Source organism: Hippoglossus hippoglossus, chromosome 13 (genome assembly GCF_009819705.1).
Source record: "Hippoglossus hippoglossus isolate fHipHip1 chromosome 13, fHipHip1.pri, whole genome shotgun sequence".
Taxonomy (NCBI): domain Eukaryota; kingdom Metazoa; phylum Chordata; class Actinopteri; order Pleuronectiformes; family Pleuronectidae; genus Hippoglossus; species Hippoglossus hippoglossus.
In genome coordinates, this window is record NC_047163.1 from 3201791 (window position 1) to 3480975 (window position 279185).

The 279185-nt window shown below is 44.4% G+C and overlaps 20 protein-coding genes and 2 long non-coding RNA genes across 60 annotated transcripts in view; 10 read left to right on the plus strand and 12 right to left on the minus strand.

Moving 5' to 3' along the window:
• Nucleotides 1-8161, minus strand: part of tgfb1a (transforming growth factor, beta 1a) — a 9371-nt gene extending 1210 nt beyond the window's left edge. Inside the window, exons 1-6 of one of the 2 annotated variants that reach the window (XM_034603483.1) lie at nucleotides 6884-8161; nucleotides 1808-2094; nucleotides 1450-1693; nucleotides 764-914; nucleotides 170-280; nucleotides 1-64 (exon numbers count right to left, since the gene is read on the minus strand). The exon at nucleotides 1-64 is cut by the window's left edge and continues 1210 nt beyond it. In XM_034603483.1, the coding sequence (XP_034459374.1) occupies nucleotides 17-64; nucleotides 170-280; nucleotides 764-914; nucleotides 1450-1693; nucleotides 1808-2094; nucleotides 6884-7212 (1170 nt within the window). In that variant the 5' untranslated portion in view covers nucleotides 7213-8161 and the 3' untranslated portion in view covers nucleotides 1-16. Of the gene's footprint in view, nucleotides 65-169; nucleotides 281-763; nucleotides 915-1449; nucleotides 1694-1807; nucleotides 2095-6881 lie in introns of both variants that reach the window. The other variant, XM_034603484.1, reaches the window with a different exon arrangement.
• Nucleotides 8162-11940: 3779 nt separating this feature from the next.
• LOC117772385 (cyclin-dependent kinase-like 1) lies at nucleotides 11941-17986 on the plus strand. Of its 5 annotated transcripts, none has more exons than XM_034603487.1 (10): nucleotides 11941-12089; nucleotides 12777-12963; nucleotides 13423-13544; nucleotides 14405-14477; nucleotides 15191-15281; nucleotides 15617-15817; nucleotides 16175-16257; nucleotides 16356-16412; nucleotides 16530-16682; nucleotides 17551-17986. In XM_034603487.1, the coding sequence occupies exons 2-10, from the start codon at nucleotides 12796-12798 to the stop codon at nucleotides 17644-17646; spliced, it is 1044 nt and encodes a 347-aa protein (XP_034459378.1). In that variant the 5' UTR covers nucleotides 11941-12089; nucleotides 12777-12795; the 3' UTR covers nucleotides 17647-17986. The 5 variants fall into 5 exon arrangements, with proteins under 5 accessions (XP_034459378.1, XP_034459376.1, XP_034459379.1 ...); XM_034603485.1 differs by having other exon boundaries at nucleotides 12780-12963; XM_034603488.1 differs by having other exon boundaries at nucleotides 12780-12963; nucleotides 15620-15817.
• Nucleotides 17987-18017: 31 nt separating this feature from the next.
• LOC117772382 (cytochrome P450 2G1-like) lies at nucleotides 18018-25286 on the minus strand. Its single transcript, XM_034603479.1, has 9 exons — nucleotides 25108-25286; nucleotides 21927-22089; nucleotides 21648-21797; nucleotides 21012-21172; nucleotides 20735-20911; nucleotides 20271-20412; nucleotides 19604-19791; nucleotides 19376-19517; nucleotides 18018-19133 (listed from the first exon to the last, which is right to left on the minus strand). Exons 1-9 carry the CDS (start codon nucleotides 25276-25278, stop codon nucleotides 18952-18954), a joined length of 1476 nt encoding a protein of 491 aa, XP_034459370.1. The 5' UTR covers nucleotides 25279-25286; the 3' UTR covers nucleotides 18018-18951.
• LOC117772378 (cytochrome P450 2G1-like) lies at nucleotides 23237-29496 on the minus strand. 3 transcript variants are annotated; one of them, XM_034603475.1, is made up of 11 exons: nucleotides 29274-29496; nucleotides 29011-29173; nucleotides 28765-28914; nucleotides 27887-28047; nucleotides 27530-27706; nucleotides 27286-27427; nucleotides 27005-27192; nucleotides 26787-26928; nucleotides 26478-26696; nucleotides 25733-25734; nucleotides 24567-24666 (listed from the first exon to the last, which is right to left on the minus strand). In XM_034603475.1, the coding sequence occupies exons 1-9, from the start codon at nucleotides 29442-29444 to the stop codon at nucleotides 26515-26517; spliced, it is 1476 nt and encodes a 491-aa protein (XP_034459366.1). In that variant the 5' UTR covers nucleotides 29445-29496; the 3' UTR covers nucleotides 24567-24666; nucleotides 25733-25734; nucleotides 26478-26514. The 3 variants fall into 3 exon arrangements, with proteins under 3 accessions (XP_034459365.1, XP_034459367.1, XP_034459366.1); XM_034603476.1 differs by lacking the exons at nucleotides 24567-24666; nucleotides 25733-25734 and adding an exon at nucleotides 23355-23434 and having other exon boundaries at nucleotides 26664-26696; XM_034603474.1 differs by lacking the exons at nucleotides 24567-24666; nucleotides 25733-25734; nucleotides 26478-26696 and adding an exon at nucleotides 23237-23457.
• A 2955-nt stretch (nucleotides 29497-32451) lies between these two features.
• On the minus strand, nucleotides 32452-55695 carry LOC117772388. Of its 3 annotated transcripts, none has more exons than XM_034603496.1 (5): nucleotides 54794-55695; nucleotides 34260-34518; nucleotides 34104-34137; nucleotides 33788-33974; nucleotides 32452-32869 (listed from the first exon to the last, which is right to left on the minus strand). In XM_034603496.1, exons 1-5 carry the CDS (start codon nucleotides 54834-54836, stop codon nucleotides 32559-32561), a joined length of 834 nt encoding a protein of 277 aa, XP_034459387.1. In that variant the 5' UTR covers nucleotides 54837-55695; the 3' UTR covers nucleotides 32452-32558. The 3 variants fall into 3 exon arrangements, with proteins under 3 accessions (XP_034459387.1, XP_034459386.1, XP_034459385.1); XM_034603494.1 differs by lacking the exons at nucleotides 32452-32869; nucleotides 33788-33974; nucleotides 34104-34137; nucleotides 34260-34518 and adding exons at nucleotides 50652-51460; nucleotides 52081-52267; nucleotides 52397-52430; nucleotides 52553-52811; XM_034603495.1 differs by lacking the exon at nucleotides 54794-55695 and having other exon boundaries at nucleotides 34260-34778.
• LOC117772381 (cytochrome P450 2G1-like) lies at nucleotides 40579-43868 on the minus strand. The gene is made up of 9 exons (XM_034603478.1): nucleotides 43632-43868; nucleotides 43369-43531; nucleotides 43122-43271; nucleotides 42244-42404; nucleotides 41904-42080; nucleotides 41492-41633; nucleotides 41211-41398; nucleotides 40993-41134; nucleotides 40579-40902 (listed from the first exon to the last, which is right to left on the minus strand). The coding sequence occupies exons 1-9, from the start codon at nucleotides 43800-43802 to the stop codon at nucleotides 40721-40723; spliced, it is 1476 nt and encodes a 491-aa protein (XP_034459369.1). The 5' UTR covers nucleotides 43803-43868; the 3' UTR covers nucleotides 40579-40720.
• Nucleotides 55696-59780: 4085 nt separating the features above from the next.
• On the plus strand, nucleotides 59781-86658 carry LOC117772372 (tyrosine-protein kinase receptor UFO). The gene is made up of 20 exons (XM_034603463.1): nucleotides 59781-59940; nucleotides 64059-64269; nucleotides 64654-64754; nucleotides 64837-65019; nucleotides 68338-68418; nucleotides 68516-68631; nucleotides 70944-71139; nucleotides 76608-76747; nucleotides 77361-77505; nucleotides 77680-77697; nucleotides 79198-79327; nucleotides 79693-79784; nucleotides 81935-82030; nucleotides 82296-82373; nucleotides 82842-82934; nucleotides 83411-83532; nucleotides 84246-84355; nucleotides 84719-84878; nucleotides 85607-85743; nucleotides 85852-86658. The coding sequence occupies exons 1-20, from the start codon at nucleotides 59781-59783 to the stop codon at nucleotides 86309-86311; spliced, it is 2829 nt and encodes a 942-aa protein (XP_034459354.1). The 3' UTR covers nucleotides 86312-86658.
• A 2236-nt stretch (nucleotides 86659-88894) lies between these two features.
• Nucleotides 88895-94132, minus strand: LOC117772402 (galectin-4-like). Its single transcript, XM_034603511.1, has 14 exons — nucleotides 93618-94132; nucleotides 92583-92671; nucleotides 91872-92076; nucleotides 91220-91333; nucleotides 91004-91117; nucleotides 90894-90920; nucleotides 90762-90809; nucleotides 90651-90677; nucleotides 90507-90542; nucleotides 90327-90353; nucleotides 90211-90240; nucleotides 89541-89629; nucleotides 89280-89445; nucleotides 88895-89185 (listed from the first exon to the last, which is right to left on the minus strand). Exons 1-14 carry the CDS (start codon nucleotides 93789-93791, stop codon nucleotides 89039-89041), a joined length of 1293 nt encoding a protein of 430 aa, XP_034459402.1. The 5' UTR covers nucleotides 93792-94132; the 3' UTR covers nucleotides 88895-89038.
• A 1102-nt stretch (nucleotides 94133-95234) lies between these two features.
• On the minus strand, nucleotides 95235-156968 carry ryr1b (ryanodine receptor 1b (skeletal)). 12 transcript variants are annotated; one of them, XM_034603452.1, is made up of 110 exons: nucleotides 156693-156968; nucleotides 140988-141110; nucleotides 140784-140885; nucleotides 139759-139779; nucleotides 137912-137986; nucleotides 137741-137819; nucleotides 137542-137654; nucleotides 137351-137450; nucleotides 137120-137216; nucleotides 136945-137019; nucleotides 136703-136859; nucleotides 136414-136578; nucleotides 136121-136242; nucleotides 135818-136004; nucleotides 135446-135581; nucleotides 135242-135337; nucleotides 134893-135011; nucleotides 134564-134697; nucleotides 134212-134453; nucleotides 133934-134126; nucleotides 132720-132936; nucleotides 132524-132628; nucleotides 131842-131945; nucleotides 131670-131753; nucleotides 131425-131584; nucleotides 131113-131260; nucleotides 130808-131013; nucleotides 130443-130617; nucleotides 130072-130280; nucleotides 129638-129984; nucleotides 129403-129535; nucleotides 129099-129259; nucleotides 128634-128796; nucleotides 128432-128518; nucleotides 128024-128250; nucleotides 127489-127933; nucleotides 126849-127400; nucleotides 126544-126744; nucleotides 126251-126362; nucleotides 125996-126139; nucleotides 125443-125716; nucleotides 125166-125283; nucleotides 124914-125046; nucleotides 124721-124815; nucleotides 124496-124631; nucleotides 124236-124419; nucleotides 124016-124127; nucleotides 123773-123893; nucleotides 123515-123684; nucleotides 123199-123419; nucleotides 122992-123082; nucleotides 122617-122757; nucleotides 122368-122531; nucleotides 121745-121823; nucleotides 121554-121643; nucleotides 121272-121412; nucleotides 121054-121131; nucleotides 120900-120975; nucleotides 120697-120820; nucleotides 120279-120394; nucleotides 120108-120175; nucleotides 119464-119585; nucleotides 119149-119198; nucleotides 118231-118291; nucleotides 117961-118087; nucleotides 117766-117874; nucleotides 117604-117685; nucleotides 117326-117456; nucleotides 116910-117230; nucleotides 116539-116779; nucleotides 116109-116196; nucleotides 115918-116010; nucleotides 115494-115508; nucleotides 113854-114024; nucleotides 113620-113679; nucleotides 113384-113518; nucleotides 113128-113240; nucleotides 112931-113027; nucleotides 112734-112840; nucleotides 112586-112637; nucleotides 112394-112456; nucleotides 109871-109970; nucleotides 109468-109547; nucleotides 109300-109376; nucleotides 109087-109160; nucleotides 108664-108681; nucleotides 105879-105959; nucleotides 105553-105641; nucleotides 105342-105470; nucleotides 105147-105251; nucleotides 104941-104946; nucleotides 103845-103874; nucleotides 102491-102520; nucleotides 102288-102369; nucleotides 100895-102204; nucleotides 100730-100806; nucleotides 100251-100428; nucleotides 100072-100158; nucleotides 99594-99866; nucleotides 99364-99494; nucleotides 99158-99200; nucleotides 98939-99072; nucleotides 98793-98853; nucleotides 98563-98709; nucleotides 98338-98472; nucleotides 98091-98247; nucleotides 97267-97331; nucleotides 97029-97129; nucleotides 96803-96854; nucleotides 95235-96708 (listed from the first exon to the last, which is right to left on the minus strand). In XM_034603452.1, the coding sequence occupies exons 1-110, from the start codon at nucleotides 156951-156953 to the stop codon at nucleotides 96613-96615; spliced, it is 15495 nt and encodes a 5164-aa protein (XP_034459343.1). In that variant the 5' UTR covers nucleotides 156954-156968; the 3' UTR covers nucleotides 95235-96612. The 12 variants fall into 12 exon arrangements, with proteins under 12 accessions (XP_034459343.1, XP_034459341.1, XP_034459345.1 ...); XM_034603450.1 differs by having other exon boundaries at nucleotides 112376-112456; XM_034603454.1 differs by lacking the exon at nucleotides 115494-115508.
• A 1901-nt stretch (nucleotides 156969-158869) lies between these two features.
• rasgrp4 (RAS guanyl releasing protein 4) lies at nucleotides 158870-172108 on the plus strand. 3 transcript variants are annotated; one of them, XM_034603471.1, is made up of 17 exons: nucleotides 158870-159328; nucleotides 164668-164840; nucleotides 166168-166279; nucleotides 166490-166552; nucleotides 166668-166799; nucleotides 166937-167078; nucleotides 167901-168074; nucleotides 168163-168279; nucleotides 168693-168968; nucleotides 169058-169138; nucleotides 169394-169498; nucleotides 169609-169718; nucleotides 169835-169985; nucleotides 170075-170111; nucleotides 170249-170368; nucleotides 170471-170673; nucleotides 170827-172108. In XM_034603471.1, the coding sequence occupies exons 1-17, from the start codon at nucleotides 159312-159314 to the stop codon at nucleotides 170935-170937; spliced, it is 2124 nt and encodes a 707-aa protein (XP_034459362.1). In that variant the 5' UTR covers nucleotides 158870-159311; the 3' UTR covers nucleotides 170938-172108. The 3 variants fall into 3 exon arrangements, with proteins under 3 accessions (XP_034459362.1, XP_034459361.1, XP_034459363.1); XM_034603470.1 differs by having other exon boundaries at nucleotides 158872-159328; nucleotides 170249-170380; XM_034603472.1 differs by lacking the exons at nucleotides 158870-159328; nucleotides 164668-164840; nucleotides 166168-166279; nucleotides 166490-166552 and having other exon boundaries at nucleotides 166662-166799; nucleotides 170249-170380.
• Nucleotides 172109-172182: 74 nt separating this feature from the next.
• Nucleotides 172183-183509, minus strand: hnrnpul1 (heterogeneous nuclear ribonucleoprotein U-like 1). 3 transcript variants are annotated; one of them, XM_034603464.1, is made up of 16 exons: nucleotides 183344-183509; nucleotides 182615-182882; nucleotides 181342-181830; nucleotides 180401-180614; nucleotides 180178-180251; nucleotides 179452-179591; nucleotides 178883-178982; nucleotides 178655-178767; nucleotides 178257-178523; nucleotides 177842-177964; nucleotides 177630-177758; nucleotides 175289-175457; nucleotides 174245-174514; nucleotides 173886-174028; nucleotides 173555-173779; nucleotides 172185-173114 (listed from the first exon to the last, which is right to left on the minus strand). In XM_034603464.1, exons 2-16 carry the CDS (start codon nucleotides 182844-182846, stop codon nucleotides 172998-173000), a joined length of 2805 nt encoding a protein of 934 aa, XP_034459355.1. In that variant the 5' UTR covers nucleotides 182847-182882; nucleotides 183344-183509; the 3' UTR covers nucleotides 172185-172997. The 3 variants fall into 3 exon arrangements, with proteins under 3 accessions (XP_034459357.1, XP_034459355.1, XP_034459356.1); XM_034603465.1 differs by having other exon boundaries at nucleotides 182615-182880; nucleotides 183456-183505; XM_034603466.1 differs by lacking the exon at nucleotides 183344-183509 and having other exon boundaries at nucleotides 172183-173114; nucleotides 182615-182884.
• Nucleotides 183510-183745: 236 nt separating this feature from the next.
• On the plus strand, nucleotides 183746-185836 carry LOC117772404. The gene is made up of 2 exons (XR_004615766.1): nucleotides 183746-183799; nucleotides 185554-185836. It is a non-coding gene; the product is annotated as an uncharacterized LOC117772404 (long non-coding RNA).
• On the minus strand, nucleotides 183828-187264 carry opa3 (outer mitochondrial membrane lipid metabolism regulator OPA3). Of its 2 annotated transcripts, XM_034603510.1 has the most exons (3): nucleotides 187073-187264; nucleotides 185541-185757; nucleotides 183828-183916 (listed from the first exon to the last, which is right to left on the minus strand). In XM_034603510.1, exons 1-3 carry the CDS (start codon nucleotides 187212-187214, stop codon nucleotides 183895-183897), a joined length of 381 nt encoding a protein of 126 aa, XP_034459401.1. In that variant the 5' UTR covers nucleotides 187215-187264; the 3' UTR covers nucleotides 183828-183894. The 2 variants fall into 2 exon arrangements, with proteins under 2 accessions (XP_034459401.1, XP_034459400.1); XM_034603509.1 differs by lacking the exon at nucleotides 183828-183916 and having other exon boundaries at nucleotides 184807-185757; nucleotides 187073-187263.
• A 5856-nt stretch (nucleotides 187265-193120) lies between these two features.
• ppp1r13l (protein phosphatase 1, regulatory subunit 13 like) lies at nucleotides 193121-206725 on the plus strand. Its single transcript, XM_034603467.1, has 13 exons — nucleotides 193121-193316; nucleotides 200066-200128; nucleotides 200231-200352; nucleotides 201189-201687; nucleotides 202449-202541; nucleotides 202678-202766; nucleotides 203070-203418; nucleotides 203505-203962; nucleotides 204190-204330; nucleotides 204879-205012; nucleotides 205272-205438; nucleotides 205879-206072; nucleotides 206172-206725. Exons 2-13 carry the CDS (start codon nucleotides 200092-200094, stop codon nucleotides 206205-206207), a joined length of 2319 nt encoding a protein of 772 aa, XP_034459358.1. The 5' UTR covers nucleotides 193121-193316; nucleotides 200066-200091; the 3' UTR covers nucleotides 206208-206725.
• A 487-nt stretch (nucleotides 206726-207212) lies between these two features.
• LOC117772403 lies at nucleotides 207213-208160 on the plus strand. Its single transcript, XR_004615765.1, has 2 exons — nucleotides 207213-207435; nucleotides 207499-208160. It is a non-coding gene; the product is annotated as an uncharacterized LOC117772403 (long non-coding RNA).
• Nucleotides 208161-222065: 13905 nt separating this feature from the next.
• Nucleotides 222066-237407, plus strand: tmem91 (transmembrane protein 91). The gene is made up of 4 exons (XM_034604993.1): nucleotides 222066-222630; nucleotides 228660-230285; nucleotides 233073-233219; nucleotides 235210-237407. Exons 2-4 carry the CDS (start codon nucleotides 229851-229853, stop codon nucleotides 235363-235365), a joined length of 738 nt encoding a protein of 245 aa, XP_034460884.1. The 5' UTR covers nucleotides 222066-222630; nucleotides 228660-229850; the 3' UTR covers nucleotides 235366-237407.
• Nucleotides 237408-237541: 134 nt separating this feature from the next.
• exosc5 (exosome component 5) lies at nucleotides 237542-240176 on the minus strand. The gene is made up of 6 exons (XM_034604994.1): nucleotides 239955-240176; nucleotides 238899-239012; nucleotides 238485-238606; nucleotides 238222-238362; nucleotides 237990-238079; nucleotides 237542-237729 (listed from the first exon to the last, which is right to left on the minus strand). The coding sequence occupies exons 1-6, from the start codon at nucleotides 240058-240060 to the stop codon at nucleotides 237634-237636; spliced, it is 669 nt and encodes a 222-aa protein (XP_034460885.1). The 5' UTR covers nucleotides 240061-240176; the 3' UTR covers nucleotides 237542-237633.
• Nucleotides 240177-244564: 4388 nt separating this feature from the next.
• On the plus strand, nucleotides 244565-250600 carry bckdha (branched chain keto acid dehydrogenase E1 subunit alpha). The gene is made up of 8 exons (XM_034604990.1): nucleotides 244565-244882; nucleotides 246897-247073; nucleotides 247166-247252; nucleotides 247323-247431; nucleotides 248630-248791; nucleotides 248880-249086; nucleotides 249176-249317; nucleotides 249749-250600. Exons 1-8 carry the CDS (start codon nucleotides 244769-244771, stop codon nucleotides 250089-250091), a joined length of 1341 nt encoding a protein of 446 aa, XP_034460881.1. The 5' UTR covers nucleotides 244565-244768; the 3' UTR covers nucleotides 250092-250600.
• Nucleotides 250601-250728: 128 nt separating this feature from the next.
• Nucleotides 250729-253490, minus strand: b3gnt2l (UDP-GlcNAc:betaGal beta-1,3-N-acetylglucosaminyltransferase 2, like). Its single transcript, XM_034604991.1, has 3 exons — nucleotides 253310-253490; nucleotides 250826-252240; nucleotides 250729-250791 (listed from the first exon to the last, which is right to left on the minus strand). The coding sequence occupies exon 2, from the start codon at nucleotides 252126-252128 to the stop codon at nucleotides 250875-250877; it is 1254 nt and encodes a 417-aa protein (XP_034460882.1). The 5' UTR covers nucleotides 252129-252240; nucleotides 253310-253490; the 3' UTR covers nucleotides 250729-250791; nucleotides 250826-250874.
• A 1-nt stretch (nucleotide 253491) lies between these two features.
• On the minus strand, nucleotides 253492-258944 carry napab (N-ethylmaleimide-sensitive factor attachment protein, alpha b). The gene is made up of 11 exons (XM_034604992.1): nucleotides 258704-258944; nucleotides 257120-257199; nucleotides 256894-257010; nucleotides 256718-256764; nucleotides 256525-256602; nucleotides 256359-256414; nucleotides 256118-256202; nucleotides 255920-256024; nucleotides 255762-255830; nucleotides 255096-255146; nucleotides 253492-254711 (listed from the first exon to the last, which is right to left on the minus strand). The coding sequence occupies exons 1-11, from the start codon at nucleotides 258799-258801 to the stop codon at nucleotides 254610-254612; spliced, it is 888 nt and encodes a 295-aa protein (XP_034460883.1). The 5' UTR covers nucleotides 258802-258944; the 3' UTR covers nucleotides 253492-254609.
• A 1165-nt stretch (nucleotides 258945-260109) lies between these two features.
• On the plus strand, nucleotides 260110-272339 carry bicra (BRD4 interacting chromatin remodeling complex associated protein). Of its 13 annotated transcripts, none has more exons than XM_034604979.1 (15): nucleotides 260118-260229; nucleotides 261997-262042; nucleotides 262148-262193; nucleotides 262724-262789; nucleotides 263063-265123; nucleotides 265321-265509; nucleotides 266916-267536; nucleotides 267898-268111; nucleotides 268201-268298; nucleotides 268403-268537; nucleotides 268627-268676; nucleotides 268767-268915; nucleotides 269008-269102; nucleotides 269183-269303; nucleotides 269404-272339. In XM_034604979.1, exons 2-15 carry the CDS (start codon nucleotides 262002-262004, stop codon nucleotides 271167-271169), a joined length of 5652 nt encoding a protein of 1883 aa, XP_034460870.1. In that variant the 5' UTR covers nucleotides 260118-260229; nucleotides 261997-262001; the 3' UTR covers nucleotides 271170-272339. The 13 variants fall into 13 exon arrangements, with proteins under 13 accessions (XP_034460877.1, XP_034460870.1, XP_034460873.1 ...); XM_034604975.1 differs by lacking the exon at nucleotides 260118-260229 and adding an exon at nucleotides 260254-260707; XM_034604976.1 differs by lacking the exon at nucleotides 260118-260229 and adding an exon at nucleotides 260254-260707 and having other exon boundaries at nucleotides 269198-269303.
• Nucleotides 272340-272822: 483 nt separating this feature from the next.
• Nucleotides 272823-278772, plus strand: ehd2b (EH-domain containing 2b). 2 transcript variants are annotated; one of them, XM_034604988.1, is made up of 7 exons: nucleotides 272823-273225; nucleotides 274320-274765; nucleotides 274880-275056; nucleotides 276052-276167; nucleotides 277209-277621; nucleotides 277704-277868; nucleotides 278012-278772. In XM_034604988.1, the coding sequence occupies exons 2-7, from the start codon at nucleotides 274545-274547 to the stop codon at nucleotides 278561-278563; spliced, it is 1644 nt and encodes a 547-aa protein (XP_034460879.1). In that variant the 5' UTR covers nucleotides 272823-273225; nucleotides 274320-274544; the 3' UTR covers nucleotides 278564-278772. The 2 variants fall into 2 exon arrangements, with proteins under 2 accessions (XP_034460879.1, XP_034460880.1); XM_034604989.1 differs by having other exon boundaries at nucleotides 272826-273225; nucleotides 276052-276149.
• The last annotated feature ends 413 nt before the right edge of the window (nucleotides 278773-279185 follow it).

The following is a 279185-nucleotide window of genomic DNA, read 5'->3' on the forward strand; positions in this document are numbered from 1 at the left end:
TGCCATCTTGTTTTTTTTAGCTACACTTGCAGGACTTCACGATCATGTTGGACAGCTGCTCCACCTGAGAGTAAAAGTAATAACAGTAACGTGAGAAGGTTTTTGCTTTCAAATCAAAATGAAAACATTTGACCTGAGAATCAAGGTTACTTGGCTGCAGTGTACATACCTTGTGTTGCCTGCCCACGTAGTAGAGGATTGGCAGTGGCTCCAGCGCCTCGGGAACGCAGCAGGGCTGGGCAGAGGCTCCCGGGTTGTGATGCTTGTACAAGGCCAAAATCTGTGAACCATTAAACAGGATGGAAATACGAGAACACAAAGAACTGAGTTTCATGACTGAAATTACATGTACAGGTATTAGCTTGTTGAACAGTCTTTGAATGATTCGTTTATTTATTTATATTTTCCCCTGTTTGTTGGTTCATTTGCTCGTTTACACAAAGAACTACTGAACATTTGGGACATGTGCCATCAAGGCCGTTACAGTTTACCAGGGAAAAGTTCTTTAATCTTGATGGAAAAGAAATCAGGGATTGTTTGCAATTTAATTTAATCGACTTTTATTCACTGTAGTTTTACTAAGTGATATTTTAGAGGCTATTCCACTCTGAAGAGAATACAGTTCCAAGATTAACATATTTCCCAGTAAAAGTTCATAAAACTTTATGTTCAAATACACATTACTGCCAAAACAATGTTCAACAAAGTCTACACTACTGGCTCTGAGGTCAGGTTTCTGTAGCTGCACGCTGCAGCACTATACCTGAGAATATTTGTTTTCAGCATTCCAGATGTAGGTGCAGGATCCCATGCAGTAGTTGGCGTGGTAGCCCGTCGGCTTATGTATCCACTTCCAGCCCAGATCTTTCCTGAAGTCAATGTACAAGCTCCGCACGCAGCAGGTCTCCGTCTGGCTGCACGAGAGAAACCAGGGAAAGTGGTGAGATGATGACACGCTACAGATACAGTGTCTGTAGAGCTCCCATGTTTAAAATCAGTCAGTTCTAAAGCTGCAGTAACAATAGTTTTAATGTAAGAATTCAAACTGGAGTGTAAAACACAAAATGTCTCCTCACAGCACTGAGCCAGTGCTCCGGAGCAGTTGTGGTTTAGAGGCTTGAAGGTTTGTGGTTTGAACTCCAAATCCTCCGTTCCACACATTTAAGCGTCCTTGAGCAAGAAGACACAAACCACCATTGATCCTGATGGTCAGGCCGTCTGCCTCGTGTGGCAGCTTTGCCTTGTTTCGGTTTGTGGGTAAATGAGAGGAACACTGTGCTTTATCCTATGAGGCTGAAAACCTCTACGCATTTACAGTACAGATATTAAAACGACCACAGCCTTTTAAAGTGGATTAACTGGAACGGCTGACAGTGAGCCGCCATTTATTTTTGTTGTCAATGAAATAAAATAAAAAAACAGAACAGTGTGATGTGTAGGATTGCTTACGCTGTACACGTGTCCTTCCCGTCTGTGGAGCGTTTTTTGCGTGAGCCGAGGTGGGTGGTGCTGGTGTTCTGAGGGATGGACATGGTGAGGATGTAGGGCGATTGCTGATTCTTCTCTCCTAATGTAGCTATGTCTCCTCTCTTGGTCACCATGCCAGAGATGGAAAAACTGAAACTGGTCTCCATGTTCGGCTCGTTCTCGGTGCATCCACAGAAGAGCCTGAACTGGAAACTCTGCTCGTCCTCTGGCGGGACAGAAATTTCAAACATAACTGGTTGGTGACTCATCAGGGCAGCAGATGGACAAAGGTCATAGCACTAGATCACTAGATGAGCTGCACTTGTTTACTGGAACCCACCTGTTCCTTTGAGCCAGCTCTGCAGGGTCTCGGTGACGTCGAACGATAACCACTTGTCCTTCGACAGGTTCGTGATGAAGCGGGAAGCAAGATACTGGGCTGACGTGCCCAGACCATGGTACAGCTCCACCCGCTGGTTCTCGGCTATCGTGGTTTGCTGGATGAACATCCGCAGCTCGGCGCTCGTCAACAGGCGGTAATCCCCGACGCTTTGTCGTATGTCAGAGATGTTGAAGTACATCGGGATGCTTTTGGCCGTCTTGTCATAAGTGTCGTTTTTTTCTGTGATTTAAAAAAAAGGAAAATGGCTTATTTGGAGTTTTTTGTTTTTTTTACAGACAATAAAGTTGTTTAATTGCATATTTGAGAGACGTGGAAAACAGAATTGTTCTATGAGGTCATCTGCTTGTTATCCCTCATCAATTTGTGATCCTTTGTGTATTGCAGACCAGCTGTCTTATCATCTGGCGTCTCAGTCTTCCTTCCATAAAGAAGGGGAACAACTATAAAGGGGAATTATATGTTCTGTTTTTTAATCATATCATAAAAGACAAATACAACTTCCCCCCAGGTAAATTAAGAAATGAAATAGTAGAGTACACATGGTTACATGGTTATGATGGAAGCTGCCATGGCTTCAAAAAACGTATGTAGATGGTTGCCACGCGCCAAGAGCTTATTCTTTCTACATGGACATGAAACATAACCTCTGTGATCCATTAGTCATGTTGAGGGGAGAAAATGTTTTCATTTGGATCTTCTAGACAACAAGAGGATCATCCACTGAGGTCCCACCAAACAGTTTCTACTGTTCTACCACATTCTCAAGAGAAGGTCTCAAAAACAAGAAAGAAACCAACTTTACTTAGTGTCAAATGTGTTTTAAATTTCTCTTTTTAAAGCCATATGAACACTGCACTGCTTTATTATGTAAAAAACAACAACCATTAAATCAAGACTATGTGAGTAGATCAATGGAAATTTACGCTTTCCCTCTATTCTCTGTTTTGTTCCATTCTGTGGTCATGGGGTGGTGGTGGAGCTCTGGTGTGTTTTTGATAATTGGCAAAACCTAATTACAGTAAAAATGCAGTGAACTTTGTACTAAACACGAAAAACATTGTGCAATATCTCTTGGCAGCAGAAAGTATGAATTCTTTCATAATAGAACATGGATGGCAGTGGGACAGTTAATGGACGTGAGCTTAAGAATCAACAAACCACTTAAGATTCTTCCTCCTAATGTTTTTACACTATACTGAAAAGTCACTTTTAGTATTTACTTTATAATCTATTTGATATATTCGTGCTTGGCACATTCAACACAGCAATTTACTGCGCAATGTAATAGTGGGAGGTTTATTACTCATAAGTTAACTTCGTGAAAAGTTGTTGGGAAAAAGGTATTTCATAACTGTATGTACACACGTTCGTGAAGTGGAATGGCCAAGTTCACAGCGTTACCCAATATTGGTAAGTGCAGCCAAACACTGGCCTCCTCCAGCAGCTGTAACGTTGACCATAGAGAGCGTTTTGTTTTCTTACAGTAGTGCTGCCCATTCCAGCAGCTTCTATGCCTTGGCCTGCCCATAACATGACAGCAGGAACATTCCCCGCACAGAGCCTGACGGAAAACAGAGCCAAGCTACTGACGGCTTAAAAAGACCATAAATCTTTCAGCGTTACATTACAGAGGATTCAGTCACATCAAGACGTGCAAAGATAAGTGCAGGAAGGCAGAGGAGCGAGAGTGAAACGCTGTGTAGAAAGAGAATGACAGGAGGTGGTTGAGGGAGGGGTGGGGGGGGGGTATAACAGGGTCAATGCAAAGAAAACAGCAGAGTGAAGAATGCACTCATGTGAATTTCACTCACAGCAGTGAGGCGTAGACGGGTGTGAGTGGGGGGGGGGGGGGGGGGGGTGCAGAGAAATTGGAGAATTGAAGCCCAGGCCCGAAAGGTCTACTGTGCCTCAGCCCTGCCAAACGTGGGTATCTCATACTCTCAAGTCCGGGAAGTACTCGCTGACAGCAGCTACACAACGCAGCCTCACATACTTTGTGCTGCATGGTCGATCCCGGCTGTACCAGGATCCTCCGTGTCGAGGCTGCGTGTGTATCGTTTACCAGTATCGCCATCTGTGTTGCTGCTTAGGTAGAGTTTCACCCCTTGTACCGAAGCCAAAGTGAAACTGAAAAGGGCTGGTGTGGAGTGCAAAGGGAAACGAGATGACATTTCACCGGTCCCGCCCAGAGCAGAGTCGTATATGTTTGGTTGTGAGAGTATGAATGGAAACACAGAGCGTCACCGCCGTGTATAGTATGTGTGGTGAGCGGTTGACCTATAGTGATGATGACGAGCAACACCACGCATGGAAAGTCATCGTCTTTAGCTCGTTCAAGTAAACTGCGATGAAAGTGTTATGGGTGAGACGAGTGTTTACGAAAGAGGAAATTAAGTCACTTCCCGGAGGAAGCATATTGGCTGCAGCAGCATAATTTTGGTTAAACTCTACAGTCACTTCTACTTTCTAATTAGCAGAGCTCGCATCACCTCTGGCGGATTATCCCTGAACTGTTCATCAAAATAATGTAATGTCAAATTTCTTTCGACACGAATGAACCAAGATCAGGCCTCGCTCCTTCAGATCGGGGTAAAGACAGCACCTGAGCCGGCGCACTAACATGGGTGTGGGGGGATTTGTGTGTTGAATCAGGGCCTATCCGCAGGACAGCTGTTGTAACAGGTAGGGAGACAGCCCTGTAATTACCAGTGGGAGGAACGAGATTCCAGCAACAGGCTAAATACCTGCCTCCTTCATATGCCCGGCTCCACCTTCCCATATCCCACTGGCCGATGTCTTGCTTCCCCACCTCACCCTGTTTTACACAGGGAGTCTCTGACCCCGGTTGCTTCTGCTCTCCAACGAAGAGCGGTAGCAGCTTTACTTTCCAATAAATATGATAATTAGTTTGAAGTCGTTGTGTTCACCTCCGTCCTGGGGCTGATTTCCAAACGAGGGAAGAGTTCATTGGACGAGCACCATATTAAATATAAGAGGTCAATTTGTGGGGGCTTCGAGGAAGGGTGTTACTGTTAAACCGGCTGCAGGAATTCAGCCCCATCCGCCACATAGTTACCACATTGGATATTAAATCTATTAGGCTCTAAAATACTCAGCATAGAACAATGCATCCCTGAAGGCTGCTGTGGGGCATCAGGAGAGTTAAGTCAGGGCGTGCAGTAAAAAGAACCAGAAAGTGAAATAAATGACAAAGAAGATTGTTAATGAAGGTTTAAAATAAACAACAGAAGCCTGATTGCCTCCCACACATGCTCGTAAAAAGGTAGGGTTTTTATTTTCTTTTTAAATAATTGCAATTACCCTTGGCGGTCGCCCTTTCCCACTGTTAGAGGTTGGGTCTGTTTTAAGAAGCCTCGCCGAGGGTTAAGAGCGAGGAGGGCTGTTCACTGGCATTCCACAGAGGTAGGAAACACATGCTCCCCATGGGCACCGCTTGCACCGGACCTGAGTCACTCAAGATCTCAGTGGCCATCAGCCTGCCTTCCTTCCTGCCAAGCTGCCCTGTCACAAACACGCTGCAAACACACAGATAATAGGCTCAGGAAACCCAGCAGAGAGCGGCAAGGGGGGGGGGGGGTAGAGACGGATAATCAAGGGCAGGGAAAATAAAATAGAAAATGGTCGGGAAGAAAAAGATATGATGGAGAACAGGTGACAGGATAAGCGAAGGGAGAGCCCGATGCTCAAGTTTCAGGAAACCCCCAGTCCCCAAGGGACGGAGAGAAAAAACACACAGAAAATGAAAGAGAAGTAGAGAGGGTGAGGGTGAAGGAGTGCACTTCATGTCTTCTCTCGTCTAACTTCTTTTCTGTTTTCCCTCCTGTTCTTTGGTTTTTCATCTGAGCAGAACAAACATCATGCCCATCGTTATGAACGTTTCTTTTGTTCTCCCTCTGGGCTGCACACGGTCCAGCCACTCTGTCTTTTGAAGTGGTGGATAAAAGAGGGGTAGTGTGGATGCCTGCCTGATAGAGTGAGGAGTGTGGGCATGTGGAGAACAATGGAGCAAAGAAACAAAACCAAAAGAATATGTTTATCATAATAGCCTCAGAGTCATTGGATGATTGCAGCCCAAAAGCATTTGGCTGCACAAACAGCACACACATGCTCGCCAAACAAACAAGCGCTAATAAAGCAGTAAAAATGCTGTGGATACCATGAAGGCAACTCAAGAGCATCGGAGCAGATGCAACTCACAGCCCTGCTAACGCGTAACGCCTGTGATCTCTGAACCCGTCAAGCCGCCTGAAGATGTTGGGTGGAGATCAGAAGGGGAACACGTGTTCAGGGAATTTATAGATGAAGATTGGCAATGACACCAGATGATGATTAATCTGGGCTGGAGCTGCAACGTCCATCCATCCCGGGGATTCAAATGTTTAGATGTGTTGAGCAAACAAAGTGTGTTGGGTTTTTGGTACTTTTACATGTCGTCATTCTGGTGGACACAGGTTGATGTCCCTCCCACCGCACACAACTCTTGATGTGAGATCAGAAGAACGACCACTTTCAAGAATAGAAGATGTGTATTGCCATATATAATTTTCCTCACTTTCTGACCCACTTTCAATTGGGCTGTTTGAGGGTTAAGACTTGCTTTTAAGGTTAGGGTTCGGGTTAGGGTTCGGGTTAGGCGTCTAGTTATCATGGTTAAGGTTAGTGGCTATGGAATGCCTTATTCTCACTAATACAAGGTGTAGGGTTAGGGGTTAGGGTTAGGTGTGTGTGTGTGTGGTTGTGTGTGTGTGTGTGTGTGTGTGTGTGTGTGTGTGTGTGTGTGTGTGTGTGTGTGTGTGTGTGTGTGTGTGTGTGTGTGTGTGTGTGTGTGTGTGTGTGTGTCTCAAGTGCCTGTAAATGTAGGAGCATAAATCACAGACAAACCATTACTTGACAGTTCTAGTGGTGTAGTAAAGCCGTCAGTCTCCATGACAAACGGGTGTCCATGTGTGCACAATACACACAACTTGTGTTTGAGTAATCTGGTACTCACTGGTCATGTTGAACTTGTGCAGCACCTTGGCAAAGTACTCCTCCTCCTCCTGCTCCGTGGAGATGTCTGTCTGGACGTCGGTCTGCTGCTCCTTCAGCATCTCCTTGGTGCTGTTGTAGAGCGAGATCAGAGGGGAGGGGATCTCCTCGTCGTCTCCGGCTTGATCAGGCTCGGGCTCTTTTGGCAAACGCAATTTGCTGAGGATCTGGCTCCTGATAGCCTCAATGCGCTTTTTCTTCACCATCTCCAGATCCACCGTCTTACACGTGGACATGCCACTTACATGGCCCACCGCGTATACGACCATGAGCGTCAACAGTGCCAGCTTCATGGTGCCAACCTGACTGTGACGGCTTCTGTGCTTCGGTTCTTTGGTCAATCCTCCCTCACCTTCTCTTTCACTGCCTGCCCCCAATGCTCAGGGAATAGTGAATCAGCGGAGAGGTGTGACTGACGCAAGCTGTTTACCCACAGCAGAACAATTAAAGCAGTGTTGAGAGTCCTACAGGTTCGGGGCTACCAGTGCCACTGCTGCGAAAAACCACCTAACACTTGTGGCTTGTTTGCATAGAGGCAGGTGGAGAGAGTCCCAGTGGGCAGACAGACAGGGAGCGATGAGCCAGCCTCTGACTCAGCCTCGCAGGTAACTCAGTGACGTTGAAGTGCGTCCAGAGTGGAGCTGTCAAAAGCTAAAAGCGCACCATCCAAGCATGCACACAGACAGCGCCCCCAAGCCTCAGAAGACCTGTGCAGCACCCGTCAATCTACAAACACACAACAGAGCTGCTTCTCTATACTCACACGATTGAATCCTATCTTATATAAAGTACGTATATACACCCCCCCCCCCACGTGTCAGCTCAGGGCTGTGTTGCTCAACAGTCAGTCTGTGTGTGAAGGGAGCTTTACAACGCAGCGCCCAACGTACTTACATCTGACACTATGGCTTTCAGCTGACACGGCTTCCTGTCCTCTTTGACCCACGAGGTCTCTTCAACCAGTCAGGATTATTCTGTACATGGAAGTCTGACGCCTCTGAGAAAGAGAAGATAGCAACGACCCGTTAACCTGTGTTTTAACTGTGTAGAAATGGATTTCCTATTTCTCTGTTGTCGAAGTTTGATGACTTCTGGCTTCCTTTACAGCTCTGATAAAACTCTGAGTCAGTCCAGTGCTGATCAAGTATCCACAGTGAGGAGAATGAAAGTAAAAAAACAATATTCAAAAAGTTTCAGCTCTTATTCTACAGCAGTGGGAAACCTTTGACATAAAGAAATGTCCCCACGTAAAAAAAAACATCCGACCAACTTGTACAACTCACGGCTCTGACTACCTCTTTTTTAGCAGCAACAGCATGTGATCTGTGTACAGCTGCACTTCAACCCCTCCGACTCATGCCTGCTTCACAGAGACAACAGCTGTCTTTCTATATGTGTCCTCATTCTCAAATGTGAAACAACTTGTCAGGGTACATCTCTCAGAGGATACAACACAGCAAAACTCTCCTTGTCCCGAGTAAATCTGTCCTCCTGTGACAAAGTATAAAGTTTGACAAACCTTCTCTGTAAATGACCGTATAGCATCCAGTCACAGCAGCAGCAGCAGCAACGACACAGCAGAAGCAAGAGTCACAGTCCCTCTCCGGCTGCTTTTGGGAATCAGATTGCAGTCTCGTCTGTGTCCTGTCTCCCCTTCTATCCATCCATCGGTATCACCTCGTTTATGCCCTCTACAGCTCCTTCACACCCTCCCTCGTGAGTCTCCTCTGACACAACTCCCTATTCACACCTCTCTTTAACTCCCTGCCTCTCTCCTTGTGCGCTCCCTCTTTGCTGGTGCTTGTCAGAGCTTGCTGGTGACAAAGTGATTTGTGGGAACTCAGCTAACTTTTCTCCTGCACTCACTCGCTCTGCCTGTGTCTCTCACTCTCCCTCTAACTCTTTTTTATTTTTTTTTTTGGTTCCTGTTACTCGTCTAATAGAGCGAGGAGCTCTCCGCCCAGGAAATGAGGGTAACGGCCACAGTGTAAAACATCTGCTGTTTGACAGAGTTCTGCTGCCTGCCGCCCGTCCACATCAGGAAGCCAGGAGATGAACGCGCTGAGTTAGTAGCAGTCAGAGGCACCAGCTCTCTCTCACACACTCTCTGGCCAGTCTGAGGTTGTGGCCATGATGACTGACAATGTCAACATGCCTTGTATGGCATCTAGTGTCTCGCCAGCTGACCGCCACATTTACCTGGTGGCTGTGAAGGTGAGCGCCTGCCAGGCCAGAGAGCTGAGGCACTTGGCACGACTTGGTCTAAAAGTAGACATTTGAAGGGATGGAGAGGCAACAGGGCAGGACCGCGTGGTGCCCTCTCCGAGGTCTGCGTACCTTTCAGAGGTTGGGTTGTGTATTTTCACAAGAAAGTCCAGACTAAAACAAAACCTTTGATGGTTTGCATCATCTTGTCTCCATCTGAGGGATGATGATTCAAGAGGGAAATAAAGACAATAAATTGCCATTGTAGTCTCTGAGTTTTTTAGGTTGTGGCCATGTTCCCTAAGGGTGTCTATTGTTAAGATGTAGAGAAGGAGCTATTCATTAAACAATGATCATAAATGGTGACATTCAACATAAGGAAGCTGAAGAGGAAAAAATCCCCTAAATACCAGCTACACAAACAACAGAAAACGATGCCAAATCAAACACAGACGCTGAAGTTACTCCCACATTCACATCCACATTTTCTCATTGATTAACCATTAATGATAAGATGTTGAGAATAAAGTGGAGGTAGCTATCAAATGTCAACAAGCCCTACTGTAACTTGTTTTGTTTGTGTGGGTCTGAGGAAATGTGAGTGTGCACTGTCACCTCCTGGTCAAAGATGGTATGACATTCACATGTTCTCTGATGGGTTTCTTCTTAGTGATGAGACAAGCGTTTGGGGTTGTCGTCAAAATAATGTTTGTAGTTATATAGGTTTATTTTTTGCGTGAAATAAATATGTGGTGCAAAATGTCATTATAACTGCAGCATAGATGAGGCAGAGAACACAACAGACAATAATATTGTCACAGATGAAACCACATCTAATTCACCAAATCGCACAAACTCATAATTATAAATTTCCTAAACATCCCTCATACTTTATCAAGACCCATTAATTATTCTCAACAGGCAAATGCAGACGAAAACACAACCTCCTTGGAACAATACAAGTTAAATTGCACCGTAGCAACAACTCCCAAGTATATACTCTGACCTACTTTCTCTGCTCTCCATTGGTGGTTTTGACACTGGCCCCTGAACACAACAACCCTGGTGCCTGACTGACGCCGCACAACCAACCAGTCTTACCAGTCTGCCATGGGGCATTTCATACCCTTTGCCACAAGGTTCCCCGTGCCAGCACCTCGAGGTGTCTGTGAGTCTCTGAGCACAAGAGTGCAACATGCTCTGTGTTCCCATCGTTCACCGTGAAGTCCTGGACGACTCTGCAGAGGATCCCAGAGAGCCGTTTGGCAAACACCAGTCTTTGAGCCAGATGAGCCGAGGGAGGACGCTGGGAGAAAAGATATTCACAGTCAGCCGAGAGAGCAGATAGTTCATAACTCATGTTACCACATCAGAGCTGGTCCTGCAGACACTTCAGATCTGTGGCAGAGTGACATGATGCTGCAGCATCTTTAAACAGTCTTTACTCAACTGGTGAAAACGAGCTAGTATAATGAAAACCTATACTGGAGTATTTGTAGTAATATGAGGCAAATACTTATAAGCAGAATGTGCCTCTTTTTACTCAAGTAGAAATACACCAATTTACACCTATTTTAAAATGGCTTCCTATTTGTTTTAGGGTTGATTTTAAGATATTGTTTATCACTTGATTATATGTCAGATCTTTTAATCCCGTATAAATCACTGCATTGCTTCAGATCGTCAGGCAGACGTCCTCTTACTATTATATTTATTATATTTATTTTTAATAGTAAGAGGGGACAGAGCCTTCTTAAAACCTTTCCTGTTTACTTTAAGTATCTACCTTTTCATTTTATTAATTACATTTACTTTTCAGACCGAAACCTTTGCGAATCGAAATTGGAAACTGCGTTTTTGAAAGTGGAAATATAAATAAAGTTAATTATTATTACATGTTATAATGTCTTTAGGTATTACTTATATTTCTTTTTATCATTTTCTTTTTGCCATTAATTATAAATGGCGTATTATTCCATCTGTCTTTGAGTTTGTATTTTATTGATTTCACATGATATCGTATTACTTACCCTCAATGTTTTGTATTGGAGTTTATTTAAAGTATTATTATTATTATTATTAGTAGTAGTAGTAGTAGTAGTAATGATAAACATGTAAGAAGCTGTTTATATTGTAGATGGGTATTTGGTAAAGTTAATCATCATTAATTAATTAATCATTTGGATTCAAACGCTTAATTTCCAAGTACATAACTATAACAGATGTAATAAAGTAAAGTAAAGTTTACTTCAGACTCTGCAGCACTTGAGTTAACTAACAAACTGACTAATCACTGGTTACAGGCAACAAACAAACTGAAAACCATGGAAACAGCACATTGGAGACATCACTGTACCTCAGTGAGTTTTCTACGCAGCTCATCAATCATTCAAATGTCAGGAATTATCTTAAATATCATCTGAATTACGTCTGAACTGTGCTAGGAGCTAGCTTGATTAGCTAGCAGGGAAGCTAACGTGTCACCTGTCTCCATGGATACAGCGCACGCCTCTTCCCTTGCGCAGCCCTCTTCTGTGAATCGCGGTGTGTCTGCGTCCGCTTCTTTCGTTGCGCCGTTTCCATGGAGACGAGTTAAACATCGCAGAGAGCGACGCGTTACTTCCGTGTTCGCAGATGAATCGTGAACCCTGGAGCAGAGATGAAGAATCAACGGGACCGAGCTGAGGAGAAATAAACCGAGAAGAGGGAGGAGGTCACAGCCGCCAGGGAGGAGGGATTCCCGGGGGAGGAACTGAGCTGAGAGCGGGGGACTGGAACTAATAACCTTCAACTGATAAAACTCACTGGAACAAATAACCTTCATCTTATAAAACTCACTGGAACAAATAACTTTCACTGGAACTAATAACCTTCATGCAGCTCTGCGGTGTTTCGGTGGAGTCACACCCTCGATGAGGAGCCTCTCTGCTCAGGTGAGTGACTGAGATCCTCCAGGTGATCACCACAGACACTGGACATTAGGTAAATAAGTTTTATTTCACTTTTCATATCAGGAGAATGGAAAAAAGTTCTTAGTCTGTGATAATTACACTATTATAATTAGCTTTTAAAGACGATATGATAAAATAAAATAAAAAAGCACTGGCACTCCACTGTGGCCCCTTATGAAACAACATATACATTCACTATAGATCATATGACAAGTAAAGACTCAATAGTAATACATAAAATAAAATAAAGATGTGCTCTTTAACTATACCCCCAATTAAAAGCCTGTAGAAAAAAATATATGTTTTTACGCTGTAGGTCAAGCAGAGAATTCCAGAGTGGGTCCGTGTTGACTGAAAGCACAATAAGCTGATTCAGAGTTTATCTAGGTATTGTGAATATAAAGTACAATACTTATATATATAAAGTATTTACATAAATATAGTATGTTCATATACAGTTTATGATTGTGACACACAAAAATACGGCACTAGTTAAACAGAATGCTACTCAAAGCGACTGTGGAATTATCTCACAGGTTAAACAACATTTAGAAAAATAATATCGAAAAGGTGCTTTATTCAGTTTTGTAAGGTTACTATGTCCAACTGCAACTAGCAGTAAGTTATGTTATTGTACTTGAGAAATGACAAAGTACTTCTACTTTTACCACCACTCACATTTGTCTTGTTTTTGACACGTGGCAGCAAACCAACTGCCCAATGGAGAAATACGAAAAACTGGCCAAAATCGGCGAGGGTTCCTACGGCGTGGTGTTCAAGTGCAAACACAGGGACACTGGTCAAATAGTGGCCATCAAGAAGTTCGTGGAGTCCGAGGACGACCCGGTGATCAAGAAGATCGCACTGAGAGAAATCCGTATGCTGAAGGTGAGAAGAGATGAGTATCACTCAATAGGATCGGGTTTGTTCACCTCTCTGCCACGCAGCTCCACATGCACTCGTTAAGTTACTGTCATTAAGTTACTGGCTTCTGTCACTTTGTTAGGAATTCATCACGCTTACTGTCATCTTACTATTATTATTATAATTTGCTTTTAAAGACTAATACGATATGATTAAAGATAATAAAAGCAAAACTCTGCTGTGGCCCACTCAAAAATATCAGTATTCTCCACAAGAAGGTTGATGTCATTCCACCAAGTTTCATGGAAATCTGTCAAATCATTTTTGCGTAATCCTGCTAACTAACTTATAAAACCATGCACATCACTATGAGGCTGCAGAAAATAAAAGTTTTTTCTGCAGGCCTCAGATCCTCTGTAGGTTTAACTCAACTCTCTGTAACGCGCCGACACTGAGCCTCCACATCCTCTGCTGATCCCACAGCAGCTGAAACACGTGAATCTGGTCAACCTGCTGGAGGTGTTCAGGAGGAAACGACGGCTCCACTTGGTGTTTGAGTTCTGTGAGCAGACGGTTCTCAACGAGCTGGACAAACACCCCCGAGGGTAAGTCCGCTGACGTGTGACCCGAACGCGTCACGTTGTAGATGACAATCGATCTAATGGAACTGAACACATTTCCTCAGGTTGTTTACTTAGGTACTACTTAGGTAAACATATTTGTTATGCTACTTTATACTTCTACTATCTCTGCTTAATCAACAGGTACTAGTTACTTTACACACAAACCCACTTGGCCTTTAGAATATGTTTGAAAACATGACACATTATTCAATATTACATTAGTTAAAATAACTCAAATTGTATATGGAGCTTTTATTCTTTTACTTGAGTGCAGTTTTAAATGCAGGGCCTTTAGTTGTAACGCAGTATTTTTAAATTGTTCCTCATTCATAGTGTTATTTTTGTTAGTAAGTAAAGAATCTTAAAATCTCCACTACTACTAAAGTGAGCCTCCCATTTGAAGATGTCATATTTAACATTCAGTTTAATCATCCAGTACATTTATTTGTTTAAGAAAGGAAAAGGGTGTCTCAGAAAAGAGGGAGTGAAGACTGTTGCCGAGAGATTTTAAAGACGCAAAGCGTCGGCAGCAGAGTTTGGGAGGTCGTGTAAACCTGTGGTCGTTGGATTTTATTTGAGCTTTTGTGATGAAGACGTCACAGAAAGTCTCCGCAGCTTTTTTTCCCTCCAAGACAGCGCAGCAGAAACTCTAGCTGCTCCTGAAAACAAAGGAGCTGTTGCTGTTAGAGACCGGGCCTAAAGTTACCGGGGTGACACGAGGACTGCGTAAAGCACCACGTCTTGATTTTAAAATCGCTGGAACGATAGATGAGGGAAAAACCTTTGCTTTGTTTCTCCTTTACAACAACTGGTCTTCTGTTTGTGTCCGTCTCTCTCTGCAGGGTCCCTGAGGCTCAGCTGAAGAGCATCGTGTGGCAGACGCTGCAGGCCGTCAACTTCTGCCACAAGCACAATGTCAGTGTATTTTTATAAACTGGTATTTGAGTTGAAACCTTATGGAATTTCATTTATTTATACTTTGATTTATCACCATTGTGGTTTTTGTTTGTTCTAGAGCACATACAATAATACGTTTATACCTTATGTACGTTACATTTATCATTTCCTCTTCTACTGGTCACAGAGGGATCAATTCCCTAATGTGACTACACAGTAAAAGACAAATGACAAAGTCTCCCAACGTTACATTTAAGTGACTTTGTCCACCACATTTTACTGAGTAGTTAGAAAGGGATAAATGTACATGTGGCCAAATTTTAGCTGAATCATTACTTTATATAAAACCTCTTTTACACCAAAATCAGCAGGTACAATTTTTAAATGCGGGTAAACCTGCTAAAAAAAGGAAATTGACTCCTTTCCCATTTGGCATTAGGGGAGTTTTGCCATCGTCTTTTCGCTGGTGCGTCGTATTCCATGTCCCTAATGCACCAACAACTGAGGGGAAAAGGGGCAAAGGTTAATTCTTAATAGTTATTATATCATGTTTGTCATTAGCCGTTCCATTAGGAGCCCTTAGGTTTCGATAATCAAATGTGTTGAGGTTTTCTGATCTCTCGCTATTGTTCCTCCACATGAATTCCTCTTCTTTCAGCATCATTAGAAGCCTCTTTTTCTTTGTGTGTGTGTGTCATGTTGATCCCTGATCCTCAGCCTTTATGTTCCAGTGCATCCACCGAGACGTGAAGCCCGAGAACATCCTCCTCACCAAAACCGGAGTCATCAAGCTCTGCGACTTCGGCTTCGCCCGCATCCTGAGTAGGTCGTCCGGAGAGCCGCGGCATTTATGACCATTTAGTGTCAATGTTCCTCTAATGACTTATTCAACGTGGAGCCTATAGCCTCTCCTGTCGACAGCCTGCACACTTCAGTGCTACAATAACTGCATTACACAGGAGGACCATTCAGCCAGTTAGTGCCCCTCTGTGTAGCGTGTCTCTGTTTACCCATCCTGCCTTAGGTTTCAGTGTTAGGTTACCATACAATAACGTGTAGTCATTCATCCTGCCTTGTAATCCCCTCCTCTACAATGTGTGTGCGACTTAGTGTTCATTATTCAGTACATCAGTGAAGGTGTGTGTCGGTTTACCCAGCAGGGCCAGAGGATGACTACACAGACTATGTGGCGACCCGCTGGTACCGGGCCCCGGAGCTGCTGGTCGGAGATACCCAGTACGGGCCTCCTGTGGACGTGTGGGCTCTGGGCTGCGTCTTCGCCGAGCTGCTCCACGGGAATCCACTCTGGCCCGGGAAGTCCGACGTGGACCAGCTCTACCTCATCCGAAAAACTCTGGGTACACTGATAAGAAGCCATATTAATGAGCGCTTCAAAATAAGTAATCTACGTATGAATCCACCAATTTATCCACGCCAAACTCAAACAACATCAATAACACAGTCTTGTGTTGTTAAAATAAAAGAATGAAACCACAAGAGCACAGATACAATACAAACCTGTCAGCTTTCACTGCTTTTGGTTGCAAGTTCATTTAAATCGAATGGGCAGATGCAGCAGAGTTGAACTGAAACCAGCAGGTTGGGAATGAAAGCGCCCCGAGGACTTGACTCCTCATTTACCAGACACACACACACTCCACTTTCACATTGTGCCACAGGATGAAGATTTAAACTTCTCTCCTTCCCGACCTCAGGTGACCTGATCCCCCGTCACCAGCAGGTGTTTCGCTCCAACGTGTTCTTCAGCGGAGTCAGTATTCCTGAGCCGGACACAACGGTACCGACCCTCTGACATGTGCAGTGCATGTGTGCCAGATGAAGACGTGATGACGTGTAGTCAAGTTGTAGTGATTCTCTGTTTGCTTTTGTTCTTAGGAACCTTTGGAAAAGCGTTTCCACGGAGGCTCCCCTCAGGCCCTCCAGGTTATGAAGGTATGATATGTTCATGTATTCGTTTATGTAAGAGCCTGACTGATATGTCGCTCGTGGTCACGACTCTTTAACAACCAAATTTAAGGTGTTTGACTCTGTCCATGTATGTGTGAGCAGTCGTGCCTGGTGATGGACCCGTCTCACCGCCTGTCCTGTGAGGAGCTGCTGGAGCTGCCTTATTTCCAGGAGGAAGGAGGAGCCAACTGGGGCCGCGAGATCGAGCGCCCGGGAAGACGACACGACAAAGGCTCCCGTCGCCGACAGGCAGGGGTGAGTCTGGAACACGGCGGCCTAATCGTTCCCACAAGTTAAAACTTAAACACTGTGCATGTCCTTGAGTTGGTCACATGACCTTCACCCTGATCGCTGAGAGAAGAATCAACTTTTAACCATCAGTCGGATGAATTCATTTCAAATTAAAGTACAAGGACAATTCATCTTACTGTATATTTACCACTTGTCACCATGTTGAAGCACCATCTTAATAATAAGATAGAATGAATGCCTTGGACACCTCCGCCAACCAATCAAGTTGCTGGAGAGAAAAGACTTTGGTCAAACCATAAAAAAACAAGGAGCAAATAACCAGTAATTAAATATTTACAGAAAATACACCAGGAAACTTCAACTTTCAAAAGTTTATTCACCAAAAGCAAACAATGACCAAGGAATATGAAAGAGCTTTACACTGCAGACTTTGAAGGAAGTTTTCATAAAAGATATTAAGTGAATTTTGGAAGTAAATAAAATTCTTACTAGACCTTTGACCAGCAAATTCTAAAAAGGTTATCTTCAACTCCGAGAGAATGTTTGTACAAAACCTGAAGAGATTCCTTCATGTCATTAACGAGACTTCCCGTTCACCAGGCCAGACGTTTTATTGTGAGGGATCAGTGACTCTGACCCTTGACCACGAAAACGTAACCAATTCATCCCTGAGTCCAAGTTAATACTTCAACCAAATTTGAGGAAATTCCCTCTTGGTGTTTGTGACATATCACATTCACGAGGGCAGGATGGACAACCCCCTGCCCCCCCAAAAAAAACACAATTACCCTGATATGTAAAGGCATAAAAATGTCCCCCCCCTCTCTCTCTCTCTCTCTCTCGCCCCCCCCCCCCCCCCCCCCCCCTCTAGGCACAGTACCTGCCTCAGTTACCAAACAGCAACATCTCACCAGCACCGGATGTGAAGAAACTGGTGAAGCATAAATATCACCTGCCCAACATTTAGCAAACGCAACCAACTGCTCCCACGTGTTCGGGGCCGAACTGAGAGACGTGGACTTTTTAAACTTTTGTTTCCCTGAAATCATCTGAAATACAATTCATGCTGTTTATTCCTGGTGTGAGAGTCGGGATGAGTTTTAATCCTGTGATCGCTTTCACTTGTCCTCTTGATATTCCTATAACAAAACAAATAGTGGACGACGACAGAGGAGTCCGGTCACTAATCAGATAAAACATCTCACAGGAGGAAGAATCACCAGTGTGCCATCATCTCTCAGACACATGGACCAGAATTCTCTTGTTCTCTGGAGAAGTCTGTGTTAACAGCTGATTCATCTATTTAACCGGTAAAAATATAATTTCAATAGAATTCATTTGTGGATATGTTTTATTATAGAAAAACAATATATGCTGAATAAATGCATTATCTTTAGATTCTGTAAACGTGCTGTAAACTTTGTTCTATTAAAACAATAATATAGTGCAGTACAATATTTTTCACACCTAATACTTGACGTGTAGGATCCTTAACCAAGTCTTATTAAGGTTTAATAGAACCTGCCATGACAACTGATACTCCGGGTTCCTCACACGCTTCAGCCTCAGTGTTGGACAATGATCCCTTAAGTCTGACACGGACGTTCACACACATCTACACACTGACAGGCTGAACCGCTGATTGATGGACCACCTTGAACTCATCAGATTACTGACATGACTCCTGCTCATATCACTGAGCAAAGGGTTAAAGGGCCCAGACTTTTTAAAAATTGATGGTATTTTACCTGTTACAGGTTCATAAATACGTTATCATACAATCCTTCTCATGTTTTATCATGTGATTCCTGCATTTTCTTAAAAAACAAAGACACGCAGAGCAAGAAAACAAAAAACGACCCGAAACAACCAATTTCCATTCATAAGATGATACGTCAAATAGTAGTTGCTGATATTACATAACTTTTGACATTACCTCTATTAGATAAGCTGTGTTTGTGAGTTGTTTATTCTGAGGTGTAATTAAAATACATCATGTGACTAAGTGACGTATTAAGCTTCTTTTAAATCTTTGGTAAACCCGTTGGTAAACACTTTGTTAACATTTGACACACGGACACAGAAGATATACAAACATGGACTCACACTATTAGGTGAAGTCATAGCAAGCATCAGAGTTATAGGCACAGGAGAAAAGAAATTTGAAGTCATCTGTCCTGACTTATGCTGCCACGGAATATATTTCCTTTGGTATCAAATCATCCACGTTTCAGAGGTCGAAGGTCCGATGAACGGATGAAAGAGCAGATTATTACCGCGGCGTGGCGATGATGTTGTACCGTCGGGGCACGTTGGCGAAGCTGCTGAACTCAGGGCTGAGGTCGATGCTGTCAGGACCTCCGGAACAAGACAAGGTGAAACGCTGCAGAAGTGACACCAGGAAGAGGAAGAGCTCCATGCGAGCGAGGGACTCTCCAACACAAGATCTCTTTCCTGAGAAACCACCACAAACCAGTGAGAATGAAAAAACAGGAAACGCCTCAGACAGAGTTACTGCAGGAGCTGGGTTTGTAAATGGCCTTGAGTTAATATCATAGTTCAAATCATAGATTGTAAGTATGTTGTCATCCATTAGCACAAACTAACTATCTGTTCAACGAGAGCTGGTCCAATGTTCAGCCACTTTCTTATAATAATAGATATATAGATAGATGGATATTTAATAAATTATTCACCTGCAGAAAATGGCAAGAACGCAGGATTTTTCTTAAAGTTGCCGTTTTGGTCCAGGAAATGCTGCGGGTTGAAGGACCAAGGTGTCGCCCACTGTTTCTCCTCTTTGAGCACAGAGTGCAACAAAGGAATGATCAATGTGTTCTGTCGACACAAGATCAGGAGGAACGTTTGTTATCTGGAAAAAGAAGGTCGTATGAAGGACACTTGATGTGATGAAAGCAGAATACCTTGGGAATCGTGTAGCCCCTGAAAGCGATGTCCTGGAGGGCGTGGTGAGGGAGGTTCATGGGAACAATGTCCATCAGACGCTGAATTTCATGGATAACCGCGTCTGTGAAGGGGAGGGACTTCCTGTCCTCCATATAAGGACAATGCTGCTGTCCAATCACTGTGTCAATCTCCTGCTGCATTTGCTCTTCAGAATGAGGGAAACACAGGTGAACACATTTAACTAGTGTAGGAACAATTACTAAATCTGTGGATCTGAAAACTTTCACAGCTTTAACAACGCAGAGTAGACGTGCATTTATGTTAATATTTTTCGTTAAAAGATATTTAATGTTCAGGTTTTAGGGTTAGGGCTTATTTACAATAAAACTGGAAAATATTCTTCATTAAGATTTGATAATGACATTTTAGGAATCAGGAATCATTGCCAATAACATATATATATATATATATATATATATATATATATATATATATATATATATATATATATACACACAATAGATGAAACTGGTGAAACAAGTCTATTGAGGAATATATATGTGAATCTACAAAGAGCATGTTAAATCAATAGTGTCAGAAAAGGTGTGTGTGTTTTTTTTGTTTTTTCCAGAATCATTGGACCAGTTTCCTCTTATAAACTAGTTTCCACTGGTTGAGACGTACCCTGTACTTTTGGATATTTGATGAACACACTTAATGCAAATCTGATGGTTGAACTGGTGGTTTCTGTTCCTGCCAAATACAGATTCAACACCGTCGACACCAGGTTTTCATAGTTGAACTCAGTCGTGGGAACATCCTTTTCCTAAAAGAACAAGATGAGAACCATTTTACTTTGATGATAAAGACAAACTGCAGGATTCAAATTCAAGATGTTCAAATCTTAGACTGCAAATAAAGATGGATGATGCATCTCTACTTCCTCTCGTACTTAAATCGACACTTGAAAAAAAACAGTGTGATAAGAATTACATAAAATGACAGAAAACCTCTTAAGAAACATTTATTTAACGTGCATTTTGACTTTTAGGTTTTGTCCATGACCTATACTGCAGACAGCCACCAGGGGCCATCTCATGACGTTATTAGGACCAGAGGCTTCTTGCGGTTGATGAACTCGGTCGTACCTGACTGAGTCTGAGCAGGAAGCAGTCGATGTAATCTCTGGGCGAGCTCGGGTCCAGCGTGTCTTCGTGCTCACGGATCTTTTGCATGATAAAATTTGTCAGCTCATCAATCCTGGCAAAGATTTTGTGCTGTCGACCCGGCAGCCATTCCATCAGTCGAGGGGAGATGTTATACAGCTGTGAGGAGGAGAGGACAGGACTAAAGTTAAATGCCGTAGGGTCCACCCACCCACCCACCATGCCGCTGCACATCCTCTCCACCTCCTCCTCCTCTCACCTGACCCCAGGGACTGCTGCCAAACTTTAGGACTTCTGAGATCGTCTGCAGCAGGTAGAGGAATTTGCCATCGTCAATGCTGAAGCGCTGACCGAACACCAAGCAGCAGATCACGTTGGACACGGTGCAGCTCATGTAGAAGGTCGGATCAAAAGATGCACCTGGAGGATCAAAAAATTACAAAGTGTTTGGTCTCAGTGAGAGAAATTCTGATTCAATTTGAACAACTTTCTTTCACAGAACTAATTTCTTCCTGAATTAGGTTCACAAGGATCGAGCGGCACCAGCTTGCTTCAGTTTGGTCCGTGAGAGCAGAGAGTGAACAAAGTGAAAACTTCCTGCATGTCCAAATATGTCCCAGCCGGCAGTTTGGACTGGGAAGGTTAATTACAGATCAAATCTATCAACTGTTTTTTCAAGCTCAAAGGGACAAACTTAACCCAACCCTGTAGTCACTTAAAAAAAAACAAGCAGACATGAAATCTCATATATTCTCTTTGGCAGAATGTATTTCAGGACTTAAGTTAAAATCTCCTGCTTAATTTACAGTTTACTTAAAGCTGTTTCAACCTGAGGGATAAATACGAACCACACGGACAGTACGGGCACAGTTACCCTGACACATTCTCTACACACCTTCCAAACTGTTGAGGCGGGCCACCAGATGTCCGCTCTCCTCCTGGATCCACTCTTCCATCCCCTTACGTCCCATTCCAAAGTCTCTGAGCGTTGTCAGGGTGAAACGCCGCAGCTGCCGCCAGCGCTCTCCATTGCTGATCGCCAAACCTTAGAAAATGCAGAAACGTTGCTATTTGAGAGTCTAGGGTGCAATAAACCAAGAGAAGATGGAAACACAGATTGCAGCCTGCTGTTAACTACAAAATATGAAATGTCGTCACTAAATTCCCATCGTACCATAGCCCTTGGTGGCTCTGAACAGGAAAGGAATAGGTGCTCTGCCCGTGAAGTCGTCTGCCTGGTCCACCAGAGCCTCCTTCACGGCGTCGTACCCGACCAGAACCACAGCGCGCTGACGGCCCAGATACACGGTCAGCACGGGGCCGTAGCTTTCACTGAGCTGGAGGTTAAATACAGCAGCAAAGGTGAATGGGATTCTTGTACAGACGTGTGAGGGACAGACCAAAGTAAACAGGAGAGCAGACACATGTTTCTCTTAACAAGTGAGGGTGAAAATATTGTGTTTTAGTCCCAGAACACATACAACATTATTAATATAACCTTTATTTCAACATGTACTTCTATACAACAAATGCAGTTCAAAGTGTTTTACAATAGAGAAACAATATGCACAAATGTTTCATATGAAAAACATGAAAACGATATAACATTTAATGTAACTTTAATGAGTATTATTGTTATATTTTAAATGTTTTTGTGACTTTTCTATATTGTATTTACTGTGCGATGCCCCTAGAGGCCAGGTCAAATACTGCATGTTGTCACTCTGCACACCTGTAGTGACTGCAAATAAAAACTCTTTGTCTCATCAGTGCACCCGGATGAAGGCATGAGCCCATGTTGGTGTATTTTAAAGCTTCAAGCCCATTGAGATAAGGAAGTAAACAACGTGACCAACTCCCATGACTGTATGTGTGTGTGTGTGTGTGTGTGTGTGTGTGTGTGTGTGTGTGTGTGTGTGTGTGTGTGTGTGTGTGTGTGTGTGTGTCTCACCTTCAGCAGGGTTTTGAACGGGGCCCTCTTGTCCATCTGCAGCAGGTTTCCTATGAGGGGGAGGCCTGAGGGTCCTGGAGGTAAACCCACCGGACCCCCACTCCTCAGACTCAGCAGCACCAGCACAGTGAGGATCAGCCCCACCACTAAAACCAGTGACACGTCCATACTGTCCCAGTGAACCAAGCCCTGTCCTCTCTCTGCAGGAAACTCTGACACTGATTGTGCAACACCCCTTGTTTTCAAAATAAAGAGACAGAGGTTACCCTGAGTAACTCCAGTTCTATGAGGAACCGATGAGGATGTGCACTGCTCCAACTGTGTCTCGTGTGTGTGTGTTCCCAGTTTATATGTTACACACATAAACACAGGATACATATACACATATTATGGTCATTGTGTGTGTGTACGTGTACAAAATGACCATAAACAGTAATAGTAGTATTGATACATTTATTTTTATTTGGCAGGAAACTGTGAGTATCGGCTTTATAGTGTGAGCACAGTTTGCATAATCTCAGTATAGTTGATTGTATAGTCTATATACTCTAAACACTGTGTGTGTAGGAGCTCCTCTGTTCACCGCGGTGCAGCGATGACCTGGTACAGTCGAGGCACACTGGTGAAGCTGCTGTACTCTGGATCCAGGTTGATGCCGTCGGGGCGTCAGCGCAGGAGAAGGTGAAACGCTGCAGCAGAGACACCACGAAGATGAAGAGCTCCATACGAGACTCACCAACACACGCTCTGTTCCCTGTGAAGAACACGGTACGACTGATGTGTTTCCCTCTGTCTTTGTCAGGTTGTGTTCAATCCCAGTTTCCCCTCGATGTCACCTGTTCTGTTTGTTACCAGAGGTTCAGTTTGAGGATCACCTGAGGTTGTTTCCATGCCTCCTGAGAGTAAGCTAGTAATTTTGCGACAGAAGGTTTTTCCCCACACTTTGTTTTTGGCATAAAGGCTCTTTTGGGATTCTAACATTCAGCCTAAATTCAATCTTGTCATGATCTCGACAGCCTTTCCCAAACCTCCAAATTTACAACCAGCTCAATCCGGACATTTCAGAGCATAAACTGTGACCTGGGAGAAAAGTTTGCATCTTTAAAAGTTGATTTAAAGGTGTATTGCAACTTAGGTTCTGCTTTGTCAATGTTATCAAATGCTTTAAACTTTTAACTTGAAAGCAAAAACGTTGGCCTTGAGCTGTGTGTGTTTCCTTAGACGTCTCGGCCTACTTACTCTCTGGAATGTAGGAAACTCTGAGTCAATCTTTTTAATAATGTCATTCAATCATTCACTTTTATTGACCTATATGAATTGTAAAGACATCAACAAGAACAGTGAGTAGATTCAGAATGATCAGTTGATCTCCTCCGATGAGACACGTGTTATTGGTTCAAATTAAAGTGCAGCTTTAAAATCCCCTGTTCTGAGTCTTGGTGAATCACAGCAGTGACTGAAGTGTGTGTGTTTTTTTTGCGGGTTATGTAAGATATTCTGTGTTTACTTTGCACAAACTGCCCGATAGAAAGAGATAAGGATTAAAGAGCTGAAGTCAAAGAGATAAACACACAGAGCGATTCCAACAAAGCTTCCTCACTGACCAACTGTTCCTTCCCTGAGAGTCGACTGCACCACTGTCACCCTCCACTTGTTTTATGCATCTTCTCTTTTTGCATCTGTTCAGTGGATTTTGTGAAGGATGTCAAATGCAACAATAATTTGTTTTCTTTATTCTCAGCGTCACTTCGTTATCAGGGGTAAGATTAAGCTCTAAACAAATTTAGCGAGGGTTATGCATTATTCCTGTTCCACATTAACCGACTGCAAACGCACCTTTGAAGGAGTCTATGCGACCGCTCAGGTGCTGGTTCTCCTCCTGGATCCACTCCTCCATGCCCTTACGTCCCATCCCAAAGTTCCTCAGGTTCGACAGGGTGAAACGTACCAGCTGGCGCCATCGCTCCCCGTTACTGATCCCTAAACCTGACCAACAGGGTGTGGAAACAGAGACATGCAGGTATGAAACCACTGAGAAATCACTGCTGCTTGGACACAGATTTGTCTCGTGTTACCGTAGCCCCTGGTGGCTTTGATCAGAAACGGCAGCGGCCCTCTGCCCATGAAGTCGTCCGCCTGGTCCACCAGAGCCTCCTTCACTGCATCGTACCCGACCAGAACAACCGTCCACTGCCAGCCCAGGTGCAAGGTCATCACTGGACCATACGTTTCACTGAACTAGAATAAGACATGATTTTTTGGGGGATCGTAAGCGTTCTGTTGCACATTTTATTCTTTTTGTGCAAGGTCAGCTGCCGTCAAAAGTTAATTTCAGTAGCTGCGACTTAACGACAACAATTTAAATTATTCATTATGAACAGAGCAAAACAGTTGCTGAACTCACCTTGAGGAAACTTTTAAAAGGTGCATTTTTGTCCAGTTGTGGCAGGTTCCCTACGAGAGGGAGGGCAACAGGTCCTGGAGGTAAATTATACCTCCTCCTGCTTTTCACTGTTAAAACCCACAGTAGAGCTACAATTAGCCCGGCTAATACCACCGTGGTAGTAAAGTCCATGTCGCTCTGCTCTTGTTTTCTCCGTGAACAGCTGTCATTTCCCAAATATTTGTACACTTGACAGAAAGCATGCATTAGTGCCCCATTGGGCCACGGGTGAAGTCACCTGGTTCACCAAAGTTATCTTTTGCCAAACTGTTGTTTTCATTGGAGTAAAGCCAGCGTGAAGTGACTCTGTCGCAGCACCTTGTTTCAACGTCTGGACAGAAACAAGTTATTCAATTCCTCTGTCTTCCCCGAGGCCGATGGAGAAGAATATTAATAGATAAAACATATCTATTAATATTACTCTATTACTCTCTATTCTCTATTCTCAGGGTTAGGACAGGACACCAATAGCCTGCAGGATTGATATTCAGGAGGAGTCTGCTATTGAAATCTGGAAGAACTTCCCCCCCTTGCTGTGTCCTGCACTCAGATGCTCTTAAAGGGTTATTTCTCAACTTTTGTTGACGTCTTCAGAGGCAGATTGATGAGTTTTTCTGTTTTTCCAACAAGTTTGAACATCAGATATCTGGTGTCCAGCCGTTACTGAAACAGATTCCACTACAGCGATTCACTGGTGTCACTTCTATAACTTAATAATAAAACATAAAGTAATCAAGAAACAGATCGAGATGAAAATAAAACACAACAATAATAAAATACATCAAATGCATCAATCCAAGTAAGATATATAAAAAAATCAAAAAGATCTGTGTCAAATAAAATAACATTAAACAGTATTGGTAGTAAAAGTAATACATTTATTTTTGTAGTGTAAGAAAGCAAGTCAACAACTAATACAGGCACCAAGCACCGATTAATATAAAGGATATGAACATATATTATGTAATTCATATAGTATACTTATATATATATGAATCACATATAATACATATATATACTAGGGCAATATAGATCTCTCCATATAAAATACATATATGAATTTACACATTAAAGGAATAAACCTTCAAAATTCTGCTCGGGGAGAAGCTGTTCTTTAAAAGCCTGCTGGCTGTCTGCTATATACTTTCAGTACAGTCTGTATAACTCAAGAATAGTCTATGCATTCTGATATATTCTATATTCGTGTGCAGTCTGTATAGTCTGAGTATAGTCTGACATAGTCTATATAGCCTTATACAGTCTTCCACTCTGAGTATAGTCCACAGTATATATAACACATGTATAGTCTCACATAGTCTGTATACTAGTACGAGAGTAGTGCGTATATTCTGCATGGAGCTCCTCCGTTCACCGCGGTGCAGCGATGACCTCGTATCTGCGAGGCAAGTTGGCGAAGCTGCTGAACTCAGGGACCAGGTTGATGCTGTCGGGGCCGTCGGCGCAGGAGAAGGTGAAACGCTGCAGCAGAGACACCACGAAGATAAAGAGCTCCATACGAGCCAGAGACTCGCCAACACACGCTCTTTTCCCTGTGAAGAGACACGAGCAGATTAACCAATGATTCATACGAGGTTGTCAGCGTTTGTTAGTGTCACGTTAAGTGCTGATTTGTGTTTTACCTGCAGCAAACGGCAAGAACGCAGGATTTGTCTTAAAGTTTCCATCGTGGTCCAGGAAGTGCTGAGGGTTGAAGGTCCAGGGACTCGCCCACTGTTTTCCGTCTTTGAGCACAGAATGCAACAAGGGAATAATGGCAGTGTCCTGTCGAGACAAAACATCAGGTCAGTGTCATATGATGCAGTGTTGCATGAATATGACATCATGAGCTTGAGGATACCTTGGGGATTGTGTAACCCCTGAAAGAAATGTCCGTCAGTGCGTAGTGAGGGAGGCTGAAGGGGACGATGTCCAGAAAACGCTGCACCTCGTGGATGACAGCATCTGTGAAGGGGAGGGACTTCCTGTCCTCCATTTTGGGGCACCGGTCCTTTCCGACCACACTGTCAATCTCCTGCTGCATCTTTTCTGCACAAGTGAAATAAGAAGAATCCACTCTGATCAGGTTCTATTGATGCTATTAGTGGGTCGTGTGGAGGGAAGCTGACCTGTTGTACGTACCTTGTATGTTTGGGTATTTGATGAACACACTGACGGCGTATCTGATGGTGGAGCTTGTGGTTTCTGTTCCCGCCAGGAACAGGTTCATCACTGTCGACACCAAGTTGTCGTGGTGGAACTCAGTCGTGGGATTGTTCTTTTCCTGAGAGACAAAAGAAATCTTTAAAACATTAAAATACACTGAACGCAGCAACTGTTAAAAAATTTTAATCACTCAGTGTGGTTTCCTGAAGTTCTTCCTGACCTGCTCACTTCGGAGGAGGAAGCTGTCTATGTAGTCTCGTGGGGAGCCGGGGTCCAGTGTCTCTTTGTGCTCTTGGATCTTCGTCTCGATGAACTCTCTCACCTTCTCAATTCGAGCAAAAATGTAGTGCTGGTGGCCGGGAAGACGCTCCATCAGCCAGGGGAAGATGTTGTACATCTGAGGGAGAGACGCACACACCACAGCTTTGTAAAATGCTGTGTATATAGCCTATTAGTATTTTGGGAAACTGTTACAGAATTATTCTCTTCTAATGTCTTTAGGGTGATATAAAGACACTGTATGAAAACCAGACTAAAGACAGTTATGTCTCTCGAGGACCATCCCCCCTCCACTTACCTGACCCAGAGGACTACTGCCGAACCTTAAGATTTCAGATATGATGTTGAGGAGTTGCAGGAACTGCTTGTCTTCATAACTGAAGCGTTGGCCAAACACCATGCAGCAGATCACATTGGACACGGTGCGGCTAAACAGGAAGGTCGGGTCGAAGGGAGCGGCTGGAGGAGACGAGGAGAACACGCTGTTAGTTCTCATCCGCAGAGAGAAGATGATACTGGAGAGATCACAAAAAAAACCTACAACCTACAATGCCTCCATCAATTATCAATTTAAAGTCTCCAATTAACAGGGAACTGCAGAAAGAACCCGGCTCTGAACAGGGAACCTTTTGCTGTGAGTTGACCGTGCGAACCACTGGTCCACCGTGCCGCCCGCAAATGTTCTCTCAAATTTTCAGCGTAAATACAACTCATAAAATAACAGTTTATTATTCGTAATCGAGGTAAAAGTTTGAAATAATCTTGATATTGATTTGAAGTCATATCGCCCAGCACTACCTGTGGGAAAGTTTTCAGTAATTTGAATAAATCATTAACTTTTATTGATATATTGATATCCATGAATACATCAACAAGAAAAATGTGTAAATTCAGATTGATCAGTTATTTGTTCAAATTAAAGTGCAGCTTTAAAATCCCTTGTTCTGAGTCTTGGTAAATCAAAGCAGTGACTGAAGTGTGTGTGTTTTTTTGCAGGTTGTGTAACTTATTCAGTGTTTACTTTGCACAAACTGCCCGATAGAAAGAGATGAGGATTAAAGAGCTGAAGTAGAAGAGATAAACACACAGAGCGATTCCAACAAAGCTTTTCTGTTGACTGCACCACTAACTGCAAACCAATGTGTGAAGCTTTAACAACAACTGCTGCAAACGCACCTTTGAATGAGTCTATGCGACCCCTCAGGTGCTGGCTCTCCTCCTGGATCCACTCCTCCATGCCCTTACGTCCCATCCCAAAGTCTCTGAGGGTCGACAGGGTGAAGCGTCGCAGCTGGCGCCATCGCTCCCCGTTACTGATCCCCAAACCTGACACAGAGGGTGTGGATACAGAGACATGCAGGTATGAAACCACTGAGAATTCACTGCTCCTGGACACACACATCTGTAACAGTCTCGTGTTACCGTAGCCCCTGGTGGCTCTGACCAGAAACGGCAGCGGCCCCCTGCCCGCGAAGTCGTCCGCCTGGTCCACCAGAGCCTCCTTCACTGCATCGTACCCGACCAGAACAACCATCCGCTGCCAGCCCAGGTGCAAGGTCATCACTGGACCGTACGTTTCACTGAACTAGAGAAAGTTCAGGTTCAGATGAAGAAGCTGCGACTGAGCCACAGCTGCTCTCGGCTATTTGTTACGAATCGTGACAAAAAACAGTTCCTGAACTCACCTTGAGGAAACTTTTAAAAGGTGCATTTTTGTCCAGTTGTGGCAGGTTCCCCACGAGAGGGAGGGCAACAGGTCCTGGAGGTAAATTATACCTCCTCCTGCTTTTCACTGTTAAAACCCACAGTAGAGCTACGATTAGCCCGGCTAATACCACTGTGGTAGTAAAGTCCATGTCGCTCTGCTCTCCTCGTCTCTCTTCCACCCACTGTCCCTCTGTGACCAGCTCTCCTCAGTATTTGTACACTTCTCAGGGAGCTGGCATGAGCGCTGCATTAGGCCACAGGTGAACCATGTGATTCTATTGTAAACCTACAGCTTTACCTGACTGTTGTCGTTCATTGGAGTGAAGCCAGTGATCTTTGACTTTACATGAACAAGAACAAGTCATTCACTTCCCCTCTCTTCCCTGATGCTGACAACAAATTAAAAGTTTATGTGAATTAAAAGATATCATTTGTATTGATTTAAAGAACAAGAGGATTGACTTTTCATGCTGAAATTTGGGGTTTGCAACAAGTTTGAACAGCAGATATCTGGTGACTGAGATTCCAGCTTTAACTGAAACCCACTGGTTCTGATCCACTTCAGTGGTTGGCCAGTTTCACTCCCCTGCACTTACATTCAGTATCTCAACACATATAATATGGTTTACAATCCTGATTTAAAAAGGTTGAGTATGAATTTAGAACTCATTGGCCACCCAAGCCTTTCTGTGTTGAGTTTTCATGTTCTCCATGTACTTGTCTGCTTCCCGCAATCTAAAGACATTTAAAATTATTAATCTGTCATTGTGAATTAGCATTTTTCCAGTTTCTAGCTTTGTATTTGAATTGTTTTTATTTCTAACAAGGTTAAAGCAGCATTGCATTTAGGTGAACTGTGAAATAAGAGTGTGGAATTACTGCATAAATTATGTATAGATTTTTTTAAATCAACAAAAAGAAAACTCTGGTAAACTAGAGTTCAGCTCTTGAAACTTTAACGGTTGAGCTACACTGCCCACAACACTTAAGCTGTAATTGTGCTGTTGTGTTAACATATAACTAAATTATAACAGCGTCTTGGCAATCACGCCAACGTTGAGCAACAAGCCTCCGAGCTATTGCATCACTTTCATTATATGATAATCACCAGTGCTGTTTGTGGTCAGGTCAAATCAGTAATGGACACGTAATCGGAAACTTACTGGGTTTATAAGGAGAAGGATTTAAATCTTCTTCAGAGTGTCACATGATTTATCTCACTTTGGAGAAAATAGCATTTTCTCTTTGATATGGCTTCAAGTTGAGACCTTCTTACATGTGACACAGGAAACCAGTGAGCGGCCTGTGCAGCTGCTCTTACAGCCGGTGATGGTCTGAGCTCATGCAGCCCAACCTGGTGCACAAAATTAGAACAAACACACAAACAAACACACACAAACAAAGTCCACATCTAGTTCATTTTGGGTGAAGCAGATTAATTTAGCTACGATACAAAATCTCAGCTCAAACGGCCATTCAGGGTTAACACACACACACACACACACACACACACACACACACACACACACACACACACACACACACACACACACACACACACACACACACACACACACACACACCATCCCTCCTCCAAAACCTGCCACACAACAAACATCATGCATGTAGAGAGACAGAGACGCACAGTCACAATGACAGTGGGATTTATTCAGAACTTCACCTTTGCACTGCGTTTCATGAAAGACACCGGTTTGACCAGATGGCGGATGATGAGGTGATTTGTGAAACCAGGTCAAAAGGGAATCGAGCAAAATGGAGAGAATCTGGACAATGAGAAAGTATTCACAGAGGTAATGAATATAAAAATATAAAATATCAAATGAAGTGGAGGAACACTACTGTTGTGATTCAGAGGCTTAAATGTCAGGAGTCACGATCATGAATGATTTACCCGAGGAGCATGGGCATAACACCAGGAAGAACACCTTCATGAATTAATACATTATATATAACCCAACAAGTGATTAATTAATGCCTTTATATTTGTTGTGCAATAATTCATCAAACGTGATACCATAAAATGGTGTGCCTTTTGGCATTCAATAAATTTGGTTATCAAAATAAAATATTGAATATTAATATTTAAAATATTAATATTCAATATTTAATTAATTAAATTATAACTTTAATTGATTAAAGTTACCTCGGGGCACCACCCTTCATAGGAAGGGAAAATATAGCCAATTTATTGATTAAGTCTCATAAAAGTACTAACTACAAATTTGGAACTCTGATTAACAATTAAATTAATAACTATAACCAAAATTACCATATAGATAGTTAGCTAAGTTGAAGGATATGGAGTTCTTGACAGTGTAGAGGTTGGCAAAATTCACTTATGCAACATTAATAAAGAAACATTTTGTGAAAGAAAAACAGTTACTAGATGCATGCAAGGAAGGACTGAAGAGCATAACTAACATTAACTTTCAAAATAACTTGTAACCACAATATCACAGCAACATAAATCAAACTTATAAACATCACACATAATCGAATAAACAGTCTTGCTTAGCCTAGTATAATTATTAAGCCCAGTTGTGTTACCCGTCCTTGGAAAGGGAAAAGAGTTTGCTGTGCAGTTCGCAGTTCGGTGAAATCGTCTTGCTGGTTGTGTGGCTACTGCCTTCGTAGTTCTGTTGCGCTGTGCAGCTCAGTTGCTGGCTGAAGTTCTCCTGCAGGACACCGCGTCACTGCTAGGAGGTTGGTAGAGCTTGCGAGGAGGTTTCCTTGGTGAGATGAGCTGGAAGCTGCACCTTTAAGCTCCTCTCGAAGAGTTGGATGGAAAGAGAAGATGTGAGCTGGAGAAGCCAGGCTTCTTCCCTCGGCGATGCAGGGAAAGAGGCTCGACAGCCTTCTCTCCTTGGAGGGATTGTAGAAAGAGAGAGAAGAAAGTGGGGACAGGCCTTATATTGGCCCGGTGACCTCACAGGTCATGGGGCCCAGAGTGACCAATAGGAGTTGAAACTTGTGTCCCTGAGGTTTTTTCACACCTCTGTGTGACGTTGATGCCCCCTGGGAGACTGAGTTCCTTGCTCTGGTTTTCTCCGGAACAAAGGAACATGCGGCTTCAGGCTTTTGACTGCAAATATAGGCCGAACTTTGGTCTCACAAAAACCATGTCCCAACATATTATAAAGGAAAACCTACACAAGGAGAATTAAAGGTCTTTCAAATAGTTTCTGAGTCACGACTAAAAAGCAAATCCTCCACAGTCGAACGCGTCAAAGTCGGAGTCTCCTTCAAAGTCGAAGCTGTTGAAGTGCGGGGAGTCGACGTCCTGGCTGCAGGCGTGGAAGGAGCCCCCTGCAGGAAGCTCCGAGAAGCCGCCCGAGCCGTGGGCCATCTCCGGGCCCCGGCTGGCCAGCGGGGAGGAGGGGGAGCAGGAGCTGAGGTAGCCCAGAGCAGAGGAGGCCGCCGCCCCTCCCATCAGCAGGCACACCGCCCGCACCGCCCGAGCAACGCTGCTGTTGCCGTGACGGAGACAATCCGACACACGATGCGGGGGGGGGGGCCACGGAAACGTTAGGCAGAGGCCGTCGAGGTCCGGTGGCTGCAGAGGCAAAACAAATCAGGGAAGTGTCGGCTTGTTGTCATGTTCACGGTTTAATACGTCAGTTGGAGGTTTTTAATATTTCTCTTTTCTCTTCATCCTTTTGAGCCTTTCAGTCGTTACACAACCAGAGCTGCTACTTGACTGGACCTTAAACGGACGACGCATCTCAACCTCCTGCCAGTATAGGAGAATGAAGCCAAATGATCTTGGATACAGGAGCTGCCATCTTGGCTGATGTTACTTGTGGGCAGAGTGTGCACAGTAGTGATCATGGAGTGGCACTCGACCAATTGCAAGTCATTCTTCACTGTCAATCACGACGTTTCGCCTCATTTTTTATGCGTCAAATAAGTAGAATAGAACTGAAACCTCTGCCAAGGCCCAACAGTCCCCTTATGGAACATCACTTAAATTCCTAGAAACGGATTTTCCTTATGATCTGCACCAAATTGCATGTAAAATTTATCCCGTAAACATGACAGATTTTTCTATCTCACCATGTTCGGTAGTTTTTTTCCTTATCCTGCTAACAAACAATCAAACAAACACACAAACGCAGAAGAAAACATAACCTCCTTGGCCGAGGTAATTAAAACCAAACCGGAGACATTCTCATCATCAAAACTTGAACATAAAATAAGAAATAACATGTACACTTACTTTTTAGTTTGGTCAAACTCGGGCAAACATGTATTTTTGAACAGTTGCCATTTACGTACTATTAAGTGGTAAATCAACCTCTGTGTGTTTCTTTATGACTCAAGTGCATGTGTCTCTTTCTTTTTTGTAAATACCACAAACTGTTTGTGTTATTTCCTTTCCTGTTGGTTCCTTTTTTTAAACCTGTCCCATAACACAATTCAATCTGTGAGCTTCTACCTCCGTCAACTAACTACAGACAAGCCACATACACACCTTGGTTCTGGCGTCTGTCTCTGAGCGAGCCTCCTCGTTCGGTGACTTGACACAGAGGAGGCGTGCCCTCACAGATCCTGGGGGACCCGGGGTCTTTCTCACTGCCGGAGTCGGGCAGGGGGTCTCTGTCGGTGATGCAGGGAGTGATGCTGCAACGTCTCTGAAGGGTCAGCGGGGACATGACACCCTGGACGGGAACAATATATCAATAAGTTATTGAAATACACAAAGAGTTCCCTTTGTACACGTGACATATTTCACTTATATTATCAGAAAAGTGAAAACAGGGATGAAGTGAAAACTGCTGCCGACTCACCTCTCTCACTTTCCTGATCAAATTCAGCCAAAGACTGTGAAAGATAAACATGATAAAAACGTTATTATATTTCACTCAGAAATCTGTGGATCCCAATAACAACACACAAGAAAGATAAGTGCATATATATTTATATATATATTTATATATACCCACTTGCAGTCATCTGGATTGTCAGTGAGCAGCAGCAGGAACTTGTTCTGGGGCAGGATGAGGGCGAAGCAGCAGTCCCTCCTGCCCCCTGGAGGCAGCCTGGGCAGGTCCAGGATTTCTCGTCCCTCCACGATGGACTCACAGCTGGTTTGCAGAGCGACCACCTGGTCTGGGGGGGATTCTGCATCACGGCACACCAGCAGGTTTCCCTCCATGGTCAGCACCAGGTGCTTCTCCTTCCACTGTTTAAACATGAAGCCCCCTGCAGACAAACAAGACACAGAGGTCCAGTTATAGATATTTATATTCATATATTCACCCATCGAAACGACTGTGTAGGATCTCAAACTTTGAATAAGTGGACAACAAGGTTTATGTGTTGATTAATTCATTTTTTTATGGTTTGGTTTGTACTCTATGTAAATATATGTTTTATTTAGTTTATGTCTTAATTGGACAAGTATCGTGATTAAGAATTATTACAAATATACCCACATAAAGAGCAATAAAACAGCATTGATGCAATAATTTCTCTTTCAACAACAATCAATAATGGATATAATGGTCAGAACCGAACCAGTGGCCTCATGGGAAACCTGAACCCTGGATATAATAGTGCGTCCGTGTCATAACGGAGGATATTAAATAATCTCTTCAGAAACATAAAGTCCCTCCATGAGTGACACCTTAATCATTCATATTTAAAACAAGAGCTATTCTAAAATGTTATATTAAAAAGATTACTCATTGAAAACAAGGACAACAAAACAGGGGAGACTGCATTGGCATATGATCTGAATTCTAAATAACTGTAGAAATGTAAACTAGATATAAACACTAAAAAGAAAATTACGTGCAAATATTTACAACAGGTAATTCTACGTGTCCTACGAGCGCTGGCAGTCGTCACCTTCAGGGATTAAGGCTGAAAATGTGTTTTCAGGGCAGGACACACATGACGGATTTTGAGCGTCCCAGACAGCGATCAGCTGAGTAATAACGATAATAGATGGAGGACACATGTTGATGGATGGGGAGGACTTGCTCTAGTTCTCCACACAGAGGATTAAAGATGGACAGGTGGATTTTCAAAAGAGAGAGAGCAGAGAGGTAGAGAGGCAGAGAGGTGTGGACTGATTTATTTATATCATAAAGTGATATTGCAAAGTTAGTTTTTTACTAAAGTTCGTGCACAGTGTAAAGAGGAAAATAAAAGGGAAACAATTATGTGAACTGCTGATGTTGCTGGTTCTATTCTGCCTCAGTCCCTTAAGCCACCATGACTCTCATATAAAATCCAGGGAGGAATAAAAACAGACGTATCATAAGAACAAAGGCATGAAACGTTGACTTGGCTTTAATGAGAGGTGACATCTCAGCATCCTGTGCAAACACATCTGGCAGAAGTTGACAGTTGACTCATTAATAATAATTGTTGAAGTCAGCAGCTGTATGAGTTCTGTGGTTCTTAGAATAATAAAAAACCAAGAGTTTATTACACCACAGGGGAGAAATATCACAATCATAAACGTATCACCTGGTGCAATAAGTCTGGATTCAAGACGACTCTGGAAAAGTGTCTGCTAAAGGATTTGGGATTTAAAAAAATATTGACTAAAGCCACCAACGAGGTTCTGTTTTCATCTGCGTTTGTTTGTCTGTCAATTGGCAGGATTACGTAAAACTACTTTATGCATTATCGCAAAAATATTGATGGAAAGATGGGTCAGGAAAATAAATACATTCTGGTGCAGATCTGAATCGGGGGACAGATCCAGCATTTCTTTGTTGACCTGTTTAGGGGACTGATCTGGTGCAGGTCCAAGTAAAATCTGGATCTAGTGAATATGAATATGGTTCAATAAGGGGACTGATCTACTGAGGGAGATTCTAATTGTGGATAAGTTTTCCCAAAAGATCTTTATTTTTATTTGATAAAATATATCAATGTCATAGAGCAGGGGTGTCAAACATCCGGCCCGCCAGGGGGTCCAGCTCAGCCCGCCGGATGACTTTGCTAAGTGTGAAAATTACAGAAAGACATAAATTGCATTTCTATAAAAGTAGCTGCTATTCCTAATCAGTCCACTGGGGGTCGCACTGTATCAGTAAGAGCATGCCATAGACTGTAAAACAAGTAAAGAGTAAGAGTAGCGATTTACACTGAGAACCAGAACTAAACAGCAGATGGCATCAACCCGCCTTTTTTAATGTGTCCGGTCTTTTGCTGTCAAAAGCGTGACACCCTCACCCCCAAAATGTCTCTGTCAAAAAAGAGAAAAGTGGACACAGAGTGCAGAGTTTTACAAGAAAAATGGACCAGATCCTATTTTTTTTACAAAGGTAACTGGAAAACCTGTGTGTTTGTTGTGTTCGCAGCAAGTTTCTGTGCTCAAAGAATATAATATTGGGCGCCACTATGAGACTCACCATGGCGAAAAATACGACCGCTTGCAAGGACAACTGAGAAAAGAGAAGATAAATGACCTGCTAGCAAGTCTAAAGAAACAACAGTCCGTTTTTTACCTGGAGCCGAGAGATAAGTGATGCAGCAGTGAAAGCTAGCTACCTTATTGCTAACGAAATAGCATCAGCCTCAAAGCCATACTGTGAGGGTGAGTTCGTGAAAACATGCAGAAATCGTGCGACCCGAGAAGCGACAGGCTTTTGCCAACATAAGCCTAACGAGGAATACTGTGACGGATAGGATTGCCGATCTTTCAGCAGATTTGGATAGCCAAAAGAAGCATAAAGTCAGGTCATTTGTAGCATTTTCAGTTGCAATCGATGAGAGCACTGACATTACAGATGTTGCTCAACTGGCCATATTCATTCGTGGTGTTGATGAGACTTTGGCGGTCACCGAAGAGTTCCTTGAGTTGGTACCTATGACAGACACCACTACAGCGAATGACATTTTTGCAAATGGAGGACAAAGTTTTGGGACATTTCACTGTATTTTGCACCGGGAGGCATTGTGTTGCCATTAAAAATGGATCATGTCATGAAAGTGGTTGTCCAAACTGTTAACTTCATCCGAGCCAGAGGGCTGAATCACCGTCAGTTTGACAGCCTCCTCAGTGATAAAGACATCACCCGTGGCCTACCATACCACACTGAAGTAAGGTGGTTAAGCCGAGGTGCCATGCTGAAGGGTTTTTTTGATCTACGAGAGGAAATTGGACAGTTCATGGAGAAAAAGGGCAAAGCAGTGCATGAATTAAAAAACGCAGAATGGCTGCAGGACCTTGCATTTATGGTGGATATTACAGAGCACTTGAATAACCTGAACAAGATGCTGCAAGGCCGTAAGAAAGTTGTCACACAATATTATGACAGCATACGCGCATTTAAGTTGAAGCTGACTTTGTGGGAGACACAGCTGTCAAGTGGTGCTGCTGCTCATTTCCCTCATCTAAGAAATGTGCAAATGACCAGAGTTACTGCTGACATGAGTCGCTACGAAGACAAAATTACGGAATTGCTGCGGGAGTTTGAGCAGCGGTTTCAGGTCTTTGGTGAGCTTGAGACTGAGTTTGCAGTTTTTCGCTCGCCATTTACAGTTAAGGCTGCGGATCTGCCCGTCGACATACAGCTTGAGATAATTGACTTACAATGTGATCAGGATCAGCAAAGGACAAATTTGCCTCGTCGGACTTGGACACATTTTATCGGTATCTTTTGCCAGGATACCCCAAATTGACAGCCCTGGCAGCACAAGTTTTGAGTATGTTTGGGACCACCTACCTGTGTGAACAAGTGTTCTCTGTAATGAACATCACAAAAACAAAGCTTCGCTCAAGACTCACACACAAGCACTTGAATGATATTCTTAAATTGGCTGCTACTCAGGAGATATTGCAGCAGCTTCAGTACAAAAGAGTTTGGTTTGATGGAACACTGTGGCTCATGCACTGCCCCAACTTTTTTTCAATGTATAAATTCTATATTTTCAAGGCAAGAGGGGTAACTTAACCTCCTTACTTAATAGCTCCCACGTTTGTTTGTATTTTGTGGTGAGTCAGTTCAGGTGTACAGATAACTACACAGATGTGGAAATGTTAGTTAGTACTGTAGTGTCACGGGTTGTCCCTAGGGGGGGCAGTGCAAAAGAGAGTGTAAAACAGGCACCATCAGACAGTATAAATGAAAAATAAAGGTTTATTGGTCCGTCCCACTGGCAGTTCCTTTACATCAAAAATAAAAAATAAAATCCATGAATAAACATAAAGCGTCCCGGAGGAGAAAGTGGTTTCTTCACCAAACAAAAGTAATCCAACCCTCCCAGGTCCTCGGTAGCTGTTCCTCCATGTAGGCGTCCTCTCTCCTACTCCGGGCCCAACTCCTCTCTAGTGGTGCTCTCCCCTCTGCCCTTTATTCAGTTTCCCAGCCCTGCCTCAATTAGGGGCCTTAAGCACCTGCAGCTGGGTGCACGATGAGGCAGTCTGGGAGCTGTAGTCTCTAGCCCGGCAGCCATTTTGGGTTGTGGACACTGATCCTGGGTGAGGATGTAGCGCCCCTCCACAACCTGTCCCCTTGTGATGCCACAGTACATTTAAAATGTTTTTTAGATCTTGAGAAGTTTATTTTGTTATAAAGTCAAATACAATATTTTTCAGTTCCAAATACCTGTGACTAAATGTTTTGCTCTGTAGATCAACTGTGATCTGAAGTTGTAATGCACATGTGTAAATGATAAACTGAAGCACAGTCTTGGTGAAATTGCACTTGTTTTTCTTCATAAATTTCAAGGGTTGTGAATCAGAATGTCTCTTAAGAATGTTGGGACATGGTTTTTGGGAAACCAAAGTTCGGCCTCCATGTTCAGTCAAAGCCTGAAGCCGCATGTTCCTTTGTTCCGGAGAAAACCAGAGCAAGGAACTCAGTCTCCCAGGGGGCATCAACGCCACACAGAGGTGTGAAAACCCCCCAGGGACACAGGTTTTAACTCCCATTGGTCACTCTGGACCCCATGACCTGTGAGGTCACCGGGCCAATATAAGGCCAGGTCTCCCCCTCTTCTCTCTCTTTCTACACTCCCTCCACGGAGAGAAGGCTGTCGAGCCTCTTTTCCTGCATCGCCGAAGGAAGAAGACTGGCTTCTCCAGCTCACATCTGCTCTTTCCATCCAACTCTTCGAGAGGAGCACAAAGGTGCAGCTTCCAGCTCATCTCACCAAGGAAACCTCCTCGCACTCCAAGCTCTACCAACCCTTCAAGCAGCGACTCGATGTCCTGCTGGAAAACTTCAGCCAGCAACTGAGCTGCACAGCTCAACAGAATCACTAAGGCGGGAGCCACACAAACCAGCAAGACGACTTCACAGAACTGCGAACTGCACAGCAACTCTTTTTCCCCTTTCCACGGACGGGTGTTATCTTCAGAGTGGCCAGCCGCCATTTTGGAAGCACATAGGGGGGAAAGGGTGTTATCTCTTTGGCCAGCTGCCATTTTGAAAGCACGCTGACTCACACAGACACACACTTGTAGACTCACATGCCTATCTTTATTTAATAAGTACACGGTTAGTAATTTGTGTTTTTTATACTTTATTATAGTCATAATAAATGTTTTTCTTTCACAAAATGTTTCTTTATTAATGTTGCATAAGTGAATTTTGCCAACCTCTACACTGTCAAGAACTCCATATCCTTCAACTTAGCTAACTATCTATATGGTAATTTTGGTTATAGTTATTAATTTAATAGTTAATCAGAGTTCCAAATTTGTAGTTAGTACTTTTATGAGACTTAATCAATAAATTGGCTATCTTTTCCCTTCCTTTGAAGGGTGGTGCCCCGAGGTAACTTTAATCAATTAAAGTTATTATTTAATATTAATAATATAATATTAAATATATTTAATATTTTATTTTGATAACCAAATTTATTGAATGCCGAAAGGCACACCATTTTATGGTATCACGTTTAATGCATTATGGCACAACAAGAATATGGAGGTTTATGAGTACAAACGTTTTGTAATTTTTTTAATCGATCCAGTAATTGCTTCAAAAACAGCGTAAATGCGATGTCTGCTCCGGAGGCAGCAGCGCTCGCTGCTTGCTTTGTGACGCGTTTGACAGAGGAGAGCCCAGGCAGATAAACAGTGGGCTGATGTCTGAGTTTTTGGTCTTTATGTTTCTAGTTTATTGTAGAAAGACCTTAAAATAAGGTCTATCATCCAAAAACCTTCACCAATGATTTAAACATAGAGAAATATTGTCGTTATTATGCTATGATTTTACTGGTCTGGCCCACTTGAGATCAAAGTGGGCAGTATGTGGCCCCTTAACTAAAATGAGTTTGACACCCCTGGTCTATATAGTCTGACATTGTATTTATAGCCTGGGTACAGTCTTCCACTATGAGTATAGTCCACAGTATATATAACACATGTATATTCTCACATAGTCTACATACTAGTATGAGAGTAGTGTGTATATTCTGCATGGAGGTCCTCTGTTCACCGCGGAGCAGCGATGACCTTGTATCTGCGAGGGAGGTTAGTGAAGCTGCTGAACTCAGGGACCAGGTTGATGCTGTCGGGGCCGTCGGCGACGGAGAAGGTGAAACGCTGCAGCAGAGACACCACGAAGATAAAGAGCTCCATACGAGCCAGAGACTCGCCAACACACGCTCTTCTCCCTGTGAAGAGACACGAGCAGATTAACCAATGATTCATACAAGGTTGTCAGCGTTTGTTAGTGTCACGTTAAGTGCTGATTTGTGTTTTACCTGCAGCAAACGGCAAGAACGCAGGATTTTTCTTAAAGTTTCCATCGTGGTCCAGGAAGTGCTGAGGGTTGAAGGTCCAGGGACTCGCCCACTGTTTTTCGTCTTTGAGCACAGAATGCAACAAGGGAATAATGGCAGTGTCCTGTCGAGGCAAAACATCAGGTCAGTGTCATATGATGCAGTGTTGCATGAATATGACATCATGAGCTTGAGGATACCTTGGGGATTGTGTAACCCCTGAAAGAAATGTCCGTCAGTGCGTAGTGAGGGAGGCTGAAGGGGACGATGTCCAGAAAACGCTGCACCTCGTGGATGACAGCATCTGTGAAGGGGAGGGACTTCCTGTCCTCCATTTTGGGGCACCGGTCCTTTCCTACCACACCGTCAATCTCCTGCTGCATCTTTTCTGCACAAGTGAAATAAGAAGAATCCACTCTGATCAGGTTCTATTGATGCTATTAGTGGGTCGTGTGGAGGGAAGCTGACCTGTTGTACGTACCTTGTATGTTTGGGTATTTGATGAACACACTGACGGCGTATCTGATGGTGGAGCTTGTGGTTTCTGTTCCTGCCAGCAACAGGTTCATCACTGTCGACACCAAGTTGTCGTGGTGGAACTCAGTTGTGGGATTGTTCTTTTCCTGAGAGACAAAATAAATTAAACTTTAAAATATTTAAATACACTTAACGCAGCAACTGTTAAAAAATAAAAATAATTAAAAGAACCAGACAACAACACATGACACATATTTGGAAAACAAGATATTACGCATCAATGCAAAGGCCAGTTTGAATAAATGTGTTTTCAGCTGCAGGGATCACAGCTCTTATGTTGAAACGAAGATTGCTCCACTGTGTCAGCGCTAAATGAACAATATCACTCAGTGTGGTTTCCTGAAGTTCTTCCTGACCTGCTCACTTCGGAGGAGGAAGCTGTCGATGAAGTCTCGTGGGGAGCCGGGGTCCAGTGTCTCTTTATGTTCTGGGATCTTCGTCTCGATGAACTCTCTCAGCTCCTCAATTTGGGCAAAAATGTAGTGCTGGTGGCCGGGAAGACGCTCCATCAGCCAGGGGAAGATGTTGTACATCTGAGGGAGAGACGCACACACCACAGCTTTGTAAAATGCTGTGTATATAGCCTATTAGTATTTTGGGAAACTGTTACAGAATTATTCTCTTCTAATGTCTTTAGGGTGATATAAAGACACTGTATGAGTTATGTCTCTCTAGGACCATCCCCCCTCCACTTACCTGACCCAGAGGACTGTTTTCGAACTTTAACATTTCAGACATGATGTTGAGGAGTTGCTGGAACTGCTTGTCTTCATAACTGAAGCGTTGGCCAAACACCATGCAGCAGATCACATTGGACACGGTGCCGTTCAACAGGAAGGTCGGGTCGAAGGGAGCGGCTGGAGGAGACGAGGAGAACACGCTGTTAGTTCTCATCCGCAGAGAGAAGATGATACTGGAGAGATCACAAAAAAAACCTACAACCTACAATGCCTCCATCAATTATCAATTTAAAGTCTCCAATTAACAGGGAACTGCAGAAAGAACCCGGCTCTGAACAGGGAACCTTTTGCTGTGAGTTGACCGTGCGAACCACTGGTCCACCGTGCCGCCCGCAAATGTTCTCTCAAATTTTCAGCGTAAATACAACTCATAAAATAACAGTTTATTATTCGTAATCGAGGTAAAAGTTTGAAATAATCTTGATATTGATTTGAAGTCATATCGCCCAGCACTACCTGTGGGAAAGTTTTCAGTAATTTGAATAAATCATTAACTTTTATTGATATATCGATATCCATAAATACATCAACAAGAAAAATGTGTAAATTCAGATTGATCAGTTATTTGTTCAAATTAAAGTGCAGCTGTAAAATCCCCTGTTCTGAGTCTTGGTAAATCAAAGCAGTGACTGAAGTGTGTGTGTTTTTTTGCAGGTTGTGTAACTTATTCAGTGTTTACTTTGCACAAACTGCCCGATAGAAAGAGATGAGGATTAAAGAGCTGAAGTAGAAGAGATAAACACACAGAGCGATTCCAACAAAGCTTTTCTGTTGACTGCACCACTAACTGCAAACCAATGTGTGAAGCTTTAACAACAACTGCTGCAAACACACCTTTGAATGAGTCTATGCGACCCCTCAGGTGCTGGCTCTCCTCCTGGATCCACTCCTCCATGCCCTTACGTCCCATCCCAAAGTCTCTGAGGGTCGACAGGGTGAAGCGTCGCAGCTGACGCCATCGCTCCCCGTTACTCATCCCCAAACCTGACACAGAGGGTGTGGATACAGAGACATGCAGGTATGAAACCACTGAGAATTCACTGCTCCTCGGACACACACATCTGTAACAGTCTCGTGTTACCGTAGCCCCTGGTGACTCTGATCAGAAACGGCAGCGGCCCCCTGCCCCCAAAGTCGTCCGCCTGGTCCACCAGAGCCTCCTTCACTGCATCGTACCCGACCAGAACAACCATCCGCTGCCAGCCCAGGTGCAAGGTCATCACTGGACCATACGTTTCACTGAACTAAAGAAAGTTCAGGTTCAGATGAAGAAGCTGCGACTGAGCCACAGCTGCTCTCGGCTATTTGTTACGAATCGTGACAAAAAACAGTTCCTGAACTCACCTTGAGGAAACTTTTAAAAGGTGCATTTTTGTCCAGTTGTGGCAGGTTCCCTATGAGAGGGAGGGCAACAGGTCCTGGAGGTAAATTATACCTCCTCCTGCTTTTCACTGTTAAAACCCACAGTAGAGCTACAATTAGCCCGGCTAATACCACCGTGGTAGTAAAGTCCATGTCGCTCTGCTCTCCTCGTCTCTCTTCCACCCACTGTCCCTCTGTGACCAGCTCTCCTGAGTATTTGTACACTTCTCAGGGAGCTGGCATGAGCGCTGCATTCGGCCACAGGTGAACCATGTGATTCTATTGTAAACTGTTGTGCAATAATGCATCAAACATGATACCATAAAATGGTGTGCCTTTCGGCCTTCAATAAATTTGGTTATCAAAATAAAATATAAATAAGTATTTTATTATTAATATTAAATAATGACTTTAATTGATTAAAGTTACCTCGGGGCACCACCCTTCAAAGGAAGGGAAAAGATTACCATAAAGAATTACCATATAGATAGTTAGCTAAGTTGAAGGATATGGAGTTCTTGACAGTGTAGAGGTTGGCAAAATTCAGTTATGTAACATTAATGAAAAAACATTTGTGAAAGAAAAACATTTATTATGAATATAATAAAGTATAAAAATACAAATTACTAACGGTGTACTTACTAAACAAAGATAGGTATGTGAGTATGCATGTGTGTGTCTATGTGCTTCCAAAATGGCGGCTGGCCCCTTTGAAGATAACACCCTTCCCCCCTATTGGAATCCTTACGACATGTAGCGGGGGTCCGAGCTAAGTAGGTGAAGAGTCATGCGTGTGTCTGTGTGTGTGCCAAATTAGAGAAAGTTGCTAGATGCATGCAAGGAAGGACTGAAGAGCATAGCTAACATTAACTTTCTCAACAACTTGTAACCACAATATCACAACACCACAAATCAAACTTATAAACATCACACAGAATCGAATAAACAGTCTTGCTTAGCCTAGTATAATTATTAAGCCCAGTTGTGTTACCCGTCCGTGGAAAGGGGAAAAAGAGTTGCTGTGCAGTTCGCAGTTCTGTGAAGTCGTCTTGTTGGTTTGTGTGGCTCCCGCCTTAGTGATTCTGTTGAGCTGTGCAGCTCAGTTGCTGGCTGAAGTTTTCCAGCAGGACATCGAGTCGCTGCTTGAAGGGTTGGTAGAGCTTGGAGTGCGAGGAGGTTTCCTTGGTGAGATGAGCTGGAAGCTGCACCTTTAAGCTCCTCTCGAAGAGTTGGATGGAAAGAGAAGATGTGAGCTGGAGAAGCCAGGCTTCTTCCCTCGGCGATGCAGGGAAAGAGGCTCGACAGCCTTCTCTCCTTGGAGGGATTGTAGAAAAAGATAGAAGAAAGGGGGAACAGGCCTTATATTGGCCCGGTGACCTCACAGGTCATGGGGCCCAGAGTGACCAATAGGAGTTGAAACCTGTGTCCCTGGGGGGGTTTTCACACCTCTGTGTGACGTTGATGCCCCCTGGGAGACTGAGTTCCTTGCTCTGGTTTTCTCCGGAACAAAGGAACATGCGGCTTCAGGCTTTTGACTGAACATGGAGGCCGAACTTTGGTTTCCCAAAAACCATGTCCCAACAAAACCTACAGCTTTACCTGACTGTTGTCGTTCATTGGAGTGAAGCCAGTGATCTTTGACTTTACATGAACAAGAACAAGTCATTCACTTCCCCTCTCTTCCCTGATGCTGACAACAAATTAAAAGTTTATGTGAATTAAAAGATATCATTTGTATTGATTTAAAGAACAAGAGGATTGACTTTTCATGCTGAAATTTGGGGTTTGCAACAAGTTTGAACAGCAGATATCTGGTGACTGAGATTCCAGCTTTAACTGAAACCCACTGGTTCTGATCCACTTCAGTGATTGGCCAGTTTCACTCCCCTGCACTTACATTCAGTATCTCAACACATATAATATGGTTTACAATCCTGATTTAAAAAGGTTGAGTATGAATTTAGAACTCATTGGCCACCCAAGCCTTTCTGTGTTGAGTTTTCATGTTCTCCATGTACTTGTCTTCTTCTCACAATCTAAAGACATTTAAAATTATGAATCTGTCATTGTGAATTAGCATTTTTCCAGTTTCTAGCTTTGTATTTGAATTGTTTTTATTTCTAACAAGAAGGTTGAAGCAGCATTGCATTTAGGTGAACTGTGAAATAAGAGTGTGGAATTACTGCAGGTTTTTTAAATTTGAAATAAATTATGTATATTTTTTTTAAATCAACAAAAAACAACCCTGGTAAACTAGAGTTCACTTTAACGGTTGAGCTACACTGCCCACAACACGAGCTGTTATTGTGCTGTTGTGTTAACATATAACTAAATTACAACAGCGTCTTGGCAATCATGCCAACGTTGAGCAACAAGCCTCCGAGCTATTGCATCACTTTCATTATATGATAATCACCAGTGCTGTTTGTGGTCAGGTCAAATCAGTAATGGACACGTAATTGGAAACTTACTGGGTTTATAAGGAGAAGGATTTAAATCTTCTTCAGAGTGTCACATGATTTATCTCACTTTGGAGAAAATATGATTTTCTCTTTGATATGGCTTCAAGTTGAGACCTTCTTACATGTGACACAGGAAACCGGTGAGCGGCCTTTGCAGCTGCTCTTACAGAGGGTGATGGTCCAACCTGGTGCACAAAATTAGAGCAAACACACACAAACAAACACACACAAACAAAGTCCACATCTAGTTCATTTTGGGTGAAGCAGATGTAGTGGAAAATGTTGTGTAACCTCTGCAGAGCTTACTATTAAAAAGAGGCAACTCCAGTCTGAGTATTTCATTATTTCAAATCTCAAGATGAATTTCCATCACAAACTTGGTGTCACGAACAGGATCCCTTGAAAGATTGTCTGGACCCGAGAAGTCTTCGGTGGCTGATCACCCAGGAGAGAAAATCTTCTGCCTCTACCTCCAACAGTTAAGAGAAGAGAGGGCCGAAATAACTTGGGTTCCGGACCTTCTTCACAGGGATCCAAAGACCTCTCTTTGATAATTTTATATCTGGTGAGATGTTGAAATTCAGATTTTTCATGATTGTTAAGATGATTTCACAAATATACGAAATCAAACATAAGAATTAATACATTTAAATGGTTTTATTTGGAATTGGGGTATTAGTCTTTTTCTCTGGATTATTGTGGATTATTAGTGTTAATCTGACCCATCCTCATGGCAATCATCCTAGTTGAAGGCATTTTTCCTGTTTTGCCAGAGAAGAAACAAGGATTCGTGGAGACGTCCGCATCTTAAATTGAGTGTTCAAGGGAAATTGTGGATGAGTACGATTTCCTACACTTAATTGATAAAGATTTAGAAATTGTGGATGAGTACGATTTCATACAGAAAGTCCAAATGGTGGGCTTTATAGTTGCAAGAGTGAGGACGGGAAAGTGTGACATTTTCTTCCAATATGGTCCAGAGACTTTGCTTTTCCTCATAACGGGTTATTCATTGTCGAAAAAATTAAACTTTTAAGAGAGAAACTCCTGGAGAAAGAGGAAGAATTAAAAAGCAAGAAAAAAGTCAAGGTCACAATGTGGAAAGACAGAAGATAATAAGAAAGTGTCTTGAAATGTGGGAAAAAGAGTGTAGGGACAGAAAACCAACACTTAAACAGATGGCTAAGGTTGACAAGAAGGAAATTGAGAATGTTGAAAAGAACGTTGAAAAGAAATCACATAGATCTCTGTATTCTCCCTTGACAGGGTGTGGCAGTCCTCTCCTCGACGCCTGCCTTCCTCCTCACCTACGACAAAACCCTCCTCCATATGATGTGCAGAGACCAGACTCCACCAATCAACGATCAGGCCCATCTCAGACTCCACCCACCGCTCTCCCAGTCTATGGAGACGGGGCAGCCGGGAGGACTGAATGATGACGCCACCTCTTCCTCATCTTTAGGCCCCACTGACTTTGCAAAGATATGTCCGCACTGTGGGGGAGACCTCCGTCTGACTTCACCAGACTGGGATGATGCGGTTAATGCAGCATACGTCAACGCTCTCAACACACTCCTCAACGCCCTGAGGACCGCCTTCCCCAATAAAATTGATATGTCTAAAATAACGGGGTGCAAACAACAACCAGGTGAAACCGTATCGGGCTTGAGGATGCTCGCTTGACAGAGGTCAGATGTCATGCTGAACATGCTGAACGCCAACACAAAGAAACCAAAGACAAAGCTCAGCAGAAAAAGGATCAACAACTCCAGAAAGCACAGCTAACCATGATGCAAGCTGTGTCTGCCCTGTCAAGGCCACGCAGACAAGATAACGCTGAGAGCGGCGCCAACTTCACTGTACCAGGAAGAGAGGGGCGCGGACGTGGCCGTGGGCGAGGCTTCTCTGTACACTGGGCAAAGGACTGCCCCCAGCAGCGAGAGGAGGGGGAGACAAGAACTTTCACTGCCGACTGAACTACAGAAAGTGAGGAGGGGGCAGACGGGGGGGGGGAGACGACCAATATACCCGCCGAGGATCAGAGAAAGGGAAGTGAAACACACACACACACACATAAGCTACAGCAATGAAGAAATGTTTGCTAAACTAACCGCACACACACACACACACACCAGAGCAAACACAACTTTGTGGTTCTTATGTTAATAGTGATGCTTTTAAGAAAATGCCTCAACTCGAACTGTGTGTTAACGGTCACAAACTTAATTTCAAAATCACTCCAAAATCTGATTATAGGCCATGTAAACAACAATATCCACTCAGACAGAATGCAGTGGAGGGGATACGTCCTGTTTTTGAATCCTTTTTGCAGGCTGGTGTAATTGTCCCCTGCCCTGATTCACCGGTCCGCACTCCACTGTTCCCAGTTAAGAAGATCAGAGACAAAGGTCAACCTACTGAGTGGCGGTTTGTGCAAGATCTGAAGGCTGTGAATGATGCTGTAATTGCTCGATCGCCTATTGTTCCCAACCCATACACGCTGCTTTCCCAAATTCCGCCTAATGCAGCGTGGTTTAGTAGAGCTCATCGCACTCACGGAAGCATGCAAATTGGCTACTGGTAAAACACTCACAGTCTACACTGACTCCAGATATGCGTTCGGTGTAACTCATGATTTTGGCACCCTTTGGCAACACATAAACTTACTCACATCTTCTGGTAAAAAGATAGCACACCACGGTCTCATCACAGATCTTCTGTCTGCCATTTTGCATTGTTAAGAGACATTATTCCACGATGGGGAATTCCTAGCAGAATTTCCAGTGACAATGGCAGACACTTCGTAAACGAAGCTGTCAAACAACTCGGTTCTCATCTAGGTATGGATGTGCGAACACACTGTGCATATCATCCAGCCAGTGGTGGAGCTGTGGAACGAGAGAACGATACACTCAAAACTAAACTTGCAAAATGCTGTGAAGACACAGGTCTTGCATGGACGAAAGTCCTGCCTCTGGTGCTGATGTACATGAGGATGAGAAAACGAACCAGATCTAATCTTTCACCTTTCATTCTTTTTGCAACTCCTCCCCACATTGGTGTGGATCCTCCGTCTTCTCCGCTTCCATCCACAGACTTGTGTGATCATGATATGTTGTCCTGTTGCTCTAACCTGACTTCTTCTCTTTCAGACATCAGGAAACAGGTGGCAAGGGCCCTACCAGGTACTGCTCACAACCCACACAGCAGTGAAAGTTGCTGAAAGAGCCCACCTGGATCCACGCCAGCCACTGCAAATGAGTACCAGCTCCATCTGACCAGCTGACGCCTTCAACTGAAAGCACACACACTGATACTTCCACAGGTTGAGAAGCACCGAGAGTGTTGTATGATTAACCACACGAGCGTTCTGCCACAACACAGAAGAAATCTGCCTGACAACTGAGACCATGGACAGGCCATGGCATCCATTTCGACATCCAGGGTTGTGTGGCCTCAGAGGCTCACTGTGCGTGTTATCCATGATCTCCTTGATTATTGTTTTGCCCATTATTCTGTCTAGATGCACTCCTATAAAAGTCTCTGATGATCTAACGAACTCCTCTTTTCCTACGGTGTCCTCTCAGAACCATCCAGCACATGCAAATTTGACTAGACACAAGATAAAGTGATTCAGGTCCCCTTGATCCGTAACTTATTCCCCATCCCTCCCTACCTGGACACTGACAGCACAGATGGTTCTGATGACGATACTCAATTTTAGGTTTTTTATGTTATTTTCTCCCCCCAGCTTGCTTATGTGTTTCTTAGTGATTTCACTAGAAAACAACAGCTACTGCAATTATCCTTTCAACTTCATATTTTATGATGCTTTAATTTGAATCTCTGTACATTTTTAAGGTTGATGTGAGTTACTTTATGAAGTTTGTACATACTGAATCAATTTTACTTCCAAGCCAGAATTAAAAAAGTTTTTACTGGATATTTTCAACCTTAGATATACTGTATGTTGACATTTAACGTTTTAGTACATTTTAATATGAGTTACTTTTGCCAATCAATACAGTATGTTACATTTTAATAATGGTTAATGAGATGATGTTGTTTGACCTGATTTCCTTCCATTTTCATTTTAAATGCTTGCTCAATTACAGGAAAATAACTATTTTCTTTCCACAAAAACAGCAGCGGCAACTTATTGCACCTCACTGCCATGCATCAATGTTCTAGAACCTCTCCATGGTGGATGTGACCCTGTATGTATGCAGAGTACCAGGGTTGAACACTCTTCAATATTCTTCTATGATTATGATGTTGATTATGATGTTTCTTGATTATTTTTCGTTAGTGATCATATTTTTATTGATGATCAAAGGGGGAAGTGTAGTGGAAAATTGCACTGACCAGTGTCTAAGGTAGTGGAAATCCCCCTGACCAGGTGTCTCACTGCTGTGACCTGTCTACCTGACAGGATGGAACCCTTATTTGGCGGTGTCTCACTGCTATGACCTTGATAAACAGGGTGTATGCCTTTATTTGGTATCATCCCTCTTCCAAAACCTGCCACACAACAAACATCATGCATGTAGAGAGAGAGAGACAGAGACGCACAGTCATGATGACATCGGGATTTATTCAGAGCTTCACCTTTGCACTGCGTTTCATGAAAGACACCGGTTTGACCAGATGGCGGATGATGAGGTGATTTGTGAAACCAGGTCAAAAGGGAATCGAGCAAAATGGAGAGAATGTGGATGATTAGAGAAAGTATTCACAGAGGTAATGAATATAAAAATATAAAATATAAAATGAAGTGGAGGAACACTACTGTTGTGATTCAGAGGCTTAAATGTCAGGAGTCACGATCATGAATGATTTACCCGAGGAGCATGGGCATAACGCCAGGAAGAACACCTTCATGAATTTATCCATTATATATAACCCAACAAGTGATTAATTAATGTCTTTATATTATAAAGGAAAACCTACACAAGGAGAATTAAAGGTCTTTCAAATAGTTTCTGAGTCACGACTAAAAAGCAAATCCTCCACAGTCGAACGCGTCAAAGTCGGAGTCTCCTTCAAAGTCGAAGCTGTTGAAGTGCGGGGAGTCGACGTCCTGGCTGCAGGCGTGGAAGGAGCCCCCTGCAGGAAGCTCCGAGAAGCCGCCCGAGCCGTGGGCCATCTCCGGGCCTCGGCTGGCCAGCGGGGAGGACGGGGAGCAGGAGCTGAGGTAGCCCAGAGCAGAGGAGGCCGCTGCCCCTCCCATCAGCAGGCACACCGCCCGCACCGCCCGAGCATCGCTGCTGTTGCCGTGACGGAGACAATCCGACACACGATGGGGGGGGGCCACGGAAACGTTAGGCAGAGGCCGTCGAGGTCCGGTGGCTGCAGAGGCAAAACAAATCAGGGAAGTGTCGGCTTGTTGTCATATTCACGGTTTAATACGTCAGTTGGAGGTTTTTAATATTTCTCTTTTCTCTTCATCCTTTTGAGCCTTTCAGTCGTTACACAACCAGAGCTGCTACTTGACTGGACCTTAAACGGACGACGCATCTCAACCTCCTCCCAGTATAGGAGAATGAAGCCAAATGATACAGGAGCTGCCATCTTGTGCTGATGGCAGCACGGGGCGGGGAGTGTCCACAGTAGTGATCATGGAGTGGCACTCGACCAATTGCAAGTCAAATAAATTTGACTGATGTACTTTTACTTTTTAGTTTGGTCAAACTCGGGCAAACTTGTATTTTTGAACAGATGCCATTTATGTACTATTAAATGTTGAATTGTTAGTGTTAGTGTGAAGTGTTAAATCAACCTCTGTGTGTTTCTTTATGACTCAGAGTTGTGCATGTGTCTCTTTCTTTTTTGCAAATACAACCCACTTATTGTGTTGTTTCCTTTCCTGTTGGTTCCTTTTTTTAAACCTGTACCTTGAACGCTGAAGCACAATTCAATCTGTGAGCTTCTACCTCCGTCAACTAACTACAGACAAGCCACATACACACCTTGGTTCTGGCGTCTGTCTCTGAGCGAGCCTCCTCGTTCGGTGACTTGACACAGAGGAGGCGTGCCCTCACAGATCCTGGGGGACCCGGGGTCTTTCTCACTGCCGGAGTCGGGCAGGGGGTCTCTGTCGGTGATGCAGGGAGTGATGCTGCAACGTCTCTGAAGGGTCAGCGGGGACATGACACCCTGGACGGGAACAATATATCAATAAGTTATTGAAATACACAAAGAGTTCCCTTTGTACACGTGACATATTTCACTTATATTATCAGAAAAGTGAAAACAGGGATGAAGTGAAAACTGCTGCCGACTCACCTCTCTCACTTTCCTGATCAAATTCAGCCAAAGACTGTGAAAGATAAACATGATAAAAACGTTATTATATTTCACTCAGAAATCTGTGGATCCCAATAACAACACACAAGAAAGATAAGTGCATATATATTTATATATATATTTATATATACCCACTTGCAGTCATCTGGATTGTCAGTGAGCAGCAGCAGGAACTTGTTCTGGGGCAGGATGAGGGCGAAGCAGCAGTCCCTCCTGCCCCCTGGAGGCAGCCTGGGCAGGTCCAGGATTTCTCGTCCCTCCACGATGGACTCACAGCTGGTTTGCAGAGCGACCACCTGGTCTGGGGGGGATTCTGCATCGCGGCACACCAGCAGGTTTCCCTCCATGGTCAGCACCAGGTGCTTCTCCTTCCACTGTTTAAACATAAAGCCCCCTGCAGACAAACAAGACACAGAGGTCCAGTTATAGATATTTATATTCATATATTCACCCATCGAAACGACTGTGTAGGATCTCAAACTTTGAATATGTGGACAACAAGGTTTATGTGTTGATTAATACAAAATTTTATGGTTTGGTTTGTCCTCTATGTAAATATATGTTTTATTTAGTTTATGTCTTAATTGGACAAGTATCGTGATTAAGAATTATTACAAATATACCCACAGAAAGAGCAATAAAATAGCATTGATGCATTAATTTCTCTTTCAACAACATTCAATAATGGATATAATGGTCAGAACCGAACCAGTGGCCTCATGGGAAACCTGAACCCTGGATATAATGGTGCATCTGTGTCAGAACTGATGTACTGAATATTATTACACTGCACAAGAGGATATTAAATAATCTGTTCAGAAACATAAAGTCCCCCCATGAGTGACACCTTAAACATTCATATTTAAAATAAGGGCTATTCTAAAATGTTATATTAAAAAGATTACTCGACAAAACAGGGGATACTGCATCGGCATATGATCTGAATTCTAAAATAACTGTCGAAATGTAAACGGATGTAAAAAGAAAATTACGTGCAAATATTTACAACAGGTAATTCTACGTGTCCTACGAGCGCTGGCAGTCGTCACCTTCAGGGATTAAGGCTGAAAATGTGTTTCCAGGACAGGACACACATGACGGATTGTGAGCGTCCCAGACAGCGATCAGCTGAGTAATAACGATAATAGATGGAGGACACATGTTGATGGATGGGGAGGACTTGCTCTAGTTCTCCACACAGAGGATTAAAGATGGACAGGTGGATTTTCAAAAGAGAGAGAGCAGAGAGGTAGAGAGGCAGAGGGGTGTGGACTGATTTATTTATATGACATCATAAAGTGATATTGCAAAGTTAGTTTTTTACTAAGGTTCGTGCACAGTGTAAAGAGGAAAATAAAAGGGAAACAATTATGTGAACTGCTGATGTTGCTGGTTCTATTCTGCCTCAGTCCCTTGAGCCACCATGACTCTCATATAAAATCCAGGGAGGAATAAAAACAGACGTATCATAAGAACAAAGGCATGAAACGTTGACTTGGCTTTAATGAGAGGTGACATCTCAGCATCCTGTGCAAACACATCTGGCAGAAGTTGACAGTTGACTCATTAATAATAATTGTTGAAGTCAGCAGCTCTATGAGTTCTGTGGTTCTTAGAAGAATAAAAAAACAAGAGTTTATTACACCACAGGGGAGAAATATCACAATCATAAACTTATGACCTGGTGCAATAAGTCTGGATTCAAGACGACTCTGGAAAAGTGTCTGCTAAAGGATTGGGGATTAAAAAAGATATTCACTAAAGCCGCCAACGAGGTTCTGTTTTCATCTGCGTTTGTTTGTCTATCAATTGGCAGGATTACGTAAAACTATTTTATGCATTATCACAAAAATATGGATGGAAAGAAGTTGTTAAATTTTGGTGCAGATCTGAATCAGGGGACCGATCCAGCATTTTATTTTCACTTTCTTTAACAATGTGATGTGTTTTTCAACATTTTCACAATTTTCCCAGAAAATAATTAATGGATCTTGATTAAAAAACAATCAGACATGTTTAGGGGCCTGATGTTTGTTTGTAATCTGGTGCAGGTCCAAGTAAAATCTGGATCTAGTGAATATGAATGTGATTCAATAAGGGGACTGCTCTACTGAGGGAGATTCTAATTGTGGATAAGTTTTCCCAAAAGATCTTGATTATCAATGTCATAGAGTTTAAAAAACACACAAATAACACGGCATGCATATGTGAAAACCAAAAGTTCTACATCAAAACACAGGAGTATAGGGAAAAGATTTTAAAGAACCTTAAAATTCCTACATTTAATGGAAAAATATACAAAATGCCCGATATAAAACACAAGCTGTGCCTCAGATGAAGAACTACCTGCTGCTGAGGGAATCAAATCACACCTACCATATTTCCTGAGGAAGCCTCGATGAATGCCCGCTGTGCTCATGCCTGTGGTCGTCACGGCACCAGGGACTGAAGTGAGACGATGATGAAGAACAGGGTGAGAGAGAGAGAGAGAGAGAGAGAGAGAGAGAGAGAGAGAGAGAGAGAGAGAGAGAGAGAGAGAGAGAGAGAGAATAATCCGCACTATTTAGGCCTGCCCTCCTTAAAGCCGTGCCGATGTGAGTGGAATTGGAGCCGTCCCTGCTGCACAGAGACATTTGAGCCTCAGAGGAACGAATAATAATCATAACAGCGATGGACAAATCCCATCAGAGGGATCCTGTGATTTTCATCATGGCCGTCACCAGATGTCATGTTCCCGTTGGGCCTTCCCACACGGCTCCTCTCTCAGAAACACGGATTTAAGCCTCTATTATTTGCGGCCCTGGACACAACATATGGGCGAAACAGGTCAACATTGAAATGTCATCAAACCTGCTCCTCGGCGTGTCTCTGTGCCCTCGGACGGCCTCCGAGCCAGGGTTTGGATCACCTCCCGCTCAGGCAGATTAAAAAAAAACAGATTATTATTCTTGCAAAAGCTGGAAGCCTGTTGTTGTGGTGCTGAAGATCCGACCGCGGTTCTAATCTGCCCCGGACCTGGGATACGTGCCCTCACCAGTGCAACGGCCAAGTCCAAGATATTAACGGCTTTTCAATGTCACATATCCAACCTGGATTAAGCGTTTGTCATTGTCTCGGTCCGGGCTTGATTATCACAGTTTGAATAACGTTATATAACGGGAGGGATCTAAAAAAAAAAAAAAAAACTCCACTGCCAGACCGAAGTCAAACAGGTCTCAAGTACAGCTTTCATGGAGACATGGTTTGTGAGATGGAGGCAGCCTGAACGAAGATAAAAGGCTTAAAAATACACACTTTGATAAATCAGCAATTAAAAGAGGAATCAGAACAACAATAAAAATGAACACAGAGTCAATGGATCTTTTATTTGCCTCCAGGAACATTATATTTTCACTCTCACTGAGGTCAAACTACAGAGTCTCTCTCCCTGGTTCTCCTGTGTGACTTTCAAAAGCAAGTACGATGCACATGTGCAATATTTGATACGGTCTCCGACCATGCAGACACAAATGTTCTGGGTTCAAACCTATTGGCCCGTCAGGGTCTGCATGGGTTTCCTCCCATAGTCCAAAGGCATGGTTGTTTGTGTCTATAATATCTATATCTATATCTATATCTATCTGTATCCATGTAGATCTGTATAAAGACACAAACAACCAGTGACATCTATCAGCCCTGTGATATGATGGCGACCTGTCCAGGATGTTCTCTTCCTCCCTCGCCCAATGTCAGCTGGGATTGACTCCAGCTTATCCAAAGGATAATCGGCACAGATAATCAATGGATGGATGATGGATGATGGATGATGGATGATGGATGATGGATGATGGATGATGGATGATGGATGATGGATGGATGATGGATGGATGATGGATGATGGATGGATAGATAGAATACAATCATGACATTTCATCTTCTTATCGGACTATGTCATTTTTTTCAACCATTGGTCGTGTTTTATGATCAATTCTGAAAAAATATATCAATACATTGTTGCTGTTGGATCAATGACGATCGACACAAAATGAAAAATCTAACACAATTGTATGAATTCAAAACAACAACCTAATAACAACAGGGAGGAGATGGAAGATTTCTGTTTGTTTTCACGCTTACAACTACTGAAATGGAAACTTTACAAGCAACCAAAACAGTCTTCAACTAAATAAAAACTAGAAATATGACTAGAAAAATACAAACAGTCAAATAATTGTAATTGAATTACCAACATGCTAAAACTTTTATTGTGTGACTTTGTTCTAAATTAACCTGTTGTGTTTATAATTTATCACAAACCATGGGCTGGTTATTAAAAGTCAAGAGATGATGGAAGACGCACAAAATCCAACGTGCAGTTGTAGTTCTCCCTCTGTCAGATCTGTGACATCAGACTGAACTCTTCATCAGTTTTTAATGGATAATAATGGATTTAGATTAATAACACTGTGCATCGTTTGGAGTATTATGTACAAACCCATAAAAAGTAACCAAGCACATATTAACAGGCATTTAACGTATACATTCAGAACAATTAAAGTGTTTTCAGTGTGATAACTAAACATCTCACCAGGCATTTACTGCACATAGAACAAAAAAACCCTCATTACTTCTGATTTGCTCCCATGTGAGGAAAGAGGCTTTTGCGTTTGCCGCCACCAGGGGACAGAAGAGCCCGTGCAAACCTCAGGCAGTCACATGTCAGTTCCTGTGATGCATCAACAGGTTGGGGGAAGCACTTCATCTTTGGCTGCAGAAACAAGGAGGTGAAGAAGAGGAAGAAGAAGGAGAAAATGCCCCCCCCCCCTCCGGCTGGCCCTGCGGTTGGGAGAGCAGCACCAAGGTGTCTCTCAGGTCTCACAGCCAATAGAGTCTCTCACTGGAATCTAACAGGTTGTTTTGCTCAGCAGACAGTGCAGGAGCCCAGTGGGCAGAATGGTGCTGCAGCCCGACACAGTGTCCGTGTGACTGGTTTTGCTGGTCCGAGTGGCTTTTTGACTTGAGCCATTCTCACTTCATTTTAAAATCTGTAAATCTTGAAGTCTGGGGGGGGGGGGGGGGGGGGGGGGGGGGGGGGGTTCTGGTGGATCAGGTTTGCAGGATTTGGCTTAAACCTAAATGCTGATTCCTGCAGCTGACGCCCATCCCCCTCAAAAACCCAAACATTCCCGGCTTCCAGGTTCATCCAGCCCCAAAAAACTTTGTGTTTTGGAGAAGAACTCCCCTCTTTCTTGTACAGGACCCCCTCGGTGACCCCCTCTCTCCCCCCCCTCTCTGTGCTTCTATCTGGGAGCACTGAGAGCGCCATTGCTCAAGCTCCTATTGAAAAGGGAGCAGATACAATGGGGTCTTTCTCAGTCCCTCTCTGTCTCCATTAAAGACCCTGGGAACACAACACTGTCCACAGAGCCACTCTTAAAGGGCCAGTGGGACCCAGGTCTCCACAACCTGCGTCCCAGCACCTCCCATTCGTTTTAATGAGAGAGAGACAGAAAACAAATGATTCACGTGAACTCTGCAGGGCCTTCTCCCAGCAGCACAGCTCCCCTCAGACATCCCAGTGCGATGTGACGGGGCCGGCAGCGTTTATTTAGACTGCAGCTCAGGATGCATCAGTGGAGTTTCATGCAAACAGAGACGTTTGATTACTAATCTATGTTTGGTTTAATCCCTTTATCCCATCAGGAGGCTGCGATTCTCACCCTAAATAAGATGTTGGTTAAATAAAGGTTGAAACTTTTAGCAGCAAGTCAATAAAGTTCACGTTGTAGTGAGACTCCACTTAATTAGTTTTCAGGCCAATAGAGGAAATTCATTAGAGGTCGTTGGTTCCTCAGGACGTCCTTTAAAGAGCGGACGGGAACAAGTTGATTTTTATTAACAATGCAAATTAATTAGCAGAGGTGTTAATGTGTATTGTGGCTCAGACACGGAGAATAATTCATTCATCCATTCAACCTCTGTGTTGACCTCAGGAACACAATGAGGTGGAGATAATGATAAAGCTGCAGTACAGAAAATAAACAACACATTCAAGGACACACAAACCGAAACGAGACGCAATAAAATCTGCAAAGTAGCAAAAGAAAAAGCATAATTTTAAGCAAATATATCAACTAAAACAAATGGAAGTAAAATATAGTGACGTAAAAATAAAACTTTAATGGTCCTAAGAATATCAGTTGGATAAAAACAATATGGAGACAGTAATACGTGTATAAGCTTAAGTTTATGAAATCAGCTGCACATATGATTAATGTCTCAATTAATTACGAGAATAAATGTGATAATCAAGAAAAGAAAAGTAATTAGTTTCTAATCTCACATTTACTTCAGCTCCAAATGTTCTTGTTTCACGTGTTTTAATTTATTAATTTCCTTTCAATTCCATTTTATGATCTATATTTATTCATGTGGCTTTTTTCCTATTTTGCCAACTTCCCTGTTTCCTATTTGTGTTTTTTCCTGGTGTCTTGGGATGTTTATTTTCTGAACTTTTATTTTTAAACGAGTCCTCTGTTCCCCCAGTTTTAAAAATAAAGGTCGAGTTTGAACCCAACGTGTCTGATTTGAATCTGTGAGTAAACACACTCGTTCATTCTCCGCGCGGGTCCCACATCAGACGCACTCACTCACACATACAGGCCACTTTGTGTCCAGCGGGAAATGGACGATTCACTGCGGCTATTTACAACTTGTGTGGATCCGTGCGTAATTAAAAAGCGAATGGGGGATTGTTCGGAGACAATCAGCATGCCGCAGGGTTCCTCACATCCTCCGAGGGAAGGAGGGAGACCCAGGAGGAGGAGTGAGAAGAGGAGGAGGAGGAGGAGGGTGGAAAGAAGTTGAGTTGAGGAATTTGAATCCTGTTTGAAGGGGGGGAGAGAGAGAGAGAGAGAGAGAGAGAGAGAGAGAGAGAGAGAGAGAGACAGAGAGAGAGAGAGAGAGAGAGAGAGAGAGAAGAAGAAAGGGCGAAGGGGGGGGGGGGGAATGTCTGAGTGAGTCTGAGGGAACCGGTGAGAAGGAGAGAGGCTGCAGGAAACACTGGTTTTAAAACACACTCGCTGGGTTTCTACAGTAGAGACTCGGATTTGGAAAAAAAGTTCAGGGGGAAAGTTTGGAGTGCGCTCGTTTCGCCGCGCGCCCTTTGGAGAGCCGTGCGTATTTGGATCAACACAAAACAACAACAACAACACAACCGGGGAAGCGACCGGACGCGCGGAGGTTCCTCTCTCTCTCGTCCACGATCTGTGTGAAATCGGATTTGTTTTGGTTGCCACTCGCGGATAAACCGGTTTCTGGATCATCTGAGTGAGGAGGAGGGAGGTGGGGGGGAGGAAGGTCTCGGAGCTGCTGAGATGCGGTGATGGAGTCCGGCGATGTTTCCAAGATGACTGCGTTTCTCCTGAAGCTGCTTTTCAGAGGCGATCTCACGTCGAGAGGAGCCATGACAGTGTTTCATAGATGGTCGCTTCTGATCCTCATGTTTTCCGCCTGGAGGCCGGTGGGCGCCGGTTCCCTGACAGGTAAGCTGGAGTTCTCCCCCCCCCCCCCCCCCACCACCACCACTCACTCCCCACTGTTGTTTGGCAACTTCACCAAACATCTTAATGAGCAATTAGCTCAGTCAGCTTTCTGCTCCTATAACTCGTTAAATCAATTTGCTGTGGGTTGGAGAGTTGGAACCACAGCTGGAAGTGCTTCAACATCTGTGGCCAACACGAAAACAAGGTGATCAAAGAAAACACGTTTATACAGAAGGTTTTTTTAAAAATCTGCTGATGTTGAGACAGCCACAGCAGGAAAGTGTGTTTTCCATGCAGATCAGGTGCAGCAACAAGCCTTGAGCAGAAGGGTTTCCTCCAGATGGGAGAGCAGGAATACTGTGGACGTTTGAGAGACATGTCTCAGGCTCAGGGAAATGACAAAAAAGGCTTAAAATACATCCTGCTGGGAAAGTGAGGGAACCATTAAAACCCACTTCTCAGCCAGAAGAGCAGAAAGACAAACCTTGCTCTATAAATAGTGTTGACACATACAGTTCATTTTAAACTACAGCCGTAAGTGTGCGTGGAAACGCTGCCAACTATCATTCAGAGGTCATTTTCTGTTTCCAAAACTCTGACTTGTGCAGCCAGCGGATGAAAACACAGAGTCCCCACAGGGGCCTCCACCTGTCAGCTCATGTGTTTTGACCATTACAGTCACGCAGCCTCTCTCTGGGAGCTGTACCTCTGCCCTCAGTTAGATGTATGACCAGCAGGGACAGAGATTACTCCACGCTGCTGTGATTTAATAGCTTCACAGGAGACTTTCCCCCGATGTCTCAGTTCCTATTTGGATGTAGGTACGGCTGGGGGGGGGGCCCGGGAGTTGAGGAGGAGGAGGAGGGGGTCGAAATGCTTTGGTTTGTGAGTCAGAGCCGGTGTGACTCAAGCACTGGGATGATGGATGGGGTAAGGGGGCAAGAGTGGAGGAGAAAGAGCTGGGAGGGGAGGTGGCAAAATGTGTAGCGATGAATCCGAAGAAAGGCATGAAAGGGAGGCCAAATGAGAAAAGGGCAAAGGCGCGGCATGAGAATGGAGGAGCGTCAAAAAGCCAGAAAGAGGGAGAAGGAGGGAGCGAGAGGAGGATAAATGCTCGGACTGTGTCGGGTAGTTTGTCGGTATGTGCACGTCCACTGACATTTAACATCTGAGCATTTTCCACCGCAGACAGAGACACAGAAAGAGGAAGGGTGGAGAGAGACAGAAGAGTGTGGGACCTCGGGGGACTTTAGGGGACAAAAGGGAGGAGATAGGCACAAATGAAGCAGGGGCCACACACACACACACACACACACACACACACACACACACACACACACACACACACACACACACACACACGCTCACACACACACACACACACACACACACACACACACACACACACACACACACACACACACTTTGACCATGACCTGCTGCCTCTGTCTACCTCTGCATTCTCATAAAAGGTTTACAGGCTTATTATTACATGAATGCAGCACTGAAGAGACAGAGAAAGAAAGTAGGGCTGGTTTTGTTCAATATTGCTGCTGAAGGATGAGAAAAAAGAGAGAGAAATGAGTCGGGGCCGCGCAGATCGTTGAAAAGACTCAACCAAGCTTAAAAATAAAGGGAGGAATGACTTTTAACGCCAAAAAAGCTCAGAGAGCCGGAGAGGCGGTGGAGCAGAGACTCAGCAGGCCCCTTCGTTTATTGCACGCTCCCAGAACAAGCTCTCTGAAGGCTGGAGTCGTGCACGTGCACGTACGTGTGCACGTGAAGTGTAAAGAGCATGTTCATATGAGGGGAACTAGAAAAGGCACCCAGAGAGGGGATGCATCCGCCAAGGCCCAGCCGTCCCCCGAAGTGAAACCACATTTGAATTCATTAGATCTGGATTTTTTATCTGGATCTGCACCAAACACTTCAAAATATCATAAAACATGAAAATGAAGTCACAACATCTGCTGCTGTTTTACTGTAGCTGCTGCTGTTGTTGCTCTGGATGAACATTACTACATCACAACTGTAAATTGTCTCCACATTAGTCATTAAGTATTTGCACTGATTCATCTATTTGGCACTATTCCACTTTGCACTATAATCATACACTGAGTTTCATATCCTCCCTGTGCCCTTTTGACTTCGTACTTACATGTTGTGTACTTACATGTCGCGTGTGTATACTTGTATGTTGTACACTTACATGTCACTTGTATATTTACACTGGGGATCGGAGAGAAACCGCATTTCAATCCTCTATATTTTACTTTGAAAATGTTGAAAAACATCTCACAACATGAAAGACAGTGACAAGTATTTCCTGGTTCTTTCAGACACACACACAGTTCTGTGGTTTAATCCCTGCAGTAGTGTTTGTGTTATCCTGCTGACAAACAGACAAACAGATGAAAACATAACCAGAATTTAAACAAAGTCTATTTTGTTGGGAAATCCTCGATCCTTTAGTCTCGTCTTAAATTTACAAGTGATGAGCCTTGGCTTGTGAGAACCGCCCGACACCTCAGCGGTGGCAAAACGTTCTGCCAGTTGTTTAAAGGTCTGTGTGCTGCGGATGAATGATGTGTGTTTACGTGTGTTTTTCTCTCAGCCCTCCGGGGTGAAGGGGTCGAAGGTCGGCCGTGAAATAGACGATGAGGGCGGGCTGACAAGCTTGAGAAAATCTTTACAGGCGTCACCCGGTGAAACGTGTGATTTATTCCCGTCCAGAAATTCTAAAACTCCGGCCGAGTTGGAATGTTCCCAAATCATTTTATCTTTTAAGTATTCTTATCAGGGTGCAGGGTGCTCGTGCCTCGGATGCTTAGCATTCTTATTTGATACCTCACAAGACAGAGAACGACCCAAGGACTAAAGGACTAAACAAACCCAAGGGTGTGTCTGTTCTTTTCGTTTTCAAACAGCATCGTGATTTATCCTCAGCATCATCTCTCGGGTCCGTTAAATGTCTGAAAAGCGAGAGAAGCCAGAAGCGGCCACGAGAAGTTTATAATCATCATATTTCTGGCGATCCTCTCTTTGTGGACGTTGAGCAGATTCACAGTCGACCTGCAGGCCCCGTCGCTGCAGCTTGAGAGAAACCCTGGATGTGTGTGGTGTTTGCTCTGTGGGCTGTGACACTGTGGCAGCAACAAGGAGCCTTTGTCCCAGTATCAGCTCTGTGCTCCTCAGGTCAGCCCCTCTCTCGGTCACCAGATAACCAGACTCACTAAAGAGCCGGTGTGGTGCTGGGTGAACTCGGTGGTGAGACGAAACCAGTCCTGCATTAATGAGCGGATTTATCAGAGTGAGCAAACGGCACAATGACGGGTTCCGAGGTGAAAAGATCAGTAGATTCATTGACATGTCAACATTAATATTGGGGATCAATCACGTGTTTGAGTCGTTCATTCAACCAAATACTGCTGCAGCTTCCCAAAATGTATTAATCTCACTTTAAATTTAATTTCTGTTGATTTCGGGCTTTGACAAACGTAATATTACCTAAATAACAAAAAATATTGATATGCTATGATTGAGATGATCAGAAATAATTAGTAAATTAGGGAATAATTCTCCTATTTTTTACTTACTGAGGTTATGTTTGTTTGAGTTTCAGTAGGGTTACGCAAAAACGACTCAAAGGATTTACATGAAACTTGAGACATGGGCCAAAGAAGTATATTTTGACGTGGTTCCAGACAAACGGGCGCATCCAGGAATTATGTATCACTGTCTTTACATTGTCAGGTGTTTTCTGACATTTTGACCAATTTCACAGGGAATACAAATTAAATATAGCGGCGGTATGCGCTCTACTGGGTGACTTTCTAGTTTTCTTTTGGTTTATACCTTCAAGAGAAGTCATGTTTATCATGTTTACACGATACGTCTTGAATAACCCGATGTTTTTTTGTTTGCAAGATTCAAACCGTTCAAAGGCCAAAGATCTAGATTTACTGGGTCAAATCCCATTTTAATATTGTATGACCATATTATAAAGTCAGACCTAACGCAGTCTTTAGACGGGGTGACAGGAAAGCTCCAGGTTGTTAAATATGGTTTTACAGAAACACAAACCCACTTTTCCTACTTCCTCCTTCTCTCAATCACAGATTTGGAGTTTGAGCGGAGTCCTGCCAATGTCATCTCCTCGCTGGGCAAACGCGTCAGGGTGCAGTGCATCCTGACGGGGTCGGGGGGCGAGGAGGAGGACCCGCCCGATGTGCTGTGGCTGAGAGACGGCGTTCCACTTCAGTACGCAGACACCAACCAGTTCCAAGGTCACACTGGTGGCAACAGTTGGACGATAATAAGCACGCTGAGGTAGGCGGAGGTTTCGTCTGTGACGGGCATCTGCCTCTTTTCGTCGGGACGGTGCATGAGATCTAATAATAAATGTTGCGAGGCAGCCACACCTGCTCCAAATCTGCTGTGATTGTATTTTACTTCCTGTTCCTCCACCTTATCCGTTCACCTGGCTTAACCAGTTCTGTTGGATCCGTGCACTGACTTCCAGCTGCTGTGCAGAGCACTTGAAATAAGTGATAAAACCCCAGTAGAATCCCTGAATGTGTTTAATCCCTGCATGATTGGATTGCAAAATCTGGAAGGAAAGTAATCAGGCTCTATCTCCCACTTTTGTCACTTTGGTTTTGTCATTGCTTGATATTTATGAAAGCACTGAAATCATGTTCCTTTTATTTGCAGTATCGAGAAGGTGCAGCTTGCTGACATGGGCAACTACAAATGTGCTGTTCTGTCGGAACATGTGCAGGTTCTGTCCGAGGAGGGGAGCATCCAGCTGGAGGGTGAGTTCATCTCAGTGACAGCGCCAAAGCAGATTTATTTGGATTGTTGGAAAAAAGTCTGACTCCGCTAATCCTCCCTCAGGCCTTCCTCATTTCTCCGTGGAGCCCCAGCACGTGTCGGTCGTGGCCAACGTGTCCCTGAGCCTGAGCTGCGTGGCCCACGGTCCTCCGGAGCCGGTCAGGGTCATCTGGCTGCAGGACGGGGCTCCGCTCAACTCCCTGTCGGACCCGGTGGCCCTGTCGCCCTCCACACTCAACCTCACAGGTATCAAACTCCACTCAGCATCCAACGCCACATTTAGACAGTTTCTAATGTCTCCACGCCTGAAAGACCGGGTGGCTGGAGGCTTTGTTTTCAAGTTGTCCGTCTCTCCGTTCCATTGTTGTGAACACGATATCTCAACAACGCCTTGAAGGAATCCTTTCAAATTTGGTACAAACATTCACTTGGACTCACAAATCAACTGATTAGATTTGGTTGGTCAGAGATCAAAGGTCACAGTGATTTACATTCTATTAAGTTCTAGTTCTAGTCCAAGTAGCAACGTTGTTTAAATCACTCCAACAACACAATAAAAAAACACCCTTGGTTTGCATTTAATCCATTTAGGTTGATTATAATTTTCTCTTTAAAAAGCAGCACTGAAACTTTCTTCTATAGTTTCAAAGACTTAAAAAATCCTCCCCCTTCATGGCTGAAACAAAACCACAGAGTAACCACCCTCCCCTGAGAGGGAGAGGGTCGGCTGGCTCACTGCCACTGGATCCATTGTAACTTGTGGTTTTGTGGTTGTTGGGTAAAGACAGAGCAGCAGGCACAAGATGGACTAATGGGAGAAGAGGACATGAAGAGATAAAAGGAGGGGATATAAAAAGGAGGAGGGCTCTGTTACTGCCTGCAGACCTCCGCTGCGTGCCAGATATCTGGCCTGTATTAAGTCCAGTAGTAGGAGGACAGGCTGAGTCAGACTGATGGAGTGAGGGGCAGGCGGCAGTGGTCGCTGTAAGGATCTGGTTTGACTCATCCGAGGAGGCTGCCAACGTGCTGACCAGCTCCCGCTGCCGGTAACCTACACTCACAGCTGTGGAATGGGCAGCTGCTCCGACAGACCACAGGTCCGCACCAAGGCAAACACTAATAATCATTCAATAGGCTGGTGAAGAGGGATGACACGGACCTGCGAGGAGTCAAGGACAATGCGTTCCCCTGTAACGGCAACTTTCCACTCACATGTGATCGACAGTGTAGGAACTAAAACCCCTTTTTGTATTATTCCCAGTGCACAAGTGAACACAAACTTGAAGAAAGTCCTTACACACTGTTCCATACTCTGGTTTTGGGGCCTAAAATCCATTGTTATCGGAGGGTTTTGTGTATTTCTCTGTTTTATATCTTTGCAAACTGAATATATTTGCATTTTGGATTCCTGTAGATACAACTAACAACTGGAAAACAGGACTTTATTAGAGTTTACGATGAGTATTTTCCTCTTTCTAATCTTTTAAGATGCTTTTGAAGATGACGATTTTCGTTCCGTGTGTTATGAAGGTTTGTTGTGAATGTAAAAAGTTCGGCAAAGTTAAGAAGCTTTACCAGGAGGGGGGGGTCTTAAAGAGACAGGCGCCAAAACCAAGTGTTTCAGGCAGAGGCTGAAAAGAGGAGCTGCAGCATTGGACAGTCTGAAAGTGATGTGTTTTCTGAAAGTCAGAGCATGGAAACATTTACAAGTAATAGCACGGTTTGGATTTATGAACCTGAACCTTTCCAGAAATCTAAGAATGAGTCGTTAAATCAACAATTATTATTTCCCTTGTAAAACAAACCAAACAGCTGGAGCACATCAACAAAACTATGAAAAGTACAGTATGCCACTGTCGTAATACCCTCTGACTAATATTGGTCAGTGCCGCGATGCCCATGAGCTCAGTGCTTCCTGTTGACCGACATCTTCCGCTGCTCGCTGGATGTTTTGGTGCAGTTTGCTGACGGGGACGGAAACAGACAGAAGGGCGAGTGGCGCAATCTCGAGATGGCCTGATGAGCAGTTCATTCACCCACACAGCCGCCAGTGATCATCCCTCCCTCCTCTTCCTCTCACACCCCCCGTCTCACCCAGCGAGGATCGTACCCCCTGTTCTTTTTCCGGCCGCAACACAATGGAGGCATGGTGCCGTCAGTGCGGAGCGACACACTGTGATTCTGTGTTGGTGGCTGGTGGTCAGTGTCGGGGTGTTAGATAACAGTGATAAAACGTGAACATCACATGTTTCAGTGTGTGTGTGCGTGTGTGTGTGTGTGTGTGTGTGTGTGTGTGTGTGTGCGGTCTTGTGGTATGACTGGAGTGTGTGAGCACACTGTGAGTCACTTGTGTCAGAGGACTCATTCTGTGTTGAATGTCGGTGTCACGATGTCAGAGGAGCCTCAGCAGCTCAGACTCAGACTCAGATAAATACTCAAGAAATTCAACAAGCTGCAGGCACGAAGAACTGTAATCATCCAGTCTGAGATTTATGATTTATATGATGAGTTCAAGGTGGTTTGAACACATAGCGTCTTCACCCTTTGACTGATTTACAGATCTAAAGATGAGTGGTTCTATATAATATCCAGATCCACCAATATGGATGTTTTGGGGCCGATGCTAATACCGATACCAGAGAGTAAAAACTTTCCAAGAGGGATATATTGGCCGATACATATATTAAAATAATATTGGATTGACGTCATCAAACCCTTCATAAAAAAGAAATGTATTCTTGAGTTTAACAATAGACTTTATCATAAATAACTATAAAGAAAAAGAAAACTTAAAATATCTTCTAATCATGGTTTATCCTGTAAAATAAAAGTTTTCATGTAGGCAAACATGATGTTCGCACCAATTTCAATGAATATATATTTTAAAAACCTTATCAAGAAACAATAATTGGATGCTGTTGAAACAGAAGTTAAAAAGTAACTTTACAAGTTTGAACCTAAACATCTTTTGACCTACAAATCATCATATCTCACTGTATTGATTATTTATAAGATGTAACCTCTACGTCATCGTCAAGACAATATACTGATTCAAAAAATATCATAAACAACGAAGAAGCTAATTTAACAAGACGAGTGTGTGTTGAACGAAGAAAGTGAAATATGATGCTTTGATTTTCAAATGTAGCAGAAAGAGTCTTGACCTGTTTTATGTCTTTCAACCCTTTAGTTTTTTATTCTCTTAAAAATGTCCACGCACACACACACACACACACACACACACACACACACACACACACACACACACACACACACACACACACACAGACACACACACACACACACACACACACACACACACACACACACACACACACACAGACACACACACACACACACACACACACACACACACACACACACACACACACGATCATAACAGTGTTGACAGAGAGAGATCACGTTACCTTATGGAAACCATTACCCTCTCACTATTCTCACTTCACTTCAAACTTTCACACCATTTCTCACATGATTATTATTTGCAACTCAGCACCCTGGTTTCGCTTCTCACGTGTGTGTTGTTTTGATTTTTCCGTCCAGGTTTGAACCGGACCAGCACCTTCTCCTGTGAAGCTCACAACCGCAAAGGTGTGGCCACGTCTGGATCCGGCACCATCACTGGTAGGTGGCGCGAGACCTCCTGTCCGGCCTCTTTACTAAACCTCACCTGGTTTGTTGTTGTTTATCTAATTAGTATATATTTCTCTCTTGTCTCTAGTTCTTCCGTTGCAGCCTCAGAACCTCCGAGCGGTGGAGGTCACTCAGACCAGTGTGCGCCTATCGTGGCAGGCGGGGTTCGGCGGCGACTACCCGATCATCCGCTGCTCCGTCCAGGTGAGACCACGTGACGCGTGAGCGTGAGAGAGGAGAAACCCACAAGTAGCTGAGAAAACGAGGACTGGAAAAGTCCCTGACACTGTTTGACCCGCGTGTTAAATAAACTCATCACTCTGTTTGTGGGACTGCGCAAAACAGAGTCGCACCTTTTTCCAGGCCTGATTTTGAAAGAAAAGAGGGCTTTCTTCTCTTTTCTTCTCTTAACTCATCCTCTACCCCTCCCTGCTTTATTCCTGCACCAGTGGATCGGGTTTCACTCTGGGAAAGTGGCCTCCTGGACCAGCACCGCTCCCTCTCTCTCTTGTTCTCTGTCAGCGTCTCTCTGCCACTCTTCCAGCTCTGTGGCCGTTACAGCTCGCAGCAGAGCCGGGGAACTATTTTTCTTCTGGAGCAGTGCAGCACCACCCCTAAACGTCTGGTTCTAATAAAGCTGCCCCTCATACCTCTCGCTGTTCTTTCCCTCTCCCCCCTCTCTCACCCCACCCTTCCCCTCGGTCTCCTCTCAACCCCTCAACCCCTCACAGGGGAACAAGGCGAGGGGCCGGCCTCAGCAGAAACGGGGCAGAAATCATTTGAATTTAACTTTTCTTTGTGTGGCAGCGAGAAACCAGAAACGAGAAGGAAAGAAAGGAAAGAATACAAAAACAAACGAACATATAAAGGAATGAAGGAAGGAAGAAACAAAGAAACATAGAAAGAGAGAAAGAGAGAAAGAAAGAGAGAAAGAAAGAGAGAAGGCTATAGGCAGCAGGTACGGTGGGTCTGAGCCATGCGAGGGGAATGCAGTGTGACTCACACTCAGAGCTGAGCTGCACAATTAGATTAAACACACTTGTTTACAGGCTGCACGGTGATTCACCACATCTCTGACACACACACACACACACACACAGCATTCATACACTCATTCAAATAATCTAATATATCTTGAAATTACTCAGATAACTCAGACTCCTGTTGCTTTTAAAAGTTACTGCCAAAGCAATAACACACACACACACACACACACACACACACACACACACACACACACACACACACACACACACACACACACACACACACACACACACACACACACTCTGGTAACCTTCCTGTTAACTTATTCTAACCTTTACTTCTTGCCTAATCCTAAACTTCACCTAAACATAACCTAAACCAAACTTTGACCTAAGCCCAAGTGGATTTGCTTTGTGTCCCCATAAGGAAGACAAGTCCCCATAAAGTCAGTGTATAAACAGATTTAGGTCCCCACAACACGAGGAATACCCGGACCTCACACACAGTCACGTGCACACCCACTCACGTGCGTGCACACACACGGCTAATCTGTTTCTGTTCATGTAATTTGTAGCTCCCCTGTTCAGTGCCGCTCTGACTGTGAGGTGCAGCCTGTTGCCTGCAGGAGCCTCTTGATAATGAGCCGGTGCAGCAGAGAACAATGAACCCGCCACTTTAATGTGGTTTTCAAGATTTGTGCAATGAAGGATTTTTTTTTCCTTCTTCTTCTTCTTCTTCTTCTTCTTCTCTGCTTTGTGTTCCTCTTTAAAAGTGTGTTTTTACCAGCGAGGCTTTGCAGAGGCAGCAGGTTTTTATGTCTGGGATCCTTCGGTTAATGAGTTCTGCTCACACTGCACCTTGCTGCGTCTGGGTCACGTTCACACAGCTTTTACAACATTTTACACAATTACCACGTAACGATCGTCAACTTTCCAACCGTCGTTAGGCACCAGGCAACAACAATAAGTCATAAACAAGGGTCTGCCAACTTAAGACTAGGTTTTTTAATCTAGTTTTGACAACTTAACCCATTGTATCCTATGAATTAAATACATGAAGCATAAATTATTATTACAAAAAGTCACTTAAAGTCATTTAACACAAATTTAGTGAAAAGTACAAGATTAACTTTCTTAGATTAGTTATTGTGAAAGCAGCTTTTTTAATTCACAGTATTTTTCACAAATATCTAAAACCCTTAAATTGGTCAATAATAATAAGTAATTAATAATATTAATTCAGAGGACTTTTCCCTTTTGAATCCAGTTGCTTTCTACATGTTGTTGCTCTGAGTTTGTGTGTATTTGTCCAGGTTACGCTTCGGTTGGGTGTTTTTTGTTTTATCTACAATCATGAACATGTTGGAACAGATTTCTCCATCATATGAGTTATTATTATTATAAAACTTATGCACTCAAAGAACAGCATCCTCTTCCTGTTTGGGCCTTTAAGCAGTGAACCAAATTCAACAACACAATCTGAAACCTGTCGTTAAAAGCATATTTAAGTTTGTTATCTCCGTCCTCCAGGCCAGGCAGTCGGGAGAGTCGCCCGCCGACGGCACAGAGAAGATGATCCACAACCAGAATGTGAACATCCCGCCCTCCACCCACCTCATCGGGGACCTGGAGCCCCACAGCCTCTACGCTGTGAGGGTGGCCTGTCACAGCAGCCAGGGCCCGTCGGCCTGGTCGCCCTGGCTGGAGCTGCGCACCAGAGAAGGAGGTGAGAGCTCAGTCCACTTGAGGAGATGTTTGTTTTCACACTGGAGGTCGTGTGTGTGTGTGCGATCGCTTCCGCTGAAGTGAGCCAAGGTCACGGCAGCGTTATCGTGCTACTGACTGGGATTCCAGTCCAAGTCTCCTCCCGTCTCTGCCGTCTGACGGGAACATAACAAACGCTACACAACAGCTGATACGCACAAATGATCCACTTTTTAAAGTGCTGTGGATTGTTACATTGAACTTGAGTGATTTGTTTGCATGGCACCATTAGACTTTAGCTGGTGTTTTTTAAGACTTAATCTACCAGAGATTGTCAATATCTCAAGTGCCCAAAGAAAGTCCAAGTAAAAGTCTGCTTGCATGTGGACTATTAGAAATAGAGTGACACTATATACGTGTTTTGAGATCAGATACATAAACCATGAAGACAGAAATCTTCTGTAAACTGCTTCGATCAAAATATAAATGATCTGATATATTTGAAAAGCAACATTTGTTATCACCCCCGCCTTGAAAACATAATTACCTTGACCCAGAAAATCCAGATCACCTGTTCTCTGCATGTCCTTGATTTTTAAAACATAACATTTGAAGCATTTGAACATTTACATTTCATAGATGTCTCCGTTTGTTCGGCCTGATCTTAAAGATGACTGCTCTGCTGCTTTCCACTTGCATCTCAAGTCGTAGATGCACAGATATGAACTGTTTTTGCTCGGGAATTCCTAAATGTCTGTGAGAGTGTGTGTGAGCTGTTCTCTGATGATATCTTCCGTCTGTCTCGTTGTTTTCCATCTTGCCTCTAATTCAAACTGTCAAGTTAAGCTCCAGAAAGTCCCCCACAGTGGCCCCTGGGGGACCCCAGTCACGTTCAACTCGTTAGGCTCCTAACACTGTTTCTCTAAAAGTGTCCTTGCCACTAAACTGTTTTTTGAGCAGCGCATATTTCGCTGAATTTAATTCACTGCACGTCTGTTGACTGCTTTTCAGTTTTACGAGTCCAGACAGAGAAGTGACTCGTGTGCTAAGCAGTCACTGTCATAATAATCCTTCCTGTGCCCCTTTTACCTTTAAGTCTGTGTTTATGAAAAAATACCAGACGCGAGTCACTGTGCCTCCGTGAACTCGGCTCCAAATGTAAACTCCTGAGGTGGAAGGCAGACTGGTACTGAAGGGACAGAGTATGTGGGAAGAGAAGGAGGGAGAGAGGGAGAGAGGGAGAGAGGGAGGGAGGGAGGGAGGGAGGACGTTAAATTCTCCTGAAAGGCCTCAGTTAAGATCTCAGCGATCTGTCCAAGCTGTAATGCTGGGCTGGTCTGTGTGTGTGTGTGTGTGTGTTTTGTTTAGACTGAGGTGGGATTTTCCATGCCAGCTCATGCCGTCTCTATCCGCGGATGAATAGGAATATGGAAATAGAGTTTACTAAGAGCAGAGATATGCCTCGGCAGGGATGACGGGGGCTTTCCATAATGGAAGCTGCTTACGATCTGAAAACACAGATTTTCTCATGAGCAGGGAGAAGGAGAGAAGCAGAACTCCCTGTAAAGGAGAAGGAGAATATAGTGGTTTCCAGATTCTCTTGTTGCTGTCCGGACCGCAGAGTTTCAGTTCTTTGTTCAGCGGAGTTACAACAATCTCTGTTTCACTTCAGTGGAAAAAAGGCTGTTTTGCCAAATTGTATAATTCCCCCGTTGAGCTTCTTTTTTTTTTAATTGTATCTGCGGCTGCTCTCTCGACACTTGTTCTAATGAGTCAGAGGATCGAAAAAAACAAAACAGAGGATAAGATTGAGCCGGTGGTCAAACGTAGTTCAGGAGGCATCGGAGGTCGGAGAGAGGTGGACGCTGTCAGGACGGAGGATTGTGATAACACTCCCGTAATGCTTCTCATTAATAAATTGCGTATATACTGGGTTGAACTATTTCTAACATGTGCGCAAGTTTCCCCTTTGCTTCCCCTGCGTCTCCTCCCTAATTCTTAAATGTTTGGATTCTGGAGGGGCTGAGAACGCAAATGTCCCAGTCGGTTGCTCTCTCAGGGTTTTTCCCTGAAAGAGTGAGTCCATGTCCGTGTTGACGACGTTTCTAACATGCGACAGGATGAAAAAGAGGAGCCGTACACGTAGAAGACGCAGACGTCAACTTGAGACTCAGAGAGCTTTTGGTGATGAGGGCCGGTGTCGATGTGCCGTAGACAAAAACATGTGATTCTACACAGACTCCGCCCGTCCCCTGAATGTTCTGTAAATGTTCCTGTCGCTGAGAACGCGTCTGACCCTGACTATGTCCTGCAGCGTTCTCCGTATGTGAAAGCCAACGTGTTCGTGTCTGAAAACGACCGCGCTCTCATCCTTCTCCTGCCAGCTCGCTTTTATTTTCATATCCATCCTCCACTTCCCGAAAATCTCCTCCTCTAACCTGCTCTCATTTCTTTTCCTCTCTCAAATCCCACAAAACACCACCAAGGAATTTATTCCCCGCATCTCAAAACGAGCCGAGCGAGGTTTTCCAGCCTTCATCTCTTAGTTCCCCCCCCCTTTTCTTGACCTCAGGTGACCTGTGATTTCTCTTTTCAGAGCACACAGCCACCGGCACTGTGGGAAAAAACAAAAAAACTAAAATAGCGGGCTGATGATGTGAGTAGGCGAAGGGATGGACGGGGTGGAAGAACAGGGAAATGGGGGGGAAGGGGGCGCTTTGAGAAAACACTCATTTTGCTATTTTCCCAAAGTCCACGGTTTTCCCTGGAGGCTGGGAGAACAGAAGGAAAGAGGGGGGGTGGGGGATCGGTCGGTGGGAGAGGAAGACAAACGACCCGTGTCACCCTCCTAATCCTGAAGTTTGCAATGGGATTACGTTTTAAATGTCCGTTCTGTAAATGCATTTTCTTCATGCTTCAGAAAGAAGTAGCTCCGGAAATGCATCTTTCCAAAGCACAAAACAAAGCAAATTAACCACGACTGGTTGTAAAAACTCCCAATGTGGTTTTAAAACTCAGTATAATTGATCAAGGATTAAAGATCCAGACCTACAAATGATAAACCTTTGAATTATCTATTTTGTCAGAGGGTTTCCAGCCTCAGCTTTTATCCTCTAATGGCGCTGCATTCAAATACATGTGAAATCTGTGGAAGCACGTCCGTTCGCTGTGAAAACACAAAAAGCAGAGAGCGAAAATCCTGCGTTAAAGCTTTTCAGTCGATGGGATGTGATGGAAATGTTAGAAAATTGGTTTGGATTGTCAAGTGAAAAGTAGTTTGACGAAAGGAAGAAAGGGAGAAACTTAATATACACTTTTCTTTATTTCTATTATCCCTACAGTTCAATGAGAAAACTGACAAAACAATATAACACATAATATATAAATATTATTATTGTGTTATACTTTCATACTAATTGCACTGATTGGACATTATGAAGTTTGATTAGACCCCTGCTCTGTTGCGTCACATCTGTCCGACCCGCTAATGTGACGCCAGAACTAATCCAGAGTTACGGGACGTTCAAACTCACCACGCTGAGTCATGACAACCTGGCACAATGCATGCACACACACACACACACACACACACACACACACACACACACACACACACACACACACACACACACACACACACACACACAGTCATGCGTCATATGCATTTCCCTATAATGCTACCGTCAGCAAAAATGCCGCAGCGTAGCATTAAAGGACAGCAGTTCTGCTCCGTCGTGAGAATTGATGAGAGTTTTGTGATGACACGAAACATTTGCGCTGCGACTGATCTGAGAGTTGTTTCCTGTGCGGTGCTGAGCTTGTTTTCATTAATGGAGAACAGAGAGCAGATCCCAGGGTCGTGAGTCAGACTCTGGCTGAGCGATGACCCTGTTCCGTCCACGTGTTTGAGGCCGACCGAGCTGAGACGTGAGAGGACGAGATGTACGTTAGAGGCCTGCAGCTTTTTAATGCTTCCAAACATGGTTACCGACACGGCTGCAGACAACCCATTGTAAAACAGTAGGCAGCCTTGGATGCAGATGTTAACTGTCGCTGTTGTGAACTAATTGTGCCTCAGAAGTGTTTGTTTCTCGGCCTACGTTGCCAAGCCAGGGCGGCTTTCATGTGGAAAGCAGAGAAGCAACGTGAGGCCATTTTCCTTCTCTCTGCTTTCCAGAAAACAACTCCAGCTCACATCTCGTTTTTCTTTAGAAACCTCCCCAAAATCGTGCAACTGGACTTTTTCTCAAGACATCTCTGTTCACTTGAGCTCATAGCTCCATGACGTAAGAGAGAGAGAGAGAGGCATTACCGCAGGGAGGGCGGCGAGGGAGAGGAAAACTTTGAAAGAGGGCGATGGACTCGTGTGGGATGGGAGGAGGGGATGGAGAGAAAAAGAGAAAAGATAGCAGAAAGGTGGAGAGGGAGGTCGAGAGAGAGAGAGATGACGTCGGAGTTTGGTGGAGACGAACTTCTGGAGCAAACTTGACTCGGAGGTTGTTTTTGTTGCCGCTGGCAGAAAGACCAGGGACCACATGTGGAAACAATCAGCCGCCAAACGCTTCCTGATAACATCATCCATAGGCTGGGCCATGTTTCCCAAACTCACACTGACTTGTAGAATGTGTGTGTGTGTGTCGGGGGGGTGGGAGTGTAAGTGTGTGCGTGTGTGTGTGTGTGTGTGTGTGTGTGTGTGTGTGTGTGTGTGTGTGTGTGTGTGTGTGTGTGTGTGTGGGTGGGTGGGTGGGTGGGTGGGTGTGTCCACCTTGTTTGTGTGACTTTGTGAGCGAGACACAAAGACAAAGACAGTCCTTACTCAAGCACCAACAAAGGAAATGGACACTTTTGTTTCCTTAGCGAAAAGGTTCCTGGATCTCTGCGCTATCCAGAGCATCAATCTCTCACACACACACGCACACACACACACACACACACACACACACACGCACACGCACACACACACGCACACACACATTCCTCGCACTATTTCTAGTATGCTATTCAGCTAGATTTTCCCTCCACTGGGTATTTCTGCTGCCAGCAGCCTTTTTTTTCGCTCTCCGCTCCAGAGAAAAGAAAAAGGAGGAGACGAGAGCGAACAAAGCAGAAACAGGGAAGGAGTCGGGGCAGCATGGAGGAGGGCGACACAGGCCCCAGCGTGCGTCCATCTTAGCTCGGAAAGAGAAAGAGAGCGCCGGCTTCTGAACTCAGCTGATCTCCCCTGTCTGTCGTGTCCTCTGCCTCCCTTTTTTTGTCCTAATAAAGCCGAATTCTCCACATTCTCGTGCATCCTCTCCTTCCAGTTGTTGTAGCTATCCACACCCTGGAGGCTCCAGGCTGTCAAAACAACACACGCCTGGCTAACCCCCAGCCCAGTGGCCCCTGACCGCCGAGCCTGCAGACGCACACCGAGCTGCGTGCTTATAAATACCTTGCAACAACTCTGCAAACCCAAAATGCCGTAATGTCCCTTTTTGTTTTGTGCCCCAGTTCCAGAAAACCCACCCGTGAACGTGACGGTGGCGCTGAACGGGACGGACGTGCTGATGACGTGGGAGGAGCCTCCCGGGAAGCTGAATGGAGAACTGCAGGGCTACATGGTGGAGTACAGCACGCCTGTCACTCAGCAGGTCAGTCAGAGACACACACACACACACGCACACACACGCACAACTACACACAATGCAACATATCATCAGATCCCCCATCCATCCATCCATCCATTGGGTGAGAGGCGGGGTGCACCCTGGAACGTACCAAGTGGAATGATGGCACTTGGGCAGTTTTCTCCTGTTTGCCAGATCTGGGCCACAAGTCAAGCCATAGAAATACCGCACGTCAACCAAAGGCGGCCTGGATGTGTTTCGTGCTATTTGGGCCAAATTCACCATTTACCACATGGGCCCCTGTAGGTTCACATCCAGTTTACACCTGCAGCAACACAGGTTGGGCTTCATTTGCCATTTTACAAGTGGGCAACTTTAGGCTCACATCCATTTTGTCTGGGCCACAAGAAGCCAGAGGTGTCGCATCATCCACATCTGTCCGTTATCTGGGTGGTGCACCACAGGACCAGTACAGAGACAATCAGGCCTATGGTCAGTTTAGAGTCTAACCCCAGCCTGCATGTGGCCAGTGGGAGGAAGTACCCGGAGGAAACCATCCCCACTGTGCCGCCCCATCGCCAGATCATGTTTGATGTCAAGAAAATCTGCTTGATACTTTATTTCCCTTTGTCGACAGGTTTTCAGGGACACTGGATTGGACACTGAGCTGTCAATCAACCTGTCCGTCCCCCTGACCAATGTGTCTTATCGAGTGTGTGCCTACACGGGCGCCGGACTGGGACCGTGGACCCCGACGCAGACTCTCACACTCATCGCTCCTGGTGAGTGAAACTATAAATACTATTACTACTAAAAATGATAAATAGCATCATGTTTTTCTGGTTAAAAATAATAAATACAGATACATTTTAAAACCAATGTGCTATTTTGGGGTTTTATGTTTTTCTCCTGAAAGTCAAAATATTGACCCAGGCCGTGTTTTGTTCTTCCCACAGAGATGGAGACGTTTCGAGGTGAGTAATGGCCGACGTCTCCCATGTGTCCTCTGTGGACACACTGACAGTGGAAGTGAGCTCACGGTGTTATTTTCTACCACAGGACTTCTCTTTCTCACTCTCAGTCCTCAGCGACGGTTCCTTCCTGCAAAATCCAGAGAAAAGAGAAGGAAGAGAAAAAAGAGAAGAGAGAGAGAGAGGGGGGAGGAGGAGAGGGGAGAGAGGCCTGTGAATGGGGAGACGCATCATAAATATTTATAACAGGCAGGAACAGTGTTGCATCTCTGTTTGCTTAGTCTAATCGAGCCAGACAGACAATTCAAACAACAAGAATGGCAGATAGAGAGAGAGAGAGAGAGAGAGAGAGAGAGAGAGAGAGAGAGAGAGAGAGAGAGGCAGGGGAAAGTTGGGGGAGGACGAGTGAATGTGAATGGGAGGAAAAGTTGAAAACAGCGGGTGGAAGTTGTGAGTGTCGGGCAGGAGATGGGAGCGGGGGGGGTGGAGGGGACTAGATCGTATAGACGATGGGATTCTCTTTAGAGAATTTGAAAAAGATGGATTTAGTAAAAGAACAGAGATTTAGTTTTAGGGCTGTGAAGCTGTTTTCAGAAATGCACTGAAGATGTTTTTCCTGAAATCTTCTGCTGGGCTGTGAATGAACAACTGCTAATAGTTAATCCCATAAACTGTGAGAAAATGCCAGAGAATGGTCGTGACATGTTGACAGAGCTCAAAGTAACACAGTGATTTTCAATTTACAGTCAAATAAAATCTAAAACAATCACAGCAACCTATCACATCTGAAAATATTTAGAATATTTGGCATTTTCTTACTTGTGGATTATCGAAAAGCTGGTTTCAGACATGCTCTCGTTTGGGTTTTTAGGAGAACTCAAATGTCTGAGTCAGTTGTTTGGACATTTTCTGTAACTGTTCCTGCAAAATGTCTGGAACATGTCAGAGTGTGTGTGTGAGAAAACATCTGGAAAGAAATCCAGAAAACGCACAGCGAGCAGGAGGGCGTGGCCACGTCGTTTGTCACACGACAATGTGGATGTGTTGTAAACAAAAACACGTCGTGTTCCTCCACCGCTCGCCGGAGTGTTCCGGACTTTTACCTGAACGAGTCTCAGACATTTTCCTGGAGTTCATGTCCGAGAGACAGTTTCAGTCAGTTTGATTCTATTAAGCACATTTTTTAAGCCACAATAATTCGTCATATAAATCTAAGATATTTTTACGATGTCATTAAAAGTCAATACAACACAACTTTATTACTCCCAAAGCCAATTTACTGCAGTTTAGGGCAATTGAATGAAAAGAGCAAGAACACGCACACTGGAAAACATCCACTAAAACATTAACACAATAAAAGAAACAGCAGAAAACCTGGTGTGTAACATATAAAAACATATAAAAACACATCTTCTGTCACCTCAGCGCTCCGTAGTCCTGACTCCTCACTTCATGGATAAAGACTAAACTGTCCTCTGTCTGTGTCCACACCCCTTCCCTCAGGTCCGTCGTCGCCCCCGGCCTTTTCCTGGCACTGGTGGTACGTGGTGATGGCCGTCGCCGGCGCCGTGTCCATCGCTGTGCTCATGGCTGTTTACGTGGCCAAGCTGCGCCGCAAGGAGACGCGCTTTGGGTGCGTAGGCTGTTAGTTCTCCTCGTGGGTACAAGGGTGGAACTGGGTAGCTGTGCCAAAACCCCAAAAACTAAAAATTTCATTTCCTCGGCCTGGTTGAGTCACTTCTGCGAGGATTTGGATGGAGTGGACAACATCTGTTTTGTAAAGACCACCAGTCATTCCAGTGAATCATCGGAGCGATGTAATACGTTCAGCTGTGTTTGCGACTCTGCCAGACTGACCTCTCATTGTGTTTTGTGTGTGTGTGTGTGTGTGTGTGTGTGTGTGTGTGTGTGTGTGTGTGTGTGTGTGTGTGTGTGTGTGTGTGTGTGTGTGTGTGTGTGTGTGTGTGTGTGTGTGTGTGTGTGTGTGTGTGTGCACAGGGAGGCCTTTGAACCCATGATGGAGAGCGGGGAGCTGGTGGTCAGGTACCGCGCCCGCCGCACCTACAGCCGCAGGACGACAGAAGCAACACGTGAGTTCCTCTCTCCGCCCCAGCACGTTCCTCAGAAAGATGACACTGTGTATTTGAAACACAATTTGAGTGTCCCTGTAAGTGGCGTGTCCCAACCCGCCTCTGTCCTCGGGAAAGACAACAACACTGAACTGTAGCAGAGTCCTCACATTCCCCGAGACAGGGAAAGTTCCGTGGGAAGAAATCTCAGGAGTGTAACCGTTTAATCATCTCGAACATTTCAAGAAAAGCAACTTTGGTTGAACAAAAGGTTTAGTGGTCGTCAGTCAGCTGACATCCTCCCACAGCGTCACGTCTCCTCCAGGTGGAGAGACGACCTCGTGCAGAGCCGCGGGTTTTCAGCGCTTCCATCAACAGCGGCCTCACGATTACAGCCGCAGACTCGTACCTGTAAACACGGCACACACACGCTCACATTTCACACAGCTGGGTCACATTGTCCCGGGCGAACGCACAATACTTGTGTCCTACTACAAGTCTCAGCTTGCCGCCGCCACAAAGAGGCCGGGGGGAGACAAAAACAGTGCGGAGACAAGAGACAAGAGAGAAATGAGTCCAGCGAGTAAAATGAGAGGAGATGTGGAGATAACTGAGTGAAGGGTGAGAGGCATTCTGGGAATACAGGCCGGGGTCAGATTGGAGGGATTTGGGCGGGATGATGTCGATCAGTCGTCTTTTGGTCGTTTTTCTCAGGACAGAGTCGGACCCTCGGGGCTCGACGTTATTTTGTGAATTGGCTAATATCTGGTCACGGCAGCATGTGTTGTAACATGCCTGTGGACTGAGCACATCTCCGTCTGACAGAGGCAGAGGCAGATTGATAGTGTAGCAGCAGCTGGAGGAGGGAGGCGGGGGGGGGGGGGGGTTATGAACATGTCCTCGTCATGTCATATCCTGGTCCAGATGTGGAAGCTTAGAGAGGGAACGTCCGTAGCTCAGTGTGCTCAGCTACGTGCACGACGAGGTGACGGCCAGCTGCTGGAAGAGAAGGTTATGAGATCATTGCCTCCCCCCCCCACCCGACCCCGGTCCCTGCAGGGTCACATGACCCCACACCTGAGAAAACGCTCTGAGGCGACAGGACGGCTCCACGTCAGATTCTATCTGCCCCGCTGTTTGGTTTTATATTCATATTTCAACTGCACTTATAGGTTTTAATGAAGTCTGGGTCTGGTATAGTTTTAGTTCAGGGTTTATTTAGATAACATCTTCAATTATGTATTATTGGTTTTGTCTTATGTCAGATTTTTACACCTCTATTTTCACTGAACTGCTTTTTCTTGTACGATGGCAACCAAGGCTTTCTATTCTTTTCTTTTCTAGTGTAGTATAATATAGTATAGTATAGTATAGTATAGTATAGTTAAGTAGTTAAAGTCTTTCGGAAACAAACGAGCCATTTTAAGATGTTTAATTGGCTGATAAATAAACCGTTATCTTCATTTATGTTTGCTGATATATAAATAGTTTTATTTGATATAACTTTATCATATGTACATATAGTTAATCTATAATGAAGTTTACGGTTAAACTGTAAAATATCAATCCTCTATTTCTTTGGTTTATAGACATGTATTGTGAAATGACTTGAATTCATTCTGTGGGAAACTCTGATATTGGTCCGGCTCTAACAATAACAAGAGACATTTAGAACAGTGGTTTCCTGTACAACAATAGATCTCAGTTATTGATTCCATGACTGCAGCTTCAAATAATAATATGTCAGGACCACTTCCATTTATTTGTTCTGGTCACATTCGATTACACAGCTCCTCGTCATACACAGGTCATTCAAAGGCAAAAGATTAGAAGATAAAACAAAGTAAAAAATACAGACAGATCATCCAAAACACAAGATTTAATATGAAATCAATTATGAAAACTAATAGGACTTAAAGCCTGTTGTTGTGAGTTTTACGAGCAGACGGGCTTGTTATAGTTCAGTTGCAGCCTTCTCTTTGTTTGGCTGTGTTTATTAACACTTTGTTTCTGGCTCCGCGTCGAGCTTTGTGGTTTTGGAAAAGCGAAGGGCTTGATGTTAGTACATTCTGCCTGTTTCTCTCTTTTCTTTTCTATGTTATTCATTAAAAGCGCTCTGGGCTCCGCAACACCATTAAAATTCCTTCTTCTCTTTTGTCCTTCCTCCTCAGTGAACAGTCTGGGCATCAGCGACGAGCTGAAGCACAAGCTCCAAGATGTGATGGTGGACAGACACAAACTGACCCTGGGAAAGACGCTGGGAGAAGGTACTGCTTCGCCTGGGGCTGGTTTTTGAACGTCTGCATCATATGAGTACATGCTCCTGTGAAACCCTGTGATATATGAGGGCTGGTGCACAGTACACAGTCAGGATTTATCTGGCGGAGAACCAATGGCGTGTTTTCCTCTTATCTCCAGCGATTTCCTTCGACCCTTGGTTCAGTGCAACAGTTTGCAGTGTGATTACAGCTCAGGGCCGTGAAGCTATGATTGCATCTGAACTGGGCGTGTTTGTGTTTGTGTTTCCTTCAGGGGAGTTCGGCTCGGTGATGGAGGGGCTGCTGACTCAGGAGGAGGCTGCGCTCAAAGTCGCAGTCAAGACGATGAAGAGTGAGTAGACAGCGAACGCACTCAGCGATCGCCACAATGGATCCCTTCATGTGGGGGGGAACACAGGCCAGTTGATGGACAGTCACGCCGGGTCCCAGAAAAATTTAGTGTTGGGTAGTGGGTGAAAATCTCAGTTTTGGATGATAAAACAGACAAAGACGCAGCTTGTAACAAATGTTGGCAGAAGAAGAAGTTGACCCCAAATAAACCACGAGGCCAAAATAAAGGGAGTCGAATAAAAACTCCAGAGTTTGAGAGGAGAGATGAATTTTGTCGTCTGACCGTTTTCCAGATGTTTCAAACTGGGGCGAAGAAGTAAAAACAAACGTGGTGGTAAAATCTGCTGCCGTATATGAATTCATACTTTAAATAAAAATGTGTGTTGCCCTGGCAACCACTTAACCAGGCTGTGTTGGTGTTTCCCGCTTTGCTTCACAAACTCTCACCTCTGCACCGTCTCCTCTGCAGTCGCCATCTGCACCCGCTCGGAGATGGAGGATTTCCTGCGCGAGGCCGCCTGCATGAAAGAGTTCGACCACGCCAACGTCATGAGGCTCCTGGGTGAGTCCGGAGTTCCACAGCTCCGCACAGCGGGGGGTCCAAATATTCAGTTTACAAGAAAAGCTAAATGTCTCATGTTTTGTGGATATGTTTAGGATTAAAAAGTAGATTTAAAAAAAGTAATCTCAGATACACGTTGGTGGTAGTTACAGGTTTGTTACTGCACAAAGCTGAAAAAAGCTTTACCCCCTATGAAGCCACCTCTAAATCCGCTAGATCTACATTTCTACTTGCATCATTAGATATCAGGCCCTTTAAATACGTCTGGTATTTAGTCTGGATTAGGATTAACTTTATATTTGTCAAGATCATGTCCCGTCCTTCCATCAAGTTTTGTGGAAATCTGCTCAGTAGTTTTTGCGCAAACCTGCCGACAAACTAACGAATGAACCGGGGTGAAATCAGAAGTAACTGAGATCATTCTGAATATTTCTGGCGTCTACGTGCACGAAAACTGATCCGAGGTGTTTTTGCAGGTGTGTGTCTGCAGACTGTGGAGAGTGAAGGTTACCCCTCCCCCGTGGTCATCCTGCCCTACATGAAGCATGGAGACCTGCACAGCTATCTGCTGTACTCCCGGCTCGGAGACTGTCCAGTGGTCAGTCTGAATGCACACACACACACACACACACACACACACACACACACACACACACACACACACACACACACACACACACACACACACACACACACACACACACACACACACACACACACACAATTCAACAGCTTAATGGGTTCAGGGTGTATAAGTTCACTCGAGTGTCTGTCAGAGAAATGGGCTCCAAAGTTCAATGTACATGTGAAGTACGGAGTCTCCACCCACACCTCCCTGGCAGCGTGTACACAGTGAGATCATGAAAACACGAGTGTGTGTGTGTGTGTGTGTGTGTGTGTGTGTGTGTGTGTGTGTGTGTGTGTGTGTGTGTGTGTGTGTGTGTGTGTGTGTGTGTGTGTGGTCAGTCTCTGCAGTTCTACTTATTAATGGATGAAGTGTTTTCTGGAATCTGAAGCCGTTGTACGCAATAAGTCCCTGAAGAGCCAGAATGAGAATCACATCTCTAATGAAAACAAGATTTGAGCAGAATGTTGAAACATCCGTGAGTTTGGCAAACGTTCATGAAAACACGGCGTCGGTGCTGAACCCTGTTCCTCCCTGAGGAGGAGGAGGAGGAGGAGGAGGAGGGGGTTAGTGTGTGTGTGGAGCAGAGAGCAGAGAGCAGAGGGGAACTACAGCGTCCTCTGCTGTGCATTAAACAACATGACTTACACCCCCCCCCCTCTCTCTCTCTCTGTGGTGTCCTGCAGTACCTCCCCTCTCAGATGCTGGTGAAGTTTATGACTGACATTGCCCGAGGGATGGAATACCTCAGCAGGAAGAACTTCATCCACAGAGACCTCGCCGCTCGTAACTGCATGTAAGCACAATCCCTGCTTCCGTTTTTACTTGATTCTACCCGAACATAACCCCAACAAAACACTCTCTCAGTTCCTGTATGTGTTCTCACTTCTTGCTCTCTCCTTTTTTAATTTCACATGCAAGGGTTGAAGAAAATCTTTTAAAAACAAGCTCAAAGTTGATGTAAATACTGGGTTCAGAGGAAGTCCAGAAGAATGAGATGCAGGAGAAGCCGGGCACATACAGCCGAAAATACAGATACAGAAATATAGATTGAATCATATTCTTCAAGATTATCCTTAATTTTTGTTTGTAAAATTGAATCTTGCCTCCGAGTTGTCCTTCAGATGTGCAGCCGTGTGACTCTGTGTCTGTGCCTCAGGCTCAATGAGAACATGAACGTGTGTGTGGCCGACTTCGGCCTCTCGAAGAAGATCTACAACGGGGACTACTACAGGCAGGGCCGGATCTCCAAGATGCCCGTCAAGTGGATCGCCATCGAGAGCTTGGCCGACCGCGTCTACACCACGAAGAGCGACGTGGTGAGTTGAGCGTCTGTGTGTCAGCCTGCCGGTGGAGAAGCACGAGTGATTTAAGACGTTTTTATGAATGTTTTGGATATTTTTTCCACTTTAAAAACTGGTATTTATTGGAAATGTTCTCTGCATAGGAAGAAAATACTTAATAATCAGTGTGTACAGGGGTCGAGTTGTTGTTAAGCACTTATAGATTATAGGTAATAATTGCTTTAAGGTTACTGTAAAGCAAATGAAATGTTCATTACTAAGATCAAGTTTAGTTTCGCCCTCAAGAAAATGAAAGTAAGACGATTCAATGTCCTCAGAAGTTACAAAAACAGAAGAATTGAAGTCAAATATTTTTTTTAAAATGTATTTACCTACATTAATTCCTTTTTTAAGTAATAAGTAAAAGGTAATTTCCAACATGTGTGACCAGCACAGCTGATGAGATCACGACGTGTGTAATGCTTGTTCGAGGAGGCCTGGTTTCTGTTCACATGTGAAATCGAGGGTCACAGTGTCAACATAAAAAATGATGAGCTGTCTTTAGTAACATGTGCGTGAAGTCGGACGTCCGGAGAAACACGGCTGTGTTGTTTCACAGCCAGTGTTTGACAAGAGCAGATTCATGTTGGAGTTGTGTGTGTTCAGGTTTGTGTGTGCGTGTGTGTGCGTGTGTGTGTGTGAAAGGAATTTAAAACACTTAAACCCAGTAACCCCCTCACTCTCTGTCTCCGTCCGTCCCTCAGTGGTCGTTTGGAGTCACCATGTGGGAGATCGCCACGCGGGGCCAGACTCCGTACCCCGGGGTGGAAAACAGCGAGATTTATGATTACCTGAGACAAGGGAACCGTCTCAAACAGCCTCCAGACTGTCTGGACTGCATGTGAGTGTCTGCACATTCCTCACAAACACACACTCAGCTTTTGAAATGTTTCCTCCTCTAACAAAGTGCAAACACTAGCTACTGTTAACTTGTCTTTGTCCTCTGCAGCTACGCCCTGATGTTCTCCTGCTGGCTGCTCAGCCCGAAGGACCGCCCCTCGTTTGAGGCCATGCGCTGGGAGCTGGAAAAAGCCCTCGATGATCTGCCGGACCTCCAGGACCCCGACGAGATCCTGTACGTCAACATGGACGAGTCCTCCATGGAGCTCGGGGCCGTCGGCGGTCGCGACCCACTTACGATGCCGTCCCCTCTCTGCCTGAAGGGCCTGGACTCTGTGACCACGGTGGAGGTCCACCAGCCCAACCGCTACGTCCTCTGCCCCCAGCACGAGACCAACCGAGCGCTCTCCGATTCCCTGGAGAGCCTGGACATGCCGGTGTCGTCCTCCACAGCCACGCTGCCTCTACAGCCGTCCTGCCGCTCCACGCCCAACCCCACCCCGGCTCCGACGCCGACTGTGGAGCGGCTGGAGGACAGGGAAGGGTCCAGAAAAGTCCCCTGGCAGTGATGGATTCACTCACAAACAATGACTGGTCACGGCCATGGTGTGCCGTCCTTTCTCCCCTGTCCAAGAACTACATCCAGCCTCTTGCTACTGACGAAGAAACTTTACGTGCCCTCACACACATGTTCATGTTTTGCACACACACACACACAAAGCCGAAGACATTCCAGGGAAGTGAAGGATCGGGATTATTTCCTCCGTCAACTCCTCTCTTCTAAAAATAATTCCAAGTGTCTGATGATCAGTTCCCAACAACAAACAGAGAGTGAACCAGTTCCCCCGCACACTGCAGCACAATCAGAGAAGCTAACTCCCAGTCGCCACAGCAATAAAACAGCACATCTGCACAACTACCTGCACAAAGTGAAGCTAAATACAAAATCAAACGTGTCCGTGAAACCAGCTCGTCACTGCCAGACCGAACCTGCAACTCAACAAACTCAGGAGCTTCAACCTTCCAGCGAGGAAACAGAAAGTCTCTTTCACTGAAGGCAACTGTCGGCTTTAAGTTTATACTGGAGAACAGCAGCCAGATTTACTGGCTCCCACTAAAGTACAGAGTCACAGCTTCTTGTATTCAGCAAAAATGAAATATGATTTTTTTTTTTCATCAAAATCACACGAAGATTCAAGTGAAAACCAAAACGAGAGAAAACGAGGCTCCGCTCTGGATTCTCTGAGCTTCGAGGTGAAGTCGCACCTTCAGCCGATGTAGCGCTCTAACAAACCCACTGCATCTTCTCCGTGGGGTTCAACTGCTGGTCGTGCATTACGCATTCAAATGTGAGACACTTATCGTCGTTCATCGCCGAGTCGACTGCGTCTTTGTCGTGACTCGGGAAGCTGAGACGTCTGCTGCACAGGGACACAGGTACGAGTCAAATCAAGAGGGTACGGATACAAACTGAAGGGACAGAGGGACGGTTCGGACACGATGGACTCACCCGAGGCAAATGGCAGGAGAAGCTCCTCACATTTGCTTTTGGCACAAGCACAGTGTTATTTTACACATTTTGTACTTTCTTTTTTTTTAATGCTGATGTTTGTTTTTTCTACAACTTTGCACTAATGTTTTTATATAGACGTATGTTTGTAATGTGTATATCTCTCAAGCTTTCTTTGTTTTTATGTGACTTTCTGTATATTCTCAGTCCGCATGTAACAACTCGTATATTCCTGAAGGCAGAGAACACGGCCTGTGAAAGTGTTGCGCGCACCCCCCCGCCCGTCGGAGCGTTTTCTGTAAATGAGCACAGACTGGGAAACACGACTAACCTCGTCATCTGACACCATCCTGCCACTCTTTTATTCGGGTATATATATATATATATATATATATGTTTTTGCGAGGTTTGGCACTGTAAATAGACAGAGACAGTTCCCGGACAGAGTCGAGGAGGAGGAGGAGGAGGAGGAGGAGGAGGAGGAGCAGGAGGAGACAGAGACAGAGACAGAGACAGAAAGCAGCAGCTGAAACCTGAATGTACGTGAAGATCGTCCAGACCTCTGCGTTCTGAGGACGCTCGGCTGCAACTTGGCATCATGCATGCACTTATTTTTATATATATATATATATATACGCTTTAGTTCATTATTCTGTCGTCAGAAGGAACTTGACCACGTTCCAACGCACGTTTTGGGAGAATGACACTTGTTCGGATGAGACGCTGTGTCTCTCAGCTGTAACGGTACTTTTATATCAGTAGACAGTAGACAGGCGGACGTGTAGCATTACTGAAACCCTTGTTGGAGGAGAGTGTACATTTCTTTGTGGTTGAAAACTCAGAGTGGGATCGTCCCACATTGTTTGTGAAGCACGGACATGTGGTGCTGAGACCGAGGTACTGGTCTGTTTTAATGTTTCACTAGTTTTAATGTGTTAATGCAGAGGCACCGACTGTTCTATACCAACCAGGGTGTTAAACACAGTTTGCTCTTTACAGTCTCTCTCTCTTTATTACGCCCCCTAAAACTTTTATTTTTGTCATGAAAACTATTCCATCAAGGCCTTCAAATGTTTTAAATGAAACTCTGCACCCTCCTTCCTCATGTTGTGACTGGCATCCATAAATACGTTAATTTGGCCCCACCCCCACAGCCCCGCCCACAAGTTGACGGGATTGGTTTGTTAGGTTTGTGACATCACAAGCTCTGGCTGTTTGAATTTGTTTCCTGTGGCACAGTCACACATGAGAAAATGTTGTTTCCCTCAATATGTCTTATTATATAAAGAATCACAAGGGCGACATGTTAACATGTTTAGAAACTTGATTTTGACCAGAGGACAAAAAGAAAAAATGTATCTTCCAAAGCAGATAAACTTGTAAAAAATATAAACCTTCAAGAGTTGAATCTCAGAATTGAACGTTACCAAGTGCCTTCCGAGAGCCAGTACTTTGCACCACAGTAGACGTGTGTGTGGATTGTGATTCTCCCAGTGTGTTGAACTGGGAGAAGACTTTTCTATAACTGCCTTTATATCGTCACTGTCATGATTTGTAAACAGATTTTTTTTATACATTGCTATACAGTATTTTGCATATGAAATAAACGTGTTCGTTCATGAATGAGCTTCTGTGTGGAGTCTTCATATCAAACATGTGGGAGGCGTGTTTATTAATTCCACGTGTAACACATGATGAGGTAACCGTTTGTCTTGTGCAGACTTGTGTTCATACAGCAGGATTATTGAACAACACAAAACACACAGGGTTCAGACATCCGAGCGTCTCAGAAGTGGATGTACGAGATCTGCACGTCGCCCTCGATCTCCAGCATGTCGATCTCGTTGAAGGACTGGAAGCGGTGGAAGAAGTCGAACAGGTGCTGCCCGTTCACAAACACCTTGAACCTCTGGTTCCCACAGCGAATCGACATCTGAGGGACACAAACGTGGAGACAGCACCAAGTCAAGGACAAGCAGGGAAATGAATAACGAGGACTGAAGATCCAAGAGGAAGACGTGACCTACATCAAAGTACTGTCCCTCCATGAAGGGGTTCATGGCGAGCTCCCGGTCCTCCTGACCCCAGCTTCCTCCCATCATGCTGTTCCTCACCACAACTCCCTCCCTCACTCTGGGGTTCATGTGGAAAACGATGTCCCGCGATCTGCTCACCACAAAGTTGATGGACATTCTGCAACACACACACACACACACACACAGGAGTGAGTGTCTGTTGGCACACACACTGCACCGTGGTGACGTGCACACACACACACACACACACACCTCTCTGCACCATAGGGCACCATGCCTCTGATGACGACGGTCCTCTTAGGGAACATCCCTCCTTGGATCATGCCGGAGTAGGGAACAGGCTTGAAACACACAGGAGAACACATTAGACAGGTCATGTAATGAACATATTAAAACTCTATAGCGCCACCTGTGACAATTCTGAGGTTTAACCCTAAGTTTAAAACTGCATTTCATCCGCATTACAGTAATGTTGCAGTGCAGTTCCTCTGTGTCACCACTAGAGGGGAGTGTCACTGTCTACAGGAATAGTGATGGAATGCTCACAACAATTTATTAACACATCCCCTCGTTATTCCACTGCCTGTTATCAGAGGCTGTAAATAAAGATGGACGACCTTACAGCTGCCAAGTGAATACAAAACATCTTGATCGCCCCCTGGTGGCTGGCTGCAGTATAGATCATAAACCCTGCCTCCTCCATGTTAACAGATGGGACATGGATACAAAAATAAGTACAAACTACACTTTAAATAGATTTTTTTTAATTTTAGGTAGATTCATATCACACTGATGTTTGTATTCGAGTCATAATTTGGATATTTGATAATTTGAAAAGACGCCATGATTGACAGCTCAGTCTGACTCGTGATGGGTCAAACAATCATTGACTGTACATGAGTGTGGAAGAAGTTCTACTCACAGGGTTGTAGACCGGCTGCCCTCCCATACCCTGGAATCAAAGAAACAGTATTAAGTAGGACGGACACAAGGAAGAAAGTGTGTTAGAGAAAATAGAAGACGAGTCAAGTTCCTCACCGGCAGGTTGGATCCTGGGTATCCTCCCTGAGGCAAAGAGAAGATCTATCAACTTGATGCCAAAGTCCATTAAATGCTTTTAAACTGTTGCAAGTTGGTTTGGGCTGAGTTTATATTAACTTTACAATATGTAAATAACAAACGTGAAATTATATTATGACATCGTGACATCTTTCATACCCCCATTCCACCTCCCATGCCTCCTGGATAGCCACCCTGTAAAAAGGACATGTTTAAATTCAGATTTAACGTGACTGTGATTCTGACATGAAATAAATGTATGCATTTGAATATTGATTATTATAAACCAAAGTATGAATTCACCCCCATGTCGCCTCCTGGATATCCTCCCTTTTGAAAAGAGGAGAATATGTTAAATTCTATATTTAGTTTAGAGACTTGGATCATAAACAAAAGCCTCATAAATATACTTACTCCATTGCCTCCTCCCATGCCTCCTCCATTGCCTCCTGGGTATCCTCCCTAGATATTAGAAATAGAGTAAAATGTAAATATCTGTCAAATATCAATATTTCACTGTACTTATATTTTCAAACACCAACGTACCCCCATGCCACCTCCTGGATATCCTCCCTGTGGAGCGGAAAACATGTTAAAAACTATTCAATGATGTTCAGAATGAAATAATGTATCTTTATTAGTTGACAGGCACTTACTTCCATGCCTCCTCCCATTCCGCCTCCCATGCCTCCTCCCATGCCTCCTCCCATGCCTCCTCCCATTCCTCCTCCCATGCCTCCTCCCATGCCTCCTCCCATGCCTCCTCCACCCTGAAAGATCAAACACAAGTGTTAACCAACAACAGTTTTACTCCCACAGCAGCACAAAGTGTATTTCTTGAATTATTCCTGCAGGAGAGCGGAGGGTCTCACCCCGATGACGTTGATGGTCTGGATGGAAACGTCTCCATCGATCTGCATCGCGCAAACTCTCTGCAGAGGAATCCGGTGTTCGAAGGTGTGGAAGTCGTTTCCGTTGACTTTGATCTGCAACCGCAAAAAATAATAATGGACATATACGTCATTATGGTCCAGTTATATATAAATGTGTTTTTAAATGTGCTCAACCAGAGATAAAACAAGTTATCACACTGTAAATGTCACATTTTATTGAAACCCTCCTATTTAGCATTTATAGCCAGAATATGAATATTTACTTAATGGTTTAAATAAGACTTATGTAGTAGTAAAGCACATGAGGTGTGTATTTATGTTTTTGTCATCAACTATGAGTCCATTTGTCAGTAGTATAAGTAGAAACTGGTGAATAAACAGATGTTGAATGATACAACGTTTATGTTTTTTACACTGTTAACAAAAAAAATGTATGTCTTCATAGTAGAATTTATGATTGTTTGCAAATATTGAACATTCAAATGAATACAAATGTCCTTTTGTCTGCTTACAACAGCATTAAAGTGCGTTATCAACTATAAATGTCTATATAGTGCTTGTAATGTGGGTTTTTCTATTTTGAAAAGACATATTCTGATATTATGATGTGTGAGCTTCAGGTTGGTGTCACCTGGTAGCCTTGTGACGTGATCATGATGACCATCTCAAAGTTCTCTCCCTTGCAGAAGGGCATGTCGCGGACCTTCTCCTCCGAATCCCAGCTTCCATTCTGACAAGTGTTGAACACCACTTTGTCCCAGCCGTCGAAGCGGGGGTTGAAGTGCAGGGCGATGTCGCTGGACTCGGACTCGCCGCAGAGCAGGTTGATGAAGAATCTGCAGAAAGCATCAAGGAGGCAAAGCAGAGTCCAGAGGCGACTGTGAAGCAGGTGGAGCCACAGAGAAACATGAAGATCTGTCTCCATAAAGAAACTATAGATGTCTTGACACACTCAGGTATGTACGGTGTTTGCTTTGCCTGCTGACGAGCTGTAAAAGCACCTTTCACAACTCAGATATGACTATTTTGAAAGGAGGAGGGATGGAGGATATAAAAGTGGAGCCGTGAGGGTCACGATTCTGCTTCGACAGAACAATGCAAAGAAACCTGCTCCACCCAGACTCGGATTACACAAGGTGTTCCTGCAGGTTTTTTAAAAAGGTTTTGGTTAAAGATTAAAAACAGAATGTGTGGGTATATCTGATAACACACCCTCACCTATGGAAGCGTGTAAAACACTATGTACTGCACCACACCCACAAGATCAACTAATAAACTGACCACGAGTTCAGATGATTACATGTTGAAATACTATGTTTGACATGTGTCCTGCTGAGGTCACCTGGTTATGTCCTCGGGGATGGAGCCCTGCAGGTAGATGGACGTCCCCTCCCTCAGGCCTCCGTAGATGGGCCCCAGGTAAGGAATCCTCTGGGAAGTGCATCACAGACACTTTACACATGTGTAGTCAATCAATTTGGTTCAAGCTTTACTTTACTTTACTTTACTTAATATTTGGTGGTGTTACTGATTACTTTTCAGATTAAGTCTTGATTTAATAAATTGCTTTCGTTCAACTGAACTTTCTAACACGTGAGAAACAGACGGTGTCCACTTGGTTCGTCATGTTGCAACATCTGACGTCTCCTCAGATGCTTTCACGTAAATATCTTCACACAAAGTATTTATATCATATAATGTAGTTTTTATATTTCATAAAGAAATAAAAAAACAAAATACTAATCCTACACAATGAAATCATTCTTGTTTGTACTTTGAAAACCAAACCGATTAAAGTAGTTAAATTCACCTTCAGACATTGAGGCATCAGTTTTAACAATGTAAAATATAATTTGGGTCATAAGTACTTTTACTCTCATACTTTTGATATTACTTTAAACATTTGAAAAGCAGCCTTTTCATTTGTAATGGACTATTTTCAGTAGTAGTGTAGTATTTTTGTTGTGATATAGCACTTTAGCTTGTGGCTACTTCTGGCTCAGCTACTTATTCCTGTTTTTCCATGTAAACGAAGCAAATATTATGAAAATATTATACAAATAAAAGACAAAACTCCTCCACAACTTCTCCTTCATAACTGTTGACATGTTAACAAACTGTCCTGACAACATATTCAATCCATTACAGAAAGAAAAGTTACAGAAAAAAGAATTTTCCAACAAATGAATTCACTTAATATCATAATTAAACTTAATTTTTATTTTAATTATTTGTCTAAACTATGTCACACCAGCATATTTTGTCGTCACGGCTGTTTAGTCCATTTGTATTAGTGCTATGCATCACCCACTGCATCGCACACACTGGGACCATCACGATTTAAAAGCTTCCAGCAGCAGCCGGTGTGGATACTCACAGGTCCATAGATGGGCTGATAGCCAGGAGGAGCGACAAAGGTCATGGCAGCGGCTGACACGGATGAGCAGTCAGAAACAGGAGGCTGGTGCCGGGAGCTGATCTCTGCTGGAGGCCTGGTTTTATACCGGTGATGAGGGAGGGGCTGGGCCGGGGACCGAACCCAGGCCTGCATCACCTTATTGACTTTGGCGGCACCAGAAGTCAAATTTAACCTTCGACCCAGTGGAGGAGCGGCACGTTACAACAAAGACAGAATGTGTGTTTTCACCCGAGTGTGGAGCACGTGAGGCAAAACCAACATAACTGAGACGTGCAGCTAAAACGAGGATTCCTCCGTGATACAGAGTATTCAGACACGTCAAAAATACACCTTTACATGTAGAGTATGGAAGTAAGAAGTATTTTACTGTTGCAACGCTTCACTTTATATAAAGTTGTGCAATCTGCAGCATCGCATCAGATATTATCAGCTCATCTTTTCAACGTTTGATCTCAATCTAGTAAAACAGACCAAACAATACAGAGAAGTTAAACTACCTCAAATATTTACTTCAAGTACTAAACTTTAGTGAAACTTAACATTTATCTGTGGAGACATGATCCCCCCCCATCAGGACTAAAGGAACTGATTGTGTGTATGATTCATGAATCATTGAGAAAACCCTGTCTGCCAAAGACAAACAGAAGCACAATCGGCTCTTATCTGCCACTCAGGTCTCCATTCACAGGTCTGCACATAAAACTACTTCATGGACGTCACAGCTTTTTACAACAAATCCTTCACAAAGTAAACATGTAAACTGAGTAAATCCCCAGAGAAATGCACAGAGATCAAACTCCTGCAATTACAATGTTTCTCTGCATTGTGAAATAAGTCTGTTTTTACTGTTTGAACCACCTTCAAAGTATGAAGGCTGTAAAAATCAAACAGCTAAAGTTATTATATCGATAAGTGTACTTTACTAATCTAAAGCAAAAGGAACATTTCTTTCATAAAGATTCAATATTCACATATTGCTTGAATGTCAGTGGATGATGCAATTGTACCTTTGTTAATATTGAGACTCAAAAGACACACAGGAACAAAATCTAATCAGATCATCTTCTGCATGAGATGGTGAAATCACAATTTAAGTCACATTATCACAGTATTGACATAAAATCAAAGAAAATATCAAAAAGTTTGTTTAAAGTTGTTTACTTTGTGTCGAGTTTTGTTCAGTTAAGCTGCGAAAAATGTTATTTTTGTTTTTTTAAAGAGGAAACAAGAACAAGTATTAACACACACACGCACAAAATGTTGCACATAAATAAGGACGCTGGTTCCGGTTCTCCTTAAAATAATCTGTTTATTCAGTATTGAAACACAGGGTTCAGTCAGAGGACTCTCAGTCAGGTGGAGCGCAGTGATCTGCACTCAGCTCCGTGCCATCCGCTGCCTCTGGGAGCGGCACATGCAGCACTTCAGAGCCGTCAGCGGGCGAGGTGCCGCTCGGCCTCTGACGAAGAAGAGTCGTGACGTCAAGTACAGGATGGAGAGGTTGTGAGTTCGAGTTCTGAACGAGGCGTAGCGATACAGAACCGTCTGAGATCAACGCACCGCACGTGGCTTTTTATTTGATCGAGAAAAAACAACTGATTTGCTGGATTCCCTAAAAATATCTATCATTAAAAACCTAACTAGCGAAAAACAACAAAAAGCTTCTACTCTTCTCTTCTGACTGCAAACTGGGCATTAACTCCTGTGAGAGACCGGTTCTCTTCACCTGTGTTTCACAAACAGGAACGCGCGACACGTTCATGTCCGACACAGTAGCATGGATTCATCAAAGCCCTAAAGAAAAATAAATATGTATCTATGATTTATGTAAAATACGTCTCTTCGTCAAAAGACCTCTAGGCGGCCTCGTCATTACTCAGTTATACAGATGACACGTCGGCCAAAATGTATACATTAAATACATTCATTACTTATTTTAATGCACTGACAACAAAACCTATTTGTGCATAAAGTGTCGTAAAGCAGGCTGTTGGCCAGAAATACAGACGGGCTAAAACGGTCGTCTTCAGAAGGTCTCATCTGCATATAAACAATAAATAAATAACCTTGGCATCCTCGTACGCAGGATGTGTGAGTCGCTATCTTATATGGCACAGAGACACCAGTGGAGATAGGGGGGGGGGGGGGGGCCACGTACATCCAGGGACCCATCGTAAGACTTCAGAGTGCAAACTGGTTTTCGTCAATACAGCCGATCCCCACCAGTATATGTCACGTATACTCCGTTTCGTGAGTTTGACAGGTCAGTTCAACAAAAGTTTTTTTTCCCCCACACGCCATCGAGATTCTACGTCTAAAACGTCCGCTCGGGATCCGTCAAAGATACGAGTGTGAGCAGCCGAATCGTTTCTTTTCAAAAAACGCTCTCAGCGAAACACCAGAAATCGGAAATGAAAATATCAAACAGCAGCAGCCACGTAGGAAAAAACCTTACAAACAATATAAATACTACACATCCACTCTAGTCTCAAATAAAAGGGTTAAAGCTAAAAATCTAAGCTATCAGGTGGGTAAAGCAGTGACGTTGCTATAGGCACTGTAATGTTTACAGCAGTAGCTACTGAAAGAGCCCGTTGTGTATATATTCTACACAGAAAAAGGCCATGTAGTGTTTTCATAGCGGAATAAAAAGGCCCCTGGCTTGTTGTGTCTTTTTATGCCTGTCTGATATTTTGTGATTCTTCTCAAATCTAAATCCTTCAACATTCTGCTGCAGTTGGTAACATTAGTGCAGTCGAAGTGTGCATAGCTTCAACGGAGGAGAGAAAAATGTGCAGAAAAAGGACAAAACAAAGACATAGACGCGTTTCCTCGCTCTGGACTTCCCTCCTCCTCCTCCTCCTCCTCCTCCTCCTCCTCCTCTTCCTCCTCCTCCTCCTCTTCACCCCTCCTCACGTTTTCTCCGTCAGACGCACATTCAGGACGCGGGACGTTATCCGAGCTGATCCTCATACTGCTTCCGGAAGCAGTCTCCGGCGGGGAAGAAGTCCCAGCATCGCTCCGAGTACATCTTCCACACGTAGGACTCCTGAAACACAGACGACAGAGAAGCTTAAGACGAGAGACACAGACACATAACAACTTCATTATCTCTTTTTACAATCATCTCTATATTCACTGACCTGTCCAGTGTGTTCTGTTTCATCTTTATTGATGAGATACATGAGGAAGAACCTGAAAGAGGAAAAGAACAGACACAAAACAGAACATCAACTTAAAGCTAAACAATAACAGAACAAATATCTGTCACATGTTCATATTAACTTTTGATATTAGGATAAAAAGAGTTGATGCCTATTGATCTGATTTAGGATCAAACCACAATAAACACAGGAATCTGAAACTCACATGTAGTTGGCCAAGTTGTGTTCCTCTAAGGTGTGCGTCTCGAAGCCGTGCGGCGTCGTGTCAAAGTAGTCGCTGCCGATTCCGCAGATGAAGCACTTGGTCTGTGGGGGGGAGAAACACACACAGACACTTCACATGAAAACACTTTGCTTCCTTCTTTGCTTGGAGCTGCAGGAGAGTTGAAGGTGGCTTTTCTGTAAAGTTCCCGGTTCCCTCCCTCAGAAACTCATTATCTTACCTCCATGTCCTCTCTGACCTGCTCCTGCTGGTCCCTCAGCTCTCCAAAGGCATCAATGATCAAACCTGACACACGCACACGCACACGCACACACACACACACACACACAGTGTTATTTCTTACTGGACTGAGGATCAGAGTGATTCACAACAACGTTAGAGTTTGTTGAGGGAGGTAAAGCTCTTGTTTTGTGACAGGTTTTCACAGCAAAATGTACTTTCCCTAAAGTTTCCTTGTGTATTCTCAAATTCTGACCAGTCCGGTTTTCCTAAAGCTTTTTAAAGTCTACAAATCAAGGATTTACACTTCCTTTGCACGTTAGGATCTGCAGGACTTTGCAAAGACTTTTTGAAAGAAGAAACTCTTTCGGTTTGAACTTGTAATTTAGTTTTGTTTGGCTTCATACGTGTACATCTTTTTGTATTTTCAGGTTTGTGTTATTTGTTTTCGTTTCAACTTTTTCTACTTTTCTGTTTTAGTAGGTGTGACTGGTTGTTTTTCTCTGTGTGTCAAACTGTGATATGATGGCGACGTGTCCGGGGTGTTTCTCCACCAATGTCTTCTTCCCCCCCGTGACCCTCACAGGACCCCGCCCCAGTTTTCCTTGTCAGCTTGTCTGCTCGTCTGTACCCTGGTGTTTCCTGTTCACGCTCCTGAGTTTCATTTATGTTTAGCTGTCACAGTTTTTTACTTCTGGACGACCTTTGTTCCAGCCGACCTGCCACAAAAGACTGTGGGACTGTTCCCTTATTCAATATTCCTCACTGCAGCAACCTGCCAAGCCCGAGCATCTAATTATCCACGATTAAATAATCAGTTCGAACCCTGGATGATGGCCAACAGGATGACGATGACAAAGAAGAAGAAGGTGATGTCAAACACGACTCGGTAGAGCTCGTATTCATCTCCAGCCGGGTCCTCGATTTCATCTCCAATACCACCACCAGCACGCACGCCGACATACATGTGGAAGAGGTAGCACTGCAGGAGGGAGAGAGCACAGGGGTCAGCTTCATGTTGTTTGACACATCAGAATAATCACGCCAGGGTTACTGCCCCTCCTCCACTCACTGTCATCATGTCGTCACACTTCATGTCCGGTTCGTCCTCGTCCTCACTCATGTTGTAGAACTTGCGGAAGAAGTTGAAGGCCACCACGGTGTAGAGGTACACCACCACCGCCAGCAGACCCACCGTCATCATCAGCTGCGAGGAGCACACACACACACATACGTCACCGGTGACAGATCAATTACAAAATGTATGACCGATGGGAAAAGGTGGAGCCGTGCAGACCTGTTTGCCGTTGTGAGTGACGGAGGACAGGATCGTGCGCAGGGTTTTCACACCCATGGCGATGTCCAGAAGATGAGCGGCGTAGAAGAAGTTGTTGTAGTGTCCGAGCAGAGACATCAACATGTACCACACCAGGTAGAGGAAGGTCTGCAACACGAGTCAGGGCTGTCAGCGACACCAAACTCCAAACAGACTCTGAATTATACTGAAAAACTGCTTCTTGAACTCACGTTGTCAGTGAACACGACACCAAACTTCCAGATCTGGTACTTGATGTCAATAGATGTGATCCTGCAGAGAGAGGGACACGTTTGTTCTGCTGCATTTGGGACATTAAACCGGTTCATTCAATGACTTGAGATGAAACTGTACATACCAGCTGAACATGGAGGTGTCAGGCTCAGGCTTCTTCTCATGCGTCATGGCGCTGACGTCCAGAGAAGCCAGGTCCATCCCGAGCAGCTCAGCAATCCTCTCTCTGCCGTAGATGTCTCCGTATTTGTCCAGCACCTGGAGACGCCGCACACAGACGTCAATTTACTACCAGATGCAGAAAACATGGTCGACCTCATGAGGCCAAAGCTGAAAAACTCACCTTTCTCTTCACAAACTTGTCCCAGTAGTTGTTGGGGAAGGAGCTGCATGGACAGAGAAACATGGTAAAGAAGTCTAACGCTGTGTATTACATGACATGCATACATATATCTATATTAAACATGACATTAATATGGATATTATTTGATTATTGATCATTTTGTCCTTGTTTCCATCTCTCTGATAATGGAGCGGGGGGGGGCTTACGGCGTGTTGAGCACCATTCTGTCCCACTGGCCCTTGATGTCGTCCTCCTCCGGCTGCTCGGTGACGTAGAGTCCGTCGAACTCCAGCTTTCTGGCCAGCTCCTTCTCCCTCTTGAAGATAACCAGAGGGACCTGAGAGCATCGAGCGGAAAGGGGACAAATAGACATGAGACATCCGAGCAAACACCAATAAAAACACAGGTGGGTTCTGGTGGAGCTGTGGCCGCTCACCTTGAGGCAGTTGTAGCCGATGATGCAGAGGATGGAGATGATGGTGTGGACGATACCGAAGAAAGCCATGGACGGTTGCATGTAACCCGATCTCTCCTCCAGGAAGTAGTACATGGGACCTTCTTCCTCGTCATCCTCTCCTCCGTCCTCCACTCCGGAGCCGTCTTCCTCCGCACCGGAGCCTTCAAACATGCCAGAGCCCTCAAACAGCCCGGAGCCCTCAAACTGACCAGAGCCCTCATAGTCGCTGGAGCCTGGAGGACTGTCGGACACCTGGGAAGAACAAGGATAGTCCTCAAGTAGATTATATTCATGTGGCATGAAAAGAAACTTCAAAAGAGTGACTTCATGTTGCTGAGGGACTTTGACTTGTTGGGTTATTAACAATTAAATGTATAAAAGGTGAAGTGGCACCTGCTGCAGGTGGAATGTCATCGATACTGGAGGTGTATGTGTGAAAGGCTTTAACTGCACAGACCTTGTAGAAGAGCAGGATGAAATTGAGAGCAAAGGAGATGAACAGGGCCAAGAACCGCAGGTTGTAGAAGTTACGAGAAAGGTAGTTCTGGAAGGAAAGACCCAGAGGAGTGAGTAAAACCTGTGTTCAGCAACATCAATATGAAAATATGTCAAGAAATGAAATAGAGAAGTGCTCACCATGAATTTAATCCTCTGAACCTCCAGCTCATTCCACAGCTCAAAGCCTTGCTCGGCAGGTTTCTTCTCCTTCTTCGCCTTGGTCTTCACCACCATTTCCTCCATCTCCTCCTCTGGCTCTAGCGCCTTCACCTCGGGTTCGGGTTCCACCTTCGCTTTCTTCTCTCCATTCTCAGTGCTGGAAAAGACAGAGACATGAAAACATGCTGCGGACCCAGGATCAGCACTTTGTTACATATCTGAAAAGTTGACGACTCCACAACATATCTCAGATCCTCCAGCTGGGCTTTCCCATCATACATCACTCCCACTTCGGGATTCAGTGTCTTGTACAAACATGTGGAGGAGCTGATGATCGAACCCCTGACCTTCCGGTTAGTGGACGACCCGCTGTACCTCCTGAGCTACAGCCACCCACGGCGTATTCTTGACTACTAGTATGGTCAAAACTAATTTAACAGAAGCTGCCGACAACTTACTCTGCTTTCTCAGTCTCTGGAGTCTCTGGTGCAGGTTGGACAACTTCTTCCTCTCCTGGTCCCACCGTAGCCTCCAACTGTTTCAATCACACTCAACAGTTAACTAATGCAGAGCAAACACATCAACGCATTGACAGTCGACAACCACGAGACGGAACATCTCACCAGCTTCCTCTTCAGCAGCGGCGTGCCCTCTGGAGTTGGAGGCTCTTCAGTCGTCGTCTCGCCAAAGTCTCCGAGTCCCCCGGGAGTATTGAAGCCAGGCAGGCGTCCCCCTTCCCTGTCCTCGCCATCATCCTCTTCCTCCTCTCCGCCGACTGCATCTAAGAGTTCCGCCGCTTCATCCGCATCTTGAACATCTCGAGCTCCGGGTTCAGGTGGCAGGTCCCCGTGAACCTCATCCTGCGTTGGATCCGGCATACTGGCCAGGATCTCTGTCACCGTCAGCTTCTTGGCGCCCTCCACTAAGCCTCCGCCGAACAGGACTTTCCATATGAATGTAAAGAAGCCCTTACATATGCTGTAGACGAACATCAGGATTCCCATCACAACAGTGTAAATGAATGTCACCAGGCCGATCACGATCTCCTTCACGGTCATCTTTCGGAGTTTGCGGTAGCGACGCCGCAGGTTACGGAAGGTGAACATGCCGAAGAAGTCAACCACGCTCTTCAGGAAGTCGGCGAAGGCTGAGGTCGACTCTGGAGCTTCGTCTTCTCCATTGCCCTCCTCACCTTCTGCAGACTCTACTTCCTCGCTTGCACCCTCCTCTTCCTCCTCGTCATCTTCCTCCTCTGCACCGTCTCCCTCTGGCTCGGAGATGGACGCAGCGATGTTCATCTCAAAGATGGTGTCCTCACAGAAGTTCACAAACATCTCCATTTTCTCGCTCTCGCCGCCCTCATTGACCACGTCAAAGATGAACTGTCGCTTGGACTCTCTGACCTGCGGCATCTCCCACTGGTTGCGGTTCGCCTCGCTGATTTCAAAATAAATGCGCTCAATCTTCCTGCTGGCTCCCATGATCTCAATGCGGCCGAGGTACGGGCGGAAGTAGTTGAGCACGCTGTCCGCCTGCTCCAGGAAGTTCTGCAGGCGAGTGTCGTGAGGTACGTGCTCCGACAGGTTTGTGAGCAGAACAGCAATATTGAAACCGATGTCTTTTGCTGGCTCCTGGAAACGATCAGCAAACTCCTCGAAGTTGATCATCTCGTTCTCGTCGGCCTCTGAGCAGGAGAGGAGGAACTGGATTTCTGAGGGAGAGTATTGCTTCTGGCTGTCCATGGCCTTGGAGAAGTCCTTCTTGGAGATGAGCCCACGCGGGTCAGTCACGTAGTCTCGGAAGGCATCGGACGCCACTATGTCCTTGAGCTTCAGGAACATGTCGAAGAACTTGAGGATCATCTCCACGTTGCTGGAGGACTCCACCAGCATGTCGACCATCTGCCGAGCAATCGTGCCATTCACCACGTTGCCTGGAGAAGCACAAGGTGACGGAGGTGAGGGGAGTTCAAAAGGTTTGTGACTGAAAGAGCAAGCGCGTCATCGGACTTCATACCTTCAAGCAAAGACAGAAGCATCACGACCATGTCTTTCTGCAAATCCAACAGTTCCTTCAACAGCCCAATCTGACTGGAATCCTGCGAAATCGCCCCCAAACACAAACAAGACAGTAGAGAAAACAATATTCTTAGGATGTGGACAGACATGAGAGCATGTGTGTTTCAGCTCTTGAGACATAAAACGTTGAAGAGACGCTACCTCAGAATGGGCTCTACTCCAGAAATGATCCTGGGTTTGCATTGTTAAATAGAGAATATGCATTTTTAACATGGTAAACAGTAACACTCTATGTGATGGAGAGCAGGACACACACTGGAGGACAGGTATAAAATGGGGGGGGCGGGGAGGGGACGCGCCGTGCTAGACAGCTCTGCCTTTTCTCCTTTATCAGGAAAAGTGTCTGCAGCACAGGAGCGATGAAGACATAGAGGTATTGGGAGACGCTGATCTTAGCGCTCCTGAAGACCTGCACCAGCAGATAACAAGAGAATAAAGTGGTTGTCAGGCTGGTGGAGATCTAGAGGAAACGGGACGTCAGCTCAGGCAAGTGTCACGAGCCGGAGGGAAGTCACAGAGGAAACTTTCAAAAGAAACAGCAAAACATAAACAACAAGCTGCTGAATGAACAAAGGCAAAGCGAGATGTTTAAATCAATCATTCAATAATCTTTTGAATGGACTCTACAAGTTCAAATACATTCTTATATATTAGTTTTGAAATAAAACCAAAAAATGTCAAAGTTTCTAGCGTGTTAAAGCCATATTGAAGAATTTTTTTTAGGATTTTGAGAATGTCTCATTAACTTTAATGAGAAAAAGGCTCAAATCCTATTACGACAATAAAGAAAACAGTATTTTAGGAAATAAGCAGCAAGGAGAACACATGCTCGCCTTCGGGATCCAAAAATCCTGAATCAATGTGATTGTTTCTTGAGAAAATATTAAAAAAAACAATAAACATGTAGACGTAGATGTGACAAAACAAAAGCTTCACAGTCGAACTTCCAAACATTTCTCCTCCACAAAAGAGACAAGTTTCTCCGAAGTGCTGAAGTATTTAGTTATTTATTAAACTTGTGCTTAAATATAACTTAACAGGAGAATCCAACTTCCTCATTTTAATGCAGGCGACTGGTAAAACCACACAGAGCCTAAAATATCTACTGTATTCTTGTAATCTCAGATTTTCTTTCCTGGTAATGGCCCAAATACTCTCACAAATTCCTAAAGCATATTTATACTTGATTAATATGTTGAATCTGTCTGAACATGCAGTGTTTCTACCTGCTGTACACTTTAACTACTCTAACTGAATACATGGCTTGTTAGAAAAAACAAAAAACGTGAAAAGCTGGTGAACCTGGCGAATGCAAAGAGAAGCCGTGAGTTGCTGCAGATGAAATACACAAAGGGAAGGAGGGGGGGGGGGGTGAAGCCGGTTGTTAAACTGTGGATTAAACAACATGGTGAAGTGTGAGCCCCTCGGGAGAAAAGCATGGTGGGATATTAAATGGGATGATAATTGATAATCGCAGAGAGACACAGAATCTTACGCCGTTTCGTTGTCCAGGGTCGGGGTGCATCTAACGGGGGGGGGGGGGGGGGGGGGGGGGGGGGGGGTTACACACCAGAATAAAAATGTCATCAACAACATTTTTACTTCATTTTTGTATTTAATGGAAAATATTTCTTTCATTATAAAGAACTGCAACTGCTGTCGTCTCCCCACATCTTCAAAATTATAATTATCAGACCAACACCTGATTACAAATAGATACAAGATATTTTATCCATTAAAACAGGTCGGAGTGGTTTTAAATTGCCACTTACAAGCTTTAATGCTGTGGCTGATTTGTGATAAAGTAAATAGTAATAGATGATATAAATAATGAATAACAAATCATTTTTAAACTAATATGACCACAACTCATCTTGTACAAACTCTTGTAAAAGTTATTCTTTCTATTTTTAAAAAGAGATCCCATAAAAAACATATTACAAGATATAAAAATACAAAAATGTCTTTTTTTTTTAACTGCAGCATCAGTAGCAAACATCACACACAGTTAGAGCAGGAGGAAACACTGTTAGGTCAAACAGGTCACAGACACACAAAGCAAACGCACAATCAAACCTCAGCACTGGTCAGTACGAAGGGAGACGATATTCAAATTAATTAGGTGAGTAGGATTAGAGGTTTTTATACAGAATCAGAAGGTGTCAAATAATAAAAAAATAGAATCAAAGGAAGAAAAATGAAGACTGATCGTTTTCAGACGGACTAAGTTTTTGAATCAGACTGTTTCCGCCGTCTTTACTGGAGTTAGACGCTCGTGCAGAAAGTCAAGAAGCTTTTAGGACCTTTAACAGAACTGTGTCAATGAATTATTACATAATTGCCTTTAAATAGTTTGAGCCCATATTGTGTAATTTCTAATATTATATGGATTTAAGCCAACAAGTACAATGTTGTGTAAATACGTATACTTATACATGTACATATACACATCATGTAAAATATCTCAGTAAAGAGGCAGAAACAATCTGACAGAGGAAAGAGGAAGAAAGCTGGTTAAACTAAAAAAAGAAGTAAACAAAAACAACAGTTTGATTGAAAAGAAGACAAAGAATAATCAAATAAATACATACTTTACTCTGCAGGAACCATGAGAGAGACAGTTCACAAGATTAGTCAAAACTCAACGTGGAAACGTGAAGAAAAAATATGTTTTTTAAAAATGTGTTTTATAATTCACAGAGAATTATAGATTCTACAGAGACGATCCCAGAAATGAAATAATGTAAATGCACAGCGACACAAATACTAAGTGTGCGTTTGTTAGGATGTTTCTCACCTGAGCGAGTTTCATCATCATGTGAGCGAAGACGTGCAGGAAGCCGACGACAGCGTCCCACAACCTGCTGTGGGCCAGTGACTGCTGGTTTCCAGTACAGGGACCCTGATGGTGACGAGAGGTGGAAAGTTAGAGCTGTGGGAGATACTAGTGTCTTTGTTTCCCTGCACACGAGCTGAGGTGAGACCTTCTTACCTGGATGTACTCAGTCAAGCTGTTGAAGACCTGCTTGGCCACAGTCATGGCTTTGGAGAAGTTCCTCTTGCCAGGCTCATCCATGATGTCTTTCCCTGAGTAGTACCAGTAGAAGTCACTGATGGACTCCTGCAGACAGAAGGAGTTCAGGATGTTAATGTATAACGTTGAGGAACCTGGAGTTAGTGTTGATTCAGTGTGAGACAGGGACCTGCAGTCGCAGCAGGTAGTCCACAGTGCAGATGATGATGTTGATGGTGGTGGTGCTGCCTGTCTGAGTTCTCAGGTAATTCTGAAAATCTGATCACAGAAAACAAGATTGAAAAATATAGTTTTCAACAATTCAAATAGTATAAATACTTCAAATCTAGTACAAACATAAAGGCAGAATGTCCCAACAGTCAAACGTCTACTTAACAACTCAGGTAGAGGATAATAAATCAGTGGTTCATTGCCTTTGTCTCTGCTGGACATTAAACCATCCTGATGTGCAGAGAAGAGACAGCCCCCCCCCCCCCCCCCCCCCCAGTGACTCACCGTTATTGTGACCCTCGCAGAGAAGCTGCAGGAAGCGGAAGAGGTCACATGTAAACTCATCGTCTGCCATCACTTTCTCATCTGGACAGAGGAAGGAGAACAAATGCAAATGAGTCTGTGCAAAAAATGAAAAGTTTTTATTCCGTTAGAAAACACAGTTACAATGGAAACCAGCACAGAGGATTAGGTGTGTTAAAGGAAAACACCAGTGAACAAAGCTACTCTGCTGCTATTTCACTTTTTTAAAGTTTCTCCTGAATCACTTTGCTCATCAGTCTTAACACTGTCTTCTTATCATAGACAGATAGAGAGATAATCCCGTTTATCACAGCAGCCTAAAACAAGAATAGGATAAAAATAGAAGTTTATAGGTGTAGTATATAAAAAAAGATATGTGTCCTAGCTCCTTGCATTAAAAACTTTTTATTGATTTTTATTTATTCACGGAAAGGAACAGGAAGGTCAAAGCAATAAAATAACACACTGGTTAGAAAATCCATCTTAACAAGTCATTAAAGCTATTTTAGGTCCAATCAGATTTGTGGCCATTAAATGAAATAATTGTGCTTTTCAGAGACAACGAGTTAAACGTATTTTTCCCATTGAAATGCATAACTATGAAAACATGGAATCTTTCATTGAAAAAAATAAGTTAAAAGTATTTTCATCTCAACGTTTTTATTGTGTTTTTAAAAAATAAATGTGAATCAGACTTGTTAAGAAGGATTAAATGTTATTTTAATATTAGACTAATGAATCTGTGTTAATTAAAATCAACACTGGTGAAATGGTGATAAATGAATTTTAATTGAACACTGCAAACTGCTCCAGTGAAGTGAAACGTGTAGTAGTAAATATTAAGCAAATATTCTGAACAAAACTCGTATCGACCAGTGAGTGGTACATTGTTTGGGGCACATGTATGTAGTATGTTCTGCGCTATGCGTGTGTCTGTGAAGAAGCGTGAAACAAAAACAGTGAACGTGTTACATCACCTCAGACTTTGTCTTCTTTCATTTGAACATGTTAGTTAAAAAACAAAGAGTCTCTGTCCGTGTGTCAACAGGAGCCGGACGGGACTCCAGGCTTCTTTCCTCTGGCTCCCCCCCCCCCCCCCCCCCCCCACAAAACCTTACCACTGTTTGTTTCTCCAAATACTTTTTGAAAACAGGTCACATCACATTTAAAAAATACACGGATAAATGAAGACACAGTTCACAAGTGGAAAAACAGATATGTACGTACACAGAATAACACAGAGGACACGAGTGTGACGGTGAGCACAGAGACAAGGTGAAGACACACAGACATGCAGGACAGATCTACTGAACTCTGCAAACTCCAGTGAGCTGAGAGAATGGGAGATAAATAAAAACACACACTGACGTATGTCGGATGCTGGGAAAATGCAGATTGTGTGAGTTAGAGCCTGTAGTTGTCTAGTTGTGGAGCTAAAGAATGACAGCTCGGCTTTTTACGTGTGTTTTCACTTAAATATTTATAATCCCATTCATCAGAAAATAAACATTTTACAGATTTCTATGAACATGCCTTCAAAAGTGCCTTCGGGTCGGGACAAGTTCCAAAAAAACAACTTGTGTTTCTCAAAAATGCACAAACATGCTCAGAAGTAACGACAAAAAGAGTCGGGGCTGGAATGTGTAACCATAGAGACGAAGGTTAAATGATATCCCATATCTGTAGGAAGCAAAGGGCCACATACAACAGAGTCAACTGGTTATTATGGGAGCAAAAGACAAGACTACAGGTCATGTGAGTGCATCACTTTGCACGACTACATCTCACATTACGGAAAATGTGACCCCCGTCCACGCCTCGTATTTACATCTGTCCTGAGGGATCTGATCAAGAGGTCGGGGCTGAGTTCAGATCTGAACCCACCCAGAGTCAGGACGCATCTTAATGTGAGGGGTCAACAGACAAACTTACACTGGCCACTTGTGATGGTTGAAACCTGTTCTGAACAACGACTGTTCACATGGACACCGATATTTAGATTTAAACCCAAAGACAATATTCTGAATATACTATCATACTTAAGGAATAATCAAATTAATAAATGTGGAGTATTCGGTCCTTAGTCACATTATGTGGACACATCTTCATCGCATTATAACATCTCAAGACGCATTGAGATTTGTATGCAGTGGCTTTACACAGATATTGTAGTGGGTGAAGCAACTGGAGGCTTTTAATGGCTTTATTGGACCGGAGGGAGAGTCTAGTTGGGAAAGGGGGACAGAGGGACGGACAGAGAATGGTGGGACGACACGCAGCAAAAGGGCCACAGGCTGGAATCGAACCCGGGCTCAGAGATTTTTCCTACTGCAATTCATTTCAGACATTTGAAGGACACAGGGTCGGTGCAGCTCTACTTGTGAGAGAGGAAGAGTTACCGCCTTGGCATTGACTGCGTTGTCAGAGTTACAGTAGATCTGTGATGAAAACACTCAAGGACAAAAGTCTAACTTTACAATCACTTCCCGAGGGAAAAAGGGGCAGAGACGCAATGTGTGACTGTAACTTCAGCAGCATGTGCATCGACGCCTGGCTTCTTTTATACGATGTAACACAAGAGGAAGTGACTGTAAAGTCAGATTTCACTTGTTCCTTGAGTGTGAAATGAAATGCATATTAAGTCCACAGCAAGGAGAAGACTAGTGAGGTGATGACTGAGAGCGAAGAGAGACAGAGGGAGGAGGAGGAGGAGGAGGAGGAGGAGGAGGAGGAGGGAGAGAAGGTTTGACAGCAGAGTTTCATTTACCACGTTCTAGCTTCTTATCTGAGAACCGCAAGAGCAGCAAATAGATGAGTGGGGGCGACGTGGGGGGGGGGTAAATGAAATGGGCAAAGTGAACGAGGTGTGGGGGAGAGAGAGAGAGAGAGAGAGACAAAGAGAGTGAGTCCAAACATCTCATGGCTGTCAGTGGACGATCAACAGTTTCAAACATCAGTCAAAATGCTGCCACGGCTCTAAACACTCGACACACACAACATACCTGCAACCAGGCACACACAGGCACATACAGACACACAGAGACACACACAGACACACACAGGCACACACAGACACACACACAATAACACAATAACACACTACACAATACAACTACAAATACAAAATCAAGTGAAGTGTGTGTGTGTGTAAATGTGTGTGTGACAGTAGGAAGCTGTCCGTCATACTCACTGGTGCCTTCCTCTGAAACCATCCCAAGTCCTTCAGCCTTGTTTTGTCTCTCAAACGCATTCAGATCCAAAACGCTGTCAACACCAAACACTCACAGTCACTTTAAGTCACTTTAACGATCTCTACTTCCAGTTTAAACAAGACTCGTAAGTAATTCAAACTCAGGAAAGGTGAAAAACTAAAAAACACGTTGCATGTGAGTTCATCACGAACCTGCAGGTCTGCATCAGAGCCTGAACGCTCAGGAAGAATCCCACGTCCTTTTTATCCTTCAGATAATCCAGCATCCTCTGCACACAGACGGAAAAAGATTTAGGATCATCAGTCACACTGGGGTTAGACTGTGAGATGTAGAAATATAACTGCCTAGACTTAGTTTACCTGCTGTACGTCACTGTTGCCTCCATTGAGGATGGAGATTCCCAGTTTGAGAGTAGAAGAAACCATGGCTCCAGGTTCGCCTGAAACAAGTGCAGACGTCAGTTGTATGGGAAACTTTTAATTTAATAGACCATCTCCACCATCACAATTGATATTTTAGCAATGCATGTCAAATCTGTGTCACCCCTGGTATCTGTGGGATTCGGATCTTACTTCCTGCTCCACATGCAAACACACACATGCATCATTTCTCTTCATAAAGACCGAACAATGTTGTTTTTAGCCGGTATGAGTCTGATCTGTCTGCCAGTGTGTGTGTGTGTGTGTGTGTGTGTGTGTGTGTGTGTGTGTGTGTGTGTGTGTGTGTGTGTGTGTGTGTGTGTGTGTGGGGGTTAGCAGCTACCTTTGCAGGCACTGATCATCTGCAGCACCATCTCCGCAGCCCCACGGTTGTGTAGACGGGACTGCTGGTACAGAAGCCTCTGTTTCTCCGTCTCCTTTTCCTGTGGAGGAGAGCAAGAGGGACACGGCTGTAACCCTGCAAACAGTCTGCACTGCCCCCCACACGCACACACACACACTCAGACACACACACACTCACACATACACAAACATGTGTACGGACGCACAGTCTCTTCCATTGGAACACGACGTGGATTAGTGGTGATCGTTATTCCAGCGGTCGACGTCTTCTCGAGGCAGCAAACATTCGATAGCAGCAAACATTTATTTCCCAGAGCACGACACACACGTCACACACGTCACACACGTCACACACGACACACACGTCACACACGTCACACACGTCACACACTCTTCTGACGAAGAACCGTAGTTTTCTGAGCAACACTTACAGCATGCGACTGCTTACAACAGAACCACATAGTGACGAGCTGCAGTCACGCTGCCTGCAACAGTGTCATGTGGCTCCTGTCCGAGGGAAATGCATTTACTTTAATTCACTTTGCATATTCTTTACTTTAAGAGTTTAAGAGTTGATTTACTCCTGCGAAGTCGCTGTACGATTATAATTTTGTATTTACTTTAAGCAAAATATCAATGTTGGGATATTGACAATTAAAGTTCTACATTTGCTATTTGACTTGAAAAGAATTACACTTTCTAGAAAACTTTTTCCAGTTTGAACAACTTTAACAAAATGTAATGATATTATTTATCGTGTTTATGAAGATATTGTTTACTTTTTGTTAATATACAATATGATATGAAGATTTTAAATTATTAAAACAGTTAAACTGTGTGATGTAAAACTACGTTGTACTAAATACAATATGCTAATTAACTGCTGTGCAACTTATTTCCTTTGTTTCAGTTGTCGTAGTAAAAGTGATACGAGCGGTCATCCTGTTGACAAAAGAGGTTAGAAGTCACCCACCCACTGCACACCATGCACAGAGCCCCCCCCCACAGCCACCCACAACTGGTCTACCCCTCCCTCCGCCCCCCCCCCCTCCCCAATCAGCCTGATTGTGTTTTAAAAAAGTTACGGAGCAGCTTCTTCTCTGGTCGCAGTCTTCGGGATGAGTGGGAAAAAAAGAGAGTTGCGTGTGAGTTTGTCTGGATGAATGTGTGTGTGTGTGTGATCGTATGCTTGCATGAGTGTGTGTTTGTGGTGGGGGACGGTGCATGTACGGCTGACTGTGCAGGCTTTTACTGTTCGTGAGCACAGAGAGGGAGACTTGTTCTCCGATTCAAAGTAAAGACAAACAAAAGTCAGTTACTTGTCAGTTGTTATCAGGCGAATACAGTGAAACGCGGCCCGATTAGCAAGGTGAGTACAGGAGGGGGGTGTAAGTCAAGGAAGGGGGGGTGCAGGTCCGATCACAGATGCATTAGGTCAGCACAAGAGAGCTGGTTCTACTGTTAAAGAAACCCCGATTATCAAAGTTTCCCAAAGTATAGCTTTCTCAGTTCGGTCTTGGGTGGCAGCATCACATTTCTGTGCAAAAAAAAAAAAAAAGAAATAGTAATAATCTTCAATTGGTTATAAAAAATAAAAACACCAAACTCTCTGGAGAGATTCCTGCCGTGCAGACGGGTGATGCTGCCCTCCAGGAAAAAGCCGTGGATCTATAGCTGCAACATCACAGTGTCCAAACCTGGACTTTGAGCAAAACAAACCATTTAGATCTTCATTCAAATAACTAAATCAGACTAAGGAGTTGATTTACTACTGATCTCTCACTCCATATTTAATGTCTAGCTGCATAAATGCTTCATTATAGTTAAGAAACACAGCTAAAAAAGTAATGTTTGGATGTTTGAACATGTTTTTGGACAAATAACTGATGCGATAATATATTTAACTTTTGAAAACTCTTAAGAACTTTAAAGACGCTCGGGGGGGAAGCCTCCCTCTGCTCATATCTCCACATGTTAAAGAAAGCGAAACAAAAACTTTCTTGGGTAAACAGCCAAAACCTCAATATACGTCTATTTATTGAACTGCTGCTGTAACAGATGAAGATTAAATGATGCTGGGAAATCAGGATTGGAAATTGTGATTCCGAAATCAAACAGCGACCCAAACATCAGTGGTTTGTTTTGACCTGGTGTTTTTCATTTTGTTGTCTTTAGCTGCACCATCTCTCTGCACTCAAGTCATGCAATTTTAGAGACTAGAACAAATTCGAGTCCGAAACGCCGAGTGGACTGGTGGGGCGGAGTCCAGCAAAGGCATGCACAGGTCAGTCCACCAGAGCAGGAAGGAGACAAGTGGTGTGAGTGAACGAGGAAAAGCCAGGAAGAGAGAGAAAGAGAAATGTCGTGGCAAAGATCTGATGGTGGTGGGGGGGTGTGCCGAGTGTGATAGAGTGGTGTGGTCACTCGTGTCGGGAGCTGCTTCTCCGCTGACTCCCCTGTGCCCCTTCCCCTGGTCCCCCCATACCATCTCTGTCTGTTGCACCTCAAAGGCTGCCTCCTCCCCTTCCTGTTCTCCCCCTTCGTCCTCCTCACCAATGTGGCAGCTCTGCAGGGAGACGACACAAAGTCAGGGACTGAGGGCGAGGACATTTCATAGTCTCACAAAGATTTGCGTAATAAACAAAGCGTAATGTTTGCACGAAGGGACAGAGAAGGGATGAGATGATCGTCTTACCTTTGCCATAATATCAGCATATGACATATAGAGATGGTCGACGTCAAGTTTTCTGTAACGAGACGACATAAAACACAGGAATCAACGAGTCTCGCCGGAGAACAGGTCACAGGGCTGCGCCGCGGACGGAGCTGCGAGTGGCTCTTACGTCTTTTCCGTCAGAGCCGTGCGGCTGAAATGAAGAATCAGCTGATGAAGGGGGTCGGGCTTTGTCTCTGTCTCCTCCTCCTCTTCCTCCTCTTCCTCCAAGGCTTTCTAATTGTTAGAGATGACATGAATTGGGATAAAAAGCCGAGGGGGCCGTCAAAATCAATTGCACATTGAAATAAAGCAAGGCGGACTCACTGATAAGTCGTCAATCATCTTGTCCTCAAACGAGTAACCCTCGGTCTCTAACCAGTTGCGCTTGTACGCATCCAAAAACATGTTGGTTGCTCTGTGCCTGTGAGACAAGAAGCCGATCGACATAATAAGTGAGGCTCATGTAAACTCTTCAGACTCTATTACATATTGTTTTTGAAGATAAAGAACAAAACGATTACTTGGGGATGTTGTAGAGCGGCGTCATCCTGAAACAGGCCACCACCGCCCTGCGGCGCTGTTTGGACAGCAGCTTGTGCCAAACCATCTTCTTTGACTTGAAGGGATGCTCCGTCTGAAGAAAGGAGAAGATATCAGCACAACAAATCCCTGCTCAGAATATGTCCACAGCTTTTCTCCTAATTACGCTGCGACTACCAGCCCACACCTTGTATTTGTATGTCACTTGTGTTGAGTTGTGTTTGTGTCTACACTCACCACCTCAATGTGGTACAGGACAGCAGACACCTCCTGAACCCTTTTGACCACCTTCTCAGGGTCCTCTGCATCTTCAGCCTTTCCAGACATTTCCTTGTAGAGAGACATCTGCCAGCGCATGGCAGGGTCCTCCACCTGAGACAGAGGGACACATACATGTATGCATAACCCATGTAAAGATATTATCAGGGGAATTTGTGTTTTTAACCTGTAAAACAATTAAAAGATCTACTCACCTTGCCCTGAAGATGCAGGTTGTTGTGCAGGAACTCTCTCACCTCTTCATCTGTGTCTTTCTACAGGTACAAAACCACAAAGATTCACATAATAGACTTATTCATTAATGACAAACAAACAGAATTGACAAGCATTTCACACTCTTAACAAATTCTATTATATATCAATATACTAAAACAATCTATCTGGACCCAGTGTGGTCAATGGGTTGGCCTCGAAACGCATCACAGTACCAGTGAGTATCTGATCTTCGCGAGGTTGATGAGCTCCTGGTCGGCAGGAGAGCACATGTTCAGTCCGATGGGAAGCAACTTCTTCAGAGCTGCGACAATAAGGGAGGTCTGCACCGAGTAGCGATCGCCCCGACGCTTCTTCTTTGTGCGCTCCTGCTCCGAGCCGCCGGACTAGAGGAAGAAAGAGAAGCTCCATTCACAGCCTCACACATCTTTTCAGAAAATATCTTAGGATCCCTAGAGGCTTTTGAGGATCTTCAACAAAGAGGGGGTGAAGAAAAAACTACTTAAAAAGGACATTTTAATGCAATAACATGCTGAGACACTGAATCAACAGCTAAGCAAAAATAACTGCACCTCAGATGACGACAGACCAACAACTACAGTTCCTTGGAAACCTCAACCTGTGGTTTTCCAAGTTTTTATTGCTACAGTCTTCGCACACATCGCAGCCTCACTGTTAGTAGAGCGGTGGCCAGTAGCACAGGGGCACATCCTGTCCAGCATACACAGCAGCACAAGTCTATGGGGTCAGCTCCGTCGCCCTGGAGCTCTTCTCACACACTCCTGTCCTGAGGCGGCCAGGGCTCATTACCGACTGTTGTCTGGCCTCACCGCGCCCACTCTGCCCCCAGTGTGTGTGTGTGTGTGTGTGCGTGTGCGTGTGTGTGTGTGTGTGTGTGTGCGTGTGTGTGTGTGTGTGGGCAGAGAGAGGCGTCGTGATGATCAGTCAACAGAAACTCTCTTCAGTAATGCTCGGCTGATCGCCACGGAGAGGAGGTTTTCCTTATTCCTCTTACAGCGACCACGTTAAAAAAAAGAAAACATCAAACACTGATTAGATACTGAATGATTTTAACAATTTAATGGTGTCAATGAATTAGACATGGAGTCCAGTTAGTAAATATGATGACAGCTGCCTGGTGATGTGGAGCTCGCCTCAGCTACGTGTGCTACAGACGGAACAAGCAGAGCTAAAGGCAGCGGTAAAAAGGATGATGTGACTTTTTTTAGGGTTGTAAAGAGAAGAGTCCCCCCCCCAGCGCAGGAATCTTTACCACGACAGAAAAAATCCAAGCGTCATACGACAACATTTCCAAACCACAGATGGAAACAGTAGCTCCGCGGCTGTATCCGACCGGGACCATCTAAAGGCAAAGTGTTCATCAATCAAACAGAAACAGAGTGATGGCGCTCGGCGAGATGCTCAACCGAGCGCCATGAGTCCTTTCAGGCCACTACAACCTACAGCAAGGACCTTTCATCAAGCCGCTCCGGACCCCTACTCACACACGTACAAACACACATAAAAGCATATAAAGACACATCTCTAATACACACACACACACAAACACACACACTCAGTATTACTCATCGCAGATATGTCCCACTCACACGACACGTTCCTAACAAAAGCTTTTTCAACCAAACCTACGTGACACAATGTTTCCTTCGACCTTCATTACCCTGTTGTTGTGTGTTTGTGTGTGTGTGTGTATGTGTGTGTGTGCATGTGTGTGTGTGTGACTGGGGCCTGTGTGTAAGAGCAGCGGCAGTCGGTGGGAGAGCTTGATGAAACGCCTCCCTAACTCAGGGTGCCATGCGGTCAGCACAGCGCTCGTGCACAAACACAGTCTAACCTCTCCATCTCCGGGCTAGTGGCCCAGCGTCCAACACCGACACAGGATATAAGGAGAGAACACAGTTAGCGACACTCCTACCACTGCCTGAACGCTACGTAATCTGCCACTTACATTGTCCTGGAAAAGGATTTATTATTTATGTAATGGCCTATTACTGTAAAATTCTTAATATCTATAACAATAGTATTACTATTTGCATTATACCTGACATTCTTATCCATAGCAACTTAAGGGAAAGAGAGGAAATTATAAATCAAGAGGGGTTGAATCTTTCCCTGCTGGAAATGGATGGTGTTAGTGAAATATTATTATTGGAGTTTAGTTTCTTAATGAGTTACAGCTCTAGTAAGTGAATAAAAACCTCTTAATAAGTATGAAGCCATGTTTTAACTTGGACGTTTGTGCGCTGGTCCACTCTCACCTTGCTCATCTTGCTCTTACTGTCAGCGGTCAGGAAGGACATGTTGTTGATCTCGTTCATCACCACGAAGTTCTGCTCCTCCCTCTTGAAGTTCTGGAATAAAGAAACACGAGGGAAAATGTAGGAAAACAGCGACGTGAAAATAACAAAAACAGAAAACCAGAGACGAGCCTGGACAGCAGGAAACTCACGTGAGATTTGGACCAGAAGATGAAGACCTCTCCCACCATCCTGAACAGTTCCTCTGCATCTGGATCTGGACACGTCAGCCACCTCGCTCTGCAGACACACACAGCGGTGACAGAAGCTGATTAAGAGTCTGAGCCAAGTTTCAGCTATTGTATCAAGCATTTTACTTTCTGTTTGCAAACACAAAATTAAAATGTAGTATGTATATCCTGAGATGCTGAGAAGGCTTATGACAGATGGGAACGGAATTATCTTTAAACTTTATCTTTATAAAACAAAGACTTTATGTTAACTCCTCATTTCACTGTCATAGCTGGTCGTGCTTGAATAAGTTGGTGTTACCCTAATCATGTGTCCATCGAACTCACTGATTGTAAATCACTCAGAACAGTCACTGCTGTTTTAAAGTTTGAAACCTTTCAGAATCACTACCTGTTGTTGTCCACGTAGCGGATGAGCAGCGGGTACAGAGCGTACAGGTCCCGACACAGCACAGCAAACTCATCCCGGATGGTCCCATTCTCACTGTCCACCTCGATCTTGCCCTCCATCCGCAGCTGATCCTCCTCAGCCACTACTTTCCCTGAACGCTTCTTCAGCTTCTCCATGGTGGGAATGAAGTGAGACTTCAGCATCTCTGGTTTGGCCCTGCTGACGATGGGCTGGGCGAACACTGGACGATAGACAGGAGGCGACAGTCGGTTCAGAGGTTGTAAGAAGGTTCAGAGTCTCCAAATATTAGATACACAGAATGTGAGAATGTCGGACATAACCTGAGAGCCTTCTTCTGTCCTATCGCTCACCTGCCAATCTCTTCATCCAGGAGGCCTCATCGATACCCAGGTTGTTAACCACAATCTTCATAATGCTTCCCAGCAGCTGGTTGAGCTGCTCGGAGGTGACAGAGGTGCAGAGCTGGCCGTCCTGCTCGGGGAAGTTCTCCAGGCCCCTCTCCCACCAGCGGGGGAGATAGTTACACAGCATTGGCAGCGTGATCTCGATCACATGGGGCATTTCTGTGTAGCGAGCGCCGGACTCAGAGAGGTCGTTGATTTCCTTCATCAGGATCTCCAGCCCGGGGATGTCGGTGCACAGCTCCTCCACTTGGCTGGGAAGACCCAGAACTTGAGGAGGGAGAAAAGTGAGTTTTAAATATAAAAAAACGATTCTTATAATGTCACACATGTAAAATAAAATGGTAGAAGATAGTAAAACGCACTGTTTCGCTCTCGGGGCGTCTTAGTGGTGTAAACAGAGAACGTGTTGAACTCATTGAGTTCAGGCTCAAGGAAGGCGACGGGCATTGCAGCTGCTAAATGGGCCAAACACTCGCCAAGAGCTGGTCGCTGCCTTTACAGGAGAAAAACGTCAAATCAAATCCATGTAAAATCAAATACAAATCAATGCACAATCGTTCTTTGAAAGAACTCATTGACTGTTTTCCTGTTAAAAGCTTTGCCTCTGAATTCCTCCGAGGACAGATTGGTCTTTACTCACTTCTCTGCATGTGGAGTCTTCACTGTGCCCAGAGAGTAGATACTGCACATCAAACGATAGCAGGATATCTGCAAGTCGTCCACTGAGGATGAGGAGAAGAGAGGTTGTTGCATTAGCTTTGAGTCGGTCAAAAGATGAAGGAGAGAGAAGCACTTCACTCACTCATGACGTCATCTCCGAACTGGTGCTGGGCGATGTGGTCGAACAGCGACGTGAGGACCGGCAGCAGAGCGTTGGTGGTGTAGTTGATGTTCTGGGACACACCTTTAACCTACAGGAACAAACAGGAAAACACAGGTATAAGTGAAAAATAAAAACGACGGATTAAACACAAAGCTGTGTGGCTGCGTCTCTGACCTGGTTTCTACTGGACACTTTGCCCAGTTTTAGGTTCTCCACCATCTTCTCTATGTCGTCTGCAGCGCTCTCAAAGAACTGACGCAGACCGGCCTTCACGATCTCAGGGCCCGATTTCATCACAGTCCTTAAAAAGGTCAGACACGAGAAAAAGTAAAATAAAAGACGGCTAACGTCAGAATTTTATTTCTATATGTTGTGTCTGCTTTAGGGAGTGACCGGGGGGGGGGGGGGGGGGGGGGGGGGTGATGTGGAAGGACGGTGAGGTACCTGGCGTCCAGCGATCGTGAGAGGATGTGCAGACAGTTCACCACGGCGCCCGCATCCGTTCCTGAAAACAGCACAACAAAGACGTGTTCTTTAAAAAAAAACAAATTACTGAGAAGCAACTTTAAAAAGCAGAAAACCAACAGTTACAGTCGAATGTGTTAGAAGACATGACAAAAAACAAAATCACATGAAAACCATCTACTTTCACAAATCACACAAGATGTATGTTACATAACTGAGGCATCTCAAACAGGTACTTATAGTATAGTTGAACCAGGGGCTATATTTTCTGTAAAAAGACCAATAACACATTTTTCCAGCTTGAAATTGACCAAAGTGCAATATTACAGTTACAGTGGTGCACTTTGACCTTCATACTGGTCAGGCTAAAGGGCACGGACTCAGTGTTACGTGCTTGCCAGTGTCTTGTGACCACAGGATACATAAGAGTGTCTGACTATTCAAAAACACAGGGTGGTGAGAGGGGGACGGAGAATGAAGAGCATGTAGTGCTTCGTATAAGCCAGGCTGAGGACGCATCACGTAAACAACACAATACAAATCTGTAGATACCCGACACCACTGCAGACATTCATGCTCAAATCACTCCCAGTTTGTGAGTAACAATCTGAATTCAAGACCAAAGACACTTTTTAAAAACACCCGATCGCAGAAATACAACAAGGCCAAGCAGAAGCTGAGCTGGAGAGAGAGAGAAGCGTTAGACGTGGAGATTCGGTGACGAGGAGAGAGAGAGAGATGAAATAAATCTGTGATACGACGCTGATTAGTACGTGAATGAGAGGGTGGAAAGGAGGATGAAGATCTGGAGGAAGAAAGAAGGAAACTGAAGAGTAAGACAGATGGAGAGGGACAGAGATGGTGACAGGGCGTAACGCCACCATGCAGGTTCCTTACCAAAAAGAGAAACTCTGTGTCTCACCAAAGCAGCCAACTTACAGAAGATACTGAGGTCAGAGGAGAAAAGAGGAAAAAGGGAGGGAGAGAGAGAGGGGGGGGGGGGGCAGATAACAGGGAAGGAAAGATGTTTGAAGTGACACAGAAAGCAAAAGGGAGGTCACGGGAAATGAAGGATATTTCCACAACAGGAGAGAGATGGAGAGACGTGGAGGAGGGAGAGGACGGACACTGACACATGAGAGTACTGCACTGAGGGAGAGGGACACGGTGAAGTCACACGATTCTTCTGAAATCAACGTTCATTGCACTTACCTCGCAATCATCTCCTTCTCCTTATTGGAGGAGTGGCCTCCACTGCCCAGGACCTTCGCAGGCGTGGAGAGGAAGTACAGGCAGTGGTTCTTGTAGTACTGATTTATCAGCGGTAATAGAATCTGTAATAATAATCCAATAAAAAAAACAAAAAGCATTACTTTGATACGAGTCCCGCACCAGGTCAGGCATCCTCCACAAAGCTGTGTAATGGGTAGAACATATATTTATATAAATGTATAAGTATGGGTAAAGATGGTGGCAGGCAGCAGGTGAGAACTAAAGGACAGAATTGTTTGGAGAAATTTGAATTTAAAATAATAATTTTAACATCTAAATTAGCTCATATGAAGCCTGATCAGCTGCAATAATTTGTTTTATCGCGAGAGCCTATGTCAACACCTTCGACTGGACACGTTGTCTGACAGATCATTTTCCAAGATCACAACTCAACGACCACCAGGAGGACAAAGAGGCCATTTCCCATCTGATGTGTGCAGTACGGAGCTTTGTGGGTGTGTGTGCGAGTGTGGGTTTGCAAAAATGGACCCAAGCAGGTGAGATTCTGTCACAACCCAAGTCCTCTGACTCCCCCAGTGAAGAAAAGGCAAGAATAAAACCCAACAACACATCGGGTATCTCACCTTAGCAAAGAATTTGATCTCCTGTTCATGAGGTGACTTCTCCACTCTACCACTGCTGACCACGGCCTCTGTGAACGAAAAGAAACGTCACCTCTTATTCAAATGGTGCGTTCTGCCACCCTGGAGTACGTTTGACCACGAGAAGCCTTTGTCTTTCTGAAACCACAGTACCGAGATGAGCAATGAACTCCTGCGCGATGTCCATCCACTTCAGAAGCTTCTGGAGGAAACCGTAAGCGAAACGCTTCTCGATGGAGGAAATGTCTTGCTCCATGTCCTTCATGCCCCTGGGATGGAGAGAGGATGGAGAAAAATGAATAAATAAACAGATAATCAGAACTGTGGGCGATATGAATATGAATATGGATACGAATATAAATGTTTTTAGTTCAGTGGATGGTGACGTGAGAGGCCGACCTGCTCTCCTCTCTCACATTTGTAAAAGTGGCCAATCAAGCTGTGAAGTCGGTGTGAATATCAACTTGTCGTTTTCAGAAAGTTATTGAAATGGTTGGACACAAAGTTTGAAGTTCAGAGGAAGCACAAATCCGTCTAAACTGAATCTGAGATGTTGAAATGTCCCACCTACCTCGTCACAGCGTATCCATTGAGCTGGAGGAACTTGAGCATGTCCTGGGCCTTCTCTCTGTCCCGGGCCTTCTCCTTAGCCGTCAGAGTGTCGTACGGAACGAGCAGTGGATGGCTGGCGCCGCCTGACAGGAGCACAAATCGTTTTTCAAAAGCCTGCAGCCTGTCAACATGCACCGGTGTGGAGTAGAGAGAACCTCTCACCTTTGGCCTGCAGCTCTAACTTCTTCTTCCTGCCCCAGGTGTTGTGATAGTTCTCAGCCAGCTGTTCAGACATAGACTGCACAGAGAGGGTGAGAGAATCCATCGGTCACGTTCCTGAATAATGAGCACAGATTAGTGAGAGAAGGACACATACCTGCAACTCCCTGGACAGGGCCATCGCTGTGATGTCTACTGGTTGAGGGTTGTAGCCATGACTGGGATCATAAGTGGCCTGAAGACAGTAAACACAGGGGAACAGTTACTCTCCGTGTGAGGATTGAGGATCTCTGAATGACTCCAGGAGGTTCTCAGAACTCGTAAGCGAGGCAGCAGGATTTCTCAAAAACGAGAATTCCCTCCTCTCTCTTGTACCTGAGCAGTCTGGGAGATCTTGCGTGTGGTGGGCTTCTTCTCCGCCTCTGCCTCGCCATCCCAAGCTTTCTCCAGGGTCCACTCCCAGGCCAGCATGGCTTTGACGGATTCTTTGATGGGCCAACGATAGATCTCCTTGTCCTGAGAAACGGAGAGAAAGGGATTTAAAGGTTAACAATACATTCAGGCTGAATAAAAATGAAAAAATAAAAATAAAAAGAGCTTAGTTACAGTTTACAGTGTGCAATTATAGCTCTGTTTAAGGGGATGAGTGATAATGACCTTTTCAGAGAAGGTTTTGTACGGCCGGAGCATCGGGTGAGTCTTGGCGTTGTCATCTAACAACTCTCCATAGGTCCAGTTGTTCTGAATCTGAAAAATTGATTTAACAATTGAGACAATCATCAAACAACGCTGACGATATCAAATCAGAAAAAAAAACATGGACGTCGTTTACAATTTGTAAAACTGACCTTTTCAAAGGCCCATTTGTCGTGAGTGTGCTCCGCATACTTGTTGACGAAGGTATCCAGCCTCTCGGGGATGATGGTGCTGTGGAGACATTTTCTCCCAGTTAACACTGCAAACTGGTAAACATACAAAGTGCAACTTCGGCTGCCGGGGGGTCTCTCCCTCAAAGCAATCACACAAGACCAGGTTGCAATGAAAAGGCGACGAAAGTCAAATAAAACTGAATAAATCTGGGGATTTCTATTGGTTTGAACATTGTTGGAAACATTTTTAGATAATGTAAATACACAAATCAACAAAATATATAAGGTCCAGTTATGTTTAGACACTTTAGAATTGTGACATATTATAACTTATACTTTAAATATCTTTATCAGCTTGTGGTAACGTTAAAAGATAAAAAATAATTATTCTCTACAAGTGCTTAGGACACTAAAGCCTATCTGTATCTAAACTGACAATATTTCACTATTAACTGTTAAATAAATTAGTTTTCATAATAAAAACAATCTTCAAAAAGCATTAATTATGGTATATTGTGCATTAAAGACTATTATAATGAGGTTTCTCGTTGTGTTTCTGTATGTTCCTGTTGTACTGGACTGATACTGGACCATGATCTCACTTGGTGGTCTCCACTGGTTTGGGATCAAAGTTGCCCTCAGCGTCCACAGAGGCCTTTTTCTCCACGTGAGAGGAGTAGGTGGCGTCCACGTAGTCGGGGGGGATGGCTCCAGCTATCGCACAGAGGCAGGGCATGGCGATCTTGAACAGCTCGGCGTCATATTTCTAGAGTCAGAAAACATCGGAGGAGTCGCTTTAACAAACGGCCTGAGCTTCAACCGGGTGACGCTCCGAAGGTCTCGTCACTCACCTTGTGTGCCAGAGATTCAAAGATTCCCCAGAAGAGTTTACGAGAGAGATGCAGCTCTTCCTCCGAGGTCACCCCGAAATTAGCCCATCCGTTAGGCAAGCAGTAATACTTCCAACAGCGCTCATAGTGATTGGTCAGCAGCTGAAATGACAAAAGGACAGAAGTGAGTAATTAAATCAGAATATACTGCAACTTAATGGTAAATACAACAATCAATTTTGGGGCATAATCTCACCTCTACTACCCATAATATGCCATAATATTTAAACTGATAGCAGCATGTGACATTTATTTTTACTGTTGACATACTTATCTATTCTGTTTCATTTTCTTTTACTGTAAAATGTAGGAAATATCAAACAAATAGAAGCAAACCTTGAGAGGCATCTTGGCATATTCATTGAGGATGGGCACGTCAAACACCAGCCGTCTGAGCAGATGCTGCAGCATGGAGGGCCGGAGGTACCTGTGAGTGAGAAATTATAAAACTGTTTTGTTTTCTGTGTCTCTCACGCGATTCTCGTTTGATCTTTCTCGTGACAAAGAGATAAGATGTAGGAGGAGATTGGTTTGGTCACTGACTTGCAGAGCGACATGAGGCACTCCTCGATGACGTCCCTCTGAGCCTTGGTCAGGGCTCGGCCACGAGACAGACGGTAGATGGTGTGGAGCATGGAGTCGATCATGATGGCCCGGTGGTCCGTCCCGGCAAACAACGGGGCGCACTTGGTGAGCAGGGGCAGAACCGCCGAACAGAGGTAGCGGTTCAGCGCCAAGGCCATTTCGGTTGTACTGAATGCCAACTACATCCAGAGAAGAAGACAGACAAACTGTTACACTAATTGCAGGAGATGACAGAAGTCTGTTTTACTTGACGTCTGTGTCGTTCCCTGCTCACCGTGTCCAGAGAAGCTGCCGCTCTCATGTCCGGCAGGAAGCCAACCTCCAGAACGTGAAGCAAGAACTCCTGGTTATCGATGCCGTACACTCTGTCGAGGAACAGCACCATGGACGCCTTGTGGTCAGGCACAAAGCTGGCGGACATCTTGGGCTCAATAATCTGTCCATCTGTGGTTTGGACAGACAAAATTAAATATGCAGGAGAATGCCGAAACATTTTCAGATGTTCATACATGATCTCAACGTTGTATCTAACCTTTGCCATAGGCAGGAATCTGCACAGCCAAGCTGATGACTCCCACCAGATCCTCTATGGGCACCAGAGATCTCAGGATGGCCCTGATTCTTAGAGCTTCACCCTTTCCTGCTTGGATCAGCTGCAGATATAAACATTTACGACATACTGTAAACTCACCCCTGCTCATCAGCAACCTCCGTGACCTCTGCTGCTGGAGGCTCCAGAGAAATTAATGGTGTGAAAAAGCCATATTCCACTCACATGCATCTCGGGGGCGCAGCGGCCAAGCAGATCAATAAGGGCCGAGTAGAAGGACATGATGGCGTTTCCCAGATGCAAGCGGTTCTCCTCATGCTGCTCCTCACCACCGAACCTGCCAATCAAGAAAACATCTTTTACACTTCCTGTGAGCTCCCAGAAACGTGGACATGGACAGTTCACAGTGGGTGTGATGTGTCAAACCTTCTCCACCGTCACTTACATGAAGCGTCTGTCTTTCTTGACAGTCGGTCCGTCCCTTGCTGGATCCTCTGAGATCTTGATGGCCTCCTCCATGGCGGCCAGCAGACCGTTGCCCCCCTCTCCTCTCAGGGCCGGGCCGAAGCACTCGGGGCGACGGATAAGCAGACGCACCACAACGTTGGCGTTCTCCTCCACGCTCTCTCCTGCGAGGAGTGCAAATGTTAGAAAACGTTGCTCACAGGTCGTTACTAATGAAGCTCATTTGAAGCCGGGGCTGACCATTGACAAAGACAGCAAAGCGGAGGAAATCCAGGTATCGCTCTCCTCCACCGGGGTTCCAGCCAATGTCCGGGTATCCCTTAGACAGGAGCATTGGACACATCTGCAGTCCGCAGCCCGCCAAGTATGTCACCACCTACATCACCAGCAGAGGTTAGAAGATAAAGAGTTAACTCGACTCGCTCGTGGCTTTTTTCTGTCTTGACATTTGAAATGTTCACAAACCATTTCCAGGTCCTGCTCTTGCAAAGCCAAGGCCAGCTCGTTGTTGTCGATGCAGGAAGCAGCAGCCACATCCAGAGGTGTGGACCCGCGCATACCTGCACATGGAAAATAAACAAAATGGGGTTTTCTGGGGTTTTCATGCTGTGAGGGAAAAAATAAATATACAGAATGAAGATATTTGGCTGATACTGACCCAGGCCAATGCCGCTGTTCTGTAGAAGGTAGCTGAGATGGTCGAACATGGAGCGCTGGTTCTGTCGGCTGATACGACAGAAGTAACACAGGAACCGACAGCAGTTCGTCACCATTTGAGGGAATCGAATCTCCTGGAGAGGAAAAAGTAAACACACGTACATTAGTACTGTGCACTGGTGAAGACTTAACAATTAAGTCAATTGGAGTGATTGGACTGAATAAACTAAACAAACAGAATCCTGTGAGTCACCTTCGAGTCTCCTCCTCCTCCCAACACGTTGACCATCACCTCCATGACGGTCTCGTGCATCCCGAGAGCTCTCATCAGATTAGGGTGCTGGTAGAACACCTTGTTGTTCATGATGTTCCTGGAAATGTGTTTCAGAAAACATTAGACAACAATTACAGAATAACTAAAATGAGCATAATAATAATAAATCTATAATTGACAGGATAATAGAATATCAACATCACATCCCTCGTGTATTTTTTTTTTACAGCGTGCACAGCTCCACCCACACACTGACCCGATGCTCTGGATCATGAGCCGCTCTTCCTCTGGTCCCATCTGGACGATGAGCAGCGAGCGAATCTGCCCCAAACACTCCAGCAGATCCATGGTGTCCTGGACAGACACGGCGTTGATGGCGTAGGCTTTGGGCAGCGCTCGGATCAGCTCGCCCAGGCCGTCGTACTGCCGGTGGAGCAGACTGAACATCAGACGCACCAGCTCCGGGTTCTGGATGAACGACTCCTGGGCCCAGTGGATCATGGTGTGGGAGATCAGTTCCTGGAGGGTGCCTTGGTAAAGCACAAAAAAAGAGTTTCATCAATTATATCAATCTTTAAATTTATAAAGGATCAGTTTTGCATATGTTTTAGACAGAAGCATCTGTTTTATAAGCTCTGTACAGTCAGAGAATATCTTTTTTTTATGAATATTGCAGCTTTACATTTGACTCATTCTTCAAAATCAGTTCACTTATTATTTTATGCTGGATAAAGAATACTTATATCTGTAACATGGAATGTGCATGCTTGACAAATCAAGTTCACAGATAAATTGGTTGTTAATCTCACCAGGTTTTGAATCCTCATCAGCCTCTGGCTGTTCCTCCTCCTTCTTCTTGCGCAGGCTCCTGATCTTGTCCACCAGACTGAGGAGTCGGCCACTCAGTGATGTGTCCACCTCCTCCTCTTCTGCCTCCTCCTCAATATGTATTCCTATATGTGTGCAATGTGAACACTGCCTTAAAATCCCAAATGTAAAATAAAACTTGAATATTCACATCTGTATATTATAAAAATCCACCAGATCCATAAAGAATGTCTCACCGCAGTGAAGCAGGAGGTCGTTGTGGAACTCTCCCAAAGTGTCTCGCACCTCCTCCGGTACTGGACATTCCTCAATCTCTGGACCGTGTTTAAAGTTGGTCAGCAAAAGAACCTTGATGAGGAGGAACACAGCAGGATTTACACAAAGCGTTTTCTCCATGATAAATGTGAGATATCCCAAAAACTGTTCCTCTGTCCTTATCAATTCAGTTCTCACTTTCAAAAGACATGAGGGTTGACATAATTGCTAATTCTGAAGAGGGTTACTAGTAAAAAATGAGTATAATTCTGACCTGGTCTTGTGGGGGAGAGCGGAATTCGCGGGTCCTGCGTGCGGTCTCAGCAGCCGACATGGTGAAGGCTCTCATCAGCAGGTTATAACGAATACGCTGGTTTCCCTGGACATCTTGGACGAACTGGTCTGAATACGCCACAATGGCTTCAACTCTGTGTCGCAGCTCGCAGTCGCAGAAGTACTGCAGCAGTGTGCACATCTGAGAAAAGACAGAAACACGAGTTTAAAATATATAGTTTGATATTTAAGGATGTGAATTCTGTAAAGTAAATATCAAATTAAACTGTATAAATGGAGAGTGACCTGCAGTTTGACGGACTCTGGCAGCTTCATCTGTAGTAATCCTTCATCCAGACCCTCCTCTTCTTCTTTTGCTTCTGCCTCCACTGCCTCCGCCTCCTTCTCCTCCTCTGCCTTCTCTCCATCAACTTTTTGTACTAAGGCCTTGCCCTCCTTCTCGCCCTCTTCTCCTTCCTCTGCGCCCTCATGTTCAGTTTTCTCTTCGTCTTTCAGCTCCTCGTCCTCCTCGCCGACCCCTTCGTCCTCGAGTTCAGCCTCTTCATCCACATCCTCCTCCTTTGCCTTCTCACCTTCTCCTCCATCAGCTCCACCCTCCTCAGCTTTCTCTCCCTCCTCCTCCCCCTCTTCCTTTCCCCTGAAAACATTGGGGTCGATCATCTTGAGGATGTGCTTGGTGTCCTCGTCGTTGAAGATGCCCATAATGAGCAGCGTACTAATCAGTTTCAGGATGGGGACGAAGTGAAACTCCACACTGCCTCCTACTGGATCGCGCATGGCCTGGCTACCATCAAGCACAGCTTCTGTTAACATGCTAATCGCCCTGGTCTTCAGGTCCTGTGGAGGAAAGATCAAAATAAGTGAAAGGTATCGGAAATGTTAAAGCATTTTGCACAAAAGCAGTGTTTTTTGTCCTGATTCTTACTTGTAGAGGTAAGACAGGACTGAGCGTGTACAGATCAGGGTCCGTGCCGACAAAGTTGATGGACGAGAAATGCAGCTTGGGCCGTAAGCAGGTGGTGAGGCCGACACCGGGGAGGGAGTAGGCCTTCTTCGTGTCAGGATAGAGATGGATGCTGAGAGTCTCTTTCGACATGGGGACGATGAACTCCCTGTTGGTGCCCAGTCGAGCCCGTTTGGCCGACTCCAGGTGGATGCTGATGAGCAGGTCGTAGTAGCCGCTGCGGAGAGGTCCGGGCAGGTAGGTGTTCTCGAGGGCGTAGAAAAGCTGGGATTCATCCACATGGCTGCACAGGGCATGAGCCACTCGGTTGTTGCCAAGAGCACACACGGCGCAGTAGAGCATGAGGGTGTGGTAGTGGAACTTCATGAGATCCTGACGCTCCGACAGCTCCAGGATGTCAATACACCTGAAAAAAAACCCATCAATACTGATTAGAACCACAGGAAAAAGGTTGGTAACCAATTACAAACTGCCTGCAGAGACGACTGTGTCTCACCGGTTCTCCTCTGGGATGTGCAGGGCCATCATGATGAGAGGTTCAGTGCACTCCACCATCCAGCCCAGCCTCTCGCTCACTTTGCCCACCTCCGGGTTCAGGAAGTGATTGGGCATACGGCTCCAGATAACCGGGGTCAGCATCTGCACGTCCAGCCTGGGCGGACACTGGGGGACGGGATTGTTACGCTCGCTACGGAACATTGCTGCCGAGATGGGCATGATGTTCTGATGTGGGAGAGAGAGAGAGGAGAAGAGGAGGAGAGGCTTAGACAATCAATCAGAAAGTGGGCAACTGGTTTTGGAAAAAGGGAGCAAGCAGATGAGTGGTTGACCCGTTCACACAGATTTGGAAAGAGGACATAAGACAATGGCAGTAATTGGTGAAGAAGCAAAGGAAGTTTCTGACCTTGAGTTTGCCGAGCTCCAGCTGCACCATGTTCTGATTGGACGGCTGAACTAAGACGGCAGGGAACAGCTTGGTGTTGGGCTCCACCTGAAATAAAATACTTCTGGCGTTAGAGCTCCACGATAACAGGATGTACCTCATTCACACTCATTTAAAGACACAAATATACACACACACCCTAAACTGTGAAGACTAGACTCACCTGGTAGAAGGTGTTTATCTCCTTTCCATTGGCTGTAAAGGTCATGAGACCCGTTGCCAGGTCAACCAGACAGCCGACCACCATGTCCTCCTGACTGAAGCGGGTCTGCTGGTTACTGACAAGGTCTCCTCCCCAAACCATGTAACAGTTACTGTGTTTCATACTGCAAAGAAACAGCAAACACACTGTTAACACTCATCATCTTTTTTAATATGGCAGATTTAACATCGTGCAGTTGATCCAAAGTGTTTTACATCACGGAGACACTGGGAAATAACACAAGACAATGGATAGCGCAGCATAATGGAAATCTACAAATGGGGAAAACAGGGGGACCAAGTATTAAACCCTGAGGGACACCATGGGAAATATAAACATGATCAAGCTACTTATATCGTCCCTGTAATCTGTATAGGCAGCTCTCAGGAACAACGGTATCAGCAGCAGTAAATTAAAAAGACAAACCTGTCGTGTATGTTGCCTCTGTCGTCTCCCACGGTAACCGTGACACTGCGCACTTTGGAGAGGTCAAAGGTTGGATCATACTGGTGGTAGTCGGGAGTGACCCAGCCCACCCACACACCAGTGGGCTCCTGCCCGGCGAAAATCCTCACAGAATAGTAATACTGAAAACAGAAAGGATGAAATTACTTCTATGATAAGAAAATATCAGTGTGAAAAATCCAGAGGTAGCAATATTGGATCATCTACAGATAATATAATGACTTCAAAAGTATGATGCAAAGTGTTAGCAGAGGATGAAGCTCACAGTGGTGGTGCTGAGGATGATCTCAGGGTCGTCTCTGTCATCAGGGACCACGTCCTCCACCAAACGTGGCACCGCTGGAGGTGGAGGAGGGGCGAGAGGTGTCATGGCCGCCTTCTTAGCCTTGGAGAAAAATCTAATTTGCACAGGAAGAAGAGGAATTACTTACATAACCATGTGCACATTCTACCCTCTTGGCTTGTTCCTCTCCACTGGAGACAAAACATGTCACACTTACCCCATTTTCTTTCCTTTTTCTGACATTGAGTCCTTCTCATTTTCCAAAGAGAGTTCCTTGGCTACAGACGGCTCCTTCTTGTCCTCCTCCTGCTCCTTGCGGCTGGCGGACTTCTTCAAAACTTCAAACTCTGAGTCGGGCTCAATCACCACCACCTCCTCCTCTGGGATGGTGAGCAGACGGGTGAGAGGGGTGGTTCCTGCTGGGACCTTGAAGGTCTCGTGGAACTGGACGGGCATGCTGAGTCTGAGGAACATCATGTCCGTGTTGGCGTTCTGTGAGCCAAAGGTCTTGTGTGTCAGCTTCAGACAGGGGGCGCTGTCCACAGTTCCATCCACACGTGAGACCTGAGAGACAACACGTTTAAAGACATTAATGATCCAGTTTTAAAGCTCTAGCTTCATCGAACATTCAAAGGGACACGGATCAGTTACCTCAATGTGGTTGTGATCGGTGGGCAAAGGCACAAACTGGGGCAAACTTTTACTGAACCACATGGTGATGTCTCGCTTCATGTTGATGGCAAAAGGTTCGAATCCTTCCTGCAGGCCGCAGATGGCGAAGTAGCGCAGGCTGCTGACGTTTTGACCAAGATTAATCCTCCCGACCTGAGACAAGCCCAGAGCGCACACCGGGATAAAACCTGACGGGGAAAAAAGTCACAGAAACGTAGTTGGTAATCATTTTTCCAAATTCCTGTTAAGTTGTCCTGCTTCTTTTAAACAGTGTTACGCCGTGCAACACTTCTTTTACTTTACTGCTGCTAATGCTGAACAAATAAGGACAACTGGCCGTAAATTCTCACCTTCTCCAATTTCAATATCTTTGAAAGCCATGTCAGAGCCCGAGTCACTGATCAGCATTTCTCCGTTGAGCGTGAACATGATGTTCATCTCGACGAGGTCAATCATACAACCCACTACGTCACCCGACAGCCACTGGCGACCAAATGGGTCGTTCCCAACATGCCATCTTTGAGCCTGGAAGAGATTTCATCAATAAATACAGGAAATGGTCCATAAAATAAGAGAGATAATCTAAGACATGAATGTTGGGCTATATATCTTACCTGACTACAAAGTTATTTGGAAAGAAATCTACGCAACTAAAAAACTAAATTGACATTAATACGCAATTGATTAATGATGAACCTCAAAGATGGGGACTCACCTTATTGCCATTAAAGACGTAGGCCAGTTCATCTGCTCCCAGTTCAGTGTCGGAGCGGACATTCGGACGTGCCCACCCCACTCTCATCTCCCCCGTGGTCACTGCCTCGAACTCAAAGTACCACTTCCCCTGGGTGACAGCGTACGACCTCTCTGCCCTGAAGATGCGTACCTTGTCCCCACGGGTGTTCTCCAGGCCGTGGCCAGCTGCAGGGAAAGAGGGGAGAAGTGCCAAAAGAATAAGAAATTTGAAATGACATGATATTCAATATTTAACACATGTTGGCACGAAGCAAGCTGACGTACTGCTCTCCTGATCTGGAGGTTCAATGTTGTAGCCGTAGCCAATGAGGGTGCGGACAGCGTTGTTAACACTGTCTCGGTTGGTTTTCTTAGTTCTCTCGTCCAGCAGGTTGTAAGGCACCAGACGAGGGTTTCGCTTGTTCAAGATGTCCTGAGGAGTGAGACAGAATATAACTTTATTTAAAATTAAGAAAATAAATACTCAAAGGGTGGAACTATTTGGAAGAATGATTACTTTAAGCATTGGAATGGCAGATTACACATCTGTTTCTAATGGTCTTAAGATGAATTCAACACCAGATATCAAATGGTTACCTGCACAATACTGTAGGTCCATCCCTGTCGTACCCGATCCCTTGCCCAAACATTATGACCATTTTCTGCCAGTTTCTCCACAAGCTGGTTCTGATTTGGGGTCAGTTTGACATGGTTGAGGTCAAGGGGGGCAGGCTTGTATCCATTGGTCATCACATAGCTGGAGAAGAGAGATAAAGATATTTAGATGGACATAAAAGATAAAGAAAACAGTTCATACAGTGAAAAGATATCTGTCGTCCTACGTCTTGGGAAGTTTGATCTTCTTAAGATTCTCCTCTGCTTTCTCGTCACCCATTCCGACGTGACAACCCAGCGCCAGGAGAGTCCTGTGGGATGAGAAGGAAATAGGAATCACCACCAAAGTTCCTCCTCTGAGCCTCAGATCTTCTCTAAACAACCTTGGTACCGACTCACTTCAGAGTCTCTCCCGACATCTGCAGGTTGTAGTTCCTCTCTGGTTCAGGAAGACTCTGGAAGTCCACCAGACACGGATGGAGTTTCTTATTGTCATCCCTGAACTGTGGAGGAAGTTGACAGTGGATTAATCAACTCGTATAAAAGACTCAGCAATTAATTGATTCTCTTCTACACATGCTATCAGACCAGATAACCTAGATGGACAATCACCATAGAGCCTGGGGACATATTGGTAGGACGCAATTCTTAAAAATAGACTTTTAAAAATCTCTACCATGTCTCTCAGGGCTCTTGTTTTGTTGTGTTGTTGTAAATAAATGTGTGTTCTATGTGACACCCATACTAATACAATTTAAACACCAAATAAAAAACTCTCTATATTGACATCAAGATTTATTTCATCCTAAAAAGGGGCTGAGTTTTGTTTTTCTTAAGTCTCTGCTACACTAAGATGTTTGAAATGGGCAAAGTGTCCTCATCAGGTAAATAGTGTTGTAAATAGTAGTAGCTGCAGACATTAATTAGTGAGGATATATAAGAATGATAAGTTATATACTTTGCACTTTAACAATAAAATACACCCTTATTTTATTACCTTATTAATAGATTTAGATTTTACTTTACTCCAAATCATGTGAATGTGAGTTTGTCTGTTTTGTGTTGCTGACTCTGTACTCACACTCCCATACGTCCAGCCCTGCTCGATACGAGTCACAGCCCAGAGCTCGTGAATATTCTCTGCCAGCTTCTCTCTGATTCGCTCCAAGTGAGGCGGCAACACAATCTGCACACAGCCGGGGAAAGTCAGCAAACTCACACAGAGCAAACTTTACAAACACATCCAAAGTCTGAGTTGAGGTGTTGTGGCTTCCTACCTGAACGGTGTCCACGGGGCAGGGGGTGAAGGAGGTGTGGGTGAGCGACAGGGAGGGACCCAGCAGGTTGCGCACGCCGTTGAAGTCGTGCTTGTACTCCTTCATGGGTTCGATGCGCATCCGCTCTCTGGGCAGCAGAGCCTCATAGCACGGGGCGTAGCCAGGGGGGGGCATGAACTTGAAGTCTCCATGACGACCGCCGAGGAGGAACCGAGCCCTGCGGGGACAGAACCAGAGTCAGTCGTCTTCTTTATCTATTTGAGAGCGAGGTCGTTATAATCCACTAAAGCACTTTATGGCCACAGTGTCTCAGCCTTTATAAGAAAAAAAAATATTTAATTTCCGTGCCAATCCCTGAGTCTGAGTTTCCTCTCCCTGCTCTCATTTGTAAATTTGCCATAAGCCCCAACGCAGCACTGTCGGGGATCATTACACACGACAGCTGAGAAGTCTCAACCGCTGTTAGAGGGATTATTAGGGAGATAAATTAAAGCTTTTAAATACATTTGTAGAAGTAGAATGAGACTTAGTACAAACCTGCATCAACAGTCACCTGATAAAACCACATTTAAATGAACTAGATCCGGATTTGGATTGGATCGGAACCAAATTGCACCCACTCATAGATAAGAGTCCCCTAAATACCTTATTCATTAAGATCCGTGAATTATTCCCTGAGAAGTCAAGTTAAAAAAATGCTTTATCTCCGATGTTAAAGAAAGTGAAAACAAGATTTCCTAGATCTGCCTCCTGACCTGGATCTGAATAAAAAAGTAATGGGTTCTAGTTTGGGTCATGCCACACCCCTCCAAAAAAACTAATGGAAATTGATTGAGTAGTTTTTGCAAAAAACCTGCTGACAAACAAACGCAGATAAAAACATAAACTTAAAAACTTAACAGTCACGTAAATTTCAGTTTGTTTTTGAAGCCTAATTATTCATCTACAAGTTTAAATTAATATTATTATTTTGGCATTCCGTAGGTATATTGCTGCATTTGTTTTGTGCAAATTATAATTAAATTGCATGATTTTAAAAAGCGAACAGCCTCATAGGAAACTGCTAAAACAGCCTCTGCCCCTAAATTATTATATCGCATTAATATTTGTTATATTAATGAATTGTTCCACTGAAAGAAATCAACACGCAAATCAATAAAACTAATTGGAAAATCAAAGAACAGGAACCACCTTTATTTTCATTCTGCACTTACTTGACTCCAGCGGAGAAGCTGATGACAGGGAAGAAGAGACTGTCCACGTTGAAGTTTTCAAACATGCCCTGAACTGGGAAGCCATTGATACGGAAAGAGATACTGGGGACGCTCAGGTCCAGACAGCAGCTGACCACATCGTCCGCAGCGAGGGTGTGTGCAGTGGGCGACGCCACCTGGCGAGCAACGGTACCTGCACAGCAGAGCAGAGACATGTAACGAGGCGTTGAGCATCATGGGTAATAATACAGGAAGTCCGTCAGGGGGAGTCATCTCACCCGACCACAGATGCAGTCCATCGTAGCCGTAAGAGCAGAGGTCGTCTCCCACGCCGTTACCCCCCCAGCCCTCTCCTCCTCCGGGGTACGGGCTGTAGCCCTCCGTCATAGCCCAGCCCACACGCAGGTGTGTGGCCTGAGCCGTGACAAAAGGTTCCACGTAGTCCACCATCATCTCAAAGTACCACTTCTTAAACTGCGTGGATCCCTCGCAGGTTCCCAGGAAGATGTTGGGCCTCACGCTAAGGACAGAAAAGACAAGAGGTCAAAATGTCCTGAGCACACGAGAGACAGAGGGATTGATGACTTGGCAAAAAGACAAATGCCAGCCACTGGTTTGCAGTTTGATTACCTGGTGACATAGTTCACGATGGCGGTCTGCAGCAGCAGCTCCCGACCCGGGAGCAGGTTCTCAGTGATGAGGTTCTGGTTGGACCTCACAGCGACACCGTTACACACACAGAGAGAGCGCAAGACATCCAGGACCTAGAGACAAGACGCAGACAGACACTGCTGTCATCTTTATGTTCAGATGTGGCAGAGCAGAGCCGACAACTCACACTTTAATTCAAGGGCTACAACCGCTAATGGAAATTAGCAAACGAGCCAAATGGAGGGAATTGATTTGCTGCCAGTTGATGTTCCTTCCCACCCTTTTCCTGCCAACGAGGGGAGACAAACCTTGTGGTTCCTTCCGTGCTTGTCCAGGAGGGAGATGATAGATTTGATGTGGTTCTCCTGGATGATGTTCAGAACCTCAGGGCTTTCAATCAGCACACAGTACAGCACCTCCAGAATACCTGAGTGCAATGAGACGAGGAACGTGACAAATTGACATTCACATGAAAGGTTATGCCTGAGTAGTGTAAAATTAAAGAAATCTGTTCTTTAGCTTATTTATTGGCAGATCTGTGCCTCACTGAGTTTAAGCTTGATCTAAAATCTATAATTGATCAATTCTAAATCTAATCTGTAATCGTAATCTGTGGCTGGAGGATGCATCAGTGACGGAGTCAGAAACATCTGGTACCAGAGGAGGCCTCCAGACGGTCCAGCTTGCTGACCAGCCAGTCCAGGTTGTCACAGAACAACGCGCAGTTAGAGCGGTTTCCCCTGATTAAAGAAGCTGTTTAGTGGAGACAAAATAAGAGTGAAACAACATTTATTTATTCAGTAAAGACAGTATTTTAAATTGTATTTATTGTATTGTGAGAGACTATAGTGAGTATTCTACCCAGAAGCTCATAGAGGAGGTTGACAATGTCCTTCCAGGACTCTGCAGCTTCCTCCCCGGCAAATTCAGAGAAGTGAGCAGCGGTGTTGTACACATTCAGGCGGTCGATGCACTCCAGCACGATGGTGATCATTCCCTGAGAAGGAAAAACAGGGACACAGGTAAAGGTTATTATTTCGTTCATATTAAGAGTTGAGGTTAGACATGTACTTGTGATGGTTGGGGTTAAAAACTTGGCTTCAAGAGAGAAGGTTCGGTTTAGTGTGTGTCCAGTGTCAAAAGTTAAAATTCCCCTTTGCAAAGTAAATATCTTCTGGTTCAAGGAACACGTCACTAGTTATGGAAAGTCTGATGATGTGTGGGGCAGATCACCTCCTCTTGGAAGAGGTTCTGACGGTTGCGGAGGGAGCGGAGCTTGGTCTGTTTCTCCTCGTGCTCGAGCTCCTCCTCGGGCGGGCGAAAGTAGAAGATGAGATCCTGAAGTGAGAGGATGACGCCCTCCAGAGGGAGCGACACAGCCCCGGGAGATTTGCTCTTCCCGCTCAGAGAGTCCAATCCCCTGGAAGACCAAGATCAAAATATGAGCATATTGAATATGACAGGCAATTTTCGGCTCACGCCCTGTCAACGAGACAGATTTCTTTCTCACTTCTACAAATTTGAAAATATACTCACTTGATGAACTGCCTGAAGAGACCTGCCGTGCTGTAAATCATTCGAGCAGCCTGAGACTCCTCAGTCTGTGAGCGGGACACAGTCAGGGCGTCGTCCATGTGACCCTCCTGGTGCAGAATGACCTGGAGACACAGACAACATCATTATATCACAGATGATATCCCCCAGTTCTCTCTGTCCTGCAAGCCCAGTGCCTGGTGACTGTGTTTATCTATCCTCCATAAGTTTTAAGAGTCTGGAAGTGACTAAAACTTACTGCTTCATTACGACAGCATCTTTCCTGTTTTTCATACCTTTCTCTTCATCATTCCCAGACGAGCAGCTTTGGCATCTAGAGCTGCGTATGTGAGCCACAGGGCTGTGGACACATGCTGGACGAAGCACATGGACTCTCCATACTTGATCTCTGGAATGCCCATCCCCTCAACATCACGCTTCTGAGCCACCTCCACCTTCTCCTGCTCACGGGGAACCCGGAGGAAAGAAGAGGGTGGGAGGAAATCGTAAAGGGTTTAACGAGAGACGAAGACAGGCAGGATCACATGAAGCGAGGCCAGAGAAAGTGAATCTGTTCATTCTGACCTTCGTGGCCCGGAAGCAGAAAGCGGCGAGTTTGGTGTTGGCCTTCTCTGGGTCGACCACCAACAGGCCCTTCTCTTCATCCAGACACAGGTACCGGCCTGTGGTGATGTGGCGAATACGGAAAGACTGCCCCCATTTCATGTGGCCACCGCTCCAGCTGCAGGCAGAAAGAAGATAGAAACACACAATTAAAAGAACTACGACATAACTATAACGATGATAAAGAAGGTAAATTCAATCACCTGATTCTCAGAGGCTCCAACCTCCACAGGGATCGAGCCTGACTGCACACAGCACCACCTTCATAGTGAGCCATCCTGAGGTGGAGGCGAGCAGACACACACGTGATGTAATAACAGATTAACACGATATTTTATTTCTTCTTCATGCATATCTTGATTATCGTTTAAGTTTTACCTGCGCTTCTCCTCTCCTTCCTCTGGGGTAGAGATGGCGAGACACTCGTCCATGTGTCCATGGAAGAGCCTCAAAACGTGGCCTCCCGTCAGAAACCCTGCGAATAAACACACCACAGTGATTTGTGTGTGTAGTGTTTAATCACCCACTGAATATGTGTATGTGTTTGTACGTGTGTTTCCAGAATTAGATGATAGCTGCAGAGGAAAAACACGTGGAACAGGTTTGTACCTTCAGCGAGTTCACACCCTGAACTGACTGGATTCATGTTCCACAGAGTCTGCATGAACGAGGCGTCCACCATCAGATCTCCGCTGGCGTACGACAGGTGCTGAGAACAGGGAGGAGAAAACGATGGGACCACTTTTAACCTGGCAGAGTTTATATCGCGTTTAAATCCTTGAGATTTAAAGGAGTCTTACCAGGTATCTCTCAGAGGACACGCTGACGAGGATGAGGTCATCACCCACCCTGACCTTCTCACCTTCTGACCTTTGCTTGGACGCTGGATGAATGGTCCACCAACAGGCCTCCCCTGCAAGAACAACAGGAACCACCACTTGCAACTGAAATCTGTGTGTCTATAACATTTAGAAAAGGAATCTCTCAGTTTGTCTGTACCAGTGGAATCTTCTTGTAAGCCCACGTCGAAGGCCAGCTTGTCTGTGAGGGAGCGAGATGTCGTCAAACAGCTCAGGTACTGGAGAGAAGGGTTCACAATCAGGACGGGACCACAACATGGAGTTGTATCTTTTTAACGACAGTAGACAAACTGGTGATGGACGGTCTTACCATGCTTGAGTGGTGGTGTCTCAGAAGGATGGCATGACCGTACAGTAAAGTACGATGACCTCCACCTTGGGACGACTGGAGAGGGAGAAGATGGAAAAGACTTCAAATATAGAGCTCACACCAACTTCTGCTGAAATATCGATCATGTTAACGATGATAAAATGAAAAACAACACTGAACAATGACGTTTTTCCCCCAAAACATAATTAGAAACAAAAAAACAGAAGAATAAAACTGAAAAAACCCAACATTAACAAAGCTGGAATGAGATACTGAGATTGGAATCCAGTAACCGCGTATTCACAAAGTCACAGAAAGTCAAACGAATGAAACCAATCCTACCTTTTCTCAACATCCAGCAAGGAAGCAACAAGAAAAACACAATTATTGTGGCAGTCGTGGACGGATCAGCTAAAACCACTGTTTAGTTCGGCCAGCTGGAAGATAACGCTCAGCTGCTATGTCGAGTTAAGTGCCCATAATCCACTGGGATGAGTCAGGGGCAGGTATGTCAAGTGGCAGCACTATACCATTAACCCTGGTCCACATTAGCACCAGGCTCAGTTTGGACAGGTGGTGATGGAGTGTGTGTGTGTGTGTGTGTGTGTGTGTGTGTGTGTGTGTGTGTGTGTGTGTGTGTGTGTGTGTGTGTGTGTGCGTGTGTGTGTGTGTGTGTGTGTGTGTGTGTGTGTGTGTGTGTGTGTGTGTGTGTGTGTGTGTGTGCGACAGGGTTCGAAAACAAGTTTAAATGGTTGTTTGAGGGTTAAGACTTTGTTTTTAAGGGTTCATGTTTGGGTACCGAATCTTTCCTAAAGACAGGTCTCCACAAAAATAAGTGTGTCTGTTTGTGTTAGCGTGTGTGTGTGTTTTAAGTGGGCACACAGGCCTGTCCAGAGCTCTGGGGGTGTCCAGTTTCCCTATCCACCTAACAGAGGTGGGGGGGGGGGGGGCTGCGCTGGGCTGCATGCCATGCTATTCTCATCCTCCTGCTCCCCATTAAAAAAGATCTGGCTCCTCCATATCTTCAAACTCCTGGAACTCCCCAAACTACCACTGCTACAATAATGTGCCTGATAAAAAGCTGCAGCTACAGAGACTTGTAGTAAAAATATAATCTATGATATTATCTTGGTTTTAACAACAAGGTGCTTAAATGTCACTTGTAGACTGTTGAACAAACTCAACTGGACAGAAACCACTTCACCCAGTGTTTCAAGAAACACAAACAATTGGAAAACCCCTCGTGGAACATAGGTTCTAAGAAACTTAAGACGAACATAACGACTTCACGAATGAGCTGAAACAAAAGGAACAACATAAAGCAAGGCAGCGTCAAATATGTGTGATGAGGACGAATGTGCCGGTGATGTCTCTGCATGGAATGTAAACGCATTGACACCTGAGTTAGGTTGGATGTTCTACGGTAATTCAATCATGACAGATAAAGCTCTAGAAAAAAGTACATAAGTTTATAAAATCCTCGTCACTAAAACAATGGATTCATCTTTAAAATCTGCAGATTCAGCCAATTTTGTATTCAGTTTCATTAAGTTTACAATAAGGTTTTAGGTAAATATGAAACATCTAAGATTAAAGGACAAATATTATGATACTGGATTTGTCTACTTCCGTTCCTGGTGTGAATACCAGCAGGCGTAGAGAGTAAACGCCACCTCGGGGGGGGGGGGGGGGGTGAGGACTACACAGATATGAATCTGAACATGAGAACGACACAGCACTATTTCACTGAATAGGACATCCAGAGGGCAGCAGGACAGGAACGAGGACAGTTGCCAGGTTGGTCGGGACACGAGTTACAGGGAATAAAGACGTGGGAACAGACATACCCATTGGTCCAAATCGACTGTCTGCTTGGAAGCAAGCAAGAAGGAAAGGGGAGGGGGGGTCGTCAAATAGAAAGTAAAATAAAGAAATCATAATGAAATAAAAGCAATGAGTCAATCTGTGGTGTTCTCACTGTTGGGACCAGATCGATATTATATACTGATGATGTCACAAATCCAGCAGTGATTGCAGCCTGATGTTCTTATGAATTATAAATATGCGATATTAAGTCCATGGCCAAAATAATGTATATGTATTAATTCGAAGAAGATATTCACAAGTCCCAATTCTCTATTTACTTTAGAATGTGTGTAAAAAAAAAAACACGTACATGTAATTGATATTAGCATAATATCATATTTAAATATGATAAATACATTTAAATTTAATGCATTTTTCAAGATGAAGAATATTTCTGAATAAAAATAGCAATTTTAAATGGATATTATAATGAAGGAATAGAAATGTGTTACCTATGAGCTGAATAGTGGGAGAACGCAAATCAAAATTTAAAAAATAAAAATCACCTAATAAGCTTGAGGGGGAAAAAGCCTCTAAAACAATATATCTTGAAAAGTTAAATCTCATTAAAGAGTTAATCAGAGGGGTTTGTTTCCAAAAGAGTGAAAAGCTGAGGAGAGGACGTAAAGAATAAATTGAAGAATAGATTGAAACATACAATAATTCCTTTCGATAACAAATACCAAGAAATACTAAACAAAATCTAAACTGTCAGCCTCAGCAAAATCTGATTCTATAATCTGAAAATTTACATCTGCAATCCCAACTGAAATTGATCCAGTGGCAGTGGCAGCGGATCAGAGCAGGAAACATTGTAAAAAACAACACATAACTTTGTTAATCAGTCAGAAAATCATCTCTTTACCAAATGTAATGTTTCTATCATTTACTATTCATAAGACATCGTCCTCTAAAGGGACTAAAGTGACCTCTAACTTAATCCTCCATCACTTTTCCATTGCTTCCTCCATCTATCTGGTTTCCTTTGCCTGTGTCTGACTCCTACCTCAGTCATGTCCACCGTGTTGGCCAGCATCTCCTGCAGAGCCCGCACCGACAGGGACTGCTCCAGGATGAAGGTGCATATGGCCAGGTCCGGGGGCACCTTCTGCAAACATGCACACAGCACGCAGGGGTAAAGTAAGGTCACTCAAAATAAGATGACGTACGAAGCAAAACAGACGGGAGGACGGGGGGACCGGCATCCTACCTGAGCATTGGACGTGGTTTCCAGGAAGCAGAGACGGTTCCCGAAGCCCTCGCAGGACAGACATAGTTTGATCTGCTGCTCCTTCAGGAGGGAGGCGGTGCACTGCAGAACAACCTGGTCATCCTGCACACAACACAAAACCACAGAGTTAACAGCTATTTGTTCACTGGACTTTCACTTTCACTTTGTTTCAGGCTCACGCGAGCAACTTAGGCTTCAAACCTCACAATTCCGTCCCTGAGATCATGTTTCTTTCTGCAGGTTGACCCTGTTATTCCTGCTTTTTCATAAGGTTTAAAAATAAAACTTGCTTGACTTGACATTTGATGCTTTGTTATGTACAAAACTGAGCTTTCATTGGCTAAACTGACGTAGTTTGTGAGAGCAAAAGAAGAAAACCTGGACAATAGCTATGATTTTATATGTTATATATCTATTTGCATGGCTGCTGACAGGTCACAGCATTTTCTACATTTTCTAAACTATTGAAATATGGCTTTCAATAGTTTCTATACTGTTTGAACATCAATTAGCAAACTCTCAGGATTATTGAGGAATAATGACGACAGCCTTCTAACTGTTGTTTACGACTAAATGAATGAAAACCGATGGCTGCCTGCACAGTGTTCTGAAATTAATAATAATGATAATTTTATTTCAATGGCGCCTTTCGAAAAATCCAAGGACATCATACAATCCATACAAATTGCTTTTTTATCCCTAAATTAAACCAAGCAAGCAATTTGTATTTGCACATGTTACTTAATGTGTTTATTGTGTGTGTTTTGTGTTGAGGCAGCGACTCCCTGTCTCCAAAACAAGGGAGACAAATAACCTTGAACCTTGTAAACGTGAGAATACTTAAAATTTAAGCAATGTAATAATCTGAATAATAGACATAGACACCTGATAATACGGCAAAACCACAAATAGTCTTTTAAATGGAGAGTTAAAAAGGCCGCAAACAGTCACAACAGACACATCACAAGTCCCTTTCCCCAGCAGAATGCTAACAGACTGTAATTTGCTGCTCCTCATCAATGCCCGGACCCTCCAGAGACCAGTGTAAATACAGCAATAAACACCCCCCCCCCCCCCCCCCCTGTGAAACCCACACCTGACACTCTACATTCTCAGCTGTTCCTTCTTCTCCGTCATTATCCAACTGAATCCGTCACTTAACCTGCCGGATATTCCTCTGCACAGTTTTCTCCCCTTCTTTGTGAATCGGTCCGTCTTGACCCGCTCGCTATCCCCCCCCCCCCCCCCCGGTGATTCTGTGGGACCGGCGTGTCGGGACTTTGGTGTTTAAGATAATAGGCAGAAACTCGAAACTCAGCCCGAGGGCAGCGCAGGGGTTTCCATGTCTACGTTTATGGCACAGAGCAGGGAAATGGAAAGTGGTGCAGAGCGGTGACCTCGTAACATGTCCTCCCCTCTTAAACCCAGAGGCCTCTAATGTTTCCTTGGTTGAAGTGCGTCCTCCCTTCTCTTCCTTCGGCAGAGCTATCATCTGTCTCTCCTCAGCCTAGAAACGTCTCCTCTGTCCTGTCCTCACGCTCCCTGCTTTACCCTCCAGAAAGTGGAGCAACGTGCCCTCTCTCCTCCTCTGCACACACCAGCCGCCCCACTCACTCTGCAGCTGAGACCCGCAGGTGGACCAGGGAAATATGACTTTCAGGAAAAAGACGTGAATCTCAGAGGCTTCACGAAATAGAAAATCTCAATTTAAATGTTAAAACAAACGCTCCCTGGAGACAAACAACGCCTTCCACTCACACCACGTCACAGCTGAGCTTCAAACCAACAACTAAATGCACTAATATGACTCAGATCTTTGTCGATCAAGGTGAGCTTGAGATTAAAAACGTTTCTAAATCCCTGCATCACTGCAGAGAGGTCACACATTCGTAGAAAACGTTGAGATGGGCTCTGTTGTGGGGACAGTGCTGCAGTCCCCATTAAGGAGAGAAGACCGAGCTGGTGTCTAAAAGCAGACGAGTGAAGTAACCCAGTGACTCATTGCTACGAGACAAGATGTGCGATCGGATGACAGCCATAGACGATAAATGCCCGAGCGCAATACGGCAGTCAGAGCCTTTTCGTATAACGGTGTAACAGCCACAGTTACACACAGAGAGGACTCACTCTGCTTCATTCACCTCTACAGGCAAAGACACAGAGGACGACTGAGACGATTAAAGAGACGTCTCAAATCTCGGTTATTATCTTATCAACTTTTTAAAAAAGTGTCAAATGTAACACGATTTACTTAAATACAGAGGATGAACCGCATAGAACTTCTTTTATTATCTATATCAACAAATAAATAAATCTTGCAGTTGCTTAAATGGCTGTAAACGTGCGCTTCCAGCAGGAAACATTGCCAAACTGTTGTTCTGGCTAAACGCCGCACTACCGGGAATCATTTCTTCTTCACGGCTCTAAGAACAGTATGTGGCAGTACAGTGCAACTTCTGTTTTGAATAAAGAAATCTGCCGTTTTTATCTGGGTGAAAGTAAAGATGAGGTATCGGATCGGTTCATGTGGATTTGTGTGCTTTCCCGATGCCCGACCTGGAATTTTCAGGCCATCTCTAATTATTATCTTATTATTATTATTGTTGTTGTTATAATAGGGAGTTCATATTCAGTCATCTAGATTTCGGTGAGCTGTGAAACTATTTTCTAATAATTTGTGGTAAACCATGAATGTGGTAAAATATAGGTCGATTCAAGCGGTCGACACACAAAAATATTGTCTATTTATAAGTGATTCTGGTGAAGTTATCTGGTATTTTCACTCTGCAGCTGGGAACCTGCCAAAGTGGCCGGTGGAGCAGACAAACACACGAGCCTCGGCCAACACAACCGACACATGGTCGGAGCAGACAACTCCTTCCTGAATGTTGGGGCACTCAGACTTTTAATAGTTCTCTGAGAAGTAAATTAGCAGCTACAGAGCCGTGTTCTTCCCACAGTCACACTGTGTGAATCACTTCCAATTTCACCATGTGAGAAGCTGACTTTATAGACCCCGCAAACCCCGGGGCTTAGCTCATCCTTGTATTAATAGAGACAGCTTTCAGGATTTGAAGCCCGTGCAACCGACGCTTCATTGTGAGCCAAGCACAACGCAGGCCTGATTATTCGTTAATCCTCACATGAGCGTGTTTGACGGAGCAAAGACAGGTAGGCGGCTCTGAGCGAGAGCCACGAGGTGCCGGGTATCACCAACCTCACCATAAGGTTACTCCTCGGCTAAGATGTGTGGATGAAACTCATTTGATGCCCCATCAACTTGGCGGGTGTAGCGTTACAGACAAACCCTGTTTGGACCTGGCGGCTGAAGCATCTGGGCAATGTGGATGCTCGGGGTCAGAGGGGGAGACAATTGGACATCAACCGACAGACAGACACACAAACAAACACACTGTTGTGTGTGTGCAGATGGAGGCGTGTAACGCAGCGGAGATTTACAGCAAGAGGCCCAGATAGCGCCTGAAAGCAGACACCTTTGTATATTCTCCAGGGCCGTCTCGTGGTGCACTTGCAGACAGAGGGAAGCCAGGGTTCCCCCGACAAGCGGGCACGGTGCCCGCCCGACGCAGGGAGCAAACAAGATAACAGGTGGAGGACGGTGAGAGACACAGATTGCTGCTCCCCTTGATCCTGCCATGCTGAGGAGGACAACACCAGGGTGTGACTCTACAGGCATGTTACAGTGACGCTCATGTTTGTGTTTATTTCCTCAAATTCAGTGAGACGAGCTATCATGGATGGGACATTTTTAAATATAGTTATTTACTCCACTTGTTCAGCTTGCTCAGGAGTTTTTGGGGCTTTATCATCTGTTGGCCTCTGATGCAAAGTTATTTTTATAACTTGACCTTCAACTGCGTGTTGCTAGAAAACTAGATTTTTTTTTTAAACATATCAAACCCTATAAAGCTTTTCCCTTCAACACCGTAATAAAAACACAAACAAACATGAAACGTCATTTCTTCATTTCTTCATTATCTGTCTCCGACAAGGAGTTCAAGTTTTCATCTGGATTTATTTGTTAGATTTCCTTGAAACTTGGATCCGGATCAGGGGAAAAGATCCAGGAATTTTTTACAGGGTGATTTTTGATGTTTTCACTGATGTATCTGTATATTTTAAACAATCTGACACATTCAGGTGATTTCTCTGAGTGAATGAAAGGGGACTGGGCAGGTATGAGCTCTGCTGAGCGACATTCTTGTCATTATTTTTACTTCATTACTTTTCTAATATGTCGATCTCCTCGCTGGTTTATTATTTCAGCCTTTAATGCCGAACTCTCAGATTGCGAAGTGACAAAGTGCCGATGAAAACCTGCCCGGTAATCAAATCCCATATCAAATGAATAACATCCATTATTTCTGGACAGTTCCAGATTTCAAAGTGCTGCTGATGCAGGCCACCCGCGGGCATTGATTATATTTCTGCAGACATAAAAAATAGTGAGGGACAGCACATTGCACAGTGAGTGGGTGGAGGAGAGGAGCAGTTCAATAGGGTGGAGGGGAGGGCGGTGATGGGGTTTCCCTGTGAAACCCAGCAGAGACGGTACAGGTGCACGATCAGCATTCACGACCACACGCCGCAGTCTGGAGGACGGGGCTGTGGCACTGAATCTTATCACATCGTTCACTCTCAATCACGTCTTCGCCAAAACGCCTCGAAGAATAACACCTGTGAATCTCTTCTTCTTCTCTCCCTGAACATTCTCTTCAAGCTTAATGAAGATTTTTAAGATTAGACCCTTTACAGAATATCCATCTGTCACTCAACAGTGTAGATTCAGGGGTCCGTGGGTCCGTGTTACCTGAGGATATGACACCAATCACTGTGAGTGTAAATATAAAAGGGTCCGGCTCAGAGTTTATAGGTTACATACGGTGCAGAGGCCTACACAGCAGAACTCACTTATCACCTCTAAAATAGACAAACCATCTCCTCGCCACATGTGTCAACAGATACAGATTTAACACAGCGGAGTTCTGCAGGTGATCGCTGATGTTATTTCAGGAGACTGAGAAAAACAAGTTCGACTCTGCTGGACACTAAAGTGAAAACAGTGACGGTTAAAAGGGACCAATGTTTTTAATATCGATATATATATGAGCCTTTCACAGATATATAGGTAGAACTGTTCTATATTACAGAATAAACTATGAATATAAGATGTGCGCATTTATCTTTACATTTGATGGTTAATAAATTTGGTTGAATTTGTGTTTCAGCTTGGTATCATTTATACATTTATAATAAAAGTATTGTAATGAGTTTTAATTGCATTAATAAAGTGTAAATTCAATCAATCTGAAACTTACAACAAGGAAATGTTGTTGTTTATTTCTCTCAAAGTCTTAAAGTCCACTGAGCAACTTGTAAATGTCTAGTGTGCACTTCAGTTAAAGGAACACATGATCACTGTTTCATTCATAGTGAGATAAACCTACAGTCCATTTAATCTCCTCGTACCTTTAAAATAACACATTAAAGTGATAGTGATACGCTCTTTTAAACTACTTTAGCAAAGAGGGTGATTGTCCCTTGTACAGTTGAAGGTCTTCTGCACACTTTAAGTTACCATCTACCAGTGGATGTTAGCAGGTGTTAGCGACCACCAGCAGGATGTGAGGGACAGAACCTCAGCTGTGCACCTTAGTGGCATCAAGTGTTTTGGCCTTGAGGCTGAACTTGAGAGAACGCTGAGGCTAAAGGTGAATCTGACCGGCTACTGGCTAATCACACGTCATTACCTCTAAGCCTTTTAAACCAAACACTGAATATCCCTTGTATGTTCTATCTGCACTAATTAATGCCTCCAACCAGTGGATGTTAGTGGCCACCAGTGGATGTTAGGGACATATCTTCAGCTGTGTATCTTAGAGTCATCAGGTGTTTCGGCCTTTTAATCACAAGACACCCTCGTCTAAGGCCGGCCCATCACAGGTCGATCAGATGTGTGGATGTTGCAATGAAACTATATATATCTATAAAAGTTATTAGTCTCTTGGGGCTGAAAAGCTTTTTGTGCAGCAGCCACTTGCTGCTGATCGTGTTTCAGCTGCACACAGAAGAGAAAAGGGTCGACAACATTCAGAGCTGCGTCCTTTCCACCCACTGCTGTCACTTTATCATCCTTACTTTCATTCCAAACCACTTCCTTTTGATTCTGGTCCATTTTTCCTCTTATCATTTCATTGCCTTCCTCTTTCCTCTCCCTCTCCCTCCAGCACCCTGCTCCGGGCCTTCCCCCTCCGCTCCTCTCCTATTTTGGGTGGCTGCACCTGTCACTATCACATTCCCTCCTTCTGCTGACCAGCAGATAGTTGGAGAGGGAGCCAGCAGAGACTCTCGTTCACAGGGGAGAAACCCAGTGGGCACAGGAAAACCAGCTTCAGCTTCCGAAGAGCCAAAGGACGAAAAGTGAACTCAACCAATCACAATATTTTAATCCTCAATCAATCGGAAGTCTTTTAAAGTTCAGAGGTTTCTAAAACACAGGTTGATGAGAGAGAAAATTCACTAGATGAATGAATGTTTCCATATTTCCCGAGTTTCATTCACCATTAAGCTTCCAGGCACTCTAGACTTAAGCAGCAGTTGAATTACATTGACACGTGGTGTTTAGACACCCTGAACGCAGCCTTCGCTCCATTACGGCTCAGTTGAACTGCCTCAAACTACCAGACATCAAACATTGAACGGCCTCGGCCCTGTGAAAGAGTCGAAGTCTGGCAGACGGCAGCGATTCCCCCGAAAACGCTGTTATTAATAAATTATTTCAGCTGGACTCAAGCCAAAATCCATTCCTGTCTATTTGCCTAAAGAGTCAGCAAATTACCTTTCTGAGCAGCGGACCTGCGTAAAACAGTTTATTATACAAAAATGTAATAAAAGAGTGAGTTAAGCACAGAGAGATTCATCGTGAGAGACAAGACTCATCCTGTGGTCCAACTGAAAGTGAAATATGAAACAACCGGGCGCCCACTGTCGTCGTCTAAACTTTCCAACCAAGAAAGTGTCAAGACACTAAACTAAAAAAAACCTAGAGTCTCTGTGGATGTTCTCAAAGCATGATAAGTTCATTTCTATAGTTTTATTTAAACTTTCCCTCAAACTTCCCTCAAGAGCATCACGCCAAAATATTCCTCATTATTTAACTCACCGTGCACAACATTTTCCTTTCTGACTAAAATCCGGCTGCGCGCACACACACACACACACACACACACACACACACACACACACACACACACACACACACACACACACACACACACACACACACACACACACACTGCAGGATTTTGGCTTCTTGAAACAATCAGTGGGAAATAATGAGATAAACATCGAGCTTCTGGACGTTTGGCTGCAGAAAACTTCAGCTTGTGAAGGGCTTTAAATCACTATTAGTGAAAAATTGATTTCCATTCATTTCCACAAAGTAGGAAAATTGATTAGTAGTAGACTTAATTATTGGGTGTTACTAGAAACTTGCTTTACTGTTATATTTCACATTATATCGCAATGACCAGCATTTTTTGGGGGTCGATGCAAATATCAATACTTTCAATACTTCTGATACTAATATATATGTCAAAATATATAATTAAATTAAATTGACAATGATTCTTCAGATGTCATTATGAAACCCTCATGACAAAGAAATACAATTGAGGTTTGATATTTTACAGTTTTAAACATAAACTTTATTATAAATAACGATAAATAAGATTTAAACACAAATAAAACCAAATATATAGAAACTGAATGAGTTTTCTTTACTTTAATTCAAACAGAAATGGTAATTATAACATGACAGTGACACAAATTAATGTGGATCTGATCAATAAACCATTTCACTACATGAGTAGAAACCAATGTCAAAATAATTTGAAATCTCTAAAACCTGTTTTACATGTATTTGGAAATTATGAGCAAAAATCTTAAGTAGCCAGAATGTTTATAAGTTGTTCCTCTGGGATTTATACAGGGATAAACACTGCACTTACAGATCAATGCAGTGTGTTTTTAATTTGTGTATCACATGACCTGGTCGTTTGTGAGACGGTGAAAAGACACTTTATGAGTTTGACTTATTTTAAACTTTCCCTTTTAACGTCCACCTCACTGGGTCGACTCTGGACTGTGGAGCCGGCATGCACAAAAGATCCCTGGATGCTTGAAAGGTGACAGAGCTAATCACTGCGCCTCTGCACGCAAGAAGGCATTCCACCATGCACACACACACACACACACACACACACACACACACACACACACACACACACACACACACACACACACACACACACACACACACACACACACACAAACACACGCACACACGCAGACGTTTACATAACAGTTGTGTCACTTTCCTTCTCCGTCTGTTTCTGTCTCGTGTCCGACAGAGCAGACAAGACCACCTGTTTATTGTGTAAACTGCTGTGACTGAAGCAGACAGACTAACAGGTGCTGTCTTGATGTGTGTGTTTGTGTGTGTGCGTGTGTTGTTGTTGTTGTCCGGCTGTGGATGTGTTCATCTCCTGGGCTCAGCACTTCTAAAGCCCTGCTCCACATGCACCTCCCTAATAATCGCCCATCAGCCGTGCCCGCCCAAGATCTGCTGCTACCGTGGCTCACCGATACACAACCTGTATAAGTGTGTGGGTGTGTGTGTGTGTGTGTGTGTGTGTGTGTGTGTGTAAAAGGCCGACACTAAACAACTGGGATGATAAACAGGGAGAGACTGTGACTGTGTGTGTCTCTGCACAAATAAACAGCAGGGTCGTCCCAACTGCTGAGATGGAAAATCAGCAACACAGACAGAGTTCACAGACAAAACCAAGAAGCAACGACAGACCAGAGAATCTGAACACGGTGTTCAATCAACCAGCAATCTGACATTAAATAAAAATTGTCCTATTTCTAAAACAAGCCTTCTGTTAATCAGATAAAGGGACATGAGATTTTGATAACTGAAATAGACCTGGCTATTACAGCCATGCTTTAAAAAGCACCGTCCAAAAGTCAATGGGGGGGGGGGGGGGGGATGTCCAATGAGGAATACCATAACAACCACAACATCCCCAATAAATCCTTTGTTTCATGTCACTCTCGTCTCTCCCTCTCTGCATGTATCATCTGTATCTGTAGAACAAAGGCAAAATGGCAAAAAAAAAAAGCTTTTTATTGTTGTCTTATCCTTTTATGAAGCACTAAATAAATGTTAATAAAATAAAATGTGATAACAAAAATAAAGATTCTTATTGTTTTCATTGCATTTCATATAGAACCCATTTAACAGTGAAATATAATCGTTGGAAAGTTGCCTTCAGCCTGATTTTAACTGGGACATCTAGTCGACCTTTTCACGTATAAATCAGAGCGTCCTGCAAAGAGATTTCTGACAAAACGCAAGATACAGTCTAGTCCACAAATGTCACATTTGACTGGGACAAAAATAAAAAACGACTTCTATTCACTCACACACACACACACACGTCCACACAGACACGCACACGCACACACACACACACACACACACACACACACATCCACACACACACACACACACACACACACACACACACACACACACACACACACACACACACACACACACACACACACACACCGAGTCTCCCAAAGGATGCTGGCAAGTAGGACACTGACTCCTCTGGTTTCTCCCTCCAGAGTGTGCACACTTATCGTGGCACACTAAAAAAAGAAACTGCTGTTATAGACTGGAACTCAAATACCCCTTCAAACTCCACACGCCCACGTGATTCACACTGCGAGCGCGGCATCGTGGAACAGTGACACGGCCGTTACCTTCACCGAAAAAACCGAATCATTGTGTTACCTAATGTGTGTTACCTTGTGTGTCTAGAGACCTTTGTGTTGTTTCTGAAGAGAGAAGGAAAGACCGCCGGCTATTGCAAGCTCAGCGAATCTCTTGACAGCAAACGTGGGAGCTGAAGTGCTTGCAGGGTATTTTTATTAGGCAGGAGGTTGAATACTAGTCACCTGTAGTTCAACGGAGGGCTAACACTTAGTTACGTTACAGCACAAGGCATCGCTGAAACCCCACGAGTGAGTGCAGACCGTACTGTACGACTGTTCCAGCCACGCAGTGATCACTCTGTTGTATGACTCACAGTGTAAGAGTAACACAATGAAACCTGGCAGGGCATTGCTGCTGCTGAGTAATCTGTGTGTAGCCTTTTGTGATGTGGAGATGATCACTGATGTGTAGACGTGTTTTAAAACACTTCACTTTTCTCTTTTAGTATCAAACACCCCTGAGGAAAAATGCACTAAGCTGTCATTTTGAATTGTCGAGCTCTACTACAGCAAAGAATATAAGTTGATCCTAAGTTAAACTCAACACAAAAGCAACACAACAAGAAGCCATTCTAGATCTCACTGGTAAACTCCTTACAAACAAATCTTCAACCAGATTCCCTCTATGCACTTTGCAGCTGGTTCGAATCCAGTGATAACTAACATCAATGTTTGCCATCCTAAACTGTGATGTGACGAAAAATGCATTTCTTCTAAACTCAAAAGCTCAATGTGTTGTAAAGTCTGTATTAACTTGTTGTGAGATAATGTGATGAAAGCTTCTCAGTGAAGTGAGGCTCTGAACCTGCAGGACAGGTTATGTAACAGTAAAAAGCTTCAACCAGTAGATATACACGACTGGGGCCGGCTGCCCCCAGTGGGTCCAGGTGAGGTAAGAGCTCCGCTGTGCACTCACTCCTGTATCACACCTCCATCCTCTGATATGAGCCAGAGAACCCCCCCCCCAGCTGAGAGAAACAGCTGAGTCACATGACGCCTTCCATCACGTGCCTCTAATTAAAAGGAGAAAAAACAATTTGGTGGAAGCTTTAATCCAAAGAGCCTTACAGCACCGCGAGCACTTACACTTTTAGCCCTGTGTGGGGGACTGAACCGCTGACCCCAACAGTGTTGGTGTCAGAGATAAACCCATTGAAGTACACGATATTAATAATTCACATAGAGCTGCAACGTTTCTCCTTTAGAAGTGTCGGTGCCTCACGCAGCCTCTTGAACCGGAGGACGAGCCCCGTGAAGGCATTCAAAGTGTTTATCCTCCAAGTTTCTCATGGAGACGAAGAAGAAAACGTTGTCTGTGGTTGTGTAATAGAAGCAGCAGCTGTGTTGGTCTGTTGTTGTCTCGTTATGAGCGAACACCACAAGCCTGAGAGGAATCCTGTCCATCAATGTAATCTGCTTTAAGCCGTCTGGGATCCTTTCTACTGTAACTTTAACTATACACAGACAATTAAACATGGCAGCAACAAGTGAACCATCGCTTGATGCTTCTCTCAGAGATAAATGAGCAGGGATGATATTCTTGTTTGAGGATGTTTCAACTTCTTTTCAAATAATCGTCAATTAAAACCGGAAAACCAGCAGATTTTCAATGAATTTCAACAATGTTTCTTTTGGTCTAAACTCACGAGTTGTTGTTAAAAGCCGACACAACTAGTAATTGTGTGTTTTAGTCAGTTTGTCTTCTAGTCAGCAGGATTACACAACAACTACTGGAAGGATTCAACCTGGTGGAAGGATGTGTTGTGGGTCAGAGAAGAACCTGTTACATGTTGGTGCGGATTTGGATCAGGAGGTGGATCCAGGAATATATTTTCACTTTCTTTAACATTACAAGACAGAGTGTTGTTGTTATTTTTACATTTTCACTGATTTCTCAGAGAATAATTTATTCATCTCGATGGAAATACTCAGCTATGCTAAGGGGGCTGATATGATGTTTGACATTTGGTGCAGATCCAGTGAATTTATATGTGTGGATTCATCCGGGGACTGTTGGACCTTGGTGGAGACCTTTGAAACATTGTGGATTAAATAAGGATAATAAAATTAGATTTAGTAATTTTCTCATGTACTGAAATCCTCTCTCTCTCTCTCTCTCCCTCTCTCTCTGCCTCTTTAGCTCATTTCAGGATCTCAGCTTCTTTAGGACGACGCCGGGGTCTCCTGCTGACTTGGAGTCTGTGAGGTGGACATCTCTGCACTTGGACTGTGTGCTGGCTTCTCCAAGGAAGACGTGCAGCCCTCGGCCAGCTGTCCCCTGCAGGATCTGGGTAGCTTGTTGCTCTGCCTGCTCACCCCACACTGACAGGCTCTACTTTCCTCAGATATAAATAGATAACGATGCTAACAGATGCACCAGCCCCTGTCTATCTATCTGCGCTCACGCACACATATATGCACACATACACTGTTACCCACCTATTCTTACACCCAGAACATTCTGGAAGTAATATGAAAGAGATTAGACGAGACGATGATGAGCATTCTGCAGAGAGGGAAATGTGACCGTGTGATGTGGGTTAACGACCCGAGGATTAAAGAAATCAATTAACAAGTTTGAGGCGAGCAACTAATAAGCGGGTCATGGTGCATTCAGGACCCTGCAAAAATAGTCAACTATATATACAGAAGCGGATCTTGGCTCTGAAAACTGCAACTTCAGATTAGACTGAAATATCCGATGCCAGACGAGCGAATGTGACAGAAGTGAAGACGGAGGGAGAGCAGGGGGAAACTGGACCAGCAGCGAAGTTGTAGGTCAAGAGAATTAAATGAGGAAATAAAACAATAATCTCATTTCCTTTTCTCAGTGTCCTCTCCAGCAGCCGGTGCAGGTTGGCCCTCCCGAAAAGGAAAGTGAGCAGGACTCACCGTTCGCAGGAACTGGATCTCCTCCTCTCCCTCTCCCCCTTCTGCCATCCTTCGCTGAGGGTTATTCGCAGCTCCTCAGGAAAAAAGAGAAAATCCTTTATGTTTTTCTCTCTTCAGGATTTGGATCGTTTTAGTTTTTTTTGGGATGAATCTCCTTTGCTACGTCCCCTCCCTCTCTCCCCCGTCCTTTCTTGTTTCTGTACCCCCTCTCTCTCCCTCTCTCTCTCAGTGTCTCTCGCTCTCAGTGCTGGTGTGTGTGGGTGTGCTGGAGGACAGCGTGAGTCCTGTGGCTCTCACGCTGCTGTGAGAGAGAGTGACGGGAGGTGAGGCTCACCCGGGCTCCTCTCTCGCATCCCCCCCCCCCCCGACCGCAGATGAGGGAGGGAGGGAGGGATGGTGGGTGAAGGAGGGAGGGAGGGGCAGGCACCTTGTTACACATTTACACCGCTCCCCATCCCACTGTGCCGCCATGTTTGTAGAAGTGGGCCACTCCTTCACACAAGCTGTCCCCCCCTTCCAACACACACACACACCTCCCTCCCTTCCTCCCTCATGTCTGAGGCTATAAAAGGAAAGAGGGGGTGAGGAGTAGTCTTTGAGGAGCGTACAGTAAGAACACACACACACACACACACACACACACACACACACACACCTTCACACCTCAAAGTGAATAAGTCAGCTGCACTCTTCCTTAAAGCCTCTGGAATCAGGGGTGTAAGTGTATCAACGCTGCTCTGACCTCAAACGAGCTCAGTGGGAAACTGAGACGTCACCTGACACTCAGCTGCTCGGGATGTACCACAACACGGATGATCCACACAAAACGCTGCGCACCACAACACAACTCCTGAGGAAGCACTAAGTTTACAACACAGCCGGTTATTTAGGTTGTTATTGACAAATCTATTATATAACCTGACAACATCTTCTTCTCCAACTTTAAAACCAGAAAGACAAAAGCAGTAAAATAGAAAACTCAAACTCTGTCAAGATAGAATAAGTCAGATCCCTACGTTGTGTCCTCAGACTTCTTACAGTACGATGTGGGATCAACAGTTTAATAACAGGATTTATTTTACAATATGTTTCAGAGAAAAGCAGCAAAACGTTGGGAACCAGATGATGTTTGGCTCCTTCTGTTTTGTTAATATTAGAATTGTTGATTGTTAAATTCCTCCAGTAGCTCAGAGGCTGGAATGGGCTTCGACTTGACTTTCAGCTCGGGCCCCGATGTTCTGTCCAAACCAAACCGAGTCCGAGAGAAAAGTACCGGAGCCGGAACAGAACCCGAGCCCCATGTGTTCACCGATTACAGGCATGTGCAGTGTAAAGAAATCAAGTAGAGAGTCCAGCCCACGTGACTGAACCCCACCCGAAGTCGACGGTTACAAACCCAATGGGCTTGCTGCCCATGGGCTCGGGTACCCCTCACTCCTCCTACACTGCAGGTGAGGGCAGGGCAGATGGAGTTACCCATTCAGGGCCCGAAGAGGAATTTCTTCATGACAAACCATTTAACTCTGTAAGTTTGAGGAACGCAGACGATTGAATTAAGCTAAAACAAGCAGCTGTGAAAGTTACAGTTCGTGTTCTCCCCTAATTCATCAGATAATCTTAACTTAACAACTTTATCCTGAAGTAACTGAACATCTGTTTGATCAGAGAGAAGCTTTGCACATCCAGTGCCGTGGACGCTCCAGATCTTTTCTCACATTCCAATCAATAATGCGGGGGGGGGGGGGGGGGGGGGGGCTTTGCAGAGACATGATGTCAGGTTTTTAATTAACTCTGTGCACCTTCACACTTTGCCATTAAATTTCTGGTTTTATGCCTCAGTGTTAGCAAGGGTCCTAGTGGCACTGGAGACAGTTATAAATTAACCGCCCTGTTACTTTTAACAACCTTGTCCCTTCACTGTAGAAATATCACTGACCAACGGCCTCGGGATGTGTCTGTGCTGCGTCTGTTGTCTGTGTCATGTGTGTTAACGACTGGACATGGATCCAAAAAGGGTCATTGAGCCACTTCAACAAATGATGATGAACAATATTACTGCTCAACACGATGTGCAATAAACGCTCTTTCATTATCATGTCCTGTATGTGCAATAACACAATATCTTTACTTCCGTTATTATCATGTAAAGTATTAAACTAATTTAATGTGCAATACTTAGTTCTCCTTTGTCATTTACTCTGATTCTGTTTCTATTCTCATTTTAGTATTTATCTCTTTGTTATTGTAACTTTGGAGTAAGATCCGACACAGTCATTTCCTCCGGGATGAATAAAATTTGATCTTGTCTCCTCTTATCTTATAAGACAATTATCATTATTTTTAAAATATAAAGATGACGAATCAACAGAAAAAAACTGTTTTTCTCACTGATCGTTTTTTTATATTTTGCTCGATGACTGTTAATCGATTTCAGCTCCTCAAAAGTACGATTGCATGTAACGCTGAATTTTCTCCGGTTAATATACTTTTGAATTCAATATCTCTGAAGCAATTTGAAGATGACACCTTGAGCATGAGAAACTAAATTAATCCTGACACCTTGAGAATAATACTAATTTTCCAGAATTTGCTAAAACATCCTGGATATTAGGAGGAGTCCATCCCAGCCTGAACAGAACCCCCTCTCCTCCTTCAGTCCAGAGACACACACACACACACACACACACAGTATAACAACCAGTGCATCAGATTGTGGCTGATGACAGAGCTGCAGCTTCTCTCCTCCTGACTCCTGGTGCATCCATGGAGGACACCGGTGGATCTGCAGGAGTGTCCGGGCAGGGCACACCCCTCCCGGCCACATCACTCGGCGGGGATGCACCAGACTTGGAAGCTGGACACACACACCTACACACACACGTACACACACACACACGGTGACGACCCTCCACCACCATTACTTACCTCCACAGGCTCCATCTGGCGTCCGTCACCATCCTGCATCCATCTCCCTCTGCAGGTGACGCTGCTCACCCGGATACAGCAACTCCGAGCAGCCGGCGAGTGAGGAAGGAGGAAGGAGGAGGAGGAGGAGGAAGAGGAGGTGATCACAGCCGCTGACAAGCAGCACTGACAGGGATTCTGGGAGTTCGAGTCCTGGCTCACGAGTGACCCGCTGCTGCCTGTCGGCTGCAGTGGCGACGCCGCGCCTGAAGATGGCGACATTGCAGAGAAAGTTGCGGCAGTGACTCTCTGATTTCCAAAAAGTGGCAAAAGAATTAGAAGTGTACGGAGGCCGGGAGATGTCAACGCGATGGAAGTGAAGAAAAAAAACATGCAAATCAGGAAAAACACGTGGAAATACAGAAAACAACTTCCCCAAAGAAAAGTGATGAACCTGAGTGTAGTTCAATGTTTTGAGACGTTTAATCACCACTGACGAGAAGCAGACGTCGTTAACTTCACAAAGTGTTACAGACAGAACTACAGACACGTTCATCACTTGTTTGGGTCCCTGGAAACATTTACGTTGTTGTTTACACTATTTGCAGCTTGCTTCTGTATTTGCACGTGTTGTGACCTGTTTCAGCTCCTGTGTCGTCAAACTGAGGAAGTTGTTTAATTAATTTGCACGTGTGTGTTTTTTTCTATTTGCACGTGTTTTCTTAATTCATCCCGGTTGAATAAAGGTAAGTCTGGATTCATTGTCTTGTAAAGTAAAAGATTCTGGTTCCTTGAACCTTAAATAATAACTTAAATCAAATTATATAAAGGGCTGACACAAAGATGTATGGTGGCTCCAAAATACTGTGACGCTAACGCTAGCTTTATGCTAATTCCTTCGCTAGCAGTTAATGGTGAAAACAATTTATGAACTTTTAACATAGTAAAATAATCAAATTCCTTAACGATATATTAAGTATGTTATTCACATATTAAATGGCTCAATTCCTCCGTAATTCAACAGAAAACCTTTGTTACAGTTTCTTTTCAAAACCGGTGATTTAATTAACTTCCGGTTTTACAAGAAATAAAAGCTTCGTAACAAAATGCAATCTGTTAACAGCTTTAACGATTTGAATTTAGTTCATGATCTTATTGAATTAATGATCTAATTAAGTAAATAATAACATATCGTGGAGTTTAAGACTCACAAACGTGGTTAATTCTCTTTATTTCATTATCTTTTCTATTTTTTTTCTTTAGATTTACCAGCTGGACACATTGATTGCAACTTTTCCTGTTTCAAAGAGCTGTTGCTTAAGATTACAGTTAGATTACCACATTGCTCGTTTCTTAATTCATCATTCACATGTTCCAGTCCCTCACTGATCGTCTTTCTAATGCAAATCCAGATGCATTTTTTTTTTTCCCGGGACTTAGCATGCAGGGGCCGCAGGAGCCCTGTGCCTCGGTGCATCTCTCCCCTGCTTTTGAATGCCATATCACCCACTCTCCCTGCCAGCCAGTCAGCTTCCTGCTGCAAAGAAGCCACCTCTGCAGACTCGGGGACATTAATGTCCCCTGTTTGATCGCCTCTTCCTCTCGGTGCGTCAAAACAAGGATGCCTTTGAGTCTCCCTGTCCAGCTGCACAGGCACATTCACAAGCACAAACACTACCTCCCTGTGTAATCACTTGCCACCCTGAGAAATGACAGAGGGGGTGACGAGAAAGAAGAAAAGGAAGAAATCAGGATGATATACGTGATGTGGGAGACCCTGGGTCAACAGATCTTGCAGGGAGATAGAAAAATTATTTTCTTTTCAGGATTCTTTTGCCAAGTTCATGCGATGCTCCAGAAAACAAAAAGTGACATCGAGGTGTGGCTCTTTTTTTTTTGCCTCTTACAAATAACCGCAGTTGTCACTTCCTGGAGTGAACTGATGGTGCTCAGTTGATTGCTCATCACCATCTCTCTCTTAACTCTCCTCCTCCTTCCTCTGCTGGTACTGCATTTCACTGTTCTCTCTCTCTCTCTCTCTGACTCTCTCTCTCTCTCTCTCTCTCCCCTCCCTCTTGTGCACACATTCACACACACACACACACACACACACACACACACACACACACACACGCACACACACAGAAACTAATGTGAGTTCCCCTATCTGTCAGAGCCAGTTCCTCCATTTAAGATGCTGACTTGTTTATGTTGCAGGGACAAGTGGAGGACTTTCGCTCGCTCTTGCACTTTACTTTGAAGCTTGTGTTTCAGGGTTAACTTGTCGGCTTTGTCGCCGGCGGAGGGAGCGTGGAGTCTGTTCTGCTGCTGATTTGTGGTTGACAGATATCTGCAGATAGCTGAGAGAGTGTGGCTGACTGACTCACTGAGCGGTTTGATAAGCAGGGTTGAGGCAGGGAGTTTAGTTCAGTCGATGACAGGTCGGTGGGCAGGCCTCACCCCCCAGCAGCAACTCTGTCCTGTGCCCGCTCCTGCTGTCCTGGGCATATAAACACATAAAGGACACAGACGAGGAGGAGGAGGAGGAGTAGGGTCAACCATGGAGCTGTAGGGACACGCTCAGATGCCCGTGCGGATCACCAGTGCAGGAGGAGTGCCGCTGAGGAGAAGAGCTCTGCAATGAACAAGACCAAGAGGTAATTAAAAAAAATAGAAGAGGGTGCATCAAAACTGAGAGTCTGGTGCACTCAACCACTCGCTGCTCGGTTTGAGTATGTGTCAGCAGCAAGACTTTCATGTGCAGCAGAGACGTGTGAACCCTGAGGTTATCGTTATCTGAGAGGCTCCGTGGTTTCTGCAAAAGGCTCTCGAGCAAGTGGAAGAGAAACTGGGGCATTAACTTTTTTATCTGCAACTTTGTGTGTGTGTTTTAATGCAATTTATTTTTAATGTGCAAAGTTTGCAGTTGCAGAAAAGAGACTCTGTGTTGAAGAGAAACGCTGCGGACACTTATCACTTATCACTCACACACACACACACACAGTCATAGCTGAAGTCTTTGACCTGCATATCAGTGAGGCTATCAACTTCTCAAATTATTTGTGTGTACTGCACACAAGCGAGCCCTGACTGACATTCAACAGTTGTGCGTTCCTGTTGAGCGCCGCCTGCTCACCTTTCCATGGAACTGTGTTCTGCTTTTCTGTTCTGTCGCTTCAGACATGTTCTTACTTATCTATATTTTTTGCATTTGATCTTCGATGCTCCTGAAAAGCAGCCAGTTTTTTGTTAGTTGTGTTTTCACAGGTACTTTCTCTACTGCTGTCGTTGTGACCGCAGCTCTTATCAGATTACCTGGAAAGAGAGGACTGATGGGTTTTGAATGTTAAGGTGCAGGAGCTACCAGGTGATTATCTACCTGTGTTTGACTGATGGAGTCGCCGCAGTGGAGAGAGGTTATCTTAAATCAATAGTAAAGAAATAACACGTGATGCCAAGATTGGTCTCTGATAAGTTGTGCAAATGATTAAAACCATGCGAAGACACAGAAATTACAGGAAAAGAATAAATTATAATAAATAATTGAAATAGTAAATAAATGAATTAGACTTGAAAGAAACCAGAAAGGGGAGAAAGATGAAGTTGACATAAATAAAACCTTAATGAGTGTGTGATGAACGTGTGTGTGTGGTTTAGGTATTACTTCATTCGTGGGGACTGAAATCTGGTTACTCATTATTGAGATAAAAAAAAACAAGACGTCATAACATAACTCATTACATTTTAAGTGAAGGATAAGAGTTATGAGTTTTAGTTTCTTCTTTGGAACCGTTAACAGCATTAATACTGACGTAGTGAGGACCAGCAGACCTGTTGGGGACCAAACTCTGGTCCTAATGAGGCAAAGCGTCATGTCTGAGGTCCTGGTTAAGGTCAGTGGTGAGGTGTGAATTGTGGGTATAGGTTAAGGTTAGGAATGAATTGGTCATGCTTAAGGTTAGGGATAAGGTTTTGGTTAGGCTGTCTACAATGAATGGAAGTCGATGCAAAGTCCTAATAAGGATAGCTGCACAAACCCATGTGTGTGTGTGTGTGCACAGGTAGATTCATGGAACAATCATAAAGCTTTAACCCCCACATGTCAGGTCAGGCTCTCAAACACAGGACTCTTGTTTTTCCTCCCAAGTTTATTTGCTGTAGATTATCAACAACAGTTGATTTATGTAATGTACTGTTTGAATAACTTGTGGCAGCAGATGATGCAGAAGGGAACAAGTACGCAGGTTGTGAAAGCGAAGAGCAAAAGAGGAAAAGAGCAGCTCACAAACAAGGCCTTCAAAGGGCCCTGGCTTCAATTAATCAATTAAGGAAAGAAAGAGAGGAATTTGCATATCCCCCCGCCAGTGTGAGAGCGAGAGAGGGAAAAGGGGGGAGGCGTAGGAGGAGGAGGAGGAGGAGGAGGCTGGGGGAAGTGGATCTGTGGCCAGGAGTCCTGACACGGATGAGAAGGGGAGTGAGAGGGGTATTTCCAAAGAGGAAAAAAAGGAGAAGCTGTTTCCTGAATGGCTTGAATAGAGCGCGGATGAAGGAAGAAGGGAAAAAGGGGGTGAAGGAGGAGCCAGGAGGGAGAAGGAGGAGTCGGATGTCTTCTTCATACAAAATGTGTAATATGATGGACCCATACCCGAGTTCAGTAATGATTAATAAAAACCTAATTTCCCTCATTTTCATGGATGTACTGTTAAATAAAGAAGGGAAATTCTCATATCCACCCACGTTGGGTTTCTGACTCTTTGGAAAAGGGGGATGCAAATGTCCAAACAGTAACTACAGTTGTCCTCCGTCTCAGATTTGCATGGAAGTCCACTACAGCAGGCAGATTATTTACCACCAGCAGACAGTTGGTCTCTTCAGCAGGCCAGGCTGCTTCCACAGAAAAGAGCTTGCGGTGTGGCGTGTTACCTGCTCAGCACTTTGGGGGGAAACTCCCTCACAGACGTCATGACATCAATAACGTTTCCCCAACGGCACTTCTGTTTTGTAGTAGCGCTCGTGTCTCCTCGTGTTGACGGATAGAGATGGATTCACTCTGAGTCACAGAGACAGACGTCAGGTTGCAAAGGGCACGGAGATAACAAGTCAGAGATTGAACCTTTATTTTAGTTTACTCACCACATTGGTTTACACTTTATGAAATACAATCATCTTCATATTGTACGTGTATTTTACAGCCTGCAACAGATGAGTCATCAAGCAGAAACATAGGATATAGGCTTTTCTTTTATTACAATTTATTGATATTACTCAATTAAAAGTTAAGTAGATGACTCAATAATTAAAAAAAAGGTTCATTTGAAGCAGTTAAGAGCATTAATGGATACATGTTTGCCTCCAGAGTCGCAGATTGTAGGTTCAAGTCCCACCTGAGGTCCATCTATCTATTAGGGTAACCGGGGGGCCAGTCGCCACTGTACCTAAACCCAAAGCCAAAGTGGATAATGCGCCTGCCTCTAGAGCTGGGGATCATAGGTTCAAGTCCCACCGGGGTTATGTTTGTATGGTTTATACTAAATCCCCCTTTTTAATTACAGAAAACAGTTTATTTGAATGAAGGAGATTTATTTAATGGTCTTCTGAGCGTAAAGGCTGATATTCCCAACTAACTCGCTGATTTTAAATCTCTTTTGTATTCCATAATCTCAAATCTCAAATTACCCTGCACAGCAAACCACTATGATGTGGGTCTGAGGAGAAAGAGATGAACTGAACCCTTCAGTTTCTCTCAAAGCGCAGACGTCACAGAATGTGGTGAGAGGTGTGAGTTCTTCACTGGAATCCGTTGCAGAAGTGCATCAGGTCTGTGACGGACTGTTACTTTGAACCCAGTCACCTTTGTTATGTTCTAGTTTGTGTTATGTTCTCGCTCTACTCCCTCTGAGGTGTGCATGTGTTTGTGTTGTGGGGCCTCACCTATCCTAACATAAAAACAGGTGGCGGCGGTACACGCTGTGCTGCTGCGTGTTGGTGTTTTGATTTCAGTGGCCAGTCGGTGTAATGAGGCGAGGAGGAGGTGGAGAGGGGGGGGGGTTTGTCACCCTGCAGGTTTCCAAACCCGCCGCTTGGGGCTGGACGACCAGGACCCAGAGAGATTGGGGTCGTCACTGTTCGGGCATGACTGAAAAGGGCAATGTGTGCTGTGATGAGCACGTACAGGCAGGAGAGCAGTGAATGTCCCCCTGTGCACCGGTATGAAAGTGTGCATCCATGAGTGTCCAATCATGTGTCGTGCATGAAGCCAACCTCGCATTTTTGTGTGCGTGCGCAATGTGGATGCGTGTGTGTACGTTGAGCTTTGCATTGTGTGTTTTGCGTGCTCAAACAAATAGAGGTTAAGAGAAGGGGATGTAAGTCTGGTCATTCAGGGAACTTGTCACCAGTTCTCTGAACTCAGTGTTTCCTGGTAATGTCATCACATTTGCTGCAGAACACACACCAGCACACTTTTTCCAGGTTGCATGCTATGCAAATTTTTAATTTTTTGGGGTGAAATCAAAACATGCAGTGACGAAATGTAAAGATTTCGCTCCTTTTTGAGGAGACCTGGCTGGAGGAACCGGGATCAGACCGCTCCCTCGACTCTTTCACAAAACTGGAGCAGTTTAAGTGTAAAGAGTTTGAGAAGCGTCAGTTACTGGATATTGTGTAATAGAGTCAGACGTTGCTAAACTGAGCCCTTGATGTGAAGAGGAAGCATTAATCGCATCATGAAACACAGGAGTCTCCTTTGACTCGCTTTGAAAACCCCTTAAAAAAGTGAGTCCGTGGTAACTCTGCAGAAAGAACGCGTTGCTCATCACTGTCTGTGAGCGAACTTTCTTTTGCACTGACCACGCCGTCAGTCCACCTTCACTGCAAAGGTCTTAACTCACTGCCACTCTGCTTCAGCTTTCATTCATTTCTTTTTTTATTTTATTCTGAAAATACGTTGTCCAGTTTATCCAGACCGTTGTCATCCGTCTCCTCCACAACACCCCCACCCCGTTACCATGGGTGACACAAACTGTGATGCATTGTGTGAAACCACATCTGGTTTCCTGAGGAACCTGAAGAATTACAGTGACTTGCACATTAGTGTTGCTGTAGATGTGTGACCTCATTAGAATGTGATGTAATATTGTACTTTTCCAGCCTGACAGTCCGTTTTTCAGAGAGTCCTGTAGCTACAGTTTGCTGTGCGTTAGCTTGTAGCTCTCAAAGTGGTCACATGCATTTAAAAACACACGAGAGAAGCTGAGCTGTGTTGCCAGGTTGATGCATGAGTTACAGTTGTCATTATATTTATTTATTTACCTCATTAGTCGTCATATGTGTATCTTGAAAGAGGATGAAAAGCCCGTCCAACATTTAGCCCTGTGCCCTTTAATCAACTGTTCCACCATTGTTACCTCTGCCACGGAGAAGTTTTATATCCTGTCCATTTGTTTGTTGGTTTGTTTGTATGTTTGTAGTTTTATAAGCAAGGTTACACAAAAACAACAGATTTCCACATGTGGGCGAAGGAAGAATCTGTGAAGTTTTGGTGTGGATCCAGATAAACGTGCAGATCAAGGATAATAATATTGTAAAATAGGGCATTTCTCAGCATTAATGTTATCTTCTTAGGGAATGATGCATGGATTTTGATGGAACGATTTAGGGATATTCAGGTAAATTACATCTATGAATGTCTGCAATTTAAATCGGCTTGATGGAATTTGATGTTACGAGGTACGTGATCTACCCAGTGCCACTCGGATCTGTCTTCAGGTAGAGACACAGAAAGCTGTGGAGCTGTTTGCGGTGTTTGTGCATGATTGAACTGCAGCACTCTAGCACAAGCTTATCAGATCTGAAGAACTGCATCTACTCAGATGGTGACCTGCACTCACCACACTCTGCTCTACTTATTTCGAGGTTTCTAAAACTCCGACTCTGTGTCTGTCTGCCTCTCTCACACTCTCCCCTGTCTGTCTCTCTGTCTCTCTCTCTCTCTCAGGAAATCCAGCGACAGCCCTGCTGTGCTGAAGAGCAGGAAACTGGTCCAGCGGAGGAGGAACACATGTCCCAGTCCTCAGGACATCAGCCGGGCCCTGCAGAGCCCCAGCTCCCCTTCCAGCTCCAGCGCTGCCAGCCTGGATGAGCTCATACAGCGCTGCCTGAACTGCTTTGGTCAGTGTCTGTCTCATGCGTTTGCATGTGTTCCCAAAGTTTGTGTCATGTGTCTTCACTCTTTATCAACCAGGTTATATAAATGAGGGACGAGGAGGGAGAGTAAGGGGGTAACACAGGGTGAGAGAGACTGACAAGGAGGGAGAGAGAGGGAGGGAGGGAGCGAGCGAGCGAGGGAAACAAAGACCAGTCTCATACAATCAAGCTTTGTTCTGTTGGGCTGCAGAGGCCAACTAGCTATTCCCATGCACTGTTAAACTATTTGAGTCTCTCTCTCTCCTCGCTCCCTCTGTTTCTGAAGTCTCAACCCTCTTCATTTGTCACTTCACCCAAATCACAAAAACATGCCTAGGTGTCCCCTGGCATCCAGAGCGTTTGTCATTTACTGTTGAGGAAAAACTCCTCAGCAACATGTCTGAACACAATTTATATCCTGGTTTGTCTTCAACGGTAAAAATAATAATGAACACAAGAGATGCACAAATATATAAATATCTGAATGTCAACATAACACTTGGAGGAAGTGGTCGTTCTAAATTTATCCTTCAAGTAATGTCAACAAGGCATTTACATGAAAACTCAACACACAGTGTTACATGTTTAAAGCGGATCTCATGCATGAACACGTTTCATTTAATAGAGCGAGAGAGAGACACACGCATACGTGAATATGAAAAGTATATTGACGGAGGATAAACGCTGCGTCAGTCAGGTTAACCCTGAGTAGTGACGCCTACACCCACGCAACTGTCAGTCTTATTTTTGGTCTTTGTTCCCTTTTAGCAGCAACTTAAATTAAATGCCGTGAGAGACAATGACATATCGTATGATGAGAAGATTTAAAATTAGATGCATATTTGTTTCATGTTTTATTTGTCAAAGTCACTTTACTTTGACAAACAGCTGTATCATAGTGTTTTCAGTTTAATGCTCATGAAAACATTGGGTTAAAAAGAGGGATCAAAAATAGAGAAACGTTCCTTTCACAAGAAAAAGCTGTGGATGTTTAGATGTATTTCCTTCTTGTTTATTGAGGTCAAAGTCGTCTGTACCTGGTCCAGTAAAGTGAACAGGAGGGAAACCACAGTGCAGCTTGTCATTGTGTCTCTAAGTGAACAGACACACACAGTCACACCTGAGCTGCTCATCTTCAAATGAAGACAGAGAAACGAAGCATCTGAAGAAAACTCATTCTGGAATCTGACACTGAAGTGAACTGAGCTGAACCGGCTGCCTAATGAGGCCCGGTGCAGTGCTTTCCCTCTTGTTGTTGTTTTGAACCACGTTAATCCTCGTGGTGTGACGTGCTGCCGTGTTTCTCCTGCAGATTCCGAGGGGAAGCTGTCCAGCCCCAGAGGGTCACAGCTGGTCCATGTGACGCTGATGATGCACAGTTGGGTCGTTCCATCTCAGACCTTCGCCCAGAAACTTCTCGCCCTATATCCTCCGCTGTCGCTCAGTGCAGCGCGCCGGGCCAACCGGTGCACTGCTCCCAATCACATGTCATTAATCAGATCAGAAAACAGACATGGCTTTGTTTTGCACTCCTTGACGCCAGAGCAGATTTGAAGTATATATCCCTGCTGGTGTTTGGTGTGGTGCTGTGCAGTATCTGCATGTGTGTTAACATCCTTGACTCCTTGGCTCACTTATAAGGACGGTGCGCTGGACAAGAGAGGACAGAGACGGGCCCAGATCTGCCACCTTGTCAGGTGAGTAATGGCACCAGGCACATGAGCGTGTTGTATGACACAATGTGTGACAGAACTGGTTATCCTGCTCTATTTGCGGGTAGTAAACATGGTTTCTGTGCTGCTTGGTGGCAAGGCAGTGGATCAGCCAGTTCCCGGCCGTGTTCGAGGCAGACCCAATGCTTGAGCAGACCATGGGGGACCTGTGGGCGCTGGTTCGGTCGGACGGAGAGGAGACGCAGTCGCAGCTCATCGACTCCTCCTGCTTGTGAGACGTGTTTTTGATTTGATTCACCGTCCGGAGGAATTGTACTTTGCTTATTTGGCCACGTCTCAAACACGTCTTTCTATAAATAGAAAAATCCCTTCTATTTTTGTCCTGTTGCCCGGCTTTCTTTTTCCCAGAGGCCCTCATGCGAATGCATCCCAGGCACCCTCACCCTCGGTGAAGAAGAGGAAGGTCTCTCTGATCTTCGACCACATGGAGCCGGAGGAAATGGCCCAGCACATCAGCTACCTGGAGTTCAAGAACTTCTGTAACGTTTCAGTAAGTTCAGCAGAAAACTTCATTTCCTTCATGAGAATTCATCATGTCGCCGTTACTTACTGCAAAGCTGCCGCTCCAAAGACGAACACAATAGGTGAAAGCACATACCGTGAAGATTAAAGAACACGCTTAACTGACCACATGATAATTAAAATACCAAATGTCCCAGTTGATCCCTGATAAAGAAAGACGTCACACTGCAGGAGCAACTGTTAGTGGAAACATGATTTGAGAAACTTTTGAGGGAATCAAACTCTCAAAGATTAATTTAATTTAAAATGTACTGGTCCCTCTCTGTCACTAAGAGTTAAGGAAAACAAAGACATAAAATAAAATGACTGTGACGTTGAGTTTACAGTGTTTTATTGATCTGTGGTGTCAGTAAGAAGAACGTCAGATTGTAAAGAATTCCTTTATCTGGTGTTTAATATCTTCTGTAGCACAACTTACTTTGGAGTTTCAGCAAAAGCATTTTAAAAGAAAGATCCAGTGGATAAGAGCAACTGAACTGAGCCTCTCTAACAAATCCATTTAATCCATTAACTTATGAAAACCTGCATCTCCAGACTCCAACCTGCTGTCACGTCTCATTAGAAAGAGGCTCTGGATATATACAGGGAGAGTGTGAGAGAGGTCAAGTGCAACGTTCCTTCCAAGATGTCGAAGAGGAATTTTCTCCTTCATGACCTAGTTTTGCGTTTCACTACAATTATCCGGTCGGTGAAACTGCTGAAAGTGGCTGAGTTATGTGTTGGAGACAGTTTTCTGCTTCCCTTGCTCACCTGAGTCAAAGCCCTGACCCGGTGCTGTCTGATTGGCCAGTTCATGGACTACCGCAGCTACGTGGTGCGAGGCTCGGTGAGGGACAACCCCGCCCTGGAGCGGTCGGTCATGATGTGCAACGGCGTCTCGCAGTGGGTCCAGCTGATGATCCTCAGCAGACACACGGCCCAGCAGAGGGCGCAGGTCTTCACCAAGTTCATCCACGTGGCTCAGGTAAAATCTCCTTTAAAAACCTGGGTTCACGTGGATTTTTTGTTTTCGGTAAAAGGTCGAGATGACTTTATTTGTCTCTCCTCTGTAGAAACTCCGGTCTCTGCAAAACTTTAACACTCTAATGGCTGTAACCGGAGGCCTGTGTCACAGCTCCATCTCCCGCCTCAAGGACACATCCAACCTGCTGCCTCCTGACGTCACTAAGGTATTTCACTTATTACACAAAACCATGAGTCAGAGGGGCTGACGACACCACAAATGGAAATGTTCGGTCTTGAGTCAATCTCCTTCCTGGCTTCGTGTCTGTTTCACCTGTTACATCTTACTTTCTCTGTGAGGAACTATCTGAATCTCTCTGTGTCTATTGACAAGTGTAAGTTGGAGAATTAATTTGTTATAGGCAACATTTTCCATTCTTGCAGGGGAACAACTTCTCCCTCTTGAGGATTATTTCTGTTTTGTTGTTTAAATTTTTCAGTTAATTGAGTTAGTTAAATGTGGGGAAAACACACAATTCACACCCTAAAAGGAATATTTGAACACTAAACACTAAGTCCTAGTCTAAATAACGAGCTGTAAAGACCTGACAGGAGCATCTCGTTCATTTTCCTCTCCCAGGCCCTGAGTGAGATGACGGAGCTGCTCTCCTCGCGCAGCAACTACAGCAACTACCGGCGCCTTTACAACGAGTGCAGCGGCTTCAAGGTGCCGATCCTGGGTGTCCACCTGAAGGATCTGATCTCGCTGAACGAGGCCTTGCCCGACTACATCGACGGGGACAAGATCAACCTGAGCAAGCTGCAGCACCTGTACAGCAACATCAACGACCTGCTGGCCATCCACAGCTGCACGCCGCCCTTCGAGGCCAACAAAGACCTCCTGCACCTGCTCACGGTACGAGGCCAAAACAACAAGTTCTCAGATTTAAAAAAAAGATTCCACATCTTAAGAACATCTCAAATTATGTTCTTTTAATGCTTCAGCTTTCTCTAGATTTATACTACACCGAAGATGAGATCTATGAACTTTCGTACACCAAGGAACCCAGGAACCCGAAGATCCAGGTCAGCTTTGTTCTCTTTAAAGACATCAGCGTGACACTTGCTTTAACCTTTTCACGAGAGGAGGGACACGCATGTACTTTCTGTAGGTGTAAAACTAAAGTTCAAAACAAAAGCACACACTCGGTGCTGATCTGCATCAAAGTCGGCCACATCAAAGGGCCGTACGTTGGGGCGAAGCGTGTCATGTGGTGGGTGTGCGCTCTCTTTCTTTTTTCTTGTTTTCTTGTTTCTTATCTTCATCTTGTCGCTCCACAGCCTGTAGCTCCGGTGAAACCTCCGGTGGTGGCCGAGTGGGGCTCGGGAGTCAACCCCAGGCTCGACCCCGACACCATATCGAAACACGTCAAACAGATGGTGGATGTGAGTATGAGGCTCTGCAGCAGCCTCCGCTCTTTCACTTCCTTATTACTTGTCAGGCTTAAAGCAGAACTAGGCTGCGGGATATCTGACGGCTCTGTTGCCCCCTGCAGTCCATCATGAAAAACTACAACCAGAACCAAGATGGCTACATCTCACAGGAGGACTTTGAGAAGATTGCCGCCAACTTCCCTTTTTCCTTCTGCACCCACGAAACCGAAAGGTGAGGAAGCTGCATCCGGCACAGAATAGAGCCAAGATGAAATGAGATGAGTTGGTGAATGGATTATAAAAACCTCAGCTCGCTCACTCACTTGTTTTTTGCACTTGTCTGTCCAGGGAAGGACAAATCAGCCGTGAGGAGATCACCTCTTACTTCATGAGGGGAATGTCCATATGTGCCAAGCTGGGCTACAACTTCAGAGACGTGCACAACTTCCACGAAACCACGTACAAACGGCCGACGTTCTGCGACACGTGTGGAGGCTTTGTCAGTATTTGTCTTTACGTTTTTTTGGGGTGTTATGGTTTTTCTTTGGCCAAACAAACTTTAATATGACTTCTCGTGTTCTCTTGTAGCTGTGGGGAGTCATCAAACAGGGCTACCACTGTAAAGGTAGGATCAGACCAAAAGCAAGATTTCAGTTCAGCCAAATTACGAAAAACTATTTTCTTTCCAGTCTCCAGTCGCATCTTCTGCTGCCTTGTGAATGTCATTTGATTTGTGACATTCTGTTGCTCTCTGTCCCTCAGACTGTGGGATAAACTGCCACAGACACTGCAGAAACCTGGTGGGAATGGAGTGCTTGAAGAAACACAAAAACACGACCGGGTCCTGTCCCTGCACCCCCGCCCCTGACTCCAGAACCAAAGGCAATAGCTGGAGTGCGTCCGTTCTCCTCATCACGCACACTACACACATCTCCCTGCCTGTAAAATGACCCTAAACACTTAATGTCGAATGTTCTGTGGCAGGTTCAGAGGAGGAGACCTTTGTTTTCCCCCAAAGTAACGAGACGGAACAGGACAAGGGCTCCTCGGTTTGGAAAAACAACAGCAGTGATTCTTCGCTGTCGGACCGCTCCACTCAGACGGATCCCGGCGTGTGGACGCCTCAGAAAAAGGACAAGAGGGGAAACAACCACAACACTCTGGTGAATGGATCTCCAGACAAAAGGGTAAGATGGGACCTGACAGGATTCTATCGTATATTTTACTTCACGTGTTTTTTTCTCCTGTGTCATGTCCCTCCCCTCCGCACAATTGAATCGAAATCGGTTGAGTAGTTTTTGCATAATCCTGCTAAGAACCAAAACGTTTCTGTTTCCCAGGCCAACACGCTGCCGCCGAGAAGCCGAGGCGGCTCCATGCCCGTTTCCTTCCTGCAGGAGAAGATGGAGGAGCTGCATCTCTACAAAGACAAGAGCAGAGAGCCGGACTGAGCGCTCGCGTCTTCCTAACGTTTCCCCACACGGACAAAAACGCCCAGACGCCACCACGTGTGTGACAGAGCTGCGTCGGACTGGTGTTGAACTCAAGAGATTTTACTGGCCAGCAGTTATAAATGGACTCCTTCGTGTTCGTCACGTGTGTTTTTAATTTTATTTCTGTCAAGTCTTGTTGGTTTGTCAAGTTGTTCAGGCTTCAAACATCCGATTCTACTGTAATTTATGAAACGTCTCACTTTGTTTTTCGAACTCGTGCCTTGGTTCTCTGGTGCTAAGATTCTACACAACCTCAGAAGATCACTCACAGAATCACAACCTACAGACACGCAACTGTTTCCTGATCAAATATATGAAATTTACATTCAGGGTCGGAAATTAACACTAACTTCAACATATTAGTTAAAATAAATTTTAACTCTGGCAGCTACAGTATCGGAGAACTTTGTCTGGGATCATATGATGGTGATATGACGATGGTCTGTTTCTTTCTCTCTGGTTTTATTTGGTCTGACAATCCGTCAAACCACTGCAGCCCTTTATTTTTTTTATGGTAACTCTCGATTGCAGTTTTGTTTTAAAAAACTAACATGGCATTGTTCATCTGGTTTCTATGAAATTTCCTGAAAATGTTTCTTTTTTTATTTGCTATTACACAAAAGTTTGTTCATGTCGTCCACCACTAGTTTGGCTGGTAAATATTGAAAGAAGCCCGTGGAGCCTGGTCTATGTGGCGTGTGGATCCCCGACCGGAGTCCGGCTGGGTTCAGATACAACATTTTGAAGAGATATTCAGGTCCAGGTCGGGTTCGGTCCCGTTAGCTGTGTTTTCTACTTGATTTTTTTACACCACGTGTGCTTGTAATCAGGGAAACATCAGGCTTGGGTCGGGTTCAGACACAACAACCAGTCCGGTTCATTGTGTCTTCTCTCAGCGGAACTCAACTCTAAATCCATCAGCCACATTAGCAAGCAGCAAAAAAAAAAATGTATTTCCTGCCCTGACCAGAGTTTTTGAATTACAGAATTCTTGAAAAGGTCATGGGGGGGGGGGGGGGTTCAGCAGGACTGCACTGGAACTACGTCTGCTCCGAAAATTGTCTTGTTTTAAGCTCGATGTGTTGTTATTGTCTGTTGTTCACAATTTCAATTTTGTTGAAAATGAGAAAAAAAATACACCGATAATAATAATAAATCATGATTCATGTGTCGTGTTTGACCACAAAAGGAGAACGTGAAACATTTACAGGCGCATACAATTGCATTTATTGTATAAAGACAAAAAGACAATTTGGGTAACTTGTCAATATCAGGTTTTCATTTTCAGGTAGAAAAAAGTGGGTTTGATTAAACTACTGGATTCAATGAACAGCAATCACAAAGTGATAAAAAAAAAAAAAATGCACATACAACTACTCAACAATAAGTGGCAAGATCTTCTCAATCAGAGATGGGATTAATGTTTAAATACTACAGTATCAACACCTATAAAAAAATGTTCCACAATGGTTTGAATTCTATCAGAGAAAAATAAAATGTTCTCATTTGGTAACTGAAAATTAAAAAGCAAGACAAAGGAGAGGGGAGAGGGGGGGGGGGGGTCTTGATGGTAAAAAGCATGCAATTTTGTTCTTTTGTTAAGCTTCTCAATACACGAAGTTATTCAGGGTTCGCTGCGTTTTCCTGCCCTGTCACTTTTTCACTCTATGCCTCCTTGAAATAAACTATCACCTCTTCAACCTGTAGAAAATGGGGGTTTGAAGTTCAACAGACGTCCACATTCAATGCATAATAGATAACATTCATTAAATGTTTGATACCTATCATCTACCACCTCACAGTCCCTGCTCAGAGTAAGACAATTCAGTAAAAACAAAAGATAAATGCAGAGACATTAAACTGTATACTGATCTGTGAATAATGCATGATACTGTGTTAAACCACACAGACACAGTTATGGGTGGTGACTTTATGTGGAACTGTACAAAAATCAATTTGCCGCAGAGGTCGGAGGTGTTTAGGACACAGGTGGATGCAGGTACAGATGAGGGGCAAAGCTACTGGGAACCAGAGGAGGAGCCGTGGCTGCCCTGTCCAGGGTAGCTGCCGTACTGGCTGTAGTACTGGTTCCACTGGTTCTGGTTCTGGTAGTACTGCTGCCACTGCTGAGCATACTGGGGGGTAGAGAGAAAAACAACGGTGAGAACGTTCAGTGTTTCTGTTTAATTATCCAGACTGAGGCCGTCCTCATGGTTTCATTATGAAACAATACACATCTCTAACTAGATAGTGTTTAGCTCCGTGTGCATTGTGTGTCTGTGTGTAGTGCTATTTGCTGCATGCGCATTTGCGTCATTGTCCATAAAGTGAACATGAGAGCGACGTTTGTGTGTCAGTACATGAACCCGTGCTCCCATCATACAGAAGATTAAATAGATGTAACATAATGAACTTCACAGTTTTCCCCTCACGCTGTCCCAGCATTTCCATTTTTGCCCCTTTGGCATCAGGTCTTTTACTTTTATAAAAACACTCCCTCCCTCAGCACATGTTGGTGGATGATCACTTGTTGGTCAAAGCTAAAGACAAGAGGCAGGAAGGAACTCAACAGTACCTGCTGATATTGCTGGTTGTAGCTCTGTGTTTGCTGCTGCTGTGGCTGTGGCTGCTGCTGCGCTTGCTGCTGCTGTGGCTGTTGCTGGTGGTGGTTGTAGGTCTGTGCAGTGGTCGGTGTCTGGCTGTAGCTCTGGCTGTATCCTGGGTACTGACTGTAGTTGCCGTAGTAATTCTGGTTGTAGCTGCCTTGGCTGTACCCTGGACTGTAGCTCTGGCTGTAGCCCTGGTGGTGGAACAAGAAGTTGAAGAGATTCATTTAATACGTTGTTTTTTTATATCATTTTATCATCTCTAAACGTTCATACTGTCAAAGAGGTGATGGTAAATACCTGGCTGTATCCTCCCCCCTTGTAAGGAGCCGGGCGATTGTAGCTTGCTCCCGACGGCTGGCTGCGGCTGTATCCACTGCGTGAATCAGACGCTCCGTCGCGGTTGCCCCAACGACTTTGGTTATAGCTGCCACGGTTGTAGCCTGCCATGAACACACATTATGTTACAACAGTAATATACAGTATAATGCACACAATTACATATTGTTACTACAAAAAACACAGAGCTTAGCATTTAAAACACCTATAAAAGCTGTAACTTTTGTACGAGGTGATCATCTTACAGAAGAATACGTGATTTGAATTTAAAAAATGCTATGGCTGTAAGAGATCAGAAACAAATAGGACGTAGTGCTCACTTCCTCTGTAGCCACTGCCTCCATCTCCACTGCGGTTCTGGTAGCTGCCGCGGGATCCTTCACGGTTATCATACCGCTGGAAGCTACCGCCACTGGCGCCACGGCCGCGGAACCCACCCTGCCTGTTGTCGAAGCGTTTTTCAGGGGGCGGGCCAGCCTTGCGGCCCTCCTCATTGTACTGCTTCAGCAGCTTTTCAGCCTCCTCTTGCGGCAGCTCAATGTGCGTCACCGCCTCCAGGAAGTCGCAAGCCTCAGGGAGAGTAAAGTTGGCTTGGAGAGTGACAGAGGTGACCACAGGAGGAGAGAGAGAGCCCATCCAGCAAGAGACGGATGGAGAGAGGAGGAGAGAGAAAGAAAGGGGTGGGGGAGGGATGTAGTGAGGACCAGAGCAGCCACACCACCGGAAAACAAAATGAAAAATAATTAGTACCATACAGGGTCAGTGGGAATCATAAAGAAAGTACGAGCAAATAGATGAAAGCAGAGGGCGGGGTAAAGGTAACAAACATTACCTCCAGGGGAACATGGAGGAAACATTTGTTTAAGCAGACACGGGGAGGGAGGAGACATCGGAGGAGGTGGGGAGGGGCACAAAGGGGACAACTAGAAGGTTGGTGAGAAGAGGAAACAGCACTGCAAACCAAGGACAGCTGATGTAACGCTTATTACAAATTAACTTCCAACAACTCCAGCATGTGACTGCTTGTAAGTTTGCCATTTGGAAATATCGTTTTCAGGGGGAAGCCCAAGTGTGTAACGTTATCTCTACGGTTACATGAGCTCAGCGAGGCCAGAGTCTCAGTTTGCAGTGCATCAGAAGTAAGCTGAATGGCATGTGGCAGATTGAGGGCAAAAGTAAGAATTAAATTCATGTGGGCTGTTTTTTTTTAAATAATGTCCAGGTCTGATATCTGGCCAAAGGCTATGATAGGGGGGAGGGGGAGGGGGGGGTAGGGGGCATCTTCCAAGTTTGATTTTAGAGACAACACATAGAAAAAGTAAAAAAGTAGATCTGGTGTTTTGTTGTTTCCACAGCATTCCTACCTTTCATTTCTAAAACAGCATGATCGGGCACATCCTTCCCCTGCTCATTGGTTTGCTTTAATGTTCGTTCTTTTAAATCCTCGTCCGTGGGACAAATTACAATAGCCTTGCGTTGAAAACCTTCAAAAGGACGCATTTTTCGTCTCCTTGCTGATCCATATACATTTGTCTAGCAATGGTGACAAGAAAGAAGTAGAAGCTTGTTTGTTATTGTTTACTTGTAATGGCTTTCCACTGGAAGGAAGCTGGAACCCTGCAATAATGAAGTGAGAGAGGTTTGGCTCGGATGTCAAGTCTACGGTTTTTTCTCAAGTGCTAACGGCCTCTCGTCACTCCACAGACTTACCTGCGCATCCGTGGATCCAGGTTCCGGTGACTTCTGATGGACATTAACTTTGGACATAGAGGGACCCAAAAATATCTAGACTGGCTACACTGCACCTTTCCTCAGTTACTTAACATTAACATATGCATGTACTGATCAATCAATATTAAAACTTTATCTCTTAATACTGTGCTGCCTTTAAAACATGTTTTTACATATAGTTGGAGTTATTACGCAATTCTACTTCGAACAATCGTTGCCATACAAGGTGACCAATAAATAAAACCCAAGCTGTTAAGCATTTGCACAACAGAACAGCGTAAATGCAAAGTTAGGATGATGCAACAAGCAATGTTTTCCAAATGTGTCGTGCAGTTTCCATTACTCACTAAAATGAATATAAAAGAGTAAAAGTCACAAACCTAAACCGCCATTAACCGACATGTCTCATTAATAAAGAGGTGATGCGTTACTACCATTGGTTACATGTTGAGATTTAGGAAATATATTTATCTTGCCAGGAGTTAGTCAACTTAATGGAAGCCACTTTGAACTGGGAATGTTAAAAGAGCTGCATTTCTATACCACGCTACAAGTCCTGCCTCATAAACATGAACTCCCTCCATAAAACCTCAAGCCCACATGAGGTTTTATCGCCATTGTTATTTGTGAGGCCACAATTTTAAATAACAACTCATACCAGCATAAAGCAAACACCATAGCAACATGCAGCACGTCCACACTTTGCTTTAAGAAGATTCAAAATATTGTAACACATCCGAGGGCATTTAAATCTGAAACCGCTTCCACTACTTCTAGATAACAAACCTGTATTCAACTAATTTAAAGATTCAATTAACAATTCAAACCAATACAGATCAACGACAAACATGCAGATGATAAGAATAAACTGAGCATCATTCTGCATTGTGTTATTTAAACAGACAATGTGCTGTCACCAGATGTTACACACACTTTACCACTCAATGGCAAAGTAACTCTAAATACCAGCTGCAAATAAGTGCTCAACAACAATCAGCTGTTTCTACACTGACCAACATGACACCACAGCAGTTATTAGTAAGAGCAATGTTAATGTCAGAATAATATTTATGTAAATGTATGTCTATATGTTGGAACAATCAGTAAAGAAGATATTAAATTGTTTTAAAACCACCATCGAGTTGAAATAGCTTTAAAACTCAAACTACAGAAACATGCGACCCAAATAAATACCTCCAGGAACGGTGCTCCAGCACAGCAGAGGGCGGTAATGCACCGTGACGTTACTTGTCAGCCGCCGATAAACCGAACAAAGAAGAATAACTTGCTATTCTGACAGGTCCCTCAAAACACTTACCTTGACTTACCTCATCTTCATACGGACTCTAGTCCCAGTCAAGAACACAACAGAGACAGATATAACCCACCTGCACGTACTCACAGTGTCCAATGAAAACCCAGTGTCCATTTAAGACCAACCTACCTTTTTGCACATTCGCTGATATGGATCTGAAAATCTAGAGGCCGTTAGTCATTACTTACCTTGAGGGTCAATTTATTAAAACACACACTCAAAAGCTCCATGTATCTCGCTCAAAAATAGCTTTTAAAAAAGCTATCAACTCTGTCTTATTAAAATTAGCAACAGAAGGTGTTTTTCTTACTCACCAGTCAGAGCTTACTTGTTTCTCAACATCTTTACATAGTCATGGTTTACTTGTACATTGTTGAAATTCACAAGACAAACAGTACTGTATCATGACAAGAAATAGCAAGTGCAAATATACGGAGGGATGAAAACATGAAATATTCTGTCACTTATGAGAGCCATTAATCAGTTTTCCTTAACAATGCATGACAAGCAAGTGACAAGAGGGTGATCAATGCTTCTTCTACTCTATAATACACAGAGCCACCCTGAAAGATAAATAAATATTCCATTAGAGAGAGTGAACATCAGGGCACATTGACTATGGCGAGAATCAGAGCAGAGTGTGGGTGGGATGGCAGTACCTGGTCAAGGATGTAGTTGCGTCTCTTGCGGGCGGCGATCTCGATCAGCCTGTTCAGACACTGGGTGGCCTGCTGAATCAGAATGTCCCAGCGGCCGGCGTAGTTCTTTTGGCGGCGTAGGCCCATGACCTGCGGGACAAACGGACAAACGGCAGTGAAGAGACTGTTCAACAGTTTGTGTGCGTGTTGTTCGGGCGGTGGCTCAAACCAACCTTCATCTTGTCCATGATGGCGTTTGTGCCCAGAATGTTGTACTTCTTCTCAGGGTTGGTCTGGGCATGCTTGATGGCCCAAGTAGTCTTTCCACAGGCAGGGAGGCCAACCATCATCAAAATCTGGAAACAGGTGACAGAAGAAATTAAATAAATCTGAGTTAAGTCCAGTTCCTATTAAAAATCCATCGCGTGTGATCTAAAATCTAAAGTTATTTGGATGTAAAAGTTACAATCAGTAGAATTTTGTTCTTATTCCATCGATCCGTTCAAACATATATATAAAATTAAATAAAAAAACAAACTGAAAAGCAGTAAATATCTTTCTTAGGAGCTTTATCTCTTTGTGTCAGTCTCAATTTAATAGTTTTGTGCTCATCAGATACATGATTCTCTCTTTTCAGTGCTGGCCTACCTCGCAGTCAGATTTGCTGGCAGGTCCCTTTGTGCCTCGGATTTTGTCCTCCATCCCCAGATTGTGAATGTAGGTGTATCCCTCTGGTGGGGGGAAGTAAGGCTCCGGCTTCTGTCCAAAGTTGAACTCAACAGCACAATTCTTCACCAGCACATGAGGGAACAGGGCACGACCTGCCAGCTCCTCCTTGGTTGTCCGAAAAGCCACACCCAACCCCACTCCATTCTTTGAATATGTCATCTCCACCCCTTCACTGCCGTCAAAGTCCTACAATGACAGCATGAAAGTAATTCATAAAGATTAGTTAAAACCACCAAACCAAAGCAAAATGATCAAAAAAAGAGTTAAACGATGTTAAAACAAAATGAAATAGTTGAATTGCTGTTGCCATAACTTACAATGTAACAGCCGATGACGTCGTTTTCACCAAACTTCTCCCCGTAGTCTGAAAACTTACAGTCTTCTGATTTCTTTCCTGTTCCTCCGTATCCATAGGAGAAGGCCTCCTCACCTAAAACATGACAAAATGCATCGTTTCTATTTAAGAACACAGATCTCCGATACAGCAAATTCATTCATCCATTCCAAAACAACATCTCAATTGTTGGGACAGTTGCTTCACTCACCAAGCTGAGTGCTGCAGTGGTTGAGGGACCATCCGATTCGGACCACATGGGGATCCGGCTCACTGCTGGGAAGGTGCTTCACGGGAATCTCCTCATTGATCTGAAGTATTGAGAGAAAAATCCGGTCAAACACAAGCCAAGAGACGAGTTTCAGGAAATCTTTGATACCATAAACATGGAACCAGTCACGCAACTAGAAGGTAGTTAACGATCTTGAATGCGTTTACTTCTTGTTATGATTGAGTTCATGGTCACGACAGTGTGTAACAGTTTCCTGATTCATTTGTATAATGACTGTCCAACCATGTTAGTTTCCAATAGCTCACTGTATGCAAATAGGAGAAACGAACAAAAGGAGCTCCTCATACACCATTTACTAAACACAGCAAGCCTTGTGCATCAAGGACCATTTTTCATGTGTGGAGATGATATGCAGAAATGGTTTATTCACAGCAGCTACATGAAATGCTCTAGCTCCTTCAGAAAAATCTGCCATTTGAGTAGTTTTATCTGTCAAGTTTAAAAACCAGCTAGTTACTAGAGGAGGATATTCATTCTGTGTATATTACCTTCATCTCATAACACACACGACCCTGGGTGACGCCATGGGAAGCGCGTGCTCCGGCCCACAGGTAAGCAAAGCCTTCGATGGTCAATGGGTATCCACTGTAGCGATCTCTGGACACTTTGAAGTGCAGATCACAGTTGTCTGAAAAGAAGCCAAAATTTAATTTGCATAATAAATGTACTGCTGTAAAGTGAATGAGTTATCTAAGCTCAAAGGTGTGAATGCAGCCAAACAGCCTCCACTTCAAATATAATCTAGAGTTACTCTGTCAAGGAATCATTGTCGGAAGAAGAGAAGGCTCCGACAAATCTCGCTCCGCCTCCTCCCGACTAAATTCTACAGTGGAAACTTCTAGTGATCACATTTGTCCCAGGTTAAATTCATCACTATGAGCGGTTGATTATATAAAAGAGTTGTGTAGCTTATTGATGATCCCAGAACCCGAGGAAAACACCACAAACACACACACACACACACACACACACACACACACACACACACACACACACACACACACACACACACACACACACACACACACACACACACACACACACACACACACACACACACACACACACACAGACTCCGCTGCTTGCTCTCTCGAGGCCAATGTGCACATGCATTCTAATGACAGGTCTGAGGTACATAGAGCGGTGAGATCCGATCACCCACTACACATGTTAACACCAGGTATTAACAAGACAGATCTCATCATTTTACTTACATGTGTCAATGGTAACAAGAGTGTCATCTATGATCTCCTCCTCGTCTTCAGCAGGAGGTTGTGGTGTGCGAGATCTGTACAACCACAGAGTTTGATGTTAACAGACACTTTCAATTACATGTATTTCACTTATTCTGCTGTTGATTCTAACGTACTTTTGTGGTAATTCATAACACCAGCAGGTAGCATCGATTTAAAAGATCACAATTGATGATGCACATACCTCTTGTCCTCTCGGTGCTCGTAATAGCCGTAGCTCCTGCTCTCCTCATATGGTCTCTTGCGGCTGTGCTCTCTGCCTCGATCGGATTCCATTTTGACTTCTTCGACCTGAGCAGCGTCATCTTCGTCGCGTTTCTGTTCTGTCTCTTGGTTTTCCTGCTGTCCGTCCCCAACAGGCTCAGGATCCTCTTCGGTTTTGATCTCCACTTTTACTTCTGAAGTTATAAATGAACAATGAAAGTGAGCTACTTGTTTAGTGTTACTACATTACAATCAATTGCAATAAAAAAACGTATCTGCAGTAAGTAACATTTTGTCGCGTTGTTGGCGGCAATGTAGTAAAGAGATGTTTCCAATGTGTTGCCCTCATGTCTTTGGGCTACATCAACAGGTGCTACACACTGAAACTAATCAATAAATCAGGAGAGATGAGTTCAAACATGGGCACAGGTAATTAGTGTGTTGGGTCTTTGTATTAACTGAGCCCGAGGCTGTTATATTTCTTTGCAGAACTGCATTTTGATTTTGGCAACACCAACCAGTTTATAATTAACTGTCTGAATTTCTAAAAAGGATTCTGCTACATCTGAAACTGTTAATATGCAGCTGTGGGTTAAGTGGTCCTCTGTATTTGACCCATTTTAACAATTCAGAAGTAGGCAACCACAGAGCAGGGCAAACTGTATACCAACTTTAACTAGGTAATTAAAATACTTATGACTTGTGCCATCCTCTAAGTAACATTTCTGTCACCAATAAAAAAATCTGCAAATCTTTGCTGTGGATATAGTTTCTCTCTTAACTTTGTTTTTTTATCCATCTTCACTACCCTGGTGGGGAATATTACGTCTTATTTAGTTTAATTACTGAACATTAAAAGTTTAAGTGAAATTTGCAGTCCCACATGATGCACCTGAAGCAAAACGTCCGTGGTTAAATCACCTGGTTTGTTCTCAGCTGTCCCCTCTGGTTCAGGCACAGGTTCAGGCGTTTCCTCAGACATATTGTCAGCTTTGTGTATATCAACATCTGCTGTGAAGTCAGGCATGCTGTGGCCCGAGTCTGATGCTGGTTGACTTGCGTAGGGCTCGCCGTCCGCCTCCTCTTCCTCGTAATAACCGCCTGAATCTCTTCCCTCATCTTCCTCTTCAAGGGCAGCATCGTCAGCTTCAGCCAGTCGATCTCCATCATCAACCCCATCGTCTCCATCATCAACCCCATCATCTCCATCATCAGCCACATCTTCTGGATCATCGCGTCCATCATCTGCATCAACACGCCCATCATCTGCATCAACACGCCCATCATCTGCATCAGCAGGCCCATCATCTGGATCAACACGCCCATCAACTGGATCAACACGCCCATCTTCTGCATCATCATCATCACCACCATCATCATCATCATCATCATCCAAATCCTCTACTGCATCTGCAAATAAAAAGGGAGATTCAAAACGTTAAGGTCTCCCTCAAGAACATAAACAATGCACTCTTCCCCTTTCCTTCTTATCTGCAAATGTATTCTCACAGACACAAATCAACAGGTAGAAGGGGCAGTCACTGAAAATACCTGAGTGACTTCTTGCCAACAGGTTGTATGGGGTTAAAAAGAAAAAGTCAAGTTCACTTTGCAGTTTACTAAACTTATAAAGTGAGAGTAGTCTATGTGACTACTCTGGAATAGGATAACGGCTGTGAAAACTGCATTAAGTGCATTGAGGTAATTAATACAGACATTAATTATGTACAGTTAAGGTGAATGAAGAATATATGTACAGGACCAGGTGGCAGCAGATGAATAAAAACTGTAGTGTATGAATACTTATACATATATATAAATATCTAAACTGCTGTAATACTTTTTCTCTATTTTCACTATTTCTAACAGGAAAAAAACTTTTTGCACATTTGTGTCATGTGCACATCACAATATGTCCTGATATTTATGTACATTTTTTCATTCTACTTCATTGCACTTCACTTTATAACAGTTCTATACAAACCACTAGAGTGAAATGTGTATATAATGTTAATACTTTATTTAATTTGTCCTATATTGCATCTTTTTATTCTCTTATCATTCTGAACCTGTCTGTATCAACTGCATGTGTGGATCTCTAAAGTTTTGTCTCATCTTATTATGATTATTTAAATCCCCTGTCCTATTGAAAGCAACAGATCCCTCTCCAGGAACTTATTTACTGGGGGCTTACCTGCTTCTTCTTCCGCATCATCTCCATCTTCGTCTCCGTCGTTGTCCTGGAAGTCCCGGCCGACGTCGCCCGCCTGCTCCCCGGGCTCCGCAGCATCATCCGGCGAGTCCGCCTCCAGCGCGGATCTCAGCCTCACCACCAGGTCCGCCTTCAGGCCTTTGGTGTCCAGGCCGCGGCGCTGGAGCTCCTCTTTCAGCTCGTTCACCTTCAGTTTCTTCACGTCAACACTCATCGTGTTTTCGGGCGTTTCTGGTCTGCAAGTTTATTTCTCTAGCAAAGCAAATAAAAAGGGGGGAGGGGGGGAGGGAAGCGGAGAGCGGTCACGCAGAGCTAACAACACCCGCGTCTTTGCTAACTTTTCAAATCGATATCTGTTGCGCGGCAGTCTGGAGCCCAAACAGGCTACGTTAGCCGGCTAGCTAAGATAACAGCGGTGGAGGAGCACAACACCCAACACACGATCCCCCCCCGTTCTCCCGCAGATCCACGAACGATTTAAATCTCACCTCCTCCGCCGTGTCGGAGTAAACACGCACACACGCGCGCGCGAAACAATCAACAGTTCGTTTGGCTGTGGTTGTTTTTGTCCTGCCCCCCCCCACACTCCTCCAGGTTGCCGCTACGAGGCTAACGCTGCTAGCACCCTGAGGTTAGCTAACGCCCGGCCAACCGCTCTGCAGGACAAAGTAGCTTTTGCGCGTAAAGAGGGAGAAAACACACGAGAGCCGCGACGGTTGTTCGGCGTTCGGCACCGAGGGCTCGCGGGCGCTCACACGTCGCCCGGGCGGGTTTTAGCGGCGCTGCGGTGCGGAATAAAAGCAGGAATCGGGTCGCGGCCTACCTCCTCTCTCGCCAGTCGCGCGGGTCAGCAGCGGTAGATGTGTGAGAGGGTCGCCAGCGTCCCCTAGCGTCGACACCTCAAACCGGACGTTGGAGCACGAAACCTGCGCGCGCACACACTCACACACACTCACACTCACACAGGCGCGTGTATTATGCGACTTTTCTCTTTCGTGTATTTTATGTTTCGTTGATAAACATTCAAACCTTGTTTCTAACCGAGCTAATGTTTTTGCTAAATTTTGTGTTTGTGAGGCGACAACGCGAGTTTCGCTGGTTTTGGTTTCGTCGGGAACTTGGATTCACTCCGGAAGTGGTGTGGTGTTTACATTCAAGGCATGCTGGGTAATGTAGTGTTTTAAACACAGCCGCCTTTTCACTTCCTGCCCGGGTTCTATTTTATTTGGATTTGTCTAAATTCATCTGTTTCGAACATTGGTTCACATGATCATCCTCATGGTTAAAGTCATATTCACCGAATGAGGTGTAATAATCATATTAATTATTAGTATTATTGAGATAATGCACTGTTGTAAAGAAGGGGAGGATCTATGAGACTATATCTAAATTATTCTCGTTTTGATTCATTTCCTCCTTTTCTGCAGTGTGGTATTTTATAAGATCAGATCCTGTATTAGTCCCACAGGCCGTCAGGTTCCTAAACCGTCAACTCATGACTAACAACCCTCTGCACCTCTTTTTCCTGCCTGTACTTTATTTGGAAAAATGTGAATCACAACTATTCACACACACTCCATACAGTTAGATGTGACTTCACTTGCTACGAAAGCCTCACTGCACCTGCACCAACTTGAATGTATGTAGTTTTGGTTTTGTTTTGAATTGGACTTTATTAAGCACTTTATACCTTTCTTTTATTTTAATTTAACTACTGCACGGCTGAGCTGACCGGTTTCTTCTTGTCCAACATCCTACATTGTACTGTTGACCCTGTGTTAACTTGCATGTGACAAATAAAAGTGGAAGCACAATGGGGAAATGTGCAATAATACAGCAGCAGGAGTCAAAAATAGGCATTAGTCAGTGTTAATAAGTAACATGCTATTCTTAAGTGTAAGGATAATAATACTTAAGTGTAAAGAAATAGAGAATGTGAATGGAATATAAAATAATATATAGTGTAAAAAACATAACACACTGAATCTTTATTTTATTGCCCATTTCTTGTATTCATCTAGTAACTGACTACTGAGGGGATGTCATACAGTTTGTTTGGCTAAGTTTTTCCTTCCACTACTCAAGGCTTAAAGACAGAGCATGTAGGATGCACCTTGTACAGATGGTTGATTTGTGAATATGTGCTGTACAAATACAATTGGACTAATTGATTGTAATGTGGCACCATCCCCATTAACAGACAGCATAGCTTTTTATTTTACAGCTTCAATTTACAGTTGTCATCACATCCAGTGCACACAAACCAGCCAAGGGATTCAGAGTAAATACAACGTGATATGTGAACATGAAACTTTAGGGGCAGATACTGTCAAAAATAATCCACTGATGTGACCCAGAGTCTCAAATGAAGCCAATAAAGCATAGAAATCTGTGTTTGCTAAGAGATTCTGGTCTATGACAATCACTGAAATAAAAGGTTTTATGCTGAATTTGTCATCAAATATATTACCTTTAGGGTCACAATAATCTTCCTCTTTTAATATTTATATACAGTCAAGTCTTATCATGAACATGCAAGATGAACCACAGAAAAACACTATGAATATCATAGCAATCCCCCTTTAAAACCCAGGCTCAATACTTGAGCCAATGATAGAATCCACAGGGCACTGAAATGCTCATGTCCACCTCTTCACCCTAAGTTATGGGTTTAGGGGACAGTGTGTGAAGCAGGGTTGTCTTCAGGTTGTACACATGGCTGTACTAAGTTGGTGCAATTATTCCTTCACACACAGATCAACAGAAAGTGCCATTATATCAAGCAAATTACTTATTTAATCACTTATTTGGAGTAGGAAAGGACACCAGCTGCCTGTTGAACTCTCTCAGGCGAGCATCCATAGTCTCTGTGGTCAGGGAGAGTTCTGCTAGTTGAGTCTGTAGGCTTGTGATGGTCTCAGTCAGCTCCTCCTCTTTGCGGCGAGAATTAGAGGCCTGCCTGCTGTACTCCAGCACCATGCATCCAGTGCCGATGAGGAAGATGATTGCCTCTCCCAGCAACTCTGCGCCCAGCTCCGCAGCCATGTCCTCATTCAGCGGCTTAATGGTGGAGCCCCGAAAGCCCATGATCCGCATCTTGGTTCTCATCTCGACCCAGTGGTAAACTGTGAGGAGAATGAACATATAGTACACAAGCACATGGAAGTTAGGCTTTCAATAAAAAAGACTTTGGTTTCTCAAATATGCACAAATGTGCTGAATGATACACCTGCAAATACATCTACGATCACAGACACAGGAGTTTAAATGTAAAGGCCGTCGTCTTTTGCAATGTTTTGTGTGAATAATAGAAATGTCTATGAAAATCAATGGTAATTATTTAGAGCTAGAGAGTCTTTTTTGCTTAAAGTTCTAGGAGACAATAAAGAATATATATATTTACATTATTTATATATTTACTATAAATATCTTGGCATCTGCATTGATGAGAAACTGACCTTTAAAGTCCATGTTGATATGTTGTTGTCTGACATGAGACTGGGATTTATTTTTAAGAACAAATCTTGCTTCCTTTCATTCAGAAGAAAACATATTTAGTGAAGCAGTGTTTCTCTCCGTCTTTGGACTATGGTGACGTTATTTATGGAAAGGCAGCGAGCTCCACCCTAAAACCTTTACATGCAATTCCTCTTGTCTTCATTCATGAGACGTCACACATTCGGCTCTCTGAATTTGACCGCTCACCTTTAGGCAGACGTGACAGAATCTATAAGTTTAAGAACAACCGCCTCAAGCTCTCATTCATCCCAACCCCCCAATCACACCACTCACTAAGGAAACATGTTGATTCCGTCTTGTATCTCATTAACCTTTGCACCTTGTCTGGCACATTTTAAACACTTGTTACACTTACAAAAGCAGTAAAGCAGCGCCCCCCCCACTGACTTGCTGTCCTGGAATGTGACTCATCATTTTACCCGATCAAGAACACAGCTTACTTTTCAACACTGTTGCTTTTAATTCATTCTTAACTTATTTGAATTGGTATAACCATGTATTATGTTATTGCTGTTTGGATTTCAATGCATCGTATTCCCTGTATTGCTGTACAATGATGACAGATACAGTTTTAATAACATTATGATTAGCTTCACCTGCCATTTTCTGAACTATAACATTTCCTCCTGATAGGACACAATGAACATGACCTGAGGTACAGACACGTCCTGTCCTGTGAAAAACACTTTTATTCATTTTTATTATTTAATGCACCCTGTTCAATGACAGACAAGACCCGCCCTCTTCAAAGCTACCCTCGCTGCTATTGGTCAGCCACATAGACCCCTGAACGTGATTGGATAAGCGGTCTTAACCCGAGCGATGTCATTGGTCGTGTCGGCCCTGCCCGAGCCGATCCACCTTCCGGGACTCGGACACGGAGCTAGCGGTCATTAGCAGCCGTTAGCTCGGTGTACTCACTCTGGGCCGGCGGCAGACAGATGTAGCTCTTAAAGAACTCGCTCCTCCGGGCTCCGGCTTTGATCCGATTCGCCACCGGTTTGCTCATCTGCCTCACTCCCAGGTAGAGGAGCTTGGCGATGGGGAAGGCACCGACGACCATCTTGGCGGAAACGCTTTCACCGTCTTCTTCTCTGGGGTTTATCGGAGGGGCTGGCAAAAAGCGAATGGACGCGCTACCGCCACCAAGTGGTCAGAAAGTTACCAAGCGTTTACTGACACAATCAAACTGAATTGTTACTTTTACTTAAGATTATAATCTAAAATATAAATAAGCAAATAAAGAAACAAAAACAAAACTAATTTTCTGCAAACTTTGGTAACGATTTGAGCATGTTAAAGCCCTCAAAAAGCCAATTCATTTGCCTGAAAAAAAAAAAAAATATATATTATTATAATATAAAAATAAACTTCTACTAGCACCAAATGATTAATAGTGAAAAACAATACAATAAGAAGAAGAAACATATGAAATAAGAACAAATTAAGTTTTAAGTTGATGTTGTTTTATATGAGCTCATAAAATGCGTTCTTACCTGTAGTGACAGTAAGCGGTATTTCATGTGGCATTTCCTTCTTCTGTAGCTGTGAATGATTTGAGCTGCTGCATGAGCTTTTTATATGAAGGAGTTCCTCTGCCGTTTAACACACCCACTCACACACAGAGGCTCCTACTCTCAAACGTCATCTTTCAATAATCAGACATAATCTATTGATGGGGAACATTAAAAAGACGCCTGGCAGCTAGATATTGTTCTAAAGGAAGTAGAGAAGTTTCCTGACTGTAAAGAAAGAGGCAATGTTATTTCATAATGTAACTGAACAAATCCTGGAAATAACAGCTGGAACTCTATGAGACTATCTACCAATCCATCCATCTATCTATCCATCTATCTATCTATCTATCTATCTATCTATCTATCTATCTATCTAACCACATATAGAGAGGTGCAAGAGAGAGAGAGAGAGAGAGAGAGAGAGAGAGAGAGAGAGAGAGAGAGACGGCCTGCGATCAGTTCTGTATTGTGACAGAGAGAAGAGAAAGACCGACGGCCTGATTCAGTGTCTGTGATCACTTCTGTATTGTGTATGATTTCACAAGTTCAGTTTAGTTTTACATCAGCAGTTCATGTTTCACTGTGTCTGACAGTTTACAGCGTCATGTGAGGGTAATACTGTGCTTTACACTTTAGTGAGATGGATGACATGTTGCATTTACTGTAACTGCTTTGGTAAAACCCACTAAAACCTAATTTGATGGAATCACAGCAGCAGCAACTAAGTATTCAGATCTGCATTATCATCAAAAGTATTTATTATCCAGCAACATGGCCCATAACAGATATTTAATAACAAACATACATAGTTTGCCAGTTTAATATAGCCGCATACATGCTAGACCAGCCGCAGGTAGCATGTAGCCTAGCTCCTTAGCCTGAGCTAACCAGGTAACGTTGAGCTCTGTGGGCGTGGCTCAGCTGTCAGTCTTCACACGCGCTCCTCCTCTTTGCCCATTTATTGGTTAGCCAGGAACTAGGAGGAGTCAGCACCGGCAAGATGGCGCCGGGTGAACGCCTACTGCTAGCCTAATTTTCACTCTTCAGAAACCAACGGGTGACGTCACGGACCCTACGTCCATTATATACAGGGCCGGCCCTGGCAATGTTGGCGCCCTCGGCGAGATTTCATAATAAAAAACATAAAAAGAGTCTGAAATCTGCTGTACTGACAGCATATCATGTCATGTCGACAAAAATAAACATTAATGATGTCCACAATCGGGGTGATTCCCACCTCTATATTGTTCTTTTTTCTCCTCCTCTACTTTGCGGCGCTTTCTGAATTGTGCACCTGATAATTTAATCCTTTTTTGACTGATCTTTGACTCTAACCCAGTGGTTCTCAAACTTTTTCTGTCATGCCCCACTTTGGAGCTAGAATATTTTTCATGCCCCACCCGCTCCCCTGCCCCAACAAAATTATGACAAAATGGGCCAAGTTTAACATGTGTATTTACATAACATACACATGAACATTAAATTCACATTACTCTCACGAATTTCTGATGTGCAAATAAAAAACCTTTTTCAAACAACTTTTTGTGACATTTGCCACTTTTTTCAAAGAATAGTGCAATAACTTTGCATAATTCAACTTAATTTAAGTACTTTTGGTGACATTTATCACTACATTCCTCCATCAGTCTGTAGTTTTTAAAAAATAGAGAAAAAATAAATTAAATTATAATCACTTTGTTACAACGATGATAAAGCTCAACCAAAATGTGACTGGGGTGTAATGTTTCTATGTGTCTTCTTAAGTTGTTGGGTCTCATACTGTCAGCTGCCAGAGTTTTCAGACCTAAAATACACACTGGTCTCTCCTCATGTCCTCCTTCATTCACTGTGAACCCAAGAGCAAGACAGGCTTCATCGTACTTTCGTTTCAACTTGGTTTTTGAACACTGTGTCTTGTTTGTCACTGAGCTGCTGCTTCACGTGAACGAGCTCTGATGTCACTGTGTGTGTCTCTGAGCGAATGAGTGGGGGCGGTGGGGGGCGGAGCCCCGGGGCCTGTGTGTGTGTGTGTGTGTGATTCTCAAACTGTGGTGAGCATAGCTATGTGCACATAGCTATGGGCACTCAATACACAGCCTCGGCTTTCTAGTAGCACGGGGTAGTCAAGAGTCGCCCCACGTCTGGTACAGTACTTATAATAGTAGGTATAACTTCATTGGTCAATAACCATGGTTCAGACCTTGGCTCTCCCTTGCTGGTGCGCAGGCGTGGTCCCATCCTCTTGGCCCTGGAGTCTGCGAATGATGAGGAGCCGCTCCCAGGTTCGCCCCTCCTCTGACAGTAGCTGGGAAAATCTTCACATTCTGACAGTGTTTGGTGTCATGCTTTACAGACAGGCCTTCAGCTGAAGCCTTGTGGGTCTTCAGTATTTTTGCAGGTAACAGGCATTATCAGACAGGTGCGAGACTGAACTGCGATGTGACGCACACACACACACACCAACCAACTTCAAGATTAAAACCAGCCAGCAACGGCTACTAAAAGTCACTATGTGAAGGTCACACATTCTCCCACATATTCAGCCCAAACTGCCCCTGCCCCCACCCCTGTCTAACATACTGCATTTGTTTAGAGTTCAGTTTCATTGCCATCTTCACAGACACACACACATTAATTCTTTCTGTTAAGGTACAAACATGGTGCGCGTAAAATCGATCCTTTTTGGGGCTATAGTGTCTAATTATATTATTAAAATCCTAACAAGGAGGACATGAGGAGAGACCAGTGTGTATTTTAGGTCTGAAAACTCTGGCAGCTGACAGTATGAGACCCAACAAATTAAGAAGACACATAGAAACATTACACCCCAGTCACATGCATGTGTTCTTTTTGGTTGAGCTTTATCATCGTTGTAACAAAGTGATTATAACTTAATTTATTTTTTCTCTATTTTTGAAAAAGTACAGACTGATGGAGGAATGTAGTGATAAATGTCACCAAAAGTACTTAAATTAAGTTGAATTTAAGCAAAGTTATTGCACTATTCTTTGAAAAAAATTTGTTGGGGCAGGGGAGCGGGTGGGGCATGAAAAATATTCTAGCTCCAAAGTGGGGCATGACAGAAAAAGTTTGAGAACCACTGGGTTAGAGTCAAAGATGAGTCAAAAAAGGATTAAATTATCAGGTGCACAATTCAGAAAGCGCCGCAAAGTAGAGGAGGAGAAAAAAGAACAATATAGAGGTGGGAATCACCCCGATTGTGGACATCATTAATGTTTATTTTTGTCGACATGACATGATATGCTGTCAGTACAGCAGATTTCAGACTCTTTTTATATTTTTTATTATTTTTTATAGCCTACAATTTTGTCTGCCTGTGTGTGCATCTGTATACAGTCCAAAAGTTCTTGGGGATGCATGACAATTTGCATCTGTATGTTGGGGGGGCGCCAATCTGAAATCTCGCCTAGGGCGCCAACATTGCCAGGGCCGGCCCTGCACTGCAGCATCACAGTGCCTCCTTGTGTCCTCAGGTGAACAGGAACAGGCCATCATGGGGTTTCTTCTGTCTAAATCTATGGACGCCAACTTATCTTATCGCAGCGTATCTCCAGGTTGTCCAGGGTCAGATGGGATATAAAACCCCTCTGCTGTGTTCTGCAGGGTTTGCTCTGCAGGGTTTCAGCTAAATGTGCCTGGAATACCTCCAGAGGGAGTCTTCAAAGGCCCAAACCAACTTAACTGCACGGGTCAATTCAACTCCAGACCTCTCTCAGATGTCCAGGCTTTTCATCCTGACCCTTAAAGTGAGCACAGACTGCAGACTGAGTGAGGATTATGCTGCCTTCACATCATACAAGACGGATGTTAGAGACACTTGTCTTCACCGCTAAACAGTTGCACGTTCATTCACACGCACAGTGCACGTTTAAACACTTTGTAAGCACCAAACAAATACATGAAATGACAGAGTTCTCCTCTCTCACCTTGTCTGAAGTCAAATGGATGAGGAATTAAAAAGTAAAAAAATCACAGCTCCACGTTTCTCATAATTGCCCCCAGAAGAAGTTTGGTCTGTTCGCTGCACCTCCAGCTTCCTCCTGCTCCTCCAGTCGTACATCTCAATGTGTTAATTGAGATGTAAATAAACCATATGAGATAAATTAATGAGGGTTTTGATATTACATTAATTACCAAATTTATTTTAAAAAATCTACATTTAAAGGGTTGAACATGGCTCATGCGTTTTCCTTTTTTTCTGGTACTCCATCCAGTATTTTCCTTTTGTTTCAACCATTGTTTGTAATATATAGTTTCTACTCTGGTGAACTTCAGTAAGCAAACGATGCAGGATTTTAAATCAACACATTTAAAGATTAGTGACACAACATATGAGAAATATAAACAAAATGCAGAATATTTGGTTATATTTCTGTTTTTTTTCCTGGAAGAAATATCCTGATGCTCAAGTCGTTCTTGAGCATGAATTAATCATTTAAGTCATTCATCAGATGAAAATGGAAACATTAAAGGAAACTCAAGTATTATGAAAAATAGCCAAAATGGCCACTAAATGCAAAATGGCGGGCTTCCTGTTACATTTTTCAAATTGCACCTCGAGACTTTTTAGTTTGTCTGGTCATGATACACCTGTGTATCGATTTTTGTGAAGATCGGTCAATGTGAATGTGTTCCAGGGGGCGCGGGGGGGGCGCTGTTGAGCCATTTTGCCACGCCCATTTAAAATTACACCAGAATACGTAAATTTTCACCACTTTCTAATTTTCTGCAAACTTTAGTAACGATTGGAGCATGTTAAAGCCCTCAAGAAGCCAATTCATTTGCCTGAAAAAAAAAGATTTAGGTTAACTAAACTAAACACCTTTTTATTTTTTATAACAACTAAAGGCTGCCACAGGTTCTCCTCCATGTTTGGAAGGGGAGGGTGAGGTGAGGGGTGTTCAGCTGCAACACGCAACTTCACCACTAGATGTCACTAAATTCCACACACTGAACCTTTAAAACATCTCAGATACAGAACTGTACAAATTGCAATCCTGGATCAACACAACTGTTGTGGAAATATTTTCCCACCATTTTAAATTCATTAAGTAAGTAATTCATTAGTGTAAAATACTCAAGGGAAAGTAAATCAGAATCTCATATTTATAATAGTATCAACTGACCAAATTTACTTATTATTATTATTATAATTATAATAATAATAATTATGATGATGATTATTATTATAAATAATAATAATAAGAAATTCAGTGACCCAACCAGCCAATCATGTCTTTATTTATATCCTATTGCATAAGTCATGAAGAAAATGGATATAAATAGAAACAAATGAATGTTTAAAACTTATTAAAAACTAAAAAGACAAATCCCAGTGTCTGTTGTAAAAGGTGGAGTTTCCGGTAGTTCCTGTGCGCGTGTACCTGCGCCAGCTGTGGCTCTGGGACACACCTGGATCGGGTTACAGCTGCGCAGGGAGGCGGAGCAGCTGCAGCCAGAATCACTGCGCTCGGTCAGTGCGCAGCTATGACTCCATGTCTGGAGCTGGAGCCACAGGAGACCAAACACTGAGACCCGCTCGACTCCAGGAGGAACCGTCTGAGCTCAGATCCACTTCCACTCGAGTCCGGGACAGAAGAAGTGAACGAGGCTCGGACTTCTCTGAGGTAAGAAACTTTCCCCTTCGCTCTGTGTTGCAGCCTCAGCGTCGGGTTACACAGTCTGAGGTGATTATTCACGAGGAAATACCTTTTAATGTCTCATGTTTATCGCCAGTGCTTCGATATTTCACTGTGTTCTTTGCTCCAGAAGTTGTTAAAACACATATTTCTATTCTCCGGATTCCTCTTCTTACCACGGGTCTCTCGGGCACAGTGAGAGAGGAGGAGCTCCGTCTCTCTCTCTAATGAAAGTCAGATGTTACCTTCCTGTGCCTGGCAGCTCTCACCGTGTCCTGCCCCAGTGCACACACACACACACACAGCAGCTGGACACTGACAGACAGATGTGCAGCACAGCACCCTTCACCTGTAGCTCAGATCAGACTCATACAGCCACTTCCAGCCTATGAGAACCAGGGTCTATGAGAAGTGACTATCCACAGGACCCTGGGGGCTTTTGTCTGCTATCTGATTTAATTCGTGTTTTTATGTTTTTGTAGGGGCCATTATTGTTGAATATTTATACCATTTTCAGAGGCCATACAGATGTGGGCCACTTCAGACAATGATGTGGCACTTCTGGTCATATTCGAGTGGCCCACATGTAGAAAAGCAAATGTGGCCCAAATATCCCTGAGCAATCGTAGGCCTCTTTTGGGCAAACCTGTTGTGCTGCAGGTGTCATCTGGATGTGAACCTCATGTGGGCCTAATGGTAAATATGGCTCATATAGCACAAAACAAATAGGGGCCACCTTTGGATGACGTGCGGTATTGCTATGGCTTATGTGTGGCTCAGATCTGGCAAACAGGAGAGGCCCAAGTGCCATCATTCCACGTGGTATGGGGGCCGGATCGGGGGCCACAACACTTCTGATTTCTTGGGATATTATTTTGAAATGTATTGGTGGTGATTTTAAGTGTAGCTGCGTTGATTAAAAGAAGAAAACAAATCCATTATGACATTTGTAGTTGTGCAACGTTTCTCCCACCAGAACCTGATTCAGTGTTCTGCACTGTAAGCCTCAGTCTAAACCAGCTGGACTGCATTGTTTTATGTTATATTTGTCGTAACCTGCTATTTAAAAAAGTGATTACACTGCCACCAGTAACTCTGCTTGGAGCGATAGCTGCAATGCAAGTAGGCGCATGTATGTAGACAGACATTTGAGTTATCTATCATCTCTTGGTAATTCTGGCCCTGCCTTCATCTCTTTGCACCTCAGCATGAGCATGACACACTGCAGCTTGCAACTTGCCAGAAACGCCTGTTATGTCGTGCAGCACTGAGAGATTCCTGAAGGCTGCAGAGAGCCGTAGTACTGAAGAGGGTCGTGCTCGAAGCCTCCAGCGACGTGAACTCCAAGACAAACGAACGCAAGTGGTACCGCAGTTAAGGATTAGTTGTTATCGTCTGAGACAAACTCTTTATCCGTGCTCCCATTGTCTGCAGAGGCCGACTCTTATCCTCCGCCGCAGGAGATCAGTGGAGCTGCATTGTGTGAGGATGTTGACTTTGGCCGTAACAGTCGCTGTCGGGAATAGAATGTGCCGAATGTGTAGGTAGAAAGCTCAAGCAGTTCAATCGCTAACCAGGTCAGAGGTGTGGCTGTGGGTGGAGGGTTTGTGTCTGAGGAGTTTACTGTTCTACTGGAAGACAGAGGACGTGACTGATATGCGAGGTATTTATGGAAGGTCATATGTCAGCGTGGAACTCGTCACTCTGCAGGCAAATTCAACTCAGCAGCTCACGAAGTGGAGAAAAATGTCAGTGCAGTTCACCGCTCCGTGGTCTCAGTTTTACAACCTGTGAGACCTGAGGTGACGTGTTGTGGATGAACGTCTTTCTGTGATGGTGGTGGCCGATGGCGAAGAGGAAAATATTTTAAGTACGAGCCCAGAATCAAAACTCTAAGAGGTTATGGACTTTTACTTTAAAAGTCTCTACTGTGTGTGCAGATAGATGTGCCTCATTTTGTTCCAAAAAACATAAAGTCTAGTCAGAGAACTAGTTCAGCCCAGTTCATTTGCACAGTAGTAACATGTGACGTTGTATAACCTGTGAGACTTGAGGCCTCTTTCTGTGATGGTGGTGGCAGGTGCCGAAGAGGAAAACCTTTAATGCACCAGATGATCTCCAGCTCCGTGACACAGATTCCTGATGTTTGACGCAGTATTAGCACATAACTCCACCTGCTCAATTTGCACAATCAACCTCGGCCTTAATCTCCATTTACAATCCAGAAACACTCGCAGCTTGTTTCAAATCCTTCCCATTACATGAGATAGTGAAGCGACAAGGTAAACATTGGACTGCAGCCGTGAAAATACCCTTGTCTGATTCATATCCACCTGCGGTACATCATTTAATTTGTATCGTCTGCATGCTGACAAACAGCCAGAGGGCTTCATGTAAAGAAAAGCTTTTCTTTCTGTAATGGTTTGATTTTAATCAATCGGTCTCGGCCAAGTTCCTTTGCCAAGAGCGAGGCGACACAAAGAGCTGGAGGAAGGATATGAAAGACGGAGTCACGATTGTGAAACAGGAGAGGGAGGAAATGAATGGACGTCTGGATAGAAATACAGAGTTCACCATGAAGACAATCAGTCAGATGTGTAATCATGAATTGTTGGTGCAGGACATAAAAGGAGTGGGAGTGAAGGAGGGACGCACCCTGAAATTCTTTAACGCTAAATGATTATTGTCTTCAACCCTTTAATCTGCTTCTCACTGGGACTCCCCAATTTCAACAAAGTTTCTGTGTTGGAAAGTTTTTAGCAGAGAGCCCCAGAAGTTTTTTAGAATACAGTCATGTATTCGTCTTGAGTCTTTCATCCTGACGTTACCACTCGAGGGAGCTAATTGCAGCGTGTTAAAACGGTAGAAGCAGCTGACGCTGTGATCTGAGCTCCAGGGAGGAACTGGAAAGAAAATGAATATGTGGTTTTCCCTCGAAACTTTTCATGAGAAACTTGACCTCAGCGCAGCCGCAGGTCAGCGGGCCCGGAACAGAGGGCCGAACCGCTGCAGCGACCACGAGCCGTCAGTCCACCTTCAATTTTCAGATGATTAATGTTTCTGTTTAAAGACGAAAAGCCCAGAATAAAAACACTTAAGAGGTTATGGGCTTTTAAGTTTATAGTCTCCGCCGTGTGTGCACTTTGACGGGCAACATTTCTGTGAAACACGGGAGGTGGCTCTTCCAAAAGAAGTAAATACATCCAAAAAAAATACATAAACACATGCTTCTCTATACATTTCCTCCTGAAACGTTCATTTAACCAAGTCTCGTCTGGTGTAGAAAACTAGTTTTGCCTCAGTTTATTTGCACAGTAGTGAAATATGCAGATAAGAAAAGCAAATACAGACTTTTACCTCGATGTTATCTGCTGTGTGCACTTTAAGGCGTAATGTTTCAAAACTACTTGATATCTGCACGGAGTTTGGGTTATTGAAAAACTCAGATTCACATTATGCATCTCGTCTGGAAAACTACTTTACATTAGTTTATTTGCACAGTGGTAAAATATCCTAACAAAGACAAGCTGCAAATCACAGACACAAACAATAAAAACTAAAATATTTTAAAAAGTATTTAAAAAGTGTATCACTTAGAAAATCACCAAATAACCACAAGAAAAAGTACGAAGACACAATCCAGAATAAAGTAATAATGATAAACGAATTTTGGAAATGAGGTCACACCATTGGTCCATGTATAAACTTATTAAATTTAAATGTTTTTTAAAAGATGCCGTTAATATTTTTTTATATTTTTGAATAAATTGGCACCAAATTTCACATAGATTTCATAGATATTCGTCCCCTAAACATATCCATGGATGATAACCGGGGAAATCAGTGAAAATGTCATTAAATCCTATCTTGGCATGTTAGTTATTGGCTTTTGACACAAACCACATCCTCCCTCTAAGCTTTGTGTAAATCTGTTCAGTTGTTTTAATCTTACAAATAAACAAACAAGCAAACCAACAGACAGACAGAGGTGAAAAGATAATCCCGTTAATTGTTTTAATGGCCTCTAACTGCTCAGTAACAAACACAGTGAAAGTCAATAGAGAGAAAACTATGTGGAGAGTTCTAAGAGGAGGGATGGGGGGGGGAGGGAGTTGTTGTTTGGCCTGAATGATCGACCGGACCTTTGTGAGTCAGTGAGAGTGAAATGTTTTGTGTGTGTGAGATAAGCATCCCAGACTCGTTGAGCGGAGCGGCTCACAGGGAGGAGCGGCGAGGAATGTGATCCTGTCACCAGCCACGACTGAGACGTGACGAGTCCCCGGGACAAAGCAGCAGCAGCAGCAGCAGCAGCAGCAGAAACACGGCATGAAGAAGAGTTATTATCCGACCCTGCGGTACACTGCAGTCTGATGACCATACACAACACGTGTTGTCCTCTCGGCCTGGCTAAAGGTCAACTGGCGTTGGCCCATCCGGTGAATGAGCAGGATGTTTGGGACTTCGGTGGAGGTTTAAGTTCAGCTTAAGTAGAAACACGCCCGATGTGTCAGGATTAATGACAAACTGGGGATAACGAAGCTTCTCCGCTTTGCTCTTTGTGTCCAAGTTTACACGAAAGAATTCAAAAACCCTCCAGCTTTTTATTCTGAAATGTTTGATGTTGACTCTGTTCATCATGTACAGATGAGTCAAAAACATGATTTACACAAAAAGTCAAATAATCATAATCGTTATAATAATAAAAAACAATTTCAGCACTTGTCTTAACAATGTGTAATAGAAGTAAAAACTAAAATCTAAAATCCCGACAAGGACGTTTGCCACATAAAAGATAAAGCAGTAAAAATAAGTACAACAAAATGACACAGTATTAATAAATGTAACTAATGTAAACTGTCCTATATTGACTTTTTATTCAGTTTTAAGCCACATTTTACCTTTTAACTTTTTTAGATCCATAATGTTTGTAGAGTCTCTTTTAACTAGGTGAAGTATTTTCGTCATCGGACACTTGGATTTTAAATTTTACAAATTAAATTAAAAAAACAACGACCTCAGAAGCCAGAGTGGATGAAGGTCACTGTGGGAGAAGTTGTTTATATAACGATTTGAAAGCCCCGTTGAACAGGGGCTTGTTAGACGCAGCAGGTAAATCCATCAATCTGTGAAACACCAAACGAGACAAACTGATGATATGATGCAGTTCAAGAGAAGCCGCAGTGTGTTTTTGAAGTGGAGGGAAGAAACTGAATTAGCTCCCAGAGCTGTGGTCTCACAGAGACCTGGCTGCTGAATCATCAGACCCGACTTCCCTCTCTGTCCGTCTGTGTAACTCCATGTGCAGGACATGATTAGTCAAACATGGGCGGGACGGTAAGAGGAGACAGGCGTGTGACAATCCTCTAATTATCTAATAATCATTAGCACCAACAAGCCAATATTTACTATTCAATGTCAATAACAAGGTTATTTACTTTGTGCAGAAGTACACGAGGGACGAGGATATCGTGACGTAAAGGTTCTCTGCAGTATAATCTCTTTACAGTTCTACAAAGAGAAAAACATAATTTTTAATCTTCGTTTTATAAAGAAGATGCCACAGAATGATTTATTTTTAACATTTCCCCCCTAATTAATAATCAAACTGGAAATTTTATGAGAATAGTATTTTTTTTTCAATTCGACAAAATGTCATATGAAATAAAACCTGACAATTTATCACCTACAGTCTGACACAGACTTTTATTTTCTCAACATTTGACCTCTGAGTTCTGTTTCTACTCTTAGACGTAGATCACAGATTCCATTTTTTTGTTCTCCTTTATTTATTAAGCATATACACATTTATTGATCTATTTTTAAAAATATATACTATTGGCGTTATAGCTGTTATTGAGATGACAGTGCATGGTGGCATTGAGGAGAGAGAAAGGACCGGGTCGGAATCGAACCTGCGGCCGCTCCAGAACAACTCAAGACTCTTGTGTGATTATTTGTATTTATTTGAAAATGTATCATTTCCTTTTTAAGGTGTTTTATTTTTGATGATGCCTCTTTATGAAGCATATCACCTGCTTTATATCTGTGAATTTACAGCGTTGTAATCTCACGATTCTTCACGGTGGTTTGCACTGTTGCTTCACAGCAAGACGGTTGTGAATTAGGACTAATTATGGTCCAGGTATTGTACAATAAGTGATTAGGCGTTGAATTACAGCTCTTTGCACCCAGTTGCGATTAAGTTGTCTGGAGTGTGATACTTGAGTATCTGTGTATCGCACCTGTCCGTCTGAAACCAGCATTTAACCAGACCAGTCACCTGTGATGTTAACTGGAACACCTGGTTTCACAGATTATATGTGGCTGAGTCAGCAAGTTCTTTCTAGTGAGCCCAGTGGACTGATTTGTCCTCCACTGTTTGCACTCGAATGTTGCCAAAGTTAAGTATGAGGCAACCGAGGCTTGTTTAGACACGAAGGTTATGTGTTCAGAAGTGGTTGGCTCTGTGTCAGAGCGCCTGAGGGGAGGAGAGTGCTGGGAGTCTGAAGAGATACGTACTTTTTGCCCCGAAGCCAGTCACAGCTTTAGTCAGATGGAATGGGAGGAACCCGGAGAGCAGAGCTTGCTCAATCAAATCTTTGTGCTGCGGCAGAGCCAAGTGGTTGGACGTGTCTGTGCCAGGCGCACACACATCTCACAGGCCTGTAAAAACATTCTTGGCTGAAGGTGGTGTGAGACTTTTCTCCCTAAAACCTGTGGTGGTTTTTCTCTTTCAGGAGCAGCGCGGTGCCACCTCGCAGCCATGAGTTCTCAGGCGGGCTTTGGAAGCAACATGCTGTGTGAGTTGTCCCTGATTTTTTTTTTGGCTCAGCTTCTATTCGGTCACGTCAAAGTAATATCCTGCGCTAATTGTCCATGCTGCTGCTGTGCTTTGTTTCCAGTCCAGACCATAAACGATGACCTGAATGCATCGCTGGCCACGGCCGACGAGTTGTCCCAGGAGTTTAGCTCCCTGATGAAGGAGGCCTCCTCCAGCAACAACAACACAAAGTCGGTCCCTCAGGTACACACACACACACACACACACACACACACACACACACACACGCACACACACATGCACACCCTGAGTGCTGGTTTCTCCCTTTAGCTGTTTGCAGTGTGGTATTTGAAGTGTGTGAACTGCCTCACCTGCTTACTGGGTTTTACTGTTGAGGGTTTGTTTCATCATTATGAAACTGAAATGGGTTCCTGAGGTTTACCTCAAGTCAAATATAAACACCTCGCTAAAACCAACATTATTCATCCAAAACCCTGCCTGTGAGTTTGAGGCCTTTGCACAATAGACGCGCTTTTTGAATGAAATGAATGTGCACGTTTCTTTTATAATTTTCAAGGCCAATTATTCACATCTAACCAATCACAATGTGTGTTGTTGACAAAGTGACATCTTGAAGCAGTGATAGTAGAAGAAGAAGAACAACTTCCTCCTTTATCCAGCCTGATTTATTGAATATATTTGACTTTTAGTTATTTTTGTAACTTCAAGGATATGAAGTTTGAAGCTAGGATCAAGCAACAGGCGACCCAACTCCTGTTGAAGATGAATGAATGAATGAATTGAAGATCAACAAGAACTTCCCCAAATTAAATAGTCAGTAAAGAATCTATGATCTTGGTTCGAGCTGCTGCAGCAGTTCGTCAGACTGTCTGACGCTCATCCTGAAATACGTCCTTTCTCTCCCCCTCTTTTTTCTCCATGTCACATCTGCTAACATGGAGGAGTTTGTGGTCTATGACCAGCCAACTTTGTTAAATCTTTGTTGCTTCTTTTATCCAGCAGAACAACGTGTCCAGTCCTGATCACTTTCTGACAGATTTATAACATTTTCCCCGCAGGTCAGCATCACAGTCACCAGAGATAGGCCTCAGTCCAACAGCTCCATCACCAGCAGTAATGGCAGCTCCGTGGACTATGTCATCTCCAGCAGTAAAAACTCACCGTCCTCCCCAGTCTTCTCCAACAATCCTCTCTCATCCACCAACATGGAGTCCAGCTCTTCAGTCTCTCGATCTGGAAGTGACAGCTACTCGTACATCCCGCAGAGCCCCAACCCTTCGCCTCACTCCCCGAGGCGTGCATCCCCCAGTCGTTACGACAGGAGCCCGCGAGGGTCAATCAGCTACGCAGAAAGGAGCCCCTCGCCGAACCGCCGAGCCGCTCCGGTCGACCAGCCATCCCACTCCGACTCACACCGCTCCTCCTCCAAGCTGCTGAGCCCTTACGACAGCAGCCAGAGCGCCCGCAGGTCGTCTCGGCCGGACAGGAGCCCGTCTCCTCTGGCCTTCAGGGCAATGTCACACACGCTGCCTCGAAATTTTGGCTATAGGCAACCTGGTAAGTATCTGCAGTATAAACACAACAAACTGATGGTTGGCTACAGGTTTATTGTTTTTACGTTGGCTCCCTGTTTGTTTTAGAATTCATTTTAAAATGTTCTAAAGGTTCTTCTGAGCCTGGCCCGGGTTATATCTCGGGTCTTTGAATTCCCTTTTTACCTCTTTGTGATCTTCGAAAGTCTGGCATACTGCTTATGAAAGAATAAAAGAGATAAAGTTGAGAGATCCGACTTTTCACTGTTATGTTTTGCAAAGGGCTTTTCAAACGAAAACCAGATTAATGTTGAACGTTTAAGGTTCAGATGTGATTTAAATCAAAATATGCAGCGTTTACTCAAGGATATATGTGAAGTTGTTGTTTATTCAGAGTTCATTGTTTTGTCAAAGGAAAGGAATGAGGTCATTGATCATTAATGACCCTCCAGCTATATGATGTCACAAACAGCTCTGGAAGCAGACTTTTGATAACCCTGACTTTGGCAAAAACAATGATAAATGTTGTTCTAGAGAAACGATATAGTTGTTCAGCCAGTTGAACAGAAAAGCTGCGACCTGGCACTGAAAAGTGTGTTTGTGTCCGCCGGGCCAACGCCACTGGAGGAATTTAATCACTCTTTGAGCTTAATGTCACTGCTCTTTCAGAGATTCCTCAGCTCTAAGAATAAAAAGTCTAAGCAAACAACTCTCTCTCTCTCTCTCTCTCTCTCTCTCTCTCCCCCCCTCTCCCTCTCCCTCTCTCCCTCTCCCTCTCTCTCTCAGAGGAGGGTGTGCAGCGGCAGAAGAGTCCCGGCAAGTGGAACGAGACAGATCTCGACATGTCCTACGAGAAAAAACCACACCACACCTATGACAGTTGGTTCACGTTTCTACTTCTCTGCTTTTATTTTGCACGTCACGTCGGGGAATTAGTTATTGTTCTGTACCTCTCTGTGTGGTCTTTGTTTTATGAGTCAACACTTTCCTGTTTTTTTACACTTTCCCGTTGCAGAGACAGAGTGGCTGCGGCCGTCTGTGCCAAACAGCGGCTGGAGAGAGTCCAACCTCGATGGGCCTCCTCCGGCCCCAAGCCCCAAAAAGGTGGGTGGTGTTAGCAGAGAGAGACATGTCTACTTTCATGTCCAGACAGACAACATCATTATCCCCTTTGGAACAATGTTTCTTTCCACCTGATGAAAGTCAGGGGCCTATAATTATTTCGGCTCGAAGTATTCTCCTGCTAGAAGTTGACAAATAGTTGCCTAATTGGTGATAAAAGCGATGAAACTTACAATAAATCTGTCAGCTGCAACAAAAAATGAGCCAATAGAGCTGCAGAATATTGCTCTAACTATAACAGACCCTTCACATTACATCTGATTCAGTATCATCTTTCTCTTCCAGGATCCTCGTCCTCAACCACACCAGTTCTCCCACAGCTCTCTTCCCCGTAACACCCGTGTAACAGTACCTCCAGATGTGTCGTCCCCAGTCCACTCCCCTTACTTCCCTCAGCCCATCAGCTCCCGGATCTCTATACCCCCGACCAACACCGAGAACCGCCAGCGCCGGCCCATCCCTCTCTCCGTGATCATGCGTCTCCAGAACCCCCACTGGGGAGGGATGTCAACCGGCGGAGGAGGAGAGGACATGGCACCTTACCAACCAGCTCCACCCTTCACGAGGGAGTTCTTCCGCCAACCTGGGCCTCCTCCACCACCTCAGCTGAGACAGCCGGCCATGTACAGCGATGGTAAAACACGTCTGCACACACAGTTCACAGGATGTTTGTTCAGATAACTCTACGATACTAACGTGGTGAGTTGTTCCTGTGTGCAGTGCTGAACCCTGGTGATATAGACGCAGAGTTAGAGAAGCTGGATTACATTCATCACATGCCTGCGATCCAGGAGAATACCAGGATGCCAGCAGTTGAGCAGGGCGTGGTGAAGCCCCCGCGGCCCCTGAGCCCCACCAAGCTGCAGCCAGTGGTGGCCCCCGAGGCCCAGAACCAGGTGATGCATGACCGGGAGGCGGTTCTCCTTATCCGGGCAGAAATCCCCCGCGCGCTGAAGAGACGGGGCTCCGTGGACCACCAGTCGCAGCCCCTGCAGAGGGCGTCGCATTATCAGCCGAACCAGTACAAAAACCTCATCGACAAACTGTTTCGCAGGAGGGAAATGCGCCGGAAGGGGGAGAGAAGCAGCGAGACCAGCAGCTCCTCAGAGGGAGAGGAGGCCGCTCAACCTCCTGCACCTTTACCTCAGACATCCACTGTGATTCCTCCCGACTTCAGAGTAAGAAACGGGTTCACAGGCACTGATGATAATAAGAATAATGTGTAATACCCTCAGAAAGTGTCAAGGACGAAAGGATTAAACAATGGGATCTATAAATTTGATGTTTTATTATGCTTACTTATTACTTATTTGTTACTACTAACCCTGTCATTATCAAAAGGTGCTTGGTAGTTGTTAATGAATGTTTAAATGTTAGTTAAGCTTCCTTTTTTTTGTCCCTTCAGAGCTACCCTACCATTTTGCGTCGCTCCAGTCGGGAGCGTAAAAAGACCGACGGACATCGAGCTCGGCTCAGTCCGCTGGTCCTGCTGCTGGACGGAGCTCTGGTCGGGGAACTGGAGACGGTGCAGAGAGCAGTGCAGGAGGTGTGTGTGTGTGTGTGTGTGTGTGTGTGTGTGTGTGTGTGTACCTTATTCTGTATACCATAAAAAAAAAAAATGTAAAACCATAAACCCAATAAGTATTTTATGTATAGTATCACTTGTAGTAGTAGTATATAAGTTTTTTAAGATAAAATTGAGACCTCTGATTTAGTAAGTGAAGCTAAATCATGAAGCACACATTATTCAAATTTTTATTTTATTTCACAAACATTATAATAAAGACAATAATACACTTTTCTTGTGTCATTTTATTACATTGTTTGTTATATTTATCTTCAGTACTAACTTAACATCTTACATCAAAAGCTTTCATAAAAACTCAAGCCTGTGCCAAGGTGTGGTGTGAATTTGGACTGAAGTGTGTCATATATTCATATTTAACTTCTCAGGAAAGGGAGACGGTTGAAATCCTGACTCAACTTCTAAAGTTCAGCGGAACAGATTCCAGGGGGAGATGTGTCATAATATCTTAAGGGTGTACCGTCCTTACTTATACTTTACCTGATGAATCTACTCTGTGTTTTCCGTAGATGAACGACCCCAGCCAGCCAAACGACGAAGGCATCACCGCCCTGCACAATGCAATCTGTGGAGGCCACTACAATGTGGTGGACCTCCTGGTTCGCATCGGAGCCAACGTCAGCGCACCAGACAGCCACGGATGGTAAATATCTACTTGTTCATGCTCTCTCATCGATTCTGGTTCTCCAGAAGGTTTTGTACAAAAGAAACGCTGATTGAAACTCTATCATTTCTTTCTGCTGCTGTGCATTAATCAGTTAAATGTGTGACGTGTGCGCTGGAGACTTTATTTCTCTGTGCCCTTCGTGGATCTTGACCACGCCAGGTCTCGTGTTTAAGGTTTTGCTCGTGGCACTGTAAATGTTTTTCAAACGTTTGACCCTGGATGTTTGAACCCACAGGACGCCGCTGCACTGTGCAGCGTCTTGCAACGATCGTCCCCTGTGTGAGTTCTTGGTGAGGAACGGAGCGGCGGTCATGGCCATGACGGAGAGCGACGCCGCCATCGCCTCCCAGAAGTGTGATCCTTATGCTGTCGGGTTCGACGAGTGTGAGAGCTTCCTGAAGGGTGAGGCGAATACACCCACATGTGCACCCTCACACAGATTCATCACAGACACACACCCCATGACATCATCACATAATGATGATGCAAAAATTTTTTTTTCCCACATTTCCTCTTTGAAATGACTCGAGAACATATGAGACTTCGGTGCTTATTTACTTTGAAACAAGACCAGATGTGGCTTTCAAAATAAAACTGGAAACAAGACAACAAACACGATGAATGACAAAAAAGTAACTCAACTAAATGTCGGGATGTGCTTCTATCTAAAATACATAAAAAGATGTATTAATGGAATGCAGTACATGCACTACACACACAAAAAACAAAACACAAAAATTACCCAACTCCCTACACACAACCCAGAATAATGACCCAACAGGCTCAGCCCCACTTTTAGTTTAACACATAAATACATGGATCTTGTGTGTCTGTGATCTCAGGTGTGGAGGAGGCCATGGGGGTGGAGAACAGCGGGGTGCTGTACGCTCTGTGGAGCTACCCGGCTCAGGCAGCTGACGAGCTGAGCTTCAAAGACGGGGACATGGTGACGATCCTGCAGAAGCCCGAGGGGCCGGGCTGGTGGTGGGCCTCGCTCTGTGGCCGCGAGGGATTCGTTCCCTACAACTACTTTGGGGTGAGATATAAATGATTCAATCCGGACTTTCCTTACCACAATGCATTTCATAATTTCATCACCCCGAGTTTAACATTTGTTTGGGTTTTCGTTTCGCAGCTTTTTCCAAAGGTGCGACCAAAGTCTCTGTGCTGAGCGACGTCCTGATGGCCCCCCCCCCATCAAGTTATAGTGCAGAGGACTGTGTGTTACAGCTTCACACTGTTGTCTGAAAGGATCGTGTGTGTGTGTGTGTGTGTGTGTGTGTGTGTGTGTGATTACGAGAAGGCTCCGTCCTGCTGCTGGGAATAAGAAATGTTTTTGATCCGTCACTCGAGGAGAGTTGAGGGAGAAAGCGTCAGTATTAACGTTGACCCTCCTGACGAGGAAACATCTGTACGGAGGACGTCACTTGTGCCGGTTCTGGATTTATTTTGTGCTTTCCTACTCCTTTACATTACAGATCACATACACACAGAGTGTTGTCTCTCACTCACACACCGTTCTCATACTTCGCCGTGCACACTGGAAGAGCTGGGAGTCGAACCACCGAGTTCCCAATAAGTGGACGACCCTCTCTTCCTCCTGAGCCACAGCTGCGTACTACCCTTGTGTAGTATTTCCGTGTGGCGTGTGCGTCTTCTTCTCGTGTCTGCGCGGGCACATTTATCTTAGGTTAGTTGGTGTGAATGTGAGTGGTGGATGTTTAGCTCTGGATGTCGACCCTGTGATAGGCTGATGACCTGTCCAGGGTCCGCCTCTCCGCTGGGATTGGCTCCCCCCCCCCCCCGTGCAACCCTCAATGGATTGTTAATGGTAAATGGGTTGTATTCATGTAGAGCTTTTCCAGTCCGATCAACCAGAGGAACGTCAGAAGAAATGTTGGGGTTTCAGTATCTTGCCCAAAGACACTTCGGAATGTAGACTGGAGATGCAGGGGATCGAACCACCGACCCGGTTAGTGGACGACCCCCTCTACCTCCTGAATGGATGATAATGGGTGAAAAAGCCTCTCTGTACATGTCTCTGTTTCTGCTGGTAGATTCGTAAAATGTTAGTGTTTATCTCCACGGCCTCTGGAACAATTTTAAGACGCAGCTGTTTCTCACCTCATCAGCTGATTGATCCTAAAACACATTCCTGACTTTACCAGATGTGAAGTTTGAAGAGTTGAATGTGGCTGTAAACTTTAAACCTTTTCTAAAATCGGTAGCTTTTGGTTTGCTTCTTGTCGGCTTCAGTTCTCACACTTCACTGTAGTCAGTTTGCATTTGATGCTGCCTATGATATAAATGGATTTGGTTTGAAAGAGAGTGTGTGTGTGTGTGTGTGTGTGTGTGTTTTTTAAATGATGATGAATGAAACTGACTATTTTGAAGAAGCAGTTTTTTGTCTGATCAGTGAATAATTCATGGATCTTGATGAAAAAATGTTTAAATCTCTTGAGTGTGTGCAATTTAGTGCACATCCAAGTAAAATTCCAGATGTAGGGGATTGATCTGTGGTTGAAAAGGGGCCTCGGCGGAGTTGTGTGTTCTTCTGAGTGACAGTTTATATGTTATCAGTGTTCAGTGTTACACTCATCACGTGCACTTGACCTTTAACCCCTCACCAGAGGCACGAAGCGACCAAATCTAACTCTACACAAATGAGTTTCCTGCATTTTGGTTCCTTTGAAAATCTTTTTAAGTTTAGACTTTACATAGCAGAATTATGTTTAGATTAATGGGTATATTCATGATTTTCTTTTTTTTAACTTTCCGTAACATTGTGGGATGGGGGGGGCGTTTTTCAGCATTTCCACTGGTAGAATAATTCATGGTTCTTGATGAAAAATAATAAACATGTTTAGAGGACTGATATTTGTGTTTAAGTATAAATCTAGTGACTTTAAATGTGGTTACAGGACAGTTGGACCTTGTATGAGCTGAGTGACAATATGATTGTGTGTGTTTGAGATAAAACTGGGAAATGTCCTCTCCTGACCAGCAGATGACACTGTCCAGTCAAATATAAATCCAGCACCAGCATAGAATTTACATTTTACAACACAACCAGCGAATGTAAACTAATACACAGTGAAACATTTACCAGAAGCTGTTTGTGTCATTCCTCTGTGTTACGTCTTTTTTTTTAATTATTCCTTGAAGGTATTTTTACTCTCCCTCTCCTCTTCTCTTCCACTGAGCTGCCTGCTGGGATTCTTAATGAATCAATTAGCGTCACTATTATGCACAAGCTTAATTAAAAAAGTTAAAAAAAATACACACACGTGATTCATATTTTTATTAAATTACGATCTGCTGTCTATCTCTAACTCCCTCATATCAAGAAGACACTGGAGTTCTTCAACAAAGTCCCAGAGGAAGATTAGCGTTGACGCTGTGTGAAGCCCTTTGATCCTCTTTAATTATTATTTTAATTTGATGTGGGTTAAAATAACAAATGATGACACGCGCTCAGTTTACTCACACACTGGGAGGGGAGCGGCTGTGTGGTGAGGAGCTGCTGCAGATTCCCTGGTGAATAATTCAGGTGCGTTAAGTGGACTGAGCTGCCCACTGGCCTGTGGCGGCAGATGGGATGTTCAGCTGAAATGGATCTGCTCCTCCTGAACTGAGGGAAAAAGGTGAAGCACCCACGTCCAGGTCTCGTCTTTATTCATGAAGCATTTTTTTGTATTTCTTAATCCAAGTCAACAACTCAGGCGAGGAGGTGCGGGACGGGACCGTGTGGTGTCATTCACCAGGTTCCTCAGATGAATGAGATGAGTCACTGCAGCATGTTGAAGTAACAATGAAACCTTTTTTCCTGGAAAGTAACTCTCTGGTTTCAGGAAAAAGAAAAAGATGCGTCATTTCGAATCGGTGCTTTCCAACATGGGGGTCAGGGATAAATCTGTGGGGGGGTCACGAGATTAAGAAAAGGATAAAAGAGATTAGGGGAGAAAAACATATTTGTGTTTTGCAGATTATTGTTCCCGGGCGGCACGGTGGTACAGTGGTTAGGCTCTGGGGCCTTTCTGTTTGATCCCAGAACACGTGCATGTTGGGGTTGGGTTCATTGGAAACTGTAAAACCTGGAGGTGTGAGCGTGGACGGTTGTATATCTTTGTCGATCCTGTTACACCGGGCAGGCTATTTTGAACTGTGATTTATTCTTTTATTGTGAAATACTGGAGTAATTACCTTCTTCAAACCTCTATTGACTGAAACAATGTGAAATGAAACTTGAAATACTTGATGCAGTTGAATCATTTTATTATTAGTGTAATAATAGTTATAATAATTATAGTAATAGTAGTAATTATGTCTATTACATATATTAAGTCTTAATTTATTCCCCAAATTATACAAGAAACAGCAGCTGTTTTACGTGTAGTAAGAAAAAAGAATAGAACCTTTAATCTATCTAATATTAATCTTAAATATCTAAAATTATTACTACATAATCACAGGTATAACATTCTGTGTCATAAATACACATCTGATATTTGTCACAAACCAAACAGCTCAAACATTGGTTGAAAATGTAATGAGTAATAATTGTTCCTTAAGAAAAACATTGTTTTTTTCTTAAAGGGTCACGAGCCAAAACGTTTTGTAACCACAATTTTCAACGACTTCTGTTGTTTTTGAATATTTGCTGCATAAAACCACTCATTGTCCCAAACACAGTATTATCTCCGACTTCAGGATAAAGATGGACGACATGACAGCTCCACAAAAGTGAAGCCAAAGCTCAGAGATGCAGTGGAGGTTATAAACCCGGCCTCCTCTATGTTAGCAGATGGGACGTGCACCAGACAAAAATCAAAGTACACGTAAAAAATGTTTTTCTCAAAGACGGTTTCCGTCATTTAGGTAGTATGTATGTTATCTGGTGAATTTGATATTAATTAGTTATTTGATTATGTAAAAACAAGGTGATTTGACAGACGAGAATGAATCACGCGTTCTGGACAGTGTGAGGAAGTTGGAAAAAAAGCTGTTTGGCAAAGCTGCTGGTTTATATTTCATTATTCTGCGTGAGGTGGATTTCTGTTTCTGCTGATCTCTGACTCTCGGACTTGCTGCCGCCACAAATACACATTTTCATCGCGGCCGTTTGACCACGAAGGCTCAGTCGTGCTCGAGGTTCTTCTCTCTCGTCGTTGCTCTTTGACCCTGGAGGACGAACTGTCTCTGCGGCAGTGGAGACTTTTTTTTGCTGAACAGTGATTCTGTTCAAGCAGAACTCATTTGATGCCTCATTGAAACGCCATTATAACCACGATGGAGCGAAATGAACTCTTATGGACGCGCTCCGCCGCTGATTCAGGGCGGCGGGGGGGGGGGGGGGAGGAGTGCGGTTGCTCGACCAGTCTTTTTTTAAATGTTCTTTCTATCTCATTCACATTCTCCTCACTGCCCCCAGCCCCACCTACACACATGCACGCCGTGACTTCAGACATGCTGGTCTTTATCCCACTCCGCTGGTCCGACCGGCCGGGGCCGCGACTCCTGCTCTCAAACAAACACATAAGAGCACTTAGGGCGGATGGGCTTCACGGCCATGAGGTACAGGACAGAGCCGTGTGAGGCTTTACACAGAAAGAGCTGAGACGATTGAATGAAGGGGAATAAAGAGCGTGATCGAGGGAATGGAAAACCTCTCTGAGTGCGTCACACTGTTTTCTTTTTGATGGGAAACCTGCCACAGGTAAACAAGGACGATGTATAAACGTCTGTCCCACGGCAAGTGGAACTGTTATGATCTCAAATCCGTTAAGACGGTGATCAAGACAAAAAGAAAACACAGAGTTGAGGTAAATGAAACTGGAGACACGCTCGTATCCGTGCAGGCAGACACGGCTGCCGACATGACCGGGGTCCATGATGCCTCCGTCGTGAGATGGAAACCAGACGACCCACAGGTCATCAATGTTGTATGTGTTTCGGGGCTTTTAAGTGTTGAGCAGACGCCCCCTCTCGGTCAGACTTCTAAGGAGATTGGTTCTGTCAGACCAGCAGCAGGAAAGCATCTCATAATGGGATCTCAGCAAGAGCAGTGCTTTATTATTTAGAGACAACAAACTTGTCTGTGTTTGTGTGTGAGTGTGTGTGTGTGTGTTTTTGTAAGCTCTGCTTTTCCTGCATTAACTCTGACCTTGACAGGACCAGTAAACCTCATCGGGACCAAAGCCTGGTCCTCATAAGGCTAAAGCTATAAAACAAATATAAGATCTGAATGGGTTTGGATATCGTCTTATTGAAGTATTTCCTATTGGCTGGTTGACGGGAGACTTTCACCGACCGGCAGGATAGAAACAAGGTAACAGATGATGGTGTTCATCATAGGATTAAAACATATCAACTCCATAAACAAACTTATACAATTTTATAAATATGATTAAATTGAAAGTGATGTTGCACCCCCACTCTCGCCCAATGTCAGCTGGGTTTGGCTCCAGCGACCCTCAAAGAATAACTTATATTGATATACATGATGAATGCAGAGTCCTAACAAGGACACAAAAAGAGAAACAGCTCTGTGTGTGTGTGTGTGTGTGTGTGTGTGTGTGTGTGTGTGTGTGCGTGTGCGTGTGTGTGCGTGTGTGTGTGTGTTGGGTGACGGATCGTGCCATGTCTGTTTTCCTAACAGCGCAGAGCAGAACTGGACTGATGTCTCAAAATATTTGTGAGTATTGTACGTGACAGCCAACAAACTGCCTGGGAGGGAGACCCTGCGTGTGTGGGTGTGTGTTCATGTGTGTTCATATGTGTGTGTGGGTGTGTGTTCATGTGTGTTCATGTGTGTGTGTGTGTGTGTGTGTGTTCATGTGTGTGTGTGTGTGTTTTCATGTGTGTGTGAATGTGTGCATGCATGCTCCACTCTTGCTCAGACACTGAGGTGGGCAGACAGATCTGTGGCCCTGCAGAAACACACAACTCCAGTCTGCCCCGCATCAAGGACACACACACACACACACACACTAAGAACACGAAACAAACACAATACAAATACATGGAGAATCAGTTGGCAAAACAATTTCCCCTCTGTTTCTTTCTCTCTTTCCCTCCTCGGTTATTCCAGCCCTGCTCCCGCTCTGCGCTCCTGTGGAGTAATGAATAATAGAGGAGTGCTTGTCCTCCCTCGTTCCCCTAGTTAATCAGAGCTTGCCTGGCTGCCCTCTTCTCTGCCACTCCTCGCTTTAATAAATCATTCAGGCCTTCAGGAGGACAAGTCCGTCAGAGCAGGCTAAGCGAGCACCACGCTGGTGTAGATGCCATCTGCCATCTTTTCCTCCTCCTAAACCAGGAGCTGCCCCTCTCCCACCATCATCTCTCTTTCCTCTGTGTGTCCTTCACTTGTTTTTTTAAAGTCGCCTCATCTCTTACGTCTTCCCTTTTCTTCTCAGAACGCTGGCAAAGAGTCCCACTCCATTCCTCTCCACCCCCCCCCTCTCTCTCTCCCACGGGGGAACCATTTCACTTAAGCTCTCACTCTGCCAGGACTCGACCCGGCACGTAACGTTCCTCATTCCTCATCTTTCCTCCTTTTACTCCTCCGACGCCTCCCCTGCCCAGAAATTTCCTGCCAGGAATGACGTCACACGGACGTGTCCCCGGTGGATCCGGCTTCATCGAGGGTCATAAAAGGGATATTTGCTATGTAGCCACGTTTAGAGAAAAGACAAATATAGGATGTTGAGTCACCGGCAGTCAGGAGGACAGTGAGCGTGACTCACTTACATTTAACAGCATCCTGTAATGTTATACCCTCGACTGAAAAGGTTTCAGGCACGACTGCATTGTGTTTTATCGAGGCCATTGTCAGAGGAACATTTCTCTATGATTGCAGAGCATCAGTGCGATATTGTGACACCGGGACAAAGAAAATGTGATGTTCACCGCTGACGTTTCTGAATCAGGGAAACAGCAGCGAAAAAAGGACAAAGAGACATTAAACGATCTGCAGGAAACGTCTGGAGATTTCACATGTGAACAACGCAGCAGGAGATTATCCGGGTCAGTTCACGACAACAGGAAAAAGGTCCGGAGCGTTCGGGTGATCTGGTCAGAGATCACAAGGTTTTTGTTTACAGCTCAACAACTCCGGCGCCAAAAGATGTCAAATCTCGTTATTGTTCCAAACTGACGTCTTCTTCAGTGAATTCATTTCATCTTCAGATATCTGTTTTCTTTTTTAGCTTTATTTGAGCTTTGCATCCATTGTGTGTTAGAAACATCACGAGGGCTCACTGGGGACATTTTCAGCACATTAGGGTCCAGACTTCCTCCAGAGATTTCCTTCACATTTGAAGAACGCAGCAGGAGATTGTCAGACTCAGATGCGTTGAGGACAGGAGAAGGTCTGGAGCACGTACAGGTAGGTGAGGGGTTGTGCCTTGGTAGAGCAGCAGGAGGCCGGACATGACGTATATAATTCTACATGATTTTGTTTACCGATCATCAGCACCGGTTTTGGGCCTTTTCACCAAAAGCTCACAAATCTCTTTGTCTTTCCAAGTTGATGAGTTGATTCGTCTTTTCCCCTCCTGCTGGATTCTGGGCTCACTCTGACATTCTCCAGAATTTTTACAAGGAGGCAAAAAACTCTCACATCAAAGCCCCCTCCGGATAATTTCAGGACAATATCTGGAATTCAGTGCATGTCTGAAACACAGAGAATCACAGCAGAGTCAGTTCACAGAAAGCTGTCCAGACATTGTCCACAGTGCACAAACTAATTGCTCCTAAAACCTCAGCGTTTTCCCTTTGCACAGTCTCTGTGCTAAGCTGAGGGCAAACACGTCTGCGAGCTGACTGACATTGATCAGTCTCGTCATCCACGGCCACGGAAACAGCTCTCAGCAAGAATTTTCCCAAACCGTCAGCCTCTTCTGTTAACAGGGCGCTGCACTCAGATCGGGGATCAGGTCTTTATTAAGAGGACAATCAAGGACAAATGCCAGCACGGATTTGTTGGTGGGATTTGAAAGCTTTTATAAAAAAGGCTTTGTTTGCTCCACTGTACTTGAAAATGCTCTGTCACTTTCTGTTGTTCTCCTTTCTCCCCCCCCCCTTCTCCATCCATCCTCCCTCTCTCTCTTATCCCCCGCTGCTTCAGTATCATCGCTTTGTGCAAACAGCCGATCTAACTCTGTCTCCTCTCCTCTCCTCTCCTCTCCTCTCCTCTCCTCTCTCCTCTCCTCTCTCCTCTCCTCTCCTCTCCTCTCCTCTCCTCTCCTCCTCTCCTCCTCTCCTCTCCTCCTCTCTCCTCTCCTCTCCTCCTCTCCTCTCCCTTCCGGGTGTTCTCGGCCTCTCTAAGTCGTTTACAGACAGACTTCCCGAGCAGCAATTATTCTTAATCTGGCTCCATTAACCAAACACCCCCCCTCCCCGCACCAACTCCTTGGCGAGAGGGTATTAATCACTGTAATTGCCAAAAAGCCTGAGACCCCCCGTCCCATCCTCCGTCTCTCATCCCCTCCCTCTGGATGTCTCCCTGTCCTTCCATCCCTCTTTCATTCTGTCCATCCTCTGTCTCTCAGCCTCTCTCGCTCACTAACGTTCACACACGAATGACTCAACCTCAGCTTCTTCTTCATCAACGCTCCCCCTCTCACTTTGCACGTCTAATCCCCTTAAATGACCACTTAAGCATTTATTACATTATTTAACACCATTTCATTACAGTCATCAGAATCCAGCAGAAATTCTCAAAACGGGTGTGTGTGTGTGTGTGCGCGTGTGTGTGTGTGTGTGTGTGTGTGTGTGTGTGTGTGTGTGTGTGTGTGTGTGTGTGTGTGTGTGTGTGTGTGTGTGTGTGTGTGTGTGTGTGTGTGTGTGTGTGAGGTATCTAGGTATTTCTTATGTTGTGGGGACCTGACTCTCTTTACACAGTATCACTTTGCAGACTCTTTTCCTTTTAAGGAGCAAATCAAATAATTTTATGATTTAGGTAAAGTTAAGTTTAGATTAGATTAAGGTTTGCTAAGGTAAGGGAAAGGTTTAGGTTTAGGTTGAGGCTGGGTTAAGGTTAAGGTTATGTTTGGGTTTAAGTTAAGGCTAAGATAAGGTTTAGGTTAAGGTTAAGGTTAGGTTATGTTTAGGTTAAAGTAAGTGTAAGGTTAGGTTTAAGTTAAGGTAAGGATAAGGTTTAGGTTAAGGTAAGGGTAGTATGGGTTTAGGTTAAGGTTAAAGTTATGATAAGGTTAAGGTTAAGGTTAAGGTTAGGTTATGTTTAGGTTAAAGTAAGTGTAAGGTTAAGGTTAAGGTTAAGGTTAAGTTTAAGTTAAAGTCAGGATAAGGTTTAGGTTTAGGTTAAGATTCAGGTTAGAGTTGGGTTTAGGTTGAGGTAAGGGTATGGTTATGTTTAAGTTAAGGTATAGGCTAAGGTAAGAGTGAGTGTGGTTAAGATAAGGGAAAGTTGAAGTTATGGTTAATGTTAGTGAAGCCTTAGTCTCCAGGAAATGAATGTAAGTCAATGTAATGTAACGTCCTCTGAAGTCATGGTGACAGGAATGGGTGTGTGTGTGTGTGTGTGTGTGTGTGTGTGTGTGTGTGTGTGTGTGTGTGTGTGTGTGTGTGTGTGTGTGTGTGTGTGAATACGCACCGGTCTGGGTGTTCTGGTATTTTCCTGCTGTCCGATCTGATTAGTGGCCGCTCCACCGTCCTGCTCGTTATGTTCCTAACGAGGAGCGGTTTCAGTTCACTGTGAGGTTAATGAGTAAAAGAAGGAAGAATCTGCTGCATCTGTGGAAAAATAAATATTCCAGGCCACCAGACACAATGAGGGAGAGAGAGAGAGAGAGGACAACAGACTGTGGAGAGCAGAGTTGAGTCTGTCATCATTTTGTGGGGTGACCTCGTCTATAGAGGCTCTGTGAGGCTCAGGTACGGTCGTGGTTTGAGCTAAATGCTACATGATGCTACCTCTCCAGCTCTGACTCATAGTGAGGAGCCTCTGGACCAATTAAAAATGGTTTATAAGCTGTGAGAAACAATGGATTACATTTATAATGTCATGTTCTGTTTGTTAGGAAGGAGCCGAGCACTTCACTCGTCACACACTCTTTGTTACACGTTTACCTATAGAGCATCTCACAGCCTCCATCTGGTCGGAGCGTGACTCAGGTTGGTGTGTTTCCGCTCTCGTATCCCTCAGGAGGATGGATGTCAGAGAGGCGTGAACCCGACTGTGGTGACGCCGAAGAGATGGAGGACGGATTAATAATCCTCCGGGAAGCTCGGTCCTATTTCAACAGGAATCGAGCTTGTGAACCAATCACACCGAGGCGAGCCGGGGGCGGCGTCCCATCAATAACATGGACAGGACTGTTACTCTTTGGGTGGTAACTTCCCTGAACGCTCTTCATATCTCTCCCGCTGTCTGGTTTTCTATTTCCCCAACGATTAAACTGATATTCGACCCCCAATCTTTTGAGCATCAAACATTCGTTGACATGTGGCTGTAAAAAGTTTGTAGTTTTGTCCGTAACAAACGGCTGCAGCTGCGGTCATCTGGACTTATGTCAGCTACGATAAATTTCAAGTTTTCAGAAGTCCAGCGCCACAGATCAGTCCGGCACAGTTCCAACGATCAATGCTTCATCAATATATGGCTAAAAAAGTCTGAGTCTGCACCAGATTTTTGAAAAGTTGTGCTAGCTTATTATCTTCTTTTAAAACTATTTATCCATTATTAAAAAAAAGTTAAATTTTTTAAATTTCAGATACATAAGCCGGTTTTAGACATGAACTCTGGAAAATTGGGCCTCATGTGCCTAAACACACTAGGCAGCTTGTTTCGGCTCAAGGAAAGTGTGTGAAACCATCATAGTTTAAGAGTTATAGTTGATATTGTTTGCAGTCAGGGTCAGGGTCAGTGTCAGGGTCAGTGTCAGGGTCAGTGTCAGGGTCAGGGTCAGTGTCAGGGTCAGGGTCAGTGTCAGGGTCAGTGTCAGGGTCAGTGTCAGGGTCAGGGTCAGGGTCAGGGTCAGGGTCAGTGTCAGGGTCAGTGTCAGGGTCAGGGTCAGTGTCAGTGTCAGGGTCAGTGTCAGGGTCAGTGTCAGGGTCAGGGTCAGTGTCAGGGTCAGGGTCAGGGTCAGGGTCAGGGTCAGTGTCAGGGTCAGGGTCAGGGTCAGTGTCAGGGTCAGGGTCAGGGTCAGGGTCAGGGTTAGTCCTGGTCAAGGATTCTTTCCCCCGGTGGAACAGTTTTGCATTACTCGCTCTGTTACACCGTGTTCAGCTCTCTTACCACAGATTATCCCGAGGAGTAAATAGGGTTAGGGGTCGGGGGTTAGTTAACCCCCTAACGGTTTTAAACCAACGTCTGGTGAACTTTGACATGTGAGCAACTTAACTCTGCAGACGAGACAATCCTGTCACTCTCTCTCTCTCTCTCTCTCTCTCTCTCTCTCTCTCTCTCTCTCGTCACGATCTCTGCATTAAGAAGAATAACTCAGTATTTGGGGAAATGCACTTATATGCTTTGTTGGGGAAGATCAGTGCCCGCTCTCTTGTGTGTTTGCAGCAGCAGCATCTTTAAAGATCTATTAATAACAAGTCGTACAGTATTTCACAATAGATCAAAATGCATTGGAACATCAAACACATCTCGGCTGCACAGTGTCCTCTGGGGAAATAAGAATTTCAGTGGAGGGGTTTACAGAAAGCTGTTATAATGCGTTTCTCATATATTAGACAAATTGCTAAATAAATAGTAAACTCTCTCTCTCTCTCTCTCTCTCTCTCTCTCTCTCTCTCTCTCTCTCTGTCACTCCCCTCAGGTCTCTCGCTCCTGTTAATTCAGGCAGACCAGTGTTCCAAATATAGAAAAACCAAAGCCGTCTCCGAGCATCTAAATGATGACACTTTTTCAGACGTCTATGATCACCGAAGCTTGCGTCATCCCTATTCAAAGCCCGTACACAAACATTTACTTGTGTATCTTTGTGAGGAGCATTTTGATTTAATACCTTACGGAGAGAGCTTTTAGGGTTCGGGTTAGAATCAAGTTTAGGTTAGAATAGGGGATTATAAAGATAACACCATGAAATAATGGTGAATCGGCACTGGTGACTGGTTTTTATCCTCATATTGCTTCTTGTTCTGTTTGATTTAGAGCCTGTTGAAGCTGGTTTTAGCTTAATATAAGAAAAGATGAGGGAAGGGGGGGAGGTTAGGGTTAGATGTAGGGATTTAGTAGTGCTGGTTAAGGTTAGGTGGGGCTAAAGAATGCATTATTCCAATGAGTGTCCTCATTAAAGCTGTTTTCAGACATGAACTCGGGTCGGACGTGTTTCTCAACAACACAGGGATCTAACGTGTTAATCCTGCTGTTGAAAAGTGTTAACGTCTGAGATCCTGGTTATGGTGTGTGTGTGTGGGGGGGGGTCAGATGCATTAACTGGTCATGGTTAAGGTTAGTGTTAAGTTTTTGGTTTGGATGTCAATGCACAGTCCTACTAAGATTAGCTGCACAAACCTGTGTGTGTTTATGTAAAAGAACCTGCATGTATGTGGGCTGTGGATTGATGCCTGACGTGTGAGTGTGTGTGGGTGTGTGGGTGTTTTTGTGTCTAACGCTGAGCTCTTTCCATTTTGATTGTCCTTGTATCACACTTAACATTTCTCTCCTTGTGTGCGATAAATAATTCAGGCTTCCAGAGGCAGAAAGACGAGTGAGAACATTCATGAGGAAAAAAGCTGAACGAGTTAAGAGCCCAGACTTTTCTCCATGAATTGTCTTTCAGGGAGAAATGGGGGAAGCAGGAGCCACATTTCCTTCTGTGGTAGAAACTCCGCAGCGCACACATTCACGAATCAGGCCTCATCAGCTACACGCAGCTCAGACGGGAGATGGAGCTGCTGCATTTGCATTTCCCCCCCAAAGTGCCTGGCACACAAACAGCCTCTCCTGTGAGCTCTTCTCTGTAACAAGGATAACAGATCACATCTCGCTTAACTATCGATACGTCCCTCAGGGCTGTTTCACTGTAAAGAAACAAACAAGAGAAACTACCAGCATCCTGGACACGTGTGTTTTTTCATATCTGAGATGAGTGAATGATAATGTAACGAGCCGGCCTCACAGATTGAACCCTTTCTAGCAATAATTATGTTTCAGGACTCCATAGTGGTTTGGTTTCCTCTCCTCAGTGGGTATTGGATTAGCTGTGTTTTCCCTATTGAGCTACTTACCACCTCAGGCTTTAATACTACACCCCCTCCCCTTCTCTTCTCCTCATCCTCCTTCACAAGGTTTGCTGAGGAGGCCGTTCATGGAGAAGCGTTGCTGCCTCTGAGCTCTGGAAGGAAAAACACAAGCCTACTAATAACGCCGGGCCTTTCTCTGTTTGCCTGCAGCTTTTTGTCTCTGTTGTCTAATCACAAACTTAATTTAAAGTCTGACTGCGATGATTTTTCCTGAAAAGCCCTGCTGCGTGCGCGCAGATAAGCGGCTGCGTGACCGCTTGTCTATGATCCCAGCTGTGAGGTGGTCTTTGCCTTGTCACCTATAGAAGTTGTCTCAATCCCCCGTGAGCTCATTATTTTCGAATCGGCTTGTCGGAAATAAGTGGGTAAGGAGTTAAGAGTCTTATTCTCACCCGGTGACACGTCGCTCAGCATCAGACGGTGACAAGCAACACACAAGACGCACACACGCACATACTGAGCAGCACAAGTCGAGAGGAAAGGTTTGGCGACGATGCTGAGAAGCTAACGGCTGAAGAAGGAGCGATGCATTCGTACATAAAGAAACAAAAACAGGCTCATTTAGTCATCAACTCCATTTCTGAGTCTTAATTGCAACACTGTGCATCTTTATACATAAATAAACTCAACGACCACAAGACAAAGAGTTTTCTGTATTTGGAAATCATGATCATGTACACTTCAGTCAGTACAACAGCTCAATACTGGGGAGTATTTTGAGACTAGAAGGAAGGATCTCCCACTCAGATTGACTCACCGAGGCAATCAAATATTTTTTATTTGTAAAGCCCATATTAACAAATCACAATTTTGCCTTTAAGCCTCAGCAAGAGTGAGGAAAAGCTTCCAAAAGACAAACCTCAGAAACCCCAGAGAGACTCACACGTGGACGACCTCTCTCCCAGGATGGAGACATCAGTGATTAACGTATTTGTACAAAAGAAAAACTCTGACCAGACGAATGGAGCAGTAATGATAATTGCAGTGAAAGTGATTTTGCCAGTAATTGTAGTAAATGTAAGTTTATTGATCACAGTCCACGATGCACTGTTCTAGCGTTTGTGTTGTTTGTGTTAGTGTAGAGTTTGTGTTGCTTCCCCCGGATTCACTTTGGCTAAATGCAGGACAAACAGATTTAAAAGCTCATTTGTCTGAGCTGTCTTTGGCTTTTTAAATGAGCCTGTGTGATTTTTAAATTGTATTCATTTACATTGTATCTATCGATTGTTGGTTTTGTCGTGCACTGATTGCTGGCTGTGCAACAAATTGCCCCTCTGGGAAAAGAAATGATTCCTTGATGTCTCGATAGTCTCGAACCTGGACCTGCAACGATGTGTTTCTATGCATTTTACCTTGTCTACCCAGTTAAAGACACTTCTTCAACACAAATGTACGTTTTGTTTTTGTCTCTCTTCCTTTTAATCAAAGGAAATGTTGGTGAATACATTTTTAAAAAAGGCTGTTTCCTTGTTGTCCGGTAGTTGCAGTGTGGGTTTGTCATATTACTGTTACACTGTAAGATCAATAACGTTCATACACGAAGACATCGCTTTCACCTTATGCAATATCATTAGTGAATTCGTTTTACTCCTCCCTCCGAATCAATCCCCCCACGGCTCCTTCCCCCGTCCTCTGCCCTGCATCCTCCAGCTTTTAGGAACAGAACAGACAGATGAAGATGGAGAAAGATATGAAAGGACAGAGAGAGATGGAGAGCTGCAGGACGGAGGAGGAGAGGCTGTGAGTGCAGGACGGAGGGAAGAGAATAAAGAGATGGAAAATAGAGTGATGGGGGACGATGTGCTCAGACTAAGGAAAGTGTATTGATTCCTGCATCATGATGGACTGAGAGGCCCCTTGTCACTGTGACAGCCAAAGACAAATGCAGCTTCAGATGCTGTGTTGATCGTCTGGAAGGAACCAAACAACAACAACAACAGAAAAACAGCCCAGAGGTTAAATCACATGTGGCGCTGGGGGGGGATTTCTACCAAGAGCAGTGCACCTCATTAAATACTCAGCGTAAGCCCTTTGGATTTCATTGATTGCTGGTGTCCAGTAATGCCCGAGCTTTATCTGGCACCGCCTCCACCCTGAAAGAGGCAAAGTGAGCACGAGCACAATCGTTCCTGCGTCTTGAGTCGTGTCTGACCGGAGAGCTGAATGTGGGCTGCGTGGGCCGGGGCCAGCAAAGTGGGTCAGAGGGTGAAGTGGGAAAGAAAAAGCCCGACACAAAGTGGACTCATCGTCGCTGGAGGGCATCTCACTATCTCCACTCTGGAACAGCACACACACACACACACACACACACACACACGCACACAACATCCCCCCCTTCTTCCTCCAACCCCCTCAGCCTCTGTTCCCCTCCCGCCCGCCCGCCTCTCTGTTTTGATTGCCGCCTCTGTCCATGCCCGTGTTTGCAGGAGCGTTGAGGAGATTCTCATCTCATTGTTTCACCTTCCAGCACTCTGCGGATATTGCATTTGCAGCCTGTCCAGAGCCCTAAGACCCCCCTGGCATCCTAATGACCACACACACTTGTGATGTGAGGGCTAACCTCATCCCCCCCTCCCCATGCTCCGTCCCTATTTTAACCTCAATCCTAATTCCAACCCAAAACCAAGCCCTGACCCTTCTAATCCTCTTAAAGAAGTAAGAAAAGGCGAAATGTCCTCACGTCCTCCTATCCTCATGAGGACCTCAGGGATTGGAATAAAACACACACACACACAAGCACACCAACAGGCTTTAGGACCCAGTGTTTCTGCCGTAATGAGGTGGCACAGCTGAAGAAAGGAGAGAGGGATAGAGACAGGAGAGGAGGAGGAGGAGGAGAGGGAGGAGGTGCACAGAGCTGTATTTTGGGAAGTCAGAGAAAAGCTGAGAGTGGCAGAAGAAAGTTGACACTGTGTGAGATGCTCTGCGGCCGCAACAAGGATTAATGAGAGAGCTGCTCCCCGTGTGAGGAGGAGCAGAGAGCCAGGGGGTGGTGGGGGGGGGCAGGATGCGCGTGGAGCTGCGGTGCAGTGGGAAGGGGAGCGTGCGCGTTACCGCTGCCAGGCTGCACAGGTGAAGCTGGGGCATCTTCACGCATCCGCACAGCTCGAAACCGAGGGGAAGCCCGCAGGTTGGGTTTCCTCACCTCTACCAGGGATACGTGCGATCCGCTCATCACACAATTACGCACGCACTGCACACGCCCGCGCCGAATTCCAGCAAAGCACCGCGCCAGCAGTGCGTAAAAGCGATCCGTGCTGTGGAGGGTTAAAACTGGGGTTGTGGATTTCCCCCCGTTTCTCCTCGGAGGAGTCGTTCCGAGGACAGGACAGGACGAGGAAGAGGAGGAGAGGAGCAGAGTTTCCGATTTTAAGGTGAGGAAACATGGAGCAATTTTACTGTTTTGCTCGCACTGATTAGAGCTAATCGAGTTTTACACTCAGCAAATCTTGATTTCAGCGTTATCGTTGGTAAATTGGAAATTTGGCATTTAATTGGATTTTACGCACATTTACGCACCATTTTACGCACAATAAGAATATTAAAGGAATCTATCTATCTATCTATCTATCTATCTATCTATCTATCCATATATCTATCTATCTATCTATCTATCTATCTATCTATCTATCTATCTATCTATCCATATATCTATCTATCTATCTATCTATCTATCTATCTATCCCCTCTTTGTGAAGCAACTTTATAATTCGTTATGAAGGTTGAATCACTGCTGCTATAAGAGCATAGTAGAGAGGTTGCATTTATAAAAAACTTATTAATATTCAAGTTTGACTTTCGTGTCAGCAGTAATGTATCAGAGCAGGTCTCAGGTTGTAAGAGGATCCGTGTCCGTGAAACCTTTCAATGACCGATTCAGGGCTAATATTTCAGAGGGGTGATTTATTAATGATGAAGACCATAACCTTCCTCTGGTTCTCAGCAAGTGGGATAACACACACACACCTCAGGAGCGAGAGCTTTCATCGTGAATCTCCTCATTGGTTTTGTTTCCTGTGTGTGTGTTTGTGCATTTGTACAATAGAGGAGTGGAACCCCAGCAGCAGCAGCAGCAGCAGCAGCAGCAGCAGAACAACCCCCATCACACACACACACACACACACACACACACACAGCTCGGCTCCAATGTTTATGTTTGTACAGCTATTTGCTGCTGTACGTTCAGCCGGGTCTGCAGAAATATAAAACCATACGCAGCACACACTCGCTTCCTGAAACCTCAGACAACCTGACACTCCTGCACCAGCACGTCTTCATCTCCAGGTCAGGAAGGAAACCTGGTTAGAAAGATCACATTTGTATCATCTGTGCGTGTGTGTGTGTGTGTGTGTGTGTGTGTGTGTGTGTCTGTGTGTGTGTGTGGAGTCCATGAATACATCATCGCTCATCATGTAAATATCAGAGAGGCTAATTACCTCACTCTCTTTCCTTAGCTCATTGCTGCACACACACACTTGCTTTAGTGACTTGTGAGGACATCACATTGATTCATATTTGTCCCCTTAAACCTCGACCTCGACCTGAAGGGCCACATGTTTAGTTTCAGGTCAAATCTTGAATCAGACAACGAGGACGTCTGTGTGGCTTTAATTAAAGCTTAACCAAACCCACGTAATCCTGAACATCGATGATTTACCTCGTGTGAACCGGCGCGTTTTGTCTCCAGACTGAAGGAGAATCTGCTCAGACACATATGTGACAACACAAGGGTTAGGGTTAGTAGTAATAGTACTACACACACACACACACACACACACACACACACACACACACACACACACACGTACAGGTCAGTGCATAGCAACACGTCTTATGTAAACACAGTGGAGATGACATCAGTGCAGCCTCTGTACATGTTTAGCTCCTCCAGTGTTCACGCACATGTTCACAGGCTTCACCTAAAACACACAAGAGTAAATTAAACTGATATATTGAAACAATAGAAGGTTATATATACTCTCAATAGACAATAACTTACACAATAACTTGTTACATGATTACACAAGTCGCACAAAGTCGTTATCAAAATCAAGCTTGTGGCCTGTTTTTTTTTTTTATGTCCTATTTTTATTTGAGCATAAAATGAACATAACAAAACTCTGATTCCCATTAAAACGTGTTTTTTTTATCACAAATCTTTGACATATTTTGTAGTTTAGTTGAAGCAATAACTGCTTAAATTGATTATTGTGTTTGTTTTCCATTTTAATAATTAGTTTAAAATCTGTTTGATCATCTGTGCTGCTGATGGCGAATACATGGAAATATAAAATTGTATCAAAAAAACATTTTAATTTAGAAATTACTTCCTATTTGAACAGTCTACAAAATGCCTGTGTGTGTGTGTGTGTGTGTACAGTGCGCTGCGTGTCACTGGGGATGTACACGTATGTAACAGGCATGTAAGTAACCTTCTCTCAGTGTTTTACACAGTTACATGCACATATGTACAATCACTGCACAACCATACATGTAAACCCAAGAGAATAAAGAAGCACATTGAGTGGCAGCAGCTGTAGAAGACACTTAAGCACAAGCCACACACACACACACACACACACACACACACACACACACACACACACACACACACACACACACACACACAAACACACAAATAGAATATTGTGAGACATATCCTGTCCCTGTACAGTTTGTCCCATGATGCTCACAGACACACACAACGTCACACTGAGTACAACATGCAACACACTCTGCAGAGATGCTGGAACCATTTACAACATATTGCAGATGGGTAACTTCTCACTCTTCAGGCCTCATCGCACACAAGCACCAGCTGTGCAAGCGTTCCCGTGTGTGTGTGTGTGTGTGTGTGTGTGTGTGTGTGTGTGTGTGTGTGTGTGTGTGTGTGTGTGTGTGTGTGTGTGTGTGTGGGTGTGTGTGTGACATGTGTACATACAGTATGTATGTGAGCAGGAGGCAGGAGGCAGGGAAGCTTCCCAGGGTTTGTTTACCGTGTGTCTGAAAAATGAATGATGCAAGGCTGCAAAGAACTGTGTGTGTGCATGTGTAGTTATGTGAGGGAAATTGAATGACTGTGTGTGTCTGTGTGTGTGTGTGTGTGTGTGTGTGTGTGTGTGTGTGTGTGTGTGTGTGTGTGTGTGTGTGTGTGTGTGTGTGTGTGTGATGGGGGGGGGGGGGGGTCAAAGCAGGGCATACAATGTACTGATTAATGAGCTTGTGCACACATTCTGCACAGGGGGGGTTCGAGTAAAACCCAGCGCCTGGCGTGACTGCGCTCATTTGTTATTACAGGGTAATTGTGTCAAAATGATCCATCCTTTGCCGTCTAATGTGACAGCGACACATCCTCACTGGAAGGCACGGCTACGCTGGAATTATCCCATCCAGTTATTATCAAGCCGAGCAGAGGAGCAGCACTGAAATGGCAAATTAGCCTCTGCTTCATTTATCCTGCAGTGCACACTGCGCTCCGTGGTGAATGTGTTTCCATAGGAACATGATGTTACTTTGAGCTTCACGAACTGTGCAGCGCTCTCCACGTCGCCTGCCTGTTTTTTTTTTTCCTGCTTATCTTTTCTGTTCAGTTTCCTCTCTGCTCTCGTCGTCTCACTCCGCACAGATCAAGGAGGCGAGAGAGAGAGAGGGAAGGAGCGTGAGAAAAGGGGTTTGGAAATGAAATCAATAGGGCTATTAAACTGCCACTCGGGGTTTTCAAATTTTCTTTCTTTGGCATATCTGGGAGCCTGCTCTGGTCTTATCCGCCCGACATCGCTGTTCTCCGAGATGTCCTTTTATTAGAGCCCTGCAGGCGTTTACAGCTCCAATGTTCTGCAGCCAGCGCGCCCCTGTCTTCTTCTACGAGTGCGTTCACCGAATCTGCATCTCCTCGATCTGTATCAGCTGAAATATAACAGCAATTACTCCGTGTGTGTGTGTGTGTGTGTGTGTGTGTGTGCGTGTGTGTGTGTGTGTGTGTGTGTGTGTGTGTGTGTGTGTGTGTGTGTGTGTGTGTGTGTGTGTGTGTGTGTGTGTGTGTGTGTGTGTGTGTGTGTGTGTGTGTGTGCTGTGAGATAGAGAATCAGACTGCAGAGTTGCTGAAAAATCAGTCAGGAGTCAGCAGCAAAAGGGTTTTAAGAACAAGCTCTCGAGTATGAGACAAGTTTTAAGTTTTGTACAGTGGCATTGACGGTACTGGCTGGATTATGGGGAATAAAAAAGGGAGATGGAGTCAGATCAGAAGCAAAGGAGACGGAGGGGAAGCAATGGAGGGAGCTGAGAGTGGATGTGTGGTTGTGTACGTGTGCGAGCGAGCCCCAGACTAAAGAGGAGAGAGGGAGAGAGAGAGAGAGAGAGAGAGAGAGAGAGAGAGAGAGAGAGAGAGAGAAGAGGAGCTCATGTAAAAGTGTCAGTGGTGATTTGCGGCGGCGTCCTTGCAACATTCCCTCCACCTGACTGGATGTTTTATGAGCGTTGCAGAATCAGAAAAAAAAAAAGAGGAGGCGAGCTTATAATACAGCTGACAGAAGTCTTTTTATGGTGGATGGGCAGGGGTGAAGGGGGGTGAGGGGTGAGGAGAGGAGGGCGAGGGGTGTAATAAAGCTGAGTGCATCTCTCCTGGAATGAAGCTGCAGTGATTAAGAGGAGAGAGGGAGAGAGAGGAGGGAGGGGGAGGCTGATGTGTGAGCGAGCATGTATTCACCGAATGTCCAGATTTGTGTGTGTGTGTGTTTATGTGTGTGTGTGTCTTGAGGAGGAGGCGTTGTGACGTCAGTGTGTTGAACGATCGCTCAGCTTGTTCACTGTGAGAGGTACTAGCCCTCCACAAAGGAGGTGGGTGAGGAGGAGGCGAGCAGAGATGCAGGGAGGGAGGGGAGGGAGGGGAGGAGGGAGGTTTGCACGGCGAAGCAGTTCCAGCGCTCGCAGCAGAACCCAGGCCGCAGCAGCACTCCAGCCCAGAGACACCCAATTATTCCACTTTATTTATTTATTTATTTCCCCGCGATGCTGTGCGGTGGAGCGAGCGACAACGAGCCACTGAGTTGATCTGGAGCCTGTGAAGCGCTCCGCCATGCAGAATGAATACTTACTGATGAGATATTATGTGGTTTGTTGAAATGACACTTTCCTTTTTTTTTTTGCAGCCCGGGAGTGAAAAGCCCTTCAACACACACACACACACACACACACACACACACACACACACACACACACACACACACACACACACACACACACACACACACACACACACACACACACACACACACACACACACACACACGGCAGAGACTTTCTCTTCTTTGTTATTTCATCCTTTCTCACTTGTCAGCTCACACAGGAGCGTTTCTCTCCACCTCTTCGGTTGTGTCTAATTTTAGATGTTCTCACTTTGGGATTCATGTTAGGGGATGGATCAGGTGGGTTCAAGTGTTGGGGGGATGGGGGGGGGGGGGGGGGGGGGGGGGGGGATTCTGGAACCGTGAGTTTGAATCCGCAATACAATCGTCCACAGTGTAAAAGATGGAATCGTGATACAACAATCCTCTGCCACCGCTGCATGTTCGGCCTAAATCAAATCAAAACAGACACTTTACAAAGTCGAGACCTCACAAAATGATATAGAAACCCAACAGTTCCCACAACAAGCAACAACATAATGTTTCATGTTATAGTTAAAGTTATAAGATGCAACAATTCATTCAAATGCTCAAAACCAGAGAAAACCCACAATTTTGCGTTTCCTTGTCGTTGCCTTTGCTGTATTCTTGCGTAACGTGAACAAAACTTTCACAAATGACCTCATCCGTGAACATAATTTACGCCTGAGTCGCGTCTCGTTGATTTTGGGTGAAGACAACAACTCCCATGATCCCACACTGCTTCATGACATCATCAAACTAGGTCTCTTGTTATTGTTTTGTTTGACAGACCCCTAGTATTATTACCCTGTGTGGCAGCATAGCCAAAAGCATTGTTATCACACAAGTCCTTGTGCGTGCGTGTGTGTTTGTGTGTGTGTGTGTGTACTAAATGACTAAACAACGCATTGGGGTAATTTCAATCAAACTTGGTGTGAATGTTACTAGGAAGAGTATATCTAGATGATAAATGTTTGAAGCTAATTGGTCAAAGGTCAAGCTCGACATCCACAGGGCAATCACGCCATGACGTAGATCGAATTTGATTGGCTGAATAGAGAGACGCTGAATAGCGACACACTGATGTCCTGTGTCTGATGTGATTTGGGGTCAGGGGCCTGTAGTATGATGGGAATGTGTGCATGAGGAAAGATAAGACCCCGATCCAACCTGCAGTCACAAAACCCTCAGAGACAAGATGCTGTGTGCATGAAGCTCGAGGCTAACATTTCCTGTGACCTTTTTTTGTCTTTGAACAGACTCCATCGTCCTCATCGGAGGAAAGTGGACCGCGAGCCACCCAACTGCTGCCGTGTCCTGAATGAAACCCTCTTAAGGTGGATGGGGGGGCATTAAAATTACATGTCCCAGAGGACCCGCTGCTGCACCAGGCAGCAAACCCACCGGCCGTAAATCAAGACCAGGCCACTTTGATTTCTGCATTATCGCTTCCTGCCGCAGCAACGGAGGAGCAGGCATGTTTGCGGGCACGCTGACCTGCAGGCGTGCGCCATAGGATTCTATTTCTGGAGCCTCGTTGCTTTTGCAGATTAACTGCCCTCAAATATGGCCCCAATCCGATCACTGCGCCACTAGTTCCACTGCTGCTGGAGGTTGTGCATATTCAAGCTTCAAAACCCCCCCACACTGTGCATCAGTCCAGTCATCTGAAGTCCCCGAAGCCTTCGGTCTGTTTTTGAAAGCAGTGGCAGTGCAGTTTTCTTTTCAGTCTCACGAAAGGAAACAAACAAAAAAGAATTATATGTCATGACAGCTTGAAGTTTTTCTCCTTATAGTCATTGTCATTGCTCATTTCCATCTGGAACCGTTGAAGGGGAAAGATTGACATCAGAAACTTTCACAATAAGACTGGGTCACTGGTGAGATGAAGACATTTCCCACGACTTCCTGAGGGCGGTCGCACTGAAATCCCCGTGCCCGGTGTTTTCATTAGCCTGTCGGGGGCTAATCAGGGTCCTCTATCATCAGAATTGACATTTCCATATTGTATGAGAGAGAAAGTAGCCGACATTAGCATATTCATGAACACTAACACTCTCAATCATGTGAAATAGAAGACAAGGGGCAAACCCGGAGCCGTCAAGCCATGAAACAAATAGTTTGTGACATGTGAGGAGATTCTTTAATCCAGCAGCACAACTTCACATCTGACGGCACACAGGAGCAGGCCACCGGCACATCGAGGACATTTCCCTCCGTCATAAACCTGCCGTGTGTTGTAGGCCTCTGGACTGAGGCCTACGATAAGACAAAAATTAAAGAATAGGATTAAAGATGGATTACCAGTGAAACACTAAAACCAGCAAAGCAGCTGCCTTTGCGTAAGCCCATCGAACGCTCTTCAGGGAGACGCGCCGCCGACCGATTTGCAGATTACATTTGGTTGTTGATGTGGTGGCCTCTTGTGTGGTCGGTATTAAAAGAGAGGGATGGAAAATCTGGATGAGCTGGAGCACCCTCTTCTGGGAGAAAACACCAACAACAGCCGGGCATCAGCGCCGGGGCTGGGGCCTGGGACTGGACAGGCCCCTGGTGCCCTGTTCAAGGGCATCTTGGTAAAGTGCGAGGAGGACCGGGCCTACCCGCCCTTAGCGTGGAGGAGCTACTGCGGACATCCTCCTGAGCGTCAGCAACAGCAGCTACTGGACCCTTGCTCGTTGCCTCGCACACTGGAGTCTTTTTACCCACCGGCCCCCATCTGGGGCCACACAGACTCCCTGCTCAGCAAAGACTACCTGGAGACCACGTTCGTGGACATTCGGCCGGGCTCCACGCTGGAGAGGAAGCTGCTGGCCGAGGCGCAGGACTACCACAGCGCGTCCTACAGCATGGATGACGAGGACGACCTGCTTCCTGACTCCGACGTAAGACAGTTGATTTCTTCTGAACTGACTAACAGAGTTTGTGTGGTTGAATTCCAAGTTGTAAACTCAAGCACCAACAGATAAAGGGAAGCAGCACGAGTCGATTATTCATCTGCAGATACTCGAAGAGAAAGACCATCAACACATAATGTCTACAGGGTTAAAAGTCTTATTATAATTTCCAAGAGGACAAGTGTTCCTCTTCATTTGTTGTTCATTCATCAGCAGCATAAATTAGAGAACGGTTGGTATTGATACAAGAAGAAGTAATCAAATGTGGAAATAAATAATCAATTCTTTGCCTAATCATCACATCAAATAATTACAATATTTGATCAACTAATCTCAACCACATCCTCTTTGTTCCTCGCAGGAGTTTCACGTTTAAATTTAAAATCATATTCTCAGAATAGATTCAGGGAGCGAACAAGGAACTTAAAATAGACATATGAGAGGTGTATTTCAGGAAGCAATTGAATGCTTACTGTCAAAAAGCCAGATTACATAAAGCTCCTCTCCTGCCGCGGCTCAGGTAATGACACTACAGTCGCGGTGGAGGATGCCAGTTCTATTTCATAGATCACTGAGCAAAGCTCGCCCTGGAGTGAAATGTAAATTAGCTTTAAAACCTTTACCCTGGTCACGTGATGCTTTGGCGACTCAACTTGAGAACGTTCGGGCTGTAAATGTCACAAATAAGCAGCTGCTGGTTTTGTTTAAATCATCGCGTCTCCCACCGAGGATAAATTAAAGTTTCAATTACAACCCACTGTGGACTGAAGGGCTGAAGGCCGTTTGACGAACATTACTTTGATTGAAAAACGCGATCGAGTGGACAAACAGTGGAGTCACACACAGGACGAGAGTTTGCTCCACAAGGACAAAAAGAACGGCAGAAGAAATTGAATTCTTAATGCTTGTTGTAGTGCAGTGATGCAAAGACGCAGGCCGGTGGGATTAAACCCTTGGAATGACCTCAAAGAGGAACAACACAACTTCTCCTACTCCGACTTTCTTTCACCTCAAATGCTCAGTTAAATGGGAATTCTGGTATTTTTTCAACTTGGACCCTATGTTTTTAAATGTGGGTGTAGAAGTGAATGTTTTTACTTGAAACCTTTGGTCCAGTAGATCGTCTCCACCAGCAGATGTAACACGAAATTTGTCAATTTGTAGAACCTCCTCGTCCGTGTACTCCAGCTCAAACAAAGTAGGGATGGTTATCAAACTCAAATGCTTCATCGATATTGTCCAAACCAGATTCAGCCATAATAGTAAAGTAAAATCCAATCTCTCCAACTCTCTCACATTTCCATCTCCTTCTTCCTGCAACACCTAAATGTCTCATGAGACTTTAGAGTGAGACTTCTCATTAAGTGAGATGTGTAATGTTGCCAGACTCTTCGCAAAAACCCAGAATAACAATTTTTATTGGTGGAAAAAGTATTTTGGTGAACATTTCCCGAACCGTCGCAGTTGCCCCATAGGATTACATTGCAGCCACTGCCGCCATGTGGCAGCTGCCAGTGGAGGTTCCATTCATTTACACACAAATACTGGAATTCCCCCCCTCACTTCCTGATGAACTTTGAACCACTGCTAGTCACAGTGAGAGATGATCTCAGTGTCTTTTGCCTCAACGTGAGGTTCATCTGCCTCTTGTCGCCATGGGAACTGCTTTATGCTCCAGGTAAATCAATGCTGATACACGAGGTAACTCCAGACAGAGCGAATCAATCGCCGCTTCATAGAACAGGCATGTTGCAGTGAGCGGCAGTGACGCAACTACAGCGCTGAACGTTAAACACATGTCAGCGCTGAAGCGTTTGCTCAAATGTTACAGGAGCATCTTTGGAAGATGCACAATTATTTCACACGTCAGAATCAAACCAGCGGAGGAACGCGACAGGGTCAGGGAGCGATGGAGAGTCAGACTGAATCTGCAGCTGTTTCAGAACCACGCGTGAGTCATGAATCACCTGCGGTCAACTGAGCTGGTGCACATGCAGACTAACCCCATTCAGTCACATTATCTCACAGGCGTGAGCAGAGGCTTCATGTAGCTGTGGAGGACGTGAACACAACTGGGTCTTAATGTTAGTGGGGTTTAGTTTAAATTGAATAATGTTCAATTCCTGAAGGAATCTGAAAAGGACTTTTCATTCAAAATACAAAAAAACATATTTATTACATATGTCAGACCATTTGGTTTATGAGCCTTGGTTTTTAAGATATCTGCTGCTACATTGATGAAGATAAAAAGTTCTATATCACCAAAATCAAGCGCAATGGGCTGGAACTATATTGGACCGACTTTGGACGAAGAAATAGTCCCTATGAAGTTTTCTAGAGAGAGATGTTGCGTCTTTAAAATGTGATTTTTAGTTATTGTGAAGTTATAGTCAAGTAATGTCCACTGCATCAGATAGGAAGATGGAATCTGAAAGACAAGGCCCAACCATCCCTCTCAATTTAATCAAGCTGCGCCAAACTTTACACACTCATAAATATCAGTCTACTAAAATTGTCTGTGTTTATTTTCAAGATCAATGAATTATTTTCTCGGAAATCCCACAATTTTAAAGAAAGTGAAAAGAAATAGATCCATTTTCACTGTAATGTCTTCAGTGGTTTATTTGTACTCTGCTAACTAACAAGGTGAATATCTAAAGACCAGGGAACACACAACCACACAGATTGTGCACGAGCAGCTTGAGGTGTTTATTCAGTCGGTTTCAGACCCTCTCACCTGAACACAACCCTGAGTTCACTCTGTTTGAATCCCAGGACTCATCCATTGACGACTTCAGTGATACGGACAGCGAGAGCAACTTCCCTCTGATGATCCCTCAGGACTACCTGGGTCTGGCCTTTTTCTCCATGCTCTGCTGCTTCTGGCCCCTGGGCATCGCTGCCTTCTACCTTTCACAGAAGGTACACACACACACACACACACACACACACACACACACACACACACACACACTCAGTCCTGAGCTGACGAGATGTAACCTGGCAGTGTGTTTCACAGTGTACGCTGATGTCTGACCCTCTGCAGTGTGTGCAGACAAACAACAGGTCCAGTGTTATTTGTGCTGTGGATATTATGGAAGTGCTTTGGAGTTTATAGACAGGGAGGCATTACAACTTCAATCCGAAGGAGGGATGCACCAAGATGATCATTTCATCCTCTTGTGCCATATTTCAAAATGATTTAAGATGTTTTTAAACTTCACTCTATGGTATTTTATTGATTAATGTGCGTATGTTGGTGTCACAACCCCAAAAAACAACATTCACAACCTTCCCATCACAGACCTGGAGTCAGGGACATTAAGTTGACAAACATAATACAACACACGACAACATATCATAGTAAGTAAAAGCAGAACAGGTAATAAAACTAATCTGGACTCACTCGGTCACTTACCCAAAAGAAAACCACTTTGACTAAGCAGATATTTAAAATAATAATCAATATCAATCAATATCCATCCATCAATTATCAATACCCTTGATACTTTGAGGGTCACGGGGGGTTAACTAGAGCCAATCATCAATCAAAATATATATAAAAATCAATAATCAATAAATCATTGATTTAGTGCCTAAGAAATTAAATGGCTCGAGCCTGCTGATCAATAAATGAACTATGTATACTGTTAACAAAAAAAGACTGTTAATTAAAATCTGTTTCTATTCTGAATTAGTTTGACTGGTTTAGGAAGTTTAAACCACTTAACATGATTTATGGATCCACTTCAAATCGTATCCGAGGTCATTATCACTTCCTCTCGGTGTTTAATTAATCACCATAAATTGCAGGAGGCTATTAAGAACCAGTAAGATATTAAATGATACTCTATAACTCAAAGAATACTTTAATTAATAATTTAAGGATATCGATTGTGTTAATACAGCTTAATACAGTTTGTTAACTTTAATTTGAACAAACTCAATTTATATCTGTGTGTCCAGTTGAAGTCATTCAAATCCACCTTCAGTGAAATACAAATAATATAAAATCATTAAAGATATAAAAGTTTAATTATTACAATAAATTAGATTATTTCAAACATAAGGATTTTGGTGAAACACAGACGGTTAAATCCTTCCACCTACTCCTGGTCTCACAGAATAGACACTGATGCATTCGGGCTTGAGATTATTTAACCCACAACACATTGACATGAATAACGTTGGAGTAAGATGCTGAAATCATCTCTTCACTTCAATTCCACCCGTATAGATAAATCACAACATGCTTGATCTCAAGGTTCTTTACATCGTGACTATTACAGAGGAAACCAACAGCTCCCACAAGGAGGCAGCACTCGGTGACTGTGGAGAGAGAAAAGTCCCTTTCTGAGGCCGAGCAGGTGGAAATCTGAAGCAGGTCAAAGGGAAAGAGGAACAACATCAGTCACTCTTACCACTGGCAGCGTGAAAAGGCTCCTGACGCCTCTATCTGCAGTCGCCAGGGGCCCATAGTTTATACAGGCATCACTCCAGCAGAAAAGAAAAGAAAATCCCATTACTGCAAAGCTACAAAGCTAACTGGCAGCACGCTGCGAAGGCCTTTTGATCAGATCGATAACCTTCGTTAAGGTTTAATTAGAGTCATAACGAGAAGCCCCAAGGTGATAGATTTCCAATATTGTTGAGTGCTACCGATAACAGGGGTCAGAGTCAAAGACAAGGACTGGAGGGAGGACGGAGAAAGTGATGAATGACGCACAAACGTCGGGGGTGATTCAGAGATGGGACATAATATGGGTTTAGCGTGTGATTGGAATGAGTGGAAGAGGAAAAGTGGAGGCCACAGGCGACACTGACAAATGATGACAAATGCCGCTCTCCCCCCCTCTCTGTCCCTCTCCCGCTCTAATCCTCATCTCGCCCTCCTCTCTCCTCCGTTTCTCAGACCAACAAGGCATCGGCTCAGGGGGATTTCCAGGGGGCCAACGCCGCGTCACGCCAGGCTCTGTGGCTCTCGGTGCTCTCCATCGTGTTCGGCATCATAACGTACATCTGTGCCATCGCCGCGCTGATTTCCTACCTGTCCGGAAAGCCGCCGTAAAAGCAGCTCCCGCACCAGGATACGCCTCCCACACCTTTAATGAATATCACCACACGTCACCTGTAAAATAATCTGAGTCTGTGTCTGTCAACCCCGTCTGCAGTCATGTTTTATCCACACAGAGCTGGAGTGTAGATCATCATCACGTCTAATGGGGTCAGGACATAAGCTCAGAGGACGTTCCTTGCATGTGAAGAATAATCACTGACCTTTACTCAGTATCACTCCATGTAGAAGAATTCAGTCTGTAACTGTTGTTTATTTTGTCACCCAATGTCTTAAGTTACCATACCTTTAAATGTGTGCTGTAGTCGTCGTCCTACGTTGAGCAGATGTCAACACAACACTACTTGATATCAGAGTCACAAAACAATGGATTCCTAAATGAGGGGCAGAGGGAGAAACCAGGGGGACAACCGGCCCGAGAAGAGCCGAGTGGAGGACAGTGTGCGGCGATGGAGTCCGCAGATTTTATGAGAAGGTCGCAGCAAGGACGAGGAAGCGGCTAAATCCTGGTGGACCTGAGCCAGCACTGTCGCTCGCAGGGGGAGAAGCTGGTGCCGGGTTTTTTAGTGCCCCATGGCTTTATTTTTAAAACATACGAGGGGCCGGAGGCAATATTCTTTGAGAGAACCTTGAATTTTCTTTCCACGCCTCTGGCCGGAGAGCGAGGGGCCCACAGGACAACACTGCACACTGTACATCCATCTACCCTGTGTTCACATGCAGCATCGCTCACTGTGTTCCTGCAGAACGGACGGACTCTGCTTCGTTTATGCTAAGTTGAATAAGTATCTTTATGTGGAAATACACTAAAGCTCTAAATGAAAAACACATAGTGCCGTTATACAAGAAGATAAATATATAAACGAGGTGTGAAAATGAAGGTTGTGGTGTGAACACTGGTGTTTAAGATATAGAAATAAAGGAAATGACAGAAAGATGCAGATCTGCAAGAAAAAGTGCCAAAAACATGGAAGAAACTCTGAGGATGATTCTTTTGTGAACTATTCCATTAATAGACACAACCGGGCTGATGCTCCCTAAATATAGATTCTGCTATTTTCTCCCCCCCGAAAAGAGGACGAGTCCTCCCGTTCCTGAAATCCTTCTGGAACTCGCTTCTCGCTGTCTAACAAAAGTTAAAAATGAACTCCTCTCCTCAAACGTGTGAAAACAAACCGGGTGACGCTTTGTTTGGATGAGCAAGTAAAAAAAGTTGCTAAAAAAAAGTAGGACGACAAGTCGCGAGGTGCTCAGCCACATGAAGCATGAGACAGCAAAAAGCTCAGTTTCCATCACACCTGCATGGTCAGTCTGTCAGTTTTCCACGTGCACACCCGAGCTTCAACCACCTCCTCGAGTATTTGGTCCTGAATCACTGAAGGAGCAGCTTTGATAAAAGAAAAGAAAATTTAAAACCTCTAGCCATATTGGTTTGAGCTTAAATGTGCCATTTACAAAAAAGAGGGAACTTCAAATTAATATTTTAAAAAGTGTCTGTAAATTAAAAGTTGACATTTTCTATGTAGATGTTTAGTTTTTATAGAGTCCACAGCTGAACTAGAACCAATTCAAATCACCACATTACTATGTTTCCTGCAAACTGAGCATTGAATCATGACTGAGCTGATTATCATCACGTGTGATATCTGTGTCTAACCATTGTCCAGAGTCCACACACGGCGTCTTCGTACAGTTCTGTCTTCCCCCAACCGTCCTCCCTCGCCACTGCACATTTACATCCATGAAGAAACAACTGACCCACCATGAGTTGTTCCAGCCGAGTTAACACATCGAGTGATTTGTACGGGAGCATTTAACTTGCTTTGACTGATCACACTGGTATTAAACGGGGTCCGGTCCGATTTGTCTCACTTTGTGTCACTAGTGCAAACAACGACTGGACGCAGCGAAGTGGACGAGTCACAGGAGTCGATTAAGGTCAAAGGTTGTGGAGAATTGAGATTTATTAGTACAGGAGATGTTCAATTCTTTCCCAGTTCCCCTTCTTGTATGACATGTAAATATTAAACTGATAGGAAAAAAAAAACAATGAATCCTAATAAATGCACTTGTTTGACATTTATCTTTCCTCCGTGAGATCAATTATTATTCTTCATTTCCCCCACGGCACAGCTGACTACAACCGAAATGAGGCAAAAGGAGCCCAAGAGTATTCGCTAAATATTTTATTACAACATCAGTATTTGTTTGCATTTGTTTTTATAAAAAAAAAAAGACCAGAAGAAGTACGCTGCTTCGCCATCAGAGGGTTTTGGAGTACCGCCGCCTCACAGAGTCCCTGTAGAACTGGAACAGCTTCTCGGAGGCTTTCTGACTGACTGCTATACACTGCTGCAGCTGCACGAGGAAGAAAGAGCAAAACAAGCTTTAAAGAAAAGTCTAAATATTAATAAGGTCTGTGGTGTTCGAACAGAAAGAGACAGAAACATATCTCATCGTCATCATCAGACCTGAAGGAAAGTGCTGACAGAGCAGTAAACACAGATATGATGAAGAACATAAATAAAATAGAGATTTGAAAATCTGGAAGAATTATGGAACAGAATTTGACAATGCTGCAGTGTTTCTGATTTAAAAAAACGAATATATTTACAGACCTCGTTAACTGAAAACGATCCTTTGGTTGAGGACATCAATACATTGTGTTTATTACTGTCGATAGCGAAGGTCATCAAAGCTCGACTTTCCTGGTGGAAGAAGAAATCAACAGATTCAGAGACGTGACGGTAATGAAAGGATATGATTTGTCACTATTTCCTGATATTTAACAATCAGCTGCTCTTGTCAACATCAAGGTGCTTGCTCGGGTTTTGTGAGCATCAGATTTACCTTTTCCTGAGCGGCGGTGGGGTCTGTGATGATTTGACCGTCTGCGTCAATGGCACAGGTCACTCCACAGAACAGGCAACTCATCGGCAGGCCCGCGTCCATGAGAGACATGCAGGCTGCATTCAACAAGCAGGACAGGAGCTGGAGGGACCGGTCAGGAAGAACACGCACCACGAAACAGCACCAGGGGAACATTTCAATGCTCCACACACACACACACACACTGGATACACAAAGCAGCCCAGAGCTTCCCTGAAGGATACTGAGCCGTCATCGTGCAGCACCTGAAGAATGAGCGTGAGGGAGGAGCGCGGGTGAAGCGACAGGAGCAGAGACGCCTCGCAGGTTTCTCGCACACACTGCTCCTGTGATCGCTCCCTTACACCTAAGACATAAATAAATGTGGAGATTCACACATGAGCCAGAAACAGAAACACTACTACTGGACGACTTATTCCACCGTGTGGTGTGTTGTGGTATAGCAGCATTAGAACAGGATATGCGTGGAAAGCTGTAAAATGAAGTGTTAGTAGCCTCCTGATACTCTACTGCAACCACACAAGAAGATTTAGTTTGCTCACACTGCACAACAGCGACACTCAGCAGCTGTTTTAGACTCACAACAAGTGAATACAGCTGCATAAGAAGACATTCTCCCCCTTTGGAACACAACTCACTTGGAAGTCCCACTTTGGGCTGAATCACCACCTCCAGAGTCGCCCGGTCATAGATCTCCTTGCTGACTTTGACCTCAGCCGGTCCATAGACGCCAGCGTACACACTCGTGTCTCCTTCAAATTAGAACAGCAGAAAAGACCTTAAAGGGCATTTTGATTTGCTTTTGATCAGAATAGAGATTATATCACAACAATAAGATCTCATGGGAGGAGAAATGTGTCCACTACTGGGAGGGAAAAAAAAATAGTACAGCCCAAAATCAAGAAGTCTAAAATGTCATTCCTGATTTCTTCATACGTTGGACAAAGGTATTGGGACAACGACACATTTACACCTACAGGAGCTTTTATGAAACTCCATTCTACAACTCTTTCAACTGCTGACAGGAAGAGACTGGATGGACTGAGGAGGAGGAGGAGCTCGGTCCTGGGATTCCCCCTTGACCCAGTGGAGGTGGTGGGACGGAGGAGGAGGATGGACAACCAGTCCCCACCCCCTGCAGGACACCATCACAGCACTGGGCAGCTCCTTCAGCAACAGCCTGGAGAAGAGGTATCGCAGGTGGTTCCTTCCTGCAGCAGTGGGACTAATACAACCAGCTCTGCTCCCAGTAGAACTGCATGCACCACCATTATGGACTTTAAAACTCTGGTTTAACTCTCTTAACTGAGCTATATTCATCTGCCTGTGCAAAACAACGGTTCACGTGCAATCCGTTCACTGTACATATTCTCTCACTGCACATGTTGGTCTGGTTTTTACACTGTATATTAGTTTGTATTCCATCCATATGTTTCTATATATCCTCACACTTAAGTACTTGTGTGTACCTGTCCAACCAAAGGCGATGACACTGAATGAACACTTTTGTCCATAAAGAAGAACTCGTGTCCGATTCCGCTCTAAACTACAAACTAGTAGTTTGCCACGAAATGTGATTATTCAGCTAAAGTGGCCATTTAAACGTGACAGCGGCGCGACTTCGCTGTTGCCAGTGACACAACGAGGTGTGTGGATATGTAAAGTGGAGGACGAAGCTGAACTCGTGTATTTACCGTGGACGAAGGACGCGGATCCGTCCGGTTGAGACAGAAAGTTCTGTTCGCAGGCGAACTCCCGCAGCATCACGTTCGAGGAGCAGCGCGCCTCCATCACCGCCATTCAGGACCCAGCGTGTGTCGAGGGTGGATGACGTCACGGGTCCAGCAGTAAACACCGATGACGCGTTCTTCTTCTTCTTCTTCTTCTTCTTCTTCTTCTTCTTCTTCTTCTTCTTCTTACAGCAGCTGCGCTTCTTCCGTGTCCTTCAGGTTGTATTCTTCCGCTTCCTCTTCCGCTTCCTCTTCCTCTCGTCAACGTTAAATTTAATGTTTAAAACATCTCGCACTGATTTTCCTCTGTGGTGTAAAGTCGTGTTCCTGTGATACCGGAGCGGACGACATTTCTAGAGATTTTGTCACAGCGCCACCTAACGACCTGGATGACCGGACACTGTAGTGTAAGGACAGCTTTTCACCATTTCAAATGTTTATTCCCCCTAAATACTATTTTATTTTAAACTAGTTAAAGTTTAAAAGGTTTATTCCACATAAATACTATTTTCTATAGAACTACTTATATTTTTAAATCTATATTCCACCTGAATACTATTTATTTTAAACTAGTTAAAGTTTTAAACCTTACTACACCTAAATACTATTTTCTTTTAAACGCCTTAAAGTTTTAGATGTTTATTGCACCTAAGTAGTTATTTCTTTAAAACTAGTAATAGTTTTAAATGTTTATTCAACCGAAATACTTCTTTCTATAAAACTACCTATAGTTTTAAAGGTTTATTCCACCTAGAAAAGTTTTTCTTTTAAACTAGTCAGTATTAAAGGTTTATTCGACTCAGGTCATGTCTGAAAATGGCAAAAGAAATCTGTGAATGCAGATTTACAATTGTTCAGTCTGGCTCTAAAAAATGAATTGTAAACAAGTAACAGTGAACTGGGTGGTGCAAATGAGTATTGCAAACATAGCTAATCAAATGTATATATATTATTTAAAAAAGGCTAACCATAATCCAACCATAATAATATCCACAACCATAATCTACTAACCATTTTGGATCATGACAACAATGTTAATTTGAATGAAGAATGTACACAAAAACAGGCGAATTGTATTCTTTTTTTTTATTACAATTTTTTTGTTATTATTTCGGGGCACAGGGGTAACCGGAGCACCCGGAGAAAACCCTCGAAATAAAGTAAAAAATTGATAAACTGAAGAATCTAGAGTTGCCAGGTGATCTTTTAACAGGGAGGCAATGTCCCCTGCTTCAATGGCAGCCAGCAATACTATAGCAGAGCCGAACTTCTTGCTCAGGTCCTTGGAAATGGGCATGTCGAGGTTTGCAAATTTTTTTGTCAACCTGTTGGTTTTGCACTCACTAGTTCCTCATTGACAAGCCTTAGAAATTAAATAAAAATTAAATGAAGAATCGGGCGATGGCCCCACGTTGCTTTGTCAGGTGACCTATCAACAAGGAGGCAATGCATTTCTCAACCTCTGTGTCCCCTACTTCCATGGCAGCCAGCAATCCTGTTGCAGAGCCGAACTTCTTGCTCAGGTCCTTGAAAATGGGTGTTTGGAGGTTTGCAACTTTTTCTGCAGTGATGTCGATATTGGCGTTGTCAACGTCAGCCAATATTTTTTCTGTGAGCCGTTGGATGGTTGCCTGCGGGTCTTGAAAGTAGATCCACGTCATTTTTGCCCGATCCAGTGTCTTCATCATGAGCTTTATCACAAGAACCCTGATAAAAGCATTTTTGTATTGTGCCAGTGCTGCTGCATTCTGTTCAGGATCATCTGGTTGCTGGTTGGGATCAGTTGAAGTCACATCGGGCTCATCTTGACTCTGGTCAGGATCAGCTGAACTCTGGTTGGGATCAACTTGACTCGGCTCAAGATCAGCTGAAATCTGCTCGGGATCAGATAAACTCTGCTCGGGATCAGACAGACTCTGCTCGAGATCGTATGGATTCTGGTCAGGATCGGATGGGATCTGGTCAGGATCGGATGGGATCTGGTCAGGATCGGATGGGATCTGGTCGGGATCGGATGGGATCTGGTCGGGATCGGCTGTACTCTGGTCGGAATCAGCTGAATCAGTGTTCATATCGCATAATGACCCAGACTCCATTAAAGCCTGTGCCACTCTGTTGCTGTGGTCATCAGCATGGTTTTGCACCCACCATTCCCTAATTGACAGGAAATTGATCACTCTGTCCCATATGTCTGAAAGCATGGGATCCTCTGACTTGGGATCAGGCGTGTTGTAAGTCGGAGGTGTGATGTGCATGTAGAGGAGATCGCTCAGCTCTTGTGTGAGTGTTGTATTTTTAGCAGATGAGAGGTTTTGATTTGCATCATCCTTTGTAAGAAGCACAACATCAATAGAAGCATTGAGTGCCTGCAATTCCTCTTTGCTTTTGGCTGTGGCTGTAGGGTAAAACCTTGCCCTGGTTTGTGCAACAATCCTGTGAATATATGCTTTACCAAAAGTCTCCACGAAAAGGTTCTTTATCCTCCTCTTCACACCGCCCGCAGAGTTGATCCTTTTGGGGCTTGTACCTGCAGACTCTGTCTGTTCCGTCTTCACTGCAAACCGAACAATGGCATCTGCAGTATTTTTAATCTCCAGACTGGACTGAGACTGTAGCAGGGTGTACTCTGCGTCAGGCACAACATCCAGAATCACTTCTGTGATCTGACTCACCTCCTTTCTGATTATTTCCTTGACAGATTTGATCTTTTCACTCACAACACTTTCTTTTGAGGAGCCGCTCTGTGATGTAGTCTCAACCTCCGGGTCAGTAATGGACACTCTGACTTTTCGTACGCAGCATAGTGTTTTCATTTTGCCCGCAAATTTCTTCAATAACTTGCAGGCATAAGAAACCATTTTGTTCAGTCTGCTTGTGGGAGTGACTCGTTTTGACCGAGGCGGTGATGAGGAGGACAGTAGTCGAGAAGTGTTGACACTCACTGTAACCTCTTCCACCAATGAAGATGTCAGTTTCTCCAAGCTGGAAGAACGGAAAGACGAGCTTAACGAAGTATGCAGAACTTCAGCAAAACCTTGGGAGACTGGTTCGCTGATACTCTCCAGCACAAGTTCCTCCGATATGCAGACATTGCTTTTTAAATGCTTGACCAAAACCCCAGAGAGGGTTGACATCAAATTTAAAAGCAGCTCTGCCAGGGCAAATTTTGTGGCTTCATCAGGTTTTCCAGATTCTAACAGTTCCCACTGGATTGCTGTTATCCCCTCTGAGAAGGCTTCAATGCATGGACGAACCATGTCGATTGTGATCTGTGGTTTATCACATGGTGACTCTTTCAGATCCATGGTCTTCTTCAGTAAGTGCTGTGCTCTATCTGAATAAAATTGAACTCCTGGATATTGTCCAATGCTTTGAGTATAAATTACAAGCTTCTTCCTCTTCTCTCTTAGATCCACCTGTGGGGCCAGAGCACTAACAATGTCCACTACTATTTAAGCATTGCCACGCAACATTTAATACATCAAAGACAAACACAGACATTTAATAGACATCCTATGGAAAACAATCCCTTTTGAATGAGTAAGTGTCACAGCATAAAGGAACCACGCTTCTTCATTAAAAAGGAATGGTTCAAAGGGTTCAAAGGCATTTGCTGTTTCGAGCTCTGCCCCCAGTCCCTGTAACGTGTGGGGAAAAAAGGAAAACATAAAGGACATTTTCTCAAAGTACATATTGGTTTACTATTTAAATGTTCAAAATTAAATCACTTGAAGTTGCGTTCAATAGAAACCACTGAAGTTGAAATTTATGAGTGTGTGTAATTTGGTGCAGATCCAAACAAAAATCGGGATCTGGTCAATTTAAATGTGGTTTCGTAAGTAGACAGTCTCGGAGGAAGTATGCCCTCTACTGAGTGCTGTGCCAGTTTTTACCTGGAAACCTGGTTGTGTCTCCACGTATAAGTATACGTGGAGACACAACCAGGTTCTCAAATGCCTTTCAACAACAATTAAAACAAACTGCTACCAATGTCTTCTACCAATGCCTTGTCATACAGTTCAAAGGACCACATTTGTGAGGGGGAACAGGGACAATGAGGGCCCCTCCACTGACCAGGAGTGGTCAGTTAGAGCAAGCCTGAGACTGGGAGATGTTGGTTTACAGTCCCATCACATATTGTCACTACCGCCCAAAGACCTGACCTGATACTATGGTCCCTGCATGTCGTCTACCTGGTAGAATTCCCACACCACTGACGAGTGACTACAACAACTTCACAAAGCATTGAACTACAGCCAGGTTCATCACTTTTTTGGGTCCCCTGAAAACATTTGCATTGTCGCTTTCGCTATTTTCAGCCCATTTCTGTATTTGCTTGTGTTGGGACTTTTTGCAGAGAATGTGTCATCAAAATTTATGATGTTTTTTTCTTAATCTGCACGTGTGTTTTCAATTAGCGTGCGTTTTCCGTATTTGCAGTGCGTCGGCCTCTCTCGGCCACCGTAGGAAACAGAGCCAAAGAAAATTATGACATTTTTGTTCAGTGTGGTTTACTGCAGTCCAGACGGTGGCGGTAATGCACCTATAAGCTGGTTTGCCAACCGCCATTAAACACCAGAAGAAGAGGAAGAGGCGGAAGTGTGGCTGTGCTGTGGACAGAAGAAGAAGCAGCAGCAGCGTTTCAAGCTGTAAAGCGATACACAAAAAACAACAACAACAACAACAAGTCAACACGTCCCGTCCCGTCCCGTCGAGTCTGTGTCACAGTTCGATTCCCTGTGACCAGCCTCAGCTCAGCGGCTCACTGACCCGTGCAGATGGCGGCTGTGAGCGGCGTCAACAAAATGTACGGAGCGTGTTTCCAGGCTGTTCGTGTGGCGACAGGACTGAGGGCGACGAGGCTGCTGCAGCACAGGAGCCTGCGAGTCAGCGTGAGTTCAGCGGGATGGAGGTTCACACACAATACACAATACACAATACACAACACACAACACACAATACACAACACACAATACACAACGCAACCACAACACGGTGACCGAAGCTGGGTTGTGACTCGCCGGTGAACAGCAGCAGGTCAAGGGCATTGCACACAGAGAGAAGTAGAAATTAAAACAGATCAGATGAATTAGCTTTAAAAAAAAGTAATAAACACAAAATGTATTAAAAAAAAAAATTGTGCAGTTGTCATACTCCTGTCTACGTCATCACTTTGTCTTTAAATGCAAACTAATGCAACTTTGCAGCAGTTGTTTGTCATCTCTTGAATTTAGTCTCTTGTTGTTATATTTAATAATCAACTGTGGTATTGTAGTATTTTATTGTGTATCATTTACTTACTATGTACAGTTTTTAGTTAATTTGATATCTTGTCTATTTTGAGCTATTTGAATTCTTCATGTTTGTTTTTTTGCTACTTATTGCTTATTAAAATAGCTCAAAATAGAATGTATGTAATAAACATAGAATGTACTAAAAAACTGTACACACTCCCAATTAAATAGCACACAATAAACTACTAGGATACACAAAGTACTGGAGTACACAGTAAAGTACTCACTATAACAAGCCTATAAACAAGAGACAATGCGATGATAGGTTCAGGAGTGTGACATACTAAAATAAACTATGAATATAAGATGTGCAGATTAAGTTATTGCAGAGTAATGAGAGAGTTTAATGTCTCACATCAGATCTGTGAAGTGTTTTAGTTCAGTTCTTTACTCAACCACTCATTTCTCCTCTTTGAGTGTCGAACCTGAAGCCAACTTCAGCCGGGTTAGCTTGTTAGCTTAGCTGTCGGCCCCACAGAGGAAAAGACGCAGACACACACACACGGTTTGTTCTACTCGTTGGATCAAACAGACGTCGCCACGTGTTTTGTTTGTGTACGCGTGTTTTTTAAGAACTCAATGTGTAGCTTGACCTTGTGTTTGCTGCTGGGACGCTGCGAAGCTAACGCGGCTAATGCTAACGTCAGCTAGCTTCGTTCCTATTGGTCGAGGGCAGGGGCGTGTGGGTGAGAGTGGAAATCTCGTTTTTAATCAAATAAATAGAGAAATAAACGTTACAGCTGTTTTTATTCTTTTAGTTGTTTTTGTGTTTGTTCCTTTTCCAGATGTCACACTGTCACACTGAGCTCTGTGGCTTTTCTTAATGGATCAGATTGAAGACACATTTACTTATTTTTTAATTATCTTTAAGTTAATTGAATTGGCTAAAACCTATTTTTAAGGGTGCAATGTGAAATTGTATGTATATCACTTTGCTGGATACAATTTCCTGTTCTGCTCTTTTCACTTTAGATAGTTCAGCCCACATGGGACCCATCTATTACCTGTGTTCCCCATTTCCAGCCCATGTTTATTCTGGGTTGCACCAACATCTTATATCTTATAACATAACTTAGGACAAATAAAATATTTGATTATTCAATTAAATCCTGTGTTCCTTCTCCACTTCCTTCCTGTGTAAAATTCAAAGCCTACACGCAAAGTGAAATAACTCATCCATTGAGGATCTGAAAATGGCTAACTGGTTAAAAGGGTTACTTCTCCAGAATAAAAATTATGAATAAACAAATTCATCCATTGCTATACCACATGGTTTATCATTTCCACCTAAAAGAGAACAACACTCTTATGTTATTTATCCCAATTGTCAACAATGCATATTATCATTTATAATATATTATAAATTGCTGTATATTCTTAATACCAGCATTAGCATTGAATTATGACTGCATCCTTCTATCCTGTTTAATGCCGAAACTTGTCATGTCAATGATCCCAGAAGGTTTGGTCTTTAAAACAGTAAATGTGAAAATATAAAAGTCAGTTTTCTGGATGTCATCATTAAGACGAAGATGAAGCCGTATTTGCGGTGTCTATTTTCGAAGGTCCTTGCCAGAGTGATGTTGTCAATCGCTTGTCTTCAATCTTTCAGGCCGTGCACCAGCAGCAGCCCTTTGACTCATCGCTGGACAAGCCGCAGTTCCCTGGAGCGTCTGCCGAGTATGTGGATCAGCTTGAGTTTATCCAGCCCAATGTGATCTCTGGGATCCCAGTGTACCGGGTGATGGACAGGCAAGGAAATATCATCAACCCCTCTGAAGACCCTCAGGTACAGTCAGTCTGCGCACGACCCTGTTTATTTAATGTGGCACTCTAGTGTGTACTTCATGTGTTGTTTTGTGTGTTTGTTCCCACCCTCAGCTCTCCAAAGAGACGGTTATGAACTTTTATCAGAAGATGACTCTGCTGAACACGATGGACCGCATTCTCTATGAGTCCCAGAGACAGGTGTGTTTCCTTCCTCTTGCATTTCCTTGTTTCACCACGGAACAGGCTGAACAGGTGTTTTCTGATACAGGGACGGATTTCCTTCTACATGACCAACTATGGTGAGGAGGGAACACACATTGGCAGTGCTGCTGCTCTTGACCCAAGTGACCTGGTCTTTGGTCAATACAGAGAAGCGGGTACGTATCACACTGTGTGGATTTGAATCATTTAACTGGATTTAGTTCATTTTTATTTACAAAGTTACTTTTTCAAGTTCTTTAAACCTTATTTTTCTAGTGATCGAGCAATTTATCGAGGTGTATAACAAAGGGGCACCATCCCCTTTAAACCACAATGACCACAAATTCATCCATAAAGATGTTACCAGCTTTGGCAGGCAGGATGGAATCAGCATAAACTCTGTACAAACCACTTCTGCTGTGCACACAACACGTTTTCTATGGCAGGGGTGTCGTCCCCCTCACCCCCGACGCCCATATAATCCTAATTAACTACAAATCCATCTGCATTGTTGAGTTATCTTTGCAAGAGTACTTACACACACACTACAATACAATAAGAATGGCATTTTTATTAGTTTTTAACAGCCACCTCAGGACTTGAATCTTGTTCATTTAGAAAAGCAGAACAGAGTTGTTTTTTTTTATAATAACGTTAACTTTTATTTCTTTTTCCACCTGTTTTGTAAGAGTTGTGGCGATCAGGAGCTCAGCCGTGTTAAAGAGCTGATCGGAGTCAGCAGCGACTGTAGCTCAGTTCAAAGCTTGTTTGTTTTAGCAGGTGTTCTGCTGCACGCTCTGGTGAATGATTATATCCGAGGCGAACAAAGCGTCAATGCAGTCAGTGAATCACATGACGCGTCTGCAGCTCACACATGTCCAATTACATCAGTTCGGTCATTCAGAATAATCACTGTCAGTCTATATCAGCGGATCACATCAAACAGTATCACAGGTTCTTCATAGCAAAAAATATATAAACGGAGAAATGGATTAGGTAATTACTTTTTATCAAAAGTGCAATCCAGTACTCGGCATGCTTTACATCAAATAAGACAAAATGCATTAAAACATCTAAATATAATTTCTTTTATCAGATTGTCTTTATGTTTGTTGTGTTATTGTCCCTCTCTCACCCCTCACATGCCTTCCTGCCAACATACACACTTTTAAATAGGTCTCCCTGACACCCTAACTACTCTCTCACCCTCTGTACCTTTCTCTGAATCATTGCTTTGCTTTTCTGCGTTTTGCCCACCCCCAGTCATTTGAATAACCCGTCATACACCCCCCTTCCATGGACACTTGGTATTAAGACCATTAGGTTTTCTTGTTTTGAGATGAATTGTGTTAAAACTCCTATGCTGCCCTGCAGGAGTGTTGATGTATCGCGGTTTTCCTCTGGATCTGTTCATGGCTCAGTGCTATGCCAATGCTGATGACCTCGGCAAGGGTCGGCAGATGCCTGTCCACTACGGCTCCAAAGACCTGAACTTTGTCACCATCTCCTCTCCTCTGGCCACTCAGATTCCTCAGGGTGAGTGTGTGTGTTAACTTCTCCATTTGGTAAAGACATAAATAACACCTATAAACATCTATTCACGCCGGATGTGTGTGTGTTTCAGCGACTGGAGCTGCATATGCATTCAAGAGAGAAAACACCAACCGCGCTGTGATCTGTTATTTCGGAGAGGGAGCCGCCAGTGAAGGGGACGCACACGCTGGCTTCAACTTCTCTGCCACCCTAGAGTGCCCAATTATTTTCTTCTGTCGTAACAACGGCTACGCCATCTCCACCCCCACCAACGAGCAGTACAGAGGGGACGGCATTGGTAAGAAGCCGTGGTGCGGTTTTCTACAGAATCTAAGTTTCGATCCTAAGCTGCTTTTATGAACACGTGCTCTTTGTCTGATCGAGCAGCTGCTCGTGGTCCAGGCTACGGAATGCTGTCCATCCGTGTCGATGGTAACGATGTGTTTGCCGTGTACAACGCTACGAAGGAAGCTCGACGCAGAGCTGTGGCAGAGAACCAGCCTTTCCTCATCGAAGCAATGACGTACAGGTTGGTTGAGTGGTTTTGAATATCCTGCTTACACACCCACAGAAGACACAAAAAACAGTTTATGGCATAAAGCTCATCATCCTTACTGATTCATCACTATTAGAAATATTAATAATAATTTCAAACTGACAAAACTGTGTAGTCTGATGTGGGATTTCCAAAAAGGAACCTGATCTGTACAATATTACAAAAATAAATATATATATATATATGCACATAACTGGTTGAGTGAATTATACTAGACTACATGGAATTATCTTTCCACCTCTCTATGAATTGTGCTGTGTATAGCATTCATATTTTAGATCATGAGGAGTTTCTGAAATAACAGGGTCAGTGAAGTGACAGGACTTGGTAGCACAGAGCAGAAAATGTACTCGGCCCTAACATGTTGTTATGGAAAGTTAATTGAAGATCTGATCTTATTCCAGAATTGGGCACCACAGCACCAGCGACGACAGCTCGGCTTACCGCTCAGTGGACGAGGTGAACTACTGGGACAAGCAGGACCACCCCATCTCCAGGCTGAGACACTACATGACGGCCCGCGACTGGTGGAGCGAAGACGACGAGAGGAGCTGGAGGAAGCAGTCCCGTAAGACGGTGATGGAGGCGTTCGAGAAGGCTGAACGGCGCCTGAAGCCCAATCCCGAACTCATGTTTACTGACGTGTACCAGGAGATGACGCCCAACCTGGACAGGCAGAGACAATCCATGTGGAGGCACATGCAGCAGTACAAGGAGCACTACCCACTTGACCTGTATGATAAATAATTACCCTGAATAGGTTACTATGTGATGGTTAAACTTTGGAGTGGGTCAGTATTGAGACTGTTTCTTGAAGATGTAGTTTTGATATGACGTGTCATTTCTTTCTGCAGATTGTACTTCATACCTCTGGGTTTGGTGCCTTCAGCTAGTAGACTTACTGTTTTCTATGAACACTAAATCTCACTTTAGTTTCACACCCCGGTTCTGCTGCAGTATGACTGCATTATGCATAAAAACAACCACACAAATGAAGCAATAAATGGTGGCAGTTTACCTCTGTTCTCTCCTCTCTCCTGTCTTCTCCTGTGATCATGGTGTTTAACAGGTTTCCTTTTGTGACACTGAGGCGACTGATCTGAAAACGTGATTAAATGTTTTTTGGCAAACACAAATGTCTGATAGGTGTGAGTAATGCTGTTAAAGACAACACTAAATTCCAGAACTACACACCCATCTAGCTCCTGTTACATGTTTGGTGTTTTGTGGAAAATAAACGAAAGAACTGATTTAAATTGTCTTGGTGTTTATTTAAACCCGCTGGTAGAGTGGAAATAAGCCAAATGGCCCCTGTAGACTGTTTCCCACTTAAATGTGAAGTATCTTGACAAATAATTCACCAAAAATATTTTTGACCTGTTAAAAAATCTAACTTCAAAAGACATTAACAGCTATTTGGTGTTTTCTAAGTCCTTGGAAGATTTCAACGATACAATTCCTTGTGCTGCGTCATCTTGAAACTTAGAGGGCAATGCTCTTTTGTGGCTGCGTCTTTTGCTCATCGGTAGTTCAACAAGTCAACAGGGGGCTGTTAATGCCCTTCCACAGCCTCTTCATCTGCACTGGAGAGCGCTGATGGACCATAATAAGATCTTTATGGACACACACATTCCCACGATCTGGCTCCTTGATGTCAAAGGTCTGAAAGCCTGGGTGGGCCTCAGGAGAAACTCCCAGAGCCTTAGCGCACATCCCAGTGTAGACATCATCGATGGGGAAGAAGGGAATGAAACGAGAAACAGAATATAGAGACTGCAGCAACGCTCCAGAGATGACAAAACCGCCTCCACCAGCATAAGCAGGGTATGGGCCATCATAGAAACTCAGAGGAATGTAGTATTTGTTGTTCGGGGTCCTGATGGGACTTGCTGTACTTATGACGTGTCCAACATACAAGTGAGATGCTTGAGAAGCCTGCAGAGACTTCAGGTATCTGAGCAATGCTGGTGTGTTGACAAATACATCATCATCCCCACTGAAGACGAAAGAGACACGAGGACAGTCTTTTAGTGTCCACTGGAGGAACATATTCCCTTTCAGCGTCAGGTTGAAGAAGGATTCTTGGAAATCCCACTGCAGGACGTCCCTGAAGTGTTTTGCCTCAAGTGAGAGCATTGGGCTGAGGTCAATGCCGTCCGGCGGGGAGTTACCCAGGAGGAACACCGTGCGGACCCTCAGGCCTCTCTGATACACCCTCTCTTTGCCCCAGGTCTCCCGCACCGCCTGTCTCCCCTCAAAGTTTCCAGGAGTTGACTTGATGGCGAACAACAGGAAGGCTTGGTTGTTTCCATCCTCCTGACTTGAGCTGCACTTGTCGGGTTGATTGATGAGGACTGGAGAGGTGCTACAGTTCATGCCCTTCAAAAAGTCCTGCAACAAGACAGGATAGGAGGCGACGTCGTGCACGTTGGTTTGCAGCTGCTCCTGATTCGTCTCCCTGCAGTTTGACCAGTCAGCGAGTTTACTCTGGTCCAGAATCCTAAGGGCCGAGTACAGCAGGCGGTTCCAGTACGCTGCATTTTGAGGTATGGTCTGTGTGAGGCCTTCAAACAAAGACACATTGAGCACATCAACAGGGCGAGGCTGCGTGAAGCTTTCCTGCTCGGAGGATTGCGTTGTCACGTCGCTGTCGTGGACCTGGAGGCTAAGAGACTTCGGTTGATCCTTGTGGCTGTAGGTGGTCATCAGGTGAAGGGTTGAGAAGAAGATCTTAAACAAAGTGAGGAGGAGAACCACAGCACCGAAGGCTTGAATGCATCTCATTGCGTCAGGTTAAACTGTGTGGTTCCTTGTAACGTAAGATGGTCCTTGTCCTTGTTGTGTTGTTGTCTCCGGGTTACACTGACTCTGCCAGGAGGCCACACACTCGCCGTACCTGCCAACAGAAGATTACAGACTTGACCTTTGTGTGAATGAATGACATCACAATCTTGACAACCTTTAGCAAACTTGAAACTCAATAGAAAATAGTGATTTACAATAATTGTAAGTACACATTACAATGATATGTACAGTGTAAATTGTGAGTTATACTGTCAAATTGGGATTAAAGATCTGAGCAGACGCAACTAATTCTGATAGAAATCCTCTTGACCTAATTAGATATATTTTTTGAGGGAGATGTGACAAAGTAGTTATGTCAGTTGGGTACGATTGGTCAATTTAACAAATCACAATAATTATATTCCTGTCATTCTTGGAAACTTATAGACGAATCAGGCGTATTAAGACAAGATCAATGATTCATGTTGCCTAGTAATGTTTTTGAAGATATAACTCATCTAAATTTTTACAGGTAATATAAATTACAAAATGGTTGTGTTTATACTCTCACCCCCTGAGAAATATTACATTTATAAAAGTCTTCAAGTTGACAGACACATGTTATTAACATAATAACAAATTATGTTTGCATAACCGTTGTTTGTGACATTAAGTCTATAGAGCGTAAATATGTTGAATCCCCAAATAACAATCTACTCTGTGTTAATGTGTACAGTTGAAAGTTAAACTGTTTCTCTGTTGCTTTATTCAAAGACCAAGTAACTCTGAACGTGCAGCAGGTGATATGAGCTGCCCTTGAACACACCCTCCTCTCTGGTGACTCATTTGAGGCAAACAGGCTCAGTACAAAAAGTCCTGAGAGACCTCCCTGCTGAAAAATAAACACCTGAGGTCTGTGGAATCATGAAATGCAGGTGAATCCCTTATATCACACCTTGTCGTGTGAGTTAAACATGTAAGACGGTTTCTGGGATCAACACAATTAGGATGTAAAGTTTGACTCAGTTGACATTTTAAAAACCAGCCAAGACTTAGTAAAAACACAGAATTACAAAGACTCCCATGAAGCAGGTGAACCCTCTGACCTGCAGGCGGAAAATAAAATCAAACTAGTCCCAAAGACGACAATTTATCATTCAAGTTTCATTAAAAATACTTACTAATCCCAATATGAACCAGAAGAATAAATGAGTATCCAGTAATCTGAAGGTTCCCCAAAGCTGCATTGTCTGTACTTGCGCCTGTTTCCTCTAATGCAACTGAGGTGGTGGTGAGAACATGCAGGTAGATGAGACCAGCCCATCACTTCACACACTGCCAAGCCACGCCCAGTAGGAGGATGTACTCAGACAGGTTTATTTTATTGTTTTGACAAGAAACATCACAACAAATTATTTAAGAACAAACTGTCTATCGACATCACGAGGATACATGAGCACAGTTTTCAGATCAGTAAAGCTCCTTTTTTTCTTCACTGTATTGCATCTCGGTGCAGGCTGTTAAAAAATACTTTTACAGCCTGGTTGGTTAAGACAGAAAACAAACACTTATCAGACAATAACAAAAACAAACTTGAAATATCTCCCATACGGTGGTAAACGCTCTTTAGTTTTCTCTTTAAGACCAAACCAGGCAAATGTTTACAAAGGTGTATTTTCACCTTCTTTTGTGGAATAAAAGTACTTTAAGTGGAAGTGACAAAGACAATTAGCAAATTCATCGATAACGCTTAGAATATTATCAATTTTTCATCAAATGTAGCTGTTTGTGTCCTGAGAACTTGGCGGTTTAAGGCAGAGGGGGTATTTGCCATGGAATTACCTCAGGAACTCCTGGCCTCTCTGCTGGGACAGGAGCCCTGCAGCTGAGATGAAGTGCAGTTTCAATTAGAGATGCCCTGATATGACCCACGTTGCACTTGAGCACTCCAAAGTACCAAAAACCAATGTGACCGCTTCTGTCCAAACTGGCATTTTGGTCAGTTTCCTTTGATTCTAAAGCACAATTCTGAAAAATATATATCTCGCAGGTCGAAGTGTTAATAAGTTGGCATCCTCTCATTCATCTATACAATAATGAAAACAAAATGAAGTCTTTATTTTGTAAATGTGCTGGTATGAGTATTTGGTATTGCAGCCCAATTATGAAACTTTTTAAATAAAACTGGGCCAATACACGCATCATAATGATAAACTAACATACCGTGTGCTGTGCGCACTCAGGTAAATAGTGTTCATAACTATAAAGACCAAACATTTTGGAGCATCGAGTTGAGTAGATTAAAAAGGCAAGAAGGAATACTGCAGATGGTACGAAGGAAAACAGTATTCGTGAAGAAGTGTAAGGTCTAATGTTCAAGATTCTTTAAAGATATGCTTCTAGAAGGGAAGTGACGGGCTCGAGGCAAAACGAAGGATGCAAGCTTGTTGTTGAGAGCTCGAGGAGAAGCGGGGGGGGGAGTCAGCGAAGGTCGCTCTCGTCGTCCTGTATGGTTTTCTTGATGCGGAGAAGCATGGTGGTGAGCCACTGGTCCAACCGTGAAATGGTGTCGTATTCCTTCACCTGAGACACGGAACGTTAACATCGTCAGTTTGATTCCAAAGGTTAGAAAAACACCACAATAAAGAGAAATATACATTAGGTTATACGGTGAGGTTTTTATTACACAATATCAAAAAGTACCCGCTTGTCAACTTCTTGTATCAAGTGATAAGTTCAAACTGACACTGACATTATGATTCTGAGACTAAAGACTCTAGTCACCAATTCATTACTTTTGCTGGTGTCATAACACTCGACTCATTTTTAGCCCTAAAGCATATAGATCCTGAAACACTCAACTAAACCTGGATTTTAAAAACTAATTGCTGCAGAAACTAAAAGAAAGCTCGATCACAAACCTTGGCTACATGTCTTTATTCTGCTGAAAGAAAACCGTCTACTCACCGAATCAGTATAGGCCTCCACATTCTGTTCTTCATAGGCATCGAGAAGTTTCTGGTGAGATAAAAACATGACTATTTTTGATGCTGTACATCAGGGATCATAAAAAAAACACAACATGCTGACGGCATAAGAAAACCTGGCGGTGAAATAGGTTCAAGGTGATCAGATAGTAAACAGACAGAGCTCGACTACATGAAAGTGGATTATCTGCTCAGCCTAAACAAACCCAGGAGGTTTACAGTGAACTCATGTGGGAATGAACCTGTGTTGTAAATCCACATACAACAACAACATGAGTGGAAATAATAATCTTGGCAGCTAACAGCCTCTAGACAGTAGGCACACAAAGCAGTCGTGTTATTCATGACACGTGTGGATGAGACCAATTGAAAAGCAAACAAACAGACGACTGCCATCTTCTTATATTCTTTTTTCGTCTATCATTGTTTTGTTGTTTGTTATTTTCATTAAAAGGAGGATATAACACGAGCTGGACAGAGCAAATCCATCTAACTCAATGTGGACACAATAATCCCAGGTAACATAAAATCTAAATAAAACTATTCTTACTGCAATCAGAAGTGTTGTGTGCTGTACTAAACTGACTTGTGTTTCTGATGTCAGGGTGACTGAGGAGCATGTCGTTTTTAGATTTTAAATACCCACCTTCACCAGTTTGTACTCTCTGGAGTCTGAAAAGGCCGGGAACATTTCTTCGTACTTCTGCACAGCGAGCTGAGAAACAAAAGAATGAATATTTGAATATTACATCAGAGGCTCGTGCTACAGCTGTCGTGCATGTGCCCTTCTGTGCTACAACTTACTTTTGCATTCAGCATGTCTACACAGAAGTGACAGAGCGCTGCCTTGAAGAAGTGATCCTTGGCACTATATTTCAGGAGCGTACTGTCCATCGCGTGGGTTCCCACCTAAAATCACAAATTACAGTTCAGGGTCTGTTTTGTTATTACAGCCCCGGGTGCCTCTGATGTCACGGTGAAACAAAGGCCACATCCTCTCACCTGCTCGTAGATCTCAATAGCTTTTGGGTACTGCTCCAGCTGAGCTGCGTAAGTTGCTACTTTCAGAAGGCACTTGTTTGCAGAACTAAACAAACAAAAACAAGACACTTCTCAGTTCAAACACATCCACTGGAATGACATGATTATTAAAAAAACAGGTATTAGGACAACGAATTCATGAGAAGTATAAAATACCCGAAGAGAAAGCAAAGAGGAAATGTTACTCGTTTAAAATATTCACCTGGTGGATTCTTCCCCTTTGTAATAATCTGCTGCCTGTTCATAATGAGCAATGGCCTGGAATGGACATAAGTAGTAAATAGAGCGTTACCATGATTGTATATGACAGTTTAAAACAGAGGCAACAATCTGTTCTGGATTTAATATATAAAATGACATCATCTGACCTTGTCGATGTCCACCAGCTCCGTCTCGTATATTTCAGCAATGGAGATGTGGTGTTTGGCTGCGATGGTGAAGCGGCCCTGGAAGGAAAAAAAGAAATACATGAGAAGAGATCCACAGAAAGAGTTATATGTCACATAAGTAAATACGATGCTAAACATAAACAAAGTCAAATTAAAATGTTAAAAGACTCACCATATCTGTGTAGATCTCAATAGCTCGGTTTAGGCAGTTTATGGCCTCTGTTGAGAAAATGACATTGCTTTTATGTACATGGTCGACTGGAGCTGGTGAAGCAGCTTGTAAAAGGAGCATTTCACGTGAAACCTCCACAGTTATATATCGTGACGGTGGAGATGTGTAACGATTACCTTGCGGATCTGCTTTTTTGAAGGCATTTCCAGCGTCTATGAAGTTGGTCGCTGCGTCGTGTTTGCTCTGCATCTGCAGGTGGAGGCGAGCAGCCTGGGAGAACGCATTTCCCGCAGCTGAGGAGAAAATGTTGCATTTCAGAAGCTGGAGGATCTTTCACAAGTCATAAAGAGAGAAAAGGAAAATCATCACGCTCACTCATTTAAACTGTAATACTCATCTTACCGCACCAATTTTTGGCCATTTTGAACATGTTGGCTGCCCTCACATACATGTCACAGGCCTCTTCAAGCTTGGAGGAACCCCTGTGAGACAGCACACGTGTTCAGTTTAACATAAGCTTCATTTAATTTTCTTAGTCACACTCTTAGGTTAGACTCTGGGAAACTATTGCTGGGTCATACAGATATCAAGTGTCATTCTGATAACTAGACATTAATACTAAAAGTATATTCACTGTTCTCTAAAAGAAGAAGTTCAGAAAGTTGCATCATTTCCCTCCCAGTTGTGATCTAGTGCAATGTAATTACAAAAACTTGACAAGACAATAGTTAACTAAACATAACGTCAAAATCACAAAAAGACGACGACGTTCGAGGCCCTTTAACGTTTATTGATCTGGGATTAAGTTCCATATACAATTTAAGGATTGACTGGTGCACAAATGTGTTTTTCAGTCTCACCTTTTATCTCCGGTTGAAGATTAACAATCTATATTCACTGTTCAGGACATTGATTGGGATCAGAAACAAGGCTGTTGGCCAATCTTAGTGTGTGACTATGGAATTCATAGATTTTCTCCAGAGGTTGACCAACAACCTTTGAGACAATTTTGAACAAAAAACTGCGACTTGGGACGCAGAAGCTTTTATTGTGAATATCCATTGTATATTGTGAGGATCAAATATGTATATATTTGACTACACGTCACTAACTTTGTGTTTTTTCCATCCCATAGTCTCTCTTTCTCTCTTGAGCTGCAGGAATGAGACAACAATTATCCTTATCAATATATCAATTGTTGCTACTGTCATCAATGACATCTTTACATCCATGATGATCACTCTTATGGTTTTCATTACAACAACTAGTCTGTCAGAGATGAAACCTGACGGTTACACAACTGTTCTCTGGTCTCTCTCCTCTCTTCCGTCCACATTGAGTCTGGTTCTAGAACTATCTTCCAGTTTCTCTCCACTGGCACCAAAGATCTGCTCATTGTGGTCTTGACCTTCTACGTGAAGAACCTTGAGACAATGTGTATTATTGTATTTGGTGGAGCAGTTTTGACTTTTGTAGTGGACAGTAATAACAATAAGTAGTAGTAGTAGAAGACATTTCAATGGTTTCTTCCATTCTTAGCTGCACAGGTAGGGGGTGGGGGGGGCGTATTGTAAACAAATGTGCCTGACACGCGACGTGGGGGGGGGGGGGGGGGGGGGGGGACCTTGCAAAACCTGCCCAGGTGGTGGCGCTACAGCTGTTGCAGCTTCCAGGGCAAACATTTAGGAGAAAAAACGTTGCCCAATGTTTCCTTTAATGTCTGACACCCAACACGTTAGCTTGGGGGGGGGGGGGGACATAGCATTAGCTGCTTCTCTCCCTGACACTGACAGCTACTGTTGTGATCCGACAGAAGGTAAACCCAAACTACGCGTTTAGCTCAGTGTCCCCGGGGGGGGGGACAAGATCAGTCCGGTGTCTGAAGTTTGACGTTTGAAGTTTGAACACTTTGTCCCCTCATCTTCCGCTTCGTTGGCCTCTTGACTCCCGGCGGCTCGACGTTAGCATCGAACCCGACGAACTCACCCGAACATCGCTCCAAAGAACGACTTCGACGAGTTCATCTTCTTGTCCGCCTCCGCCATCAGGGCCGTCGCCTCCTTCTCTTTCCCGCTGTTGTCCATGTTTTATTTTGGTGCCTCGCTGCTGTTTGTCGTCCGCGTCGAGGGAGGAAACGAGGAGAGAGAGAGAGAGAGAGACGAGTCAACAAACGTGCTAACCAGTGCTAGCCAGGGCTAATGGCTGCGGGGAGGCACGTCACAACCCTCACCTCTGTCACGTGACGCGGGGCGGCTGCTTGCTGCGTTCAGGCGCTCCGCGGAAGAAGAGCCACCGTGTGCGCTATGGTTGTTGTTGTTGTTGTACAAAATAACAGCTGCCTTAAATTAGGGAACTAACAGCCAAATGTTAACCACACTAAAAGCTACTTTACGACGACACTAAACAACCTATTATCTTAATGTATTGTCAAAAAACAACCACATCTAAATTATATCATGTATCTCTTCATCAATCTGAAAGGGGTTTATCTCTGACAACACTTGAAGGCATCTTATTGTAAACATAATAATGAGTCTATGATGCTGATCTTCATTCTTTTATTCTTTCAGCTGATTTATGGAGTAATTCCAAATATCACATGTTCAGTCACTTCACAAATATCCCAAATAAATATATGTCTACACACAGTAGTTAATATTATATATTTATTACCATATATTGTCTTTTATTGCTATTTGTTTTACCTCCTTTATCTTTGTCTGTATGTCCTTATCCGTTATCTGTTATCTGATTATTAACAACTATCAGAATATTTAGCCTACATCATTTATTTGGGGTCAGATTTATTTTGCACTTCTTTTTTTTTTATTTACATTTTTGTTCACAAATAGACAAGAACAGATACAAAAATCACGACTATACAACACAAAGACAGTACTTCAGAGGCGGCAGACAAAATATATACAGTAAAATAATCAATCAGTCCTTCATAACGGTGCTTCTTTGCTCTGCCCACAGGGTTCATATCTATTTATCTCTCTCTCTCTCTCTCTCTCTCTCTCTCTCTCTCAGCCCAAACTGTGAACTGTATGTACTGTATGAGAATCTTGATATTTTCTGTAATAATCAGGGATACAACAAATAAGGTCTGATTAGTCAACCCTCCAAAATTTCTTAAAGGTTTTTTTAACATGGGAATTTCCCCCCCACATTGTTTTATGGCAATGTATAAATTATGGATTTTGTATTATTATTGTTATTCTTATTATCATTATTGCTGTTATTTGTAATATCATTATAATTATGTTATCATTATTATGTTATTATCCTTATTGTTGCTCTTATTGTTATTGGCAGGTGTTCAACCTTTACTGAACGTGTGTTGGTCGATGAGAGAAGAAGAAGAAGAAAAAAAAAACCCCAGAAGGGCCACAGATTTCAATCAGGCAAAGCGGAAGTCTGCTGTTTCCTGCCTGTAGTTGGGTCCTGCACAGCAGCCCGTGCGAGGTTGTCCTGGAGACCCCGCGCTGCCTGCTCCTCTATCGTCTCGGGTGAGTTTGTTATAAAACAGCATTTTTCTCTATTATTCCCCAAAACTCCGACAAACCTGCGACATTCCCGCACGGCCGAGCACCCGCGCGCTGCACCGCCGGCGCCATCGAGCCGCCCCGCCGCTGCACCACCCGGCAAACATGCTCATTTTCCAGCGAATTCCCAAGCATACCCCCCTCATCCAAGAGTATTCCAACATTAACTCATATTTTGCTTGCAGGGAGAGTCACATAGCTCGCTACGCCACCGCGTCCGCGCTGCCCGGCCAACGACGCTGCCCGTCCCGGGGCTGAATCGAGGCGGCGACGCGCGGAGCGGGTGTTTGCAATGTGCCCCGTCGCTGGTTTGTTTTGAATGTCAAAGGCTCCGGAGCTAGCTGCGCGTCCTGAATATTGTTGATAGCCGCTCGGCTTAGCAGGGCTAGCTGGCTAGGCTAACGACACCCAGCCCAGATGCATCAAAATGCTGAGAACGGAGGTAAAAGCAGCTTCTGCAATCTAACGTCGGAGTGAAGTCGTGCCTTCGGTCGGTTACGTGGCGGTTTGATGGCGTGTGTTGAAACGAATCGGTCACATATGCATGGAAAGCCCTTTGAAAACACCAGCTAGCATGTAGCTAGCCGCTTGCAGCCGTCTCCATTCATATCCTGCGCACTGGCTCTGCTCGGACCCGAGTAATGGCTACGACCCGCTGCCTCTTTTCGAGCAGCGGACCCGGGAGACGTCCCCGGCAGCAGCTCGGTAACATGCTCCGCTCGGTGATTCGGCGACTTGTTGTGACCGCGTTGCTGTAAAGTTTTTGTGCACGATTGCAAGAGAGAGACTTTGGAGGTAAAACAAAAAAAAAAAAAAAAAAAAAAATCCAGCGGCGGTCACAAACCCCCAGTTTGTGAAAACCGCGCGTTTTCAATTTGTTGTCTTATTTCCATCCGTTGTTTCTCGGTGCGAAGCGAACTCTTCTGCTGCTGGAGGCTTTTCTATTGTTACTGAGGAGGTTTTTAATATGTATAAAAAAAAACACGACATGTTGCAACCGGCGATGAAGAGCTGCTCTTGTGTTGGGATGTAAAAAATGTAAAACTCGCACATTAGTGTAGTTGTTGAAGTCCAGTCTTTTATTTTTGTTGCTTTGCTTTATTATCATAAAACGCTTCTAACTAGACGTCTGCCAGCAATATGTGCTTTGATTTCATGATCTGAGTCATTACTCCAAATCTGAATTTGATTGTGAAACTCAGAAAAAAGAGCCATTTAAACCATTAGAATAACTTAAGGTGTTTATTTATGGCCTGGAGGAATTTGTAAGGACAATATTTATATGAAGTTATTATTTTATAATGATTTAAACCCTTCAGTCTGAGGCCAGTGTAAAAAAAACTGAAAGCAACACACTGTCTTACAACCGAAAGTTGTAAGTAATCACATGATTATTCAATGATTATTAATAATGAATAACGATATGACGTGACTCAGTGTCACACCCAGGTTGATGAGCGTTTAAAAAATTATTGCATTTGCGGTTATTCATTATCAGATGTTGCTCATCCTCTCAAAGTACAATAAAAAAATCAGTGCTCAAACCTCGTGGCACCACTCAGAAATCAAAGTATCACACGGATAATATTATCGATACGTAGTAGTGTACACACAGGGTTTTAAATATGAGTTTGGGCAACAAGTCCTTTTTTTGTTTGTGTTGTTTTTATGTGCATTAATAGTGAAGTAAATCGTCGCCGAACTTTAACACCTTGTTCATCTTTTCATCAGTTGTCATGGATGATGAAGACGGCAGGTGCCTTCTAGATGTAATTTGGTAAGTCGCTGTTGAAAAAAAGTGCTCGGTTTGTTTGACGCCGTAACAAACGGTTCAGTCGTCTTCTCTCGACATGTTGTGAATCACATTGTTTCCCTCCTGCAGTGACCCAGAAGCTCTCAATGACTTTCTTCATGGATCTGAGACCCATGTGAGTACAAGAGATATATATTTTTCTTTTCTTAAAGAAGTCACACCTTGTGATTTCTCAAAATGGATTTGTAATTGATGCGATGAGGAGTCTCGGGTGACTCCGTACTTAGGTCACGTTCAGATTAGGCCTCAGTGAACCCTGAAACCCACCCACCCCCCCACTGCTTTCATTTACTTTTTTCCTTTTAACGGCTCTCTCTGCTTAATTATTGTCTTTGCTTTTGATTGCACTGTTTATGGTTTCAGCCTGCCTTCCCTTTTTATTAGGCCCATCCACAAAAAGAGAAATGCTAATACTAACGCTTCCCAACCCTGAATTATTCCTTTCATTTTGCCCCTGCCCTCCCTTCGTCGCTTATCTTTTCGCTGTTTCTCAACGGTCTGGGTTCTCCGGACTGTGCTCTGTCCTTTCCTTGCCCTCCTCCTCTGTTTGATTGTCTGTATATTTCTCTGTCCTTGTGGCTTTTGCCTGCTGGTTTGGGTGCCTTTGGTTTCTGTCTGTCCTATCATGGGTGGGTGTGTCTGTAGTTGGACACTGACGACCTTTTGGATGGTTCGAGTGACCCCTCCAGCTCGTTCTTCTCTACCACTGGGGTGAGTAACATCCCCCAATCCTCCTCCCTCTGTTTTCTCTCCATCTATGTAGCATGCAACTCCAAATACCCTCCCTTTCCACTAACCATACCTACACTCTACAAGCTTTGATTTTGCCGCGATTTGACAAGAGGTTTTTGTGGGATTTTCATGTGTGCAATTCTGTGTTTAATTCTGTTTTGCTCCTCTGCATCACATCTGTATCTAGCCATCAATATTCTTCCATCACCTGGTTTCACTTCTTTCCTGTGTCCTCTCCTCTTTTCCTTTAAGGGCCATGTTCCAGAGGTCCAGCCTGCTGTCCAGCTGTCGGCCAGTGAGCCGGCAGGCCTGCCCAGAGTCAGTGTTGACCTGGACTTCCTGGAGGATGAAGACATCTTGGGAGGGTCCCCAGGTGGCGAGGGTGGGAGCAACGGCATTGGGTCGAACCACGAGCCGTGTGACATCCTGCAACAGAGCTTGGCTGAAGCCAACATCACAGAGCAAAGCTTACAGGAGGCAGAGGCTGAGCTGGACCTGGGCTCCTTTGGAATTCCAGGCCTTACACAGGTGGTTCAGACACTGCCTGATGCCAGCCTCTCTGGGGCTGGAGGCACTACTGTTGGTGTAGGCATAGGTGTTGGCGTCGGGGGAGCAGCGACAATTTTCCCTGGGTCAGCCCCGAGCACCACCGCTACTCCCCCCAATGCCACGGCCGACATGCTGGGGTCAGTGCTTGCTCAGCAGGGCCTTCAGCTTCAATCCCAGGTCATGAACAAGGCCATTAGTGTTCAGCAATTTATGCAGCCTGTGGGCCTGGGAAATGTGACGCTTCAACCCATTTCAAGTCTCCAAGGTCTTCCCAATGGGAGTCAGTCTGGACATTTGGGTATCGGACAGATTCAGGTTGTGGGTCAGCCCACAGTCATGACTATCAATCAGTCTGGGCAACCAATCGTGGCTAAAGCCATGGGAGGTTACCAGCTGCACCAGTCTGGGCCAGAGGTATCAGGTGCTGGTTCTCAGGCGGGGCTTGGAGGCTCCGGAGGTGGACTTCTGATCCAAGGTAATAAAGCCACTTTGGGATCTCCAGCTTTAAATGGACCAGCTGTTTGTGTCAGCAGCACAAACAGCATCAGTGGCAGTATTATGACAACTTCTGCTGGGCTTGTGGGCTTTGGCAGCAACACTCTAAGTTCAGGAATTGGACCGCAGACTCAAGGCCAAATCATGCAGAACGTGATCATCCAACGCACACCAACACCCATTCAACCTAAACCCCCCCATGGGGGAGCCATCCAACCGAAACTGTTCAAACAGCAGCCACAGCCAACACCCCAAACCCTGCAAAACGATGCCCACAAGGCTTTAGGGCTGCAGCAACTTCCAGTTTCTGCTTCTCAGAATGTAGCCTTCCTAACAGGAAAGTCAGGCTCGAACGTTGTCCTAAGTACTCAAGCCACAACACAAGGCACCCAGTTTCAACAAGCCCTTTTCAAGCAACAAGCAGCACAACAATCTGGCAAGCCCCTCAGCGTACACTTGTTAAACCAATCAGGCAGCATCGTTCTTCCCCATCAAACAGTCCTGCAAGGTCAGAACCACCAGTTTCTCCTGCCACAGCTACAGGCAGGTGGGCAGATCCTGACCCAGCACCCTGGGGGCCACATCATAACTAGCCAGGGTCCTGGTGGGCAGCTCATTGCAAACCAGATTTTAACAAACCAGAATATCAACCTGAGTCAGATGTTGACTTCACAGGGCCACCCTGGGGCCCATATCCTCTCTGGACCCATTCAGCTCCAGTCTGGCCAGATGGGCACACCCACCCTCTTTCAGATGCCTGTTTCATTGGCTCAGGCTCAAAACCAGACACAGACCCACACAGTCTCAGGTCATGCCCAAACAGTCATACAGGGCATGCCCATCCAGAATTCCCTGACCATGCTAAGTCAAGTGGAGGGTCTGAGCCCGGCAGTCACCCTTCAGCCTGCCCTGCAACCTCAGCCAGGCGGAATCCCCAACAGCAGTAGCACAGGAGCAGCAACCATGGGTCAAGGCCAATCTGGAGAGTGTGTTACTGTTCTGGGCAGCTCTACAGACCAGGCTGCTCAGCCCACTCAGCAGCATGTGCAGCAGTCCTCCATTCTCACCATGCAACCCGCTTCTTCTGTGTCCGTGGCTATCACAGTACCCTCCTCTTCTCCGTCCATGTCTGTGTCCACCTCTTCCCCTGTCACAGCAGTGGGGCTGGTCCCCCATCAGTCTCAGCACAGTCCGGGAAGGTTACTGCTCACCAACCAGGGCTCCAGCATGATCTTGAGCCAGGAGTCTCTGCAGATGTTCCTGCAACAGGTCAGTGCTCCACTCTTTTTCTGCGTTTGCTACAGTTGTGTAGAGTTAACATTGTTTCATAAGTAAAATAAATAACATGCACGGAGTGATATCTTGGTCTGACCTCTTTGGTTTACTATTTTACTCCCCCCTCCTTCCCTCCAACCCTCTTCCTCCTTCCCTCCTTCATCCTGAAATGGTAAACATACTCCTATCAGGAGCAGCACCACCAAACAGAGAATGAGTCAACCCCCCCTGTGGGCGTACCAGCGTCCGTAATCGTCAGCAGCAACAGCATCACTGCTCTGGCCCCCGCTGTCAATGACAGCCAGTTAGCTGACTCTTGGGTGGGTCAGAGCCACAGTCCTTCCCCAGGCCCCTCCCACATGACAGCAGTGGTAAAGCAGGTAGAAGTGCCCCTTTATGTTAAGTCCCACCCCCACTTGTTGCCGCTGCTGCTACCACAACGTTAGGGTATCTTACCTTTACCCATCACTGCTCTGTTCTTCCCCTCTGCATTAATTGTTGCTTCCATGGCTCTCACTGTTGTGCTGCAGATCCTAAATGCAAAACTTACTAATTTGCTTGCAGCTTTCTGTGTGTTTCTAACATTGTTTCATTATATATATAGAAAGCATGACCATCATTCCAGTTTTTCATACATATTGTGTCCTAGCCACTGTGCCATTTCAACGTTTAACTTTATCAACCTCTATGGAGTTTGGAAGTGAACTAAAATTAATTGTTTAACTAATTTGGTTTGTCTATCATTCATTCTATGCATTCTGTAACCGAGTCTAGAAACCATGCTCATGCTTAATAACAGAGCCAGCAAGGTGTCAAGTGCACCTTGTTTACCTTTTTACTAACAATGATTTAATCCACTCACCTTGCTCAATCAAATTTGATCAACTCACCTCCATCTTCTGCATCACTGACCAATGACTGATAAATCAATCCATACCTCTCAGCCCTGCACTTCTCATTTAGACTGTTGTGTCCTCACAGTGCCACTACTCCCTGTAACCCCTAGTCTGACCAGTGTAACGACCCCAAAGCCAAATTACATGCTACCCCGACCTCCCCCCCCGTCCCCGAAGCCTCCAGATCACTTTCTACTTAACCATCACAAGCCCTGCAGACCTTGACCTCTTGCTTATGTCGACTGTTTTTTCTTTTTGCCTCGCCAAATGATCATTGCTCTCTTTTTTATGTGTAATCCTCCTCAAACACTAGAAAAGAAATCATTGGGTTTCTACTACTTTAACTTAAGCAGCTAATCGGTTTTAAAGTCTAACACTTTGCTTTTGTATTGTTATTTGTGTTGTTTTACCCAAGTTGTGTTGTTTTGTATTGGGGTTGGGCGATAATCCTAAATTTCCGTTTATTGATTTTCACGAAATATGATTAACTGAAAAAAGATTATATATGTTTAAACCAGTCTGAAGGTTTTTGTGTTACATGTGTGAAGAGTTTTATCTAATGCAATGCCAAACAGTGGAATACTGTCATTGCATTAAATATCACAAGTATTTTACATACGGCCAAAGACACATTTGGCCTCTTACTGTAATTTTTTATGTGAAAAGCCTCTAGCAATTGAGATTGTGATAGAGATATATCACCCAGCCCCATTTTGTATCTTGCTAATCTAGAGCCAAGCACTAGAATCACATTTACTAAAGTGTGTGCATGTAGAACTTTTTGTGTTTAATTTTTGTGCTTAATGTCCCTAAATGTCCTCCTGTGTTTATATTGTGTTCATTCTTGACCCAGATGCCTATATCAATATATTGTGATTCCACTTCTTCAGGTACCCTCTAGTGGACATCAGCAGCCCCTGAAGATCCAGAGCATGTCCCCGTCAACAGCCTTGACCACTCACACCACAGCGCCCCCAGTGGCAGTCAGCCCTCAGCCCTCCCAGTCTCCCCTCACTCTGAGCCAGCAGATCCAGTCACCGCTCCATCAGCAGCAGTCACGTCCTCCCTCTCAGCCTCAGCCACAGTCTCAAACTCCCTCCCGCTCCTGCACGCCCTCGTCTCAAATCTTTATTCTCCACAACCAGATTACAGAATCTCCCCAAACTGTTTCGCAAGGCCAGCCGCAGCAGCCACAACTTCAGCAGACACACATTCAAGTTCAGCTTCAGGCTCAGCCGCGGCCAGCCTCTCAGCCCGCCCCCTATCAACAAGATATGCCTCCTATGTCACAGTCACCTAAGCCTCCTCCTGCACCAACTGCACAGCACCAGTTCACTGCAGCTCCTGTCAGCACTTCTGCCACTGTTGTCCTGAAAGCCCAGGTTCCCATCCCGGGTCTGACAGCAGAGCAGCAGCACCACCTGCAACTAGTGGGAGCGCAAATTCAGACCCTGTCAGGCATCGCCCAGCCGTCACCTCAGCAGAAACAGTTGCTGGATAAGCTGCACCAGGTAAAATTCCTTTTAATGATCTCAAACGAGGTTTCACCAATAAAGCCGTCTTGTGTATTTTGACTTCACAGTTGAATAATCTCTGCCAACTGCAAGTAACTTTGTCTTTTATCTGATGCTGCTCGTACTGTTATAGAGCTTCATTAATGGAGTCGTGAATTTTTGCTGCCAATTAAAATTTGGGGGAAATCTCTTAGGTTGGTAGTTAGAATAAATGAGTATACTTTACATTCTTTAAAATTATTGTAGAAAGTCACCTGGAGATAAGATATGCAGTTTATCTATCAATGTAAATCAGGAGTTTGTGTAGACTCCTGGAAACCACATGTTTCATTGGCAGTTTCTTATTTAACATGTAAAGCATGTCCGGATGTGTTTCCAGGTCCAGCAGAACATCCTGCTGCAGGCCGCGCAGCCAGCTCAGCCTCAGCCTCAAGTCACCAGTCAGTTCAGTTCCCAGCAAGATGTGCCTCTCGATAAAGTTGTGATTACATCAACAACCAGCACTGGTACACCTGCTCAACTTCCCTCTGTGCTGCAGCCGACACCAGTGCTTGTCAAAACTCCGGCTACAGGTTGGACGCAGTTTACTGTTTATGTAAATCCCAAGGATCCTGAATACACTTTTAAAAATGTCTCGTAACAATGTTTCCTCTTATTTTAGCATCAAGTGACTTACAGGTATTCTCAGGAGCCCAAGGGCCAGCTGGAGCAATGGTGAATCAGACTGTCACTCCTGCAAGCCTTACCCAGCCTGCACAGGTAGGTTACACTACAAAGTTCCTCCAAGAACTCAACCGTGGTCCTATTTGTTATGTTTTATATTTTCCTGTCGCTGAATTTCTCAATGATATCTTTCCCCACAGGTTCAGCCAAAGCCAGGAGTGATCAGCTCAGTTGGAGGGATGACTCTGGGGCAAGGTGGGATGCAGATACAGGTGTTAGGAGGTAGTCTGACTCAAATGCCTGCTCCACAGCCCCTAGCTCCAGCACAACCTCAGGTAAATAAGAGTCCTAAGAAAGTGCCTCTGTTTGAGTTCAGTCTGAAGGTTTTAATTCCTGGTTTTCATCTCTTTTCTTTACATCGCAGACACCAACAATGAAGATGCCTTTCAGTGCAGAGCCCAGTAAAGAAGCCAGGTTTGTACCTCAGGCCTTTTTAAATGTTATTTTAACCCTCAAAAGGCCATTTTCGTTGAACAATATTTCTTTATATGCACGTCACTGCAGGATGCTAGAACAGCTGAGGAAACAGCAGGGTTCAGTGCTTCACCCAAACTACAGTGCTCCTTTCCACTCTATTGAGGACACACTGCACAGACTGCTGCCTTACCATCTCTACCAGGGAACTGCCAACTCCTCTGAAGACTATCAAAGAGGTAACAAGCCCCACAGCCTCTAGCGCTGGCAAAATACAGTTAAGTGCCCTAATTCAAGACCTTTATGAACATTCTGGTTCTCTTGTGCACAGTGGATGATGAATTTGAGAAAGTCTCCTCTCAGCTGCTGAAAAGGACCCAGGCCATGCTGGATAAATATCGCCAACTGCTCTTTGCAGAGTCAAAAGTAAGTATTTGAACCAGCCTTCCAAACAGCCTTTTCTTCGTCTCCTTTTTCCTGAATTGATTTTGAACTGATTGTTTTTGGCGTTTAAACCTGAGCAGAGACTGGGCCCCTCGGCAGAGATGGTGATGATCGACCGGATGTTCATTCAGGAGGAGAAGGTCGCGTTGAGTCAGGACAGGATTCTGGCTAAGGAGAGACCAGGTACCCTACCACTGTTTGTACATACGTGATTGTCTTCATCTAAATCGTACACTGGTTGTATGTTTATGCTAATTAAATTGTTCTTTTTATGTCATTGCAGAGGAGTTTGTAGCAAATGCTCGCTTGTTGGAGAGTGTAGTTTCATCCCAAGAGAAATCCGCTGCTGCTGAGCGCACGTCAGTGAGTGGAGGTGTAACTGCTGCTGCTGCCCCCCCTCCAGCACCTCCTGCCCTAGTCCCTTTTCCAAACATCACCCCAAACCCTCCCCCTGCACCCACCCCAGCTCCAGCTCCTGCACCTGCTCCTGCTCCTCCTCCTGCTCCTAGCACCACTTCTGTCACCCCTTTCCCTCCTACCAAACTAGTAATAAAGCACGGTGGAGGTGGAGCCTCTGTGTCGTGGTCCAGCAGCTGTCCACCACATCCGGCTGCACCGAGTAAGGCTGAACCCGCCAGCCAGAGCTCCTCCTTCAGTCGTGGGGGGGCAAAATCTTTCTCGTCGTCCTTCAACTCTCAAGCAGCCGACGATGACGACGCTCTCCCGCAGAGAACCAGCAAACCGCCTATCAAGACCTACGAGGCTCGCAGGAGGATTGGCTTGAAACTGAAGATCAAGCAGGATCAAACAGGGTTCAGCAAGGTGGTCCATAACACTGCCTTAGACCCAGTGCACACGCCTCAGAAGAGCAGCCAGTCCATATCACAGTCTCAGCCTCAGCCGGCAGCTGCTGTACCACATCCAAAGTCCCACCCTGTATCTACCCCCTCTACTACAGTCATCAGAACTCAGTCCCCCGTATGCACTGCTTCTTCTGAATCACCAGTCACCATAGCAACCACTCAATGTAACCCGACACTGAGAGGTAATTTTCCTCCCAACGCAGCCCCATCTTCCTCTACCTCTTCCTCTCATACTTCGTCATCCTCCGCCTCCTCCACTCAAATGAATGGGACATTAGATCATCACGACATTGGTGGGGTCAAACACAATCCTGCCGCCACTGCCAATCCCTCGCCAACAACCTGCCGCCTCCCCCTTCGAAAAACCTATCGGGAAAACATTAGTCCCCGTGTCAGACCTGGTGTCCCGGGGGGAGGAGATGAAAGTTTGTCCTACCCCAGACCCACGCCATCACCCCCCAGGCACGAGGCCTCGTCTCCCCCCTCAGAGCGGACAGTGATAGCCAGTGTGAAGGTGGAGAAAAGAGGCAGGGAGCCCTCGCACACTCACATAGAGTCAAGCCACGACAGGGGCCGTTTAGGGAGTGCAATGCAGGGGCTTGATGAAGTGGACGAGGTGTTTAACCGTGGTATGAAAACCACACAGCACCATCATCTTCCACAGCTCCTAGACAAGGAAGGGGCAAAGGAGAGAGTGGAGGAGCACGCAGACCAAGAGACAGATGTAAGTAAATACAAGAGGGCGGGCGGGAAAAATAGACATAGGGTCGGTGGGACGTTCAGAATGGACCAGCATGCCCCTGGGCCACCGGAGTCTCCGGAGTCCTTCACACGAGACTCTTTACTTCCTGCCAAACGCTGCAAATCAGACTCCCCTGACATGGATAACGCCAGCTTCTCCAGTGGCAGCCCCCCGGACGACTCTCTGAACGAGCATCTGCAGTGCGCCATCGACAGCATCCTGAACCTGCAGCAGGAGCCCTCTGCCCGTGGGCGCCACATTAAAAGCAACAGCAGGCACCACCAACACCAAAGCCAGTGCCCAGGGAGCTCGGCAGCTTCGTCCCACAGACCCTCAGTCCAGCCCCCCTCCTCTGCTTCCTCGTCCCCCTCCTTGGCCCAGCACCCTCAGGTCGGTGGCCGTGGCCACAATGGCAGCCTGGTGCCCCAGACTCAAAGTAGATAACAGCCCCTCAGCCCCAGGCCGGACTGACAAGTGGGAAATAAGAGACAGATTTGGAGGCAGGTGAAAGGGGGTCACTGTGAAAACAGTATCACTGTACTACTCTGCCAAGCTGTGTTGGTTTTGTTTGTCCATTTGAATTGTCCAGACATTTCTCTGTCACTTACAGCCTGAGGCAGACCCATCATGAGTGTGGTCTAAGGTAAAACGGTCTCTGTGAGCTGCAGACTTGACAATGCCTGTCGCTTTGTATGTGTCCTGTCAGTCAAGCTCGAGAAACGAGATGAAATTGTCCCCGAGGTTGCTGTTCTCTGTTCATACATTCCTTTCATGTGGCCTGAGCACCGGTCCACAACGGTTCATCTCCTGATTCAAACAGTTTCCCAATGAGCATCAGGCAACTTGATTCAACAGTTCAAAGGTCAACAAACAATATAACCAGGTTCATGCTGTAATAGGTCAAAATACTCAGTGTCTTCCTTAACCAACCAAATTGAATGCTCTTATCATGAAGGTAATTTGGCTTCACTGATGCTAAAATGACACTTTTCTCTTTCTTTAAGCCTCATCCTCCATTACACATGTATTTCATAGAAACATCAGGTGAATTTCACAGTAAATCTTGTTAAGGAAATCATTGGGGAAATTGTGAAGCTGTTTTTCCTGTTGACTGCTCGTGGGAACTGTGTCAAGATGTAAATGAACTCATGAGGAAATTCAGTTTAGTCTCTGCATTTTAACGTCAGACAGTTTTCCAGGTTCTTGTTTTTAGATGACGCCTTCACTCACACTTGCCCCCCCCTCCCTGTTACTCACAGGTTTAGGACTTCATGCATTTTAGTCAGCAGGGGGCAGGCCGGTTTTAACTGTCGATTTTCTGTGTTCTCAAGTCTGTTTGTTTCATATTTCTGCAACTGTATCCCTGCCTCCTGTGTGTGTGCGTGTGTGTTTGTTTTTTTTAAGCCTGTTGGACAATTCAAACATAAACACAGCACAAGCATTGAAATGGAAAAAAAGGAACAATAATATTGTACAAAAAAGACCGTGAGAGAATTTGAAGTATAGTATTACAGATTAATTTTGTATTGTATTTATTGTGTATATTGACACTTTTTAAAAAGAAATGTACATTTAGTAAAACTGTAAATTAAACCTTGCTTCTTTTATGAATCACTGCAGGCCCCCCTGTCATTTGTCCAGTTGTTTCCTATTCGCCAGGGTGCATTCCTCTGAGTGATGAATGATGGCGAGCTGCGTGAGAGTCGGGAGGGGATGGTGGGAATGGTGACGGCGGTGGGGGTGGGGGTGGGGTGTGTTCTCTATCAGACAGCCAGCAGGTGGTGCATGGAAGTGGAAAAGTAGGGCTTGTTTGTTCACTTGAGTGCCTGGAGTGTCCATGGAGTTTGGGAGAGGAGGAGTTAAAGAGGGGTAAAGCTATCACATCTGTAAACGTATGACATGTTGCAGTAGTCTGAGTAGAAGGGGGGGACAGAAAAATGTGGAAGGGTGCAGCACGAGGCTGTGTTCATCATTCTAATTATGCATAAGTAGACAGTGAGGTTATGTCATGTTTATAGGAGAAAAAAAAACTACTCCACCCAAATTATTTATTCACAACCCCCTCCTCCTCCAGCTCCACACCCTCTGACCACAGCTCATCCCTGCCCTGAGCCCAGTGTTAGTGCTGCACACAGCGTTGCCAGGCATCCCTGGAAGAGGAGGTGCATTCAACTCCAAGAGAAGTTTGCCTCTGCGTAGTGTGTGTGTGTGTGTGTGTGTGTGTGCTCCTTCAGCAAGCAGAGTAAGGATCCACGCCAGATTTGGAGCTCATCTGAAATACATTAAACCCTGGAGAAGAACGATTCCTCTGTAGTCTCGCTGCCCTGACGCTCTGCTGAGGGCTCCCATTTGCTGTCAGAGCTACACCCATACAAGTAGCTGCAGCTCCTCCAGCAGACTTCACTGTTTTTGTGTCCTCAAGTCAAAATATTTTTCCACACTCCAGAGGGCAAGAGAGAGGGAGAGTGGAAGAAGTCTGAGCTTTCTCCATAAGAACTTGGTAACTATTGCTTTTCAAAACTTTAAATGATTACAGCAGTCAGCTTGAATTTGTACTTTTACTCAAATATATCCAGGTTTGTGATGCAACCAAGGTTTAATGGTATTTAGTAAGTATCAGTGCTGTCTATAAACTTGTCAGTCATTTTCCATTCCTTCTTTCGGATGCGTTAGTTTTACTCCTCGGTTGCTTAATGCTCCTGGAGGCTACAATTAAAATACATTTCTTGATCCAAGTCCAAAAACCGTTGCAATTGTGGTTCACAAACCCACAAGGCATTTTTCCACCGTCGTTTAACTTCAGAACTTCATCCCAGTTGATCCTTAACCAAACTTAAACTTCTCTGGGGAAGCCTGAAATCAACTCGTACCCACACGGCCCTGCTGGCACAATGCTGTTTTTTATGAAATGGTGGGGCAAATCACATTTAATGTCTCCTCTGTAGATCCCTCGGGGTTCGCCATTTTGACAAGAACCCTGTCCACACAAGTCTTGTGATTAGTCTGTGCTGAGCTGCCTCGTCTCCTCTGGGCAGATTTTTCCTTTAATCCTTGTTCAAGTGTGACTTTTACGAGAGAAGCTCTTCATAGATGAGTTACCGTCGGCTGATGCACGTCTTATTTTTGTTTCTGCTTCTAATAACGAGCTGCGACTTCAAATCCTAATCCAGTGTTTCTGGTTAATTAGACAGAGTAGGAAAAGATTCTCACTTTAAAGAGTTAAAATGGGTTAAATTAGTTTTCCCTTGTATAGTCTTCGTCTAGAGGTCTTTTCCTTACATGTACAAATGAGCCGTGCACGTATACAGGGGATAAAAGGAATGTCTTACTCATTTCGCTGTAAAGCGGTGAGCTGTGTCTGTGCCCGACTCAGGGCTGGGTTTGCAAGTTTTCCAGCATGAACACCAATTTTTTCCAGGCATGCTTGGACAATGCTTGGCTCGCTCCTGGTGGGCTGAGGCTTACACCAGATTCCACATCCTTACTCTAGGTTGTGGCAGATTTTGATCACTGGGGTCCAGACACACAAAGAAACTTTTTTGCCCCCCCTGGATTAATCTCAATTGGATTAACCTCTAACTTTTGTCATTCCAGGAAATATATATTGTCAGGGGAAGATCCAGACTTCCAACAAAACCTATCGCTCCTCTTGGCGTGTGCAGAGGAGGCTTCAAGGCCGAGGGAGCAGCAGTCGCGTAAATACAGGAAACACCTGAAGATTTTCCAGGGCTCAGCCAAAGGAAGTACAGCTCTGAACAGCAGTCGCAACTCTGTCAGTGATTATTGTAAGAGCATCACAATCTTATTAGTCGATTCAGCATGTCACGCTGGGGGCGAAAAAATGTGAAGAAAGCGCCGGAGGTGATCCGCACTGTGACAGAAGGGCTCAAGTCCCTGTATCGTAAGAAGCTGCTGCCTCTGGAGCAGTACTATGGCTTCCATGACTTCCACTCCCCCAGTCTGGAGGATGCAGATTTCGATAACAAGCCCATGGTGCTGGTAGTGGGTCAGTACTCCACAGGAAAGACGACATTCATCAAGTAAGACATTACACCTCTGCATCAGACATGCAATCTGTTCACTAGTGTTTGAGTGTTAAGTTTATTAAACTATGAGTAATGAAAGAAATCACAAGCTTTGTATGTGACTGGCAGGTATCTACTGGAGCAGGATATCCCCGGGAGCAGGATCGGACCCGAGCCCACCACCGACTGCTTCACCGCCATCATGCATGGTGAGGTGGAGGGGGTCATCCCGGGGAACGCCCTCATTGTGGACCCCAACAAACCTTTCCGTAAACTCAACCCGTTCGGAAACACCTTCCTCAACAGGTGAGCTGTGTAAAGATTCCACTGAGGCAGCCAGTTACACATCAGCGAGAAATGGGCCGACTCCATCAGGGAGCCCATACAGGGAATGGAGAGATAACAGACATGTTTTTCAGCTCTTTGGAATTTCAAGCGCTTGTGCCAAATCTCAGAGCGGGGAGGCACTCGCCTTATTTGTGGAAAAACCGAGAAAGGGAGCGATATCACCCGAGAGGATGACGAACGCTAATGCACTCTGGCAGGAACTGCAATGTACGCAAGTTCAAAGTGGAGGTCAGAGGCCTCCACACCCCCCCTGGGGCAGAGACAAACAAATGAAGTCACGCGCGTTATGAGGCTTTGGGAATCTGTGAATCTTGACACTGAAGGTCACTGTCTCTGCCAGCAGATTTCTGTGTTTGTTTTTCCACTTTTGTAAACCAAGAAAGTCAAATATCTTACGACAGAGCACTTTTATCTACTAGAACGGGAACAGGAGGGAACAGGCCTGACGTGAGAGGCTCATACAGTGAGCTCCTGTTAATGCGTCTCCAACATGGAGCTCTGAAGTTTTCCAGCAGAGACCTTCCCTCCCTCCGCAGGGTGTGTTTGCGTACGTATTTGCGTCTCTCCTTCTGCGTCGACTTCCTGCTCCGAGAGCCGCTGGGCTCGTTAAGTTCATAAGCTACAGGAAGTGGTGTTGTTGTTCTAAGCCACACATCGTTAGCGGACCTTATTGTTTGATTCTGGCACTAGTGGTCATTTTCCTTCAGGAAGCGTCGAGCAATGAGAGGCCTACTTGCACACAATGGCCTGCAGAGTGGGGGGGGGGGAGTCAGCAGAGGGCAGCGTCCAATCTGCCCCTGAGATCACATTGGCCTCTTTGATATGAGTTAACCATTTTGCACATGATTTAGATTCTTTCCATCGACGCTGCCAGAGTTTCCTACAAGAACGACCTCCGTGAACTTTGCCATGTTTCATGTGAGTGTTCTTCTTTCTACCGATGTAAATGTCAGGTTCCAGTGCGCCCAGATGCCCAACCAGGTCCTGGAGAGCATCAGCATCATTGACTCCCCGGGGATCCTGTCCGGGGCCAAGCAGAGAGTGAGCCGAGGTATGGGAAGCAGAAAAGGTGAGGAGAGGGCATTGGGGGGGTCCCGCAGAGACACAACATCCCCTGAGCATCGTCTCACAAACTCATCTCATTGGCACGCCTGGCTAACTCCTGGGAGTAGTTTGCTCTGTCACAATAACACTTGGCAGCGGGACGAGAAAACTTCTCAGCAGAACACAGCAGCAATAAAATCATAATCAGGAGCAGAGACAGAAGTGAAACCTGTCAGCACATCGGGAGAAATAACCACCATCATCATCATCTCACTCTATTCATCCACACGTCGAGTAACCCACCACTCAATTCAATCTGCATGAGCAACTAACAAGTTTAAATGGTGAGTGCATGTTGTGAAAAACATGTTTCCTCAGTGAACTCTGCTCGTATCAGCCCAGCAGATAGTTTTTCTCCTCAGAGGTTTTGAAATATCTGACAGACAAGATTTCATTCTCCCCCCAGAGATCAACAAAGATGCACAGAATGTGGTTTGTGGTTTTCACAACATTAAATTAATCTTTGTACAGTATTTGATTCAATTCGATTCTGAATCGTTGTCCCTGTTGTTCGGGACAATCCAAATTATTTCTTTCATAGTTAATTAAAAAGTCACATTTAAAAAAAAAGGTGGTGTACAATAAAATAAGATACAATAAACATAAAAAGTCATAAACAAAATACAAGAGAAGAGTGAAATAAAACATCAGACTAACATAAAATAAAATAAAAAAATGCTATGATGTGAATAAAAAGTTTGGAGTTATCCAAAGTATATGTATTTTGTAATTTGGGTGAACTGACCCTTTTTAGTATGAAGAAATCAACCCCCCCCAAAAAATAAAGTGGTTTTATTTGGCTGCTATTTTAAATGTATAAGATATAATATAGATTTGCTTGTGATGTGTGTTACATGAAGTGAGGTTTGACGTGCACACAGCAGATGTGTGAAGGGTTTGTGTCTGTGTCGACCTTCTCCACCCTCTCCTGCCCCCTGTGTTTAGCAGTTGAAGACATGAATGCTTGATTCTTTTTGTTTGATATTCTTCATGTTCCTTCAAACAGGTTATGACTTCCCAGCCGTGCTGCGCTGGTTTGCGGAACGCGTGGACCGCATCATCCTGCTCTTTGATGCCCACAAGCTGGAGATCTCAGACGAGTTCGCCGAGGCCATCGGCGCCCTGAAGGGCAACGAGGACAAGCTGCGTGTGGTGCTCAACAAGGCGGACATGGTGGGCACCCAGCAGCTGATGCGGGTGTACGGTGCTCTCATGTGGTCCCTGGGGAAGGTGTTTAACACCCCCGAGGTCCTGCGCGTCTACATCGGCTCCTTCTGGTCAGAGCCCCTGATGGTCACAGACAACCGTAAGCTGTTTGAGCTGGAGGAGGAGGATCTGTTCGCTGACATCCAAAACCTTCCTCGTAACGCGGCTCTACGCAAGCTCAACGACCTGGTCAAGAGGGCACGTCTGGTTCGGGTGTGTATCTGTATCTCTGGTGTTTTGACCTCTCTTCATGACACAAGTGTTAAAACGTTTGCTATGCTCTTCTTTCTCCCAGGTCCATGCCCACATCATCAGCTACCTGAAGCAGGAGATGCCCTCTGTCTTCAGAAAAGACAATAAAAAGAAGAATCTGATCTACCAGCTGCCAGTTATTTTCTCCAAGATCCAGCTGCAGCACAACATTTCTGCTGGAGACTTCCCAGACTGTACTAAGATGCAGGTTAGTCGGAGTCCTCATGTTCTCACCGGTGTGAACATCTGGGGGGCAAATGTGTAAAGCCTTCTCTGTAATTACGCCGTAACCAAACTCTGGTCTAAAGTCTTCTGGCTAACACGTTTTTGTCATTTCCTTTTTTTTTCAAGGAGCAACTGATGGTTCACGACTTCACCAAATTCAAAACCTTGAAGCCCAATCTGATGGCCGCCTTGGACGAGCTGCTCGCCTCCGACATCGCCACACTGATGCCCCTCCTGCGGCAGGAGGAGCTGGAGGCATGTGAGCATCTAGGCGTGCAGGGTGGAGCCTTCATGGGGACCCGCGTGGGCCCATTCAACGAGGGCGACCCCTTCGCCGAGGAGAACGGAGAGGGGTGCGAGGGGGAGGAGGAGGATTGGGTGGTCACCAAAGACAAGCCCAAGTACGATGAAATCTTCTATAACCTCGCTCCTAACGAGGGGAAACTGAGCGGCCCCAAGGCGAAGGACTGGATGGTGAGCTCCCGCCTGCCCAACTCGGTGCTGGGACGCATCTGGAAGCTGTCGGACGTGGACCACGATGGGATGCTGGATGATGAAGAGTTTGCCCTGGCGAGCCACCTGATCGAGGTCAAGCTGGAGGGCCACGGTCTTCCCCCCGAGCTCCCCAACCGCCTGATCCCCCCCTCCAAACGCAGGCAGAAGGGCTCTGATGCATAGACACAAGCCCCTGAAAGAGACTATCCTCTACTGGACGTCACATTTCTGCAACTGTTCCTATTCGCTCTTGTTTTTCCCCTCCAGACCAATGTCCAAATAGTGTATGTGACATGTTCACCTTTTCCTCTGAGACTGATTTTGTCTTGTACTATGAAACAAACTGTATTTAAAGTGTAAGGCTTGCATTTGGTTTACTGCAACAACAAAAAAATAATTGTGTATTTGGACATCACACGGGTCTGGTTGCTTCTTCCTCTTGGCTCCGGCAATTTTGCTTCTTATTATGAACTTTAAAAAAAAGATATATCCACTTGTGTTGCTGAGCAGAAGCAGATAAGGGCAGGCGCCCTCTAAGCGAGCAGTATTCAACATGTATTTCACAGCAAAACTGCATCCGAACCTTTTGAATCGAATGTTCCTGCAGCAATTGGTCTGGAGTGGCTCAGTCTTGTCTCAGCGATGATTTGCAGGACTGGGCCACTTTCAGATCGGCTCATTCCACTGACGTTTTAATCTAAAAATGTATTTACGAAGACTAATTCCAATCACAAGACTTGTTGTTTATTCTTATTTTCGACTCAAACTGGCAGCACACGTCTAATAACCTGAACGCATTTCACTT

Coding starts and splice junctions, on each gene's coding strand:
- LOC117772385 (XM_034603487.1), top strand. CDS start 12,796: ATGGAGAAATACGAAAAACTGGCCAAAATCGGCGAGGGTTCCTACGGC. Junction 14,478..15,190: donor ACTTCTGCCACAAGCACAAT/GTCAGTGTATTT, acceptor TTTATGTTCCAG/TGCATCCACCGAGACGTGAA. Junction 16,258..16,355: donor TTCCTGAGCCGGACACAACG/GTACCGACCCTC, acceptor TTTTGTTCTTAG/GAACCTTTGGAAAAGCGTTT.
- LOC117772382 (XM_034603479.1), bottom strand. CDS start 25,278: ATGGACTTTACTACCACGGTGGTATTAGCCGGGCTAATTGTAGCTCTA. Junction 22,090..25,107: donor CTTTTAAAAGTTTCCTCAAG/GTGAGTTCAGCA, acceptor TTTAACCTCCAG/CTCAGTGAAAGCTACGGCCC. Junction 19,134..19,375: donor GTTCTTGCCATTTTCTGCAG/GTGAATAATTTA, acceptor GTGGTTTCTCAG/GAAAGAGATCTTGTGTTGGA.
- LOC117772378 (XM_034603474.1), bottom strand. CDS start 29,444: ATGGACTTTACTACCACAGTGGTATTAGCCGGGCTAATCGTAGCTCTA. Junction 27,193..27,285: donor CAAATACCCAAACATACAAG/GTACGTACAACA, acceptor TCACTTGTGCAG/AAAAGATGCAGCAGGAGATT. Junction 23,458..26,786: donor GTTCTTGCCGTTTGCTGCAG/GTAAAACACAAA, acceptor TGTTCTTCACAG/GGAACAGAGCGTGTGTTGGT.
- LOC117772381 (XM_034603478.1), bottom strand. CDS start 43,802: ATGGACTTTACTACCACGGTGGTATTAGCCGGGCTAATTGTAGCTCTA. Junction 43,532..43,631: donor CTTTTAAAAGTTTCCTCAAG/GTGAGTTCAGGA, acceptor AACTTTCTTTAG/TTCAGTGAAACGTATGGTCC. Junction 41,135..41,210: donor GGGGTTACACAATCCCCAAG/GTATCCTCAAGC, acceptor TTGCCTCGACAG/GACACTGCCATTATTCCCTT.
- LOC117772388 (XM_034603494.1), bottom strand. CDS start 54,836: ATGAGCACAGCGGGCATTCATCGAGGCTTCCTCAGGAAATATG. Junction 52,431..52,552: donor GACAATCCAGATGACTGCAA/GTGGGTATATAT, acceptor TATCTTTCACAG/TCTTTGGCTGAATTTGATCA. Junction 51,461..52,080: donor AGACAGACGCCAGAACCAAG/GTGTGTATGTGG, acceptor TTGCCTCTGCAG/CCACCGGACCTCGACGGCCT.
- LOC117772372 (XM_034603463.1), top strand. CDS start 59,781: ATGGAGTCCGGCGATGTTTCCAAGATGACTGCGTTTCTCCTGAAGCTG. Junction 64,755..64,836: donor GGGGAGCATCCAGCTGGAGG/GTGAGTTCATCT, acceptor ATCCTCCCTCAG/GCCTTCCTCATTTCTCCGTG. Junction 82,374..82,841: donor CGCAGTCAAGACGATGAAGA/GTGAGTAGACAG, acceptor TCTCCTCTGCAG/TCGCCATCTGCACCCGCTCG.
- LOC117772402 (XM_034603511.1), bottom strand. CDS start 93,791: ATGCAGGCCTGGGTTCGGTCCCCGGCCCAGCCCCTCCCTCATCACCGG. Junction 91,334..91,871: donor TCACGTCACAAGGCTACCAG/GTGACACCAACC, acceptor TTGCGGTTGCAG/ATCAAAGTCAACGGAAACGA. Junction 89,446..89,540: donor GTGCCCTATGGTGCAGAGAG/GTGTGTGTGTGT, acceptor TGTGTGTTGCAG/AATGTCCATCAACTTTGTGG.
- ryr1b (XM_034603450.1), bottom strand. CDS start 156,953: ATGTCGCCATCTTCAGGCGCGGCGTCGCCACTGCAGCCGACAGGCAGC. Junction 136,005..136,120: donor CTCTTCAGGCAGTTCATCAA/GTGAGTATATTT, acceptor TTGGTCTTCCAG/GGGATTGGACTCTCTGAGCG. Junction 121,824..122,367: donor AAACCAGTGGAGACCACCAA/GTGAGATCATGG, acceptor ATGTCTCCACAG/CACCATCATCCCCGAGAGGC.
- rasgrp4 (XM_034603470.1), top strand. Junction 170,112..170,248: donor ACAGGGCTACCACTGTAAAG/GTAGGATCAGAC, acceptor TCTGTCCCTCAG/ACTGTGGGATAAACTGCCAC. Junction 170,381..170,470: donor AACCAAAGGCAATAGCTGGA/GTGCGTCCGTTC, acceptor GTTCTGTGGCAG/GTTCAGAGGAGGAGACCTTT.
- hnrnpul1 (XM_034603466.1), bottom strand. CDS start 182,846: ATGAGTGTTGACGTGAAGAAACTGAAGGTGAACGAGCTGAAAGAGGAG. Junction 178,524..178,654: donor ACGTCATCGGCTGTTACATT/GTAAGTTATGGC, acceptor CTGTCATTGTAG/GACTTTGACGGCAGTGAAGG. Junction 174,515..175,288: donor TGCTGTTTTAGAAATGAAAG/GTAGGAATGCTG, acceptor TCACTCTCCAAG/CCAACTTTACTCTCCCTGAG.
- opa3 (XM_034603509.1), bottom strand. CDS start 187,214: ATGGTCGTCGGTGCCTTCCCCATCGCCAAGCTCCTCTACCTGGGAGTG. Junction 185,758..187,072: donor CTGTCTGCCGCCGGCCCAGA/GTGAGTACACCG, acceptor TTCTCCTCACAG/TTTACCACTGGGTCGAGATG.
- ppp1r13l (XM_034603467.1), top strand. CDS start 200,092: ATGAGTTCTCAGGCGGGCTTTGGAAGCAACATGCTGT. Junction 200,353..201,188: donor ACACAAAGTCGGTCCCTCAG/GTACACACACAC, acceptor TTTTCCCCGCAG/GTCAGCATCACAGTCACCAG. Junction 203,963..204,189: donor TGATTCCTCCCGACTTCAGA/GTAAGAAACGGG, acceptor TTGTCCCTTCAG/AGCTACCCTACCATTTTGCG.
- tmem91 (XM_034604993.1), top strand. CDS start 229,851: ATGGAAAATCTGGATGAGCTGGAGCACCCTCTTCTGGGAGAAAACACC. Junction 230,286..233,072: donor ACCTGCTTCCTGACTCCGAC/GTAAGACAGTTG, acceptor TTTGAATCCCAG/GACTCATCCATTGACGACTT. Junction 233,220..235,209: donor CCTTCTACCTTTCACAGAAG/GTACACACACAC, acceptor TCCGTTTCTCAG/ACCAACAAGGCATCGGCTCA.
- exosc5 (XM_034604994.1), bottom strand. CDS start 240,060: ATGGCGGTGATGGAGGCGCGCTGCTCCTCGAACGTGATGCTGCGGGAG. Junction 238,363..238,484: donor TGCTGCACGATGACGGCTCA/GTATCCTTCAGG, acceptor CGGTCCCTCCAG/CTCCTGTCCTGCTTGTTGAA. Junction 238,080..238,221: donor CCACCGCCGCTCAGGAAAAG/GTAAATCTGATG, acceptor TTCTTCCACCAG/GAAAGTCGAGCTTTGATGAC.
- bckdha (XM_034604990.1), top strand. CDS start 244,769: ATGGCGGCTGTGAGCGGCGTCAACAAAATGTACGGAGCGTGTTTCCAG. Junction 244,883..246,896: donor ACAGGAGCCTGCGAGTCAGC/GTGAGTTCAGCG, acceptor TCAATCTTTCAG/GCCGTGCACCAGCAGCAGCC. Junction 249,087..249,175: donor GTACAGAGGGGACGGCATTG/GTAAGAAGCCGT, acceptor CTGATCGAGCAG/CTGCTCGTGGTCCAGGCTAC.
- b3gnt2l (XM_034604991.1), bottom strand. CDS start 252,128: ATGAGATGCATTCAAGCCTTCGGTGCTGTGGTTCTCCTCCTCACTTTG.
- napab (XM_034604992.1), bottom strand. CDS start 258,801: ATGGACAACAGCGGGAAAGAGAAGGAGGCGACGGCCCTGATGGCGGAG. Junction 256,025..256,117: donor CTATTGAGATCTACGAGCAG/GTGAGAGGATGT, acceptor TTGTGATTTTAG/GTGGGAACCCACGCGATGGA. Junction 254,712..255,095: donor TGGAGGCCTATACTGATTCG/GTGAGTAGACGG, acceptor TCCGTGTCTCAG/GTGAAGGAATACGACACCAT.
- bicra (XM_034604975.1), top strand. CDS start 260,683: ATGCATCAAAATGCTGAGAACGGAG. Junction 262,790..263,062: donor CGTTCTTCTCTACCACTGGG/GTGAGTAACATC, acceptor TTTTCCTTTAAG/GGCCATGTTCCAGAGGTCCA. Junction 265,124..265,320: donor TGCAGATGTTCCTGCAACAG/GTCAGTGCTCCA, acceptor TACTCCTATCAG/GAGCAGCACCACCAAACAGA.
- ehd2b (XM_034604988.1), top strand. CDS start 274,545: ATGTCACGCTGGGGGCGAAAAAATGTGAAGAAAGCGCCGGAGGTGATC. Junction 274,766..274,879: donor GGAAAGACGACATTCATCAA/GTAAGACATTAC, acceptor TGTGACTGGCAG/GTATCTACTGGAGCAGGATA. Junction 277,622..277,703: donor AGAGGGCACGTCTGGTTCGG/GTGTGTATCTGT, acceptor TCTTTCTCCCAG/GTCCATGCCCACATCATCAG.